This window comes from Prionailurus bengalensis, chromosome D3, assembly GCF_016509475.1.
Source record: "Prionailurus bengalensis isolate Pbe53 chromosome D3, Fcat_Pben_1.1_paternal_pri, whole genome shotgun sequence".
Classification (NCBI taxonomy): domain Eukaryota; kingdom Metazoa; phylum Chordata; class Mammalia; order Carnivora; family Felidae; genus Prionailurus; species Prionailurus bengalensis.
Genome location: NC_057356.1, coordinates 77,272,059 through 77,541,127, shown reverse-complemented (window position 1 = coordinate 77,541,127; position 269,069 = coordinate 77,272,059). Strand labels below are relative to the sequence as shown.

At 48.1% G+C, this 269,069-nt stretch overlaps 2 protein-coding genes across 9 annotated transcripts; both read right to left on the bottom strand.

Annotated features, from left to right (window-relative positions):
- Window positions 1–21,571: 21,571 nt before the first annotated feature.
- On the bottom strand, window positions 21,572–76,204 carry LOC122470018 (O-acyltransferase like protein-like). The gene is made up of 15 exons (XM_043557182.1): window positions 76,168–76,204; window positions 74,829–74,968; window positions 73,439–73,517; window positions 65,599–65,740; window positions 64,384–64,601; window positions 60,606–60,785; window positions 59,542–59,644; window positions 54,277–54,378; window positions 47,305–47,470; window positions 45,568–45,647; window positions 40,004–40,117; window positions 38,331–38,463; window positions 35,220–35,406; window positions 23,138–23,280; window positions 21,572–22,137 (listed from the first exon to the last, which is right to left on the bottom strand). The coding sequence occupies exons 1-15, from the start codon at window positions 76,202–76,204 to the stop codon at window positions 22,012–22,014; spliced, it is 1,950 nt and encodes a 649-aa protein (XP_043413117.1). The 3' UTR covers window positions 21,572–22,011.
- Window positions 76,205–102,779: 26,575 nt separating this feature from the next.
- On the bottom strand, window positions 102,780–213,261 carry ZNF532 (zinc finger protein 532). Of its 8 annotated transcripts, none has more exons than XM_043558991.1 (11): window positions 213,037–213,261; window positions 211,320–211,370; window positions 211,126–211,235; window positions 162,913–165,275; window positions 149,498–149,679; window positions 144,812–144,988; window positions 138,839–139,001; window positions 134,644–134,925; window positions 109,324–109,436; window positions 106,829–106,976; window positions 102,780–105,416 (listed from the first exon to the last, which is right to left on the bottom strand). In XM_043558991.1, exons 4-11 carry the CDS (start codon window positions 165,256–165,258, stop codon window positions 104,922–104,924), a joined length of 3,906 nt encoding a protein of 1,301 aa, XP_043414926.1. In that variant the 5' UTR covers window positions 165,259–165,275; window positions 211,126–211,235; window positions 211,320–211,370; window positions 213,037–213,261; the 3' UTR covers window positions 102,780–104,921. The 8 variants fall into 8 exon arrangements, with proteins under 8 accessions (XP_043414926.1, XP_043414925.1, XP_043414927.1 ...); XM_043558990.1 differs by lacking the exon at window positions 213,037–213,261 and adding an exon at window positions 211,817–212,142; XM_043558992.1 differs by lacking the exon at window positions 211,320–211,370.
- Window positions 213,262–269,069: the final 55,808 nt, after the last annotated feature.

The following is a 269,069-nucleotide window of genomic DNA, read 5'->3' as shown; positions in this document are numbered from 1 at the left end:
CTCCTCCCTTCTGGAGGTTTGCTGGCAATCTTGGGGTTTCTTCTGTCCCATCACCCCAATCTCTGCCTTCGTCTTCACAATGCATTCTCCCATGGGCGTGGCTGTACCCCAATATCCCACTTTATAAGGACACCAGTCCCGTTGATTAGAATTCCACCCTATTCCAGGATGGCCTCCTCTTAACTACTTACCTTCACAATGACTCTACTTCCAAATAGGGCCACATTCTGAAGTCTTGGGCTTCAGGCCCCATCACATGAATTTTAGGGAGATGTAGTTCATCTCGCAACACAAGGTGAGTAACCCGGACAAGTTTCTCAACCTTGTGCACCCTCGGTTTCTTGTCTCTAAAATTAGGAGACTCTGCCCATCTTGTGGGGAGCCGCAAGGAGTGAACTCGATAGTTTGGCACGGTACCGGTTCCCAAAAGACAACTTAAGATCTCTTCAAATGATGGCACGTCTCCAAGCTGCTTACACCATAGCAGCTAGATCAGTTTGGCCCTTGATTATCTTATTTACCAAAAAGAATTACTGTATTCACTGGGTTCCACTTCTGTCTAGAGAAAAAGTTGTGCTACTTTTGTCAAAACAAAACCCAAGCAAACTGATGGAAGAAAAGAGACACATTGTACGGTGAAGAGTCCTACGCTAGGACCAGAAGAAGAGGGTCCAACCCTACCCTAGTCAGGTGCCAACCCGCACGCAGGGTGACTCCCGAGCTTCAGCACCCTCGTTCATGAAATGGGATGGCCACCAGGCCTCCCTACTTTATGGAAGAATGAGCAGGATCATTTATGTAAAAGCCATCCATGAAACGTATGCTGTGCAAAAGAATATGCTGTGCTGTGTAGCCATGCTCCGTGATCAGAAATATGAGAGGAATTAATTCCACATCCACATCAGTTGTCCCCTATTTGTCAACTCCGCGTTTTATTGATCCCACTCACCGGCGCCTCCCTCGCTCGATGCTGATTTACAGGGGGAAGGGGGGACTCGTAACGCCTGTTTCGTTCATTATACCTCACACCGCTACAAAATCAATATAAGCGGTTCAGGAAAGATCAAAATTCTCCAGACTCTGGCCCACGCCCATAAACTATGCAAAGTTCCGGAGACTGCCATGCGATCCAGTCGTAAGTAGCAGGAGAAGTGAGAACAGGAAGCCGAGTAGAAGAAAGGGAATAACCTCAAGAGAAGAAGGTCAGCATCCCAAACACAAGGCTTTGGGACTCTGTTGCTCAGCACTGCGTTCTGGGGCTTGGTGGACTGTTGGATTTGTGACCCCCGATGATTCCATTTTTCCTGCCCAAAGCATCCATGTAACCCCAAAGACTCTCCAGGGAGAAGAACCCCGCCCTCCCCACCCCCCGCCCCGTTCTAACACAATTTAACTAAAATATTCCTTGGAGAAGGCCAAGCCAGTTGTGTAAATCAGATGCCTTTTCAACCACGACCAAGGTGAGCAGCCTTGGGAAGAAGGAACCAGACCCGGTCCGTCTTCAGCAACCCATTGAATGGTCTTGAATTAGAGGCACGTGCTGATCAGAAGCCAGGCTTCAAATACGACCTGAGACCTTCAGAAACCACTGCACGTCAGCAGATGTCTCTCTACCTATTTCCTTCAGATTAAACACGTGTGGTTTCTTGCATACACCCACGCCAGCCCCAGCTCCCTCTTATCTTGGGTTTTTCTCAGATTTGAGATTTTCCCATTTCTTGGGCTCTGATTTCACCATTGATTGTTGACATTTCCTTCCTGACCAAGGCCCTTCCTTCCCCACCCAGGACTCTGCAATCTGTCTACTGGCGTCTGACTCGGCACAGGTGTCTGTCTCTAGCTTCAATATTTCTGGTCAGTATACAGATTCTAGAAAGACTGTTTTCTGAGCAGGGGGATGACCAAAATCCGATTAACAACCGGGGCCCCATAGGAATGCGGGGGTTTAAGGCAAACCAGACGGAAGGTTGAAAGAGAACCTAGAGAAGAACATGGATATTGGGGAGGAAGGCAGGACCATCAGGGATTGAAAAACAGTAGGAATCCGGGATGAGCAGGAGGCCAGCCAGACTTCCCTGAGGTCCAGGAGAAGCAGGTCGGGAAGTGGGGAGAAGTCTGGCCACAGCCCAAATGCGATATTGCACGCACCGTTTTGAAGACAAATGACCCCGGGAGTGACAAACAAGAAGGCCTTGACCCTAAGGGAAGCATTTAGCTCATTAGAGGAACTTCTAGAACTCTTTCTTGGGGAAGAGTCAAGACAACGGAGATAAGAGGTGGGTACGTGCACCTGCCCGGACTTGAAGACCAGTAGGGACAACAGACTCTCCCTTGGTCCCTTAGCACTCAGGCAGGCTACGTGGGTGGAGATGGAAACAGCCTCACGCACAAGACAGCCCACAGCCTTATTCTGGGTGGGGGCTGTTGGCCACTCACCAGGTCCCAGCCAATTTCAGATCATCTCTTTGGGCCCCAACGGCTCCATTGATTGGATTTTGAGGAAGGGGCGTTGCCAGCAAATGTCAGCAATGTTCCATCCCACAGGCCTGTTCTGCTGTAGCCGCATTACGTTTTGGGGGACGATTCAAACAAGAGAGGGTGCCAGAAATCCTGTGTCAGAAACACAGGAGAAGCTGTGCCCCCAGACAAGGATGACTCCCTTCTGCGGGGCCCTGCTGTGCTCTGCTCCAGCCCTCAGTAGATCTGAGTCAGAAGTGCTGGGGGGAGGGGGGGTCCCTTACCTGCGGGGACAAGAGCAAAGCACCTCTGGGGGCGCCTGGGTGACTCAGTCAGTTAAGCGTCCAACTTTGGCTCAGGTCATGATCTCGCGGCTTGTCGGTTCGAGCCCCGTGTCAGGCTCTGTGCTGACGGCTCAGAGCCTGGAGCCCGCTTGGAATTCTGTGTCTGCCCCCCCCCCCGCCCCTCCCCCACTGGCACTCTGTCCCTCTCCCTCTCAAAGATAAATAAACATTAAAAAGATAAATAAATAAAGGGATTGTCACCTCTTCCGGTACATGGTAGGTCCTCAATCCACGTTAACTCCACAATAGGCTCACTCCCACAACCTGATGAAAATACCACCCTCCTCCTCTCCCCTCTGGGAAACAGCCCCCACCCCACTTGGCTTAACTAAACCCACTCGCCCTGTTTCCAGCAGCAAGTGAAAGTTCTCCTTTTGCAGCGGTGAACCAGAGCAGGCCGCCCTAGAAATTGATTAGATATCGGCCCCACTCTAGTGGGGGAATGAAAGGAAATCGTGTTCCCATCTTCCCACGCCTGAGGGCCAGGTGCAGGTCCCCGCCGGTCTACAGGTTGGAGACTTAGGTGGCCTGTTCCTCCAGTGGATGCAGCGAGAGCATCTGTACGCTTTCACAAGACACGACAGAGAAGTGATGTGAGGAAGCTAGACAGCCAGGGAAGCCCTGGGAAATCATAGCATTCTTTCCGAGTCGGCTTGTGTCTGGGTCGGGAGGAGTCCAGTCACTGCGAGGAGACAAATCTCTGTTGCTCGAATTCCCGGTAAGCGATATTAAGGGACGTTTTTGAGATACCAACTTTTTCTTATACGCATGCCATTACTGAGGGATTTTTTTTTTCCTTTTGTATGTGAACCCCCAGGCATTTTTTTTGTTTCAAATACCAAAGGAAAAAATGTTCCTGTATGTTTTTAGAGTTACCACTTGTAACATAAAAATCAACAATTGCAATGTGGTTATATTAAGACACAAAGTGATAAAGCTACTCTGGAAGCCAATTTAAACAGACATTTAAATTTTGTAGAGGGAAAAGTGGATATGTACACAGAAACAAAATTCCTGGAAGTTTCCACCCCAAAATGTTAACGGTCATCTTTTTACAGCTTGGGGAAGTAGGAGTGTGAGTGATTTTATTGCTTCGTTTCATTTCTTTTCCTGTAGCCTCACTAGTCTAAGTTTTCTTTTCTTTTTTTTAAGTAGGCTCCATGCCCCACATGGGGCTCAAACTCGCAGCCCTGAGATGAAGAGTCGTGCGCTCCACCGACTAAGCCAGGCAGACGCCCCTCTCCAAGTTTTCTGAATTGAGAAACACGTATGGCTTCTTTTTAAGGATGTTATGAGAGCAGTTTTAGACTCACAGCAACTCGTTGAGCACAGGTTCAACCTCCCCCATTGTGAACATCCCACCAGAGTAGAACATTTGTTAGTTGATGAACCCACAGCAACAGATCATTACTACCCAAAGTCCATAGTTTGCATTAGGGTTCGCTCTTGGGGTTGTGCATTCTGTGGGTTTAACAAACATGTAATGACATTTGTCTACCATTGTGGTCTCATACAGAGTAGTTTTACTGCTCAAAAAATCCTCTGTGCTCTGCCTATTCATTCCTCCCTCTCCACTAACCCCTGGCAAACTGCTGATCTTTTTTACTGTTCCTCCATAGTTTTGCCTTTTCTAGAATGCCATACAGTTGGGCTCATCCAGTACGTAGGCTTTTCAAATTGGCTTCTTTCACTTAGTAACGTGCATTTAAGATGTCTTTTCATAGCTTGAGAGCTCATTTCTTTCTAGCACTGAATAATACTCCGTTGTCTGGATGTACCACAGTTTATTTATCCATTCATCCACTGAAGGACATCTTGCATGCTTCCAACTTTTGGCAATTATGAATAAAGCTGCTATAAACATCCATGCGCAGGTTTTGTGTGGGCATAAGTTTTCAGCTCCTTTGGGTAAATACCAAGGAACGCAATTGCTGGATCTTATGGGAAGAGTGCGTTTAGTTTTGCAAGAAACTGCCAACGCATTGTAGTTGTACCGTTACACCATTTTGCATTCCCACCAACAATGAACGAGAGTTCCTGTTGCTCCAAATTCTCTCCAGTATTTGGTGTCGCCGGTGTTCCAGATTTTGGCCGTTCTGGTAGGTATATAGTGGTATCTCGCTGTCGTTTCAATTTGCATTTCCCTGACGACGGATGCAGTGAAGCATCTTTTCAGATCCTTATTTGCTCTCTGGATATCTTCCTGGGTGAAGCGTCTCTGTGAAGGCCTCGCGCCCATTTTTTAACCATGTGGTTTGTTTTCTTCTTGCTGAGTTTTAAGGCTTCTTTGTATATTTTAAATAAGAGTCCTTTCTCAGATGTGTCTTTTGCAACTTTTTTCTCCCAGTCCGTGGCTTGTCTCCTCGTTCTCTTGACAGCGTCTTTCGAAGCGCAGATACTTTTCATTTTAATGAAGCCGAGTTTATCAACTATTTCTTCCACCGATGGTGGGTGCCTTGGTGTTTTATCTAAAAAGTCATCACCAGGCTTAAGGTCATTTAGATTTTCTACTCTGTTATCTTCTAGGAGTTTTATAGTTTTGTGTTTTACATGTGGGTCTGTGGCCCATTTTGAGTTAATTTTGGTGAGGGATGTAAGGTTTGTATCTGGAGTCATTTTTTGCCTGTGAAAGTCCAGATGTTTCGGCACCATTTGCAGAAGAGACCATCTTTGCTCAATTGTATTGCCTCTGCTCCTTTGTCAAACAACAGTCAACTATATTTATGTGGATCTATCTCTGGGCTTTCCATTCTGTTCCAATGGTCAATTCGTCTATTCCTTCGCCAATACCACGGTCTTGATTACTGCAGATTTATCGTGAGTCTTGAACTCAGACAGTGTCAGTCCTCCAGCTTTGTTTTTCTTCTTCAGAAATGTGCTAGCTCTTCTGGATCTTTTACTTCTCCATGTGAACTTTAGAACCAGTGTGTCAGTCACCTGTGTGAGAGGCTGGAAATGGTAGTGATTCTTCAGCCCCCCCAGGCCTCTGTGAGGTGATGGCCCCCAAACCACTGGCCTGGTGTCTCCCCAGTCCAGGCAGAGGGGAAAGTCCAGGAAGGAGAGAGGTGACTTTGGCACAGGGTATGGACAGACCCAAAGTAAGTGGTCAGTAAATACGACCTATCATTAATAGACAATAAGTAAATAGTGCAAAAGTGCACACACACACACACACACGTCAGTGTGTTGCTATCCACAAAATAACTTACCGGGATTTAAGTTATTAAGTTATTGTTAAGTGTTGAAGCTATAGATCAAGTTGGGGAGAACTGACACCTTGAAAATACTGAGTCTTCCTCAATAGGACATGGGCTACCTCTCCATAAGTTATTGTTAAGTGTTGAAGCTATAGATCAAGTTGGGGAGAACTGACACCTTGGAAATATTGAGTCTTCCTCAATAGGACATGAACTACCTCTCCATTTATCTACTTCTTCGATTTCTTTCATCAGAGTCTTGTAGTTTTCCCCACATAGATATTGCACACACTTTGTTAGATTTATAACCTAAGTATTTCATTTTTCTGGATGCTAGTGCACGTAGTATCGTGTTTTTAACTTCAAATTTCACTTGTCATTACCACTATATTGGAAACTGACTTAATTTTGTGTAATAACCTTCCATCCTGCAACCCCATTAGAATTGCTTATTAATTCCAGTGTGCCTTTTATAATTAGAAAAAAAATATTTTTTAAGTTTATTTATTTATTTAGAGAGGGGTGGGCCAGAGAGAGGCGAGAGAGAGAGAATCCCAACCAGGCTCCGCACCGTCAGCATGGAGCCCAACGCAGGGCCTGATCTCAGGAACGGGGAGATCATGACCTGAGCTGAAATCAAGAGTCAGATGCTTAACTGAGCCACCCAAGCGCCCCAGAAGAAACTTATTTTTAACAGTTATCTGAGCTTGATCTTCTGAGAGGGAGGCAATGAGGCTCATAGTCTCTCCCTCCCGTTAACTAAGGTAAGGAGAGAGCTCCAGTGTTGATGTGATTGCCAAGAAGCCCCAAGCAGAGTTGGTTATAGACCCTTGCAGGTGGACGGAAGGTGAACATGGAAAAGAAAGAGCGTGAAGCGGCAGGAAGACAAGACGAGGGGGAAACCCGTATTCACTGGGACTACGTAAGGCTGCTGTAGCGCAGAGACTCCGCCACAGAACGTGTTAAAGAACCGAAACGGGCTGCAGGAAGGCCCCCTTCTCTACCTCCCACGGTGCGGTCACCCCAAGGGCGGTCAAGGACGGGTCTCCGCCAGGCGATTTCCAGGCCGCAGGAAGAAGGAGGCGCCCAGGACGCAAGCACAGCGCATGTCGCGCATGCCTCCTGGCCGCACGCACGCTTCCGCTCGTCTTCTATTGGTGGGAGCTCGGTCACGTGGCTACACCTGCAAGGGAGGCTGGGAAACGGCGTCCAGACCCGCCCCCGCGTGCCTGGCTGCGAAGCGTCGGCCCTTGTGGGCGGAGGAGACAGTGTGTGTCTCCCTCACAACCAGGGACTACCGCGTGTGGATGGAAGGCGGGGGTGTCCCCCTAGCCTGGAGAAAATCTGCCACATCCTTCCTTCCCTTTGTGTGGGGTTTAGCTTTTCCAGAAGGTTCTCACGGACGCCCCGTCGTGTCCTCCTCGCAGCAGAACTGCAAGGCGGGAAGAGTCGGCGTTAGTGAGGAGGAGCGCTGGGGGCCCAGCCTGATTGCAATCCCAGCTCTGTCGTCTACTAGCCGTGTGACCTTGGGGCACTCGCTCAACTCCTCGGAACCTCACTTCCCTGAGCTGTAACACGGGGATGTTGACCGTCGACTTCACAGGGTCGTTTACTACCTGGTTGTGTGGATGAAAGGGGACAGTCCTGTCGGGCGTGTGTGGCGAGCCCTTCACAGATGGGGAAACTGAGGCTCAAGTCGCGTGGCTTGCCTCAAGATTCAAAGTCCGGGCCTCTAACTTCCAGTGCCACTGTACCTCAAGGCATAGCTCTTGCGGGGCGCACAAGATGGGCAAGTCGCTTGGCCGATCGAATGAAAATCAGGAGTGTGAAAAGAGGACGAACTATGCGGATTAGAGCAGGAAATCGAAGGTGGCTGTGCAGAGAAAGGAGCCAGGAGAGAAGAGAGAAGGACCAGGGATGGGCGGAAGGGGCATAGGGCTGTCGGAGGCACTAAGGCCCTGAAGTTCTCGTTGTCCACAAAGGGAAACTGAGGCCTGAGGCAGTCACATGCACCTCCGGCAGCCAGAGAGCTGCCGAAGCCCGGAAGGAATCGCTTCCCGCTGGAGAACTTTCTCATTCTGGGGAGAAGTGCGAGGCAACCGCCTGATCCGCTTCGGCGCCCCCCAGCCCCCACCGCCGGCTCATAGTGCTATTTTCTGGAATGACTTCGGACTCTTCCCACTGGCTGCCCACGCTGTGATCGGACAAGCGAGACTAGTCGAGGGAGGACAGAGCACCACGCGCATCACAACATGCCCTTCTCTCTCTTTTGCTTTATTGTAATCCCTCCAGGAACAGGCCCCAGATGACCTTTCGATAATCCGAAATCCCAATAAAGAGAAAGACTCTCTGACAAGTGCACAGTGTTTGGGAAGGCTTTCGTGTTTTGTAGCCTTGAAAGATTTTCATCAGCCCTCCGAGTTCTCTGTGTGCTTTGGAGGCAGTACTGTGTGCTTTGGTAATGCTTTCACCCAGTATTAGCTGGGTAAAAGGTCACTGCCACAAAGGTTGTCTTTGGCCAAACAAACCGGACACGCCAGAGTGGGAGGCTCCGGACAGATAGGAAGCTGTTGACAGTATCGCGAAGCAGGGGCAACTCGCATTTTCCACGTGCCCGTGTGGGCCGGGAGAAGCCCTTCCGTTCTGTGCTTGCTCCGAGATGCTTTTCTTCTGTTTTTCGTCTTTCTCTATATTCTCTCGTGTTTCCTCCACAATTTACGTCAGGCTTCACCTGGCCTGGCAGCCCTGAGCACTGCCACTGAGATACTGCTTTGCTGGTTCTCAGACTTGAGCGAGCATCAGAATTGCCTGGAGGCCCCGCGGAAGCACTACCTGCTGGGCCGCGTCCCCCTCTCCGGTGCAGCTGGTCTGGGACAGAGCCGGAGAATTTGCGTTTCTGACAAGTTCGCAGGTGCTGCCGCTGCTGGTCTGGGGGCGACGCTAGAGCAAAGGACTCAGATACACGTCCCTGGGCTCTGCCTCTGCCCCGGCCACCAAGTCACTCGGCACGCAGACTCCCAAGGGGGTTCGGGCTCCAGGTTTGTCCTTAAGTTCGTGATATCTCAGAGCTGGCCCCACAGTCGGGTCAGATCACAGGTCCTGGAACCCCTAGATCAGCCCCGGCCTGAGCAGTTCTCCCAGCTGTCCTCTGGACACCAGCGCCCTCCACCAAGATTTCCATCACCAAGGAGCCAGCATTGTCCTTAGCTTGGGTGGGGGATGGGGAGGGGTGGAGGTGGAAAGGACACATCTGGGCATTTGTCTGATGCACCGGGTGTTAAAGAGCCAGGAATTTGAGGTCAAGTGTGACAGGCTGTCCTCATCTTAACAATTGAAAACCAAATGAAGCATAATGTGCATTTCAACTTCCTCAGAAAAAAAGGCAGTGGAAATCACTGAGAAGATTATAAGCTGTTTTCAGTTGAAAAGGACAAATAGATTCGATTAGAAGTAAGAGATACGTTTCCAAAAGGATTCGGTGGAAACCTTATTCCGGTCCTCATGATGTTCCGAATTTCCTAGCAGGCTGGCCATTTAAGAGGACACCATGAATACTCTGACTCTTCTAATTAGCCCAGCAACAAGGCGACAGTTTTCCTAGGAAGCTTCTGGTGAGTTTCAACATGGCAAAGGGACCCTGCACTGGTCTTTCGGGTGCTGCCCTCTCGTGGCCGCCTGAGCACATGCAGCTAAAGCTTTCTTCTGGATTCTGTACCTCTCTTTCTTCAAATCAAAGGGAGCAAGAGACCAGAACTGACTTCTCCCCCCAAAGGGGGGAAGGGGGTGGAAGCCTGCCACACCACAGATGTTTCCCCGGCTCTGAAACTGTTGCTATGGCTGTTGCTTCATAGTGTCTTGTGCAAAAAGAGGTAAGAGAAATCGTCCAAGCAGGTCATACTGATTTCCCTAGACTTTGTGAATCCAGATTCTGAATCTACTTAAAACAGAAGAGAAACCCCTTCCCTTTGCTCCTTTCGGACGCCCGAGCTGCTGTCCTTTGCCTCTCCTTCGCCTTGCTTCCTTCCTGCTTCTCTTCCCGTATTTTCCAGCAAAGAACTCCTTATGCTGTCATTCTGGCTTATCTACGTGCCGCCCTCTTTCTGAGATTTTCAATAGTATGTAGGGAGGTTTTCATTTTTCCTTTTGAGTCTCAGTCAAGGGTGTTCTGGTTGTCCCGTCTCTGTCTTTTCTCTTCTCCTTTGCACCGTCCCCTGAGACTTGGTGTGCCTCCTCCCATGTCCGACATTGCTGTCAGTTAGAAGTTCCTGCTCAGAAGCTGTGGGTATCAGGCTACATCACGGAGCTCCTCTCTCATGCAGGCTAGACAGCAGTCATTCAGTGCTCTAATTTGGATATCGATTTCGAGCACTGATTCTCAACGTGTAATTTGGGTATCCCCCCCCCCCACTTATACCCCAAGGACCTGAGAGCCTTCCAGGGGACCCAGAAGGTCAAAGCTATTATCATAATACCAAGACATTGTTTCCAGTTTTTACCCTCATTCCCTCATGAGTATACACTGGAGATTTCCAGAATGTCCCTGACGTGCGATATCGCAACACGCTATCAGCAGGGGCAGATCTAAGACGCCGATGTATCTTCTGTGAAGCTGGACGTGGCAGAGATTCCCCGACTGTAACGCAATGACATTCCTCTTACTATTATTTTTGGTTTTGAAAATACAGGTATTTTCCATAAAAATATGCTATGCTAGGATGTAGTAGACTTGCTGTTCTGTTTAGATGCGTTAGTAAGTGTTTAAATTTTTTCTCCAGTTTTAGTTTCGAACACAGCGAGCCTCGATGGCTGCAACACACGTAATAAAGGCTCGTGGCTCCCAGACAATTTTGAGGGTGCAAAGGGGTCCTGAGACCAAAAACAGGGGATCGTGATAGTATCCGCTTCAAAGAGACTGGAAGCCTCTGGAAGCTTCTGGAAGCTGATGTGGAGAAACCAGGGGACGGTGGGGGTGCGGCAGAAGCTCGGTCGCTATGATACAGTGTGTAAGGAGAGGCTGAGGGTGACTGCTTGCTCCCAAGGGTGGAGGAGGAAGGTTAGGGTCAACACTGCTAGCCAGAAGCATATTCTTAGATGGCACCAAACTTTCCCTGAGCCCAGGAAAACCGAGGCTGCTTTGCATTACCTCTGTGCTGAGCCCAAAGAGGCCGAGGCCTCACTGGAGACGAAGCCACATGAGCCGCGCCCTTGTGGGGCAGCAGGGCTCCCTGGCTCAGGGTCACTGACAGGGATCCTTAGCAGCTGCCGGCGACACGGAGGGCTCGGGCCCGGGTTATCCCTCTCAACCTCTAACCTCTCTTCTGTAGAGCCCAGGAAGCCAGACATGACCTCTCTTAGGTTCCTTTGCAGCTGGCGTACTACTGTTAGGGGCTGAATTATGTTCCCGAGAATTCGGACGTTGCAGCCCTAACCCCCCTTGTGTGACTATATTGGGTGACAGGGCTTTAAAGAGGCAAGTAAGCTTAAATGGGGTCATCAGGGCGGGGCCCTCATCCAAGAGAATTACTTAGTGGCCTTAGGAGAAGAGGGAGAGAGGCCAGAGATGTGTGCACAGGGAAAGGCCACGTGGGAGCACAGCAAGGGGGCCATGGACAAGCCACACTCCCCCACCCCCCTTCTCCCCTCGGCCACGACGTCACGGGGGATCCCTGGGATTAGCTGACTAAGAAGAAGTTGAGTCCAGTCTTCCGAAGGTTCCACACAACAGTCTGAAATAAGGCAGCAGGCTGATACAGTGTCCTAACCCCCACCACGGGGCAGGCCCTGTAAGGACAGAGGAACCCTTGCACTGAGCAGGACTCTGGGTTTCCTGAAAGTGGACATGGTCAGACACGGCCCCTCACTAATTCCTGGGCAGCGACTAACCACTTGGCTGCATGGTTAGAAGCTTGGGAGGAGCGAGACCAGGGGAACTGTTGACGCGTCTGGGGCGGGGGCGGGGACAGGGAAGTTGTAGGTAAGATCCTCTCAGAGGGAGTCCCAGGCGTGACAATGATGGCACCCCGCGCGACCATCACCAAAGAGTGACGGTGGAAGCATCAAGCTTTTGATCGTGCTTTTGCTCTGGTAGCGGGCACCATTGGTGGAGGGATCTGTCTGGAACCCTCCCGCGGAGCAGCAGCCCGGCCACCGACAAGGCGGAGCCTTAAACCACAGAAGGGCCACACGAACTCGCGTCTGCTCCGCGTTCCTAGGAGAAGGGTTCACACCCCAGAACACAGTGGGCTGTGCCCCGACGGCATCCTGCTGACCAAGGAGGCGGGCAGCAGGAGACCAGAAGGCCGGAGATCACACACTCAGCAGCCACTCCCCACCCGGGAGACCCTCCGAGGGGACACGACTCCTACGCTCCCAGCTGGGACCCGGTTAGGGCCCATTGGCACGGCAGGAAGACCTGATGGAAAAGTCCTGCGGCACCCCTCCCCTTTCCATTGTGATTCGAGCACGTCTTAGGTTGTTCGGCAGATTCGGTCCAGTTTCCTACACTCCAGAAAGAGAAGCTCTCCGCAGCAAATCCATTTCCCGAGTAGCCAAGGCGCCTTCCCGTTCCCTCCAGTCCCAGCCAGTTGTACGGCTTCCTGCAGCCACACAGGCCGACTCTGCCGCCATTCCCATCTGGTCCCTCTGTCCCCACCTCCCCACCTGCTCCTCGATGAAACTCTGCCCTGCCGCTATTTGCTTTTGCCTCGGTACGCCTGGCCTCTTTATCCTTTTCAGCGCAGCCGTTACAACCTGCTCCATTGCCTCGCCCCAAATAGTAACACACACACCAAATTCTGGAAACCGGGAATAGTGACTTCACCAACCAAACCTCTGTACCTCAGGCCCACGATGGATGGGAAACAACCTTTTGGACTTTTAAAATGTAATTAGCATTCCTAATTAAGTTAAATGGTATTTCTCCAACATTCCCAAGAGCAGGCAATGAAGGATAGATACCTAAACACCTCACCGGCTCCTGTCTCTTGTAAAATAGACCCTCATAAAATCCGTCCTAGAGGTTTTCGGGAGTGAGATCATGGGTTATGCTCGCCTTTCCAATGCAGAGACGGTCGTGGGGCATCTATTCAGAATGAGACGCTCCCTCATAAGACTTGGTTCGATTACTTACGTGGGACGCTGATTTGCTGTGCGACTTGAGGCACATTTGTCTGAGGTCATGGTCTGTAACTGAAGACGTTTCCCAAGCAGGGGCTCCTCCGTTGTCTCGGAAGGCTTTATGAGGCCATGAGCTTCATCTGATGCCGGAGGAAGAATTACCAGCTCTCTGTGCACATGTCCGTCCCATTCCCAGCGCGGATCCGGAAATCATGGGCTGCCAACCTCTGGAAAGGACTCGGTGGTTTCTGGCCCAGATCTGTGCAGTCCCTGAGCATGTCGGTAGAAACTGGAGGGCGCCAGGGGGCCTTCTGGGGAGATGCAGGGAGACTGAGCAAAGCTGCACAGGACATTTGAAGGAACCCTGGGTTGCCAGGTCTGTTTGTGAGCTCTCCCTTAAACGTCCGTGGTCCTCATGTTCCTTCAAGTGCTGAGGACACGCGGAAGTCCTCCCAGGATCCTCCGTGAGTGCGAACGTGCTTTCTATCCCCCAAGCCCCCGTTACACTCCAGCTCCCAGCTGTCCCTCCCCTCCCCTCGCAGCCCACCTTCATGGGTAAATGAGGATGAGAACAGCATTTAGCTCAGAGTGCTGTGTTAGGGTTAAATGCCTTGGTTTCCACAAAGTGCCTAGAACAGCATATGGCACGTAATGGTCTTCGCTCCACACAGCTGTTATTATTGTCTTTCAAATCTCAGCTTAAGGCTCCTTTCTCAGAGATTCCTTCCACGGCCTCGCAGTGAGGGTCGGGCTTTCTTAATTCTCACCTAAGCTGTAATTAGGTATGTCTGGTGGTGTTTATTATTACCGCCACCTGGGATACTGTCAGATCAAAGGGAGCGGAAATTGCCTCTGTATTTGTCAACATTGTATTCCCAGTGCTTAGCACAGTGCCTGGCACGTGACAGGAGCAAATAAACATTTGTGGGTCATACAGCCCCCGAAGGAATGGGTGAGTGAATCTGTGAGTGCCCATTTGCATCCAAATATGAATGGAGGCTGCCTATGGAAGCCATCTTTGGCTGTGGAAGCCATCTTTGGCCAAGGGATACCTGGTGGCTTGATCAACTATGACTCCCAGAGGGAGCCTTGTAGGGAGTCCCTTGGGGCATGAGAAATGTCCCTCTGTGCATGTCTTGGAGAAGCTGCTGTTTGCACAGGAGAGTCATTAATTCAGACTCTGTGACATGGAACAAATCCTGTCACTCTTTGGGTCCAGGGCTTCAAAAGCATGGTTAGCTACTTACTAGAATCCTTCGGGAATTTTCGAGAAAAGCTCACACTGCTGAGTCCCACCCCACCTGCAAATCCCCAGGAGTTTATCCTGGGAACCTGTACGTGTCAAAAGCTTCTCAGGGGATTCTGCTATAAGCAGCCTGCACAGACCGGCACTTGAGAATCCTTCATCGTGTCAAACTCTGTCATTTTATAAAGGAAGAAACAGGCACACTGACACCGTATCAAGATTGAGAGCATGACTGTTTTAATCAACAATGAAGTAAACATAATTTGCCCGGGACCAGAAAATACGCTGTGCCTTTTGAACCAGCACATAATACAAATAATGCATGTTAGGGTCCATTAGTATGGCAGTAAGACCTGATGGAAAAGTCCTGCAGCACCGCTCCCCCTTCTATTATGATTCGAGCACGTATTAGGTTGTTTGGCAGATTCAGTCAAGTTTCCTGCAGGAGACTCACCACACTTGGCTGGGGTGTATTTGCCAAATTCAACACAGAATGACCCAGTGCTGACGGCCCCAGACACAATGCCAAGTCCCTCCATGTGGGGCTCTGCACCTGAGGGTTCCTGGTTTCTGAGAACACAGCAAAGCGATCCTTGTAAACTCAGTTTCTCAACCTGGGCACTATTAAACTTATCAGAGAATTCTTAGATGGGGGCCGGGGTAGCTAGCCCATGCACTGTAGTGCTGAATAGCATCCCTGGCTTCTACCCACGAAAGAACAACAAAAATGTCGGCAGACATTGCCAAATCTCCCCTGGGAAGACAAAATCGTCCCCTCTCTCCCGCTGAGCATTATTTACTTATTTAACCTTACAAATTTATTACATTATTTTTTATTTTATTTTATTTTCATTTTTTAAATGCTTATTTATTTTTGAGGGACAGAGACAGAGTGCAAGCTGGAGAGGGGCAGAGAGAGAGGGAAACACAGAATCTGAAGCAGGCTCCAGGCTCTGGGCTGTCAGCACAGAGCCCGATGTGGGGCTCAAACTCACAAACTGTGAGATCATGACCCGAGCCAAAGTCAGACGCTTAACCGACTAAGCCACTCAGGCGCCCCTAAATTTATTACGTTATTTATCCAACCTTACAAATCTACCTTACAAAGAAGCAAAGGACATTGTAGCATGAGATCAGGAGTTTTTACTGGAGCCTTTTGCCCTATGGAGATTGGGCAAAAATAATTAAAAATAATAATAAAAATAAAATAAAAAATTAAAAAATTAAAAAAAAATAATAATATATATATATATATTTCATGAATAAAGCCCCAAAAAGCACAAGTCAGAAGGAAAAGATTGCTAATCTTGCCTATATTAAAATGTAAAGCATGTATCCTATACAAAGTTGCCACAGATTGGGAGAAAGTATTTGCAACACAAATAATCAACAAGATTGGTCTTTGGGATAAATAAAGGACAGCTTAGAATCAATAATAAAAAGGCAAACACCCAAGAGAAGAATGGGCAAAGGATATGGTAGGCAGTCTCTGAAAGAGAAGCTCCATGGGGCCATTACACACATGGAAAACAAACATTCAACCCCATTGGTAGGCCGGGAAATGCAAATTGAAGTAATCAGATTCCACCTTACATTCATCAGGGATTTAACAGTAAATTAACAGGTTGATAGAACCACATGTTGGGGAGGGTCTTGACTGATGGTATCTACTCCCCTTCCTCCACTAGTGATGGTGAAAATTGGCAAAATCACTTTAGAAAACTGTACAGGATTATCAGCCAAGGTTGAATATACATATACCCTATAACCCTGTACTCTCCTGACTATACACCTTGGGAAACTAACATATCTCCATGAGGAAACATACACAAAGAGTTTTGTTACAACCATGTTTGCAACCATGAAAAACTGGAAACATACCAAATGTCTACCTACCAACTGGTGAATGGATAAATACTTAAGGAACACATGCACTCAGTAAAACACTACGAACATTTAACAATGAATTGACTGGCTAGCCGAACTATGTTTAATGGGGCTATCATATTTCGAAAGGATATTACAGCATGGGTCTAATTGTATAATGCTTAAACACAACATACTATATAACATTTATAGACATCTGCATGTTATTAGTAAACATAAAAACATGGCGGAAACTTGGATAAGAAGCGGGGAAGGCAATGAGATGCGGGAGGTCTACAACTGTGTTCGCAATGTTTTATTTTTAAACAAAAAGAAACACATCTGAAAGAAAAATGCAAACTGTTAACCTGTGTTTCTTAGGGATGATGGACATGTGGGCTATCAGTTGCTTCATTTCTTTAGACTTGGACTGTGAAATATTTTACATTTGTAAATATTAAACATTCAAAAATAAATACATCTGGAAAAGGCAGAACTACAGGGATGAGAGACAGTTGCTAAGAGCTGGCGGTGAGTGAATGCATTCGTCAAAACTCACGAAAAGTGTACACTTTTAAAAAAGATGAATTTTTAGGGGCAGCCTGGGTGGCTCAGTTGGTAGACCATCGGACTTCGGCTCAGGGCATGATGTTGCGGCTCATGAGTTCAAGCCCCACGTTGGGCTCACTGCTGTCAGTGCTCAGCGCAGAGCCCCTTTTGACTCCTCTGTCCCCCCCGTCCCTGCCCCTCTCTCGCTCACGCTCTCTCTCAAAAAGAAAGAAAACATTAAGGGGCGCCTGGGTGGCTCAGTCGGTTGAGCGTCTGACTTTGGCTCAGGTCATGACCTCATGGTTTGTGGGTTCATGCCCCGCGATGGGCTCTGTGCTGACAGCTCGGAGCCTGGAGCCTGCTTCGGATTCTGTGTCTCCCTCTCTCTCTGCCCCATCCCCACTCATGCTCTGTCTCTCTCTGTCTTAAAAATAAATAAAAAAACATTAAAATAAAAAAATTAATAAGCGATAAAACATTAAAAAAAGAAAAAGGTAAATTTTATTGTATAGAAATTATACCCAATTAAAAAAAAAGAAAGATAGGGGCGCCTGGGTGGCGCAGTCGGTTAAGCGTCCGACTTCAGCCAGGTCACGATCTCGCGGTCTGTGAGTTCGAGCCCCGCGTCGGGCTCTGGGCTGATGGCTCAGAGCCTGGAGCCTGTTTCCGATTCTGTGTCTCCCTCTCTCTCTGCCCCTCCCCCGTTCATGCTCTGTCTCTCTCTGTCCCCAAAATAAATAAACGTTGAAAAAAAAAATAAAATAAATAAAAAAATAAAAATAAAAAAAAGAAAGATAAAGAATTCATCTAATACATGTAGGACAAAAGGTGCAGCATTGGACCTTGTTTTATGAGCCTCTTATCTAATAAAAATGAAACACTACATAAAATTACAGTTACTTGGAAGAGTATGTTAATGCATTCCTAGTCATCATCAACAAATTTTTAAAAGTCAACCGCCATTTTAAGTGATAATCATCTATCTGTACTGCACAATCTGCTGAGATACCCAGCACTTGGCCCCTTCCTTAGTCCAAAGCAACTCTGGGCCATTCCTGGCTGCTCTGGCCGCCCTAAGAGATTTCCGGAAGCTCCTTCACAACAGGATGCCTGACATTCGCATCAGTAGTCCTGGAGTCCTTGCCAACAGGTGGTCGTTAGAAACATTCGCTTCTTGACTGAACGACGTCCCGGCATCTTCAGTGGAGGCAGCCCCTTCTCTCACCTCTGCAAGGACAGTGGCGCGTCCCTGTCTGCCCACGACCGAGGGGCGTCGGGACGGGGGAGGGTTCGGTGCCCGAACCGACAAAGTCCCGGGCACATGGGGATGCGTTGGTCACCCTGCTTTGACCCTGTGATTCGAACCTGTCACCTCCGAGCTTCACCGGAGGGCACCGGGTGAGGACGTTTTGGGGAGAGCCTTTTATGTCAATGGTTTTCGGGCTTTGGTCTTAGGCCCGTCAGAATCCCCAGACAAGCGGCTTCCAATCTTCTGCCCGGAGAGTCGAGCCCTGCGAGCCCTCAGGATACAATGTCCAGACAGTCCCTTAATCGTTCTGGTTTCAGTACAGTGTCACCACCCTCACTCTGCCCGGCCTCCCTCAGTCCCTCTGTCAGCCTCCGTGTGCCAGCCTGGCCCGCCTCCATTTTCACAGGATGCGGCCACAACCCCAAACAGCACCACATCCTCACAAGCCTGAGGGACGCGACCACGAGAAGGACTTTCTCCTTGACGCTCCCCAACCCCCACCCGTTCCCGCGAGGACAGTCTTTCCCAGAAGTCCCCGGCACACGCCTCCTTAGGTCTCATTGGGCAGAGCTGGGTCACATGACCACACGTGGGCCAATCACCGGCAAGAGCACCGAGGGAGACAAAATTGGCTTTTACGAAGTATGGGGCCTCCCCAGTGTTGATGCTGGAACTTCAGAGTTGGTTTCGCGAGGGAGGACGGGACAGGCACGTGCGGTGGCCACCCAAAATGGCTGCCTCCGCGATATGAGCACAGCATTGTTTTCCATCCCAGGTGGGGTCTAGGGACTCTAGTTCTAAAGGCTTCTCACCTTTTTAAAAGTACTTGGGAGCCTCTCAGCTTTGACTTTCCCAGGAAGGGGGCCTGCTTGGGCCTTTGGGGATAAAAGTCTTACAAAACTGAACATATCTAACACCTGGTTGAGAGGTGCCTGCCTGTAGGCACGAGAAGCCTCCCGGAAAAGCAATCACCTAAAAAAAGAAGGGGTTAATTCCATCACTGCCTCAGCCGCCATTTATTGATCACCTACTGTGTGCCAGCCATGGTGATCAGGGCTAGTGGTGAAGAGCACAAATGTAAAGGGCAAACAACTGTCACTCTCCGTCCCAGCGCCCATCGGCTCATGGGGCACCCAAGGGAGAACGACCTCTATTAGAATAAGGAAAATCTGCAAGAGCAGTTTCTGGAACAACGTGCTGAGCACTTAGCAGCACTGCATCAAAGCCTCAGTGAGGGAGCACAGGTGGCACAAGGCGGGGCAGAGGGGACTTACCTGCTTGTGACATTTATGGAGATCATTTGTGCTCTGGATGGACACAGTAGGCTGAGCACCCAGCCAGGCGGGGTGGGGGAGGGGCAGCGGGGAGGGTCCAGGCGTTTACAAGACCAGCGAGATATCCCTGGACTCTCCCAACACCAGTCGGGAGGAACTTAAGGGCGGCTGGAGTTCCTTTAGATCTGTGGGGGTGACTATACTGTCAACGTGACCTGTCCCCGGGTTGGTATGTGGGAACGAAACATGAATTTCAGAATTTAGGGAGAATTAGAGGAGTCACGCATCAATTCTCTATGCTGATGTCGCCGCCTCTAGAAATTTGCTTCAGTTTATTATATACAAAAATAGAGAAAAAAAAACAGTATAATGAGCCCCCACATACCCATCACCCAGCTTCAAAAAGTATCACGACATGGCCAATCTTGTTTCTGGTCTTCCTCGTCCTCCTGGTATTATTTTGAGGCAAATACCAGATTTTATCATTCTGTCCATAAATATTTCAGGATGCAGCTGAAAGATAAAGGCTCTTAAAAAAACAAAACACAAAAACATGACCGCAATACCACTATCACATTAAAACATCAGTGAGTCCTTAGTATCACCGAATATCCAGGCCGTGTTCAAATTTCCAGCTGTCTTGTAAATGTCATATGCTTTTTTTACAGTTTGTTTCGGGATCGAAAGAAGTTCCACATACTCCATAAATCTTAAACCCCTCGGGAATTCCAGATCGAAACAAAAGCCAGAACAAAATTGGATTTCTCTATCCCTACTTTATATTTTGTGAAATTGCAGTCGTGGAGAGTGTATTTTTTTTTTTTACTTATTAAAAAAAAAAAACTTTCAAAGGCAATGTCACTAGTCGTTATGAAAGCTATTTCCACGGCCCCAAGTTTCTAGCCTCATAACCAGAAGCACTTGGCAATTTGACTGCCCATCAGTGTTGGCGGGGGAGTCATTTCCCACCAGCATCCATCCGGACTGTAGGGTTCCTCCTGTAAAGGTCACACGCCCTCAAGATCTCCTCTGAGGCCTAATTAAGTCAGAGGTGCCAAATCAGCCACCAGAGGGCTCCCAAAGAACTCCATGAACTTGGGGGTTACCCAAAAACCCAACTTGGTGCATTCTGATACAGACACTGAACATGCCAGGCAGGCAGGGACATGTCTCCTGGCTCAGGTCAGATTCTGCCAGGAGAATAGACCAAGCCTCCGGGAGATGAGGCTCCCCAGGGTGGGGTGGAAAAGGATTGCCCTGGCAAAAGATTTGAGGCTCACAGCCCTCCCCACCCTCCAGTGGTGGTCTTAGCAGATCCGCTTGGAGAGACACAGTACAGAGATGGGGAGTCTTCTGTGCTAATTAGCTCCTCATAGCCCCGGGATCGCTAATAAACCCTTTATTTATTGAGTACACAAAGAGAGCGTTATTTTAAGTGATGTTACACAAATGCAAGTAGGGATGGTTAACGTGAAATCACACACCCGGGAAGGACCACGAGCCTGAGAGCCTGGACACCCTGGCCTTATAAATCTCTCCATTTCCAGGCCTTGTGGCTGGACACCGAAGAGTTGGGATGGGAGCCATTGATTGGATCTCGTCCTTCTCTGTTGGGAGTTTTGTTGAGGGACTGTATTCTTTGCTAGGGCTAGCACAACTGGCTGATTTACAACAGTAAATCATCTCACTGTTCTGGAAGGCTGGAAGTCCTAACTCGAGGTGTCAGCAGGGCTCTGCTCTCTCTGACACTCTAGGGGAGAGTCCTTCCTTGCCTCGTCTAGCTTCTGTGTCTGCCCGAAATTTTTGGTGTTCCTTGGCTTGTAGATGGCCGCCTTATTGCTGTCTGTTTTCACATCTTCCCCCCTCTGTGCATATCTGTCTCTATGTCCAGATTTCCCTGTTTGACAAGGACACCAGTCATACTGGATTAGAGCCACCTCCCCCCATGACCTCATTTTAACTTGATGACTTCTGTAAAAACACTACCCCCCCCCCCAAAAAGGTCACGTTCTAAGGTATGACGGGATTAGGACTTTGTATCTTTTTCGGCGGACACACTCAACCCATAACAGCGAGGACACACTCAACCCATAACAGCGAGGACACACTCAACCCATAACAGCAACCGTGTTGTAAAATAGATAATGTTTGGAAGGCCTGTAACGACACACCCATGAACTGGGCACGCTAGTGGGTCACACAATCCTGAGGCTCCGAAATAAAGTTACAAGTCCTCAAAGGTATCATGATAACACAAAGATAACGATGATGTGGAAAAACTACATACTGTGACTTTACCAAGAAATGTGATTATAACCCAAGTTGCATTAAACTCACTAGATTTGATGTTTTCCTCTGATCATTGGTACAGAAAGTACATGCCGAACAAGATATCACAAATCTAGAGTGTTTTTCTTTGGTTTTGTTTGCTTGTTTGCTTGTTTTTTGTTTTTTTCTAAAAAGGTACATCAGAGAGTGATTATTGTGCTACCCAACAGGCTATCACAGAACTCTTTTGTATAGTAAATGAACACTCAGAGCTCTTTTATGCATTAAGCACAGAGAACTTGTATATCTTAAGCATTCACCAAATCAGAATTCACACCCCTTTTCGGGAACACGAGCGTTTGTTACATAAATGAGCCCCTGTCTACTTGAGCTCGTTGCCAGCAGAAAAAAAACCCAGTCATTCTCTAGGGTTTTACCAGAATGTTCATGGCCCAGCAGGCACTGGTCCCAACAGGTACCGCTTCAGCTCCTGACATGGTTTCTCAATGAACAGTGTCAGGGCCAGCCCAGTGATGAAGGTCAGCAAACAGTGTCCAGAGAAAAGGTAGAACTGGAGAGAAAGAGGGGCAGAGTACATGCAATCCTACTACCAGATTCGTACTATGTTTGTTTGTTTGTTTTAATTTTTTTTTCAACATTTATTTTTGCGACAGAGAGAGACAGAGCATGAACGGGGGAGGGGCAGACAGAGAGGGAGACACAGAATCGGAAACAGGCTCCAGGCTCTGAGCCGTCAGCCCAGAGCCCGACGCGGGGCTCGAACTCCCGGACCGCGAGATCGTGACCGGGCTGAAGTCGGACGCTCAACCGACTGCGCCACCCAGGCGCCCCAACTATGTTTGGTTTTAAAGGGCATCATCCCGGCCGTATGACCTAGATCTGTAAGACCCCCAGCCCTGAACGTTAAAACTAAGGTAGGAGCGCCCGGGCGGCTCAGCCAGTTGAACATCCCACTCTTGACTTCAGCTCGGGTCACGATCTCACAGTTCGTGAGTTCGAGCCCCGCATCGAGCTCGGTGCTGACAGTGCAGAGCCTGCGGGGGATTCTCTCTCTCCTTCTCTCTCTGCTCCTCCCCCACTGGCTCTCTAACTGTCTCTCAAAACACATAAAAATAGGGGCGCCTGGGTGGCTCAGTCGGTTGAGCGTCCGACTTCGGCTCAGGTCATGATCTCGCGGTTCGTGGGTTCGAGCCCCGCATCAGGCTCTGTGCTGACCACTTGCTCGGAGCCTGGAGCCTGCTTCGGATTCTGTGTCTCCTACTCTCTCTGCCCCTCCCCCGTTCACGCTTTGTCTCACTCTGTTTTTCAAAAATAAATGTAAAAAAAAAAAAAACCAATACATAAAAATCAACTTAAAATAAATAGGATGAATAAAATCGAAGGAAGATATTATCCCAAAGCCCTCCCTCAAAGAAAGCAAAGGACAATAGGCCCCTAGCAGCCCCCACAACAAAGTAAGCTTCTCTCCCCGAGCCAGTGGGCTGCGTGGTGGCTCCAGCAGAGAAGGGACAGTGGAGCCACAAGAGAGCGGAGAGTGGGGACTCACTCACCATGTTGGTGTCGCTGTAGTGAATGAGCGTTTCTTGAAGGCCGTTGTAGAGCATGATGAGGATCGGATGAACCAGGTAGCAAGCGTAACTGATGCTGGCCAGGAAAGCCCAGATGTGGCAGGAGAGGAGCCTGTTCACCAGCCCTGGAGGGAACGGGCAGCCTGACTTACGGAGCCATGACTCCGCCCGGTCCCTCTGGGCGCTGTGCACCTGTGTGCGTGGACTTCTAAGAAGGCCTCTATTCTCCTGATTTTTTTTTAATTTTTTTTCAACGTTTATTTATTTTTGGGACAGAGAGAGACAGAGCATGAACGGGGGAGGGGCAGAGAGAGAGGGAGACACAGAATCGGAAACAGGCTCCAGGCTCTGAGCCATCAGCCCAGAGCCCGACGCGGGGCTCGAACTCACGGACCGCGAGATCGTGACCCGGCTGAAGTCGGACGCTTAACCGACTGTGCCACCCAGGCGCCCCTCTCCTGATTTTTAAGAGAAGGTGCCCCACACCAAACCAAACTTTGCAGGAATGTGAAAAAATAAGAGACGCTAATACAGCGTTTCCAGTCAGTTGACTTCCTCAGTACGACCTCAAGCCCTGAGCACCGACCGTTCCGCGTGGGAAACAAGGAACCAAGTCCTTCCACCGGCCTGGGTTCTGGCTCAAGACGCAGCACGGGAGCTGCTGGGCCCTGGGACGAGGTGGTTCGTGTCGCCTGGCCTCAGGCTCGTCCTCTGTTACTGAGAGGCTCGCGTCTGGTCAACGTGTAGGTCCCTTTCGGGACAAATATTCCGTAACTCGGTATAACTTCTAGAACTGCGTTGTCCCACGCGGTAGCCACGAATGTCCTTATAGAAGGCGGAAGAGGAGACACAGACACCCAGGGGAGAGGCAGGGCGAGAAAGCCGTGTGAAGGCGAGGCAGAGACTGTAGTGATGCACTTTCGGGCCGGGAACTCAGGGCTCGCTGGCAGCCATGGCACAGATCCCCCCCCTCGGGGCTTCCAGAAGGACCTTGCCAACACCTTGATATTGGGTTTCTAGTTTCCAGAACTATGAGAGGATTGATTTCTGTTGTTTCAAGCCATGAAAGAAAGGCAAGAAAGGACAGGAAGGAGGGAAGGAAGGAAGGAAGCAGGGAAGGAAGGAAGGAAGGAAGGAAGGAAGGAAGGAAGGGAAAAGAAAAGAAAAGAAAAAAACTTGTTTCTCCTTTGCACGAGGCTCATCTCCAGTGCTCAGTCATGCATCACTGTTGTATCAGTTGCTCAGGACAAAATCTTTGCCATCCCAAATTCTGTTCTTTCTCCCATGTCCCACAGAGTGCTACCATCTGTCTTTAAAACTGTCTATCTCGAACTGGACCATTTCTTCCCATCTCCTCCACTACCCCCCGCATCAAACCCACCAGCTCCTACTCCCTGGACCTGTACAGTAGCTTCCTGACGGATCCATTGGTCTCTCTCTGCTCTCCTTCTTGCTGCCCCGCAGTCTCCATGCAACGTCCAGAGTGCTCTTTTAAATCACAGGTCAGATTACGTTACATGGCTTTTAAAATAAAATCCGGGGCGCCTCGGTGGCTCACTCGGTTGGGCATCCGACTTCGGCTCAGGTCATGATCTCACGGTTCATGGGTTGGAGCCCCACATCGGGCTCTGTGCTGGCGGCTCGGAGCCTGGAGCCTCTTCCGGATGCTGTGTCTCCTCCTCGCTCTGCCCCTCCCCTGCTCATGCTCTGTCTCGCTCTGTCTCTCAATAATAAATACATGTTAAAAAAATGAAAATAAAGTCCAGTCCTTCCCCTGGGCCTTGAAGACCCTGCATGACCTGGCTGCTACCTTCCTCTGTGTTCTCATTCCCATCTCTCTCCCACCTTGATCTTGATTCCTGTCTCACCGGTCTTCTTGCCGCTTCTCCCGCCCACTAAGCTCGTTCCAGTCTTGAGACCTCTGCCACACCATCCCTTTGCCTGCAAATATTTGCAAACTCACCCCTACTCCAGCTACCCTCCGATCCCGGCTTTATTTTTATTCCCTCTATATATCCACGCTGGAATTATACACGTATTTACTTAACCTGGCTCCAGATTTGTTTCCGATGGCTGCTGCAACAAATTGCACAAATATCGTGGCTCGAAACAACAACAATCTACTCTTGCGTCATTCTAGAGACAAGAAGCCCCAAACCAGTATGGCTGAAATCGCGGTGTGGACAGGGTCACACTCCCTCTGGAGGCTCTAGGGGAGAATCCATTTCTTGTCTCCTCCGACCCCTCCCGGCTTCTGGCTCTCCTTGGCTTGTGGCCCCTCCCAACAACATCAGCGGTTTCTTTTTTTTTTTTTTTTTTTTTTTTTTTCTGAAATTTATTGACAAATTGGTTTCCATACAACACCCAGTGCTCATCCCAAAAGGTGCCCTCCTCAATACCCATCACCCACCCTCTCCTCCCTCCCACCCCCCATCAACCCTCAGTTTGTTCTCAGTTTTTAACAGTCTCTTATGCTTTGGCTCTCTCCCATTCTAACCTCTTTTTTTTTTTTTTTCCTTCCCCTCCCCCATGGGTTCCTGTTAAGTTTCTCAGGATCCACATAAGAGTGAGACCATATGGTATCTGTCTTTCTCTGTATGGCTTATTTCACTTAGCATCACACTCTCCAGTTCCATCCACGTTGCTACAAAAGGCCATATTTCATTTTTTCTCATTGCCACGTAATATTCCATTGTGTATATAAACCACAATTTCTTTATCCATTCATCAGTTGATGGACATTTAGGCTCTTTCCATAATTTGGCTATTGTTGAGAGTGCTGCTATGAACATTGGGGTACAAGTGGCCCTATGCATCAGTGCTCCTGTATCCCTTGGATAAATTCCTAGCAGTGCTATTGCTGGGTCATAGGGTAGGTCTATTTTTAATTTTCTGAGGAACCTCCACACTGCTTTCCAGAGCGGCTGCACCAATTTGCATTCCCACCAACAGTGCAAGAGGGTTCCCGTTTCTCCACATCCTCGCCAGCATCTATAGTCTCCTGATTTGTTCATTTTGGCCACTCTGACTGGCGTGAGGTGATACCTGAGTGTGGTTTTGATTTGTATTTCCCTGATAAGGAGCGACGCTGAACATCTTTTCATGTGCCTGTTGGCCATCCGGATGTCTTCTTTAGAGAAGTGTCTATTCATGTTTTCTGCCCATTTCTTCACTGGGTTATTTGTTTTTCGGGTGTGGAGTTTGGTGAGCTCTTTATAGATTTTGGATACTAGCCCTTTGTCAGATATGTCATTTGCGAATATCTTTTCCCATTCCGTTGGTTGCCTTTTAGTTTTGTTGGTTGTTTCCTTTGCTGTGCAGAAGCTTTTTATCTTCATAAGGTCCCAGGAATTCACTTTTGCTTTTAATTCCCTTGCCTTTGGGGATGTGTCGAGTAAGAGATTGCTACGGCTGAGGTCAGAGAGGTCTTTTCCTGCTTTCTCCTCTAAGGTTTTGATGGTTTCCTGTCTCACATTTAGGTCCTTTATCCATTTTGAGTTTATTTTTGTGAATGGTGTGAGAAAGTGGTCTAGTTTCAACCTTCTGCATGTTGCTGTCCAGTTCTCCCAGCACCATTTGTTAAAGAGGCTGTCTTTTTTCCATTGGATGTTCTTTCCTGCTTTGTCAAAGATGAGTTGGCCATACGTTTGTGGGTCTAGTTCTGGGGTTTCTATTCTATTCCATTGGTCTATGTGTCTGTTTTGGTGCCAATACCATGCTGTCTTGATGATGACAGCTTTGTAGTAGAGGCTAAAGTCTGGGATTGTGATGCCTCCTGCTTTGGTCTTCTTCTTCAAAATTCCTTTGGCTATTCGGGGCCTTTGGTGGTTCCATATGAATTTTAGGATTGCTTGTTCTAGTTTCGAGAAGAATGCTGGTGCAATTTTGATTGGGATTGCATTGAATGTGTAGATAGCTTTGGGTAGTATTGACATTTTGACAATATTTATTTTTCCAATCCATGAGCAGGGAATGTCTTTCCATTTCTTTAAATCTTCTTCAATTTCCTTCAGAAGCTTTCTATAGTTTTCAGCATACAGATCCTTTACATCTTTGGTTAGATTTATTCCTAGGTATTTTATGCTTCTTGGTGCAATTGTGAATGGGATCAGTTTCTTTATTTGTCTTTCTGTTGCTTCATTGTTAGTGTATAAGAATGCAACTGATTTCTGTACATTGATTTTGTATCCTGCAACTTTGCTGAATTCCTGTATCAGTTCTAGCAGACTTTTGGTGGAGTCTATCGGATTTTCCATGTATAATATCATGTCATCTGCAAAAAGCGAAAGCTTGACTTCATCTTTGCCAATTTTGATGCCTTTGATTTCCTTTTGTTGTCTGATTGCTGATGCTAGAACTTCCAGCACTATGTTAAACAGCAGCGGTGAGAGTGGGCATCCTTGTCGTGTTCCTGATCTCAGGGAAAAAGCTTTCAGTTTTTCCCCGTTGAGGATGATGTTAGCTGTGGGCTTTTCATAAATGGCTTTTATGATCTTTAAGTATGTTCCTTCTATCCCGACTTTCTCAAGGGTTTTTATTAAGAAAGGGTGCTGGATTTTGTCGAAGGCCTTTTCTGCATCGATTGACAGGATCATATGGTTCTTCTCTCTTTTTTTGTTAATGTGATGTATCACGTTGATTGATTTGCGAATGTTGAACCAGCCCTGCATCCCAGGAATGAATCCCACTTGATCATGGTGAATAATTCTTTTTATATGCCGTTGAATTCGATTTGCTAGTATCTTATTGAGAATTTTTGCATCCATATTCATCAGGGATATTGGCCTGTAGTTCTCTTTTTTTACTGGGTCTCTGTCTGGTTTAGGAATCAAAGTAATACTGGCTTCATAGAATGAGTCTGGAAGTTTTCCTTCCCTTTCTATTTCTTGGAATAGCTTGAGAAGGATAGGTATTATCTCTGCTTTAAACGTCTGGTAGAACTCCCCTGGGAAGCCATCTGGTCCTGGACTCTTATTTGTTGGGAGATTTTTGATAACCGATTCAATTTCTTCGCTGGTTATGGGTCTGTTCAAGCTTTCTATTTCCTCCTGATTGAGTTTTGGAAGCGTGTGGGTGTTCAGGAATTCGTCCATTTCTTCCAGGTTGTCCAATTTGTTGGCATATAAGTTTTCATAGTATTCCCTGATAATTGTTTGTATCTCTGAGGGATTGGTTGTAATAATTCCATTTTCATTCATGATTTTATCTATTTGGGTCATCTCCCTTTTCTTTTTGAGAAGCCTGGCTAGAGGTTTGTCAATTTTGTTTATTTTTTCAAAAAACCAACTCTTGGTTTCGTTGATCTGCTCTACAGTTTTTTTAGTTTCTATATTGTTTATTTCTGCTCTGATCTTTATTATTTCTCTTCTTCTGCTGGGCTTAGGCTGCCTTTGCTGTTCTGCTTCTAGTTCCTTTAGGTGTGCTGTTAGATTTTGTATTTGGGATTTTTCTTGTTTCTTGAGATAGGCCTGGATTGCAATGTATTTTCCTCTCAGGACTGCCTTTGCTGCGTCCCAAAGCGTTTGGATTGTTGTATTTTCATTTTCATTTGTTTCCATATATTTTTTAATTTCTTCTCTAATTGCCTGGTTGACCCACTCATTCGTTAGTAGGGTGTTCTTTAACCTCCATGCTTTTGGAGGTTTTCCAGACTTTTTCCTGTGGTTGATTTCAAGCTTCATGGCATTGTGGTCTGAAAGTAAGCATGGTATAATTTCAATTCTTGTAAACTTATGAAGGGCTGTTTTGTGACCCAGTATATGATCTATCTTGGAGAATGTTCCATGTGCACTCGAGAAGAAAGTATATTCTGTTGCTTTGGGATGCAGAGTTCTAAATATATCTGTCAAGTCCATCTCATCCAATGTCTCATTCAGGGCCCTTGTTTCTTTATTGACCGTGTGTCTAGATGATCTATCCATTTCTGTAAGTGGAGTGTTAAAGTCCCCTGCAATTACCACATTCTTATCAATAAGGTTGCTTATGTTTATGAGTAATTGTTTTATATATTTGGGGGCTCTGGTATTCGGTGCATAGACATTTATAATTGTTAGCTCTTCCTGATGGATAGACCCTGTAACTATTATATAATGTCCTTCTTCATCTCTTGTTACAGCCTTTAATTTAAAGTCTAGTTTGTCTGATATAAGTATGGCTACTCCAGCTTTCTTTTGGCTTCCAGTCGCATGATAAATAGTTCTCCATCCCCTCACTCTCAATCTAAAGGTGTCCTCAGGTCTAAAATGAGTCTCTTGTAGACAGCAAATAGATGGGTCTTGTTTTTTTATCCATTCTGATACCCTATGTCTTTTGGTTGGCGCATTTAATCCATTTACATTCAGTGTTATTATAGAAAGATACGGGTTTAGAGTCATTGTGATGTCTGTATGTTTTATGCTTATAGTGATGTCTCTGGGACTTTGTCTCACAGGGTCCCCCTTAGGATCTCTTGTAGGGCTGGTTTAGTGGTGACAAATTCCTTCAGTTTTTGTTTGTTTGGGAAGACCTTTATCTCTCCTTCTATTCTAAATGACAGACTTGCTGGATAAAGGATTCTTGGCTGCATATTTTTTCTGTCTAGCACCCTGAAAATCTCTTGCCAATTCTTTCTGGCCTGCCAAGTTTCAAAAGAGAGATCAGTCACGAGTCTTATAGGTCTCCCTTTATATGTGAGGGCACGTTTACCCCTTGCTGCTTTCAGAATTTTCTCTTTATCCTTGTATTTTGCCAGTTTCACTATGATATGTCGTGCAGAAGATCGATTCAAGTTACGTCTGAAGGGAGTTCTCTGTGCCTCTTGGATTTCAATGCCTTTTTCCTTCCCCAGTTCAGGGAAGTTCTCAGCTATGATTTCTTCAAGTACCCCTTCAGCACCTTTCCCTCTCTCTTCCTCCTCTGGGATACCAATTATGCGTATATTATTTCTTTTTAGTGTATCACTTAGTTCTCTAATTTTCCCCTCATACTCCTGGATTTTTTTATCTCTCTTTTTCTCAGCTTCCTCTTTTTCCATAACTTTATCTTCTAGTTCACCTATTCTCTCCTCTGCCTCTTCAAGCCGAGCTGTGGTGGTTTCCATTTTGTTATGCATTTCGTTTAAAGCGTTTTTCAGCTCCTCGTGACTGTTCCTTAGTCCCTTGATCTCTGTAGCAAGAGATTCTCTGCTGTCCTGTATACTGTTTTCAAGCCCAGCGATTAATTTTATGACTATTATTCTAAATTCACTTTCTGTTATATTATTTAAATCCTTTTTGATCAGCTCATTAGCTGTTGTTATTTCCTGGAGATTCTTCTGAGGGGAGTTCTTCCGCTTGGTCATTTTGGATAGTCCTTGGCGTGGTAAGGACCTGCAGGGCACTTCCCCTGTGCTGTGGTGTATACCTGGAGTTGGTGGGCGGGGCCGCAGTCAGACCTGATGTCTGCCCCCAGCCCACCGCTGGGGCCACAGTCAGACTGGTGTGTGCCTTCTCTTCCCCTCTCCTAGGGGCGGGATTCACTGTGGGGTGGTGTGGCTCGTCTGGGCTACTTGCACCCTGCCAGGCTTGTGATGCTGGGGATCTGGCGTATTAGCTGGGGTGGGTAGGCAAGGTGCTCGGGGGCAGGAGGGGCAGGCTTAGATCGCTTCTCCTTAGGTGATCCACTTCAGGAGGGGCCCTGTGGCAGCGGGAGGGAGTCAGATCCGCTGCCGGAGGTTTGGCTCTGCAGAAGCGCAGAGTTGGGTGTTTGCGCGGAGCGAGCAAGTTCCCTGGCAGGAACCGGTTCCCTTTGGGATTTCGGCTGGGGGATGGGCGGGGGAAATGGCGCCGGCGAGCGCCTTTGTTCCCCACCAAACTGAGCTCTGTTGTCAGGGGGCTCAGCAGCTCTCCCTCTGGTTGTCCTCCAGCCTTCCCGCTTTCCGAGCAGAGCTGTTAATTTCTGACCTCCCAGACGCTAAGTCGCGCTTGCTGTCGGAACACAGTCCGCCCGGCCCCTCCGCTTTTGCAAGCCCGACTCGGGGGCTCTGCTTGGCCGGCGAGCCGCCCCTCCGCCCCAGCTCCCTCCCGCCAGTCCGTGGAGCGCGCACCGCCTCGCCGCCCTTCCTACCCTCTTCCGTGGGCCTCTCGTCTGCGTTTGTCTCCAGCGACTCTGTTCTGCTAATCCTCTGGCGGTTTTCTGGGTTATTTAGGCAGGTGTAGATGGAATCTAAGTGATCAGCAGGACGTGCGGTGAGCCCAGCGTCCTCCTAAGCCGCCATCTTCAACATCAGCGGTTTCAAATGTCTCCCCACTCCATCTTCGTGTCGCTGTCTCCTCTGCGAGTGTCCCTCTATCATCCTCTTTGGAGGGTACACGTGACCGCATTTAGGGCCCATATAATCTCCCCGCCTCCCAATCTCGTGATTGCTGCCATCACATCTGCAAAGTCCCAGTTGGACCTGATATACCAGGGGTCATTAATGCAGCTTACTAGAGTCTCCGGGGCTGTGTCCCCTACCCCCCTGTGATCTCCTACAACAGAGACGTTTTTTCTTGTCTACTGCTCCACATCCTGTGCAACTTGAACAGTGCTTGGCATAAAGCGAGCATTCTGGAAGTATTTTATATGATTGAGAGAACAGAGATGGACTCACCGGCCAAAGATACCTTTGCCCCAAGTGAATGTCAAGGGATAAGATCAACCAAGACATTTCTGGGGAGCAAACAATATAGTTATAGGAAAATTAAGGCAACAGAGAGCCCGTGTCACGCAGGTAAACGAAACACAAAAGAACATCCTTAAAGCAAGCAACCTCCTGGTCACGTCACGAGCCACAACTGGCTCCAGTCAACTGTTAATCACATTAAATTAATGTTGTTAATTCAGACCCTGTTGGTTTTGTAGTTGTATGGTTACTTTATTATTTTTTTCTGAAGACTTTATTTTTAAGTATTCTCTACACCCATCATGGGGCTCGAGCTTACAAACCCGAGCTCAAGGGTCGCATGCTCCACTGACTGAGCCAGGCAGATGCCCCCTTTTGTTTAAATTTTTTAATTTTTTTTTCAACGTTTATTTATTTTTGGGACAGAGAGAGACAGAGCATGAACGGGGGAGGGGCAGAGAGAGAGGGAGACACAGAATCGGAAACAGGTTCCAGGCTCTGAGCCATCAGCCCAGAGCCTGACACGGGGCTCGAACTCACAGACCTCGAGATTGTGACCTGGCTGAAGTCGGACGCTTAACCGACTGCGCCACCCAGGCGCCCCGTAAATTTTTTAAATGTTTCTTTATTTTTGAGAAAGAGTGAGACAGAGCGTGAGCAGGGGGAGGGGCAGAGAGAGGGGGAGACACAGAATCCGAAGCAGGCTCTAGGCTCTGAGCGGTCAGCAGAGCCCGACACGGGGCTCCAACCCATGAACCGCGAGATCATGACCTGAGACAAAGTTGGATGCTTAACTGACTGAGCCACCCAGGTGCCCCATTTTTGTGGTTACTTTATAACCACATTTGTTTTGACTTTATAAATCTATGTATTATAAACATAAAAATTTATATCTAGATTTACGTATGCTCATGTTTAGGTAAAATTAGAATTAAAATAATTTAAGCCAATACTAAGGATCCCCAAAGACTTCTTGTTCCTTTAACATGGGTCCATGTATTACTAAAGTTTGAGGACCCCTGAAGGAGAGACGGCACCACCAAAAGGTTTTAACTGGTGGAGTCACATGGTCAGAAGATGACTCTGGCAACTCAGCATGGAACCAAACCCTCATGGTCTACACTGGCCCTGACTCAGACGATGGAAAGATGATTTGGGGCATCAGGACCCCCCTTCTCACCCTGAGAGTCTCGGTGAAACACTTCCTCAAATGTTCCTTTACAGATGTACTTTTCTAAAGGCCACCAGGTGGACACATATTTTCTAGGATTGAACCTCACCTGTCACCTCCTACCTTGACCTTGATTGGTTAGATAGCTAACCAATCTTGCTATCTTATGGCACCAGAGATGCAAACCTAGAACATCAGTCGCGCCTGCAATTGTGATTGGCTAATGACAACACTCTTTGAAAACACGTATCACTCAAGAATGCATCAAAGGACTTGTCTGTCGTCTGGATTAACGGAGGCGTCGTCCATGCTCAGGCTAAGAATTGCTAGCATTTACTAGCTCCACGGTAATGATAATGCCGCAAATCTGATTGATCTTTTAAAAAATATTTATTTATTTATTTTGCGAGAAAGAGAGAGAATGTGAGTGGGTGAGGGGCAGAGAGAGAGAGAGAGAGAGAGAAAGAGAATCCCAAGCAGGCTCTGCACTGTCGGCGCAGAGCCCCACATGGGGCTTGAACTCACAAACGGTGAGATCACGACCTGAGCCGAAATCAAGAGTTGACACTTAACTGACGGAGCCATGCAGGTGCCCCAAATTTGATTAATCTTCTTTTTTTTTTTGTAATGTTTATTTGTTTTTGAGAGAGAGAGAGAGCTGGAGGGGAGAGCAAAAAGAGAAAGAGAATCGATCCCAAGTAGGCTCTGCACCATCTGGGCAGAGCCCGATGCAGGGCTAGATCTCACAAACCATGAGATCATGACCTGAGCCAAAATCGAGAATCGGACGCTCAACCGCCCGAGCCACCCAAGTGCCCCCAATGTGACTAATCTTCTAACTTGACCTAAGACTCTCCCCCCAGCAAGTTATTCTTCATTTAGCACGACTTTTACAAGAGACAAGAACACTGTTATGCTACCACCATATCGTGGGCGGCCTGTGCCAGGCCAGGGAGAGGAGTTGCCTATGTTCTGAGGCTCTGGGGACAGCTCGTGGTCATTGTCACCAGGTGGGAGCAGTGTTAGGGTGGGGTCCTGTGATTCAAACAGCGGCCCAGAAATGCAAATACATCCGTCAGCGAGAACGCGGCCCATTTCTTCTTTACCATCATTTCTCCATAGAAGGGAAAGCGTTTAAAATTGAAATATTAAAGAACAAATTCCTCATCTTTCTATACGCATCAAATTCAGAAACAGTTCTACCAATCAAACATCTGGGAGGGGTCCTATTGCACAGAAACGACGGTCACGGGCTTTGGGCATCGGCTTTTCACTCGGTCCGGGGTTCGTTTCCTAGCTCAACCACTACCGAGCCACGTGACCTTCAAGTGTTATCTCCAGGCGCCATCTTTCTCACAGAGAAACAGCACGTTATAGCTGTACCCACAGCGGTGTGGCCGGCGTCACCCAGGATCACATGGGTGAAATTCTCCATGAGACCTGGCGGAAGCCTGTGCCCCGTCAGCAAGAGTTGTGATCAATTTATCGTTTTCCCTCCTTAACCCATGAATCCCAAACGCCTTTGCCGAGGCTAAGTGGGTTGGGTTCACAGGCCAAACTTTAAGCTCACCCTGATTATTTCCCTAGGGTATATAAAGGTGTCATGACTCCACCTGGCTCTATTTCCAACCCTTCAGGGCTTCTGGGCCGTGCGGGGCCAGAACTTTTCCTGGATGATTCTTGCCAGTCTTTCTCCTGTCATTTTATGACACCCCAAGCATCCAGTCCCTATCTCATGCCAACTAGAAAAGAAAGGGAAAAAGACATCAGGGGACTTGGATAGCCATTTCTAACGTGAAGAAAACCCCTCTCTTGCCATTTAGGCCCCTTTTCTGCTTGACTTTCCACACATTGAGAGCCAGGCTCAATAGACAGTTCCCCAGCTTGTCACAGGGCTGAAGGGGATCTTGGGAACTATTCGGTCTCTACCCTCAGATAAGGAAACCGAGGCCCAGGGTGGGTGTGACCACCACTTTGGCCCCTGCCACTGGTATTTTGTTCTTACTGTAGGACCCTCTTTGTTCTCCTCCAGCTTCTAAAGTAGCTTCATTGGAGAGGCTCAGAACCCACATTCGTACATAAACCAGTGTAGAAATTGAAAACAGAATATGGGGGGGGTCCCCCAGGATACAAACAAATTGATGTCTTTGAGTCAATATCAGTCGTTCAACAACAAATAAAAAAGCCCCTCCGCGCACACTGTGTTTTCGCATTTGTCCCCTTTAAAAGGACACAGTGTGAACCTATAAGCAACCCCCCGTGCTGCGTTGTACCTCCATAGCCTTCCTGACATGCCAACAGGACCCAGCCCACGGCGGCCGCCCACAGGGTCCGGTGGAGGGCCTGGTACAGAGCAACGGCAGGTGAAGAGGTGACAGAAGTGTCATCCACTGCATACGCCAGAGCGACCACTGCGAACAGGGTGGCCAGGGAGCAAGTCCACCCCAGCAGGGCCTGCGTCTACAGGGAAAGGAGAGACACGGGTCAAGCTCGTTCTGGCCATTGTGTATTTACTTCCTTTTACACGAATTTACTTTTTGGTCACTTTCAGTATCTATTTGTAAACCTCGATCGGTGCCCAAAATGTCGCTAACACAAAAGGTTCGGATGACTGGTTACGACGGGTTAGGTTTGGGGTGCAGTGAGGGGGAGTGAGGTGTGTGACCACGGAGAGATCTTGGTGGCGACAGCAAAGTTCTGCACCTTGCTTGTGGTGGCGGTCACACAAATCCCCACGTGATAAAATTGCACAAAATGGCCGTGAGTCCCAAATAATTATTAAATGAAAGTTCAAGGGGGGAAAAGAAGGGAGAAAGAGAAGATAATGTTGGAGCCCGCTCTTGACCTCCCATTCTGTTCCTTAACCTAGTAAGGCTCCTTGATTGGTTCTGTCCCCACCAACAACTCAAGGGCCTCCGGCACCCAATCCATACATGGGCTGCACCCTAGTCACTGGGGTCATAAAATGGCAGAGGGAGTGGGAGAATGGAGAACTTTCTAGCTCAGAAAATAGCACCATGGGTTAAGTTCTATTGTGGGGCTCAGTTCAAGATCTTAGATTTTAGGTCATCTAACTTGACCTTTTTAGACCCAGATCTGTCTTCCAAGAGTCTCTCTTGCTTCTAAGCTTCAGTTCCCAGGTTGCTATGATAACGACTCCATTGAACCAAACTAGCATCTTATCAGTCTACCACCTTGTCTCTAAAGGGAAGCTCTCCCCCCCTGGGCCTCAGATTCCTGCGGTAGGCTCTGGAAGGAAAGGCATTTCCTCGGGGGCTCTCCACAAGCCCCCCTTTTTAGGCTAGGATCCCCTTCACCTTTTCACTCATAATGCACACCGCCCCATCTCATGCCCAGCATATAACCTATGCCCCCTGTTGCTTCCAGCTTGGACACTGTGTCCTTATTTTCTGGCTTCTAGAGATTTGTGTTTGGTCTGCCCATCTCTTCCACCTTGTTTCTCCAGCTCAGCTTGACTTGTGTTCTGGCTCTATGCTTCGTGGTCCTGACTCAGCCCTCAGAGTGGTTCACAAATACTCTGTCCTTGGGGCACCTGGGTGGCTCAGTCAGTTAAGTGTCTGCCTCTTGGTTTCAGATCAGGTCATGATCCCAGGGTCATGGGATCAAGTCCTACATTAGGTTCTGTGATGAGTGTGGAGCCTGCTTGAGATTCTCCCTCTCTTTCTCTCTCTCTCTCTCTCCTGCTGCCCCTCTCCCCTGCTTGCTCACTCTCACTCTCTCTCTAAAATAAAACAAAATGAGGGGTGCCTGGGTGGCTCAGTCGGTTGGGCATCCTGCTTTGGCTCAGCTCAAGATCTCACAGTTTGTGAGTTCGAGCCCCGCGTCAGGCTCTGAGCTGACAACTCAGAGCCTGGAGTCTGCTTTGGATTCTGTGTCTCCTCCTGTCTCTGCCCCTCCCATGCTCATGCTCTGTCTCTCAATAATAAATGAGCATTAAAAAATAAAATAAAATACACAAATGTTCTCCCCGCATCTTAGATTTCACCTCTGCCACCAGAGGAACTTTCGCGCAGTTCAAGGGCAACACCAGCTAGTGTTCTAAATAGATTGCCCCAAGTGTAGATTTGAGATCAAGAGATGAGAAGAGCTTCACCAAAGTCAGCTGGACAAGCTAAGAGAGGACAGCAGAAGAAACGATCAGCAGGGATTCACTGGAAGCATAGGGCTTCACCGGAAAGAATGGATATACAAGGGCTACGTGACTTTTCCTATAGGCTCGAGTTATGATAGTCCCCTGTAGATGCACGATTCACTTGTAGATTACAACAGAGTGCCATTAAAGAGGCGCTTCAGCAGGGATTGGTGGAAGATTGCATGGGAGGAGTGGTCAATGAGGAAGACGAACGCGGCTTTCCGGTTTGAGTCTCGAGGTTGGTTGGTGAATCAGAGTGATTACCCGCAAAGGAGCCAGGGAAGGAATTTTACCTGTAAGGTAAAGTAACAGCTTCTTCCCCCTTAGATACCGCATGTCCTGATTCTCAGATGGAACCAATGAATCTGACCAAGAATCCTATCTGTAGAAACCAAGGAGCTCGTGCTATTACAAAGTAACTATGGGGCAGGGGCACCTGTGTGGCTCAGTTGGTTAAGCGTCGGACTCTTGATTCCCGCTCAGGTCATGATCTCACGGTTCGTGGATTGGAGCCCCGCGTTGGGCCCTGTGCTGACAGCACAGAGCCTGCTTGGGATTCCCTCTCTTTCCCTCTGTCTCTGCCCTCCCATACTGCCCATGCTCTCTCTCGCCCTCTCCCTCTCAATAAATAAATAAGCATTGTTAAAAAGTTATAAGACAAGTAACTATGGGAGCCTGGGTGGCTCAGTCAGTTGAGCGTCCAACTCTTGATTTCAACTCAGGTCATGATCTCATGGTTCGTGGAATTGAGCCCCACATCGGGCTCTGGAGCCTACTTGGGATTCTCTTTCTCCCTCTCTCTTTGCCCCTCCTCAACTCTCTCTCAAAATAAATCAATAAAATTTAAAAAATTAATTCTGAAAACACACAAACAAGTAACTACGTTCTTTCAGAAGAGGGCCTTGCCATTGCAATCTCATTGGGTGTGTTTTTCCCGTGTCAGGGATTTCTCTGGGTCTGTAACCAAGGCTCCAACGGGTAGAACACCGCTGGGTTCCAATTCTGGAGCTTTCTTAAAGGAGCTCCGTGAAGAAAGCAGAGAACCAGGCTTTCGCGAGAAGACAAGGTCTCTCTTATTCTCTGGCACCAAGAGACATTGCTAACGCAACACAACACAATAAAGTACTGAGCAGTCTGGTTCCTGCCCATGGCTTTGGAAGAGCCTGGCCGAATGGGCCACTCCAGTCCCAAACAGGCGCGGCCCTTACAGTGAAGTATGGGACAAACTTACCTTGGTTTTAAGAATGTTTGCCTGGTGGTTTTGGTGCATGAAAATGCTCAGAAAGAGCCCCACGAGGAATGGTCCGAATCTGCAGTAGGGCTTCGTGTAGTACTCGGAGAAGTACAACACAGTCACGTTTTCACTGAAAAACAAAAGAACATGAGGCAAAAGGTCATGTTTGATCTAGACACGAAGAGAGGAATCTCTCAGATGTCCGTCGGCACAATCGGCAAATCCAAAGGAAAATTTGGGGTGCTTTTGTTCATTTCCTCAGTCGGATCTACAGGCGGTACCCTCAGGGTCCTGCCTTGTGCCACAGCTGGCCTGCTCAAGTTCCAAATGCCCCTGGGCCCCTCCACCCCGGACCCCAAGGAAATACGATGACCGAGTCCATTTTAAGGAGCTGTGCTGGCAGCCGGCATATCACGATAGCTCTAAAAATGTGGTTTTCAGAAGTGAACGTCTTCGTGGAACGTCTTCGTGGTTGCTTGGGCCACATCCCCGGAGATTGTGGTCTGAGATGGTGCTTGCTGGAAGCATCAGTGGGATTTAAGGTCTCCCCAGGTGATTCTCATGTGCTTCGAGAGTTGAGGACCTACTCTATTAGATTAGATGGGATTGGATGGGAATGAGCCTCTCCCTCAGTCACCCGGCAGGGCCCGCAGGGGCCAATGATAGGACAGGAAGGGCATGGTGTTCCCCTAGTGAAAAAACCTGGGGTGTCTTCATTCATTCATTCATTCATTCCCCTCGCAAATACATGTGGAGCACAATGTGTGCGAGTCGCGGTGCCGGGCTATTTTGCATCGGGAGGTCCGCGAAGGCTGCTCTGAGAAAATGACGTTTGCACTGACACCTGCAGGAAATGAAGAAGCGAGCCCTGCCAAGATCCGGACTTCAAAGGAAAAGCATCCTAGCGTGAGGGAACAGTGAGTGCAAAGGCCTGAGGAGAGAGCGTGCTTGGTGTGTGAAGCTTAGAAGGCTGGCGTGGCTGGTCCAGAGTCAGCACATAGGGGAGTGATGGAGGAGGTCAGACAGGGCTTCTACCGTGAGAGCAGTGGGCAGCCTTTGGAGGAATTTGAGCAGACGACCGACAGCATCTGACTCCCATTTGTATCACTCTGCCTGCTGCATTGAGAACAGATCAGCAGGAAATCGTGCCGCTGTTTCCCGCGTGATGCACAGGGTGGTGATAAGGAAAAATCGTGATATAAACCTCACCGGGGAAGCAAAATAGCACAGCGGGCAAGGTCCTCGGTTCCACTCACACCTATGCCGCTTACTAGCCGTGTGACCTTGAAGGGATAACCCCCGCTTCCGTAAATTTCAGTCTCTCCAGCCAATAATTGAGCTTCCGAGCTGCAAGTCGGCGGCGGGAGGAGAAACCCAATACAGCCGCGTGGGGGCGCTCCTTTCCTCCGAGAAACATTTCAACGGGCAGCCCACGCGTTCCCGGCACTTTCAGAGAAGACCCCCCCCAGCGCAAGTTGAAAGGGTCAGAAGTTTGGAAACAAAAACGCAATCAACTTTCCCATCCAGGCTGAACATTTCCCACCCAGTTTTTCCACGAGCCACCGCACACAGCGCAAACAGCCTGGCGCTCGCTGAGCAGCCTCCCTGGGAGGTCCTGGCCATTCCGAGGGCAGGCAAGCAAGAGGGCCCGGCTGGGAACCGTGGGTTACCTTGCTTCTGACGGAGCTGCGACCGGAAGGGAGTAAGCCAGGGTGAGCAGAGCTGTGGCAGTGAAAGATGCCAAGAACAGCATGGCCCCGAGGAGGACAAGGACATGTTTACTTCTGCAAAGAGAGGACATTGACAGAAGCACTCTTCAGTTTCCTTCGCTGCAAAATTTGTGGCCACGAAAGACTTGAAAGCTTGGCACTCAGAGGCCCTTCCTGCCAGGCCTGCCTTTGAGAGAGGCTGATGTGGGGGCAGCTGTGAGTCAAGAGAACGGGCTCAGCCTTTAAATGTGACCATTTACTGGCTGTGCGACCCTTGAACTTGATTTTCCTCATCTTCACCCTGAAATGTACTGTGCGGCTCAAGATGTGACCATGCTCGGGAATGTTCCTTGCCACCCACGAAGCATTACGCGGACATAAATGGTGGTTGATTCGGGAGAGAAAGGACGGTCAGGCGCAGGGGGACGCAGGGACGGGGTTAGGGTAAGAGGCGGTCCAGGGATTCTCCCCCCACCCAGATGCAATCTGAGACAGATGTCTGGGTGCGGGGAGTTGATGTGGGGGTAGGAATGAGGGATGGCATGTAGAACAGGGAAGCAGGGAAAACTAACACAAGGATGTGCTGTCAAGGTGGCCGGTACTCAATTCTTCCAGAATGTTCTGTGGAAGATGCGCCTGAAAACTGTCGTGGAAGATGAAAGAAAGAGGCGTTTTCCCAGTGTCTTTTATCCCCCATGAGCCAAGGGTGGCTCCCCGAAAGTTAATTCCTCCACACTTTGGGACTACACATGTATAAGGCCAAGAAAGATCCCGAAGGAGGCCCAGCTGTAGTATGTAGGAGGTTCTGGGGCAGGAAATGAGATTTAGGGACATAGGCTTTAGAGTTAGAGTAAGGCACTGGTTGCACCTCCTCAGAATCGTGAGGGTCGGGACAAAGACGATGTGCAGTAGTATAGAAGGAATGTCAAACACAGGCGTAAGACTATCCAGGCATAACCCTGCCCAGATGGTGCCTTTGACAATCCCATTCTGCTGCGTGAAGTTGCCACGGTTCTTCATGAGGAGGGGATAAGGGACCATTCGTTTATCATGAGTGAGGCAAACGGCAAATGATTTTCATCCAGAGTGCCAATTCCAGGTTAGTGTTAATGCTCGGAATGGAGGAGTGTTAGCTCAGTGGTGCTGTGATTGATTAGTAATGTCTGCTGTGAGAGTGGGCCGGGAAGGTATGACAACAATGCTGTCTATTTACTGTTCCTTTTGCCCGACCATTTAGTTCTGCCCTCCTTGGATTACTGGCATTCTATACAAGTGTGTTCTCTAAAGGAAAACAGCTCTACCTTTTATATACCTCCCACCATTTAGAAGCTAAACGTAGTTGCACGGCCACAAGCTTGTATAGTGCTGGTTTTTAGCTGAGGAATTGAAAATCTACCTTTCATGACAGCCTCTAGGAAAGATGCTGACATTGGGGACTCAGGGGTCTTAAGTCATAAGGACACTCGAGTAGGTCCCCACCTACTACCTACTCTAGTAGGTCTAGAGTGAGGAGGTACTAAGAATTCATTGTCCTAGGTCAATGGTTAACCATCCAGTAAGGCCATCCAATAAAAACCTGCAGGCACCCAAGTCAATATTTGTTTAACTCCCTGGGAGACTTGAGCCCAACCCATGGCACCTCCTCCCAGGAGTCAGACAAGTCTCCACGGGCTAACCGCCTCTATAATAAAACTAATAAAGCCTCCTAATCTAGACTGTTATGGGCTGGATTTTGCCCCCCCCCCCCAAATTCTAACTTCCATCACTTCAGAATGTGGCTCTATTTGGAGATAGGGTCTCTAAAGAGATAATGAAGGTGGAACGAGGTCATTGGGATGGGCCCGAATCCAATGTGACTGGTACCTTCACGAGAAGAGATGAGAAGACCGACAACCACAGAGCAAAGACCGCGTGAAGACACAGCGACAGGCCTCAGAAGAAACCGACCCTGTGCCAAAGGGTGCCCTCTGCCAGCTCGGGTCAGTGGTTGTATTTTCTGCCTGTTTGAGGGGCTCCTCCTACGACCGTGGGATTGAGAAAAGGCCAGAGCTTCAAGTGCCACCCACTATCCCCATTCTCTCAAGAGGGTTGGTCCCTCAGAAGGGCCCGTTCAGGGGCCATATAGCCCAAGAGGAGGAGGGAACGGTCTGAAAAGACCCTGGTATTCTTTGAAAGCCTGTCAGCCCCCAGCACCCTGGCCAGGATGCCCCACAGGATTTTTCTCGCCGTTTCTTCACAAATACCTGTACCAGCAATGAGCACATCCTGCTGCAAATGCCACCTCCGGGGAGACCTGTGGAGGCTCGCCCTTCCTCCTCTGCCAGGGCTGCCGGGCCTGCAGAGGCCTCACACCTGCCCCACCTGTTCCCCGCAGGCGCTCGCCAAGGTCTCCAGAGCTCTTGGAGCAGCCATAGTCCGTCGCAGAGCCGAGGCCTGCGACAGCCCCAGAGAATTGGGCCAGGTGCTCCCCTGCCCCTGGAGCTCTGAGGGTTTGACTGCCTTGTGGGAGGGAGAGTCCACCCCCGTGGAGGCCCTGGGGGCCTGAACGGGTCTAGCCTCCTGCTCAGGGAGCCCCTCTCCAGCAGCAGCAGGGATCAGCGACCCAGGAGTGTCCCAGGAATCCCCACCCTCTCTAAGGGGCTTGGGGAGGGAAGGGGAGAGGAAGGGAGGTCAGCATCCCAAAGCCACCTTGACCTACTCTCAACCTTCCTTGTCTGATCCACGCTGAGGTGAGAGTGGGAGGGCACACTAATCCCTAACCCCCACCGTTCTCAGCGATTTCATCCTGGGAGGTGTGAGTATAAATCAAGGTGGCAGAGGGGCGCCTGGGTGGCGCAGCCGGTTAAGCGTCTGACTTCAGCCAGGTCACGATCTCGAGGTCCGGGAGTTCGAGCCCCGCGTCGGGCTCTGGACTGACGGCTCGGAGCCTGGAGCCTGTTTCCGATTCTGTGTCTCCCTCTCTCTCTCTGCCCCTCCCCCGTTCATGCTCTGTCTCTCTCTGTCCCAAAAATAAATAAACGTTGAAAAAAAAAAAAATCAAGGAGGCAGAGAGTGGTACCTCTTTCTACCAGAGGATGTTCGGAGCTATTTTTTTTTTAAACCTTCATTTCCAAGATAGAAAGCAATGTGATTCTTAGATCTCATTTCCATCTTATCGTCGGATTTTATTTCAGTCTCATAGGCTCTTATCAGTTCTATTATGCTATCCAAAATTGCCCTCTCCACCTCCCAGCCCCCACTCTGAGAAAATAAGCCATTTGATTCAGATGCTTTTGTTTCAGGAGACGGGGTAGGGAAGAGCTTGCCACGTCTTCTGACTCAAACTCACTATACCAGCAAAACCGCCTCTGTGCTGAGTGGTATCCATGGAACATTTTTTTTACCGGTTAGTAAAAAGACAAAAACCAAAAACCAAAAACCAGCTCCTGTACATTTAAAGTTAGAAAGCATTGTGTGTTTAAGATATGTGAGAAAGCAGATTTCCCTTTGGTTTTTTTTATGGTGTTTAATTCTTAGATTAAATTAAAATCAGGATGGCTTGAACGCTTGCATTTGGCTAGAACAGGCAACCTCATGGGTCAGCCTGTGATTCAAAGGTCTGTCCTACAAAGGGTAGTAACAGGTAACCACAATATAGAGCAGGTCAAGGCGTATTTAGAACTCCGCTTCACCCCTAGGAGTTAAAAACTTGCAAGTTAGATAGGAAAAAAATGACTATTTTCTTACATATCCAAATAGCAAGGTTTATATTCTGTTTTGTATTATTAGGAACATTCCATATTGGCAACTGTGTAATTGGTGTGGCCAGAGGACTGAACATTGATAGAAGCTTTAAGGAAAGCAATTTGTCATTATGCTTCAAGAGCCTAGAAGACATTCGTGCTCTTTGACCCAGGGATTCCCCTTAAAGATATGCATTCCAAAGAAATAGCAGAGTGGAGACTCTGATCGCCACGAAAATAGTTATCAGACGATTATTCACGAAAGCAAGCATAAAATTGGAAATAATCCAAGTATCTAACACCAGGGGAAGGTGTAAGGAGATTACAGTTCATTCCATAGAATGAGACGTTACACACACATTAAAATTATGTTTACTTAAAGCAAATAAATAGGGGCGCCCGGGTGGCTCAGTCGGTTAAGCGACCGACTTTGGCTCAGGTCATGATCTCACGTTTCGTGGGTTTGAGCCCTGCGTCCGGCTCTATGCTGACAGCTCAGAATCTGGAGGCTGCTTCGGATTCTGTGTCTCCCCACCTCTCTCTGCCCCTCCCCCACTCATGCTCTCTCTCTCTCTCTCTCTTTCAAAAAATAAACATTAAAATTTTTTTTTTAATAAATAGATAAAATTGTGTCTCTTAGAAGTACGCTTAGAAAACGCTTACGTCATGTAACTATTAAAAGAAAGATACTGATGTATATACACAGAAGCCTTTCATGTTTAAAAAGTGGTGCCAGGGGCGCCTGGGTGGCGCAGTCGGTTAAGCGTCCGACTTCAGCCAGGTCACGATCTCGCGGTCCGGGGGTTCGAGCCCCGCGTCGGGCTCTGGGCTGATGGCTCAGAGCCTGGAGCCTGTTTCCGATTCTGTGTCTCCCTCTCTCTCTGCCCCTCCCCCGTTCATGCTCTCTCTCTGTCCCAAAAATAAATAAAAAACGTTGAAAAAAAAAAAGTGGTGCGGAAAAAGATCAGGAAGAGAAACACAGAAATATTGACAGGGAATTCACCTCTTCTTGAGTGAGGAATGGGTCTAGGGTGATGGTTTTCCCCTCTATTCACCCTACTATCTTCCCATACCTCTTACACTGAACATGTATGTTAACAACAAAAAAAAGGGAAAATCTTTTAAGATATGGCATGGATATTCCACAAGCTACAAGTGTCCTCGTGAATTATTGAGGCCTGAGAGCTTTTCTAGAACTCACAAAAATTACGGTAATAAATATCTGATGGGGGGAACAGGTACACTGATGTATCGCTGGGGGCGCGGTAATTACGTCCTTCTTTCTGGAGAACAACCACACAATATGTAACAAGCAGCAAGAAATCGTTCCTGCGCTTTGCCCTAGTGTCATTCCACTTGGAAGTGGGTCCCCAAGGAAATGAACAGGAGGAAAAAGCAGTACGTTCAAAGGCAGCCACTGAGGTGCCATCTGGAGTCATGCAACACTGGAAATAATGTAGATGCCCGACCATAACAATGGCATAGAAACCCTAAAACCGCGGAGTATGTGGATCGTGTCGCTACGCGGAAACGTTTACAAAGACAGGTGAACGGAAAAGACTGAGACTAGAGATTACACCCGCCCTGATTACGACCCTGCAGAACCACAGAGGGGTGTGTGCAGGACGAAGCTTGGAGGAGAAGGTGGAGAAAGATCAAGAGGAAAGGATTCGGTGTCCACACTGCTCTGAAAAGTTCGCTTCCTAAATCGCAAAGGCTGCTCTGCCCGGGAGCTGGAGCGCTCGCTGGGAGTGCCGTGGGAGAGGTCCCGTGGCCAGACCCGCCGGTCCCGGGGACACTCACTTTCTGTGGATGAGGACGATCGCGGGCGTGATGAGATGGCACTGAAAATCGTTGGCCAGGTACCACGTCCAGCCATTACACTGAAACGAGAGAAGCAGAGGTCACTCACCGGGGCCACTGGCTCACCTTCCAGGAGCTGGAGGCTGGGGAGGTGTGGGGGGGGTGGGGGGGGGCGATCCAAGGGAAGAGAAAGGAATTTGGGGCCACAGGATTTCACATACCTCATCTCACTTAATCCTGTAAGGAGCCTAGGTGCTGAGTATTGTGACTGCCAGGTTACAAAAGGGAAATGCAGGGGCGCCTGGGTGGCGCAGTCGGTTAAGCGTCCGACTTCAGCCAGGTCACGATCTCACGGTCCGTGAGTTCGAGCCCCGCGTCGGGCTCTGGGCTGATGGCTCAGAGCCTGGAGCCTGTTTCTGATTCTGTGTCTCCCTCTCTCTCTGCCCCTCCCCCGTTCATGCTCTGTCTCTCTCTGTCCCAAAAATAAATAAACGTTGAAAAAAAAAATTAAAAAAAAAAAAAAAAGGGAAATGCAGAGCTTTCTCTCTTGAAAAAAGCAGTAAAAGCTAAGCTCCCAGGGCAGTTGGAGGAACTCAACTCCACCCCGTCACACGAATGTAAGGGACAATTATCGTTTTGGTGCCCTCAGAGCCGGTAAGGGTCCCTGTTGTCCTCTCTTCCCTGCCTTGCCGGCCCTCCCCAGCCCTGGGGAAGGAATGTGCTCATCTAGATTGGAAGCCTGGCTCCAGACGAGCTTGTGCCGGAGAGCCCAGAGTTCCCACGTGTGACGGACGTGCGGTCGTCTGGCCAAAGCCACGTCTGTCCACAGGCTGTCCGGGTTGGTGTGAAATGAGCCAGTTACCTGCCTCATTCTTCTTCAACGCGACGAAGTTCCTGGGGGCAGCTCCCTCCAGGGCTCCGGAGGTAAAAGGCTCCTTGCTCCCTCCAGTCCCCAATCCGGTCCTGGAGAGCCCAGACTTATCCAGCACAAGCGACAGCTTTCCTTGTCCCGGCTAAAGGGAAGTGCCCGAGGTGGGGGATCGGTGAGACCTCCAGGCCAGACGGCCCTCACACGTCCGCTTTCAAGGACCAAGGTGGGCTTTGCCTCAAACAGGTGGCTGGCTCGTGTCCTCGCCCCTGATTCCCACGTGGGACCCAGGCCGGTCCGCACCTGGCACACACGATTCAATTACCCCTATTTCACTTTTCGTTGACTCGGATGTCATCGTGAGGATCCGAGGGCTTCGGGGGAAGCCCCAGCCAGTATAGACAGATGTGGCTCTGTCTGATCTGGCTTGAAACGGAAAAACGACTCATTATGGCGCACGTGAGGTGCAATGTTCCATCCCAGTGACAGGCCGTCTGCGTGGGGGTAAGGCAAGTGTCCTTTCTCTGTGGGGTGTGACATGGAACCTTGACGGAGCAAGGTTGGCCGCTTCCGGACACGCACCTGCACGGTTGGCCCCTCAGTGCCCACCACCCTGCTCCCTCCCTCTGCTTTTCACAGCAACTGCCCCTGCCAAGGCTGGTTTGGTAACACTCACCCATCCCGAGAGGCTAGTCTCCCTGCCCCCAGCCACCCCCTTCGTATGGCTTCACTGTTACTCCAGAGAAAGTGCCAGAAGAAAGGGCATCAGACCCAGGCCGGCCCTTGGAAAGTTCACGAACCGTGTGAAGTGACACCCCGCGTTGGCTCGTGCCCATCTGCCTGTTCCCAGCCCATGACGCAGGACTCACCGCGTTTTGGACCCACAGGAAATTATTTAGCAACAGCAGATTCGTCCACCACGCTCGCCGGCAGTTATCCACGTGGAACTTGGGCACTTCCCAGACGGGTCCCCAGGGAACAAGAGAGAACAATCCAGCCAGCAAGCACACCGAATACATGTGAAGGGGCTGCAACCTGGCAGGAAAGAGCCAGAAGAGAGAAGGGGACTCTCCACCGTGGTTCCATTCAGTCCCCGGGGTGAGCGACAGAGACGCTCTGAAACGGATTGTGCTGGGTGGGCGACCAGCTGCCCACACCTCAAACGTTCCTACGCTCGTGGGTAAAATTTCTTGAGCTCCCACCCCGGGGCTCCGGTGCTGCTGAGGCAAACATATGTCAGTCACTGAGCAGGTGGTGATGAACTCGTGATTTGTGAGTTCGAGCCCCGCGTCGGGCTCTGTGCTGACGGCTCGGAGCCTGGAGCCTGATTCCGATTCTGTGTCTCCCTTTCTCTCTGCCTCTCCCCCACTTGTGTGCTCTCTCTCTCTCTCTCTCAAAAATAAACATTAAGAAAAAAAAAAGGGGGGGCGCCTGGGTGGCGCAGTCGGTTAAGCGTCCGACTTCAGCCAGGTCACGATCTCGCGGTCCGTGAGTTCGAGCCCCGCGTCGGGCTCTGGGCTGATGGCTCAGAGCCTGGAGCCTGCTTCCGATTCTGTGTCTCCCTTTCTCTCTGCCTCTCCCCCACTTGTGTGCTCTCTCTCTCTCTCTCTCAAAAATAAACATTAAGAAAAAAAAAAAGGGGGCGCCTGGGTGGCGCAGTCGGTTAAGCGTCCGACTTCAGCCAGGTCACGATCTCGCGGTCCGTGAGTTCGAGCCCCGCGTCGGGCTCTGGGTTGACGGCTCAGAGCCTGGAGCCTGCTTCCGATTCTGTGTCTCCCTTTCTCTCTGCCTCTCCCCCACTTGTGTGCTCTCTCTCTCTCTCTCTCAAAAATAAACATTAAGAAAAAAAAAAAGGGGGCGCCTGGGTGGCGCAGTCGGTTAAGCGTCCGACTTCAGCCAGGTCACGATCTCGCGGTCCGTGAGTTTGAGCCCCGCGTCGGGCTCTGGGTTGACGGCTCAGAGCCTGGAGCCTGTTTCCGATTCTGTGTCTCCCTCTCTCTCTGCCCCTCCCCTATTCATGCTCTGTCTCTCTCTGTCCCAAAAATAAATAAACGTTGAAAAAAAAAAATTAAAAAACTTAAAAAAAAAAAAAGAAAAGAAACGAAAAAAAGAAATACTCCCATCAGGGGAAAAGTACCTCTATTTTACCGATGGGGAAATCACAGAAGTTTGGGTGACTTGGCCAAGGTGGCCCAACCACCCAGCGGCACTGAGGTCTGCCACCAGCTCACATCCTTCCCCCTACGGCCACCCTGGATGACAATGCCTTTCCTCGCTCCTTCTCTCTTTTCCTTTCTCCCTCCCTTCCTTCATACCCCACTTCCTTCCCAGCTACAAAGACGGTGGGGGAAAGGCACAGGTGTCCTTTAGAAACAGAATGCCAGCCCTATCTGCCACCTGCTTTCGACTCTCCAGCAGCCGCATTTGTCAGTCAAAAGAAACAGCCACAATGAAGTCCAATAATATACTTTACGTAGCCCAGCGTATCCCGAATGTTATCGACAGGTAATCGCTATAAAAAAAAAAACTAGCAAGCAGTTTTCCATCCTTCCTTCTTTGAGTCTTGAGAATCCCGCGTGCATTGTACGCTCACGGCACACCTCAGCGGGCCACATGTCTGGTGGCCACCTACTGGACATCGCTGGTGCAGAGGTTCGAAGCGAGGCCGTAGCAGGGGGGCGGACGCAATCCCGGCACGGATTCCGGGTGAGCTACGATCAACAGCCGTCTTTTAAAAGGACATATGTAGAAATTCCCAGTTGAGCACAGGGCCCAGCAGCACCTCCGGGCATCTCAGGCGGGGGTGGGGGGGAGGGGAGGGTGTCAGGGCCCCGGGCTGGCTGTGACAGATGGGAAGGGCCGGACTGCTGGAGGTCCACACTCCAGCAGAGTCGTAGGGCAGCACCCAGCTGCCCTGTGGGCGCCGGGACCCAGACCTGTCGGCCTCTGGTGCTCCCCACGCTGATACATCCTTCATAGGCGTGCCTAGCAGACAGGAGGGCTGGGGGCATGCGGGGAGCAGCCTGGAATCGCAGATCACGGTCAGAGAGAAAGGGCTGCTGACTGGGCCAAAATGCATCTCCCCAGATCAGCTCAGACAACAGCCACAGAGCCCTGCCTGGGCCCGGGCCCCGCCACATTAGCCATCTGACCGAGCTGTCCTACAGCTGCTCCCCCAGGCCTCGGGCTCCGCCTCCCAAGCCTTCCTTCTCACCATCTGTCGCCTCCCTGGGGACAGTAAGTCACCCCCCCCCACTCCCCTCTGAACGGAGTTCAGGTCAGATGCCCTCAGCGGGGAGCACGGTACAGGCTGTGTCCTCCCCAGTTCGGCCTCTGAGTGGGGGGGCCTGTGGGGGCAGGGCAGAGGCTGGGCCTCACCTTGAGGAGCAGAGCTACGGATATGTGACTTCTAGTTCTGTCGAAATGCTCCTACTGAGAAAATCATGTAACTTCTCTCCTCTTCTAGGGGGACAGGGTGGAGGGGGATGATGATTCCTCAGATTCTTTTAAGGAGCATCATGATTCCTGCCTCCTAAGGGTTTTTGAGAATCAAAGGAGATCAGTAAGAAAACAGCCGGCAACATGGAAAGAATCGCATAAATGTAAATTGTTCTTCATTTTTGTCCAAGCTGCTGGGAGATTGAAAGTTTAGGAGGGTTTTCAAAGATTAAAAAGTGCAATATTGGCTGTCGTGCAAGGTACAAGAAGCAGGCATTCTCTTAGCCGGTGCGTGGGAAGGGAAAGTGGAAAATGTCCATCAAAATGTGAGATGCACTAAACCACCAATTCTAGAAATTTACCCCCAAACATGTGCACAAAAGTGTATTGATATTGAATCATTGATGGGGCGCCTGGGTGGCATAGTCGGTTAAGCGTCTGACTTCGGCCAGGTCATGATCTCGCGGTCCGTGAGTTCGAGCCCCGCGTCAGGCTCTGGGCTGATGGCTCGGAGCCTGGAGCCTGTTTCCGATTCTGTGTCTCCCCCTCTCTCTGCCCCTCCCCCGTTCATGCTCTGTCTCTCTCTGTCCCAAAAATTAAAAAAAAAAAAAAAAAAAAAAGAATCATTGTCTAAGATAGCAAAAGCTTGGGATTACCACCACACCCATTAACAGGGGCACGTTAGATTCACGACTGTCCACCCACACAGAGCCATCCCAGGCCACCTTTAAAATCAGTGGGGTGCCGGGTGCCTGGGTGGCTCAGTCAGTTAAGCGTCCAACTCTTGGTTTCATCTCAGGTCATGATCTCACGGTTTGTGGGTCCAAGCCCCATGTCCGGCTCTGCAGTACAGTTTGGAGACCACTGGGGATTCTCTCCGCTCTCCCCCGCCCCTCTCCCACTCGCTCTCTCTCAAAAGAAATAAATAAACTTTAAAAAAATAAAATCAGTGAGGTGGGTCGTTGCATGCAACAGATTGATATGCCAACATGAAATCATTATGTGAAAAAAGCTACCTGTAAAATAGCATGGTTTAACATGTTACCCCTAGTTGGAATAATCACACAGTCTTAAGGGTCTGAGACATCTACTCTCCTTGTTTCCCGTGACATAATCTTTGTTCCGATTTACCCCGGGAAGCTGGCGTTTTGCACTTTCTTATAGCTGCTGTAGCTCCCGGGTCCCCCGTCTCCTGCCCCTGTCCTCTTACTGTCTATTCTCAGCGTGATTCTTGGAGAATGTGACTCGGCCCGCGCCACTCCCCTGCTGGAACCCTCCAAAGGCTTCTTGTGCCCCAGTAAAATATAAGGTCCTTAAAGCAACATACAGGCCCTCTACGATCCTGGCCACGGGGCCCCGCTCCACCTCTCTGACCTCGTCCCCTCCTGTTCTCCAAGCTGCTCTCTCCACTCCAGTGGGCTCTCCGCGGTTTCTGAAACATGCCAGCCACATTCCCTTCTCGGGACCTTAACACCTGTCCCCCACATGGGCCCTTCTTCCCCCACAGCACTCTCTTTGCTTAGAACATTCTTTTACTTCCTTTGACACAGGTCACTTTCCCTGACTACCCTTCCAGAAGACCCCATCTTGCCTCCTTCTCCAAATAAGCACTTTGTGCCACCTGTGGTCCCTGACCTGCTAGAAATGCATTTGTATATTGCAACTTAATGTCGCATATTTATTCATGGATTATCCATCTCTGGTCACTGGAACTAGCCTCCAGGCCAGAAGGCACTTGCGTGGTTATTAACTATTGAATCCCCAGGGCTTACAACAGTGCCTGGCACACAGCGGACCCTCGATAAATACAGAAAGAGGGGTGCCTAGGTGGCTCAGTTGTTTGAGCGCCTTACTGTTGATTTCTGCTCAGGTCATGATCTCACAATTCATGAGTTCAAGCCCCGTCAGGCTCTGCAATGACAGTGTGGAGCTTGTGTGGGGTTCTCTCTCTTTCTCTCTCTCTCTCTCTGTCCCCCCACTTGTGTGTGCTTGCATGCACACATACTCTCTCTCAAAATAAATAAATAAACGTATAAAAAATACAGAATGAGGGGCGCCTGGGTGGCGCAGTCGGTTAAGCGTCCGACTTCAGCCAGGTCACGATCTCGCGGTCCGTCAGTTCGAGCCCCGCGTCAGGCTCTGGGCTGATGGCTCAGAGCCTGGAGCCTGTTTCCGATTCTGTGTCTCCCTCTCTCTCTGCCCCTCCCCCATTCATGCTCTGTCTCTCTCTGTCCCCCAAAAAATAAATAAACGTTGAAAAAAAAATTAAAAAAAAAAAAAACCAGAATGAGTGAGTGAACAAATGATCTCATTTCCAGTCCTCTTGGAGATAAGTAGGCAAGTACTTGATCATAACTGAGTAAGAACAGTGGGTTTTGCTGACAAGAATGAGACCATCAAAGAGGCTGGGAGTGTGGCTGCTTTCGCACTGGGTTTCCCTTACGGAGTGAGTTCAAACTGGGCTGGTGATGTTTCCCCCGATTTTTCAACAAAGTTATGTCCCGGGTTGGACTCTCTCTTCCTGGCTCCAATCTGCCACTTTCTCAGAGCTCCCTCCTCAAGAACATCACCACCGTCCGCCATATTGTGCCGATTGGAAATTCTGAGTATCCTTGACTTGCCCTCTCTCCGTTCCCACGGCCAATTGTCAGTCCAGATCCGCTATCCTCCCCGGATATTGCAATAGTTTCCTCACGGGGATCCTCACCACCATCTTGACCCATAAGAGCTCTCACACACAGACACACACACACACACACACACACACACACACTACTGCTTTATCTGCCTGCTAAAACACTTCCTGTCCTTCAGTCCCCAGAACAGGACTTTTCTTCTGAAGTAGATTTCCCAGGCAGAACCCACCACGCTCTGGATTGGATGCCACCATTGGATTCCACGCCCCACCCCCTAACACCGCATCAGCATTTATCACTAAGAACCTGTGGCCTGAATGTCAATCGGTCCCTCTCCTCCCCTCCAGAAGACCACAGGGCACAACATGCTAAACCCAGGGCCACGCACCCAAAAAAAGGAATAAGGAGTCTGTCAAGCATCCAGGACAAGGGCTACATTCAATAGAGTTTGGAAGAAACCGCAAAGGCCATGGTGAAAAGAAATCAATAGAGGCCCATTCCGTAGCCCATACTCATTCTTAAACTATTTTCCGGAAAAGTTAAAAGGTGTGAGTGGTGACCACGGTAACAACGACAGCTTCTACTTGCAGAAGGGCTTACTGTGTGTCACACGTGCCTCTGAGTTCTCAGCACACATGCTCTCATTTAATCCTCGCAAGAGGGGCGCCTGGGTGGCGCAGTCGGTTAAGCGTCCGACTTCAGCCAGGTCACGATCTCGCGGTCCGTGAGTTCGAGCCCCGCGTCGGGCTCTGGGCTGACGGCTCGGAGCCTGGAGCCTGTTTCAGATTCTGTGTCTCCCTCTCTCTCTGCCCCTCCCCCGTTCATGCTCTGTCTCTCTCTGTCCCAAAAATAAATCAACGTTAATCCTCGCAAGAGTCCCGTGGAGTGAGGGCCGTCATTCTTCCCATTTTTTGAGATGAGAAAACTCAAGCCCGGAAAGGGTGAGGCACTGCCTCCAGGTCACATAGCTGGTAGAGGACTGAGCCAGCATGAAAGATTTGACAAACCAGAGTCAGAACTTACCCACTCCATTTTCCTAGCCCACAAGATTGTTGCAACAGCCCCCTCCCGCTCTGTGACAACGAAGCGTGACAAGAGAGGCAACGGCCATAAGTAACGAGAGCCAGCTCTAGCTCAGACAGCAACAAACCGTGATTTAGAGACTGTACAAAAGGAGGGGTGGGTTCCATGAGCTGAAGTTTCCTCTGCTTCCCAAGCTCCCTGTGTCTTTACTGCATCACGGGTTCCATCCTCCGTCCCAGGACTCTATCTCCTCCTGTGTCAACCAACCACCCATTCGTAAGGAGGGCCACGTCCACCCCCCCCCCAGCAGAACCACCATCACCCCAAGCTTCCACCAGCCCCTCTCTTTGCTGTATCCTATTTGATTTTTATCGTCACCATCGGTACTCTTATTTACAGGACACAATTACCACTAGTTCGTACAAGACATACACATTCTCCCGTTGAAGACACGGTCCATGGAAATCGGACAGCACATTTATGGAAATCTGCTGCCCGTCCGCGGAGGAATAAGGAGGTTTCTGCTGGTTTCATATAGTTCAAATTCTATTAGGGCAAATATCACGAAAATCGGCATCTTCCGCTGGCAAAAGCTGCTAGACAGCAAAACCCAACTTCATGAAGAAAACGATTTCTCTCCGTTTACTTTGCTTCGAACGTTCCTTCAGAAGAGGGTTAAAGACTAAAAAGCAATATGTTGTTACACATCAATAATGGACTGAGACATTTTATAAACAGACCTACCTTGTAAGGCGGCTGAGGAAGTATCTGAGGATGACATTAAGGGTTGTTCCTTTGTCCGAATTCTGATGCATCCTTAGAAATGACCTTGCGCTTAGCCAACCACTGAAGGAAAGAGAAGAGCCACAGGAATTACTTATCAATGATACAGTTCATCCGATGATTAATTTGGTTGTCTCCATCAGGGTACAATAAGTTATGCAGCAGTAACAAGGTATCTCCAACACGAAAACAGTAACAGTTTTTTTCTTGCTCGCGCGACATGCCCACGGCCAGTCGCCTTGACCTCAGCGTCTTCCAAACCAGGGCCCCCGGGCTGAAGGAGCAGTCACTGTCTGAAAGGTCACTGGTGACCACGGCAGAGAAAAGAGCATTTTGGAGGGCTTCAAACCGGCAATTAAATGTCCTAGCCCAGAAGCGACATGTTTAAAGCTCTTAGCATCACGGCAACCCCAGGCACCCCTCCTTGGCCAGACCTGGATTCCACCTAACGACAACGGGTCCGGGAAGTTGACTGTTACCAAGTGCCCGGAAGAGAGCCAGAAATATTTGGTGACCACCACTAAGAGCTATCGCGTTGGCCTTTTGAAACGACAGCGTCAAAGCTTTCCACTTCTGTAGGGCCACACCGTTTTCAAAGTACCTTCACTAATGGTGTCGCTTGTCCTTCTCCAGACATACCGACCTACTTTGCAATAAATGTCGATTGAGTGAGTGATCGGTAGCAGGGAAGATACTACGATCCCTGCATGCCTACTAGGAAATCGAGGCTCAGAGGGTCAGCGGGTTGCCCGAGATTCTCAACCGACACGTCCTGACGACAAATTTGTTGCCCAGGATGTTCAGCTAAAGAAACAGGCCGCATCTCTGAGTTACAACCTGATGATAAGCGAGTCTGTGAGTGAGCTTCCTGACCTTCCGACGGTTATGCCAATGGGCCTCGCGGGTGTTTCTCTAAGGAACAAATGCATTCCCTGTGGCCAAAAGAAAAAAAAAGGCTGCGTGTGTGTTGGAAGGGATCAGGCAGGGTTAGAGAATGCCTTGATTCTCTGCCAGCATGATTTTTTTTTTTTTTTTGAAACGCAGCAAGTCGGATTCACTATAATAGGAACGCAATTTATAGAGACGTGTAGAAGGGAGTGTGGAGATGTGGAAGTTGGCCAGCCAATTCCGATTCCAGGCTCCTCTTAATTTCGGGAAAGAATGCATCAGGGTCTCCGTGTGTGGCCAGGCACCACCCAGCCATTCAGCGCGGAGAGAGGACAAAGAGAAGGCCGGCAGGGAAACAGGCTGCCAGCAGGAGAACCTGCTGTAGGAAGCTGGGAAGATGCAGAGACCCGACCCCGCCGCGGGGAGCACCATCCCGCAACAGGAATGGGTGAAGTCAGCCAGAGAAGCAGAAGAGGGTTCCCGAGCCGTCACCAGGGATGGTCGGAAGTCTGGTTTCGCTACGTACATGTGTGCGTGACGTGGCGGTAAAGACCTGCGTTTGGCGTGAAACAAGCATTGTGTTCCCGTTCTCACGCGAACTTTCCCAGCTGGGGGGACTGGGGCAACTGATTTCATCTCTGCACATCAACTTTCTCATCTGTAAACACGAGCACGATGATACCGGCTCCAGCTTCCCGGGTTTAAGGGGAGAATCGTCCGGAATAACAGGTTAAAAGCTGTTGGCACGATGGCGATACTAGGGGTCCCTTAGTAAGATTTCCATTGTCCAAATGAAATGTTTCTGTAAAAAGAATCGGTGCATTTCTTTTTTTACGTGTACTTATTTGTAAGTAATCTGTACACCCACAGTGGGGCTTGACGTTGTGACCCGCGAGATCAAGGGTCGCACGCTCTTCTGGCTGAGCCAGCCGGGAGCCCCGGTGCGCACTTTTTAAAGTAAACAAAACGGGGGCGCCTGGGTGGCTCGGTCGGTTGAGCGTCCGACTTCGGCTCAGGTCACCATCTCGCGGTCCGTGAGTTCGAGCCCCGCGTCGGGCTCTGTGCTGACAGCGTGGAGCCCGGAGCCTGCTTTGGATTCTGTGTGTCCCGCTTTCTCTGCCCCTCCCCCGCTGGCACTCTGTCTCTCTCATGAACATTATGTTACATGAAATAAACAATCAATAAATAAACATTAACAAATTAAGAAAGTAAACAAAATGAACGTTGGACGGGAAGGAAACAGGAGTCCTGGCCTCTTAGCTGGGTGAGGCCCGGGGTGGGGCCTGAGAACCTGCATTTCTAACAGCCTTTCAGATGACGCAGGTACAGCTGGACTGGGACCATGCTCTGAGAACCACTGATAAAAGGCCCGGCACTCCCCGGGCCCCAGAGCGAGCCAGGGGTCGGATATGTCGTCTTTTTACCAATAAAAGGGTTCAGGGTTGCAGTTTTCTTGGACTTCTGAAATTTCATAGCCTTGGCCTGGGGTTTTGGGGTATCTCAGGGCTGACCCAACGGCGGCTCTGGTGTCTCAGGGATTCGCACTGATAGTCCGGGCATGACCAGTGGCTTTCCAGGCCCTCATTCTTCCCTCCTGGTGGCAATTCTCCAGCTTGAGTTTTTGGCTTTGATTCCAGCCATGCTGATCTGTCCTTGCCAGCCTCCCTCCCACGGCTTGGGGCTCCGCCAGCCAGCCCCATCTTTTTGGCCTTGTTCTTGCTAGGTCCTCTTGCAGGGAACAGAGTTCTGGACGTTGAGGGCCGACCCCTGGGCCGACCCCCGCACCCAGCGGGGGCCTGCCCCAGGTCTCTGCAGTCGGGTTTGCCTGCCTGGTTAGACCCAGCTATGCCCTCCTGGCAAGTCTGGTGCCCAGTGGTTCCCATTTCACCGCAGAAGCGGCCTCTGACCCTCGCCTGTCTGGGCCCCTTTTTGTCACCCTGGCCACCTGGTGACCGGGTCTCAGCTCATTCTGTACCCTCCTTTCTCTGCCTTACCCCCAAGAACCTGTCACACCAGAAGCTTGAGCTAAAACAACTAAGAAATCATTTCGACAACTCCTTATTGGGCAGTCCCGTATGCCTGGCGTTGCTTTGGGCTCCAGGGACAGCAGGACACAAAACAGAAAGAAGCCTCATCTTACAGTACAGTGGAGAGACACCGACAATAAATACATGAATAATAAATATGTGGCATCTATAAGGTTAGGTAAAGAGGGGAAATAAATCAGGGAAAATGAAGACAAGAGTGTGGTGGGTCCGTGTTAAACAAGGGAGACGAGCCAGGCGTTGTTGGGAGGTAACATTTGGGCAAACGCTGAAGGAAGGGAGGGAAAGCCACGAGGACCTCGGGGAAGTAAGTGTGGCCGAAAGTGATGGTCATTCGTCCCCCCGTGCTGCTGCTCTGCCCTGTTCGCAGGCTGGTTCTCTCCTAATCCGGCGGTTTGTACCCTTTTGAATTTCACGGACTTTAAAATTACAAACATCGGGGCGCCTGGGTGGCTCAGTCGGTTGAGCGACCGACTTAGGCTCAGGTCATGATCTCACGTCCGTGAGTTGGAGCCCCGCGTCGGGCTCTGTGCTGACGGCTCGGAGCCTGGAGCCTGTTTCAGATTCTGTGTCTCCCTCTCTCTCTGTCCCTCCCCTGTTCATGCTCTGTCTCTCTCTCTGTCAAAAATTAATGAACATTAAAAAAAAAATTTTAAATTACAAACATAACGAAACAAAACCACCAGAAAACAAAACACAAAGCACAAGAGGCACGATGGGGCACTTATCGGAAGCTTGCTCCGTTGTTGTTGGGCCAACAGCCTCCGCAGCATTCATCGGGGGGTCGCTTTCTCTTCCAACGTGTCAGCGTGCGATGGGGACACGTTCTCAGATCCCTCGCTTTCCTGATCGCTCCCTGCCGCCCACGCACGGCGCAGCCCCCCGCCACAGTCTCCACGCCCTGCCATCTGGCCCCACGGCCCAGGCTGCGCGGCCACTCCCCGGACAGGGGCACCGGGACCCCTCTGCGTCGCCAGATACGGGGGGGCACTTCCGCGTCTCTTCAGCTCCCACAGAGTTGCCCTTCCTTCCTGATCCGCGGCCTTGGCTTGGCTTCCTGGGCCCCGCAGTGTCTCGCTGGTCCCGTCTCGTTTCCCTGGTCGCTCATTCTCAGACTCCGTGGGGGCTCCCCTTCTCCCCCACTTCTGCAGGCTGGGGCGGCGGAGGTCCTAGCATATCTAACCCTGCCCTGTCCTTGCTTGTGCTCTCCTCCCCGCGAGATCCGGGCCAGCTCTGTGGCCTCCCTGCCGCCCGTAACCCAAGGCCCCCAAGTTCCCATCTCTGGCCTGGACATTTCCACTGAGCTCCCGGCCCACGGAGCCCCTGCTGAGTGAACACCACTACCTGGGTGTCTGGGTTATCTTCACCGGGTTGGCACCCTTTGATTCCAACAGAAGGCCTGGTTTTCCCGCCGAGGCTCTCTTCTGCTCCAGGCTTTCTGCTCAGCGAATGCCAGCCACTCCCCACCCCTCCTCCTCCTCCTCCCACCCCCACCCCGACACAGACCCCCCCCCACCCCCCATCTCAGCTCCTGAGCCCAGCCGGAAGTCCTTCTGAAGTCCTCTCTTCCTCGCCCTTCACATCCAATCAACAGGTCCTGACAATTCCACACCTAAAGCCTATCTTGCACATGACCTTCTCACTCTATCCCGCCCACCGGCCCTCCCCATCCCCCCCTCCCCTCCAAGCCTCATTGTTTCTCATCGGAAGTATAGCAGAGGTCACCTGATGGATCTCCGCTTCTGTCCCTGCCTGCCTTAGATCTGCCGTGAACACAGGAGCCAGAGTGATCATTTTTTAAATGTCAGATGATATCGCTTTCAAACGAAAGCAATCCAACCTCTTCCCGTCCCACCAAGACTAAAGGTCCTCTGTGGTCTGGCCCTGCCCGGCTCACTCCCTCTCTCCCCACCTTCACTATGCTTCGGCCTTCTTTCTGCTCCTTTAACAAGGATCTCTGTCTCTGTCTCTCTCTGTTTCTGTCTCTCTCTCTCTCTCCTTAGCTCTTCGGCATTGGTGGCTCCCTTGGCCTGAATCTTTCTTATCCAGGATTTTCCCAGGGCCACACTGGGACTCCTTGTAGCCACAGTAGTCTCTCATCAGACAAGCCTTTTCCAACAAGTCTAAACAGCGACCCGCTCTCTCTCACAACCGCTGTGCTCTTCTTTCCTAGTAGCTATTACACTCCGATTTTGTTCTTGTTTATTTGTTTGCTTATCGCTGGACACACACACACACACGCACGCACACACACACAGCCATATGCACAACAGCAGACACAACACCACATTACCTGATCAGGAAGAACGTGTCAACCCCAAGATAGAACGGGCCACTCCGAGAATAAAGGTACAGTGGGTTTTTAAGCACTTTGCTTTTCCACTCAAGCACATTATCTGCAACAAACAATAAAAACAGCTGCCATTCTGTTTCACCGAAGGAAGTCATGTGATTTACGTTGTCAAAAAAAGCAAGAGAGGCACCTTCGACTTTCATAGTATCGAGGGGATTTCGGGGCGCCTGGGGGGCTCGGCCAGCCAAGCGCCCCACTTCGGCTCGGGTCGTGATCTCACGATTCGTGGGTTCGAGCCCCGCGTCGGGCTCTGCGCCGACGGCTCGGAGCCTGGAGCCCGCTTCGGATTCTGTGTCTCCCTCTCTCTCTCTGCCCCTCCCCCGCTCACGCTCTGTCTCTGTCTCTCTCAAAAATAAATAAACATTAAAAAAAAAAAGAGGATTTTGTGTATCCCCACAACTTACTGAAGAGAACACAGATCGGAATAAGAAATGGTGACTGAGGCACCTGACAGTATCTGCCACGGAACCACCGTAACTCGGGCTTTGAACTGCTTCCTGTTCTCACGGTGCCCACAGCTCCTGGGGGGGGGGGGGCAGCAACATCCCCTTGACCTGGTGCACATCCCCCCCCCCCCCCGGAGCGGCTCCTGTGCTGCTTCCAGAGTGAGGCAGCAGGCCGAGAAACACGGCTTTAACACCGGTGCATAATATTTATCTGTTTATGCTTGACTATCTTTCCAGGAGAAAAAAACATGTTAGTTTCTGGCTTCGTCGAGTAGGACAAGAGGGAATCCGGCTCTTTGGACGACGCATGTGTGATCCTCGGGTGTCGCTTGTTCACCTGGTCATCAGGTGCCTGGTTTCCACCCATGAGGAGGGGGAGCAACTACTGGGCATCGGTCTGGGCCCTCCCAAAACTCACTTGTGGGGGGGGCGGGTCACGGCTACGTGTCTAAAACAGAAGGAAGGCTGCAGGCTCACGTCCCGGGCCCAACACGATCCCCTCGCCCGAAAGCGGCCCTCTTCCTCGACTGCTCGGAAAGACCCGTGAGTTCTCCTCACCCAAAGACAGCCAGGCAGTCATCTGACTGGTGTGCCCGGATATGATCCAGAGGAGGCTCAGAGCCCGGATGCCATTCAGCGCAGAGCACACGCCCCCCGGCGTCTCTGTGGTCCAGATGGCCGGCACGTTCTTCTGCCACGAAAAGCATTTCAGAGCGTGCTCCGTGGCTCCTAAAAATCCTGGACGAGAGCACAGGTGTTACCGTCCGCCCTGAAGTGCCTACGTTTCCCCAGCTACAAAACGGGAATCAAAGTCCATCTCATAACCTTAGGGTTGTCATGAGGAGCAAAGGAGACACCATCACACCTGCCACACTCACTATTTGAAGCCCAATTGCTCTCGTCCCTTCTACGTCCCTTCTTCCGTTTCATGTTTACAAAATTTTGATCGGATTCGTTGGGATGCATTCCAAACAGCCGGACCTGTGAACCAGGAACCTCCAAAGGAAGGCGCAAGCCGCTCCAAGAGACTCACGGTTTCTCTTGGTGGAAGCTTGGTGCGTAAACATTGCAGGCTCAAGAAGTCCCCGCGGAAATGAGACTTATTTACAAATGAGAGCTGGTGGGTAACCCGGCTCTGCAAATCTAAAATCAGTTTCTGAAATGGGGGAATGTAATTGTCAAACCTTTGGAAGTTTCGGCCGTAAATAGGGGTTTTTCCATCGGAGTCGCTCTCCCGTGTGCCTGCCTGAAATCACAGAGCTCACCCTCTCCTCTAGGGGCATTTTCACCGACCGGCCCTTGGCACAGCACGGCCAGTCGTGTCCTGCACCCCGAGTCCCGGCTCCCCTCGGCTCCCCAGAAGCCACGTGCCACGAGAGAGAGAGACACACACACAGAACCCGGGCTCTGGCCGGTTCTGCCCTCTCTTCAACCTCTCGGGACCTCTTCCCTCACTTTTAAACTGAGCACCCTTTTTGGCCGGGCTGCGGTGAGCATTTGAGCATATTTGCCAAACATCTGGCCTGACGCCCGCCCACCTTGGCAAGCGAGCCCTGAATGCATTTTGCTATCATTCGATTTTTTTTTTTTTTGCATCTAAATTCTACTTGTGGCTCCCCGTAACTAGTAGCAGCTTGTAACGGTGTCTGAAAATAACCGGTCTGTAGAGAAGACGGCCTCTCTGAGTCCCGTTTACTCGCTGGTAAGTGGAAAGGATAAACCAAGGGGGATGGGGAAGATCAGTTGAAAGGATGTATGTAGGTCAGAGGTTCTCAAAGTAGGGGGTCCCCAGTCCAGTAGCTTCAGTATCGCCCGGGAACCTGTTGGAAATGCACGGTCTCAGGCCCCACCCCAGACCCACCGACCCCGAACCTCTGAGGGCCGGGCCCCGCAAAGGTGCTCGTGCTGCGACAAGACCTCCAGGTGCTTCTGGAGTTTGAGGACCAAAGTTTGCGAACCACAAGGTGTCGTGGCGCTTTGAAAGACCTTGTGGCCCCTTTGGATTTTCTCAGCGATTATTACCGTGAGCCCGCTTGAAGTGCCAGACCACACAGTAAGAGCCCCTGCCTTCCAGGGGCTAAAATCCATAGCCGTTTGCTTCGTGGAAACTTCCTCCAACACGTGCTGGTACTTTTTCTCATCTAAGCAGGAAAGGGCGGGCTCTTGTAACAGGAAACCTCTCTAAGCGAACGCAATGATTACTTGGAGGATAAAGAACCAGGAATCTGAAATACCCAATTTGGCTCCAAACTTCTAGGAGACACGGTAGTCTTATGTTGATTTGACTCGCTGGTGAGTGCAAATGTGGAGACGAAAAAGACGCTGACCCTAGGGCTCTCTGCATCTCGATTTTTTGTTTCCAAACATTCAGGATGTGATCTTTTACTCTGACGGTATCAAATCCAAAAAAAGAAAAAAGTTACAGCAAGAGAACACGGTCCCCCCACTTCCGCCATTTTGAGGCCACCGTGAAACATAGCTGCTGAAAAAGTGAACGTAACCTTCGTGTCCTGATCACAGAGAGTCCTGTCTTGGGCCGAAACCCTAACGTATCGGTGGCTGGGTCCTGACACCGTTATCAGGTGCATCTGCCTTAAAACGCCAGGCTCCGTGGCTTAGTCTTCTACCTAATGACAGGCAGCGGTGAATTTCGGTGGCTGTAGGCTCGCCCTCAGTCTGACAACTAGAAGCCCGTGGCAGGTGCCCGGAACCCAGCTGACCTCAGCAAGGTCAGTGTTAGCGAGAGGTCTTGGGCAGTTAAAGCCACTATCCTTTTCTCCTTCTGGCTTAAGGGCAGCGAACGAGGAAAAAGGCAACGTAGCAGGAGGATGGAAGTTTCCATTACCTCGTTTAATGCCTTCAACAAATCCCACTGTATGTCCCAGTTTTATACACGTGGAACCCGAGGTTCTTAGGGGTCGAACAACCCCACCAAGGGCAGAGTTAGAAACCCAGGCAGGATTGAGCGGAGGTCGCTAAGCACGTTCCCCGCTCGTGGAACCTTCTCTACATGGCAGCTGGGGAGCCAAGTTCTTGAACAATGTCACATGAGGAGTGACTGAGGGGCTCTGAGACTATGACAGGAGAAGCCATCATAACTGTCCCCAGTATCTGATGAAACAAGAGAGTGAGTAGGAGGGGAAAACAAGGGCCCATCGGTGGAAATGACAGAGCAGGGACTGCTGGGTGGCCCAGTCGGTTAAGCGTCCAACGCTTGGTTTTGGCTCAGGTCATGATCTCACGGTTCGTGAGTTCCAGCTCCAAGTCAGGCTTTGCACTGACAGCGTGGATGGAGTCTGCTTAGGATTCTCTCTTTCCCTCTCTCTCTGCCCCTCCCCCCCCCCATAATAAATAAATAAACATGAAAAAAATTAAGAAAAGAATTGTTGCTTGGGAGCTGCTTGGGAGCTCGTGTTGTTGGGAGCTCGTGGTAGTGTTACCACTAGCTTGTTGCTGGGAGCTCGTGGTAATGTTACAGCGGTTTTTATTTTTGCCCGAAGATCCAAAGAGGATCTGATAAAATCATCGCCGTGCCCTCCACAGTGGACATATCCCCTGCAGCTGCTTGATCACGTATTCATGATCTTTTGGCCCATTCATTGCTATGGTGTCTTATCTTTATCCCCCGAGTTGGAGTAAGGGAAGATCAATTGTGTGCAGGTCCAGGGACTCTGCCAGAAACAATTCCCCATGTGCTAAATCTGTTTGCGTGACGATGCGGCCCTTGTTTCAGGGTGTGTGTGTGTGTGTGTGTGGTCTTTGCCTTGCCATATGGGCAGGGGGAAATGAAGATAAGGCTTTTGATTTTTAGCTGCAACACAACGCAACGTGACCAACTGCTAAGCGCCGTCCAGCTCGCCCTTCACTAAGTGGGTTGTTTAGTTCTGGCTCAGATACGCTCAGCCAGGCTTTAACGTGTTGCACACTTACTCCCCTGGCTTCGATGTGGACCTCAATCCTTTACCTTAGTGATGCCAGCAAGGTTCTGTGAGCCATCTGCGTCGCTGTGACACCGAAAATAGACACTGTGGTCATGGAATTGTTTCTTAGAAGATGACTGCAGCGAAACCCAAGCCCTGCTCTGCCCTGGTCACGGGGTAGCACAAAATACACTGGGTCATTGTACCCAAGAAAGAAAGCAGCATTTTTAGCGACTCGCCGTAACACTCCGACAGCAAACAAAGACGGAATTGTGAAGAACAGAGACCCAACCTCCACACTGGCATTTAGACGCTGTTGGACGTTCCCCAGACCCCAGCACCGTCAGAATTATTTTCCAAATACGGCTCCTCTAAGCCACCTCTAGTGCGCGCTCTTAGGTTATCAAAATGCCTACTTTGTCCTCTGCTCGGGGTTCCTGAGAGTGAGAGGTGGGCCAGGCCACCCGCTCTGTTTCCTGGGTCACTCCTCGGTGTCTCTCTCAGAGGCAGGCTCCCGTCGGTGGCCGGTCGTGCCCGATGTGAGGGTGACTCCCTGTAGTCGGGCCCCCGCCCCCTGGCCGCCACATAGACAGTCCCAGCCAGGGGAAGGAGGAGGCCCAGCGAGGTGAGGCAGCTGCAGGGGGAAGACACGTGTGACCAAGCCTTACGTCGCACCAAAGCCACCGTAAGAGGCAGAGAAAACAGCCCAGCGAAAAACCAACCACGCAAGCCCCCGACAAAAATACAGACAAGTATCGAACAGTTTAAAGGGGCAGGAGTGGCTTCGTAAGAATCGATAATGAAGGAAATGATTAATGAAGTATAAGATTAATGGATTTCACTCGACTCCTTATTATAATTGCTAAAAAAAAAAAAAAAATCATAAACGGAAACACCCAAACCCTGAGGAGGATACTTGCAGCTGATTGGACTACGAACTCGTATCTTTCATGTATATAAGATAGTTTAAAAGATCAGTAAGAACCCAGCTAACCCACATACATGGAAACAGGAGCGAAAAGTATGAATAGCAGATAAACTTGACGGGGGAAAAAAACCTCCTCGTTACCAAGGTTTTAAGGTAAATTAAACCAGTGTATTGACTCCATCAGATTGGTAGTCGTTTTTACAAAGGTAGCCGGTGATACGGGGGACAGGATGGTGATATGGACATGGACGTCTCAGAGGGGGGTAGTTAAATAAGTGAGGTTTCCAGGAAAGCCCCTCCCCAATGATGCCGGCTACGCCCTGGCAATGCTACTTCCGTTAGTTTGTGTGCAGGATGCAAACAAAAAGTAACAGACAGGACGGCTAAGGTGTTTGAGGGAGAAGCCACACCTCAAATAAAAGAAATTAATCTTCAGGGGTCACGTGATAGGAACAGGACAATTTGGGATCGGGATACGTTTCTCCGTGACTCTGAAACTCAATCACATTTGGGTGTGGCCAGCCTTCCTCTCGACCACTGCTGAATTTTCTTGTTTAAGGTACGTGGTGATCGTTCAGGGAACACTGGCCAGGCATCATTCAAGAATGAAGATGAAATGGCCACGCGTAGGTGGTGAGTGGAAATCGATCACACAGTCCCGACGTATACATCCCGACCAGGTACCTCAGATGCCCATACTCACAGACACACGGCCACAAAGGTGTCGAGGGGGAACGTTCCAGTAGCACATCTAGCCGCGCCCGTGCCAGATGAGGAGGAAGAATTGATTGCAAAGAGAGAGAGAGAAGGGGCCAAAAACGAAGTATTTCTGAATCTGAAAATATCTACCAAGGAAAAGAAAAAAAAAAAAGAGAGAGATTGTATTAATACTTTACTCTGCAACAAATATACTTTTCCAAGAGCTTTCATACCTATTGTTTCAAAATAAAACTTTGATATGAAAAAGGGCAGCTGGCTTTCCTATATCTGATTTACAGATGGGGAAAATAGGGCACGAAGATGCTGAGACTCACAGAAGGAAGAACTCAGCCCAGCGCGAAGTGGACCGTAGTCTCTGGAATGCTTAGCCCGCCCAGACTCCCGCGGTCCCTCCTAGCACAGCGCTGGGAATGACAATCCTAAAAGGCACCATTAAATCTGCTTAAATCTGTTCGTAAACAGGTTCCCGCAAGAGACATAAATGAAATTTGAGATGAAAAAAATACAATGAAAGCCTGCAGGCTGGAGAAAGGCGCTGTATCTAAAGGGGGCGCCTGGGGGGCTCAGTCGGTTAAGCTTCCCACTTTGGCTCAGGTCACGATCCCGCGGTTGGTGGGTTCGAGCCCCGCGTCGGGGTCTGTGCTGACCGCTCGGAGCCTGGAGCCTGCTTCGGAGTCTGTGTCTCCCTCTCTCTCTGCCCCTCCCCCTCTCACACTCTGTCTCTCTTTCTCAAAAATAAACATTAAAAGATAGTAAATAAATAAATAAAAGTGAAACACAGAAGCACCACCTCGGGGCGCACCTCATCAGTCACTGACTGTAGGGATCCCCGTAGTTTGTGGGGAGAGGAGGGCAGTGATCTCAAACTTCAGTGTGTCCCAGGATTACCCGGAGGGCCTGCTCAATACCACTGCCTGCCTCCCCTCCCCTCCCAGCTGGGCTGATGCAGCAGGTCTGGGGGGGGACCTGAGAATTTGCATTTCTAACAAGAAATCAGGTGCTCAGGCTACCTAGTAATCAGGGCACACACTTTGAGACCCACAGATGTTCCCAAACATCAGCAAAGGAGGGGGGACACAGTGTAGTTTAATTAAATAGCAATGCCAATTATAAGTAACAAAAAATAAAAATATAGATATTAAGCGCCTATTGGGTACGAGACGTGTTTTGATCACTGTCTTTAATCCATCATTTTTTTTTTTTTGAGAGAGAGAGAGAGAGGGTGTCCTGGACAGAGAGAGAGAGAGAGACAGACAGGGTTCCCCTGATGCGGGACTCCCAACTCACGAACCTGAGCCAAAGTCAGATGCTTTTAACGACTGAGCCACCCAGGCGCCCATTATTTATCTTATTTTACAGACAGGGAAAATTCTCCTTGGATAAGTTCACGAACCTAAGCATGGTGGCTAAGAATGCAGATTCTGGGGGCGCCTGGGTGGCTCAGTCGGTTGGGCGTCCGACTTCGGCTCAGGTCACGATCTCGCGGTCCGTGAGTTCGAGCCCCGCGTCGGGCTCTGTGCTGACCGCTCGGAGCCTGGAGCCTGTTTCCGAGTCTGTGTCTCCCTCTCTCTCTCTGCCCCTCCCCCGTTCATGCTCTGTCTCCCTCTTTCTCAAAAATAAATAAACGTTAAAAAAAAAAATTAAAAGAATGCAGCCTCTGCATTGAGAGCCCGCATCTACCCTTTATGACCGTGGACACGTTACTTCCCGGTTCCGTGCCTCGGTTTCCCCCTTGGTAAAATGAAAACAATCGCCCCTCATAGGGTTGTTGCGAGGGGTGCAGCACTAACTGGAAAGCACTCAGCAAGTTCCTGGAAGGGTAAGCGTTCAGTAAATGTTGGTTGTCTCTATGTTGCTGCTAAGGGGCAGGGACAATCTCACTCGGGTCGGCGTGAACCTGAAGAGTGTGGCCTTTCTGCGTCTTCCTGCCACCCCACTGTAGCACAACGTATTGGCTAGATTTGCATGCAGGAGGCTTGGGTTCGAGCCAGCTTGCTGTGGGACCCTGGGCAAGTTACTTCACCTCTCTGGGTCTCATTTCCTCCTCTGGGTAATGAGGAAGGGTGGGGTGGACACAGTGGAATCTCATGTCCCGTCTACCTCCAACACTTTTCTCTCCCCCCACCTCTTCCCTGTTCCTACACCACCAAGTGCCTTAGCTGTGGGGTGTGGATAACCTAAGCTCCACCTCCCTAGCCCTCCCCCATACCCCCCCCTTGGAGGGGGGCCGGGAGCCAGAGGGGCAGGGAATTCTAGACACTCAGCGTGACTGGAAGAGAAGGGGAAGGTGGGCATGTCCCATGACCCTACAGACATTCCACGAGGAGGCCCAGCCGGAGGCCTGGTCTCTAAAGCAGGGCGCCGAGGACAGGGTCCTTCTTACCTAGATCTAAGGGCTACACTGCAGCTACCACTCCCCTCCTCCAAGGTGCCCACCCTCTTTGCAGGTGATCACAGGAAAGCCTCAGGGGCAGGAGAGGAAGAGAATGAGTAGAAAAGAATTGAGCCCCGGAGGTCCCAAAATCAAGTTCAAAGGGCTCTGAAAAGAGACCCCTAGAGACAACCGTGTCCCCTCTAAATTCATATGTTGAAGCCAGGACCTCAGAATGTGACGATATTTAGAGGCAGGGCCTTTAGGGAGAGGCGATTAAATGAAAACGGAGCCATCACACTATCTCATCCAACCGGTGTCCTTAAATGAAAGGAAGTTTGGACACACGTAGGTGAGCCCACAGTGAGCGAGAAGGTGGCCGTCTGCAAGCCCAGGAAAGAGCCCTCAGAAGAAACCGGCCCTCCTGACGCCTTGATCCTGGACTTCCAGTCGCCAGAACCATGAGAAAGAAATTTCGTTGTTGAGCCCCGGAGTCTGTGGTATTTGTCAAGGCGGCCCCAGCCAGCTCTCACGGAGACCCGCCAGATTGCTGCCCTTGATGAGATAGCACTCGGTGGGGGGACCAGGCCAAGACTCTCGAATGGCGGGCTGCCTGCGGACAGTTGGGTTTCCTGGGCTCGTCCTCCCTCACCAAGTGACCGGAGTCAATGTCCTCGGTGCTAGCAGCACTGAGGAGAATCCCCACTCCCCGTGCTAAAGCCTGCCAGTTGATTAAACCAATCGGCAGCCTGTGCAGAAGGGTCTACACTGTGTCAGATTCTAGGCCTCTACAGGGGAATAGGGAACCTTTGTTTGATCTGTTTCCCACCAATGTCTCGCCACGTACCATCAGCACCCCCTTCACTGACACAGGCAGCTCAAGCCCACGCTACAAACGTCCCCCTTTACCCTATCCCAGGTGGCTCTTTCCCCCTCAACCCTGCGGGCCCCCCCAAAGTTCCTCTGCACGGCTACCTGTCCCTAGCAGTTGGCATGAGCTCCAGCGTGTATTTCCTGACAGGGGTTCACGTCGGGCACGCACACTCCCCTTACTAACTAAATTATAGGGTTCTCAAAATGAGAACTCCCAATTCTTTTGATTCTCCCCCCCTCGGCACACGCACGCGATGGCACACAGAGGCCAGATGTAAGAGTCCTCAGGACATAGTTTCTGCATTGAACCGAGAACACAAAATGGTATCCTGTGAAATGTTTTGGATTCCTTGTGATCCTCAGGACTGATCCTCAGTCCTTCCGAGGTGCCTCTGTGGGTAGTTCAGGGAGTTATTCATTAGAATAGCTCCATTTGCTCAATCAGGGCTCCGGGAATTCCCGTGGGATCGTGGGGGGAGAGGGAAGAAGTCACCCCCTGAAGTGCCAGGCCCCTGGTTCCGTGGAGGCCTCATAATCCTAATTGTAATAGGCAAGGGGAGATGAAATTAGCCTAACAGAGCGTAAGAAAGAGGACAGATATAAGGGATGGTTCCACATTGACCGTGAACAGCCCAGTTCTCACTGCTTTCGGCCACTGCCAGGAGAGACGCTGTGGCCACCATACGATGTCATGAAATTTCCATAAGGACAGGAGGCAGGCTGAGAGTGAGTTCCTAAGAATGGAAATTCTTCATGGGGCGCCTGGGTGGCTCAGTCAGTTGGGCGTCCGACTTCAGCTCAGATCATGATCTCACGGTGGGTTAAGTTCGAGCCCCGTGTTGGGCTCTGTGCTGATGGCTCGGAGCCTGAAGCCTGCTTCAAATTCTCTGTCTCTCTCTCTCTCTCTCTCTGCCCCTCCGCTGCTCACACTCTCTCTCAAGAATAAATAAATGTTGGGGCGCCTGGGTGGCTCGGTTGGTTAAGCGTCCGACTTCGGCTCAGGTCATGATCTCACGGTCCGTGAGTTCGAGCCCTGCGTCGGGCTCTGTGCTGACAGCTCAGAGCCTGGAGCCTGTTTCAGATTCTGGGTCTCCCTCTCTCTCTCTGCCCCTCCCCTGTTCATGCTCTGTCTCTCTCTGTCTCAAAAATAAATAAATGTTAAAAAAAAAATTATAAAAAAAAAAAGAATAAATAAATGTTAAAAAAAAAAAAAAAAAGAAGGGAAATTCTTCATAGTTGAGTCTGGGTTAAATTGGCTACCTTAACCCAAGCCCCTTCTTTCTCAGCTCTGTGCTGTCCCTGTGACCAGGTAATTATTTGCCTCTCCATTAATCTCCAGTCAGATTTGCCTGACGTTTACTGTTGCATTGTGGGTGGGAAGGCAAGCTGGTGCAGCCACTCTGGAAAAGGCTCCTCCAAAAATTGAAAATAGAGAACTACCCAGCAATTGCACGACTAGGCATTGATCCACGGGATACAGGTGTGCTGTTTCGAAGGGGCACGTGCACCCCCAGGTTTATAGCAGCACTATCGACAATAGCCAAATTCTGGAAAGAGCCCAAATGTCCATCGATGGATAAATGGATAAAGAAGATGAGGCATATATATATACAGTGGAGTATTACTCGGTAACACACCCTGACCTGCCCAGAATCTTTTCCCCCTCTGTCTGCAATCTTGTGCTCTTTTCTTCCTGGCTTGTCTGCTAGGGTCGTCACGTGTTAAGTCCTTGCACAAACAGCTTCCGCCCGCTACTGCCGAGCCGTCTGCCCCCACATCTGTAGAGGAAATACTGGCAACTCCATCAAAAATCTTTGGGGAACAGCCGGGGCACCTGGGTGGCTCAGCCGGTTGAGCGCCCGACGTCGGCCCAAGTCTTGATCTCTCGATTCGAGGTGGTGCGTTCGAGCCCCACCTCGGGCTTTGCGGGAAGCCTGCTCCCAGGATTCTGGCTCCCTCTGTCTCTGCCCCTCCCCTGCTCAGGCTCTCTCTCAAAAAATAAATATAAACATTTTTTTCAAAAGGGTTTAAAAAAAAAAAAAAGCTTTGGGGAATAGCTGACAAATCCTTTCCGGATGGAGACCTTTTCTCCTAGGCAAAGAAGCTCCCACTTCTCCCTGCAGAAGCTGGAGAACAAAGCTTCCCTAATATACCCACCCTATCAGTCAGCCCTGCCCTCCCTAAGCAGGACCCTTCCTTTTTCCGGTTCCTCAATGACACTCATCAGAATATCTTTGTATCCACAATAGCATGGAACCTTCCACTTTATTCTAATGTCCACTCTGGCTAACGAGCTTAGCATTGGCCAGGAAAACCAGGCTAGCTGATAAATCTCTTAAATAATAATGAACGTTAACTCAGACTTGGCGAGCCATTTATTCACTCGAACTGCTAATTGAATAACGACTCCACGCATTTATCTTTGTTGCTAGGCTATTTGTGGCCTATCCAGCAAGAATTGAAATTGAAATTTAATTTATAACAATTGCCTTTCTTTTCAACAGCACATAAAATATTTGGCCGGGTAGACAGACCCCGTACCGGAAGCTATAGGGGGGATCATAAAGTCAGAGGACAATTTAAGCTTATTGAAAACTAACTGCAACATCGACACTTGAAAGATTTTAAATATGTGTGTGAGGTTGTGATATAATAAGAAATCTAAATTTGGTCTTCGTCCCGGGTTCCTGGCACAGAGCTCATAAAGCCCTTGGAATTTCCTGAGTGACACGGGTGGGAGGAGTGTTTGTTCTCATTCATAATAAGCCCCTTTCAAGCAGACTTGAGTTGATGCCTAATAAAGTGACTCTGGGGGGCACCAGTCGGGACTAGAAGATTGGAGCCTTCAGCCCATCCCCCACCTCTGGAGGGAGAGAGGGACCGGGTTGAGTCAATCACCAATGGTCTGTGATTTCATCAACTGTGCCTACCCGTTGGGGCGCCTGGGTGGCTTAGTCGGTTGAGCGTCCGACTGTGGCTTGGGTCATGATCTCCCAGTTCGTGGGTTTGAGCCCCACATGGGGCTCTCTGCTGTCAGCGCGGAGCCCGCTTCGGATCCTCTGTCCCCCTCTCTCTCTGGCCCTCCCCCACTTGTGCACGCGCTCTCTCTCTCCCTCTCTCAAAAATAAATATTAAAAAAAAAATTGTGCCTACGTAATGGAACCTCCATAAAAGTCCTAAACAAAGCGGTTCAGAGAGCTTCTGGGCTGAGGAATACGAGGTGCCGGGATGGGGGTGCACCCTGAGAGGGCAGGGGAGCTCGACGCCCCTTCCCACATTCCGTGCCCTGCGCAACTCTTCCATTTGGCTGTTCCCGAGTTTTGTCCTTTATAACAAGCCAGTAATAAGTAACAGTAAAGTGTTTCTCTGTGTTCTGTGAGCCAGGATAGCAAATTCGCAAACCTGGGGAGGGTACAGTGGGGACCCCTGACTGGCCGCTCCATCAGACCGAAGTGTGGGCAACCTCGGGACCCACTACTTGGGACTGGTGTCTGAAGTGGGGGACGGTCTTGTGGGAATGAGCCTTTGACCTGTGGGGTCAGCACGGCCTCCAGGTAGTTCGTGTCAGAACTGTACAACGTGAGGGGGGCACCCACGCATGTGGTGTCCGAAGTGTCCTGCGGGTAGAGAAATAGTGTCTTCCTTTTAACGTGTCATGTTAGTTCTCATTTGGACAACCAGAATAAATACAAGAGATGCTAGTAGTTAAACTTCTGGGCTTCAAAACTCTTCCTTTGAAAATTCTGAAAGAGAGGAAATCAACCCAGCGTCCATGAGGACTCAAATGTATTCACTCTGCGAGGCGAAGGTCAGAAGCGACCACAAGGCCGCGGGGAGCTGGAGTCACGCGGAACTTCGTTGTCCACCCCTCTCCCTGCAGAGGAAGGGATTGAGGCACGGGGAGTGGGAGCGATTTGCCCAGGATCACACAGCTGGGAGGTGACGACTCGGAAAAAACGCGGGGGTCCCAGCCCCGAACCCTCGTAACACATTGGCGTCACACGATCCCAGTTCAGAATGGCCTTCTGGATTTGGCAGCTGCCAGACTTCCACACGCGGGCCACAGCAGAGAACAGTCACAATATGGAACCGGATACCGCCCCCCTCCTTTCTTCAGGCCGAACCAGGCCACTGTGGGTGAGGGAAGATTGTTGAAATTTAAAATTGTATTGTGCAGGGGGCGCCTGGGTGGCTCCGTGGGTGGAGCGTCCGACTTCGGCTCAGGTCATGATCTCGCGGTCTGTGAGTTCGAGCCCCGCATCGGGCTCCGTGCTGATGGCTCAGAGCCTGGAGACTGCTTCGGATTCCGTGTCTCCCCCTCTCTCTCTGCCCCTCCCCCACTCACGCTCTGTCTCTCTCTCTTTCTCTCAATCCTACCTCCATCCTCCTTCCTACCTACCCCTTGCCTATTCCAACACCTCCGTTGCCAAATCCCCCAAACCCCATTATTCTCACTCAGTTTGTTGGCCTTAATCAGGACGAAAGGTTAGTTCGTTCCTGAAAGAAGGGCCTTTCTCGGCTCCAAGGAGTTGGGGGTCTTCAAACGTTACGCGGAGACAACAGTCTCACTAGGACCTACCCAACCGAGACATCACGGTCACGTCCTCTTCGGTGCAAGAATCAGGGACACACACTCCCACGCTGTATGCAGCTCCATCCTGAAAAACACGAAGCCACAACGTTCTTTCGTGTTGGTGCTCGTGACACATGCACACGATCATTTCTAAGGCTGGTGTTGTGCTGCCCAAGAATTAAGATTAGGACGGGGGGGAGACAGGTGTCGAAAGACGTGCGCTGACATCTTTGGAGATGGCTTCCCCATTACAGGGTGGTTCGAGTAAACCTGCAGAAGGTCAGATGCACTTGTATTTACATCAAAGTACGCAGCTGATTAGTTTAAAAGCCGCCACCAGTGCGGGGTAATCCGCCCCCCGTTCACCTCTCTCCCACAGGGCAAACTGTCCTAGGGGTCGACGGTCCGTAGGATTTTCAACAGAATTCCCACGTTGCCATCTCTTTGTAACAGGACACGGCATATCAAATAAAGATTTTATTCATAAATCAAGCCCATGATGAGAATGCCTATCCCAATGAAGGAAAGATCAAATTATAAATAAAAATTTCCGGCATGCTGCTTCTAAACATGCAATTTACATGATTGCATGGGCCTGGCCTTTGGCTCTGATATCAAAACCATTAATCTGCTTCGAAAATAGGACGTGACATTTATACACGCTGATTAAACCCTCAAGCAATCATTGTCACGGCCCTCCGGGGGACAAGTGGGTGAGAATCTCTCGATGGCCAGTGGTCAACCATCGCAAGACCGTTTTATAGCATTAATATCAGAAAGCTATTTTATATGACTGTTTTTAGCCAACGTGTAATGTATTTTCTTCTAGTGTCGTGTACAACATCATCAAGCCTATTTTTGTATCAAATAAGAGGCTGTGCTGTCCCTGGTTTTATTTTCCAGCAGCGAAAGAATTAACATGCCTTGCAGGGAGTCAGCCCTGTGACCTCAGTCAACTGATGTACTGATGTGTTCACAGAAGTCCGGGCCCGTCTCACGCACGTGTCTCAGAGCTCTGTTTCTGGGACAGGATTATGGGTAATGGGAAGTCTCCCCTCCCTTTGGTATTCCCCAGATGGTGAGTCAGGAGTTGATGCCCAGAAACATCGGCTGGGGCTTGACCTTGGATTCCTCCTGAAGGTCGTCCAGAAGTCTCGCCCCCGTACAATATGGCGGGAGGAACATCTGAAGGTCTGTGTGGAATGCGGACAACTGCCCTCCTATAGTGTCGCACACTCCGAACATGCAGGTGCGATTTAGGTGTAACTTTTTGCAAAACGTCGTAATAGATTTGGGGGATGTTTTGTTAAGAAAAGCAACCGACGGGGCTGTCTGGGGGTCCCGGTCACGAAGTTCAGTTGTCCTTGGAGAGCACGAGGGCAGATCCCGCACTCACCTGCAGGACCTGAAACTTGCAGTACTGTCCTTGGAAGCGTCCCGAGGGAGCCCGGGCGGAGAGGCACTCGCTGTACGATCCCAGCCTGTCCACGTTTCCGTTAAGAATATTGCTCCCAAGCTTCCCCACCGAGTCATACACTGAATTTCAAAGCAAAAGAAGTAGGCAAGGTTAGCTTCTTCGCGTCACTTTCAAATGAATTTACAGGCACTCAGCTCCGCCTTCCAGAACCATCAATCTGAGATGACAGGGGGTGGGGAGGGGAGTGAGGGGGTGGGGAGGGAGTGGGGGGGGGGTGGGGAGGGAGTGGAGGGGGCGTGGGGGGGGTGGGAAGAGAGACAGATGAATTCAGAGGCCACTCTTTGAGCCTGCGTTTTGTGCCCACAGCCCCATCTTCACCGAGGGAGAAGAATGATACAGGTTCTCGTGTGGGTCGCCCGGTCTGCTGCTGAAAAAAAATGAAGAATTTGAATTCTTTTAAATAATAGATGCTTTGGGGCGCCCGGGTGGCCCAGTGGGTTGGGCATCCGACTCCAGCTCAGGTCACGATCTCACGGTTTGTGAGTTCGAGCCCCGCGTCGGGCTCCGTGCGGACAGCTCGGAGCCTGGAGCCTGCTTCGGATTCCGTGTCTCCCTCTCTCTCTGCCCCCTCCCCGGCTCGTGCTCTGTCTCTCTGTCTCTCTGTCTCTCTCTCTCAAAAATAAACATTAAAAATTAAAAAATAGGGGCGCCTGGGTGGCGCAGTCGGTTAAGCGTCCGACCTCAGCCAGGTCACGATCTCGCGGTCCGTGAGTTCGAGCCCCGCGTCAGGCTCTGGGCTGATGGCTCGGAGCCTGGAGCCTGTTTCCGATTCTGTGTCTCCCTCTCTCTCTGCCCCTCCCCCGTTCATGCTCTGTCTCTCTCTGTCCCAAAAATAAATAAAAAACATTGAAAAAAAATTTAAAAAAAAAAAAATTAAAAAATAAAAATAAATAAATAAATAAATAAATAATACGTGCTTTGAGGGAGTAAAAAGACATGGCTAAAAATCAGTAGCTTTTCTTTCTCCCTCCCCCCGCCATACAGCCAAGAGACAATATTCAGTCTTTAAAATTTTTTATCCAGTTTTGTGGGACCTTAGACAGTTAATCTTGTTTGTTTGTTTTTACCCTCAAGAGCAGAACGGTGCAGTCATCAGCTGCACAGTTAATGACACTCTTCACCCTGGTCCTGCAAAGTGCTCCTTTTTTTGGTTCATGTTCATGTATGTCCTTGTGGGTCCTCGTGTCCTTCATTCTAAATAATCCACTTCCTTTCATTTCTTCCCGCTCCCCCTTCCCTGTTACCCCTACCCCCGTACGCTTGATGTCTGTGCTTTTATTCGTAGGTGTCCTCATTTTGTGCAAATGTATTTATAATTTATATACGTGACTTTGTGCTTCAGATCTGTTTCTACACGGGTCGTGCTGTGCTACGTTTGAGGTGTTTCTTGTTACCCTTATGGCGTTCCTGCGCTCACCGAGTCCAGACCTTCTCACCACCCGTAATAATTCATCAACATCTCACACTTCGCTGTTCCCTGGGTGATGGACCCAGACGGCCTCCGACCCACAGAAGCACCCAGAGTGTCCCCATACCGACCTACGTGAGGCTTTAGCTCTCACATACACGCACCAGTGAGCGGGGTTGCTGGGTCATAAGGTAAACCCCTACTGGTAATTCCCACCAGCCTGTGCTCCAGAGCGACTGCCCCAGGACACCCTCCGGGTGGATGCTGATTCCTGCCTCGTTGCCTGCTCCAGCTTTCTCATTTTTGGCAATTAATGGACGTAAAATGCCATCCGATTGTTGCACCTTTCATTTCTCTGATTGCAAATCAGTTGGGATGTTTTTGTTGGTCAGCCGGCCATTTAAGTTTTCTCTTCTGTTTTCCGCTTGCAACTCTTTGCCCGTTTTTAACGGATTCGCTCTTTGCTTTGCAAGAGTTCCTGGTTATTCTCTATATCGGTCCTCGTCTACCTGAGTCATTGAAGGCATTTAGTTTCAGTTATCTGTCAGTTCCTTATCCCCGGTGCCCTTTGCCGGACAGAAATCCATTCTTTGGAGCCCCTACTTTCTGTCCTGGTCTTTGAAACATCTTTGTTCCCGTTGAGACGGGCCACATGGTTGGCAAGGCTAATGCAAAACGAAGTGCAGGGTTCTTGTTTAAAAATTATTAAGAATTTCGAGGGGCGCCTGGGTGGCTCAGTCGGTTAAGCGGCCAACTTCGGCTCAGGTCATGATCTCGTGGTCCGTGAGTTCGAGCCCCACGTCGGGCTCTGTGCTGACAGCTCAGAGCCTGGAGCCTGTTTCGGATTCTGTGTCTCCCTCTCTCTGACCCTCCCCTGTTCATGCTCTGTCTCTCTCTGTCTCAAAAATAAATGTTAAAAAAATTTTTAAAAAATTATTAAGAATTTCGAGACAGTGACAGCAAATCGCACTGAAAGCAAGCATGGGGCCCACGTAAGTGGGGGTCCTATGTGACTGCAGAGGTCACAAGCCTATGAAGCCAATAATAAATAAATGAATAATAACCATGTGGTTTTTATTATTATGGATTTGTAGTATTTTGAGTATTCCGCCTTTCATTTTCTTTTCAAAGTTGAACTAGTTAATTGGCACACCATTAAGCATTCATACAAATTTCAGACAGTTTGCATTCAGAAAAAAATCAGGAAACGTTTATTGAGCCCCTTGAAACATCCAACTAGAATAGTGACTGAAATTGCTTCAAATTCATTGATATATGGGGGAAGTTAACATCATTTTTTTTCTTTTAAATGTTTATTTTTGAGAGAGAGAATGAGTGGGGGAGGGGCAAAGAGAAAGGGGGACAGAGGATCTGAAGCGGGCTCTGCGCTGACAGCAGAGAGCCTGATGTGGGGCTCGAACCCATGAACCGTGACATCAAGACCTGAGCCGAAATCGGACGCTTAACTGACTGAGCCACCCAGGTGCCCCGACATCATTTTTGTGTTAAGCCATCATTGGATGTCAGACAATTTACCCCAGCTCTTTTGCGTCCTTACTTAAAATTTCACATTTTTTCCTTGGTCATCTGAAAACAGATTATATAAACAATTCCCAGATAGTGTAGAGTTGGCTATTTTTCTTGGTGTTTTATTTTCAAATATATCTTCCAATTGATTGTTGCGGGTGTGGAAAAATGCTACAGATTTTTATAACTGGTTCTGGTCTCTGGCCCATATGCTGAGCGTTCTGATTAGTTTCTCAGTCGTATTTCTTCCTCATCAATTCTTAGGCCACATTTTTTTTTTGTCCTTTTCTCGTTTTGGAAGCAAAGCTATGACCGAATTTATAAAGCGTGGTACACAACTTTCGCCCTTTTTATTTTCTGGAACAACCATGATACTGGTTGCCAGGGGTCGGTGACAGCGGAGGGAGGGGCTGTGCACACCTGTAAGGTGGCAACACGAAGCAGATCTTGGTGGTGATGGAAAGTTCTGGGTCTTGACCGTGATGTGGGTTATGAAATCTACACATCGCTAAAATGGCATAGAGCTATACACACGCATTGTACCAATGGTGATTTTTTTTTTTATAGTGTACTAGGATTATGTTCAATGGCAACCATCTGGGAGAAGTGAATGAAAGATAGGGGACCCCTCTTATTCTGTGTTCGTAGATTCTGGGTTTTTTCATTTGGCATCCCTTCATCATGGGCCCAATATCTGTATTAGCTATATTTTCCTTTTTTCTATATTTGTGATGCTCTGACATTTATGGCCTCCGTGGCCATTTCTAGGGCTAGCCGATTCTTAGAGACAGCAAATGCTTCCCCACGTGGCCCCCGCAGCGTGGCAGGCCCCCATCGTGGGAAACGTAATAAAAATCTTTCAAGGGCATTGACCTCTCGATGTTGGCACTCAGTCACCTCCATAAATTATAACCTGCACGTACAATTGATACACTTTGTATCATCTGAGCAACTTTCTGTAAATCCATCGTTATTTTTTTTTTAAAAAAGAGGTGTTTTAAAAAGTAAATGTTGGGGGGCGCCTGGGTGGCGCAGTCGGTTAAGCATCCGACTTCAGCCAGGTCACGATCTCGCGGTCCGTGAGTTCGAGCCCCGCGTCGGGCTCTGGGCTGATGGCTCAGAGCCTGGAGCCTGTTTCCGATTCTGTGTCTCCCTCTCTCTCTGCCCCTCCCCTGTTCATGCTCTGTCTCTCTCTGTCCCAAAAATAAATAAACGTTGAAAAAAAAATTTTTTTTTTTAAAATTAAAAAAAAGTAAATGTTGGGCAGCTTTTACATCTTTTGAATTTTTGATTCTGACGGCTGGTGTTCTCATTGTCATCCAGAGTTTTAAGTGCTTTGTGAGTGTTTGCTGTTAACCTTCCATTATGGTGTCTTTTTGTCACTAAGGATTCCCCAGTAACGTTACTGGGTTTCCATTCGCGTAGGATTTCTCTGTTAGTTCTGCTTTTGTCCGGTGTCTGACTATCTTTCTTTCTGGAAATGTTTCCAGTTTCCTCGTTGTTTTTCATGTCCTTAATTTTGGGTCTGTCCTGACCTGTATTGTAGTCCGATGTGAATTTTCTTCATCAATCTGGTTTGGTGTTCTATAAACCACACCGATCTGACTTCTTTTCTTCATTCTGGAGAGAATACCACTACCATTTGCTCGATATCCCCTTCCTTCCGCTTGTTTGGTTGTATTTCTCCTTCTGACGGCACTTCTGGCCTCAAAATCTCTTACGTTTTCTTTCCCAGCTCTTTATCCTTTCCGGCTACGCTTGGAGGGAGAGTTCTCTTAAATGGATCTATCCAGCCCCTCGTGTTCCTTGGCCCCCATCCACCTTACTATTTACCCCATCCACTGTGCTGTTCACCCAGTTCAACTCTTTTTCCTCCACCCATCTCTCTTGACTGTACGATTTCTTATTCATACTTTGTATTACCAATATTTTCCGCTAGCTCTCGGACTGTATTTATTGTGTTTAGTTTCAACCTCTGATGACCCAGCCATTCCAATAATTCAGCTTCACGTAGTACACAAATTTGTTCAATTCGCTGTCAGTAGCTTCAAGAATATCGTAAACAGGATACAGCTGGGTTTTCTTTTCAGTGTGATTAATACGGTCCGGTTGATCCCTTTCCCTTAAAACCCCCTGGCATGACCTATGCGGCCAGAACCACGCAGTGTGCTGACAAGACCAACAGGGGGAGTCTGTTACGTGCCAGGCGCTGTTGTGAGTGCTTTCTGTCCACTGTCTCACATACCCCTCGCACAATCCTACGGGATTACGAGTAACTGTTTTAATCTCCATTTTACAGATTCGACGCCTGAGGCACAGACGTGGTAAATAACGGAAACAGCAACATACATCTACCCCTTTTGAATCGCTCACGAGAAGCAGAGCCGGGCGCTTCAACCAGCTAGTAAGGAGCAGGGCTAGGTATTCAAATCCACCCTGATCGGAACCCATCGCACGCAGAAATACCCTGGGTTTTTTGGTCAGTTTGGTCTATAGGTTCTCATATACAACTGAAGGCAGCGACATTCTTTGGAACGAGCAGGGAGAAAACTCCACAAACGGGTTGGCAAATGACCCATCTCTTCTGGCATTTTGGTCTTTGTCTTCACTCATAACGGGATTCCTGCGAGTTAGCCTAAAAATCGGGGGAAGAAACTGCATTGTGCTTACATGTATGCTTTTTTTTTTTTTTTTAAATAATAGGTCATTTTGAAAACCTCCTGGCCATAACTGGGCAAAACAGTCCTTGATGAGCAATCCGGGGGAACCTGACTTCCGCCGCGAACTCCTGACTCTTCTGGGCAGGTCTGTCGCTCAGGCCACTTGGGCTCAGCCGGCAGGTGTCTGTTTCACTGGCCTCTTTTATTCTTTTTTAATCTTTTTTTTTAATGTTTATTTTTGAGAGAGAGACAGAGAGACAGAGTGCAAGTGGGGAGGGGCAGAGAGAGAGAGAGAGAGACACACACAGAATCCGAAGCAGGCTCCAGGCTCCAGGCTCTCAGCACAGAGCCCGACGTGGGGCTCGGACCCATGAACCGTAAAATCATGACCTGAGCTGAAATCGGACACTTAACCGACTGAGCCACCCAGGCGCCCCTTACTGGCCTCTTTTAAATGGTGCTAAGGATTCCAGGCTGTTGCCTCTTCTGGGGGCGACTCTATCTCTGACCACACTCAGAACCTTACAGCTGGCATCCACTCGGCCATTTGTAGCCAGTAACTATCTTTTATAAATTTTTTTTTTCAACGTTTTTTATTTATTTTTGGGACAGAGAGAGACAGAGCATGAACGGGCGAGGGGCAGAGAGAGAGGGAGACACAGAATCGGAAACAGGCTCCGGGCTCCGAGCCATCAGCCCAGAGCCCGACGCGGGGCTCGAACTCCCGGACCGCGAGATCGTGACCTGGCTGAAGTCGGACGCTCAACCGACTGCGCCACCCAGGCGCCCCAAAATCAGTAATTTCTTAAAAGTCAAAGAAACTAATTTATAATTTGCAAAGGATATACACAGGCGACTCTTAGAGGAGGAAATCCAAGTAACCGATAAATACGCGGAAGTTGTTTGGTCTCACCAGCAAGCCACGATGAGGCCTCATTCTTTACCCATCGAACGGCTACAAAATGATGAGGTTGATATAATTACTGTTAGTGAGAATGTGAAGAAATGGGTCTCTCGATTTGGCCTCTTAAAAGCTATTCTGCCTCCTAACAGCACCTGGACGTGAGGAGAATTACCACTCCCCAACCTAATGCAGTCCTGACAGAAAACCAAGGTGCTTTTTCCCGTCACTACAGAGGCTGACGGGGTCCTTGGAAGCTGCTATCACTCTGCCCTCCCACTCTCCGTGACAGGAGGTCAACCCTCTCCCAGGACTCGTGCAGAGTAAGTGAGTCAAGGCCCAGATCAAAGCTTGGGCCTCGTTCACCTACTGGTAGTGGGCTGGGGGGCTGTAGAATGGGCCGACCGCCATGGAGTCTGTCTGGACCTGACTGCTCTAGAGACCAGTTCTGGGCCCAGCAGGTCGCTGGCCCCCTTCTCCACCCTGTGAGCTGCCCCGGAGTCGGCCAGTTAAACTCCCCTTTCTGCGGAAGCTTGCCAGAGTTGGTGTTTGTGGTTTAACCAAAGACTCCTGCCTAACTGATCTCCCCAGGGACCCAGCAATTCAACGTCTCAGACTCGGCCCCGGGGAAACATGTGTGAACACGCGATTGCAAGATGGTCGTAGCAGTAAGGCCTCTCGAGGCAAAAAAGTAGACACAAACTATTAGGGGGAGCCACGTGAAAATTCCATCGCATGGGACAAAAACAGTTTAATGTCAGCAATGTCAAGTAGTTCAACCTCTATCGGGAGAAGGTTGTATGAGCTATGGTACTTTCATATTCCATAATGCTCTGCAACGACTAAAATGAGATAGATCTGTATTTGTTGCTGTGGAAAACGTACCAAGACATACTATTCCGTGGGGGGGGGGGGGGGGGGGGGGGGAGTTGAAGGTGGCTCAGTCGGTTTAGCGTCCGCCTCTTGATTTCAGCTCACGTCATGGTCTCGTGGTTCATGGGTTCGAGCCCCAAGTCAGACTCTGTGCTGATAGTGCAGAGCCTGTTTGGGATTCTCTCTCTTCCTCTCTGTCTGCCCCGCCCCTGCACAGGCTCTCTCTTTCTCTCAAAATAAATGAATAAACTCGATTTAAAAAAAAGGTTCAAAAAAGGTTCAAAATTTAAAAAAATAATAATAAAAGTTCAAGAACAATAAATATATTTTTCAATTTTATAAAACGAAACAACATCTCTGCAGGCTTACGTACACAAAACTGCAAGGAGAAAGTTCTGGAGGGTTCTAGAAGGATATACATTCATTGTTAAGAGCTATCATCCAGGAAGGGGACTAAGAATTAAAGGAGGGAACAAAAAAATAATGAAGCTCTGTATTATTTCGATTCCTTTACAGGAAGAATAGGTTCATATATCCTTTAGGAAATACAGTATATGTAAACAAAGTCTTAAAATCAATATATTTGTTTAAAAAATTCTTCAGTGGTATTTATTTCATCGTCTGGAGTAGGAGTTGGCACTCTGCGGCCCCGTTTTTGTCCGTAAAATGTTATAGGAATACGGCCACCTCGTTCGCTTACGTGTTGTTAACGCTGCTTTCTAGATACAGAGTTCAGCAGTTGCAACAGAGGCTATGTGGCCCACAAACCTGAAATATTCGCTCTCTGGTCCTTTAGAGGGAAAACGGCAGACCTCTTATCTACAGCTGTGATTCCCAACCCTGGGCCCACATGAGAATCCCCTGGGGCATCTTTAAAAAATAATAAGACCCAGGTCTACCCTCGCAAAGAGTGGCTTAACTGGTCATTAGTTGTTTTTGAAACTTTCCCAGGTGACGCTCTGTGCAGGCAGGCTCCACTGCTCTGATCTTTAGGATTAATTCCCGACTCCTGAGCGTGGCTTAAAAGGCCCTTCGTGACCGGACCTGCCTCTCCGGGCTCACCCTCCCACGCCCACACCCATTTCCGCTGTTCCTTTATACAGAATGCACCAGGCCTGCACTTGTCTGTTTTTCTGCCTGGAATGTCCTTCCTTCCTGTCTGCCTGGCAAATGCTGAATCATCCTTTGCGTCTCAGCGGGAGGATGGTCTCCCCCCCCCAGGAAGCAGTCCAGACTCCTGCTTAGTGTATCACCCTAAAAGGCGTGTAATGGTTCACCTGTCTGTCCCCGCTGTGTGGGAGGGGTCATGTTTCCATTAATGGATATCTCAGAGGAGCAGTTGGATAAACATTTGCTGGATTGAATTAAACGCTGAAAAAATGAAATTCGAATGCCCGAAATCCAGCTCCACGGATGAACGTATTTTGAAGTCCTCCGTGTGTCAAGAAAACCAACGACCATTTAAAAAGCCAGATGTATTTATTATAGATAAGCTAGCTGATTCCCCAATCCCTTTCTCTATCACTGAGCATCCCAAATGCTGCAGCCTGAAGTCTAAGGATCTGGAACTAAAAGTGTCAGAGGAGATAAAAACAAGAGAGGTGTCGATACTGAGCCTGACTTTACCCAGATAAGACTCTAAAGGACAAATGTAGAGGTATACCCAATTAATCCGCTCGAGAAGATTAAATTCCACTTTTTTGGGTTTTTTTCCAGTTGGTGTTCTGCCTTGTAAAACTGATTGGATTCATGGCTTTCTGGCCAAGGTTATTTCGTATGCTGTGCAAAGTTTCAATTGCATTTGCTTCCCTTCTGATCATGAACTCAAATGGACAATTTGCCCTCTAACTGCTTAATCGGTTTTTTGTCAGGAACCAGAGATGCTGGGCCTTTGGTCCCATCCGAATAAAAATACATCGTGATTGTCTCGGGAGGGAGGGATAGAATAAACTCATGATTAATCCCACCTGCTGCTTCAAATCGCACGGCAGCCGTGCCACGTTTTCATTTCCCAAAGATGAAAAACAACTCGTTTCAATTCTGCTGGACTGATCGGCAGGCAAATTTGCCTTCTCACATGGTGGTGATGCTACGTGGACATCGAAACGCAGAGCTGATTCATTTCTGGGTTTGAACAGAGGAAAGACAGACCCTGGTCAGTGGTCTTATATTTTAAAAGATGGCTGCACTTACACGATGAAGCTGAAGGCGGCAGAAGATTCTAGAATGCTAAGCCACAGATAAATCTTGAAAGCAATCATCATCTACCGCTTTAACAGCAAATATTTATGAAGCACCTGCCAGATGGCTGCGTTACGTTGGAGAATTTTAAAAACCAGAATTGAATAGCCCTTGCACTGTGGCTAATGATACAGGGCATACACATAAAATGCTAGCTCTCTGTTGCCAGGATCTCCTTGTTAGAAAGAGATCTGAATGTGCTACCAATCTGATAGCCAAAGTTCCTAGAGCAGCTGTTTACAAACACCTTCTGGAAGTCCCCCTTGCGTCTGGTCAGCTATTCATCTTGGAGAACAAGAATAGCAGGTGTATTAGTTTCCTGTGACTGCTATTACGCATGCCCACAAACTTGGTGGCTTAAAACCACAGATATTTGTTCTCTCACAGCTTGGGAGGCCAGAAGTCCAAAATCAGTATCCCTGGGCAGAATTCAAGATGTCAGCAGGGCCACACTCCTTCCGGAGGCTCTAGGAGAGAATCTCTTCTTTCCCCTTCCAGCTTCTAATGGCTGCTGGCAGCCCTTGGCTTGAGGCCACATCACCCCGATGTCTGCCTCTATGGTCACATCACCTCCTCCTCTGTGCTCTGTCCCCCACCTCTAAGAGCACACGTGAGTGCACTTAGGGCCCATCTGGATAATCCAGGATACTCTCCCCATCTCAAGTGGGCAAGGACCAGTTTCTCACATTCACGGGTCCCAGGAACTAGAACGTCGATGTCCTTGGGGGGCCCGCGTTTCAGCCCGCCCCAGCATGGATGGATGTGTCTGAAACCCAGCTACTCTAGAGATCTCAGTGAAACCCGCCGTGTCACCCTTTTTCTAAGGTTTTCTTGGTTTCAGCCTCTTTCCTGTCCCTGGCTCTAGCGCCGGTGGAGGGGCTGACCGTGAGTAAAATGCCCTCCGCACCGACAGGCGGGTGAGACGACAGGCCACGTCTGAGAATCCAAATCAAGTGGACGGTCAGTCCCCCCATGATGACAAGAGAACAGAGGCTCAGCTCGAGCCAGTGACCGGCTAGCCCAGTGAGTGCCTCCCTACAGACTGCCTCCTGGAACTGGGTGTGACCCCCGAGCCTTGCCTTCCAGGAGAGAAGACGAGACACACGGAGGAGACGCGAAATAACCGCTCCAAGAGGGAAAAGATGAAGCCAAAGGGAGTCAGCGGTCAGGGGAAGAAGCCCAGCGACCCCGCCAGCAGGGTGGCCTGAGAAGCGTGTGACATAGGGACCAGGGAGAAGGGACTTGAGGGGTTAAACATGGCTAACGCACAAGCAGCTGCTTGTGGACGATTTCAAGGATGTTATGAGATCAGAGAAAACAGGAAATGAAAAGCCCTGCAGACTGCTTGGGAGCCAGAGGCCCCCCGCCCCGACTCTGTCCCTGAGGGATAAAGTGCAGGAACACGCAGACATCACGTGAACCCAGGAGGGTCTCCATATGCCGAGCGCAGTTTGGATTCCGTAGAAATAGCTCCCCCCGAAGGGCCTCTGCTGCAGACGGTGTTACAAATGGTCCGGGTGGATGGAATGAAACGGCCGTGGGTGGGTCCGGTACATGTCAAAGAAAATGAGTTCCAGGACCTACCTGAGACAGCTTGTTCTGTTTTGTTTTTCATCTCAGAAATAGATGCATGCTTTGTTGTTGTTGTTGTTCTGGAAGGTGTGTTTGGGGGCCCATCGCTTTCTGTGTTCGTGTCCTGGTGCTGTCCTAATTTCCACCAACTGGGTGACTTACACCCAGAGAAATGTATTGTGCACCGTTCCGGAGACCGGAAGTCTGGAGTCAAGGGGTCAGCAGGGTTGGTTCCTTTTGGAGACTCTGAGGGAGAATCTGTTCCTGCCTCTCTCCTAACTTCCAGCGGTTGCTGGCGATCTGTAGTGTTCCTTGGCTTGTAGATGGCGTCCATCACTCCGATCTCTGCCTCTGTCATGCGGCAATTGTCCCTGTGGCTCTCTGTGTGTGAATTTCTCTCTCACAAGGACACCAGCCGTTATCTTAGGGCACTCCCTGACCCAGCATGAATCTCGTTCTAAGTTGATCCCATCTACAAAGACCCTATTTCCAAATAGGATCACATTCACAGGTACCAGGGGTTAGGATATCAACAGGTCTTTTTGGAGGACACGGTTCGACCCACAACACTCCCCAAGTGGGTATTCTAATCCAAGCCAAAGACGCTTGTGTGACCTGGCAGGGGACGCCGTGGGCCTGGGGAGCAGCCGTGCGTTCGGGGAAGGTGTGAAAAGTTTACCAAGAGATGGGATCCCATCTCCTTATGTGGAGAATCAGACAACCTGCTGGGCCATGGCAAAAGACCTGTGGAAATAGCCAACCAGGTGTCTACTAGGACCAAAGAACCAGAATATGACTTCGATATCTCCTTTTAATAGAGCTTCCATTATGCATTCTGGTCATCTTTTCATTAAATTATACACATATATAACAAACGCCTATATAAAAGGGCGTAAACCACAGGCCTTCGCTTCCAGGCGCCCTTCCTCCAGAGAAAAGACAGGACAGGACAAGATATTCAGACAAGAGACATGAAATCACTATTCTAGAACATATATAAAGCCAAAAGAAGTCCCCGAGTAGAACAACCCAAAGGGATATATGGATATGTAGACACAGCTCTAAATAAATGAATGCTAAATTAGTAGGGATCACATATTCACTAAATTCTATAAATTCACCATTCCATACTATGGTCCAATATTTAAAACACAGCAAGAAAAACAAGGAGGTATGGGGGGCATAGAACAGAAAGTGGTGACCGAGCTGTGTGGCCAAACCAGTGACAGTGAGCTTCCTGCACATTTGTATGAGTTTCCTACAGCCGCTGTAACACATTACCAGAACTTTGTGGCTTCAAACAACATAAGTGTATTATCCGACAGTTCTGGAGTTTGGAAGTCCAAAACGGGCTTTACGGAGCTTTATGGGTTGAACTGTGTTTCCCCCAGTATTCATTTGTTACTGCCCTAAGCCTCAGTATCTCAGCCTGTGACTATCCTTGGAGATAGGGCCTTTTAAAAAGGTGATTAAGGGCTGCCTGGGTGGCTCAGCTGGTTAAGCATCTGACTCTTGGTCCCAGCTCAAGTCACGAACTCAAGTTTCGTGAGTTCAAGCCCCACGTCAGGCTCTGCACGGTCGGTGTCCATATAAAAGGATATTTGGACCCACGGAGTGACACCAGAGAGAAGGCGTCATCAGCCATCTGCAAGGCAAGAACAGAAGTCTCCGAGGAAACCAACCCTACCGGTACCTTGATCCTGAACTTGCAGCCTCCAGAACTGTGAGAAAATTAATTTCTCTTGCTTAGGCCCCCCAGTTTGTGGTACTTTGTTACAGCAGCCCTCACCAACTAATCTGGGGGGTGAGGTGGGGGGTTGGTTTTTGTGTCTACTTTTGGGAACTTGTCTGACTTAAGTTTTTACCAGTAATTACCGGTAAAATTGACATCCCGATTTTCAGCCAGTCATCACAATGATCAGAATCACACAAGAAGCTTCTTTGAAATTTAGATTCTTAGGTCCAGCTCCTGGAGGCTCAGCTAGCAGTTGGGTAGGGGCTCCAGCAGCGGTGGTAGATGTCTCATAAAGGGCTGTCTACCCCAAATGAGAACGTGTCTGTATATCATATAGAGAGATTATTATAAGTTATGCCGATACAAAAGATGTGTGGCGCGCTGTATTAATTTGCTCCGGCTGCCATGACAAAGTACTACAGATGAGGCGGCTTAAACAATGGACATGGATTTCCTCACAGTCCTGGAGTCAGAAGTTCAAGATCAAGGTCTCCACAGGGTTGGTTTCTTCTAAGGTCTCTCACCTTGACTTGTAGATGGCTGTCTTCACTTGGTCCTTCTGGGGGGGTGTCTGTGTTTTCAGCTCCTCTTTACAGAAGGGAAACAGTCAGACGGGATTAGAGCCCACTCTCATCACCTCATTTCAACTCATCTACGGCCTCCTTAAAGACCTACCTCCAAATAGAGTCACATTCTAAAGTTTAGTTACTTATTGAGAGGTGGGTGGAGAGGGGCAGACAGAGAGGGAGAGAGAGAATCCCAAGCAGACTCCACGCTATCAGCACAGAGCCCCACGCAGGGCTTGATCTCCCGACCGTGAGATCGTGACCTGAGCTGAAATCGAGAGTGGGATGCTTAACCGACTGAGCCACCCAGGTTCCCCTAGAGTCACATTTAAAAACAAAGTACTGGGGTTAGGACTTCACCACATGAATTTGGGGGGTTCAGCCCATAACACACCAAATAATTCCAAATTATTGGAATTCCAATAATTCCAAATAAAGTCCAAATAACAATGAAATCAACAATATGCCTTATTATTAATTCCACATACAGCCCATTGACTCTCACTGATGTTTGCCAAACTAGTACCTGTAGCCAACCTGTGGTTTCCGTTGACCAATGAGTGTAGTCGGACATGAATATTGGGTGATATTTTTGTCCACACGAATGAGTAATACGGATGCGAAACCAGAATGATGTATGTCAGAACTTCACTCCATTGTCAATGACGTGAGCAATGTTTTTGCTGCATCGGGTGACAGTTTTCATCAAGTGCTATTTACAACGTGATGGCACAGACATGACACGTTTTTAAGTTGAACGTGCACTTGTGACATTATCTCCACCAATTTCTTAAGCCCAGATGGTCAACAAAAACGCTAGAGCAAGCCCTGACTTGACTTCTGGACAAGTCTGCCAACTTCTGGAGTGAATATACTTAAGCCACAGTTGACCAGCCCCCAGCCTGAAGCTCCTGAACGTGAGCTTGGCAGACGATGGGCCTTGGCGTAGCAGCACGTTCCCGCCATACGAGCACAGCAGGTGCAAGCATCTTCAAGAGCGCGGATAATTGTGAAGTGTAGTAAGGCAATCAGGAAGTGGTGAACTTTGAGTACGAGTTACTTTTGTTCTTAACGTAATTCATTTACTTGGCGCCTGAAGTGATTCAACCCTTACAAGTAACCGTGTCTGACAACCGGCTCGGAAATCTCACAAATGGCTCTTGGAAGCCAGTGCAGACTGGGGGCGGGAATCAAAACATTTTTAAAGCTGCTGCCGATTGCCAGAGTTTGGGACACACAGCCTCTCCATGTCACAGGTGAGGAGAGTCTAGTCTGGCACAGTGGGGGGCGCCTGGGTGGTTCAGTGGGTTGAGCGTCCGACTTCAACTCAGGTCATGAGCGCTTGGTTCATGGGTCCCAGTCCGCATCAGGCTTTCTGCTGTCAGCGCAGAGCCTGCTTTAGATCCTCTGTCCCCCTCTCTCTCTGCCCCTCTCCCTTTCCCCCTTCCCCTCCTCTCTCTCAAAAGTAAATAAACCTTGAAAAAAAATAGCAAAGTAACGTCGCTTGGGCGAGACCAAGCACACGGCTGGTTACTGGCCTCCACGGATGAGAGCTCAGATGTCAGGACCGCCAGCTTAGCACAATGTCTGCGGGCCAACGGCCTGTCTCTCAAATGTGCCTCGTGTACCCCCCGATGAGGGAAGGCACAAATGGAAAGATGCACGTGGTCAGGTAGAGAGAGAAAGGGGAAGAGAGAGGGGAGTGATCACCGTGGAGGTAGGGCATCCCAGACAGGGGACCGTCTCGGAATTAGAAACAGATGCGTTTAAGGAGGAAGGCAGATAATGGCCTAGTGCTCGAGGAGAAAGACAACTGAGAGGAAAAAAACCGATTAACCCGGAGGAGGAGGCCAGCGATCTCTTCCGGTGCGCTGTCTGTATGGGAATGAACGCAGGCAGTGGGTTACGGAGTTTAAAAAACAGGGCGAGAGCGGGGCCTGGGTGCTCCGGCGGTTAAGCACGCAACTCTTTTTTCTTTTTTAAGTTTATTTATTTATTTTGAGAGACACGGAGAGAGCGCACGCGGGGGCGGGACAGAGAGAGAGGTGAGAGAGAACCCCAAGCAGGCTCCGTGCTGTCCGTGCAAGCCCGATGCGAAGCTCGACCCCACGAACCACGAGATCGTGACCTCAGCCGAGACCAAGGGTCTGTGAAGCATCCAACTCTTGATTTAGGCTCAGGTCATGACGTGACGGTTCATCCACACCCTTCAATGCATCCTTCCCTCTGCATCCGGCTCTAACGTCAGCCTCTCCCCTGCTCGGACCAGGAACGACTCCGGCTCCCCTCTGCAAGATCAACATCCCTGCCCGAGAGTTTCGTGAACCCTCTCTCCCCCACTCGACTCCTCAGACCCCCGCCCATTTTCCGAGACCCTGCCACTGTCACCTCCATGCTTTGGGTTGGGGAGGGGCACTTAAAACATTACTATGTGACATTTAGTACGTTCAAAGGGCATAAAGAAAATAAAAAACACCAGTGTTCCCACTGCCCAGCTTGCAGAGTGAACCGTGACCCATTTGAAATCTGACGGGACCCCAGTCGCATCCCCGGCCTGACCGGCTCCCACTCCGAGGCAACGTCCAACTCGATTTGGAGATTATCGTTCTTCCCTATCCCTCTCCACTGCCCTACATACACCTGTCTCCCTGAGCAACACAGCACCTTAACCGGCACGTTCGACACCTTTTCATACCACATACATTCTACAACTTTCATCCTTTTTCACTATTTTTTTTTTCTTGTCTCTCTCATGGCTCATCTTAGGCAGTGATTGAAAGCGCAGGCTTGGGCATCGGATAACGCGGGCTCACATTCTATCTCTACCCCTTACTTTGGGCAAGATACGTTACGTCTCTGTGGCTCGGTTTTCTCATTTATGAGACAGAGGCAACGCCCTGCTCCCGGCCGGGGCCGCCCGGACTCAGTAAGACATCCCTCGCCCAGGCTGGGAACCGTCCTCCATGGAAAAGTGCTAAGTATTGACTCATCATTTTTCCATCCACATGACGGTCAGGAAAACCATGCTGAGAAGGAAGGTCCAAACCACAACCGGTGCCCAGAACTGTCGGGCAAAAGGTCAGAGCCACGACATCCCGTGTTTTCTGTGTGCGTTACAACGAAAATCAGTTAAAACAACCACAGGTAGCATCCGTCTATTAAATTAAGGCGTGGTTATCTATTATCTATCCCATTTATATAAATCATTTGATTCTTTCTTGGGCCATTCACCTTTGGGAGACTTTTTTTTTTTAAGTTTATTTATTTATTTATTTATTTGTAATCTCTACACACAACTTGGGGCTCAAACTCACGACCCTGAGATCAAGAGTCTCATGCTCTTTTAACTGAGCCATCGGGCATCCCTCAGGGAAACTTACTTTACCTAAAAAAAAAAAAAGATTTTCAATTTTCAGGCCCCTACGGACAGAACATTGTTGGTACATGACCAGAGTGACTTCCAAGGCAAATAAAGTGTTAACGAGGCTGTGATTAATGATGACGCCATATGCCATCACCTCATCACCAGTAATCTCAGCCAGTCCCTGTGCCTTCTGGATTTTCTTGGCCGCCGGACTTGGCCCGGGTTGGTCAGAACGTTCCCTGTCGATTTCAGCAAGTGTGGGAGCAAAACATAATCCATTCCAAAAGGGGATTTGAAGATGGCCATTGAATTAGCTAGACTGATATTTTTTCCAACGTCTCCTTAGATATCGGGACACACAATCCAGTGTAAAATGCCAATCGCTTCCAATCGGGTGCTATTTTGAATTGCCCAATATTAGATCAAAACATTTGTTTATCTTTATGATGTGTATTTGCTACTGTTTTCCAATACAAAATAAATTAGTCATGTGTTCAAACGGAAATGGAAATTGCCGTGGTAGTTTTTCTGGCGTTGGAAAGAGTTTTTACTTTTCTTCTTGTTAGTGGTTTCCATCAGCATCACAAATGAATCATTCTCCCGGAGAGGTTACCCCATTGAGAAAGAATTTGATTTCCTGCCCCTTTCTGGCGGGAGGGTAATGGGTCCCTTAACTGTGAGAGTAATTTTGGGAAACTAACAGACCATAAATCATGGCGGCCTGAAGTCTGTCCCTATCACAGGCAAAGAAGCTTGGCTATAGTCGAGCTTTTTCCAGCTTGGGCCAGTGCCTTCACCAACACACTCCGCAAAATTTATTGTCAAGTACATAATGGGTCCAACTTGTTCCCTAAATACTGTAATGAAGTAATTCGTTATCAAAACCAGACTCGACATCTAGAAAAAGAAGTAAAGTTATCTCCTGTGACGGCAAAACGCTACCAACTTCAGTAATGGTGACAGCATAGCATCTTACAACTTCTCAACAATTCTCATCTTACTAAGAAGCTGGTCCTCATGAGATCCCTTCTGGCTAGAATTAAATACCACTTCCTCTATGGCCTTGTGCAATAAAAATTCCTCCTCCCTCCTTGATTCCTGGAGCGATCATGTAAATTGAGGCTCGTCCTGTCTTCCCTGTTTGGTTCTGTTTTTAATTATCAAGAGGTTTTCCAGATTCCTCCCCGCGCAAACCTCAGATTGCCCTGTGTGTTCACCTACCCAACAGGACAGAAAAACCTACTTACTTCTCAGAGCGTATTCTTTGGGCTCCACCGAATTCAAGTCGGAAAGGAATTCGTCAGTGTCCTGCATGCATTTGAGAGAAACGTTTCCTGCGGGGAGCGCAAAAGGTAATTGCAATTGAAAAGACAGAAAACAAAAGAACAAAGTCAGGACCATCGTTGTCCCTTAACCTGTCAGGATAAAACTCCCCTCTTAGACAAGGAGGCTTATATTTATGAAACACTCGTCTATAATATGTTGGGGGGGAAATGTGACATTGCTCCGTCCTTAACACGCACAGACAAGTTGTGTGTCCTCAGCCACCTGCAAAGCAGCGGAGATGAGCAAACCATGGAAACCGATTTATACACAACTTGTTATTGTTCACTAAACTCGCACTGTGGATATGGGGGCCGCTGAGCACCTGGCTTCCTTTAGCTACGCAGATTAACATTGCCAGCTAACACGGATATGCTAGATTTTCCCTGGCTAGATGGTCTTGTGTGTTTCTCTGGGTTTAAAAAATTTACCGAGGATGTTAAGTGGCAGTATGTGGTTTTTTTCCAAGAACGATTGTGAACCCAACCTATAAAACTTACTCGGATAAATCAGAAGCCAGCAAGGGCTTCCTCGTGATGGTCTGGACACCCTATGTGTCCGGGGATGGGTCTGCCGGACTTGAACGCGATGTGGGAGGGGGAGTGATGAACTCCCCCGCGGAAAGAGACGGCGTTACAGGGGGACGAGTAAGTTCCTGCACCCTCATGTGGGGGCTTAGAGCACACATCCTGGGAAGGACATTATGCCGACAGGAGACCAGGGTAGCGCTACTCACCTACTTGAAGAACACGTCAAATGCGCGGCCCTGGATTTCTCGTGGTGTAAATATCCTCTTTCCAGAGAGCCTTTCTTTAGCTAGTAATCTCCCGAACTGCATTTCAAACGTGAAGCAAACCTCGTTTCACACCTGTGGGTGGCTGTGACTTGCTTGTACTTCCTGCTCCGTGGCCCCACGGAAGCCTCTAGCATCTCAGAGCTCTACCCTTCGTCTGAGTCCACTGGAGCTGCTGTCACAAAACAGCACGGACTGGGTGAACAACAGAAATCCACTTCTCACACTTCCGCAGGCTGGGAAGTCCAAGATCGAGACCCCAACGTGGTCGCATTCCAGCGAAGGCCCCTTCCGGGGCGGTCGCCCCCAGAGCCTTCTCCCTGCGCCCTCGCATCTCTTCTATAAAGATGCGAATTCCATTCATGAAGGCGTCATCCTCAATCACCTCCAGAAAGCCCAGCTCCCAAGCACCATCATCTCTGGGGCTTAGGATTTCAACATACGGATTTGGGGGTGGACGCAAACATTCGGACCGGAGCGCCCGTCCTTACGTACGTTCCTGCGCTCAATGCTGTGCCCTGTCCCCGGTGCCCGACTCCAAGCCCAGCTCCTCTTAGGCATTACCTTCCTACTGAGTAGGTTCTTCTAGTCCATCCTCCTGGACTCTCCTCACCTCCCCACGCTGAGGACTGCTGACCTCTGTGTCTCTCTCTCCTCCAGCCTGGAAGCTCCATGAGGGCAGCCACTCCGCCCTTTTCACGCTTTTCCGAGAGGCAATTTACACGCTAGCCGAGAGCAAAGTTGACCCTTACCTACTGGGTGACCCCAGCAGTCTCTCTGCCCAGTTACCTCATCTGGAAAGTTGGGATAATGGTCCTGACCTCTTGGAGGTATTTTGAGATTTAAATAATACATTTAAAGTACTAGGAGAGGGGCTCCTGGGTGGCTCAGTCGGTTAAGCGGCTGGCTCTTGATTTCAGTCCAGGTCACGATCTCACGGTTTGTGGGTTCAAGCCCCGTGAACCCGTGTCAGGCTCTGTGCTGATACCGAGAAGCCTGTTTGGGATTCTCTCTCTCCCTCTCTCTCTCTCTCTCTCTGCCCCTCCCTGACTCATGAGCGTGCTTTTTCTCTCTTAAAAATAAATACACTTTAAAATAAAATCTTTTTAAAAATTCGTTTCTTGAAAAAATGGATTAGATCACATTACCAAGGGACAGTCTTAACACAATAAAAAAGAACTTTCTAGTAGCCCAACCTCTCCAAAGATGAACGGGGCTCTTTTATACAGTATAGATGTCTCCAACCTGGGAAACGGTCAAATACTGGATGGACCCCGGATGAGGGTGTTAGAGAAGAGGTCCAGCATCCCATGGGGCTTATACCAATGACCTTGAAGGTCATCTCTGACCTTGAAGGTCTTCTCTGACCTTGAAACCTTCCGAATCTTCCTTCAAAATTATTGTCTGCCATCAAGGCGTTGGTTTGTTACTACGCACGTCTGAAGTTGCCCTTGAATTGAAGTAGAAAGTTCAATGCAAAATAAATGACCGATAACAGCCAACCCGGAGCGACACGGAGAGAACAGTAACTTCTACTTAAAAAGGGGACCTAATCTGGCACCAGAAACAAGGGGTCAGGGATTAACTGCTTCGGTTTCCCCATCTGTGAAGTTGTAAAATCATGGCTCGAGCAGTTGTTTTCTAGGATTAAATGGGAGGTCCTGAGTCACGAACAATGTGAGTTAGTAGTTATTAGAGCTCTCCGTTCCAAACGTATCTCGCGCACTTAACTATCTTCCTACATTTCAAAATAAGGGTGGTGGAGGAGGCTGGATGACACTAGAGGTTCAGGTCATTTGGAAATTTAAGAATGAATAAACAGAGGGGCGCCTGGGTGGCTCAGTCGGTTAAGCGTCCGACTTAGGTTCGGGTCATGATCTTATGGTTTGTGGGTTCGAGCCCCGCATCGGGCTCTGTGCGGACAGCTCGGAGCCTGGAGCCTGCTTCGGAGTCTGTGTCTCCCTCTCTCTCTGCCCCTTCCCCTGCTCACGCTCTGTCTCACTCTGTCTCTCAAAAATAAATAAATGTAATAATAGTGATAATAATAAAAAGAATGACTAAACAGAAAAATCTCTGACACCAGAATTGATTTCCACCTTGTTGTCCATGGTCTAGTCACTCAAACTAGGAGCGGTTCTGCTCTTGTTATTGTGTTAAATACTCCAGCTTTCATCAACCGGGGGAAATATAATGAGCAGAACCCACGTCCACATTTTTTTAAATGTTTATTTTTGGAAGAGAGAGTGAGAAAGCAGAGGAGGGGCAGAGAGAGAGGGAGACAGAGGATCTGAAGCGGGTTCTGCGCTGACAGCAGAGAGCCCAATGCAGGGCTTGAATCCACAAACTGTGAGATCATGACCTGAGTCGAAGCCAGAAGCTTAACCGATTAAGCCACCTAGACACCCCCACACATCCACATTTTAATCATTAACAATAAAAACCATCTGAAATGACTTTAAGGGGCACCTGGATGGCTCAGTCATTTGAGCCTCTGACTTCAGCTCAGGTCACGATCTCGCGGTTCATGAGTTCGAGTCCCACATCAGATTGTCTGCTGTTGGTGCAAAACCTGCTTCAGATCCTCTGTCCCCCTCTGTCTCGGCCCCCCCTCCTGCCCCGCTTGCACGCTCTCTCTCTCAAAATATAAACATTAAAAAAAAAAAGATCTTAAAATCCCACGTATGTAAAAAGGAAAAAGAGGCTCTTACTTGTGGGTAATAGCTCAGGACTCTTCTAATGCCTGTCCCAATCTCTGAGAAATAAAATTATGACTGATCGAGGCTCAAGGGAATGTGGTTGTTTTAGGATGACCTTGTAGGCACCTGTTTCACGCAAGGCGATGTGTTGGGCGTAAACACGGAACCTGAACAGAAAGAACGCCTTCCCTTCCTGAAAGCAGATCTTTATCCTTTCCTGCGGCCGTGGCAATCAGCTGATGCCACCATTAATGCCACTGTCATCTCGTTCAAGTAACTAGCTCTCCAGGAAAGGCCATTCGGCCGCCTTCATCTGGCACTGGCTTTGAGAAAACGAGGATTTGTCTTTGCCGACAAGAATAAAGATCAACCTGATGGAGAAAACAGAACCGGCACCTGCTGCTCTCAGGCTGCAAAATGGAAAACGCCTCTTCTGAGGAAAGGATACGTAGCCACAGATTACAAAGCAGGCAGGGTTCGCGCAAAAGCTCCAGAGGACGACGGACAGTTGACAAATAAGATGTGATGTCAGGGGTGCTAAGTGCCGGGAGGAGAGATACCGCTGGGTAAAGAAGCAGAGAGAGGGGCCCCGGGGTGGCTCAGTCGGGTAAGTATCCGATGTTGGCTCAGGTCACGATCTCGCGGTCTGTGGGTTCGAGCCCCACGTCGGGCTCTGGGCTGACAGCTCGGAGCCTGCAGCCCGTTTTGGATTCCGTGTCTCCCTCCCTGTCTCTGCCCGCCCCCGTTTGTGCTGTCTCTCCCTCCTTAAAAAATAAACGTTAAAAAATTAAAAAGTAAATAAATAAAAAAGAAGCGGAGAGAGGCCAGTGGGTGTGCGCTGTTGGGTCACAGCAAGGTGACTTGCAGAGAGCAAAGGCTCTCTGAGGAAGTGACTTTTGAACAAACCAGAGAGAAAGGAAAAGGCCCTCGTGGAAATAATAACTGAGGGAAGGGCATGCCAAGCAGAGGGAACAGCCAGTGGCAGGCCCTGGGAAAGGCATGCGAACAGGGCACCACAGGAACTGGGGGGCAAGGGAAATGAGGCAGGACACGAGGCTGGTGAGGTGACAGGAAGGTGGGGAGGGAAGGTGTGCTGGGGTCTCACGGCTATCGACACGCACACCCTTCTGTTCGCCTTGGCCAAGTCTCTTCTAATACAACTGATATTGTCATGTTGCTCCGACGGTGTCTTATTCAGAGGGAAGCGAGAGTCTGGGCTTTGAAAATGTCCCACCGTGGGGCGCCTGGGTGGCGCAGTCGGTTAAGCGTCCGACTTCAGCCGGGTCACGATCTCACGGTCCGTGAGTTCGAGCCCCGCGTCGGGCTCTGGGCTGATGGCTCGGAGCCTGGAGCCTATTTCCGATTCTGTGTCTCCCTCTCTCTCTGCCCCTCCCCCATTCATGCTCTGTCTCTCTCTGTCCCAAAAACAAATAAATGTTGAAAAAAAAATTAAAAAAAAAAAAAAAGAAAATGTCCCACCGTGATGACAGCACTGCCCGGATCCCAAACAGGTCAGCGGCTCCTTGAAGGCAGACCAGCTCCCCGCTAAGAAGAGATGCCGAGGAATGTCACTGTCACCATGCCACCAGAATGACTACGTGGCACGTGTCCCTGCTTCTTGGCGACTTTAACCCAATAGTCAAAGCAGAAGCATCGTTTTGGCCAAGTAGCGGCCATTCTGTGCCTGTCGTTTGGCTGCTGGGGGTCAGGGAGGGGGACCTTCAGGCTTCCAGAGTAAGGAGCGAAGACCCATCTCTGGCTGAGACTCGAGCCACGGCAGCCTCCCCCACCCTGGAAAGAGGTCAGACGGCCAACCGACAAAGCCAAGATAAATGCCCATCATCCCGACTTAGAGACACATCTTCTACCCTTTCCATGGTAGGGTCATTCCCTTTGTCATATGTGGTTCCGCTTCCTCCTGACTTGTCAGTATCAGGCCACCCTCTCCAGTCAGCAGATCTGTGTTTGCCCTGTTCTTAAGGAAAAAAAAAGAAAAAGAGAGAGAGAGAGAAAAAAATTGATGTTTATTATCCAGAAACACCCGATCGAGTTAAACTTGGCGTAACCTGACCTGAAGGTCAGAAAGTTACTCTTGGACTAACCCCACACTTTCTGGAACTGAGTTGGAGGTGTGATACAGTGGACTGGAATTACAGAGTTCCCCTAGATGAGTACGTCGTCTTGCGACGGACCGTGTTTAGAAACAGAACTGCTATGGTAGTATAATTTACGATCGTAACTATAAGAAGAGCTCCAGAATAAGCAGCTTGTGATAAAATAGCAAAGCAAAATTGAATAATCAGTTGCCTTAAATACCGTGACACATTATAAACGGCGCTGTTTCAGGAGTCAGAACTAACCTCGTAAATTGAATTTGGAAAGTAGCAAAGAATATTTTCTGGGAAACGCTATTCTGTTTCCTTAGGTAAAAATAACCACTAAGGAAAGGGTATAATTCCAGGATAAACCTGGAGAAGTAATTAGAAAGAAAAAGTAAATGTGGAATCCAAAGTGCCCTGCTGCAGCGAACAGCCAGCCTACAAGGGGACAAAATGCACGTAGGCAATGAAACAAGTACAAAGCACGCTTTTCTTTTTTTTTTTTTCAACGTTTATTTATTTTTGGGACAGAGAGAGACAGAGCATGAACGGGGGAGGGGCAGAGAGAGAGGGAGACACAGAATCGGAAACAGGCTCCAGGCTCCGAGCCATCAGCCCAGAGCCTGACGCGGGGCTCGAACTCCCGGACCGTGAGATCGTGACCTGGCTGAAGTCGGACGCTTAACCGACTGCGCCACCCAGGCGCCCCTGAAGCGCGCTTTTCTGAAAGCTTGTGCGAGGCGTCTGATTGTTACAATGTTCCGGTACCCCAGATCCATCGTGCATCCTTCTCTGTCCTGCTCTGTGCCCAGCACACTGATATTCCGGGTTACTGGGGCTTGTCTTCTAGACTGGCTTTGGCCAGTGGGAGGTGATGGCAGGAAATCTCTGAGTGGGTGGCAACGAGCTTCCCTCTAATTTCCATCCCACACCCTCCTCGCTTCACTGTGGCTCTAGGCCCGGCCCTGCTCGGCAGGCCTGGGGCTGGTAAGGGCTCCCCACCATTGCTAAGTCCCGGGGTGCCTCCAGGCCCCACCTTCTGCGATAATCCCTTCCTTAATTTCTTTGAAGTTAAACCTTTCTTAGTGTGCTATTTGTGTCCTGCTAAGAGCCTAATTCATAAAGGATCTAATGCTGGGCACTCCCAGATCTACCTTTCCAATAAAGATAGTGAATAGAAATGAGCAAACCCCCAGAAAAACATAGGCTGAGGACAGCTTTATCATCCACTGCATTGAGTCTACTAAAATGTTCATCAAAATCTACCAGGACAGTAGGAGGGAGAAACAGATGTGAAAAGAGAATGTTCTGTTCTATAGGGAAAACTAGCAGTAGCCAAGTTTCAGATTCAGCCTCTTAGCCAAATCGTGTGGACCAAGGCTGGACTATTTCAAAATAGGAGGTTTGGGGGCGATGGTGACAATGCAAATACAACCGGCTAGTCCAGAAGCTTCTGGCGAAGAAAGAGAGGCTCTTTGCAAAGATCTAAGTGCACACTGTCCTATCCCAAAAGTTGACAATGAACTCTGTAGGGATAGGAGGTTCAGAACTGCAAAAAGAAACTCGAAGTACACAAGGAGATTCAAGGGTCCATTTAAGCAAAGAATGACTCGGGCAGATTAGGAGCCAAGTGTTTAAGGCAACAAACTCTAGGTTCCTTATTTAGAAAATGTACACTTAGGATGAAGAGCTCCAATATGGGACCCTGACGGCTTCTGATTCCCAAGGGGAGCGTGTTTTGGTGTAACATTTATAAATGGTACAAGCAGCGTTCCACAGTTAGCACATCCCTCTTTATTTTCAGACAATTCTTTGGATAGTTCAATGGTTCCAATAAGTCCTATTTTATTTTATGAAGTTCTCCAACTGTATTTTCTTCCACACACGCCCCTCCCACCCCTTCTGCTTGGGCTTCTTAAAAAAAAAAAAAGGTGCCTGGGTGGCTCAGTCGGTTGAGTATTCAACTCTTGATTTGGGTTCAGGTCACGATCCCAGGGTCGTGGGATGGACCTCCACCTTGGGCTCCTCGCAGCGTGTGGAGCCTGCTTGGGATTCTCTCTCTCCCTCTGCCCCTCTAGACCCCCGCTCTCTCTCTCTCTCTCTCTCAAACAAAAGACCAGTGCTCACAGCATGATGAATATAGTAACATGAAATAATATATTTACCTTGGCCAAAGTTTCCAACAGTAAATTTCCCTGTTGGTCAAAGACCCTGGGACAGCACTCACTAGCCCTCTGACCTGGAGAAGCGCCCACCGGAGCTTCGGGGCGGAACAGTTGTTCTTTGGAATACTTCCTGGAGCAGGAGCCAAGAATTGGCAGAGAATGTGTTTGGGAGGAAGAAGTGGTCTACGCCAGGAAGTCTGAGCAGATGTCTTCATTTTATTAGTCTTCATCACCTTGTTGGCATTCTTCTTCATGCATTACTGTTACTAAATTACTGATAAAATCGTCCAACAAAAACATACCTTGTGTGTATATCTAGAGTGCAAACTTTCCCATAACCAGCTGTCATTTTGACTTCCGTATTTCTATTTAAGTAATCTAAACCTCAAAAGAAAGAAGTCTGGTTCCCTCTTTTGTGTTCCACGGCATGGAATCTTCTCTTGATACCACTTCTGAAATGCCACCTATAAGCACAGCTCCTTTCCAGGCCGACCTTCCCACCCTGGGCTAAGTCCTCATGATGATGGCTGGGTCGACACCATGCCTATACCGATTTAAACGTTGGTCCTTGATGGCCATTTATGCTGCCCAAGTATGTGCAGCCTCCTCTTCTGGGCGCTTGGTAGGATGGTACTCCCAGCCTCCTTGTGAGGAGGTGGGAACACGTGACTGGTTTTGGCCAATGAGCTGTGAAGAATAACATCTATCGCTTCTGGGCCACAGCATTTCATCGCACGTTTCCTTTGCCACGGGAACCAGCAACTTTTGTGACAGAGGGTTAAGGGGACAAGATTTGGAGCAATGTCTCCAGTCAACCCACAACAAACATCCAAGGTGACCAAGAAACCAGCCTTGCTGTTTTAAATTTTCTTTAATGTTTTTATTTATTTTTGAAGGAGAGAGCCAGAGCATGAGCGGGGGAGGAGCAGACAGAGAGAGGGAGACACAGAGTTCGAAGCAGCCTCCAGGCTCCGAGCTGTCAGCACAGAGCCCGATACGGGGCTCGAACTCAGAAACCATGAGATCGTGACCTGAGCCGAAGTCGGACGCTTAACCGACTGAGCCACCCAGGCGCCCCAAGCCTTGCTGTTTTAAGACATTGAGAGTTAGGGTTGTAACCACAGCAGAATCTAACCTATCGTGGTTGAAACACCCCTCCACCATCCATCCAAAACACGGCCACCGACCAGTCTGGTTATACCACTCCCCTGTCCAAATATCCATTATCTGAGTACAAACCCCTCAATCTATCATTCAAGGCTCTTTGCAAGTTGGCCTGAGCCTATCCTGTAAGCCTCAGCTCCACCTCCCCACCCAAGAGAGGAGACGGGCTTCCTAAGAATTCACGGAGCATGCCCCAGTTTCTGCCTTTGGTCTGAATATGCCCCGTTTCCCAAATGCTCGCATCCACCGCCCTATCCAGGTCTACCGCCAAGGAAGAATGGGTGCAACTCACGAGTCCCACCGTGGGCTTCTGTTCAGCACGTACACCATGTTACCCCCAAGTACTCACGTCTTCCGTTAATGGCTAAGAATTGTCCACAGAGGCCCTTGCCAATTCCGCTCCCTCTTCCTGGAACTCCTAGAAGTCTTGCTATTTTGTCCTTCTGGACTTCGAAGCTCTTCCGTACGTCCCACCTCCTTACCTGTGTGCTGTATTCCAGGTCATTTCTTCACGACCTGTCTTCCAGCTCACCAGGCCGCTCTCCAGGTGCATCAACCAGGCTCCCTCCCGTGGCTACAGCCCTGTGTGCTGGGCTACTCTGGATCTCTACTGCTTTTTCCTTTTGGATCTCAGGGCATTTTTCGAAACGTTCTTGGATGCTCAGCTAGGCATTTAGAGATGCTAACTTTACATTAGCAAGCATTTCCGGGGGATTTAAGAGTAGAGAGACTTCCGGTTTCTCTTATAAAAGCCAGATAGCGCCACAAACAAAAATTCTAGTGTCGTGTTTCGCACATACTTTTTATTGTTCAGTAAATGAATATTTGTCAATATGTACATAAACACAGAGAGCGAGCGCTAAGATTTCGAGCAAGAGCGTCTGGGTTCTAATACGCAAAGCCACTTACCAGCTGTGAGGGCTCAGGCAAAGAACGGAATCGGAGCTCAGCTTCCTCAACTGTAAAACTAGACCATTAAGACCCGTGCGGCCCACCGCACAGGTTTATTGCAAGGTTCAAATGCAGAAACACATGAAAGTGCTATGAATACACCTTAGAGCAATACAAGTATAAATAGAACAAGTAACAGCAATTGAATTTCAAGCGTGGGAATACTTAATGACGCCCTTGCGTTATACCCACGAAATCGATGGCAGTCAACGAGAAAGCGACAAAAGAGCGGAGCGCTAACGAGAACGCACGTGCCATTCTCCGGAGGGGGAAAGAGTTCTGCAACATCCTGTAGTCCTGTCCCTGCGACTACTCGCTTCCTAAACTTCACGAAGATGTCAGAGACCCACCATCAATGACTCTCTCACAGAAGCGCAAGGGCCAATGTCCCACGTTTATTTACATACGAAATGTGTTTAATACAGTTATGACGGATGTAGTGCGTAACAGCGGACAGCGCCGAGACCTTCCGAGGAACCGAACGTTGACTACAGCATATCATGCAAGTGCCTATATATACACAAAACGGAATTCCTTTTTCGTAAAAATAAAAAGTACAAAACGTGTTCCGGGATAAATACAAGGTATAAAATGCCAAAGAAAACACAGAAACGAAAACTGAAAAATAGGAACGCTCCCAGAGAACTATAAACGGAAGGGACAGAGGAGTGCCCACCCCTGCTGTGCTTTGATAAAGCGGAACTACTAATATTAAAGAGACTTATTGAAATGACCGAACTGAGGCCGGGCGGCTCAGCGCGTGACCGAGCGGCCGATCGCGACACGCGGGTTGCTGCATTGATAGGTCGGAGGTGGAGTTGTGCATCTCAACTCCAAGTACCAGAACGTTTGGCAGTAGCACCCCAGAACAGGAAACGCCAGCTCTTTCGACGGCAAAGGGTTCAGAAGGGTTAAGTCAACTGGGAGGTTTTTTTTCTTTGTTCCTGTCAAGAGCCAGAGAAATACTTGATATTTTTAGTTGTGTCTTCGTAGGAGTTGATAAATTCCATGACAAAAACTCGACTATCTAAATCTACTGGTCTAGCTACATATGTGTCACTGTTACAGTAGTCCAGCCCTTGGGTGACTTGATCTCCTTGTGTTCTTTCAGCCAGCCTTGCAGATCGGCCCAGAAAAACCCCCAGCCCCTGGTTTTCCCCTGGCAACGCCCTTCTTCCCCGTTCCGGAATGGAGCGGAGGATAAATCCATGCGCTTTACTGTAGAGGCCTGGCCTACGTTCTGATCCATCACTGGGAAGGAAGCTACCTGCAGGCTGCTTTAAACACGGTCGGGCGTGGCCTGGAAGAAGATGCCAGACGCCGGAGTGCGGTCACACGGGACAGGTGCACTCGCCGGCTTAGAGCAGGCACGTTGAGGGTAGTGCTAAGACACTTAAAAGTCCCTAGTGTTTCTGAGACCCACAATAACCTACAATTTATATAGTGAATTCTAAAAATTAAAAACACTAAAAAAGGCATTATCTTAGCCTGCAATTAGTTAACCCATTCAAATCTGTAACATACAAAATGGTTTATTTGAATTCAGGAACTGCCCCTGTTGCTAAGAACTCTGTGTTTAAAGAAACAGTACAAAAAGAAAAAAAAAGTCTAACCCCCCAAAAAAACCAAAAACCAAAAACCAAAACCCAAGGAACAAACAAACAAACAAAAAAACCAAAGACCGAGAAAAGAAAACCTCAAAACATTTTTTCACTAAATACTGATACAAACATGTAACAAAGAGTATAAAAAGTTATTCATTTAAATATATACAAACTCTTTGAAACTCAAATACTGTTTTCATACTTATCGAGGAGGATATACACGACCAGGTGGAGAAGGTACACTGGAAGAGAATATATTGCAACAGCCTAGACGGTACTGTTAACTCTATTATACTGCAAACTTTTTGTAACAAAAATGTCTCTTTGATTCCAATGTGGACAGGGATTCTCCTTACAGGAAGGTCTGTGGCTATTTCTCGGCCGAACTCACTCTTTTGGATTTAATGAAGGCCATGCCGTGTGTCCGCATGTGGGCGTTTAAGGCAGCTTCAGTCTCGAACGTCTTTGCGCACACCTTGCACTTGCGGTCTGACACCGCGCCGTCGGGCGCCTCGTCCTCGCGGCTGGGCTTGTTCTCCTGCTGGTTCTCCTCCCCGGCCCCGTTCTGCTTCGACACCGGCTGCGGCTCCTTCAGCTTGTGCACGATGAACAGGTGCCTGGACAGCGACACGTGCGACGTGTAGCAGAGGCCGCACTCGCGGCACTGGTAGGAGGAGCCGTCTGACTTGTGCTGAGGGATGTGTTCGTGGAACTGCAGCAGGTTTTCGGTGGTGAAGCCGCACACGGCACACTTGTGAACCTTGAACACGTTGATCTTCAGCTTCTTCAGCGGCTGGGTGATCGCCCCTCTGGGCGGTCTGAACTCCAGCACGGGTTCTTCCAACTTGCGCTTGGGACTGGGAACCTTGGAGGGAAGAGAACAACGTGGACGACACGCGTGAAAATCGCTCTGCCCCGCGGGTGACAAACCACCAGTTCTCCCAGGCCCCGAGAGCTGCTGGGACAAGTGGTGTGAGCTTCGGGCTTCGGGGGCTCCCACAGCGGCCCCAGGAAAGCAAAGCGGGCCATGGAACGGGGGGGTGGGAAGCAGAGGGGGCGGGGTTGTTAGGCTGCAAGGCACAGTCAGAGACGGCCCCGGTGTGGGTGACGTTGGCACAGCGGCCCGCTGCGGTGAGGACAGGCGTCCAGGCGGGCGGGGGAGCCGAGGCGGGAGGCAGCCTGGGGGACAGAAGGGAGGCCAGGGGGCTGCAGCCGTGACCAGGTGGTGTGGACGGGAGGCAGGGGGCGGGGCAGAGAAAAGGTCAGGACTTTGCCTTTCCCGAGGCTGGGATGGAGAGCTGCTAGAAGCCCGGCTGGTCTGGGAGCCGAGCTTTCCCGCACACTCACCTTCGTCACACGGCTGACCCGCAGGCCATGCTCTTCCCCTCCCGCTCCCATCTGCCTGAATCTGAGCCACATTAAATCCCTCGTTTCCAGCTGGCCAGGAGTCCAAGCCAGAGGGACAGCCCCTCCTGCCCGCTCTGCGGCCCACCTCTTCTCTGTCCTGTTGACAGGGCACCACTCATACATGGCCTTGACCTGGAGCTGCCCCTGCACATGCATCCTTTAATTCCACCCCCACCCCCACCCCCACCACTGGAGGGGAGAAGATTACAAACTAATGAGACACTAGTCGGACTCGTATCCTGATTAGGCTTTACTCAGTGATCGGCTCCCCCATCGCGCACACTCGGGCTGTAACCCAGTGTGACATTCCAGACACAGCCCAGTGCCAAAGCCAGCAGAGAGATCTCCTAAATGTCTGCCGAACTGCTTGCTGCCTCTCCGATCGTGCTTGCCACACACGCGCCTAACACACACGTTAACGGTCCTGCTGCTGGTTCAAGTTCGCTAGCCACTGACCTAAGAAATAAGGCAGAGATGTACGGTTTTATCTTTTACCATCGTGAAGCGAAACTAAGGAGAAGCCCTTCATTTTTACTTGGTACCTTTCACAACCGACATACTGCCAACCAGAAAAGCCATCTAGCTTTCTACCTTCTGGCTAAGAGCCAACTGATGAGCGTCCACAGAAAATTTTATCATTTCTGTACACAAGTAGATCCCTCAAGCTGCTTCTGGAAAGATGTAGAAGAAACTTAGCACCTTTTAGGGGCAGGATGAAAGATAAGAATGGGTGTACGGGGAGCTGACCTATTGTTTTATAAGCTTTGCGCACAGTCCTGGGTAACTGCGGCGGAACTTAAACGAAGAGAGTGAATGGAAAAAGCAAGTCAACACAATTTCACTGTAAAGAGAACATTTGCCATGTTTGACCTTGGCATCTTCTTTTATTTCTGTTTCCTCCTCGTTGGTGGCTTCTGTCATTTCTTTCAAGTCAGGATCCTTGATTCCGTGCATGAGTTGGATATGTTTCTCCAGCATCAACCGTTTCGTAAAGGTGCGCCTAGAGTCTGGGCAGTGCCTGTGGGGCAAAGACAAGGAGGTAACCTGCCTGCTGAAAAGTACCCCACGCCGAAGAACACCCTCTCTACCGAAGGGACCTTCGCCAGCCAACACTACGCTCAGCGGGGTCAAGATGATCTGTGTGAGGGGCGCCTGGGTACCTCGGTCGGTTAAGCGTCCCACTTCGGGTCAGGTCACGATCTCACGGTTCGTGAGTTTGAGCCCCACGTGGGGCTCGGTGTTGACGGCCAGCGCAGAGCCTGCTTGGGACCCTCTCTCCACCCCCCTCCGTCCCTCCCCCACTCTCTCTCTCAAAAGGAAAGAAATGAACTTAAACAAACAAACAAAGATCTTTGCGAATACCGATGGCCCAAAATGAAACAGCAGTTCTGCCATGAACTGCAGTTTCCAGCGTGTGAGAAACATTTTTGCGGTTTCTGTAGAAAGCTTTCTGTCGGTTTTGGCGTCTCGGTAGGATCAGCCTAATTCAGTTTGGCTGGGGTGTTTACTTATTCTCTAGATCTGGTTAAAGTGTTACTTCATTTAGAATTCTAGGTGACTTTCATTTTTAAATCGAGGGTATCGAATTTCAGAAGTTTTCTTTACAATGACTCCGTGTTCCCTCAAAATTTACGGCATAAGAGATACTTTAATATGGAAAAAGTCCCTCCCGGATTCCTTCATGTGGATGTTAATTATTCCTGTCCACTCCGCCATAACAAAGAGAAGACAGGGTGTGTGGCCCTGTTAAATTCCTCACCAGGGCACAAACTCGGTATCACAGCACTGAAATTCATGTGTTCATTCAGTTGACTGAAATGTAGAAAACTCAACAGATAGCCAATAAAGGTCAATCTTTTAAGTTTTCATTTCATCTCTGTGGGGGGGGGGGGGGGACCCAAACCTGTCGATTATGAATAGTTTTTCTTTAGAAGATAAGAATTCGCCATTTTCTTAATGCAATGGACCAAAAACAGGTTTAGGGAAAAAAAAAGAAAGAGAAGTGAATGACCGTGGTGACTACAGGTGCCATAAGGCAGACATCAAGAATCCACTGCAGTGAAGGAGGGTGAAAATACCTCGTGGTCTTACGCAGAATCAAATTTACTGCCTTCAAAAAGCCTTCTGGAGATGTTGTAATGATTGGCCCCACACCCTGATGGTTTCGTGTTAGAGACACCACCCCCCCCCCCCCCCCCCCGGCAGGGGCAGCCCCGGGAGCCCGTGCCAACCCCGCACCACAAAGGAAATCGGCCAGACGATCCGAGCATCTTACTGCCTTACGGTGTCTCCGGGGAGAAATACACAAAACCCGTCCGAGGAGGAAGGACTAAGCCACGCCAGACTCCCTTCCTACCTTCTTCTCAGCCAGGGCCTCCTTCTAAGTCCTCCCATCCTTCCGGCGCAGTCTCAAACATGCAGGCCTGATTCACAGAATGTTCTCACCTCACCGAAATCACTCCCGGCTTTAATTTCACTGCAGGAGTTGTCTACGTCCTGGTTTTCCTGCCCGAGCAACTCTCCCTAACTCATCAAGAATAGTGAAGCCTTGAGGAACAGACAGCCAACCATCACACGTGTCCTGAGACACACGGTCCTCTGTGCCCTGCTCTGATCATGTCACACGCTACGTGCTGGCTACATGGCTTCCGTGTCTGTTAGTTCTCTCCCTGTTACGAGAAGTGCCTTAAAGTAAGTAAGCCTGTTACCAGCTCACTTGAGGCATGTTCTGGTTGAGTGGCTGATAAAGCTTTTTCACTAACGATATGACAAGTTCCGATTTTCATATCCAAAGAGGTAGCTCAGGACGGTCCAGAGTGGCATCACCACCCACTCGATGTGTTGGCCTACTCCATTCCTTGACTTTGACCTCTGAGCCAAATGTGTGCGCTGGGAAAAGGCTGCCCCTGCGTTAGGGAAAACAGTCCGGCCTAGGACAGAGTCCCCGACCGGGCCCCATCAGGGTCTGCTCTGAATCAGTCAACTGGACAATCAACCTGCCAATCAAAGCTGGCAAATCCCTGCGCTTATAGAGACCAAAAAGCATCTCATTCACCTGTGCACCTGCAAAGCAACCACTTCTCCAAAACGCTCAGGTATATAAAATCTATCCCTCTGGACAACAGGTAAGGAAGGACCCAGGCACGTACACAGGGTATGCCAGAAACTCCTGTTTATTTTACTATTGTTAAGTGTTATGGCCCAGTCAAGAAACTGTTACGTCGCAACAATAGAACAGCACTAAAAAGTGAAATCTATAACCTGCAGCACAGAAATGGAGCGTTGATGGCAAAATATGAAAAGCCGTAGAAAAGTCCCAGCATTATCCTTTTACCGTGCTTCGCACGTTAGAAATGAGGACTTACGAGCAGGTGTAAACTTTCCTGATGCCTTTGTGCTTGATCCGATTGTGACGGCACAGGCTGTGTGAGGAGCTGAAAGATTTGTCACACTGGCGGCAAGGGTGTTTTTTCATTTGCTTTGTTAGGAGAAAAGAGATAGAAAGTCACTTAAGAGAACAAAAACAGAACTGCTTTAAAAATTAAGAACTCTTTCGTAACAGTTGGCCTTACATAATCCTCACTGCTTCGCAATACAAAGACAAAACTAACAGATTCTTCTTAATACATAGTAAAAAGGAAGGGCAGGGGTGGGGTAACCGTGAAGGGACTAATTTCTGGAGAATCGGAGAAACGTGATGAGAGTAAAATATTAAATATTTTTCTCAAAACACTTACGGTTTTGACTCAACACAAACCCCCAGGTATCTGAAAACATAAAATTTCTTTGCAAAAGAGATACAGCTGTTATTTTTAAATAGCAGATACAAGGGGCGCCTGGGTGTCTTAGCTGGTTGAGCGTCAGACTCTTTTTTTTTTTTAATTTTTTTTTCAACGTTTATTTATTTTTGGGACAGAGAGAGACAGAGCATGAATGGGGGAGGGGCAGAGAGAGAGGGAGACACAGAATCGGAAACAGGCTCCAGGCTCCGAGCCATCAGCCCAGAGCCGGATGCGGGGTTCGAACTCACGGACCGCGAGATCGTGACCTGGCTGAAGTCGGACGCTTAACCGACTGCGCCACCCAGGCGCCCCGAGCGTCAGACTCTTAATTCTGGCTCGGATCATGTCAGCTGTGAGCTTGGGCCCCGCGCGCTGGGCATGGAGACTGCCAGAGACTCTCTCTCCCTCTGCCCCTCCCCTGGCTGTGATATAAACAAATAAACAAATAGCTAGCAGATACTATACAAAAACATAATTCTTCAGTGAACACCAAATAAAACCATTACTTACTTTGGCACATCCAGAGAGAATGTTAACTTGTCCACTATGCGCTTTTAAATGAAATCTCGAGCTAATTTTAAGCCTTTTGACTGTCCCCCTCAATGATTAAGTTAACTGTTCCTTACATAAGGGAAGAGTTTTCCAAAAGGCCCCTTGAATACTACCATTTGGTTATTTCAAGAACGCACAGGTTGGAAAGCACCTTATGCAGTCTGCCATTAGAATACACGGCCCGTGTGTATGAGGGTCGGGGGACAGTGACAGAGCAGGAGAAAGCTATCAAGAGACGAAAACCAAAGTTAAAAGTTTCCTAACTTGGCTACGACATGATTATGTGAATTCAACACATTCTCATGTGGACCCTTGGAAGAGGAGTGGCGTAACCTAAAAGCACGTTCTTTGGGTACAAGATGCACTGAAGTCTCGAATGAAACGGTGTCGCATCACAAGGAAATCCGATCAAGAAATAACTGCCAGCCTCACGAATAGCACAAAATTTGGCAAAATTAAAAATAGGGTTGAAGTAAAAACAAGTTCTCATGTGAAATAACATTACTGTTTATGGCAAGAAGAAGGGATAAGCAAAGCAATTGTGGGCTAAGTGGTTAAAGAAAGGATACAATTTTTTTTTGGGGGGGGGAGTTTTATTTACTTATTTCTGAGAGAGAGACAGAGACAGCATGAGCGGGAGAGGGGCAGAGAGAGAGAATCCCAGGCAGGCTCCGTGCTGCCAGCACAGAGCCCGATGCAGGATGCGAACCCACGAAACTGTGAGATCATGACCTGAGCTGAAACCAAGAGTTGGACGCTTAACTAACTGAGCCACCCAGGAGCCCGGAAAGAATAAATATTTTAAATAATTGTTTTTATATTAATCACTTGACAAATATGCCCCTTGTTCAAACTGGTAAGCAAATCTATTTAAGTGATTGGGTTTGGCTCTGGAGGACCAGAAATGGGTTGGCACCTTGTCTCTACCGCTCGTGCATCGAACCGTATGACCCTGGGAAAGTGTCTCCATAAACACCCAGTCCCCAAACTTAGGGTGGGGATCACAACAGTGCCTTCCTCAGAGAGTGCTGGGGGAAGAAAGGGCCGGTGGTGAATTAGTCAGCACAGTGCTTGGGACACAGAGAAATCCTCAATAAATATTCTTTTCTGAATAACAATAAAATATCCAAATTCATTTTAAGAGAGTCGAAAATACTATCTTTTAAATAAAACACATCAGTCTGTTAAGTGTTTAAAAACCTAGGCAGAAGCAAAGGAGGACATTTCTTCTCCGTGCCAAAGCATTGCTTTTATCATTTTCCTGGGATATTATGAGAATAATGTCTGTGAGGGAGGGAGGGAGGGAGGGAAGGAGAGAGAGAGAGAGAGAACAGAGCAAATAACCAACTAATGCCTCTGAGCCACACTCTTTTCCCAAAGGTATTCCTTCATAAACATCTTGATCACATAACATAGACAATTCCCTAGAGTCTTGGATTAGCATTTATGAAACCAGAGAATAAGAGCTTTCTTTTTTGTTTGTTTTTGAGAGAGAGAGAGAGAGAGAGAGAGAGAGAGAGAGCGAGCATGATAGGAGGAGGGGCAGAGAGAGAGGGAGACACAGAATCTTGAAGCAGGCTCCAGGCTCCGAGATGTCAGCACAGAGCCCGGCCTGGGGCTCGAACTTACAAACCATGAGATCAAGACCTGAGCCAAAGTCAGACGCTTAACCGACTGAGCCACCCAGGTACCCCAAGAGGTTTCTTTAGAATAAAAAGCTTTAAGAACAGTCACGGAAGTCCTACGTACATAAGCCTAATGTCCAATTCCTACTGAGTTTTATACGTAGAAGATGGACAATGTTAAGATCACCCAGAAGAGTCGAAACACAAGGCATTTTTCTAAAAGCGAGAAGGTTGTAGCAAATCATCATAAAACATGTAGAGAACGGACATATATCTTTCTAACTATATAACAAAGGCAAGAGGCTTCAGAGGAATGCAAACTGAGTTTTCCATTACGATGAAGAATTTAAAATTCCATTTCTTGTTATGGTATCATTATGTTAATGTTAAATTAAAAAAATCTTTTTAAGATTTTATTTGTTTAAGTAATCTCTATACCCATTGTGGGGCTCAAACTCACAACCCCGAGATCAAGAGTCCCCACGCTCCACTGACTGGGCCAGCCAGATGCCCCCAAATCAAAATTTTAATAGAGAAATATCAATAGAGAAATCCTCAGTAGGTAATAAATTAAATGAGCAGCTCAGCTGAATCAATAATTACTGTTTTCAAAAAGAACTGACAACGGGTGAGATATTCTTTTCCAGCGTCTTTATGAAAAAATGCAGAAACGAGCGGTGAAATCCCCAAACAATGGAGCAGGGTTTCAAAATCACTGGTGACAGGAAAATTACTGGTTTAAACACCAGCTTCCTGATCAAACCTGCCGTGTTCCCATTACCTAAGAAAACAAGTGACTCCCTTCTTTGTTCAGTTTTAAATACTAACTTATTTAAAGGGGCTCTGCCTAATTTATTTTCGTAACTTTTGCCTTCAGTGTTATAATAGCTCACACGGCCTCTTTCTGACACAGAAAGCAATTTTTACCAACCAAACAAAAATGGAAAAAACGGTATCGAGAAAGCGTCAAGTGCCATTGTCCTTCTGTTTGTCAAGGTCATTTGCTTCCTCCTGGCCCCAGTGTAGCGCAAGCTGGTATTGAAGGAACTTGGGCCTCGCGTGGACTTTTTGTAGTTGGGTTTTCCCGCTCAATGAGGAGTTATTTTGTTTTTAAATAGAGCTCTTTAAAAAAATGGTGGACGAATAAGCTGGCAGGGTCTGAGTATTTTTGAAAACTTTAAATGTCCATTTAAACATTTACCCGGGTCCATTTCCTACACTTTTTCCCTAGTTTCCCATTTTTGCCTCCCTCACCTTCACATTCTTTAGGAAAGCAGTGGTTTCTCTTAGCAAATTCCTTTGCTCTGCGCGCCCTAGCCTTGGGCTCAAGGTCTGAGCTCTGGGATTTCCAAGGCCCCTGAAGGCCATTCTTTCATGGATGGCACTCGGTGAATGTGCTTTGGATCGCCATGGGCTCTCACAACCAGACACTGCCCATTCTGGTAACTAGTCCCTTCTTGTCTCTTGGCTTGAAGCCCTCTTTCTGTTTCAGGTGACTCTGAAGAAGTCAGAGGGAGAAAAGGCCCCACCTCAGACATTCCTGCCTCCATGAGGTTCTCTGCCTCCCACCAACATGTGAAGAGCTTCCTTAATTACCATCACACATCCAGAATCACCCACACATTTAGGATGAACAGGAGTGGTATTATTCCCAAGTCGTGCTGACACATACCCTTCAGCTCGATCGTAAACACTTTCTGTGAAAAAGGAAAAACCAACCACCTGTATAGACTTCAACCTGTCCCAACAGTGATCCCACAGGATATAACTCCTAAAACTCTGGACCTTTCCACTTGGGAATCTATTCTACAGATACACCCGCACACGGTATGGTCAGTCCTGCACAATGTGATAAACATGTATCATGGGTCACAAATCACTACAATAAGCAAAATCATGCAACAAAGAACCACAGGGCTTCCAGCAAAAACGCAGTTAAGGGCCTAACACCCGAAAACTACTGGTGACGCACTTAACAGCAGGATCCTGTGCAACTGGGTGGGGGAGGGCTGTGGCTTGTTGAGATTCTGTGAAGTGGAGGAAGGAGGGTTACCTGAAATCTGAGGGTCGGAGGGAAGGTGCAACACCAGGGGTAGGCAGCATGACTCAAGAAGTCGCTGACGACAGTCTGACGTGAGTGTGTGCGTGTGTTTTGTGGATTCCGACACAAGTCCATTCCACGATTTTCTGTGCTCACCGAGTGTCTCTCTCAGGGACGGGGTCACACGTGAGCGAGCTCAGAACCCACATCAAGCTCCGACCGTTCCCCGACAGATCAACTGCGTTAGAACAAATCTGTTTCCAACACGAGCGTTCTAGCAGAACTGACTGTATGTATAAGGTTATTCCGTGCAGCACTGCATATAATGAAAAAGATGGGAAGAATCCGGCCCCGTGAAGGGAGAATTGGCTAAATAAATTATATGTGCTCATAATGGAAGACCTTGAAACACTGATACTAAAGCAACTATTTACTACCTACTACGGGAAGGGACCAGTGCAGAAAATTATGATATCCACAAGCTGTGTTCTGCATTCGAAGGAAGTAAAAAGAGAACATATATGCATGTACGATGATCCTGGCGTAAGAGAGACTTCGAGATCCATAATAACAAACTTAGTGGTGCTGGGTGGGCCAGGGTAGGAATGAGGCTTTTTGCCGTCTTCTTTCATACTATCTAGACTGTTGAACAATGTGAATATAGCCCACACCACCACCAACAAAAAATTCTCTTCTGTTGCCTCAAAAAAATTCCACAGCAGGTTTGCGGAGGTGTAATTTACAAAATGGAAAATTCACTCGTTTGCATGTATAGTTCTAGGAGTTTTGACAAACAGACACAGAGCGGTTCCATCCCCTCTAAAATTCCCCCGTGCCCCTTTACAGCCAAGTTTTCTTCCTACGTCCAGCTCTTGGCAACCACTGATCTGCTTTCTAGCCTCTGGTTTTGTGTTTTCCATTTGTCACATAAATGGAACCACATAGTACAGCACGTAGTTTCTGGAGTCTGGCTTCTTTCACTGGCACAGCACAGGTGCCATTCATCCACGCTGTTGAGCGCATCGGCAACCCGTTCCTTTTCACTGCGGGACAGCATTCCACGGATTCTATGGATCGGCTCCGCTTCGTGAATCTGCGTCCCAGGTGAAGGACCTCTAGGCTGTTTCCAGCTTTTGGGAATTAGGAATCAAAGCCCCTACAAACACGCACGTACAGATTCTGGCTGAACATATGATCCTATTTCTCTTGGGCGAAGGCTTAGGAATGAGATTACGGAGTCCTAACCCGCTTCCCAGAATGGCTGTGCTCTGCGTTTCCACCGGCAACGGAGCAGAGCTCCAGCTCTGTCCTGCCACCTTCCAGCAGTTGGGACTGTGATTTTATTGTAGCCATTCTACAGGGTGGTTCGTAGTGTTTCACTGTGGTTTTAACTTGCAGTTCCCTAATGACTCATGGTGTTGAGGTAAAAGATTTTCAGTGGACAAAACACCTACATACACAGTGGACCTCTGCCTCTAAAGAAAAACCCGCACCTCTGTAAGTTTCTAGTTTTTAATTTCTATTTCAGGAGGAATTTCGGTGCCCTGTAAGCGCCCTGAAATTAGAAGCTCTCAATCGCTCATCTCTATATCCCTGGCATTCGGCATACAGAAAATATTCAGTAAATATTTACTGTGTGGAGGAACAAAGGAAATAACCAAATACACAATTACCTACTGGAAAAATATGAGCAGGTACTACAGAGTAATCACAGCGTAGCAAACGTAGGATAACGTGCTGGACACAGGGCAAGCACTGCTTGCTTTTGGAAGATGGGCCAGACGGGAGCATGTTTAAATACTGATAAGAGTATCTGAAAAAACGCACCTATTGAGGACAGAGGCAAGACAGGAGTCAATGAGCGGGGAGAATTCAGACAGGAGGGGGTTTGCAGACAGGAGGAAGAGCACGTCTTCCTGGGTGACTGCAGATAAGGCGCCACCTTCGGGCAGGTGCCGTGCTTATGACGGTCAGGGGGGCGGGTGACGAAGAGACAGGGGAAATTGATTTCAAAGTGAAGTATATACAGTGCATCTCGGCACCACAGCCTTCATTTTCCTTCTCTTACTGTTTCCGACTCTAAAAAGTAACAAACACTTGGTACAAAATAAAAGAGAGAAAAGACTGCCTCTAATCTCACCAACTGCAGTAACCAGTGTCAATTTCTAAGCTATACATAGCCTTCCCATTTCTCTTCTGGATGCACGTTCACGTGTACTTGTAAGAATGAGTCTGTATTATACATCTTGATTTGCAACTTGATTTATTTTCATATACAGCTACACGTTTTGATCTCTCTACAGTCTTCTTAACACAACACAGTATTCTATTGTATAAATGGGCCATAATGTATTTAACTATCTCTCATTAATGATTTAGGTTGTTTCAAATCTCCACGAATTGCAGAAAAAAATTTCTGTAGTCAGGGGTGCCTGGGTGGCTCAGTCAGTTAAGCGTCCAACTTCAGCTCGGGTCATGATCTCACGGCCCATGAGTTCAAGCCCTGCGTCGGGCTCTGTGCTCACAGCTCCGAACCTGGAATCTGCTTCGGATTCTGTGTCTCCCCTTCTCTGCCCCTTCCCCACTCGCACTCTGTCTCAAAATAAACATTTAAAAAAAATGTTTTTTAAGTGTCTGTAGTCAACCAATTATTTCGGTGGTATGAACTCCCAAAAGTCTTTCTAGTTTAGAAGTTGTGAAAAATGTCAAGGCCCTTTGACACTTCTTGCCAAACTGTCCTCAAAAAGGACCCCATCGACGTCAGTCAGGGCTCACTCACCAAAAGCCTTACAGATCACCATTCAACTTTGCCAAAGTGGTAGGTAGAATATTATAACTGCACTTTATTTTATTTTTCCTCAATGCCTAGGGATGCTGGACATCTATCCATATGTTCCTGAGCCATTTACAGTGAACTGACCCATCATATCCTTTCTACGGTTTTCTATGGAGTGAAGTCAGGAGAAGAATGGCAGGTGAGGAGGTCAGATCAAGACCACAGCCCTTGTGGACCACCACGGGGACTTTGTGTCATGCATGACACGTGACTAGAAGACACCAATGGGTCATCCATGATGCCTGATGGGAAGACACTAATGGGTTTGAGCAGAGGAATAATATGATCAAGGTCACTCTGGCTGCCAAGTGTAGAAGCAAAGAACCAGTGTGGAGGCGACAGACTTAAGTGTCATGGGTTTGGAAAGTAAAGGTGATGACAAATGACTGGATTTGGCATGTATCTCAAAGGTGGATCTGTGGATGGGCTGAATGAGGGTGACAAAGGAGAGAAAAGAAGGGGTTCGTATCACTCGAAATCCGTTGGCAGGGCACTTGGTAGAACAGTTTTACCAGTTTCTGAATGGGAAAGTAGGAGAGAAGCAGGTTTGAGGAGAGGAATCAAGAATTATATTTTGAATACATTTCATTCGAGAAGCCCATTGGAGATCTAAGTAGAGATACTAACTAAGTGGTTAGATTCAAGTGTGCAACTCGGAGGAGAGGTCCAGGCCAAAGATACAATTCTGCGAGTCGGTAGGTTCAGATGGCATTTAAAGTCCCAGGCCTTAGGGGCACCTGGGTGGCTCAGTTGGTTAAGTGTCCGACTTCGGCCCAGGTCATGATCTCATGGTTCGTGAGTCTGAGCTCCACATCGGGCTCTGTACTGATGGCTCGGAGCCCGGAGCCTGCTTCGGATTCTGTGTCTCCCTCTCTCTCTCTGAACCTCCCCCGTTCATGCTCTGTCTCTCTCTGTCTCAAAAATAAATAAATGTTTAAAAAAATTTTTTTAAATAAATAAATAAATAAATAAAGTCCCAGGCCTGGATGAGAAGTTTCTGAGAATAAAGGGCACATCAACATTTCTAGTCTGGAAGAAGAAAAGACTGAGAAGAGCTATCAATGAAGCAGGAAGGAGGAGAACCAAGAGGCCTAGTAAAGAAAGCATTTCCAGGAGAACCTAGCAGGCAACCGCTTCAGACAGGTCAAGTGACATCACTGATAAAGCCAAGACCCCGGGTGCGGGTCCCTCGCCACGCGGTTTCTGTGGAGTGGGAACATGGAGTGGCATGGAGAACACAGCGATGCAAAGTGACCTCAGGGACGTTTGCCATAAAGGGAAACAGAGGAAAAAAGGCAGTAGGCAAGTGGGTCAGGAAGGCTGTTCTGTCAGGACAAGAGGCCCCATGGCAAGCTTTAGGATTCTGAGAACGATCCGGGAAAAGCTGAAGACCCAGGTAGGAGCAGACACGTGTGCTTGTGACGTCCTCCAGTGGCCAGAAAGGGGGCTGGATGGAGCGCACAGACAGAGGGATGGGCCTTCCGGAGACACAAGTCACCTTCTGTAACAGGAGAGGGCACAGTATGCACGTTCAGAGGCAAAGGGTTTTTCACTGCCTGTCTCTCCTTACGTGTAACACAAAACCCAAACTTCTTGGCTTTTAAGACGGTCCATCCACAATCCAATCCTCAACCCACCATTCTGACCACGTCTCCTAGGACATCATAAATGTTGCAAAGCCACCCAAATTCACATCTTCTGAAGACAGTGACACGTTCCCCGCCACGCCCCTCGCCCTTCAGAAATAGCCTTCCCCCTCCCGGAGGCCCATTCAAGCCCTTTGGCCCCCTCAGCCGGCTCACCTCTCGGCCCCTTGGTGGACTTCCTGACCTCTCCAGCCACAAGCCTCTCCTTCCCTCGCCCACATCCCACACAGCTACCAGAGCAAACCACTGGAGACACGTGCTTCCACATGTCGCTTCCCTGCCTAAAACCCATCTGGGGTTCTCGACACCTTCAAGGGCTAAGGTCTTTGGACTTGCCTACCTCCCCAACCCCCTCCCTCCACTACTAGCTGGAGGTCACTTAGAAGGTCACGCTGCTTTGTGCACACCCGCACTCTGCTTTGCTTCTCGTACACTGGGTGAATTCCCCCCCCCCCCCCCCCCCCCCCCCCCCCCCCCCCCCCCCCCCCCCCCCCCCCCGTGCATCCTCCAAAAACCTACTTAGGTAGTATCTCTGCTGTGAAGCCTTCCCTGGCATTCGCAAACCCTGCCATTCCCCCCAAGCCACAGTGATGCTCACATCGCTGCTTCCTTGGGCCTTAGGTGCTCCTTCTTCTCTTCCACGTATCACATGCAACTTTAATTTTTAACGTCACTCTGTCCTCCTCCGACCTCTTTCAAGGCTGGGCCGTGCCTTCTCTCTCTTCCCCTATTCACAGAGCCTGGACCCAAGCACTGCGCCGAAATCGGATCTGGAAGCACCCTTCACTTAGTTTTAATTACATACCACCTTGTGATTCCTCTACGACCCATACTAGCTGCAGCGTTTAAAATATTTTATGCATGTGGGGCGCCTGGGTGGCTCCGTCGGCTAAGCGTCCAACTTGAGCTCAGGTCATGATCCCATGGGCTGTGGGTTCGAGCCCCGTGTTGGGCTCTGTGCGGACAGCCCAGAGCCTGGAGCCTGCTTCGGATTCTGTGTCTCCCTCTCTGCCCTTCCCCTGCTCATGCTCTCAAAAATAAACATTAAAAAATTAAAATATTTTTGCTTTCTTTTTCTACCCAACTGGAAGCATCTCCAGGGCAAGAATTATATCATTTGTTCTCGACCATAGCAAATGTTGTGCAACTTGGTAAATGTTTATAGAATTAAAAAGTGGTATACACAGAAGAACAAATATGATTAAAAGTTAAACATCCTCGGGGCGCCTGGGTGGCTCAGTCGGTTAAGCGTCCGACTTCAGCTCAGGTCACGATCTCGCGGTCCGTGAGTTCGAGCCCCGCGTCGGGCTCTGGGCTGATGGCTCGGAGCCTGGAGCCTGCTTCCGATTCTGTGTCTCCCTCTCTCTCTGCCCCTCCCCTGTTCATGCTCTGTCTCTCTCTGTCTCAAAAATAAATTAAAAAAAGTTAAAAAAAAAATAAAAAAAAAAAAGTTAAACATCCTCAAACTATGAATGAATGACCTGTTCTAAACAGTTTCAGAATTGACATTACTCCTGTAATGTGCCAAGTGCCCAGACAAACCAAAGACTCGAAAATGAGAAATAAACAGGAAAGACTGATAACCTGAACAGGTTAAAAAAAAAAATCTAGAGTCGAATAGGTCTCCTATAAAATAAGTTAGCTGTTCCAAAGAATAGAAAGGTACTAAGGTTACATATAAGTTATAACCCAATAAAGTTGCCCTTTTTTTCTCTTTTTTTGTAAAGTAGGCTCCACACTCAGCGCAGAGCCCAAAGCGGGGCTCAAATTCACGACCATGAGATCGAGACCCGAGCTGAGATCAAGAGTCAGACGCTTAACTGACTGAGCCACCTAGGTGCCCCTACAGTTGCTTTTAAAAAAAAAGAAATCATGGGGCGCCTGGGTGGCGCAGTCGGTTAAGCGTCCGACTTCAGCCAGGTCACGATCTCGCGGTCCGTGGGTTCGAGCCCCGCGTCGGGCTCTGGGCTGATGGCTCGGAGCCTGGAGCCTGTTTCCGATTCTGTGTCTCCCTCTCTCTCTGCCCCTCCCCCGTTCATGCTCTGTCTCTCTCTGTCCCAAAAATAAATAAAAACGTTGAAAAAAAAAATTAAAAAAAAAAAAAAAAAAAGAAATCCACTGAGGAAATATGTAACATCATCAGCATATGTATTAAATAAATAAAGGTATAATCTTCACTCAGAGAAGTCTTAAAACTTTTCACGAGGTTATATTAAAAAAAGTAAATAATCGTGTTTCGTATGTATTTTATCTTCTTCATCTGTTCATGTTAGCTCCGGATATCGTATGTACCCACCAAACTGGGCGCTCCCATTCTGTTTGCATGAATATCACCCACAGTTATAGAGGGTAAGTCATAAGAAGCAAACCCGCTTACCCAAGCCACCCCCACGCTCTCCTAGAAAATGGTCTTTTACACAGGCAAGTAGCCTTCCCCCGAAGTGTGGAATACTGTGGGTCATAAATTCTATAAGTCCTTACTGACAATTTCATAACTAGGACACAAGGGAGATCCTCTGGTCTCACTACATGGAAGAAAATACACATAAATGGGTAGTTAGATGAGCACAGCGTAGGAAACTCAGACTACGTATGTCTGAAAATATCAAGAAAAACAATTTCTGACATCCAAGTTTCTACAAATTGGAATGGAGTGGCTTTGGGGAAATATTTAAACACAGAGTACAAATTTAGACCAGAGGTTGGCAGACTTTCTGTAAAGGGCCAGACAGTAAATATTTTAAGCTTCGCAGGCCGTAAAGTCTGTCGCAGCTACTGAACTGTGCTTTGGAGTTCAAAAGCAGCCACGAGGGTACATTAACGAGTGGGTGTGGCTGTGTTTCAATAAATTATTTACAAAGACAGGTGGCCAGCCTGTGAACCCCAGTTTGCCAACCCTGATTTAGCCCCCCGTCTCACACGCTTAAAGAAAACAGAGGCAAGTCAATAACTGAGAACCAAACCTATTTAACACAGCAGGTAATCAATCTGGAAAAAAAACAAGCCGTAACTACAAAGTAAGGAGAAGGGTTTGTTTTTCACAGGACATGCTGGGAACATGTCCCGAGAGCCACCAGTATCACGGAACCGCGTCTCGATGATTGAGGTTACAGCTTTGAAATGAATAGTGTTTCCCAAGGACAAGTACGTGCTAGTTGCCATGTCTGCTTAAAACGACAACAAACAAAGCCGGTCTTCTAACTTTCTCGTCCTGAGACGAACCGGTTCGCTGAGGACAGTTGTACGACTGAAAAAGTTAAGACACAGAACTGTAATCGAGGCCGATGAAGGAAAGGCCAAACCCGGAGCAGACGAGGAACGTGTCCCCACCGCGGTTTCTGTGCCCGGAGCCATGTCAGATGCTCGGGCAGCGGGAAAGGGAGCGCTGAACAAAAGGCCGATCCTGCGACAGGGCCGCCACCCTCGTGGCAACTGCTGGGGTGTCGCGGGGTGACCACGGGCACGCGTCAGCCTCGGACGTCCGTATCTGCCTCCGCTGGCTGGTGGCGACAGCCCGCAGGGCTCTGCTTACAGACCCGCAATGGACCCCGTGCCTCTTCCCTTTCACTGGACTCGGGCTCCCATCCTCCTACAGCCACGTCCTTAAAGGTCCTCACGCAAGAAATCCTTACTCTCTGTCACACTGAGAAAAACAGCACTGACAGGTGCTGTCAGCTGTTCACTGCCACATTTCACCGACCCCCGAAGACGTTCGGGGATCAAAGACCCGAGTATGAAAAAAAAAAATCTTTGCGGCCAGTTTCTCTGGGGTCTGGTCCGGCTTCGCTCCCCTTCTTCTACTTAAAAGGGTCTTTTGTCCCATCTTCTAAGCCTCTTCGGGTCCTAAAATGCATGCTTATGGATGGGTGACACGTTATCCCTCTGTTATTTCTCTTCTCAGAGAATCCAGTCCTCAAGGGGGGATCACGGGAAAGAATATGTAGAATGTAATTTTTAGTACAGCCTTTTTGTCCTTTTTAATTAAAGAGCCATCTAGGGGCGCCTGGGTGGCCCAGGCGGTTAAGCATCCGACTCTTGATTTCGGGTTCAGGTCATGACCTCACAGTTTATGAGATCGAGCCCCGCGCCAGGCTCTCGCTGACAGCGTGGAGCCTGTTCGGGATTCTTTCTCTTTCTCTCTCTGCCTCTCCTTTGCACTCAAAATACATAAACATTTTTCTTACAGCAATCTAAATAGATGAAAGGTCACTGTGAAAAATCTTCCCCCCCCACAATCACTATGTTATGACACTACGGATATTACTACAGCATAAAGAATGTAAATTATACTGTCTGAAGACTGCTGTAAAATCCTTCTAGGATTATTTATTTCCACAAATCAAAAGGCAAAAGGAACCAGGCATTCCTTTTCAAGATAACCGCTGTTTTTTATCAGATGATCCGTCAGAAATCTGGAAACAAGTTGAAACAGTAAGCAAGTGAGCACAGAGATCCACAAAGCTACCATTAAAACTGCCTGATGACAGGTTATTTTCTCCCTGGATCTCCCTGGAAGATCATATATTGATCTTCCCAGATGTCTGATTAAACTGTATTGATGAGGCCCCACCGGTAGGGACAATCCGCTGAGAAGCCTCAAGGTGTGAGAACGTGAGACACCACAGAGCCCCAGGAGGCCGCCCTGAGCCACGGGGGGGAGGACAGACCATCAGGCAGCTGCTGGAAATCTCTTCTGTGTGTCCCAGTGCTGCCGGTCCCAGCTTTGCAACTGCTAGGCTCTGAGTGGCTATGAAGGTAAAAGGACCCTGGGCTCCCTCTCTCTTCCCTGACGGCCCTCCCCAGTACTTATTTGCAGTAGTGTGGGCCACGCACACTGGGCAGTAACGTGGATTTGCTGAATTCGTGAATGGAAGAATTAGACAGTCTCTTCCCCTTCGCTCCAGTCCTGCCCTGAGCTCCGGCGCTCCTGCCAAACAAAAGCCGGTTCTCACTTCTAACCTGGAAACCCCACACCCTGACCTCGAGGTGCAGGGCCGGACTCCTAGATCCCAGCCCCTTGGCACAAGGGTTAAAGTCCGAAAAATGTCCCGTGATCCTTTCGGGTCTGAAGTTTTGCCTACAAACTGAAATGAGTGGGAATTCGTGAGCTCTCAGTTACCTTCCAGGGCTACTGTACGGTTCCTCATCAAGTCAATTATGGCTGGAACGGCTTTTTGTTTCCCCTGCCACCCCCACTGATGGCACGTGAAATTATTTCCTGGTGGCTCCGGGATCCGAGGTGGTATCGGCTTATAGACAGAATCATATGCTTAATCCTTTAAAAAAAAAAATCCAAAGACCTGGTCTGCCAGTTGGATTTAGGGATGCATTTTCCTGAAGAAAATTACAAAAAGATGTTGCCTTTCTGGACAGGTACGTAAAAGTCTCCCCACATAATTTAGCAGAACCACAATACTGTACCAATATTCTAGAGCCTAACGGCCATGGTCAGCACTGATCCGATAAAGAGACCTAACCCCAGGGCAGATCTGGGCACCTCAAGTCATGAAAGAAGCGACTCTCCTTCCCCAAGAAGGGACTGAGCTTTGACAGATAACAGGAAGAGGGGCTTGGGGGGCACATCAGTTTGGGGCAGTAGAAGCAGACAGAATGAAAACTGCTCCTCTGTGGCAGACAAGGGAAGTTAAGTCCCTGGCTGCAGGCGATGTTCCTCAGAAGAAACGTTCTTAAGCCAGCGAGGCCTGGTAACATTCGCCCAGGGAAGACAGGCCCAAGCCTCATTACGTCTCCCGTCTGGTAACAGCACCAGCCCAACACCAAGGGAGCCTGTACCTCCCGCGCCTCGAGAGATAAACAGGAAAAGCCCGAGGAGGAAGTGTCTTCTTCAGACTCCAAAATAACAGCAGCCCTGGTGGGCAACGCACCACAAACGGCCGAGTGTCCGTAAACATCTGAGTCACCGTGGTGCCGGCCAGCGCCCAGCTTTGACCGGTCGCCGTTCGCACGCCTTGCTGGGACTTTTAGAAGAGCACCGCACGGGCCGCACTTGAGGTGCAAAGACGCAGTCTGGTACCTGCAGCGCCCGTGCTTTAAGTGATTTTCCAACACCTATTTAGTGAGCCCACACCCACCCATTCCCTTCGGGCCGGTCATTCCAGCCAGAGGCTTCCATCCGCCAGGCGGCACCCTAAAACGGAAGGTGCAATCTCTGGTCGTCAAAAGGAGTGAGGGTAACCGACCGTGCTGAAGGCCGAAACGACCGGCACGCCACGGGAGGCTGCGGCGCACTTTCGGTCTCTCCGTGATACCGACCGGGCTCCTACTTTCGCCGGGATTTCCCCGCCCTTGAGGACACTGCCGTGTGTTGAAGGCGGAAAAAACAGAGGAATCCCCCGAAGGTGTTATGCCCGCGGCGGTCCCAGGTGCCTGGAACACAGGGGAAGGAGGGACGGCGGGCGCAGGCCACTTCTGCTGCATCTGAACAGGAGCTAACCAGGCAATGAGGCAAGGAGAGGTTTCCCGGCAGCGAGAACCAGGGGGCAGAGGCGAGGAAGGAAACGGTGTGTGGCCGGAACCACACGAGGGGGTGGGTATGGAGCAGGCCGAGGCGAGGTGGCCAAGGGCTTCGCGGACTCCGCCTTCCACACCCAGGGAGGCCCACCCAGGACAGACAGACTCGTACTCCCCCCGAGATCACCGCAGCGGCTGCGTGGGCATCTGCCCTAAAGCTCCGGCATCTGCTGGTGGGTCTCGTCTCCTGGGCTCTGATCACAGGGCAACTGGTCCTGTCAGGGACGCCCCGCCAGGACCCCCAGCAGCTCCGGCTCTGGGGGAGCTCTAAATCCTAACAGACTTTCAGAGGCAAGCCCAGTGGTCTAGTTACTGGGACTTAAGACATTTACACATCTGCCTCCTACTGTGTGCTACTAATTTTATTGTACACCCCTCGATTTGGGGTTTTACACTTAATATCCAACGGAATGTATAACAACATGCCCCGTCACACAGTGTAATCAGAAAACATGCACACCGTGACAATACAAGAAATTAACACAGGGGCCCCTGGGGGGATCAGTCGGTGAAGCCTCGGGCTCTTGATTTTGGCTCAGGTCATGATCTCACAGGGTCGTGAGTTCAAGCCTCACATCGGCTCTGTGCTCACGGTGCAGAGCCTGCTTGGGATTCTGTCGCCCCCTCTCTCTGCCCGTCATCCACTTGCGCGCGCTCGCTCGCTCTCAAAATAAATAAAAATAAAAAAGAGAAAAAAGAAGTTAATAGAGAAGGCCAGGTTTTTCTTTAGACTATATAACTAGGCATATACCAATAAAGTATTTGCAGCCTTCGACCCTGTCTGAAGAAACACCTCCAGTGAGTTTACAGAAAATGGCTTCCAAAATAGCCGCAACAGACATCGACCAGATAGAAACATTTCACACCTAAAAGCAAATCTTCCCAAGAATCTGAAAAAAATAAAATAAAATAAAAATCTCTTCTGGCCAAAAACAAAATTTGGAATAATATATTTTTATTTGAGTCACATTTTGCAAATAACATTAATCTTTCTTAAACACGTTTTATTTTTCTTCATTTCCTGTCCCTTATGGAACAGCTAGTAAGTTTCACACGTCGAAATTAGTTGCCCACTTGTCATTCATCTTCGAAATCAGAGTGCCAAATCTCCTAGTTCCTTCTCTGCATTTTTGATTTGACTTCCATTCGGTGAACCAAGGTCAATACCCACGTTAAGTGGGTGCGATGAACACACCCCAGGACACCACCTTGTTCATCAGACACTGTACAGGTGTGATGAACATCACTGAGTCATTCCCTCCCCTCCAGGGCACACAGGAGAACACACTCCTCAGTCTGCTACAACTGGGTCTGGTCACGCGACTCATCGTGGCCAATGATGTGATGTGCGTCACACCCAGAATAAGGGTGTGTAAAGACCAGATGAGATACTCCAGCCTTCCCCCTCAACCCCTTGCAGTGACACCTATGCTGAAAGAAACTCCCTCGATCACGGAGTCATCGGTGGAAGGACAGCTGCCCCACGGAAGTGCCTGAACCCACAGCAAGCTCTGCGTGTGCCAAAAATACATCCCTATTGTATAAATCAATGGGCTTTACGGGATTTTACTGCCACACGGGGTAAACCAGGGGTTCTCAAAGGGCAGACTTGTAAGAAATACAAATTATCGGGTTCCATCCCAAACCTACTGAGTCAGAAACTTGCTGGGGGTGCAGCCCAGCAATCAGCCTTTGACCAAGCCCTCCAGGTGATTGTGAGGCACACTCAAGTGTTGAGAACGACTAACTAGAATCTGGTGCCAAATCAAAGGGCATTCGCTGCCTTGAGATGAATGCTTTATCTCTGCAGCTGCAAAGAGGGGTGGACTGTACTAAGACCGTCAAAGTCAGAATGACTGCTCATCTATGGCAGTTAAACCCTCCCTCCTGTGCCACATAGTATTTGGATTGTTTAAACCTAAATAAACATTTACTTGTTAAGATGCACCTTGTGGGGCTCCTGGGTGACTCAGTCGGTTAAGCGTCTGACTCTTGGTCTGACCTCTTCGGCTCAGGTCATATTCCTGTGGCTTTGTGGGTTCAAGCCCCACGTCGGGCTCTGTGCTAGCTGTGCAGAGCCTGCTTGGGAGTCTCTGTCTCTCTGCCCTTCCCCCACGTGCGTTGCCTCTCTTTTTACTTATTTATCTATAAATAAATAAAACTTCAAAAAAAAAAAAAAAGATTTACCTGGCAAAATCCCTCCCAGATTCTTGCCCTACAGTCAGAGTCACTGATCGGAATGCCGGGTAAAATCTGATCCAAAAATGGAGCTTTCTCCCAACACAGCAGTGAGCCTAGAGTCAGCTATAAATTCAATAGTTCATCCAGGCCCTTTTGTGCTATTTTACACAAAACAGTAGTAAGCGAGAGACTCTCAAAAGCTGCACTGAGACCCAGTTAGCCTCTCTCCGGCGTTCGTTTACCTACCACCAAGTACCCTGGGAACAAAAGGAAATAAGATTTACCTGGAATCACCTGTCCTTAGTCTTTGTCAAATTCTTTTTCCTGGTGCTCCGAACCCAGCTACTCGACAATGTGGTCTCTGAAATGCTGGGGTGCGGTAAGGTAGAATGAACTTATCTGCCTGCAATTTTTCAGATATCAGCCCAACGTTCTCCTTTTACACAAGCACACCCCATTTTCCATGATTAAAATGTATGTATCTATATTACCGCCTGCAAGTTCCTTCAGCTCCATGTAAAGGGGGAAAAGAGCATTCATTTACACTGGCGAGGGCCTTGCTCTCTCTCCTGGGCACCCACTTCTCCCTCAATGACACTAGTTCCATTTTCCCTAAAGAAGCGAAATAGGAATGAAGTATTTTTGCCTTCTCTTGGTCAACTGTAAACAGAATCTTCCAGAAAACAATGGGCTGGTCTGTACTGCCCTTTTCCTTCATGTTCTAGAAAATGTCTTAAATATTCCCTCCAACAACTGGATATATTTTACAAGCTGTGGCTGGCCGTAATTCCAAGAGCATCTGATAAGAATCCATGAACTGCCAAATACATTATTAGCTCACACTCAGTAAGTGAGAAGTCACTCTGAAGGTTCCTGCTTTTTTCCACCTATACCGTTTTCCCAATTATAGTTTCCCACGCTAAGTGATCAAATACATATAGGCAGTCTCTTGAAAATCTATGCTTCTCATTCTCAATAAAAGAAACCAGTCTCCTTGGAGAAATAAATGGTTGGCTGCAGGGCTGGAGTGGGGAAATCACAAGATGGTTCACAAATACATGGACGGAAGAAAGTAAGGAAGCCTCAGGGGCGCCTGGGTGGCTCAGTCGGTTAAGCGTCCGACTTCAGCCAGGTCACGATCTCGCAGTCCGTGAGTTCGAGCCCCGCGTCGGGCTGTGGGCTGATGGCTCAGAGCCTGGAGCCTGCTTCCGATTCTGTGTCTCCCTCTCTCTCTGCCCGTCCCCTGTTCATGCTCTGTCTCTCTCTGTCTCAAAAATAAATGTTAAAAAAATAAAAAAAATAAAAAAGTAAGGAAGCCTCAAAAATGGGGGGTGTGTAGAAACGACACAAGAGCCAACTTATGGGAGCTCCCAATGGCCAAATCTAAAATAATTTGAACAAAAATTAAAGAATGACAGTAACTTAGCTCCTCCTCCCAATTCTAGACACAGAACTGAAACTGGACCACATCTACACCTTCAAAGAATCTTAAAGAGTCTTGGAAGGTAAATTTCAATGGCATCCGAATTCCATCATTCAGTAAATGCTCCTCTGTTTATGCTCTATTTAAAAAGTTCCATAATGATTCCTCAACATACAGGGGTACCTGGCAGGAAATGAGAAAATGGCTATGATTATCACAGATCACTTGGTAGTTTTCAAGATTTGAACACGTACAGACACCTTTTACTTTTTTATTTACTGTCAGGTTACATAAGTGCAGAATGCATGGTCTGTGAGAATGTTGCTGGCTGTTACCTCACTGAGGGGATCCTAATTTGAGGTTCCTAGAAGCCCCCTAAAAGTGACCAAGAAAGAATGTAAGTAGCTGAGCCTCTAAAGTTGTACATAAAATTCTGTGTATTTGTACATTTATCTGGGAAAGGGCTCAACGCTGAGATGAGATCATCAGGTTAACAATACGTCTCATTTTCCTGTTTTTGTATTTGAGAGTACGGACATAGGAAAGATGAAGGGATTTCTGTGGTCAAAAACTATTTAAAGCTCAAGCCTAGACTTGACTAACACAAAAGCCCTTTCCAAATGGGCAGGCGATGATCTGAGAACTTCTCTAATCGGTAACTCCAAAGACAACACGCAAGGCACAGCATCACAAACCACAGAATCTACAATAATAAACCGATTTAGAACTTGTCCTCAAAGAGCTTATGATTTAAAAGGACAGCTAAAACCTGCCCATAGCAAGACACTAACATCAACTTTAGAAAGTGATTAATTTTATACCGGTCCCTCTGTATGGAATTTCTGTTAACAGTCGTTTCTAAATGTGGCTGCTTTAACTATTCATTTCTAAATAACTAAAATAAAGATCTGGCAAATTGTTTTTAAATTCTTACATCTAAGTTTTTAATGGACTCTCTGCCCCAAGTTTTTTTTTAAATTATTTGACTTCATATCAGATTATAACAACTTACTAAAAAATACATTTAAAAAAGCACAAAACGTGGATACTGGGTTAATATTAGTAAAAAATAAATAAGGGGCGCCTGGGTGGTGCAGTCGGTTAAGCGTCCGACTTCAGCCAGGTCACGATCTTGCGGTCCGTGAGTTCGAGCCCCGCGTCAGGCTCTGGGCTGATGGCTCAGAGCCTGGAGCCTGTTTCTGATTCTGTTGTCTCCCTCTCTCTCTGCCCCTCCCCCGTTCATGCTCTGTCTCTTTCTGTCCCAAAAATAAATAAACGTTGAAAAAAAAAAAATTTAAAAAAAAAAAATAAAAAATAAATAAATATATATATATATATATATATATATATATGCATTAAAGAAATAAACTAGCTACTAACTAAGCAGTACAGCTGGAAACATGTTTTTGAATCTTGAAGACAAAGCTACTGAATTTCTTTGTTTTGGCATGGAACTCCGTACAAAATATTTTTTAGTAAAAATTTTTTGGATGGGAATTGAGGAGAAAAAAAAAAGGAAACAATTATTGAAACCAAAAAAGGCCATCTTAAAAGAGGAAGCCATGAATTATCTTGACATAAATTTTTAATCTCTGCCACACGGGCTTACTCCTAACTCAAAATCTTCTCTCCAAAATAATCATCGTACTAATAGCAATAAAATTCCAGCAAATTGCTGTATTGTGGTTGGCAGAATGTGTTTATGTTATTCTCAAAAGGACTCTATCCACGCATATATTTATTTTTAATGGCATGATTACAGTATTAACGTCAAGTATTCCTTCACGGTTCACTGGTTCAGAACATGTACCTGGTGTCATAACGTGATATTTCACTGGGGAATCCAGTAAAATCAGATCTTTCCAATAACTTCTCGCCTGGTTGAAGTAAAATAGTATGCTCTCCTAGGACAGTTGGCCAGACACAATTGTCAAATCCCTTATAACTTCATGTTTATATCTCACCTTAAGTCCAGAAGGATTGGAGGCTGCTTTTCGCCTCACGTGCAGTTCTCACTAGATAGCTATAAAACAGGACCCTCTGAGGTCACTAAAGTGTGCAATACTCCCATTTTAAAGAAGGGGAAGTTAAGTCTTAAGAGGTTAGGTGTCCTTCAAGCCAGTTACTCGTACTTGATCCATTTATTCGAGAAATATTTATTGGCTGCCTATGAGCTAGGAACAGAAGCCCCAAAGGCTTTTTGGACGGGAACTGAAGAGAGGAAGAAGCATAAAGCATCTACTGTGAGCAGACGTAAGAGGCAGCCTTCGCAGAGTGGTAAGAGATACGGTAAGGGAAACTCAGGCTGCCACGGAAACCTGCAGGAAGAAGGGAGCAAGGAAGGCTTTCCAGACGGGGTGAGGTCTGAAGCTGAGACCCCAAGGACTAAGAGAAGTTTGCCGCTAGAAGGGTGCACTCCTTCAATTAAGATCACCACCAAAAAGCCCCAGAGACGAAGGGGCAGACAGTGTTTAAAGGCAGGGGGGCAGCCACGCTTGTCTAACGTGCCCCATGTGAGACGCAGCCGGAGGAAGGGGCATCAGAGGACACGAGGGAGCCGCCGGACGACTGAGGGCAGTGGGGACCGACACTGCACGATCGGAAAGCCCTCTCTGGCTACAGTGAGAATAATCATCAGGCAACAATGAGGGTGGCCTCAACAAAGATAAACGGGTAGACCGGAAGGGATGAAACGCATGGATGGATGAGGGAGGCGGCCGGGGAGAAGGAAGGAACCACCAAGTCAGGTCAGACAACAAGCTTCTGGTGGTAAAGGCTGGTGGGTGGGGGGGGGGGGGGGGGTGGTGTTGGAAGCAGCTTGGGTTCCAAGCTGGACAGGCTAAGAGTCGCTGGGAATTACCCAAGAGGCTGAAACATTCGATAAGCGGCTGGATCTGGGGACTGGAATGCAGCAAGGAACCACGGCTGGAGATGGAGATTTGGAAGCTATGTACACATACACATATATGAGAAGTGAAGCCACGAGACTAACTGAAATCTCCCAGAGACAGTGGAATGTTTCCAGGACAGAAACCCGATGGGTGTTCTAGCAACCGGGAGAAAACCCAGGAGGGAGAGCAGTGTTCAACACTTAGGGTAGAAAATGCTTTTAAAAAGCCCTGCCAGGGGCGCCTGGGTGGCGCAGTCGGTTAAGCGTCCGACTTCAGCCAGGTCACGATCTCGCGGTCCGTGAGTTCCAGCCCCGCGTCAGGCTCTGGGCTGATGGCTCAGAGCCTGGAGCCTGTTTCCGATTCTGTGTCTCCCTCTCTCTCTGCCCCTCCCCTGTTCATGCTCTGTCTCTCTCTGTCCCAAAAATAAATAAACGTTGAAAAAAAAAATTTTTTTTTAATAAATAAATAAAAAGCCCTGCCAATTGTGTGAATTACGGGGGGGAGGGGGCCTGCCAATTGAGGAAAAGACTGACAAATGTCGAACTGCCTCGACAGTTAAGGAGGTGGGTTTTGTGATAAAGTGGAGCTGAACAATCCAAGGTGGCCGAGGAGGAGGAACCAGGAGTGGAAAAGGGCAGCCAGAAAGGAGCCTGCGTGACCATCAGAAGGGAAGAGACAGAAAAGACAGAGGGCAGGGGATCGGAGGCTTGCAGTTTAAATGGAGAGAGGTGACGCAAGGGTTCGGACAGGAGGCAAGAAGAACGGGAACAGAGACGAGAAGCCTGTAGGCGGGCTGTCGGGAGGTGCAGGGATCTGGTCTGGTTCAGAACGGCAGAAGGCATGCACAGATTGCTGACACATGGTCCGCACTCTGTACATTTCACCGGTTTGTGAAGACATGTCGTTCCTTTCCCTTCCCCACCTCCTCGCAGGTCTCTCCAGGCATGTGAGCGGCACTGAAAATGGGATCTGATCTCAAGTGCCGCATTCCAAGAGGCAGGCTCTCAACTTCCTCAAAGCTAATCCTAAAACCTACTAAGCCCAACGCTTCCTCGGGACGAACGGCTGCCTCTAACGGAAGGTACCCACGCCGTGCCCGGCACATCGGCATACACAGCCAGCTCAGGGCGGTGTCTTATGCTACTGTCCTAGGGCAAACAGCTCGAGTTAGTGTTAAATTTCATCATCCCACCACATCTTTCGCGGAGCTGTCTCCTCATCTTTTATTCTAGACCCAGTGACTGTCGGATGTGCAAAATAAAGGTAGTTTAAAAAAAAGAGAAAAGAAAAAAGAAGAAGGAATTTGGAAATGTTCCAAGATGGTTACAAAAATCTCAGATGTGTAAGAAATGAAAGCTCTGGGCTCCTTAGATCGAGGTCTGCTCCTGTTCTGGCATTTGTAAAGTCCGGTTTGGATGCCAAGAAAAAAAGACGTTTCCTAGAATCACCACAACGGGCGTGGAAAGGTAACTACAGGTAGTGTGTTTATACAGTAGATTAACCAAGTACTGCCCCTTAAGAACTACTCAGTATTTGCAATGAATATTGTTATGACCCTCACGTTGAGATGATTATATAAGCAACGTGTTACTAAAGCCATATATATTCTGTAGGTACTTTTTCCACGAAGAGACACCAAATTAAGTGTAGTCAGACCAAATAAAAACATCTTTTTGCAGTGTGATCAATGCTCAGAGACAAGTTCGTACCATTTGGAGACGGCAGTGAGATAAAACATGTCAACCACATGCGCTGCTCAAATAAAACAGTATAGATGAAAAAAAAAAAACAGTATAAATGAGACGACAAAGTCATTGTCAAAACACTTAATTTAACAAACTTTTCAAGGATCTAGTATATACTAATTACCAACCGACTCCTATGTTACTTTTTACATAGGCTCCCCGAGGAGAACTATTTGGTTTCATTGCCTTAAGTTAAAGCAACGGAGATGGTTTTTTTTAAAAGTATACTGTATCTGAACCCAATGGTGGATCATAGTGTCACGAAGAGAAACCAGCCCCCGTTAGGTGCCTTGGGATTCGATACAAAAAGAATACAGCACCTATTCTTATCTAAGAATTCAACCGGGGTCTAATCAAATTTCTAAGAATTATGGGATAAAGAGAAGAAAATTAAGCAACGTCAAAGGAAGCAGTTACCCAAATCCAGAAATGGGCGTGACATATAAAGGATGTATAGTCCAATTTTTTAAACAAATCAATAGCACATTAAAAAAATAAAATTGAGGGAGAACTACTACAGAGTAAGAGATTTAAGTTACACAAAAACCAAGTGCAATGCACACTCCTTCTAGAACAATCCAACTTAGAAACCACCAGAAAAACATTACAAAATAATCTTGCTAGATTTATTAGGTCTAACAACGGGCATTTAAAAAATGCTTAGTAGTTGGAGACGTGTACTTACTATTTTAAACAGAATATAAATATTGCAACTCAGGGGCGCCTGGGTGGCTCAGTCGGTTAAGCGACCGACTTCGGCTCAGGTCATGATCTCGTGGTCCGTGAGTGAGTTCGAGCCCCGCGTCGGGCTCTGTGCTGACAGCTCGGAGCCTGGAGCCTGCTTCAGACCCTGTGTCTCCCTCTCTCTGACCCTCCCCCGTTCATGCTCTGTCTCTCTCTGTCTCAAAAATAAATAAACGTTTAAAAAAATAAATAAATATTGCAACTCAGATTTTTCATTGATTTTGAGGTATAAAGCCTCTCCTGTAGAATTTAAGGAAGGATGAGGTACCTCTTTCTCACTACCAAACTCTGGAAAGAATCACATTACGTCACACAAACACTCCTAACGGGGGCATCTGGGTCACTCCCGTTGATTAACCGACTCTTGGTTTCGGCTCCCGTTCACGATCTCATGGTTCATGAGTTCCAGCCCCACATCGGGCTCTGCGTTAAAAGCACGGAGCCTGCTTGGGATTTCTCTCCGCACCCCACCCCCCGCCCCTCCTTGGCTTGCTCTCTCTCTCTCAAAAAATAAACATTAAAAAACAAAACAAAACAAAGAACTCCTAACAGTTTTCAAAACATCGCTTTCTTTCTCTCCTCCTTTCTTCCTGGTTCGTTAATTCCTGGCAGAGCCGAGCTCCCAGGTGATGGGGGTCTGCCAAGCCCGTGCCCTTCCTCGCACTAACGGGGCGACCTCCGCTCTTACCTTCCCGTGCTCCTTTCTCACGTGGGAAATGTAAACATCTCTCTGCGTGAACAAGCGGCCACACTCCCAACACGTCCACCCGGGACTGGCCACCTTCTTGGGTTCCATGGATTTTTTCACAGGTGATGGAGACTTCTTTTCCAATTTCTCTTTCCCGTTCGTGGCTCTGGTATCCTCTTTGTTTTGATTTGCTGAATTTTGAGTTGCAGGCTTAATGCTCAAAGGCAAGTTTATACCCAAGTTTGGAGGCCCTTCAATACTTTTCAATGTTCCATGCATAGACTATGTTACAAAAAGAAAAGAAATATCTATCACAAATCGTTACCACTGAGAGAAAGCACGTGTGGACTATCTTAACACATTATAGATATTCCAATATGATGTTATATTCATTCAGAAACATTTCTTAATACAGGAAGAAGAAAACCGAAGTGAAATACACACTTGAAAAGAGACAAAGGGGAATTAACTTTTATGGCTGCTCTAAGCGATGCATTTTTAGTTTCAAATAACTTCTGAAAGCCTGTGCCATTTTTAAATTCTTAAAAAAAAAAAAAAAAAAGCCTTCTGTATTGAGTCCAAATTATTCCTGGCTGCCTATCCTCCCCCAGGGAACCCGTGAGTCCTGTGCAACACACTCTATCTGGGGAAGAACATCTTACTTTCACATCTATCCAGAAACGCGTGAAAAGGCTGACACCGGGGCAGGTATTCAAGACCCCCAGCCGATCACCTTTAACAAGACCCTGAGACCAGAACAAAGCCTTCTCCCTCCCTTTCGTACCTTCTGCATTCTTGGAACACTTGGGAGAGTTTGGGTTTTTGTTGGGGAGTTTCGGGGGTCATTTCAATCTCCCTACAGCCTACTCCGGTCTCTCTCTTCTTCCCGATACCACCCAGGCTTGTGGACTGTCTACAGCAGATGCCGATACTCAAAAAGCCTCTTACAATTGCCTAGAGTGTTTATTATCGTTCACGTAACAGCCACGACAGCTATCTGAACTTACACTCGCAGGATTCCAATTTCTAATGGGGTAAAATTAGTGCCATCTGGGTCTAAAGATCAGCTTGCTTTGGTTTTTGTTTTGTGTTCTAGAAGCAGAGTTCCCCCTCACCAAACCCTCCCTGCCCCCCCCCCCAAAAAAAGGAGGGAAATCAGTCCGTGCCTCAACGATGTAGGTAGGATTGATCTTTTGAACAGGGCCTTCTCACGTAGCCAGCATTCAGGCTTGTAGCTACTAGCCTCAGAGTCCTGAACCCATAGAACCTACAGAAGGACACAACGTGACACACGTTTCCGAATGAGCCCGGGGTCTCCGACGTCCCACAGACTCACACTGAAGAGATCTCGGCTGCACAGTCTTTCTTGAGTGTTCAAGAAGGTGTTGCCTCAGCATGCTCTCCATCATAATTTCTCAGGAAAGCCTGCCTCTAAGCAGTGCCAAGAATTCACCAACCTTCGTCAGTACTGTCTTACCCCAGAAGGAAAAAGAGGGTCTGTCATCATGTCATGAGCGGGGGCCACACCGGTCTACCCAGAGGACACTTAAACTGGTCTCTCAAAAGGGCCTGGGAGGAATGTCTGATGTCCTCTGGCAAGAGAAAATCTGGGGCGAGACGTGATCTCCTGGTGGCCAAAAGGCTGTGCACTGGCCTTTTTCAAAACAGAAGCCAGGTTTTTCATTTTTAACCATTTAAACCCCAAAGAAAGCAAACCTCAAAATTTTCTAGCAAATTTTTCATACGTTTCTAGGCAAATACATTTTTGACAAATGAAAGTTGAGGAGAGGGTGATGTATTAAAATATTCTTCTGAAAAAAAAAAAAATAAAATAAAATAAAATAAAATAAAATAAAATAAAATAAAATAAAACAAAACAAAACAAAACAAAACATTCTTCTGTAAGCTGACCTTGCAGGGCTACAGAAATTACAGAAAAGCAGCCAAAAGTTCGGCTGTGCAATGAAATGTGTGCTAAAATGGAAATTTCTAATTCACTCATTTCATTTTCACATCACAAGTAAAAATAACATCGTTTGGTAAAAACAAGTATCTTTTTTTAATAAAAGAAATACAACTTAATTCTTAGAACTGACCTTTCCTTAGGTCCTGTAACCACAAATAACTTGAATGATTGTAACTTGGAATTTGCTTTAAATGTAAATGCCAACAAGTCTACGCATGGGATCCTATGCAGTGAATAAATCTATGCTTTGGCAGAAGAAATGATACAAATTGGGGGTGCCTGGGTGGCTCAGTCGATTGGGCGTCCAACTCTGGCTCAGGTCATGATCTTGCGGTTCATGAGTTCAAGCCCCACATCGGGCTCTGTGCTGACAGCTTGGAGCCTGGAGCCTGCTTCAAGTTCTGTGTCTCCTTCCCTCCCCTGCCACCTCTGTTTCTCCCTTGCTGGCACTCTGTCTCTCTGTCTCTCTCTCTCTCTCAAAAATAAAGATTACCAAAAAAATTAAAAAAAAATGATATGAGTTGGATTAAATTAGGCAAATAAAGATCTACCTTTACATGAACATGTATGTGGGGAAACACTGTTCCTCTCCTTTCTCTGAATTCTTTCCTTGTGAAAAACTGAACAGCACAGCTAGTGATATAAATAAAGTCACAAGAACTGGTGTAGATCTTAAAAATAAAACACAAAAATAGGGGGCCCCTAAACCTTTATCTTTATTCTCACCCATCCCCAAACACATAAAGAAAGGCAGGGTATTTTAAATGTATGGAACATACTTGAAATGAGAACATAAGTGAGTATTCCCACTGTTTTCGTATCATGTAGTCTTATAAAGGTTCAGGTGAATAAAAACAATTCTTTCGTCCTTGTGGCCATGGGATTTGCCACTCCTCTTCAGTCTCTATTTCTTGGAACCTTGTATGCCTCCAAATTCACTATTAACACAAGGAAGACCCTAACCGCAAAGTCGATGACCCCACTTTCCAGATGTTGTGGGTTTTTTTTTTCCTGGCCATTCACTAAATAAACATTTGTTGTCAAGACGGTTTTGTAATTTTAGTGAAAACCTTTGAAGTAACTGAAGAGGATTTTACTGCACTTCAAGTGATGATCAGGAAACCTATCTCCCATGCATTGACTCACCCTAGTAATGCCCCAGTGCCACCCCCTTCTCCCGGCTGCCAACCAGCAGACCCTCTGAGACGTTAGGTTCTTTGCAGTAGGCAGTTACACTATGTGAGCGCACATAGGCTCAACACGGGAAATTTCAGGGATTAACGGTCCATTCATTTAACTACGATGAGACTAGACTAATTCAGAGACCTTCATCTGCTCTTGAAACTGACCTTTCTCGTATAATATATTAAAAAAGAGAAGAACTAAGAGAAAGAGAGATGGAGTTAATGATGCTGGGCTTGTTATTTCTCTTTTTAAAGAGTCAAGTCCCTTTAAGCTCTGAGGGCTGCTGGATATTATCTCCTAATCACATGGGAATAAAACTGCTTACCCCATCACAGTGCGCAGTTAAGAGACTAGGACTCAAGCTCTGTCCATCATGAGCTTAAAAGGCTGTGAAGAGATTTAGGCGCCCCTTTTGGGTGTTGGGGGTGGGTTATCCAAACTGGACATTTATTTCGTTAACTGAACACTCACCAGGGACCAGACACTGTGCTGTACCCAGCACATTTCACTATCAATTTACACGCAACCTTGATAGAGAAAAAAAAAAAAAAGACGAAAAGATCCAGGGGCATCCATTATCATGCAAATTTAACTGCTTAAATAATCTCAAGGGAAGACCCTCGTTTTCCTAAATACACCGGTATCTGTAACGAATTAACACAATTCGCCAGAGTCCTTGTCTATTTCTAAAGCCTGTACAAGACGGACTTCTCAAAGAAAAGTAAACTGCATCGTCATCGTTTTCACATGTAGGACAAAAAAAAGAACCCTAATACTTTATTTTTCTTTTAGAATCCCAGGGCATTCATCTGTTACTCTGCGTTGATCTTTCATGGTGACCCAGACCAGGACTCAGGAATAAGCGGAGTCAGTCAAGCGAACGTCTGACGGCCGCATTCTGTAAACTGCTCAGTACCAACATCAGTACCCTTCCCTTCCCTCAACAGCATGCAGCTTCCTCGGCATCTACAGCTCAGCCTTGACTCGTGATCAATGAATGTGAGTCTGTAATGCACTTAACGGACACGAGAGATGCGCACACACCTTGATATGGTCCATCATGAGTTGCTTCTGTGCATATAAAAGGGAACAGTCGGGACACTTGAAAACAGACACCTTCTGGTTTTCGATGTGTTGGTCAAAGTGGCGATACAGCAGGGTTTGCAGGGTAAACACAGTGTCGCACATGGAACACTTATAAATTATTCTAAAACAAAAGAAGTGTGTGGACAGGTCAGTCAGCCCTCAACTCCGAAGCCGAGGGAACCGTTACTTTACATCTCAAGGGGGCAGAGGCAGTGAGAACACGTAAACACGGTAAAAAGAACAAAAACAGTTTAGCTTTGAAACAAACTTCTGAAGGCAACTGGCATCGCTCAAGCGCAGACCAATCTTCACAGCTTGAGTAAAGGTGCATTCAACCGCCTTTGCAGTGAAGTCTCAATTAATGACCATTTTGTTACTTACACATCTACATCTGACACTTGTTTTGTTTTGTTTTTTTACAAGATCTTCGCTTGTTCGTTATTTTAACACAGAGCCAAAGAACCCTTGATTTTTTTTTTTTCAAGTATTCTTTAAGATAGGACCAGGAACACAGCTGGATGGCGGTCCCCTAACTTGATAAAGAATTTTGTTAATGAACTTAAGTCGGGCTGTTCAGCTCTGATGCTTGCATAAGCTGTTACTCGCCCCGAGTTTTCTTTTCGAGTTCGTAACAATTTTACACTGAAATCGCAGTATTTCTCTACGTGTTCTTCATAAGGAAAGCCCTAGGCCAGTAAACAATTATACACCAAAAAAAAAAAAAAACCAAAAAAAAAAGAAAGGAAAGAAACAGAAAAGAAAATCCATACCACAGTTGCTTCAACACTTGAATGTCTGCTGTGTTTAAAATGGTTTAGAACATGGTCTACTACGAACCATTTCTGTACCTTACTGCCAAGCAACCTCCTTAAAAACTAATTCGTTATACCCGAACCTTCTGAACATAATCCCCTCTATCCATCAACACCTTCCACTGAAGCTCAGGCAGGAGGGAAAGTACTAGACTCCCCCGCTACCAAACCTCTGCCTCCAGGGGCTCTCCTGGTGGTTCATGAACATGTATGTCCAGGATGGGTCACCTTTCTTCAGTGACGGTTCCAGGTCTCCCTGGTCCTCAGGGGAGGCCCCAGGGACCCCTGTTCTGCCTTGGAAGGAGAAGGGCGAGAAGAACAAAGAATCCTCGGAGCTTAGGAAAATGGCAGAGAAACACTGACGGAAGGGACAAGTCAGAGAGGAAAAAAGCCACGTTGTGCTTCTGTTTGCTATTTCTACAGCAAAGCAAAGAAAGGCATGCCTCTGGAAACCCCATGTCTTTCCTCTCAGGGTCTTCTCAAGAAAGCACTTCTCGCTTTGTGGTTCTACGAAAACATTACAGATTTAACTTTTTTTCCCCTTTTTCCACATAAAATGTGTAAGTTTAATTGGATTGAGCGGCACGGGTTTTCCAAGGTCTCGACATATTAGTAATTTAACGCAGATCACGAGCACATGTGACTGGGGAGGGGAGGGATGTTCTTGTTTGTTTGTTTTTAGGACTTCGTGACCTCGCCACACACTCGAAGGAGGCGCACAAGTGATGTTGTCATCATTAACCTGACCGAGCGTGACAAGGATGTTCATTTCCTCACTATTTAAAATCGCTTAGAATTGAAAGTAGCCCCAACATCCGGTAATATTAAGTACTGAAGTCAGAGCAACTATGTGATTTTTTAAGAAGTATGCTATGGACGTATACCAATGACCGGAAAGACTTTCGTGAAAATGAACACAATATGTAACAAGGCAATATGTACGATACGACCACATCTTTCTCAGGGCGTAGAAAAGAAGCAGAAGGTTATAGAACTGTCATCTCTGCGGGATGGTATTACAGGTTTTCTTACTGTTTTCCTGGTCTGTACTTCTCGGTTTTTCTGTTATCAGCATAGAGCAGTAAGAGGAAAAGAATAGCCTCAGGAAGAGAATGAAAATTTACTAGCTAGGCTAAGAGAGGTTTCCTCAGGATTCTATGCTTACATTTTCAGAAATAACTATTTCATGAAAAACGGCACGGTTCCTTCTATTCGTGCCACATTCCTTTGGGGAGGGGTTTTTGTTTGCTTTGATTTTTTATGCTCTCTACCGCAGAGCAAAGAAAAGTATAAGAGAGGAGATCAACTATTTACCTAGGCATTTTTCTGGGGAACAGTCTGCCGGTAGAATACCGGGACACCGCCCCACAAACTGCTGACTCGTATGAAGGGGGAGGTGATGGCTTTCTAGAGGAGAGATCTGGCGGACACCCACTTGGCCAGATGATGGAGTCAGAACTTCCACGGGAAGCACAGACAGGCAGCATGTGTCTCTGATATAACACAATGGGGAGCTTCCTGCCAGGAGGACGTGTCCCGAGTCCAGCTACAAGAAGGCCGTGACGGACGGCGGTCATCCCAAGAACGAAAGGCCAGTGTCCTCTTTTGGATGACCAAAGACAGGAGAGGCAGGGAAAGAGCAAGCAACTGTTCCAGAGGGAAGAACGAGACAGGACCGTTAAATGCAGAACAACCTTCTGGATAGGATTTTGAACCTGAGCCAAACAAACAAACAAAAAGATATTTTCTCATTTATTAGAGAAATTGTAATGGGGTCTAAGCACTGGGCAGGAATGAGCCCAACACCGATTTCTGATTGGGACGGCTAAATGGTGGGGACATCCCTGGCTGTCCCTTTTGGGACGAGAGGCAGAACACCGATATTTATGTCATGCTGCCCATTATTCCTGAACACGAGAAAAAGAGACTCGGGGAGAACGAGACAGTGGAGTAATATTAAACGTCGTGAATGCTGACAATTAGGGAATGTGGGGGGGAGGGACGTCAGAGTCTCTATAGAGTCCTTCCAACTCTTGCGTAGGACAGAAACTAAAAAATGTTCAAACGGTGCTCGTGTTAAAAAAAAAAACAAAGCCCAAATAAACGAGCCTCACTGACACAGAGTTAGACCATGACGATCCCGACTGACAATGGAAGAAAACCACAGGGGACAGCCAGGCCGGGGAGGGAAGGTAGTCGGGCAAATGTGTGGGTAGAGCATGGTGAGGGAACAGACAGAATCATAGCGTGGCTGGATTCCCAGGCTGTGGGGCCGGCGGCGGAGGTCCTATGGGGTCGTAATGGGCTCTGAGAGCCAAACTTCTAAGCGTGACTGAATCCTACCCTGGTGGCAGGACTCAGGGAACGGTCGGATATGATAACCAGGCCAGGGGGTGGGGTGGCGTGGAACCGAAGAGAAGCGGGGAGGGCAGCGGAAGGGGTTAAAAAGAACTAGAAGGCTAAAAGCAAATACCCACGCTCAGGCCCAACCCACAGCCTGCTCCCCTTGAAACCGGGTGCTACCCTTGAAACACATGCAACAACAAATGGAATGAAACATCCCCAGCTCTGAAATCACCACCACAAACCTTCTCCTTTACTGCCACTGACTAAGCGCCAAGCACTGTCCTGAGCAACACCTGACAGTGTCCACACCTTCCACAGGCGAACCACAGATGGGCACAGAGAGATGGGAGGATCTGCTCGATGCTGCACAAAGCCTAGGTTCAAACTCAGCACTGTCGGACCCCAAAGCCCTCCGCCCAGTGGCGACCACAACTTTGCACGTGCTTTATTTCGTAGGGACCTGTTCAGAAACTCTGTCTCTTATGTAATTAAGTGTAATTAAGTGACTGAAAAGCAAGAAACAAACACAGGAACAGTAAGCACCTGGCATCTGAGAAATACTACATAAACGTTACACAAAAAAATTTTTTTAAATAAACAAACTCTTGCATTGTCCTTTTCAATTTGAGCTGCTGGGACTGCAGGGCTTTATGGGTGCGTTTTCAGACCTCCACATATTCTCTAAAGGAAATGGGGGAGTGGAGTATTTTTATACTGATCTTTTAAGTTAATGCACATCACTTGCATAATGATGAGTCACTTGCATAACTGCCTGTTAACCAAATACTGCTAAGGGACTTCGATGCCTGAGTTTCCAACGCAGTCAGGGCTACTGATTTGGCGGGGGGGGGGGGGGGGGGGGGGGGCTGCCCTGAGATGCAGGGCAGAGATGGGTTTAATGTCAAAAGGAAGCTTCCGAGTCAAGTGTAGGCCAGACAGCATTCCAGCAGGCCGCAGGAAGGAAGGTTTTCCAAGAGCCTGAACTGGGAGAGGCGGCAGGCAAGAGGGATCTCAAGGCACGCTGTGGTCCAGTCGTGACCAACAAAGATAAAAAGAGCCCGAGAAGCGGCACCTGGTACCACAGCCAAGCCGCAGGGAAGGACGCGCTCCAGCCAAGCACCATGGTCACCTTGAATCAATGAAGTTAAGTTAAAGTTCACTGCTTTGGCAGTTTTGTCGTATTTCACTTATAATTTATTTACTTATTTATTTTTTAGCTTTATAGTTTAAAACATAGTAGTCCATGCCTATCTTTAGGCTTGGCACTTATTAAGGAACCACTATAGTGAAAATAATTTTAGGCCAATACCGGAATAATTTTTTCCTACGCATTACTCAAATTTGAAAAATGCTGTTTTGGTTTATGTTACAAATTTGCTGCCCTGTATTCCCAGGTAACAACTACTATTCCAGATTTCAGTGAAGTTTGATTTATTTGAAGAAAGAACCAAATAAAAAAAAAAAAAACCTATTAACTGGGGGCAAGATACTGCTTTAGTGTCCAGAAGCCTTACTACCACGAACACCAAAGACTGTTTTACTAGAACTCACTGAAGTGCGTCTTCAGGGTCAAGACACCAAGTGCTACATGGATCACCCGATCTGCAGTTTGAGGATCCACAGAGATCAGAGCGAAGGTCCCACTCGAACAGAATCCCATTTTATCGTAGTTCTTTTAGCAAACAGACTCATTCCTGTAGCGTCCAGTCATTAATATCTCCCCCAAACTAGAGGTTACAATGCAAGCCAGACATATATGACATGGAATATCCACATCTTCCCTCCAAGCTTTCCTGGACGGTGGGTGGGGTGAAACCCAGCAATAGCCTGGGGCAGCAAATTTAGCCTCACGTCACGATCAGATGCCACACTGCCATAAATAATCCTGGAATAAAGGAGCCTGGCCAAAAGCAGCTAACCCAGTGCTGTGTACATGACAAAGAGGAAACGTGGAAAGGACCCGTGCTACTGAGCCCCCTCTGTGCTCCAGACAGAGGGACTGTGTGCCACGCATCTTAAATGTCACCTCCTCTCTGCCTCACACAAGCTCTGGGATGGAACGCTACCCTCACTTCACAGGGGAGAAAATGGAAGTTGAAACAGAGCCCGTGATGGTCCCAGATCTCACAGCTGGTGGGGGGGTGGCAGGACTCTGCGTCCAAGGCCCACGTTCCCTCCTCTCTGTTAACGCAGGCAGGCAGCCCTCGTCTGCTGAAGCAGACGCTTCGTCCTTAAAGACTCAATAAAGCAAAAACTACAAAATAAGGAGCAAGATTAAAAGGCAAAAATGAAGTTTATTTTTATGAATCAAGGACTTATACTGGCTGTGAAGTTAAATTCAGTAACCAGTGTTTTAAACGGACTTCGTATTATGAATGTTAGGATGAAAAGCGTGCCCCTATGAGAAACCGTGTAAAAATGGAAAGACCACGTTTTACAGTTCCCCAAGAAGTTAGCTGTTAAACTCGTCGTAAGCCAAAGAGCAAAAATTGGTAAATATTCACCTGCTTCGTAAAAAAAAAAAAAACAAAACAAACAAACTGAAGACGAGAGCATAAATAATAGGTAACATTTTCCTCTGGGCAGAGGCTTCACCTGGGAAGAGCTGAACGGGTTAGGTAGCGATGAGCTACGAGCGGCGCCTCGCGGAGCAGCGGAATCTGCGCGGTGGCCTAAGTCTTCATCTCTTTGAGTTTTCTTCCACAGAACTACTCCTTCCTCTAAGTCGCTAGGTAAAGCAGTGGCATAAAAGTCAGAAGGCAACAGGACTTACTTTGGCTCTCCTATCTTGACGCCAGGATGCTGTGTGTAGGCATGGGAATGTGTGCTTGGGGCAGACTTAAACGCCATGGGACAAATAGGACACTTGTAGAAGACTTCACAGTGAGAGCCCTGGATGTGAGACTTCAGAGCGGCCACGTCAGAGTACACGACATTGCAATGGACACACCTGCCAGGAAAACAAACACGCGGTCGTCAGCACGGGACCCTCACGCATGTGCACCTTCGCTGTAAAAGTCAGGTATAATGAGCATGGTTTAATGGCCTCTTTAAGGTTTCTAATGGCTCTTTGGAAGCAAGCTTTGGGGCTTTTTTCTATTGATAACAGATCAAATTATTTTTCTAGATTTAAGAAAGAAGATAGCGAAGAAGAAAAAACAAAACTCAAACGGTCTGATTCTTGGGCATCTTTAAATTTTTCAGGAATAAATACCCAAACTCCGGACTGTGAAGACCGATGGACCATGGGGGCTGTATCGGGGCCAACGGACACGGCAAGACCTTACGACCTGTGACCCTGGAGAACACTCCCACGTGCTAGGTTCTCACACCAGGCCCTGAGGTTCCTAACCAATGGCATTTCCAATGGAAGAAATCTTCACTGCCTCAACCTACGTGCCATCAACGGAGGGGCGGAGAGAATAAATCAGTACTGGCATCGAAGCCATGGCCACTGTCTCCTGGTGCACAGTGCTGTGGTCAATGTGTCTGGAGGTTAAGGGAGCCTGTGGGGCAGAGAAAGTTAACCACCTAGGTTGTTTATCTCCTGGAAAATAAGTTCAAGCACACTTACTTACATTTGTCTAAGAAATAACATGAATTATAAACTTCCGACAAGTCAACATCACTAGATGAATTCCTCTCCAGGTGACTCCCTGACTTCTTGAGTGTGTAATAATTGGATCGGATCCAAGAACGGATCACATCTAGTCCCACGGAAACCAGCTCTGACACTTAAGATACGTTTCCCCCCAACCTCATCTTTCTCGTGCAGGGACTCTCAACAACACTTACGGACACATCCATTTGATGACCTCACCATCCTTTGTTCACGCCTGAAAACTACTTGAGGGTAGGGTCTGTGGAGACAAACCTGTAATGCACCTGAGCGGACACGCTCCTGGAAGTGAAGGAGGGAGCTGGCTTCAGGAACGAGGACTGTGGACGGGGCCTGCCTTCCAGCGGGCAGGGCTTGATCATTTCTGCGTTAGTCCCAGGTACTTCCATCCTTGGAACCTCCCTCCTGAATTCATGGGGGTGCCAAAGTCACACGGGACTGGCCTTATTTGAAGCATGTGGGTTCTATAAAGGGTGCCATGTTAAGCTTAGCAAGCATTTCATACAAATCGTAATTAACGCATCCGCATTTTAAATGACTGAAGGCGTAATGTTTGGCAACCCATATATTAAAGATACTAAATAATAATAGAATAATTAAGAAAGCTCCGTTATCTTATCTACTTGAACTACTACTTTCAGCATTAAAGCCACCCAACAACACTGCAATTATTTTGGGTTAGACTGAACTTGTGTTGTCTTGAACAGGCTACTGATCTCTGGGCGAATGTCTCATTTGCAAAATGAAAAGAGTTGAATCTCAAGCACTTTTTAGTTCTTCCCGACCCTGGAAGCCTAGGATTCCTACGAAAGAGGAGGATCACATAAAACAAAAATGGGTTCCTAATGTAACAGGAGGATCCTCTACATCAGCATCACAAACAGAAAAACTTGCCCATCAAGGGTAGGAAGGTGGTGTTCAAAGAGTCGAGACCCAGGAAGGGGACAAAGAAACAAATTCTCGACATTCTCTCAAGTCGCCTGGACCGGAAGATTTGATCTTGAAGAAAACAAGCAGGAAGCTAAAGGATCTAGACAACAGTTGAAGAAGTAGCTAAGGCATGGTAAAAAAAAAAAAAAAAAAGCATCAGGGAGTCCAAGGAAAAACCCTCATCACCATGAGGAAAGAAAGCAGAGAATTTAAAAACAAAGCAAGAAGAGAAAGAGTTGTAGAATACCTGCTGACAGGTGCAAGAAAAGTTTCAGGGGCTACAGAGGCCAATTGGGAATGGAAATGAGACAGAGAAATAGAAGACAGAATTTGTAGAGTTCATACAGTATCTTAATGCTACTAAAAATCCAGCCTATAAATATTTCATATACCCGAGGTCCTCTGTGTTCTAGGTACCAATCAAGTTTCTCTTTATGTAAAAAAAATATACATTTTTTTATTTTTAAAAATCTTTTTTAATGTTTATTTATTTTTGACAGAGAGAGAGAGAGAGAGAGAGACTCTGACAGACAGACAGAGCATGAGCGGGGGAGGGGCAGAGAGAGGAGGAGACACAGAATCCGAAGCAGGCTCCAGGCTCTGAGCTGTCAGCACAGAGCCCCATGCGGGGCTCGAACTCACCGACTGTGAGATCATGACCTGAGCTGAAGTCGGACGCTTAACCGACTAAGCCACCCAGGTGCCCCCCACAAAAAAATTTTTTTTAATGTATACAGTATACAGTCCTATAAACCCCCTTTCTAGATCCCCTTGATCCAATGGATCAAGAAGTAGGAAAATTCATAGAAACATTGGAGTTTTACCAAATCAACCAGGAGTTGGGAGTGACCCACTCAGTACCTGGGAGATACAATACACCTAATAACAAGGCACACTGAGTCACAGAGGCGAGGGAGGCCGGGAGCCATGCTGAACTTCTCTGGCCAAAGAAAAATCAAATGGAAAATGATGAAGTGCAGAGTCAAAAAGGAGGGGGGAGCCATAACAAGGCCAAGGGGCTGCTAAGTCCCTATCAAGTATGAGGCTGGACGGTTACTTGAAATAGCAGGAAAAAAACAAAAAACAAAAAACAAGGTTAATTTTTTTTCTCCCACCTAAAGAGGTAAACGTGAACTAAGCAGAGTACACACGTGGTCGTATCTTCACAGCCTCATGTCCAAGAAAAAAAACCTGTCTTAAACACAAAAGTCTTAGAAATTCCAAGTGCCAAATGTAAGTACCTCTGTGAATGGGGCGGGGACGCAAGGGATGGGCTTTTCCGACTGAGCTGATGACTTTTGGCCTGACTGCACAGCTTGTTTTAATTTAGGAAAGACACCAGGAACAGCGAAAAGTGCAAAAGTCCTACTTCCTCTATTCATTCCAGCCCAAGTTTACTTTCGTTCTACTGGAAAAATAAACATTTGAGGAAAAGTCTGGCATCTTTTTGGGAGAACAGCACGGAGACGATGTGGCAGAACTGCTTTCCGTTGCTAAACAAAGAACCCAGCGATAATCGTTTCAAACCATGGGGTGAGAACCAAAGCATCGCTGCGTGTGGGTTCTGTGGAATCAAGGGCACCTGCGACATGTGACTTTCCTCCCAGGCACTGAAAGCACGCATTCGGATTATCCTGTTGTACTCGGTCACACCCCGGCGGAGATGGACCTCGGACAGCACACTGAGGTTATAGACAGAGGCACCATGGCATAGGGAGAATACATGAATTGCCATAAAATTAGTGGCTAAACTGGCATACACACAAAAAAAAACAAAAAACAAAAAACCAAAAAAACTCTAGTTCCGTAATTTCCAAACCAAACGCTTCCTACTCGGGTAGATCCCAATGCATCAGGCAGGTGTGCTTCACAGGTTTGGAGGCAGGAGGTAAAAATGGGCACAAAGTCTCTGTTAGCATCAGAAAAAAGCACAGAGCACCAAGGAACCGCTGATCCTGTACCCTAAGTGTCACTGAAATAAAGCCATCAAATTATACCGACTAGACTTCATTTTTATAAAATATCATAACTGCATTATAGCTAAAAGATATCACTGTGTATTAACAGTCTAACGTTAAAGTGACAGGCAACCAAACGCTTAACACACAGTACAGTAATACCTCTATTAACAAAGACACTGTGTATCAGTAACCTGTTCTCTGGGCTGACCTTTGTTGGGTCGAAATATAAAAGGCACAGGAATGTGTTTCGGAAGGTCACAGAGTGGAAGATAAAGTTCAAGCTCATCGTCACTCAATACCAGCTAAATGAACATGAGATTTGCCAGACGTTGTAAAAGACGAATCTGAGAGTCTCAGGGGGGGCGGTGAAAAGGGCCATAGCTAAGATGTACACAGACGAGGGAAACGGCCCGGACTTGGGGAATGGGGAGAAAGGGATACAGGGAGGTTGTCTGGGGCCTGGGGTGGAAGGTTCTTCCACAAAGAGCAAAGTGAGGAAAGGACAAACACCCAATCCTTGGACATGATGAAATACAAGTAAGGGACCATGCACCCTTTGTGTTCTGATCAGAGGAGACGTGTTAAGAGGCAGAGAGATGCATGGTACCCTTACAGGGGTTAAAATGCACAGAGCGTGACCACAGAGGGATGCTGGAAAGGGTGCAGGAAGAAAAAGCCCGAACAGGTCATCAAAGCCGAACCTGGCCCCATGCACGGTTTGGGCTGGAAGGACAGGCTCCGTTTACCCTCAGCTCTGGGGGGACCGGAGGGCCAATACCGCAAGGATTCGAAAGGATCAACTCGACCACCAACAAACTAGGCTCCCAGGGGATCTGTTAATTGAGGTATCACTGTGTGACCCCGAAAACCGTGTGCACAGACCATTCGCGATGCTGTGCGGTTACAGGTGAACAGGCTTTACTTGCACGGAAGCAAACGATATACTGACCGAAAACCAACTCTCCGCGTGTAGTGCAGACAGTTCTTGGTGACGTGGCTCTGGAAGTGCACCGACCTGCAGATGGCCCCGCACTCGGGGCAGGTGTAGGGAGATTTGTGCTGATGGATTCTCTGGTGTGATGCGTAACTGCACTGGTTAGGAAGCAGCATCTGGCAGACAGTGCAAGTCTTCTAGATAAACCAAAGGGGGAGACAGGGTTGGTCCTACGAAGTATTTGCTAATAGGCAAAGCAGCTCGGTTACACCCCACAACAACTGCACGTGGCTCGTTTCAAATGCTGCTATCACGGATTCCAAGTCCCAGGAAACCGCAAACTGAGAAGTTACAACCTTCAACGTAACGGCCCTTACCCCGTGCAATCAAAACGATACTGTGCTGCACGGTCAGGGTCATCCCAAAGCATGCCCCAAAGCATGAGGTTAAGAGAACGGCAGCTTCGGGGAGACTTCCAATTTTGTTACGTTTGCATTTTGTTTATTTAGTGCAGAGAAGGGGTATTAGAGGAGATATTCTTGCAAATTACCGTAGCAAACCAACTTTAATGTGTAATTACACGTTGACAGGCATCTATCTATCTCCACAGTAGCCAGTTCCCACAACTCATAAGAACTTTCTCAAGAATAATAAAAAATTAATTAGAGACTAATCCCGTTTTTTTTCTTCCTTTCTTTCTTTCTCCCCCGTCACTTCTGTTATCTGAAATCTAAAATACAGAAATGCAAAAGCATGGCCACAGCAATTAGTTGTTCTTTTTTCCACTTGAATTGGTCTTTCAATGGACGAGCTGGACATTAGAGGATTTATAATTCAAAGCAGCGAACTCAAATTCAGAGACATAAATTTAGACATTAAACTGAACCTTTATAGAGCTTAAAATCTAATCACATAGGACATCAAGACAGAAATGCTCTTTGGAAAAGACCCCACATTTAACTAACCAGGAAAAACTGAAACACGCTGTTTTTTATCCTGTTGGATGTAAGTGGTAAACATGGCATATTTTTAAAACCCCAAAACGGAAAACTTAAGGTAAATATAAAGGGTCCACTCCAAAAATAAACCTACCATAGCAGGAGGTAAAATGTGTTTAAATTCCACTTAGCCATTCATGCAACAGGTACCTACGACCTTCCAAAATGCCCAATTGGTACTAAAGCCCGTTACAGAAAGCCTCATAATACAGACTCCAGCTAAGACTCAAAATGATCGTTTAAACTGATGACAGCGTTGTAAAATTTTAAGAAGACTTTTTCTTTTAAGCCTTTGACTCAAGCCCCCCAAAATTAAGGTTTACACCTCTGAGCGATTGAAACCACGGAAAACCAGAAAACTCACTTGAACATTCTGTCTGGGTCTCCTCCTGAAAGGACTAAAATACAAACTTTATCCCACAAAATGTTTATTATAATCACAAAGTAAGAACATTACAGGCAGCTTTGAGGAGGTTAGCGTCATTTAAAAATAGTGTTCCTTTTCTAATAACACATAGAGCAAAGGTGAAAACAAGCCACAACAAGGGAAACCAATTCACAGCTTCATGCATTAGAAGATCCTGGTGCCGTCTACATTATCACAGGTAATCACTGGTTTCTTTGAACTCAAGTCTTCTATTTGCTTTCGCCACGCGGTCATTAATCCCAGGCAGTGAATTACACCATCTGCTTTTCCACGGGCTCCTTAGACATAGACCCCATTCCACTAGAGGCCGAGTGGTGAACTAAGTACTTTACATACATTTAAATACAACATCCCATTTAATTCTCATCACGATCTATGAAATAGGTAAGGGAGATCATTGGGAAGCTGTGTACATTTTCGGACCTGAGAGCTTATTGTCTCATCTATTAGAACCGCCTGACAATTACGTTGGGATACGAGGGGACACCCTCTCCACAGCTTCTCTTTGATCTAAAAGCAGCGTGGTCATGCTATTTTTATAAGAGAGGGGAAAAACAGCAACACAAATAAAAGAACATCTAAAAAGGAAACAAAGTCTGCGTTCCAGAAATGCTCAAAATAACTCTCACATGATCTCGTGTCAAGATAGATCAACACATATCCTTCACGATACATATAAAATTCACAATGAATTATTCGCTCATATATTTATAATACATACATAACTGTATAAACAGTCGCGGAAATACTGGTGAGTGAAAAGGTTTTGTTGCCAGCGGGTTACCTAAGGTAAGTATCGAAATGATTCAAATTCAGGAAGAGATTTTGCGAACTACTGAGTGTTCTTTACAACAGAAATCTTGAACTGCAAAGACTACGAAAAATGCGTTAGAGCAACAGACACCAACAACTGACATTTCGATACCGACCTTGCTCGTACCCGCTTCCCGGCGCGGGGAAGCGTTTCCTTCGTGACACCCTGTGGGACGGGGCGGTGGGGCCCGTGGGGCTCTGTGAGGGCTGCTCACGGCCCGTGTACCACCCCCCCCCCATCTCCCACCCCAGCCGCTGCCTAGCTCCGGGCACCTGCCCTCCATTTCCCCCCACTGAGGGTGCTCACCCCACTTTAGACACAGAGGTTCAAGGAGAAAGGGGGAGCCAGGACGTACTACTGCCCCAAATCAAAACACTTCCGTAGTTTGCAATTCCTGGGAGAATTCAGTCCCCGCGGAAGCACGCTGGACTAAGACCTGGTCTTCAGTTTACACACACAGATACATGTATATTCGTGCACATACGCTACGTTTACTCCCGCGTTTGTCTCTGGGTTCTCGCTTCCACTCCCTGCCTTCGTTCCACTTCGAGAAAAAGCATGGTATTCTGGTTGCAGACATTCTCCTCCTTGATGTCAATAGTTTTAAACTCACATGACTAGTACCTAATGGGGCTCCCTGGAATTTCTTTTTTGTTTCACTCTCCCTGCTTTAGATAACGCTATTACACCCCCTGCTTCCCAAGACGGTGGCGCATTTTCACAGCAGCAAGGAGAACAGCCCATTAGCCTTTCTGGGATGCTCTGAATTCATGGCAATGGCACCCATTCTCTGGATTGAGGGCAATATTAGCAAGGGGGCAAGCCAGGACTTCTCTGTGGTCTAAAAGAATGACTTTTCTTCCTTTTTCTTAATCAAAGGAACTAAAACAGGTCTTAAAACTCTACTTCTCTGCTATACAAGTTGAGGGTATTTACAAGAAGATGAAGCAGTTTAATACCTACGTCTTGATTAGAAAAAAGTATACAGCTGACCCTTGAACAACGTGGTTTAAACTGCGCGGGTCCACTTACGTGGGGATTTTTTTTACAGTACGGTGTTGCAGTGTATTTCCTCTTCCTTGTGATTTTAACATTTTCTTTTCTCTAGCTTTACTATAAGGACACATGTGACGTTCAGAACACGTGTTACTCAAAATCAAGTCTTTACATTATCGGCCAGGCTTCCGGTCAACCACGGGCTATCTATCAGGAGTTAAGTTTAGGGGGCACCAAAAGTTATACGTGGATTTTTGACCACGTGGAGGGTCCATGTCCCTAACCCCCCACGTTGTTCAAGGGTCAACCGTAATGAAATGCACTTAAATGGTTTCATGTGTCTTCTGACGTTTTACTTCCATCATCTGAAAAAGGAGAAGTATTTTCAGCACTGAGTTACTAAACAGCTAACTGCCCACAGTCTCTGGGGCAGACTCATTTGCTCAGAGAACTGCTACTTTTTAAAGATACGACCTTTCAATGGTCAAGTAACACAAGCAGGCTATAGGAAGACAAAGCTGAACAGGAGTCACACTCCATACGTGACGATTACTTGTCCTGTGCCCTCTCTGCCCCATCTGGGCACTGCCACCGGCGGCTGGCACCTGGGAGGAGGGGGCCGGGGCGCGTCCCGGCCCTACTGAGGACTCAGGTGTGCCCGGGCTTAGCGTCCTCCTCGCACCCACAAGGAGTCAGCTGAGTAACGAGGAAAACAACTCTGTGCGCTTCGATTCACGTTCTAAGGAGGAAAAACACCCTGGGAAAGATGAGAAAAGCTGGAGAAACAGGAGTAGATACACCGTGTCTTGTGCTTACGTTTCAAACAGACCAAAGCCGGCAGCTGCCTGCGACAGTGGGCCTGAAGTTCAAAACACCGCCGATTTAACAGCCCCCGTGCTGCACAAACGGTTCCTGCCTCGCGGACAGTTTTGTAGCCTTCGGCCTACAGCAGAATTACCCCCCCACCCCGCCCCAAAATAATACCAGTAATAACAAAGTACTCCAGTTGGTTTTCTGGCTTTCACTTTCATCCAGTTTCACGATGAGAATACGGACAAGGCGTTTCATTCGCCATCTCCCTTAACCTGGCAAGGACATGATGAAAGATCTCTAGCAGCAATGACTATACATATACTTTTGTTTCCAAAGCCAGTGGGTTGTGGTGGTTTTGTCCTCGCATCATTCTGCAACACTACAATCTCCTGGTAAGAGCTGACAGTTAAATGAGAAAGTTTACAGAAAGCCAGAGGGTCAGCACATGCAACCTACTGAGAGAATGATCACGGGAGAAAGGGTTGATCACGCTAAAATGCAAACTGGGACAGGACTAAGCCGGCCGGAAGTGAAATTAAGCGCTTAGGAGAACAGGACCAAGCAAGAGTCAGGAGTCTACAGCGAGTAATGTGTTGGGCAGGCGAGGGCACTGAGGTGGGCTCCACGGTTTCCAGAAGTGGCTGCCTGAAGCACAGCATGTCTAGGAACGAGGGCTGGCCGGGGCTGCTCAAGAAAATTTAATATACTCGGCATGTTGTGCTAACGATGCCCAGAAACTAAACTGAATCGGCAAGCCCTTGCAAATGCAGGTCACTGCACAAAAGTCACCTCTATCTGCTGGCCTGGCTAGAAGCCAAGAGTCCATTCTCATATAATTCTTACGGTCTCTGCCACCGTAGAACGCTTCTGTACCTTCGGTTATCAGTGTGACAAAGCGGAAAGAACGATGAGCCAGCTAGAACGCAATCTCGCCTTGAGTGCCCCTCCTGCCACTCACTGGGCATTTGCTTCCCCAACTGTAAAACGGAAGGGGTGACCACGGAACCTGTAACATTCTCGGATTCTAATGCTGGTGTCAATTCCACCGATGAAGAGGTTACTACGGTAAGCACTTCCGGTCTGCACTTGGCTCAATTCGGTCGCGGCTTCACGGGGAGGTGAAGCAGTGACATTCCAACACATTTGAGTATCAGTTATTAAAACTACAGCTGTCAGTTCTTAAATACTTCACGGAGAACAGGGAAGCTGCTCCACCCCTCCGCCTAACTCCCCCAAAGTAGGGATTCTTATCATCACACAGGTGGGAATAAACACCTCCAACCAGGCCAGACTTACTGCTGTTACAAGTCAAGGGCACACGGGGCTCCATTTTCACTGCACTGCTGGGTTGCACGTGGTGGGGCGAGGAAAGGATCCACCCAAGGTTCTCTGCCACCCTACCCTCTCCTTAAGCTGCTTGCTCCTCTGGGCGACGGGCAGGCACGGGCAGGGCAAGCCGGGCCAAGCGTGCCTGGGGTCCCCCTGCCGTCACGCGTCAGAGTGTGACGGGATTCTGTGACTTGGGTTCTGCCTTGGGGAACGTGGGGCCGTGGGCCTCGGGCTCAACCATACCTTCCAACCCAGCTCTTAGCAGAGACCTGCACCAGCGGGTGTGCTGGGCATGGGGCCGGTTCATCAAAAAGTGGCACTCTCGACTCTTGGGGGCAATCAGTACTTTTGTACAGGCTGACCGCAGAACATCCGCGGGAAGGGAGTAGTTGGGAGGGCAGAATTCAGCAAAGGCCACCGAAACCTTACTTCACCTCGATGCATTCTCTTAAAGGTTTCCAAGGCTAAACACGCACGTGCGGGAAGGCGCTGGGAGGACATCCGGCGCGTGCAGCCACGGCTGGGTTAACAGAAAGACCTTTTGCTTCCGGGACGACCCGTTCAAACAGCAACAGGGGTCAACATCTAAGTGGGGAGAAACGGAGAGATGAACGGGTGATGGTGGCTGCACGCAGCCAAGAAAAAGGCTGTTCCTAGGAGCAAGGCTGGGGCCTTCAGAGGCGGGGCTCCCCAGACGACAGACGGAAAAGACGAGAGTCACCACCTCATTCCTAACGGCTCTCGCAGGTCGGCTAAGGATGAGGATATGCGCTCTGGGCAGGGGAAATGTCTGAGATGCAAAGACTTCGGAGTGAAAGCCCGGGGGGTCAAATGGGTTGCTGTGCTCCCAGGACACCTAGTTCCAAAACTCGAACGAGAATCACAGGCTGGAAGCCTCAGGCTGAGCCTAACGACGGAATCTGTCCTTGAAGACGGAGCAGCGGCACAGGGTGTTTTCAGAGTGCACACAAGTACCTTTCCCTGTTCCTTCCACCAAGCACAACTCCTGGACATCATCTACGAAACAAACACGAAAAGACTCTTAAGAGGCCTCCAGCAGGCTGGCTAGGGATCTCGGGACCCTAGCAATGACACGGTGGGGAGTTCCCTGGGTTTCTTTTTGCCTCGTGTATCCCCAGTTTGGAGCTGAAGAAAGCGGCAACTCGGAAACACCAATAGGTAGAGACAAAACAGAAAGAAAGTCCCCAACAAAAGCCCGCTATTTCTGGCCAAAGCAGCAGGAAAGGGGCAGACTAACAACACAGAAAACTTTTAGACAGTTACTGCTCTCCTCCAGCCACGTACCGCAGGAAACACTGTGGCCCCACACCCACCATGCCAAGTGCAGGTACAGCCCAGACCTCCACCCTTTCACAGCTGGGTGTTGTCCCCACACCCTTGCCCAGATGGTGGCAGAGAGAGCCAGTAGGAAGTGGGGCTTCCACCCCTACCAGCCCAGATGGTTTAAAAAAAACAAAAAAAAACAAAAAACTCCAGGCCCAGATGGTTTCACTGAAGAATTCTACCAAATATACATATACATATACATATACATATATATATTTTTTTTAAATGAATACTAACTGTACAGTCTCTTCTAGGAAATAGAAAAGAATTCCTGTCAGTGCATTATTTAAAGCTAACATTAACCTGTCCAAAACCAACCAAAGAAAGTTAAAAGAAAAAAAAAAAACTACATGAATTCACCCATAAAACTCTAACACAAAGTATCAGCTGATAAAATTCACAATATATAAAAAGAACTACATAGCCTGACCAAGGGGAATTCATTCCAGGGATGCAAGGCTGGTTCAATACCTGAAAAGTCACCCAAAACATGGACTCCAATAAATGAGTTCAACGAAGTCATGAGGTACATGACAAACACAGAAAACTTAACTGCATTTCAACATATCGGCAATGAACACGCGAATGCTGAAAAGTACAATGCCATTTACAATTATTAGGAAGGAAAAGAGAGAGCAGAACGACACTCAGAGGACATGTATGACGAAAACCACAAAATGATAACAGAAATCAAAGATCTAAAAATAAACGGAGAGACATTCTGTATTCATGAACTATAAGACTCAACCACAATAAAGATATCAATTCTCCCCAAACTGATATACAGGTTTAATGTAATTCCTATCAAAATCCCAACAAGATTCTTTATAGATATGGACACGGCTATTCTAAAATTTATATGGCAAGACAGAACTAGAATAGCTAAAAAAGTGTGAGTGTCAACTATCCTTTTATTAAAAAAAAAAAAAAAAAACTATTTTGAGGGAAAAAAAAAGAATAAAAACTGGAGGTATCTGTGTTTCAAGACCAAGACTGGATTTCAAGACACTTTACAGTCACTACAATCAAGACTGCGGTGTTGGTGGAGGGACAGACATGTTAATCAACGGAACAGAACCCAGAAATAACCACACACCAATATGCCCAACGGAGGCACGCCTGGCTGGCTCAGTCGGTAGAGTGTACAACTCTTGATCTTGGGGGTGGGAGTTCGAGCCCCACGCTGTTAAGTATAGAGCTTACTTTAGAAAAAAAAAAAACGCCCAACTGATATCTGAGGAAGGTGCCAAGGCAACTGAACAGAGGAAAGACAGCCTTCTGGACAAAGAGTATTAGGGAAAGAAGACGTGCATGGGGAAAACAGACGGCAGCAGAGAACTCAGTGTAAGTCTCATACCTTATACAAAAACGAACCCAAGTGGATCGTGGTCTTACACGTGAAACCTAAAACCAGACAACATTCCGGGAAAAAACACAGGAAAAAATTTTTCAGAATCTAGAGCAAACAACAGACTCAACGCCAAAAGCACAAGCTCTAAGAGGGAAAACTGCGCTGGACGCCCTCAAAGCTGAAACCTTCTGCTCTGCCGAAGATCTGCTTAAAGATGCAAAGGCTCAAGTGTACTTCCGTAAAACCTTCTTAAAAGATGGACAGACAAGCCACAACTGGGAGGAAGGGCTTGCAACCACATACCCGACAAAGGACTAGTATCCAAAATACAACAAGAAGTCTTAAAACTCAACAGTTAAAACACACGCGCTCAACCTAATTAGAAAACAGGCAAAAGTGACATTTCACCAAAAAGGATATACAGAGGGCACATAAACACATGAAAAGTACGTTCTAGGAGCGCCTGGGTGGCTCAGTCGGTTAAGCGTCCGACTTTGGCTCAGGTCATGATCTCACGGTCCGTGAGTTTGAGCCCCGCATCAGGCTCTGTGCTGATGGCTCGGAGCCTGGAGCCTGCTTCGGGTTGTGTGTCTCCCTCTCTCTCTCTGCCCCTCCCTGGCTCGTGCTCTGTCTCTCTCTCATTCGTAAATAAATAAACATAAAAAAAATTTTTTTTTAAAGCTGGTGAGGATGCAGAGAAACTGGACCACTCATGCACTGTCCGAGGAATAAGAAACGGTTCAGCCATTCTGGAAGAGTTTCTTAAAAACATACATGTGCAACCAGCATACGACCCACCAATTGTCTACCCGGGCTTTTATCCCAGCAAACTCAAACTTAGGTCCACACAAAAACCTGTGCACAAGTGTTTATAGCAGCTGTATTCAAAATTCACCCCACGCTGGAAACAATGCAGACATCCTGAGAAGACTGAAAGGTGTACACCCTGCAGTCCAACCTTGGATGGACTACTACTCAGTGGTTTGAAAGAACAAACTACTGGTCCACGCTAGAACCTGGATGCATCTCCAGGGAAGGAGCCGGTCCCCAAAGGTTACATATGGTGTGGCTTCATTTATAAAGCATTCCTGAAATAACACCACCTGTAAAGATGGAGAAGAGATTAGTGGTTGCTGGGGGTTAAGCAGCAGGTAGGGGTGGCTCTAAAAAGGCAGTATGGGGGCGCCTGGGTGGCTCAGTCGGTTGAGCGTCCGACTTCGGCTCAGCTCACGATCTCACGGTCCGTGAGTTCGAGCCCCGCGTCGGGCTCTGGGCGGATGGCTCAGAGCCTGGAGCCTGCTTCCGATTCTGTGTCTCCCTCTCTCTCTGACCCTCCCCCGTTCACGCTCTGTCTCTGTCTCAAAAATAAATAAACGTTAAAAAAAAAAAATTAAAAAAAAAAAAAGCAGTATGAAAGTTCCCAGTAGTTATGGAAATATTCTATAGATTCACTGCAGTGATGTCTATATCCTGTTCTACAGGTTTGCAGAGTACTACTGGGGGAGAGTAAATAAGGGATACACAAGATCTCCGTATTGTTTTACATGAATCTAAAATCATCCCAAAATAAGAAGTTTAACTTTATGGTGCCTGGGTGGCTCAGTTGGTTAAGCGTTCAACTTCCTCTCAGGTCACGATCTCATGGAGCATGAATCTGAGCCCCACATCAGGCTCTCTGCTGTCAGCACAGAGCCTGCTTTGGATCCTCTGTCCCCCTCTCTCCACCCCTCTCCTGCTGGTTCATTCTCTCTCTCTCTCTCTCTCTCTCTCTCTCTCTCTCCCTCTCCCTCTCCCTCTCTCCCTCTGTCGAAATAAACAAATCAACTTAAAAAGAAAAAGTCTGGGGCGCCCGGGTGGCTCAGTCAGTTAAGCATCCGACTTCAGCTCAGGTCATAATCTCACAGCTTGCGAGTTCAGGCCCCGCGTTGGGCTCTGTGATGACAGCCCGGAGCCTGGAGCCTGCTCCAGATTCTGTGTCTCCCCCTCTCTCTGACGTTAAAAAAAGTTAAAAAAAAAAAAAAGTTTAATTAAGAAAATTCAGTGATTTGAGAAAGAAGACCAGAACGTCAGCACAGAACACTGGAGCAGTAATCAGGTAAAACTTTGACATGATTATGGTAATTGTAAGTAGAGGTGGGGCGGGGGGGGGGGGGGGGGGGGGGGGGGGGGGGTGGGGAGGGAAGGCAGGGAGGACGGCAGGAAGGACATTCCCGCTGCTCGTGAAGTAGTACACCTGTCTCTAGGCCTGGTCAAGTCAAAAGCTGGCAGGCGATGAATGAGGAGTCGTGGACCTGTTAGTCCTGCGAGAGCCCACAGTCGCGCCCTTGAACCTTCAAAATCAACAGCGGCAGTAGGGTCAGTGCAGGAGTCGGCTGTGGACGGTTCCCTAACTAAGACTGCTGTGCAGGCGGGGGGAACCCTGCCCGGGGAAGGGCTCGGGAAAGCCAGAAGAGAAAGCCGGCAGCTTGCAGGCACGGGACTAACCTTCCGCTGGATTCCCATTCCAGAAGGAAGAGCCGGGGTGGGAGCCACAGGGGGGTCCCTACTCGGGGGAGGCAGTCCACTCTCTCAGTTCACGGGTGGATCACCAAGAACGTGGAGGTCAGAAGAGAAGAGGAAAGTACACGTTTTAAATACCTGGCCGCGGCAGGCAAGAGGGGAAAGACGGGGTTCGGGAGAGAGACTGGTACTTGAGGTGCCATTAGCTCAGCTTCCACATTTTGTTAGAAGACGAGTGTTAAGTGCCCTTCTCAGGGAGGGGCCGGTTCACACAGCCAGACTGGTTTTTCCCAACGGAAGTCCACAAACTGTGAACTGGCCAAGAGTCTCGTGAACGGCAAAGCGGAGAAGACACAACGAAGAACCTTCCCTCTTCTCTCTCCTGTTCTTCCCATCTGCGCCCCCAGCTCTCCCACCAGGGTCACCTGATCCCGCACCGGGTGACAGCAATGGGTGAGGACCCCTCCTGGCTCCCGCTGCATTTGAGGCCAGCACAGCAACAGCCATATGGATCTTACCAACGTCCCGGACTATGGAACAGACTCGGGGTGGGCTTAATTAAACCGAGCGCTGACGAAGCGGCAACGTTCCCACAGACCACCGCGCAGGCTGAGCCGCCGAGCGAGAGACAAGGCTGGCCGCCTGGGTCTGCGGGAGAACCCTCCTCTGGCCTAGTCGGAGAAGAATGGCGATGAAGAAGGGGGGCCTTCTGGGCAAGGACTCCAGTAAGAGAAGGGGAGATGGGGAACAGGAGGAGGAGACCATGGGACACGTTTATGTTGCCAACCAGTCACGCCTGGATGCGCAGGCAGCCGAGGCTTCCGAGTCTAAATATGAGCTGAGTGGACACTTAGCCAGGCAGAGGTGGGGAAAGAAAAGACAACAGGGGGCGGTAGGGGGGGGAGCGGAATAAGGGGAACGTTCAGCTCAGTGCATATTTGGCCCTAGAGTTAGCTATTCTGCCATGACTCATTCCGAAGTATTCCAGGTGAAACACGTGAGCTGCTCTATACACTTGTCCCAGCAAAACGCAGAAGTCGAGGCAAAGCGACCACAGACACACACACACACACACACACACACACACACACACACACACACGATGTAAATCTCCTTCTCCGAGGGAAATCTCCACCCCAGTTTGACGCTAGTTTGGCTGGTGAGCCTCAACAGTCAACGGAGAAGAAAAACTAGGGGAATACACGGAAGAAGGGAAAGTCCTTTCTCTGAGCCCACGGCCTTTCCCCTTCCGAGAAAACAAAGGTTCCCCAAGAGAACAGACTACGGGAGGGCAGCTCCAAATGCCAGATCCTGACCAGCACGCACGGGTGAGGCGAGACGTGAGGAGAACCCTGTGAAGCCAGGACTCACCCTGCCACCCCACGGAGAGTACCAGCGGACGTAGAAACAAGGCAAGAGAACAAACAGAATGAAAGAAATGGGCTTGTTTGTTTTTTTTAACTCTATCCTTTTAAGACTCGAAGAAATAGGACCCTTCTGATGAAGCAGTGACGAGGTCAGAGGGCACCCAGAAAGACCCCAGGTGCTGTCACAAGGACACAGTAGAAGAGCTATGTCAGCCGCCGCCTGCCCGAACTAGTCGGCCGCTCTGCGGAGCGCTCCACTGTCTGGGCCGAGGACACGTAACGTCCAATGCTGCAAGGATGCTCTCAAAACTCTCTACCATTTCCACCTCCACTAAACTGCAAATCCACAGAACAAAAAATTATTGAGGTATTCTTGATCTTTTGTTCCCCAGGCTCAAATCCTACAAAGAACTCAGCAGCGGCCCTTGAGGAAACTGATCGCGGTGGCTCTAAGAGACCTCTGGAGCACAACATCAACCTCAGGCGACAAGACAGCGGCAAATAAAGGAAAGCGGATCGCCACTGGGTCTTCACAAACAGAAGTTCGAGCCAGTAGTGGCTCAAACTAGCACCCGCTTCCAATTTCATGAGCTTCCTCGTTTGGGCAATAAACCATACAGTCTCTCTAGCCTGAATTTGGTTCATTCAACACGTTCAGTTAGTTCCAAATGGTAAGTATCACGTATCTGTAAAACGCACTGATCGATCCATCGGCCAAATGGTGGCTCGTGGACAGAAGACGATGATAGGAGATAAAAGGGCTCACTGACGTCCACTGTGACCTGCATGTCACCAACATCAACCTACACCTCAGCGCCCAAAAAGATAACAAATAAATAAAAATAAAAACGAAAAGCTATGAGGAAACGCAAAGGCATTCTGTTCAAGCGGAGATGGTTTTCCACTTGCAGGTTAAATTCATCATACTGGGGACTATTACTGAACGTACTTCTGGACCAACGTCTCTCGTAAGCAGGCACACCACGTTAAGTGGGTACCGGTAAGTCTGTTTAACTGTAAAAGGCAGTAATTGTAAGTAACAGGAATTTTTTTTAATCCCCAAACTGCCATTAATAACCAGGAACGCTGGTGATGTAACCTGATTTGAACACCCGATACCAAGGCAGGATACTACAACTGGCCCCATCTCAGACCTCCCACACATACACCGGTGACCCAACAATTAAGAACGCGTTTATCCCACATCTAAGGCGCCATAGCTCAACTAGTACAGAGAGTTTCTGTCAAAAAAGACCTCGTCTTCCAAAGACGTTGTTTGTAAAATGAGACTCGTTATTTCAACGTTGTTCAAGCCTCCGAAGACAATCTTTCCCTCGTGCGCTCGCGCACGCACACGCGCACACACACACACACACACGTGCACTCCCATTTATAATTGAGTTCCCACCCCTAAAATCATGGGCATCGTCTAGAGCACTCATGTCTACAGATCTGTCACCGAAACACCAAAACGTAAGGGATACTCTACTTGTCCACTCGTATCTGCAGCCTGCTGGAAGTGTGTGGCCAGCGACGTCTCGTCCTGGAAAACTTCGTTACACTCCAAACATTTCAGACTATGCCTGCAGAGCTTGGATGGGTCTTCGTCTAGAGGCATAGCTGGAATGATGGGTGTGCTGGAGGGAGCGGATATGACTGTCCCGGTGATGCCAGCCTGAATCTTCGTTACAGTGTGTGTGCCGGCTCCCGCGGAGCCTGGAAGAGCAGAGGACGAAGCGGAAGTATTGCTCGACGGAGAGACGATCATCTGATCGGCTGGGACTGGCTTTAAAATCAAGTGGGAGCACTGCATCACAACCCCCTTTTCCTTGTGCCCGCGGGCGTGGGAAAGGAGACTGCACTTGTTGTAAAAAACGAGGTTCTTTGTACAGTGGTTACACGTCACTTCGATGCGCACGCTGCGTCGGTCGTAGTGCTGGGTCAGACTCTTCTCCAGGGCAAAGGAGTCGCCACACTCCAAGCACTTGTACCCGCGGGTCGGTAACGTGATGCCTGCGTTGGCAGGAGGACTGAGGTTGGGGATGTAAACTGGGACCGGGTTGACGCTGCTCAGCACCTTGTTGAAAGCTTCCACCACGGAACTCTGCAAGGAGGACACCACCTGGACCCGAGACACCTTTTTGGGTGGTTGCGAGGCTGCTGCATTGATTATTGCCTGCTTTATTTGCTGCTGAGGTTTGGTTAGCACTTGGCGGAGCTCGGAGGTGGCCTGGGCGCCCTGAGGCAGAAGGTTAAGGTTGGCGAGGTGCACAGTCTTTGGCACGAGTTTGGCGTTGGCCAGGCTGGATGCCGGCACCACAACGGTTTGCTGCTGGATGGCATTGGCGGCTTTGATGATGGCGCTGCTGGCGCTCTGAACAGAGGCAGCAGATATGACCGTGGCTTTGACCGTCGTGTTGTTAGCGAGCTTCAAATTAATGACTTGGGATCCCGCCGTCTTCACGGCGGACACTGGGAGGAAGGCGGTTGCCACGGGCTTGATGGTGACCTGTTTGGGGGTCAGCTCCGCAGGGGCGACTGCGTTGGTGACCACCGCCGACTGCAGAGGCGCCCTGGGCGGGGAGGAGAGGACGGCAGCCGAAGCCGGAGAGGACAGGAGAGACGTCACAGACGCCATCACGGGCCCCGCCTGCTCGGAAGGCTTTTTTCCAGAGTCGAGATCGACCTCTGGCAACACCCTCGTCACTGTTCTCTTTATTTCCCCAGAAGACGTCTTAATGGTTTTTATGCGGACTTTGGGGATTGCTGGTGTCGACCCCGCGGGAGAGGATGGAGACCCCTTGCTGCTGTTCTCACTGGAGATGCTCCTGGGGCTATCGGGCTGCTTCAGGGACACTTTCTTTGTCCCGTCGATGAGGCTCTGGGATTCAGGAGACTTCTCCATGGCTCTGGGACTATCGTTTGCTTCTTTAGGTAACGGAGAGGCCCCCTGTGATTCGGTCACCGGTTCCTTGCAGGAGTCGGAAGCAGCCTTTTTAGCACTAAGTGCTGCTATTGCAGCTATACACGAGGACAGCTTGGACGATGGCTTTGACCTCGACAGCGCGACGCTGCCGAGGCTGGGTTCACTCTTCTCCGAGCTCAGCTTCCCGTCGTGGGCCCGGTTTTCAAGCACCTTTTCAGAGTTTTCCTTCAGCTTATCCTCTGCTTTTCTGGCTTTGAAAGGTTCGTAAACACTCAGATTTATGGAATTTGTTTCTGTCTCTCTCTTAACGACTCTGTTTTTATCTACATTGCCTGAAGGAGAGATTCCAGTTTTGCTCAAACCGTCCCCTCCGAGCGCCTTTGGCTTGTCATAGTCCTGCTGGGCGGCCGACCCCGGCAACACGTTCGCCCGAAAACCGGAACGCACGTCCTCTTTGTCCGGTGGGTCGTCCACTTCGATCTTCTCGTCGTCGTCAAACTCTTCAGCGCTTGAGATGGGGCTAAACTGGCTGAACGTGGAGTCTTTTAAAGTCACCTCCGAGGCAGGCGCATCTCCTTTCAAGGACTTCGATCCATCTTTGCCGTAACTGTCGAGAGAGGACGCGGTGAGAAACCCGTTGTGCAAGCCGTTGCCAGTGGGATTGTGGCCGTCCTTCTCGGCGCCCTCGGAGGAATCGATGTTCCGAACGTTCTTCACGATGACGCTGACGCCCACGTCCGAAGACGACGGTGTGTGGGAGTCCTCGTCGCCATGGGCGTTCTGCTTGATGTGGCTTTCCTGGTCCTCGTGTACAGACTCGATAGCTGCTTTCGGATCGACCATGTCTGGGATGTCAAATGCTGCCAGGAGGTCATCAAAGTCTGGGGTCTTCATATCCCCCATGGTCATGAATTTGATCAGATGTTCTGTTAAGCGAACAGAAACAATTCCATCAGCAAGGAAAACTTGGTAACGATGGGATAAACATCCCTATAGGATTTACACAAACACAGTGACGATGACCGGGAGAGAGCAAGTTGATAACTACCCTTCTTACAGCGAGGGGACTCTGAGCGAACAAACGTCCAGAGAACGTGGGTAAAGCCTGGGTACTCACAGCTTCAAACTGATTTCTCCAGAATGCCACACAGCATTCCCAGCATGGCACCTCTCTAACAAGAAGGAACCAGGACGGCACAAAGAGTAGGTTTCGACGTAACACCCAGAAAACTTGCCATGCATCACTGGACTCATCACACTGTCTTCACAAAAAGCTATTCCCGAACCTATTTCGATCTCAACACCATTCGATTCTCCTGGCAAAATCAGCACGATTATAGTCACCACCACGTCTGGCCTCTTACATCAAAAGGAATATATGACAATCAAAAAAAAAAAAAAAAAAAAAACCAAAAAACCAATTACAGATCTCGACCCGCCCACGGAACAACGGAGCATCCCAACCCATCACATAATGTCTACTGCTAATAAAGTTCCACCTGAGATTTAAAAAAAAAAAAAAAAAAAAAAATCCTAAGGAGCTTATTCCATCCGTTTTTATTGAACCCTACTTTCCTCTACGATGTTAGGGAAAAAAATACTCTCCTGGCAGAAAAGTATAACGTCCCTTCTTTTTCCCTCTCTGCTTCACTGCTTTTAGTGGTTAAGGTAACACACAGCCATTTCCTGATTGCCACTCATCCAGCACAGTGGTCCACGTGGCTGTGGCGGCTGAGGATGACCCTGCCATGACATTGTTCTCAGCGTGGAGCAACATGGACCCCAGGGTGTGGCAGAGCCTGGGAGAAGGGAGGCCTTCTCCTCTGCACTGGGGCTAGATGGGGGCGGAGAACGTTCTGTGAATGTCAGCAACGCCCTGGGCAGTAGGAGGACACAGTTTTAGGGAAATGGACAGTCACGGCCATTACTACGGATGAAGGATCGATTACAAACACGTGAAATGCTTGGGGTCTTTAAAGGGCACCCTTTGCCCACCTGCAGAGGACACGTAATCAGATGTAACTCCACTGTGAGAGAGCTCTCTCTCCTGCCTGAACCCCAGAGCACTCCACCTGTTTCCAGTATTTTCTGGTATGCAGCACGGCATACATTTGTCTCTTCGTTCCTACTAGCCTGTCAGCTGACTGAAGATGGCAATGTCTCACTCACTGTGACACCATAAAGGCTACGTGACTACCACGCCACAAAGTCAGGCACGAGCACACTGGATTTCTAACCGGAAGCCGGGCCTAGACCCAGCCCCCGTCACTCACTAGCTCTGGGCTCCTCAGGAAGGAAGGGAATCTCTAAGGGCCTATTCCCTCTCCCTGCAGTGGATGGAGGCAAGCAACCAGGAAGAGAGGAAAAATAGGAAACAAAAGGGAAGGGGGCCATAGCTAATTTTAGGCAACATTCCATGGAAGAATCAGCCTGATTTATAGATACATATTCCTAGACTCTTTCCTTTTCTTTTTTTTTTTTAAACTTTCTTTTTTATTTTTTAAAATTTACATCCAAGTTCGCATATAGTGCACCAATGATCTCAGGAGTAGATTCCTTAGTGCCCTTTCCCCATTTAGCCCATCCCTCCTCCCACACCCCTCCAGCAACCCTCTGTTTGTTCTCCATATTGAAGAGTCTCTTATGTTTTTGTCCCCCTCCCTGTTTTTGTATTATTTTTGCTTCCCTTCCCTTATGTTCATCTGTTTTGTGTCTTAAAGTCCTCATATGAATGAAGTCAGAGGAAATTTGTCTTTCTCTGACTAATTTCGCTTAGCATAATACCCTCCAGTTCCATCCACATAGTTGCAAATGGCAAGATTTCATTCTTTTTGATTGCCGAGTAATACTCCATTGTGTGTGTGTGTGTGTCTGTGTGTGTGTGTCTGTGTCTGTGTGTCTGTGTCTGTGTGTATACACACCACATCTTTATCCATTCATCCATTGATGGACATTTGGGCTCTTTCCATACTTTGGCTATTGTTGATAGGGCTGCTATAAACATGGGGGTGCACGTGTCCCTTCGAAACAGCACACCTGTATCCCTTGGATAAATGCCTAGTAGTGAGATTGCTGGGTCATAGGGTAGTTCTATTTTTAGTTTTCTGAGGAACCTCCATACTGTTTTCCAGAGTTAGACTCTTTCCTTTTCAATACTTAACGGCTGTTCCTCATGAAAATCTGCTTTAAATCACTGAGAGATTGTCTTGCACATTTTACTAAAGTATTTAATGACTTTTTTTGGGTGGGGTGTATAATCTGTAAAAGATCGTGCATTCCTAGCAAAAATAACTATACCGGGGTCAAGGTAGAATTTCTACTGAGGTGACAATATGCATCCCCGTGAAAATTCACATAAACCACAAATCCATCAGCAGTACTAAGACATCCCCCTCAGCTTGGTCACTCAGTGTGGGACACATCCAAACCCTTCTAATAATCTGGATGGGAAAAACTACTATTAAAGATGAAATCCGGGGCACCTGGGTGGCTCAGTCGGTTAAGCGCTCAACTTCGGCAGCCTGGAGCCTGCTTCGGATTCTGTGTGTCCCTCACTCTCTGCCCCTCCCCCACTCACGCTCAGTCTCTCTCTCTCTCAAAAATAAAAATAAAAATACTTAAAAAAAGAAAAAAAAGATGAAGTCGGGTGATGGGTATTAAGTAGGGTACTTGTCGTGATGAGCTCTGGATGTTGAATGGAAGTGATGAATCACTGAATTCTCCTCCTGAGACCGACATTACACTGTATTTTAACTCACTAGAATTTAAATAAAAATTCGAAGAAAAAAAAAAGAAAAAAAATCATACAGATGAAATCGAAACGCAGGTTCGACAGGGATGAGCTAAAGAACAACTCACCTTGCGTTCACATGTCTCAGACCAGAACTAAGAATGTCACCGCACTTTCCCTAGATGGTCGGCTTAGCCCAGAGGAAACACCCCGGGGCCAGCACTGTCTCAGACAGGTGCCTGTGGGACCAGACAGGAAACAGTGTATCCCCAGCATCAAACTAGAGCCCAGATAAAAGGTGCGGAGGGAAGAAAACATCAACAGTTCTAGGCTAATATCGTTGTGAAAATATCCATGACGAGGCACGTCTGTGATTACGGTCTTCCTTTTAGAATGAAATTGAACATTTAAACTGCAAAATACAGGAAACGCAAACTCCATCTGCCAGATAATACCCACGAAAGAGTCCACCCACTTAGGAATAATCCCTGAATGTCACTACTGTTATTTTTAAGCAGCAAACTACAGTCACAAATGAAAACTCACCATCAAATCACCATTAGCAAAGCATCCGTCCCCGTGGTCGAACTTCACCAACCATGCTGATCAACGTTTATAGATTGAGGTTCTTAAAGAACTCAAGACACAGAATCATGAACTCCCACCCAACTCCCACTGGAGGTGAAACGGTCTGAAAACTGTTTTGTTTTTTAATTTTTTTAATGTTTATTTATTTTTGAGAGAGAGAAAGAGCACAAGCAGGGGAGAAGCAGAGAGAGAGGGAGACACAGGGTCTGAAGCAGGCTCCAGGTTCCGAGCTGTCAGCACAGAGCCCGACGCAGGGCTCGAACCCACGGACCACGAGATCATGAGCTGAGCCGAAGTCGGACGCTTCACCGACTGAGCCACCCAGGAAACCCCTGAAAACTTTTTTTTTAAGTCACCATTTATCCAAAGCTTGGACCCAGGCTCTAGACGTGCCTGGTGGTGACGAGGCTCTGCCTCGGTCTCCCCATCCCTTTTTCATGGTGACGCGGGCTTTATGACACGTGCCCTCCTCCTGTAATTTGGGTAAACAAAACACATCATCCAGTTCCGCATCTTTCGTCCCAGAGGGCAGTCGGCTCAGGAACAAAAAGAACGCAAGAGGCCATTCAAATGCCCACGGGTGATGGGCCCGGGACACGCAATCCCAAGAAAGGATAAAAGGTCCTGCGTGAAACAAAGCTTGTTGAACAAACGACAGCCGCGGGCTGCAATGTAACTGGCAGGTACCCAGGAATCCTTGGAAGCTTAGTAAACGGATCTCACCCTCTTCCTCTCCAGTTTACATGACAGGGACCTGCCATTCGGGCTGGAGGATGGTGCCCACCACGCTGCCCGTATCTTTTCCTATCCGCCCAACTAAAGCAGAGTTCAGGTTTGGAAAACCCCAGAGAGGAACCCCGGGGTGGGGGAGAAGACATTCCTGACACAGGAGCCACTCGTTCTCTGCGGTAACGTGCCCCCCACACCCTGCTCTCCTGTCCACCTGTGTCGCTTCAGTTTGACACTTTCTCTTGCGGGAAGAGGGTGAACTTGAGGGTGAAACGACGGGACATTTCGAGGAGGTAAGAGGGAATTAGCAGTGGTTCTGAAAACCAGGAGTCGGCCCCCCTAGTTCACCTGAAGGATGTGAAGGTTGAGGACCCAGGACAGGCAGGACGGCGTGAGGGCAGGGCCCCACAGGAGCAGCCGTGCTGCCAGAAACCTAAGCTCACCCGGCGGTGGCCTCACCTCTGCGGGCTTGCAGAGTCGTGTTCAGGCCTCACCTCTGCGGGCTTGTAGAATCATGTAATGAATCCCGCTCTCTGTAACTTCACACTTCTTCTATGGTTTACAGAAATGTTTTCCAGCCCCACAATCACGCGGGCCTCTTAGCCGTTCCCTTCCCGCATTCAGGAAGGCCAGAGCAAATTTTCCGCTTGGAGGGGAAGAAGATGTTTCACTCCCTCTTCACTTCCCAGTTACACCAGGGACAAAGAGTGAGGTTTACATTTGAACGTGTTCACCATTTTTCACCCCAATTCCTAGGTACCACTGTTTTGAAAATGTTACAAAAGTAAATTTCAGACTTCTCTTTTAAAAGGAAATAGGGGCACCTGGGTGGCTCACTGGGTTAGCATCCGACTCTTCATTTGGGCTCAGGTTATGATCTCACAGTCGTCAGATCGAGCCCCAGGCTGGGTTCTGCGCAGGCAGCACAGGGTCTTGGGATTCTCTCTCTCCCCTCTGCCCCTCCCTAGCTCGCTCTTTCTCTCTCTCTCTAAATAGGTGATCTTTTATAAAAGAAAGGTAATAGAGAAAGGACTGACTTTAGCTTCTCCTTCCCTGCACAGCTTGATTATCAGACGGAATTAGCTTTACTGTAACAATGCCTTTCATGTCATTTGTACTCTATAAAACATACCTTCCTTCAAAGGCACTAACAGTCTTTTAATTTAAACCTAAACCCCATATAAATAACCTATAATTCACTAACAGCATTTGCGCTTAATGTAGAATGCCCTTTCACCCAAAGACAGTGAAAGTATCTGCAGGGAGAATGCGAGGCCTGTTTACAAAAAAGGAAATTGAAAGAACTCGGGTCTGTCACATGATCACTTGATTCTCTCCTATGACACAGACCAAACATTTCCTTTGTTACCAAAGCCCTAAAATTATAGAAAGCTAGTTCGTCTTTGTTGGCAAAAGTCCAAAGTTACCAAGTCAAAAGAAAGATTTAAGAAAACCTTTTTCACCCCTTCATTATACTTCTTACACTTTCCGATAAAAGACACTTCTTCGTGGAGCAGTTTCCCAGTTTTAAACTAGAGAATGGCAGCGTAAAAGGCCCAGGTGTCACCTTGCCAGTGAACACTAACTTCAGATAATCCCCAGAGATGTGCCTACATGAGCCTGACCCGGCCTAAATCCAGGCCTGACCCGGTCCGGGTTCTGCCTCCAAAACGGATATGCAAAGTCAATCTGAGCAGTGAAAACGTCGGATTTCCCGTTTAAATGCGGAAACTAACCTTTTCTTTCATGAAAACCAGTAAACTCTGAATCATCATAATCCTAGTATATACTGACCACCTTGTAGGTATTATACAAACTTTCCATAGAACAACTAAAATAATACAACGTCTGTTATTCTTTTGGGGAGACCACATTTGTCACTATTTTCTAGCACTGTGCGGACACTGAAGCCCTTTTTAAAGAAATAATTCAGGGGCGCCTGGGTGGCGCAGTCGGTTAAGCGACCGACTTCAGCCAGGTCACGATCTCGCGGTCTGTGAGTTCGAGCCCCGCGTCGGGCTCTGGGCTAATGGCTCAGAGCCTGGAGCCTGTTTCCGATTCTGTGTCTCCCTCTCTCTCTGCCCCTCCCCCGTTCATGCTCTGTCTCTCTCTGTCCCCAAAATAAATAAATGTTGAAAAAAAAAAAAATTAAAAAAAAAAAAAAAAAAAAAAAAAGAAATAATTCAACAGAGTAATGAGTCTAACATATATTTCTAACCCCCTTACCTTTCCTTCAAATACAAAATGTTCTTGGGTGCCTGGGGGGGGGCTCAGTTGGTTGAGCGACAGACTTGGGTCTCAGGTCTTGATCTCATGGTTCCTGAGTTTGAGCCCCGTCTACATCGGGTTCCGTGCTGATAGCACACAGTCTGCTTTGGATCCTCTGTCCCCCTCTCTCTCTGCCCCGCTCCCACTCATTCTCTCTTTCTCTCTCTCTCTCTCTCTCTCTCTCTACCCCCCCCCAAACTGAACATAAATATATATAACATACGTGTTAATATATATTATATATACATATACATAACATTCTTACAACACGTTAACATTAAGCAGTGTTTCGCATTCAATTTGTTCCTCCTAGAAAATGAATCTAGCACTCCTGGTTTTTACCAAGTCTTCAAAGACATAAATGGGACTTGCTTTCTCCTGGCTGCCCACATTTTCCCCATTATCCTAGCCTGCAGACCTTTGGTTCTTCCTCTATCAACAGCCCCTCTCTCACCTTTAGTGTTCTCTGGGCTCCCCACCATTATATCTCCCATCCACAAAAGGAAGGAAAAAAAAAACAGGGGAAGAAAAAGGGAAGGGGAGAAAGAAAGAAATCACATCCCTTTATCCTCAACTGACCTTCTGCCTTCCACTTCTATCCGTCCCACTTGAATCTGAATTGCTTATAAAAGAAAAATATTTTCTCACTGCAATTCCATTCCAAATACCAAGCAGGTTCAGTTACACAGGTCGGCCCCGCACTTCTGCACTTGGCCTAAACCAGCTGGGAACAGATGTCTGTTTTGTGGTGTTTCCAAGAACGGGGAAAAAATCTGATCAGCTCAGTCCCTGGAGCAGCTGTTAAGAACCTCTGCCTTGGGGCCCCTGGGGGGCTCAGTAGGTTAGCGCCCCACTCCTGATCTCGGCTCGGGTCACGATCTCAAGGTTCCTGGGCTCAAGCCCCGCATCGGGCTCACGTCGGGCTCACTGCTGTCCGTCTGTCAGCCTGTCGGCACAGAGCCCGCTTCAGATCCTCTGTCTCCGTCTCTCTCTGCCCCTCCCCAACTCACGCTCTCCCCCCCCTCAAAAAATAAGAACGTGAAAACAAATGATCGTAATAAAAACACCCACGCACACATATACACACACGTACACACCAAAGTGTGCACAGCTCTGAAGAAAACCAAGCAACAACAAATGGATCTACGGAGAATCTCTTAAGAATTACATGCCATTTGAAGGCTCCCTGCAAGTGACAAGATGCTAAAGGAAAATGTTCATTCTACCTTTTCCCTCCACACTCATCAGACCCTGATGAATCTTAACAATAAGCCAGAGCACCTGGTAAGTCTACAGGTTCTTCTGCAGCCACAGGGTGGAAGTGTGACCTGTGGCATCACCACCTCCCACCTTTCTGCACTGGTTGGGGGTCTGGTTATGCACCCACCACTCCCCCCCAAGGGCAGAAGCACATTTTCTACACAGCCTACACCAGGGTACCATGTGGTATATGAAAAGACACTTCACACACAGGGTGAAAAGAACACAATGTATGTTTTGTTGATTCTGGATGAATTAACAAGAAATTAGTAGATATGGTTGCTATTTATCCAGAATAGATGTTCACTTGTTTCACTAAATCCTCATATTAATGTCGGTATGATCCTTGCATCAATTCTCGATACGCAGATACTTTGGCCAAGTGTTTCCTTCTTAATACTGGATGTTCCCGATGTGAAATAGAACTGATGTGAAAGTTCAAAACCCTTCTGGAAATATAAACACAGCACCACTTAATCAGGGCACAACCTTGGGAGATACAAGAATAAAACACAGCAGCTTTCCTGCACATCCGCACTGTCCTCAAGGCTATGCCAGCAGGTTCCTCCCTGCCCTCCTGGCCCGTCCCCTCTCCCCAGCCCTGCAGGAACAGCCAGGGGAACGTCCTTCCACATAAGCAAAGAGCCTCTACAAACCTCAGCCCTTCCCAAAGCTCAACCTGCAATCCTTGGCCGACGTCCCACGTCACCCCCCTAAAGAAGGTCACCCTTAGATCCAAGCGCTCAAAGCTCAGCCATGAAGGTTTCCTTTGCTTGGCCCACGGAGGCCTCTCCGGCGGCCAAGACGATCTCCAGGGCAGAGAGCAGACCCCTGCACTTATCCCCCAGGGAGCCCCGCCTCCCCCGTCTCACTCAGCTTCACGATGCTCTCTTCCACACTGCTGACTCCCACGCTGCCAGAGGACAGAGGTGGTTCCTCACCTTCCCCCTTCCCTCCTTCCTGCTCTGTCCCTTTTTCTCCCTGCAATTGGCCTCAGAGATGGCAGGCACCAGGGGAGACCTCTTCGGGTTCCTGGCATGCTGCTTTTAGTCAAGGACTCGGATCGCTGGGACAAATTCTGTACCTCCGGATCCCTGCCGGCCCCTCTGCGATCCACTCTCCTGATACCACTGCTACAATCCAGGGGCTGCAGGAAGGAATTTGGGGGGGGGGGGGGGAAGACACTACTCTGCATCACAATTTTGGGGGTGGACACACACTTCTATGCATTTATTAAAACCCAGAGAACTTCACTGTATGAAAATGGAGGCGGGGAAGACAACCAGGAATGATGGGAGGCCCCAAACGAAAGAGCAACTGTAAGAAAGAACCTAACTACATCACGGTGAGTAGTATCAGCGTGCAGAAGACAGAGGGAAGAAAAGAACTAGCCGAAGTTAATGGGAAAACGCAATTCTGACTGTACACGAGAGGCTGGAGAGGAAGAAAACTGTGCACGTCTTGTCCTCCACAGTCAGTCCCAAAACTGCTGACTGGAGTACAGCCTGTAATCGTCAGTAGCGTTAGATCAATGGTAATTGTTCAGTTTGGATCAGTGTTAGAATTATGCAAGGTGGTCAGGGAAAGCTGGGGAAAGGGTACGTAGACACTCTTTGCGTTATTTTTGCAACTTTTCTGTAAGTTACAATAATTTCAAAACAGTTTCATGAAGACGCATACAATCAGTTAATAGCGTGTAGCTACGAAATGACATCAAGCAGGTGCCTCGCAGCTAGAAAACACTCCGTTCGACGGCCCATTCCCAGTCCCCGTTGCCTCGTGCCCGTTCCATCGCCTGTGTCCTTTCCCACTGCCCGTGGCCTTGCAGCAGAATTTCATTCCCCGGCCGGCCATCTTTCCCTCCCGTGGACCCCGGCAGCCAGCTAGTTACGAATATTCTAAGTCTCTAAAGGAGGAACGCAGGAGTCCCCAAATTCTGATCTGACCAAAGGTCCCGTAATGATTTCCCAAAAGGCTCTACCGATGTCTGCCGCTGCCACTATGCATCAGAGTTTCTTTAGGTGCTTCTTGTCCCTCGACTTCATATTAATAATATCAGCAAATGCCTAAGGTGGCAAAAAGGTAACTTACTATATACCAATTTCTACGTTATTGATTATTACGAAGTTTAAACTTTTTCCCACATGGTTTGCTTACCAGCTGTAAGGAGTGGGTGTTCGATGAATAATGGACGGAGGCACGGAGGGACATGATGAACGTCCCATCTACTTCTTTCTGCCGCTCTAGGAAATAACGGACCAACCTACACGCTTCGTCACTGAGCTGACAGTAACAAGCAAGAGCGTACAAAACCCACCCATGCCACAGTCCCCGGAACACGTTGGTTTCTATTAACAAACCCTGGTGGAAAGACTGAGCACTTACTGTCCCAGCTACACAACACGCAGACAACGGGTGGGAGGGCAGAATACCCCCCTTCCACACCTACCGTCCCTCTGCTCTGACCTCTTTGTGTCAGAAAATTCTCCACCTAAACACAGAGGGGAGCAAACGGTACCAGCACGCGACCCCGGGAACAGGGGAGGACTGGTAGTTAGATATTTAGAGAGAAGGTCGTCGTCATCAAACACACAGCGCGTAAAGCACAGCGAGCAGGAGTGGCCGCTGGTCAGAGAATTTCAAGGGATGTTTCCTACTCTTCTCATCCCACAACCAGACGGGAGACCCACCGCTGTGGCCAGGACACCTACCCGGCCACACATTCAGGACCCACTGTGGAGAACGGTTTGTGATCGCTAACCTTCCTCATCGCCGGGTATCTGGACTTGAGCGAGGGAAGGGAAGACAGTAAATGGGCAGCACCCTCAGGTGGGGAGGCTGGCACTGAGGGGCCCGGGGGGAGGTCCCGCACAGAACCCACGGGCCGAGGAATGAGCCTCAGTCGGGATCAGAGCTGGAGGCTGGGGCTTAAATGACCCACCAGGTCAGAACCAGAGAGGCGGATGGACGAGATGCCCAGAGCAGAGGCGCAGGGGCACTGCCCTTGCCTGAGCCCACCTGATCTCTACAGCCCCCAAACCAGTGCACAACTACAGTTTACACACACACACAGCACTTCAGAGTTTGCACCATTTCCCACAAACAGCGGCTCTGTCCTCTGAAATGGTGGGACATTGGAGAAGGTCAAGACCTGAGAGCTGTGCCTCCTCCGAATCCTCAGCACCCTCCCCACCGGAGCCCCAAGGATTATATAAAACTCTTAAGTTTTGAGTCTTAGTTAATAAAGAAAAATCAGTCAGGCCCCTGGGTGGCTCAGTCGGTAAAGCATCTGACTCTTGGTTTAAGCTCAGGCCTTGATCTCAGGGTTGTGAGTTCAAGTCCCCATTGAGCTCGACACTGGGTGTGGAGTCTATTTAAAAAAAAAAAAAAAGAACAACCAATAATTAACGTGATGTGAAGAACAAAAAAAAAAAAATAATATATACCTCCATGTGTTTTGAGGCCCACACTCAATAAGAAAGTGGGTCTGGTATAGCGTTTCCCATAAAGATCAGATATAGAAGAAATTACATCCTGAAGATGTAAATGTTATATTATTCCAGCCACCTACACTTTAATCTCTTTCATTTAACTCTGTCACTACTCTTGGCATTCTCTGTCATCGAGGCTAGACTGTAAACTGGGAAAGACAAATGCAAATCTCTAGTTCCCAAGTCCATTTGATGTCATCGATTTATGTTGCCTTCGTAAAACCAAATGCTCAAAATTTCATTTTAATGAGTTTTTAACTATCTCCCTAAGATTCACAAATCTGTAAAAATTCTTGGGACCTACACTAAAAGATACAAACTACAGACCAAAAATATCGTCAACCTAAATTCAATCCCGTTAGCCAGATTTCTATCTAGTGTCAATACCGGAGCTCAGACCACATAAAAAAGCAGCTTAACTCCCCACGCAAGAAATAATGATTTTTGTATTGACGTAGTTTTCTAAAACCTGAAGCTACACGAACCAACTCTGCGCAGTCTTACTGAAAGGTTCGACAAGAGGAAGAGGAAAGTGAGTCATTTGAGACGGTGAGCCCAGGGCTAGGGCAGATGCCTTGCGGAGACCAAAAGTGGGGATACCCAGTACACGGATCTTGGTTTCTGACACCATTTTCCACTAAAAGGAACCAGGGTTCCTTGGAGAGATGGCTGATTGTAGGATCAACTGAAAAAGCTCCCAATGGCCGAAGCTTGTACAATTGGAGCAACAAGGAAAGCAATACTGGATTGTATCTCAAAGTATAAAATAAAAACCCATGAGTCCGTAATGATAGACATGATTAAAATAGGGGAGCCTGGGTGGTTCGGTCGGTTGAGCATCTGACTCTTGATGTCAGCTCAGGCAATGATCTCTCCTTCTCCCTCTGCCCCTCTTCCCTGCTCACGCTCTCACTCTCAATCTTTAAAAAAAAAAAACAAAACGGGGGGGGGGGGGGCCTGGGTAGATCAGTTGGGTGAGCGTCCGACTTGAGCTCAGGTCATGATCTCACCGTTCTTGAGTTCGAGCCCCGCATTGGGTTCTGTGCTGACAGCTCAGAGCCTGGACCCTGCTTCGGATTCCGTGTCTCCCTCTCTCTTTGGCCCACCCTCACTTGCGCTCTGTCTCATTCTGTCTCTCAAAAATGAATAAACATTAAAAAAACAATTTTTTTTAAAGATTGAAAATATAAATGGGAGAAAGCAGACAAATCTCCTGTACAGAGGAATTCCAAATAACTTAATAACTTATATAGATGCCCCGTCCTTGTGAAGGTGAAAAGTAACTCCCCACTCCTTACGTGACTTTCTTCTAAAGAGGACGGAATGGAAAGGGGAAAGAAAAGAGTAAATTTAGGGGAAGAGCCTGACAAACACTCTCTGGGCCAGGTGACCAAGGTCAACATCAACAGTGAGGACTCACATGGATAGCACATCCCCTTGATGTGACGAGAACACATGTTATCCCAGAAACACACTCCCCCAGCCTCACCACGAGAAACACACTGGACAAATGCCAATTGCTGGACAGTCCACAAAATGCCTGACCACTACTCAAAACGCTGTAAGATCATGAAAAACCAGGGGAGCCCGAGAAAGCATCACAGCCAAGAAAAGACTAAGGAGATGTGATGACTGAATATAATGTGATGTCCTGGATGGGCTGCTGGGACAGAACAGGGCAGCGGGTAAAAACAGAGTAAATCTAAAGAAACCAGGGACTTCAGTTAGTGTTTTTAAAAGCGAGTAAGAGAGAGATAATGAAGAGCCAGCTGGGGGGGGGGGGGGGAGGGGGGGTTTACAATGTAAAGAGGGGGCTGGGACAAGCAGAAGATGGGTAACCTCCACACCCGACCTTGCAAACAATGCCGGCCAAAGCATTACAAACACGGTATTCCCAAAGCGTTTACGTAATCGCCCTCTACATGTGGAGATTAATTTTCCCTTTTATCCTCTTACCAAGAATCTGCCTCAAGGTCAGCCACTGACTAATCAAAATGACTTAGCAACTTTTAAACCAAAGTTTATCAGAAATAGAACTTCCAGGGGCGCCTGGCTAGTTCGGTTGGTGGAGCCTGTGATTCCCGATCTCCAGTTGTGAGTTCGAGCCCCACTTTGGGTATAGAGATTGCTTAAAAAATAAAATCTTTAAAACAAAAAAAAGGAAGGAAGGAAGGAAGGAAGGAAGGAAGGAAGGAAGGAAGGGAGGGAGGAAGGGAGGGAGGGAGGGAGGGAGGAGGGGAGGGAAGGGAATTTCCCGAAGCTTACATATTCCATGCTTTCTGCACACAAAATGACAGAGATGATCTTCTGCTACTACAGCTGGCCCCAGTTTGTGGCCAAAGATGTTAAATGATTTATTTGGGAGTCTCTTTCTGCCCAACGGCAAGTAATGTGACAAGTGGGTCACTGATAATTTCACGTGTAAGACAACAGCCTATACAAATAATAGGTCTCCCCTAAATAAAGGTTTGGTTGTACAAGTCACATGGAAATCAATGAACTATTTACACCTCTCACCATGCTTTTAGACACTAACAAGGCCGGTCTTTCCTTCCACGATAGCAATGTAAATGGGGTTTGCTGTTCCAAACTTTTGACGACGATAAACGGCAAGTCCTCTGCCCTTTCCTTAGAATAATCTCCCAGACATGCACCAAAATCCACATGTATCACCAGGCCAATGTAAGGAACGGCCCACACACAGGGTATACAAGGTAGACATTTAATTTTTTTTTAACTGTGGTAAAATACACATTCCACAAAATTGACCTTTTTTTTTTATAATGTTTAATTTTGGGGGGGTGGGGAGGAGCAGAGAGAGAGAGGGAGAGGGAGACACAGAATGTGAAGCAGGTTCCAGGTTCTGAACTGTCAGCAGAGAGCCCAACGCGGGGCTCCAACCCTCGAAACGTGAGACTGTGACGCTTCACCGACTGAGCCACCCAGGTGCCGCACAAAACTTACCATCTTAACTAAGTAATTTTTACATGAAGAGTATACAAAAATAACAGGAGCAAAAAATGCTACCTGCTCTTACTAACTGAAAACCTGGAGAGGAGGGCACGCCTCTCACTTCAGCGAGGTTCAAACCTAATTTTTATTTCTAGCTGAGATAGCCAGTCAAAGGAGCTGGGCGATATTTCTGACCCGACATCCCGCAATCATTTCAAGTATCTTCCACAGAGTTTCCCGTCTCTGTGACGGGACATCACTCTCCCCTCTCCAAAGGGGAGTTCAAAATGGGAACTAAGAGTAACAGCCATTGCACTGCGTTGTTGTATAAATGAAAATAAATAATACGTGGAAAGCACAAACACGTCGGCATTAAAATGCTATTTTGGGGGAGCACCTGGGTGGCTCAGTCGGTCAGGTGTCCGACTCTTGATTTCAGCTCAGGTCAAGATCTCGCGGCTCGGGGGTCCACACCCCACATGGGGCTCCACACTGACAATGTGGAGCCTGCTTGGGATTCTTTCTCTCCCCCTCTCTCTCTACGTCTCCCCCACTAAAGCTCACGCTGACTCTTTCTCAAAATAAATACATAAACTTACAAAAAAAAAATTGAAAACGCGGTCCCCAGGGCACCCGGGTGGCTCAGTCGACTGAGCATCCGACTCTTGATTTGGGCTCAGGTCATGATCTCAAGGCTCGTGAGACCAAGCCCTGTGTCAGGCTCTGCGCTGACAGTGTGGAGCCTGCTTGGGATTCTCTCTCTCTCTCTCTCTCTCTCTCTCCTTCTCTCTCTGCCCCTCCCCCAGTCGCTCGCTCTCTGGAGATAAATCTTTTTTTCAATAGTAAAATATGCTATTTCCTTCCTCTTTGTTGATTTGTTAGAATGGTAAAACAAAACAGAAGAAAAAAAAGGAAAACCAAATAAATGTTTTCGAGGCCAGAAAGTGAAGAAGGCTGGAGGCGACGATGGTTTGGCTGGGGGAAAAGGAGGTAGTTTACAGGGTGATGGCCCTGGTTCCTTATTGCATCTTATCTCACTTCAAAATGTATGGCCTTTCTCCTGACGCGGAGGTGCCTCCAGTCTTACCATCGGCCATTGCTAGGGTCACCTGGAGTTCGAAGACACAGTTTCCTCTCAAAAGGCAGCAAAATTTCAACTCACAGGCCAAAACACCCCAAGAGGTCTCTCTGGCTGTCCCGTAACCCTTTCTCCTAATTTCGAAACCCTTTTTCCCAGCCAAGCATGACCAAGGACTGGCTGCGGTGTCAACCGCTCCTTGCCCAACCTTGGCCCAACCCACGCCTCTACACCGTGTTCACACGCTGACTGACACCACACCAGGCCTTGACTCACGCACCGGGCCCCGTGGACGGCTGAGCGCCAGCACGAGCACCCACAACAGGATGCGACGGAGGAAAGCCGTGCCAGGAGCCCTCAGCACAATCCCCCTGGCCGGAAGCCCCGGCCAGAGGAGCAGTACCCAAGTCTTACACCCAGGAGCCAACACTCCAGGAGACGCTGGAGAAGAACAGGAATGGACAGACCGGGCTCAGAGAAAAGTCAAAGCAAAAGGGGGCTAAAGAAGGCCTCATCACATTGCAGAGTTCTCTACCCACAGTCCTCCCGTTCTCTGGGGAGTTCAGCGGGTGCCCTTTCTTCGGGGAAACAGGAAGGGAGGCCGCCTTGGAGGCGGGAAAGAGGACCAGGGTCTGGCAGCTGTGAAGGCAAGGCGACCAGGGGCAAGGGCTCCCTGGCAGGCACCCCAAGAAGAAGAGGTCAGCGCCCACTCAGGACGGTCCCTAAGGCCACGCGAACTTGTGACCCTAATCTTGCAGGTGTGCTGGTCACCGTTTATGCAAGGTGCTGCTGTTACTGTGTCTGTCTTCTCTCCCTAACTGGTTCGGGCCATGGTCTCCAGCCACCCGTTAGCAATGCTCTGCCAGGAGGAGGTGTTCACTGAACAGCGATGGATGTGAGTGAGAACTACTCGGTGACTGAGGGGCACCAGGCCGGCTCAGTCAGTGGAGTGTGCACCTTGATCTCAGGGCCGTGAACGTGAGCCCCACGTTGGGCGTAGAGATTACCTAAAAACGACCTTGAGGGAAAAAAAAAAAACTTGCTAAGTGACTGGAAGCAGTTACTTTCACAAGCACACAGCCTCCATTTCCTTGACCCAGAAGGCACTTGGGGGCCTGGATTCAAAGGCTCACCTTCCAGCTCCGGGTCAACTCCCCTCTAGAACCACTCCTCAGCCACTTGAAAATCACCAGAAGCCAAAAAGGACAGGAAGGCAACTGATCCAGGCTAAGCAATTCCTGGTTCCAAAAGATCCAAGCTCAGGTCAAGAAAAGACATTAAACGAGGGAATAAAAAAGAGGGAAAGAGAGAAAGAGAGAGAATATGCAGTAAAATTCCTATGTCTGTCAGAAGGTGCTTTAGCCAATCCTTGGAATACAGAAGTAGAGGAACAGGCAGAGTGTTTTTGTATATTGGTCTTCTGTACAAGGCAAAGAGCTTCCCATGAAAGAATGCTGACTGGATTCATGAGTTTCTTTCCCTTCCCTCCTGAAATCCTACAGGGATGACCCTGAAAGTATTTTTAAGAAGATAAAAACAGGCAAACACATAGAGACCAAAAGCATCTCGCAGCTGCTTAGGGCTGGGGGCGCTGGGAGACCTGGGGAGGGGCAGCTACAGGGCACAGAGCTTCTCTCCGGGGGATGGAAAGTCCTCCAAGTGACCGTGGAGATGGTCACACGACTCTGTGAGGACACTGACAACCACCGTACCGCACACAGGTGAACTCCATCTCTAAATAACATGCTGACCAAAAAACACCTACATCACATGCCCAGGAGGAAAGGACAGCAAGAATAGAGTCACGCCCAGCATAAGATACCAACAAAGATTTAGGAAAAGGGAGAGGACGGGAGAGCGGCAGCTGGCTCAGCGGGGTCACTTCCCAAGGTCATGCAGGAGGCTGCCGTGGAGACGGGACTTGAGTCCTAGGGAACTTCAAAGAAGCTCAGGCCTTAGGCTCAGAGAAGGAGATACCACATGCGGGAGGAGGAGTGGGTCCAAGGAGTGGCTAAAGAGCCCTTGTGCAATCCCCCGCCGCCCTGCGAGCTGGGGCAGCCAGGGGGAGGGCAACGGGGAACCCCCTCCCCGGGTGGCCGGGTCATCAAGTCACGGAGCAGGCTCGGGGTTCAAAGCACCCCGTCGTGAAGTAGGGGACAGAAAGCCCGGCCTGTGGCCTTTCGTTTCCTCCATCCCTAATGCCAACAGCCACATTTATTCCCCAGGCAGGAGAACAGATGAGTGAGTCTCCTAAGGAACAAAAGCTCCAGTGAGAAGATTCCAGATGCTGACTAGTGGGATCCTGCAATGAAACGTCCAGCTCCACGAGCGATCAGAGAACTACCCCCCCCCCACCCCCAAAAAGCAGGTCAGAGCTTCCAACCTACTTTTCACAGCCTCATCCTTAACTCAGACTGCCGGACCAGAGAGAAAGCCTCCAACAGGAAAGAGACCAGAATAAATAAAGAATAAAAAAACAAAAAGAGGACAGAAATGCTGGGAAAATGGAAGACTATATAGACAGAGAGTAGCCTCGAAGAAAAAAAGAACAGGAAGTTACGGAACACAAGCACCCAAAGGAGAAGAAGGAACTTTTAGAAATAATAACTGCAACAAAAGCTGAAATGGGAAAAAATAAACACACAAGTCAGGTCAAAGAAATGAGGGTGTCTCCCAGAAAGCAGAAAGAGATCCGGACAATGAAAGGCACAAGGCGCAAACATTAAAAGTTCAATCCGGGGGCGCCTGGGTGGCTCAGTTGGTTAAGCGTCCAACTTTATTTAAGCTCAGGTCATGATCTCATAGCTCCTGAGTTCCAGCCCCGAGTTGGGTTCTGTGCTGATAGCTCAGAGCCTGGAGCCTGCTTCAGATTCTATGTCTCCCTCTCTCTCTCTGCCCCTCCCTCGTTCACACTCTGTCTCTCTCTCCCAGTCTCTCAAAAATGAATAAAACATAAGGAAGGAAGGAAGGAAGGAAGGAAGGAAGGAAGGAAGGAAGAGAGAGAGAGAGAGAGAGAGAGAGAGAGAGAGACAGAAAGAAAACAAAGAGAGGATGTTATCAGAGAAAAGCTACAGGAATATCTCCCAAGACTAAGGAAGCGAAGTCTCGTCCTACAAGGGCCTGCACAGGGCTGCCAGAAAAAATATAAGATGCCCAGTTAAATGTGAATTTCAGATAAACAATGATTCCTTTTTCCGCAGAAGTACGTTCCATTGTTTATCTGGGCATCTTGGATGTTTTATTTGCGAAACCTGCAAACCCTCTACCTCTGATGGCCGAGCACATCAAATGAAAACAGTCCACGCCACAGCAAAGTTAAAGAACATCAAAAATTTAAGGGGCGCCGGGTGGCTCAGTCGAGCGTCTTGACTCTTGATTTTGGCTCCGGTCATGACCCCGGGGTCATAGGATCCAGATCCTGCCCCTGGCCCTGCCACGTGGCAGCGCAGGAGCCTGCTTGGGATTCTCTCTCCCTCTCTCTCTGCCCCTCCCCTGCTTGCTCTCTGTATCTTTCTCAAAATAAATAAACTCTAACTAAAAACAAAAACACTAAAAAGGTAAGAGGTACCAGAAACAACTGTCTGGGATCTCCCACACCCCAGGCACCCCAGGCACCCCAGACGGGGTTTACTCCTGAATCCCAACAGCCCCTGGGGCACTCAGCACCTCTGTCTCCAGACAAAAGGAGCCTCTGCCCTGGGATTGTGCTTTAGACAGCCATTTATCTAAAGTACCAAAACACAGAGATTTGTTTTTTCTCTTCGGTCTCTTAGGAGTTTTGTTATTTTTTTTTCTTTAATTTTGGAAACTGGCTGAGTGAACAGGAATTACGGGAAAGAGTTGGGGAAGGGGGGAGGAGGGGAAATGGTGTGTGTACGAAGACCACAGCCTCTGCCCTGGGGTGCCAGACCTCCCTGACTCCCAGCTGCACAGAAGGGATAGGTTTACAAATGCCTGGAAATCCTCAGTCACAAAAGTTAGGCTTGAGAGAAGTTCGAGAAAATTATGCTGGAAGGAGACTCCAGCCCCCCGGGCTCCCTGGGAAGCCTGAGCCAGAGGCTGGGTCCAGGAGGTCAGGCTCGGCTTCTACCGGCTGCTCCGAGGACCAGGTTGCCTTCAGACTTTGGGTCTTGAGGAGGCAGGCTTCGAGGCCCTGGGTGGGGACAGGGACCAGGCCAAAGATGCAGCTTGATTTAAACCTTTTAAATATTTAGGTATATGGTATATACCTTTTAAATATTTAAATATACCTTTTAAATATTTCATTACACCTTTTAAATATTTAGCCATCTGGTCTCCATTTGTAGTCTTGCCCCAGGCTCTGCTCTGCAACATTAAAGGCAGGCCTGGGGGCCATTATTATCATCATCATCATTATCATCGTCATCATTATTCCTGTCTCATATACCAGGCAGATAAAGTTTAAGTATCTTGCTCAGGAACCTATGTCCAGTAAATGTTAGAGGACGGACGAGAAGACACATTCGAGGCTCGTAACGTCCATCAGAGTAGTCAGGAGGTAATATCTACAATGGAAGAAATCCCAAGTCAGCAGTATAAGAATATTACTTAGAAACGAGAGAGGCGGGGCGCCCGGGTGGCTCGGTCGGTTAGGTGTCCGACTTCTGCTCAGGTCATGATCTCACGGTCCGTGAGTTCGAGCCCCGCGTCGGGCTCTGTGCTGACAGCTCAGAGTCTGGAGCCTGTTTCAGATTCTGTGTCTCCCTCTCTCTCTGCCCCTCCCCTGTTCATGCTCTGTCTCTCTCTGTCTCAAAAATAAATAAACGTTAAAAAAAAAAAAAATTAAAAAAAAAAAAAAAAAAAAAGAAATGAGAGAGGCAATAACAGAAGACCAGATCAAAGAGTAGAAATTCGGGGCGCCTGGGTGGCTCAGTCGGTTAAGCGTCCGACTTCAGCTCAGGTCATGATCTCACAGTCCGTGAGTTCGAGCCCCGCGTTGGGCTCTGTGCTGACAGCTTGGAGCCTGGAGCCTGCTTTGGATTCTGTGTCTCCCTCTCTCTCTCTGCCCCTCCCCTGCTCATGCTCTATCTCTGTCTCAAAAATAAGTAAAAACATTAAAAAAAAAAAAAAAAAAAAAGAAATTAACTGCTCACAGGGATGAGGACTAAAAAATAGTGTTGGATTCTTCCAAATCTATGTGCATGTATTACTTTGACAAAAAAATTAAAATTGTCAGAAATAGTTAAGTAACCACCTTAACTTCAAGTCTTTTCTCTCCATAGAAACAACTTAAAAAAAAAAAAAAATCACTCTGCTCCTCAAGCTTGTCTCCAAAAAGGTATAAAACCTACAGGTGGCTTTTCCTAATGTAAATGCAAATCTGTCACAATTAGAAAACAGTTCACTAATGGTAACCCTTAGGGCGTCACTGCATTTAGCGTGGTCTCAAAAACTGTTTACAGTGAAATACGGCATATTCCGTTATTTGCTGGAAAAAATGTTTTATAACTGAAAACCCAGAAACAGTCATTTTTTATTGCAAAATTAGGTTTCATGAATATTCAGAAAGAATTTGTAAATGCGTTTTTCTTTTTTAGGTCTCTCTTCCCCCAACCTCAATGCATTTAGAAGACCCTTACTCAGGCAGAGTTAAAAATAAAGGAAGAAAAAAAAAAAGGTATGGAGGACGGTTCAGCATCCAACTCCTTTTAGATTATCAACGACACAGCTTATAAAGTTACTGGTTTAATTCGGAAACGGCTGTTCCGACAAGCCCACCAAATCCAAGAGCACACGTAATGAAATGTCAACTGCCCCTCCGACGGGGGCCAGTATCAAAGAGAAATTCCAACCTGGAGAATCGTTTTGCGTGTTTCTGTACAAGCCCTGGCGGAGGGAGAAACAGAAAGAACACAGAAAAAGGCTTACAACCTAAGACTTGACCCCGCAACAAAACCACGGCCCTTTCAAGAACTGCAGTATCCTTTTCCCGTCTAGCTAACCAGGCTGCCCATTTTAAAACGTGAGGTCACACAGGGCTCGGGGCTGGTCTCCCAGCTTGCCCCCTTGCTCCTTTATTTCCATACGCCCCATTCCCGAGCCTCACCTGCCTTCCTCCGGTTCAAAGCCTCCTGAAGACCCCTCTAACCGAGCACCCCCAACCTGCTTCGATCTGCCCCGTTTATTGGTCTAACATTCGCATACGTCATGCGGTGCCGTTTCATTTACAAAGTACCTCTAAAGAAAGACGTGAAGTGGTTTATAGGAAGAGATACAGGAGGACCAGAAACTCTGCAGAGGCAGAGGAATACAAAGGCAGCCACTTGGACGCGTATGCCGAAGGTGTTCCAGGCATGTGCCGCCACCCTCCTTCCTCAGCTTCCTGCCCAGGCACCGGGGACGGCTCCCACTGGATCCCAGCAGACACGCCGGATAACAACTGCTGCATTTCCACTCCGGGGAGGTGCCCGCGACGGGCCAATTCACAGAGACGCAAAGCAGAGCAGACGTTACCGGCGCGGGGGACGGCGGGAAGGGAAGGCTATCGTCCAACTGGTCCAGAGTTTTTGCTGGGGGTGGGTGATGAGCAAGTTTGGCGGACGGTGATGTATTCGATGCCACTGGGCTGTATACTCACGAACGGTGAAAACAAAAACCACCACGTTACGCAAATTTTACCACAAGTAAAGAAAAAATCTACACCGAACGGAGAGGAACAGGGAGGACAAGTCAGTTAGGGCAAATTTTAAAATGAAGGTTTTAGAGCCGTATCCCTCTTGCGACCCTCGTTAAGGAAACGGGCTGATGGATATCAGCAGAGTGCTGGTAACCTTTAGCAAGCGGCAGTCCGTCCCAGCCCTGATTGTTAGCACGTATCCATTTGTGTCCAGATGATCCCACGGCCACACATTTCAGGCTACGCAGAGGACATCACTGGGCGACGGCGAAGAGGTGCAGGCAGTGGGCAAGTGAGCGGTGAGTGGTGGGGAGTGGGGGGTGGGGCGGCAACAGACCAAGACGCCTCCCGCCTCATCGTTTCCCAAAGTGTGGTCTGTTTACAGACAGGAAGATTCTAGAGTCCAATGGTTGAACAACATTTAAACTGGCGTCCCCTCGCAAGATTCCCTAAATCTTTATCCCCACCATCTTTTGAGACCTTTAATACACTGGTATACATTTTGAATCACAAAGAAGGGTTGGAGTATGAAATGTTTACATCTGTTTGCCCTCCAGACCCTCTTGTTCTTCTAAGAGCATCTCCGAGGTGCTCCCATGCCTCTTGGGAAATTTCCCTGTAAAGAAAGGAGTATTCATTTGCAGCCTACGAGCAGACCCACACAAAGCAGAGATGGCCGGGCATCCAGAAAATGCCTACCCCTCTGTAGAGTGCCACCACTACCGGATATGACTGGTGCAATCTGGTAGACAATCCCCGCAGGGCAAGCCAGTGTGGGTCAAATGTTAAGGACAACTTACACAGAAGAGCCCAAATGGAGCCTCTGCTGATTGGCCCAACGCCACAGGATTTGGGGGAACAAAGGGAAGGTTGGGCACATTTTCTTTTGGTCTTTCCAACGGAATATAAACTTCTCTCCAGGTCCCACAGTGCATCTCAGGATCCCAATAACCCCCAAAGCCTTCATGTGTGTTAATTTCTAAAATATTCCAGGAAGGGCCGAGTATTCATCTAGATAAAACCGCCAAAATATCTAGAGAAAACTGATGAACTAGCTCATTTCACAGAATGCCAAGAAGGGCCTGAACACAGAGGAAGACCTCTGTGGAAATGAAAGGGGCCTGGCAGAGATCAGAACTGCAGAAAAGGCAAATGATTAATTAATTCCTTACAGAAGGATAAGGAGGTCAATAATCTTAAAGCCTCACCAATTAACACCCAGAATGAGCCATGGTTTATTGGATTTGATTAGTGAGAATATTATTTTCACTTATTTTATTATTTCAACCCCTCCCAGAGGAAAGGCCCTCGGTGATGAAGATCGCGTATTTATGCTTCTTTGCAAAGGTGCTCAGGGGTGTCTGGGTGGCTAAGTCGGTTGAGCACCCGACTTCAGCTCAGGTCATGATTTCTGGTTCGTGCGTTCGAGCCCCGCATCAGGCCCGCTGCTGACAGCACAGTGCCTGCGTCAGATCCTCGGTCTCCCTCCCTTTCTGGTCCCCCGGCTGCTCACACTCACTCTCTCAAAAATAAATAAAACATTAAAAAAAGTGCTGGGAGGGGCGCCTGGGCAGCTCAACCGGTTAAGCGTCCGACTTCGGCTCAGGTCAGGATCTCGAGGTTCGTGGGTTCGAGCCCCGCGTCGGGCTCCGTGCTAACAGCTCAGAGCCTGGAGCCTGTTTCGGATTCTGTGTCTCCCCCTCTCTCTGCCCCTCTCCTTCTTGTGCTCTCTATCTAAAATAATAAATATTAAACAAAACTTTTTAATAAATTAATTAATTATCAAGTGCTGAGAACGATCAGGGAAACGACGGGCTGTAAGAAGCAGACGACAGCAATCTGCCACAAAGGGGCCGGCAAGATACAGGCTGGCTACGTAGCTGCTCTGCCTTCTCTCTGGCATCTGACACGAAATGGTTCTCCCACCTGACTACCAAAGACGGTCAACACAGGACGAGGAAAAAAAAAAAAAACACAATACACCTGGTGAACATCTTGGGGAGTTTCTGAACGATCGGGATATTCTGGAACCACTGAGCTGATCGACGGAGAAGTAAAAACAACTCGACCCCGACTCCACGCCATCGCTTCTCTCTCTGGCTTACGCACAAGAGAAGCATAAGCCAAACCCTTTAAAGAGAAAGCAAATATTAAGGCCAACCATTTCCCAGGTAAGCCAGGTCTTCAGACAATTCTAAAAGATCGAGCCACAGGCACTTAGGACCAAAAAAACACAGCTTCCCAATTATCTCATTTCTAAGACTTCACGGTTAACGTACTCCGTGATCGGCAAAGATTCACTGAGGTCTGCAGTAACGCACAGAAACTTCCAGTTGTTTTTTTTTTCTTTTTTCCCCATCTGAAATACAAATCAGAAAGTGCAGATCCAATAACCTAGAATAACCAACTGGTTCTCTTTACTGACACGCATTCCTTAAGACTTTCTGTCTGCCGATCACTACAGGAACAGGTAGGTCAAGGACCCCACCGATTCATCCCCAAGCCGAGGAACCTTGAGTCCTTCTGTGTGAGCTGTCACAGTAATGGCAGGCCACTCCCACCCCTCCATCTCCTCCACTTCCCACCCCAGGGACCTTCCAGCCATTAGAACTTCTTAGATTCAAAAGCTGTGTGAACACTGCCACACCACTAGAATCTCTCTTACCTGGAATGCTCAGGTAGCATCCTTGAAATAAGCTTTATTTCATAAAAGACTCTTAAAAACTGAGACCTAAGGGTTGATGAGGGGTGGGAGGGAGGGGAGGGTGGGTGATGCGTATTGAGGAGGGCACCTTTTGGGATGAGCACTGGGTGTTGTATGGAAACCAATTTGACAATAAACGTCATATATTGGAAAAAAAAAAGAAATAAGCTTTATTTAAGCCAACAGGCTACCATTTACTCAAAATACCTTTCTTTCGTTCCTGTTTTGTTTTTTCTTTTTTAGATTTTTTAAATGTCTTTTTTTTTTTCATCTATTTTCGAGAAAGGAGAGACAGAGTGTGAACAGGGGAGGGGCAGAGAGAGAAGGAGACACAGAATTAGAAGCGGGCTCCAGGCTCTGAGCTGTCAGCACGGAGGCCAACACAGAACTCGAACCCATGAGCCGTGAGATCACGACCTGAGCCAAAGTCAGATGCTCAACTAACTGAGCCACCGAGGTGTCTTTTTTTTTAATTTGAGAGGGAGAGAGAACATAAGCAGGGGAGAGGGGCAGAGAGGCAGAGTGAGAATCTGAAGCAGGCTCTGTGCTGAGCATAGATCCCACGACCTTGGGATCGTGACCTGAGCTGACATCAAGAGTCGGACCATTCAACCAACTGAGCCACCCAGGCGCCCCATTCCTGGATTTTTAAAGCATCTGTTATAAGGCAAGTACATGTATGCTCTTTGCCACTCCTCTAAAACCCAAAAATAGAAGCAAAAGTCTCCAGGAGGTCCACTCGTCAGAGGTAAGCTCTGATAACATTTGGGATATAGACTTGTAAATGCACACATAAACATAAATATAAACACACATATACATTTTCAACGTAAGAAGCTTTGTCACGTTCACCAATATCTTTCCATGTCTATGCATGTTTCCATCATGCTGGACATATGTTCATGTTAATTCAGTGCATACATTTGTTCAAGAATACCCTTTTAAATTTAGATTTTGATATTTTCCAAAGAGATTTGGCCGAGGCAAGGAACCACGAGAGAGACCTTTCCTGGAGAATTCTTGCAAAAATAAGCACACTTCAAAAAATAACCTTTAAGATATACAGTGTGGAGTTTCACCCATTTGCTTTAAAATTCTAAAGATGTATTTTTAGCTGATGTTGTAAAATGAAAGATGAGGGCAACAGACATTAAAATCATTTACTCATGCTCATAAATCATAACCCTTCTGTTCAACTTCCGTCATTCCATCCATCGAGACGACATATTCTAGATGTTGCGGTAAACTAGGCTTGTCTGTGGATAAGCATTTACCCACAAACGTGTAATGTATTTATCTCTATTTATCCACGTCTGATGTCTCAGTACTCTTCACTTCTACTTTCCTAAGGGATCTCAGCCTGACGGAAGTCTTATCTAAACAATAAGCTACTTCTCCCAGCTCAAAGAAAGTATGAACCCAGAAGTTCTGCAAGCTTTAGGAGAAAGAGCAAACTGGTTGAGGCTGGCACTTAACATCATATCATGCCAGGATTAGAAAGGAAATCATACGGGTCGACCATAAAAAAAGGGCTGGTCAGAAAGACATATTGAGGTACGTAGTCACCTTTCTAAGGTACCTTGAGTCAAGCTTACTTCCTCTAAGTCAATTCCTATTTTAAATAAAGAGGCTTTGGGACACCTGGGTGGCTCAGTCGGTTAAGCATCCAGACTTCGGCTCAGGTCATGATCTCACGGTTCTTGAGTTCGAGCCCCGCGTCTGGCTGTGCTGACAGCTCAGAGCCTGGAGCCTGCTTCGGATTCTGTGTCTGTCTCCCTCTCTCTCTCAAAAATAAACATTTTTTTTTTTATTAAAAATAAATATATAGGTTTCAAACGTGCAAAAGCACAAACCAAAACTCAAGTATAAGAGAACTATTTAACCCCATTGATAAAGCATAATTCATATATCTGGTGATTTTTAAAAAATTTTTTTAATGTTTATTCATTTTTGAGAGAAAGAGAGACAGAACATGAGCAGGGGAGGGGCAGAGAGGGAGACACAGACTCTGAAGCAGCCTCCAGGCTCTCTGAGCTGTCAGCACGGAGCCCAATACGGGGCTCGAACTCCGAACCATGAGATCATGACCTGAGCCAAAGTCGGACACTTAACTGACTGAGCCACCAAGGTGCTCCTATCTGGTGATTTTTAAATGTTTTTAAGTACAAGGGTCCCAGGTCCCTCTAAAAGGAAGGAAGGAAGGAGACATTCGCCGATGAACACGGAGAGGTCCAAGGAAAGAGGAAGAGGAAAAAACAGAAGGAAAGAAGCAAGAGAGGAAGGGAGGGAGGAAGAGAGGAAAATGTGCGGGGCGGAGGGGAGGGGAGAGGGGAGAGTGAGGGAACCCAGCGTGCATACATTCACAGTTAAAACAGCGGCTGGTGATCAAACAGGTAGTGCTTGATGTACAGTTGATACTATACTTTTTACTACATTTTACATTTCTCAAAAAAGAGAGGAGGGGAGACAAAAAAAATTCCTTTACCAAGGCAATTGAGACGGATGGGCTATTAGCAAGCAGATAGCAAGTACCATTAAAAGTCTAAAAAAAAAAAAAAAATACCTGGAAGTTGCTAAAGAGGTAATAACTACCCTTCTAGTGAAAGAGAGCAGTGAAGAAATGGGGCCCTGGGCACAGTAACTGCCCTCTGGGTGGAAGAGAAGCAAATGTTTGGATAAGCCCAGGTGATAACAGTTAAGTACTGACAAGGGTACTTCGTTTTATTTAGGAGTTTATATTTCTGAAGCACCTGCTCCACTTCTGGAAAAATGTCCTTTTCAATAGAACGTACAAGGTAATGTGAATGCTGTTCTCTTGATAACTTTATTTTATGGAAAATGGAAAAGGTATCTATGAAGAGGCAAGGAAAATATGAAGAAAAAATGAAAGACAAAACAAGGAAATACGTTATACGGCTCAAGAACGACAACCTGGTGGATTTCAGGTAAGGCCTGAACAAGAACCCCTTCTTTATTTGTGGCAACCTACCTAGAAAGAGTCAGGCTCAAGTTTGTTTACCTCTACGTAGCTAACTTCAGAGCTTTTAACTCGTGTGCTATCTAAATGCTTGGGAAAAAGGAAAAGAAAAGAAAGGAGAAAATACAGCATAATATGCTGAAGTTGGGGGGGTGGGGGGGAGGGGAGCAGGAGAGGAAAAGATTCAATCAGAAACATTCTCCTTTAAAAAAAAAACAAACTCAAAATAAAAATACCCGATTTCATATTTACAGAATTAGAAGACAAATGATATCGAGCCACGAAAGGGTACATTCGAAGCAGCTCTTCACTTTCGAGCGCAGTTAAGGGATTTAGTATTAATTTTCCTATGTAGTTTACTAACATCACATACAAGTTCCAAAATGCCCAGCTTTCCACATTTTCCTGTTAGAAAACTACCTAAGAATTCCATCCTGAGTCTTCCTGTATGAAATTAAATATCCCATAAAGATGGCGTTTTGTTATTCAAGCGATTACATTCCTTTAAAAAAAAAAAAATCGTTGTGTTTCTTACACGAGATGGGAGCGTAATCCCAGAAAACCTTCACGGAAGACACTTAGTTCTGCTCCTTCAGGGTTCTGATTTCCCAGAGTACAGGACATCCACAGAACTAACTACGCTAGTAGAGCAGTAAAATGATTTTTGAAAGCAGAGCACTAACCTAACAAAAACGTCTGCGGAGGGCTTTCATTTCAAAGCCCCTGCTCAAAGGAAAATCAGCGCGCGTGTGATTTCTACTCCTCTAGGCCCCTGGGGCTGGAGGGTGAAGCAGCTTTCAAAAGCCGGGCTGCCTCGGTCACTTCCTCAGGAAGTGGGACTTAACCACAGCTCGCCCCCGGCTCAGCGTGGTCTCTGGCATTCAGAGAGGGTCTAGGATTTGGCAGAGGTCACAACACTGGCGAGTCCCCCGTGACCCAGACGCTCCTGCGCACTCCAGCTTGGGGGCTCTGCTTTGCTTTGTGGTTCTTGTGGGGGCCCAGGGGGAAGGGGACAGGTCCCTCACTGCTGCGGTGGACCAGACCATTCGTAGACCTCCTTCTTCTCCCCCCCAGACCACCTCAATGGCCCAAAAGGCACAGGACACGGGCTGCCGGGTCACCCTGGGACTAAACCTCTACCAGACATACCCAAATTAAGCACCTCCACTCAATCCACATGACCACTGCTTTTTCTTTGCTCAAGAGTCAAAAATAGAATTGTGCTCACTTGCCGTGAGTGCTAAGGTCTGGAGCAGTGCAAGATCTACTTACTGAATATACAGAGCTTCCCAAAATACCTGTCCCATGTTGTTCTTTAGAAAGCAGACTGTCAAGGGTAAAGGGCAGGGCTGTCCTTCAGGTCAGCATTTCACAATGATGGCTCTGCTAGAAAAGCTCGAGGTAAGAGTTCACTGAAAACCAAAGCACTGCAGGCAGGACCGGAACAGCTTGCTCAGCTCGGCCCAGGGCCTCCTGAGCCCGCGCAAGGGCGCGATGGGGTAAGCTGCGTCACCAGGCTGGCCACACCTGGCTACCAGAACTCCGTTATCTGGACATCTGGACGTGCACCTTCTCCCTAGGGGTGTCCTCCTCCATTTCCCCTCCAGGAACAGCTGCCTGGGCTGCGTCTCTGCAGAAATCTGGTGTAGGACAATAAAAAGGTGCTCAGGGCAAGGGCTTGCCTAGACAGACACCCACTGAGCTCGGGCGTGATGAAAAGGAACCTTCAGCTAAGGAGATCACCATGGGAATCTCACTCTCCAGAGGCACACCCACAACCAATACATTCTTAAAAGTCCAGAAAGAACAAAAAAACGGCTCTTTTCCTTAGTTTTTTGTCCCAAAGGAAAAAGGGCAAGCATCTTATTTGCTGTATCTGGACAACATGTCATTGATCTTAGGGCACAGGGGCAACGTTGAAAACGTATTAAATCTTCTCAAGTGAGAGGCAAGCATATAAAAATGTCTGGTGCCACAGAACCCTGGAAAACATGTAGATTAGCAGGGAAATGATTGAATCAATTATGGTATGTCCTTTTTAAAAAAATTGTGGTGGGGCGCCTGGGTGGCGCAGTTGGTTAAGCGTCCAACTTCAGCCAGGTCACGATCTCGTGGTCCGTGAGTTCGAGCCCCGCGTCAGGCTCTGGGCTGACGGCTCGGAGCCTGGAGCCTGTTTCCGATTCTGTGTCTCTCTCCCTCTCTGCCCCTCCCCCATTCATGCTCTGTCTCTCTCTGTCCCCCAAAAAATAAATAAACGTTGAAAAAAAAATTAAAAAAAAAAAAATTGTGGTGGCGCACCTGAGAGTCTCGGCCAAGCATCCAACTCCTGATTGCGGCTCAGGTCGTGATCCCAGGGTCACGGGATCGAGCCCTGCTTCCGGCTCCATGCTGAGCGTGAAGCCTGCTTAAGATTCTCTCTTTCTCCCCCTCTGCCCCTCCCCTAATCACGCACATGCAATCTCTCTCTAAAAAAATAAATGAAAATAAATTTTCAAGAAATTGTGCTAAAACAGATAACATGAAATTTACCATCTTAACCATTTTCAAGTGTACAGTTCAATAGTGTTTTTTAATATTTAAGTTTATTTATTTTCATTTCTTTTTCTTTATTTTTGAGAGACAAGTGTGAGTGGGGGTGGGGCAGAGAGAGAGAGAGGGAGACCCAGAATCCCAAGCAGGCTCCAGGCTCTGAATTGTCAGCACAGAGCCTGACGCGGGGCTCAAACTCACAAACTTTGAGATCGCGACCTGAGCCGAAGTCGGAAGCTTAACCGACTGAGCCACCCAGGCGCCCCTACAATTCAATAGTATGAAGTGTATTCACATCATTCATGGTACACCCTTTTTTTTTAAATGATTATTATGGAATATTATGCAGTCATTAGAAGTAAGGTAGATATGGAACAATCAAGGTATACTATTTAGTGAGAAAAAAAAAAATCAGGCCATAAAACAGTATCTAAATTACATTAAAATTTTTAAAAAACACAGTTTGTAACAAAATTTTTAAAAAACATTGCATTTTACGTTTCTCCATATAGATACATAAAAGGAACAGAAAGGCTCAGGACACACACCGAACATTCTGACACTTTAATCTAGAGAAGAACAGGGGATTGGCAGACAGGGCAAGAATATTTTTTTGAAGTTCATCCACCCAGTGGAGGTGTGCATTTTCAAAATCTTGTACCTACAGGGCAGCAGATGAAAGTTCAAGTTTTCTATGAACTTAGGGATAGTCAAAATCATCAATCTTAGCAATTCTGTCAAAGGTACTTTTGTATGAGCCCTATTTCCCATTGGATTTACATTCTTTCAACTAAAGGACCTTTGTGCTGGCAATTTACTAATTCATCAATGAGTTCATAGAAATAATGAAAGAGTCTGGGCTAAATCTGTCACCATCAATAAACTTCAGGAAAATTCATTATGGCCTCTGCTTGAAGTGGGTTATTCAAATAGTTTCACAAGAAAGCAAGAAAAAATATCTAAATCTCTTCACTCATAGATGTAAGGTGCTTTCTGAAACATGTCTGATGAATTCCAATATTTCAAACTTGAGAACTCACTTGCCCCTTTACGTGCTAAAACAAAGGATTCCTCGTTCAGCAGTGAAACTCGTAAAAGCTTTAGAAGGCTTCTTTTGGCATTTTATAAATACCACACTTTTTAGTAGCATCTCTGCAACTCTAGCTCAAAGTACAGATTTTCTAAATTGGAAGGGATATTTCAAGTATACAAAGGAGAACTTCAAAGCAGTTTTCCTTTATCACCTGAATAAGCCTTCTAAATTTTCATACATAAATCCTAAATCCCGCAACCGAAGACTTTGTCCCTGAAATGCTACAACTAGCAGATCTAGTTTCTGCGGTTTCTTATTCATTTTACCAGCAACTTTTCTTTTAGTTTTAAGTACTAAATTTAAAATATTTGCAAACAGGGGCACCTGGGTGGCTCAGTCGCTTTAGTGTCCGACTTCAGCTCAGCATAATGTCACGGTTCATGGGTTCGAGCCCCGCGTCAGGCCCTGTGCTGACAGCTCAGAGCCTGGAGCCTGCTTCGGATTCTGTGTCTCCCTCTCTCTTTGCCCCTCCCCCGCTCGCACTCTCCCTCTCTCTCTGTCTCAAAAATAAACAAACGTTAGGAACCGTGTATTTGCAAACATTTTTGTTTATATTCTTACTACCCAAAGTCTGGAAGTATTGTTCTTGCTAAAAGGTTTTAAGCCCACGGTTCTCAAGTGGGGGCGATTCTGCCCCTTCTCCCCCATCACCACCGCCACCACTAATGTCTAGCGAGGTCCAGAGACATTCCTGGTCGTCTCAACCTGGCGGGGGCTGAGGAGTGCGCTATGGGCATCAGGAGGCTGCCAAACATCCCACAATACAGGGGAGCCCCGCAACACCGCACTGAGCACTAAAGCCGAAAACCCGAAAATAAATAAAATAAAAATGTTTTTAAAGGGGTGGGAGGCGCCTGGGTGGCTCAGTAAGTGTCTGACTTCAGCTCAGGTCACGATCTCGCGGGTTGTGAGTTCGAGCCCCGTGTGGGGCTCTCTGCTGACAGCTGAGCCCGGAGCCTGCTTCAGATTCGGATTCTGTGTCTCCCTCTCTCTCTGCCCCTCCCCTCACTTACATTCTGTGTCTTTCTCTCTCTCAAAAGTAAACATTAAAAAAAAAAAAAATTTTTTTTAAGTTGAAAAGCCTTGCTCTCAGTAAACAGATTTTCCCCTGTGACCCTGCCCCCCTCTCACCAAGACCTAATCCTCTTAAATAAATCACCATAAACCTGCCCCCTCCCCCCAACATCATCCACAGGAGACTTCTAGGTGGAGGTGCTGGTGGGCACAGCTCAGGCTCACCCCGACCCCGTTCCTCTCCGCCGACTCAGGAGAGGTGCGCGCAAACAGCTCCCTGGGTCATTATCACAACTGTCCTCGCATTGCAAAGTGATGCCGTCGCCTGAGCATCAAACAATTCTCACCAGACGCCAATTTTGTATAAAACGTGTTTGGAATTATGAGAGGTACTACTCCATTCTACCTAATACAACGCAGAGCATCCCCCTCAGTTGTCACTCACAGCAGGCCTACTGGCTGCTGACTTTACAAATAAACTCACTCTCCAGTTCTCTTCCCGGAGCAGACGGCAAACAGAAAAACACAAAGGACAACAACGAGTCACATCATTTCACCGGTCACCATGTTACATTAAAAGGAAGAGATCCTTGGAAGCTCTCTCCCCATTCCTCTCAAGGCCCTCCCATTTTTCACCAAGTTCATCAGTGACAACCCAACAGCTTGAAGGATGTTCACCCAGGAATGTTCCGCCAGAGAGAAGGGACGCCACAGCCCCGGAACGCGGGACGTGCCGGGTCAATCGCGTGCGTGCGTGTGCTCAGACACACGCTCACACAGCTTTCTTCTCTCAAGGCTTCCCTGACCCTTCAAGTGCTGCTGTGAGCTCCCAGTGCGAATCTCCACTCTGGGGACCCAGGCTTCACGCCGGGGAGCACTAACCCAAAAGTATCAGGAGCCGGAAGCTCTGGGGTGAGACATCGTTGGGACAGGCTTGACACAAGGTAAGAGTAACTGTCCTCCTTGGGGGGTAGTATTAGGAAACAGGAATGCATTCTGGAGTGGAGTGTGGGGGAGATGCTTCCGGCCCATTTTCCTGAACAACCTGTAAGTCGTGTTTCCAGGTAGCTCCTCTCCAGGGGCACCTCCCCATGGACCCAAGATGACTCAGGAAAGAGTATGTAACAAATCTCCAAATACGGAGGAGAAGAACAATTAAAAAGGCAATTCCAAAGGGGCTCTGCCTTAACTTTAACGCCACAGCAATGACGACAAAAACGCTTGGCCGGTTCTACAATCATGCCCAAAGGAGGCGATTTGTGTTTTAAAACGCACAGGCACAGGGGCACATGGGTGGCTCAGTCAGTCGAGTGTCCGACTTCAGCTCGGGTCGTGATCTCACGTTTGTGAGTTCGAGCCCCGCGTCAGGCTCTGTGCTGACAGCTCAGAGCCTGGAGCCTGCTTCAGATTCTGTATCTCTCTCTCTCTCCCCCCCCATCCCCTGCTCATGCTCTGCCTCTCTCTGCCTCTCAAAAATAAATACACGTTTAAAAAAAAAAAATGTTTAAATGCACAAGCACAAAGTAGGTACACATATGTATGCTAAAGGAAGAAAAATCAGGAAAGGGAGCGAGGGACCTCTCAACGTTTACCTACGTTCAGTACCCAGAGCCACGATACATCAGTGTCATGGAGAAAGCCAGAAATACCTCACAGATCCAGACAACAGGAGAAATACTGGTTGACCCAGAAGCAGTGGCTCTGAGCCTCAAAGATATTTGAGCCTGCCACCGACTAGCGATAGAAATGACACCTATAAACCACAGTATGTTGTAGCGGTTACGAGCATGGGCTTTGGGGTAAGGTAAGACAAATCAGAGGGAGGCCTGGCTCTTCCCTTTACAAGTTGCAAGACTCTGAGCGAGTTTCTAACCTCCTTAGGCTTCTGTTTCTCAAATGAAAAATGGAAATAACAAGATCCACTTCCTAGGGTTTTTGTGAAAGTCGCATTAAACAATCCAAGTAGGTGCTCACTCCTACGTGGGCTATCTGGAATATAGTAAGTACTCATTATTTGGAGTTATCGTAACATCAACACCAGGTCAGCGAGAGGACTGTAGCACAGAAAGAGCCCTAGAAGAAATGAAGCCACAGCTCTGATGGTCTCGGATAGGTGATGACAACAAGATCGATGCCATCAGAACTCCTAGCAACTCCCTGGGACAGAATGAACATCCTTCTGCCTTTTGCAGATGGGACGGCCCGGCAAGGTCTTCTAAGAAGCACAAGACATGCAGGACGAGTTTTTCCTATCCTCAGTGGCCTGAAATAAGAGCTCTGTGTAACCAAAGAGGTTAGAGCTAAATGCGAAACTCCAATGGAGGTCAACACTATCCTAAGGCTCAAAATTAGAGGAACAGAAAGAAATGTTTTACAATTCTGTGAGTCATCGAAATCAAAACCATTAAGGCCTAATTATTCTTACTCAAGTGCTAAACTATGTGTTTAATCTCTCCCAAAATTAACATTGGCCCAATAAGCCAGACTTGCCTTTTGCCAAACAGATATGTACCTATGAGGGGCCCCAAACATGCATATCCATACACACACACACACACACACACACACACACACAACTACCTAGGCGGGGGCCTCAAGTATACATCTATGTACCCATGAGACCCTAAACATGAGGCTTGAACAAATCCTCCAGCCATTTGGCCAAATTTCCCCCCTCCAGGATCTCAGTCCACTGCATTACTGGACAATCGGCACCCACTCACTACGCATTTAAGGGAGCAAACGCTAAAAGCTAAACGTGGTGTTTTTTGTGATTTTGAGTAAATAGAGAATGGAGGAAAGATTCCATCTCTACACTCAAAAGAGCTCATACCGACAGTAAAGCGTGTAGAATTGGGGTCAGAAAGATCCAGGCAGCAATGCCAACTCCCAACAACTTAGCCTTGACACGTGTGTTCATCTCTCGGAGCCTCAAGTTTCTCAGGCATAAAACAGGATGAGACCACCCTCTTGTCAGGCAGCAGACCCCTCGGGGGTGCTTCACGAGCCCAGTGAAAACTATCACCCTTCTAGGGTCAGCAGTAACCCCGCCCCCCTAGTCACGGCTGATTAGACCAGGACCAGCCAGACTGTGGTCTTGAGAACCAGAAGCTGGACTGAGGAATACAGCTGACGTTACTAGCAGTCTAGAGGAAGGACGCGGAAACAGGGGCTGGGGGACAGCCACGCTGGCCAAGGGCGCCAGAAAGAGTCCGCGGTTCTGCCAAGGGAGAGGCGCAAGGAGACAGCCGAAGACACGCGGCCCCGAAAAGGACACAGCGAACTGTGTGCAGGGCAATGGAGTTACTCCTGGCAGCAGCCACGGCCGTATGATCAGCTCCTCTTCTGCCGGTGTTAGCTTGAAAAGCTAGGTCTTGATCACGTGTCCCGTGAAGTCACGCAAACTCCAAACGATCTTGCGTCCTAACGCCTGCCCGTGTGACTCTTACGCCGTCAGGAGCTACTGCTTCTCCCGGTCCTACTCCCGACCTCAGCCACCTGAGCGACGAGGGTCCTCACTCGCCACAGCACATGCAGGCTGCCAGGCGAAGCTGGCTCTGACTCCGTTATCCGGCGATCGCTAGCGCTGGTGGCTCACACCGCCCTCACTCGTTCACCTGCTCGCTCACCCCACAACCTTCCCGTGGGCCTCTCCTGGGCCCACGCGCATCATTCCCACCATCGCCTGTCGCTGCGGTCCTGGACCTGAAGTACCCACTTGTTCCACGTCGTCACAGTCTGCTCGTTCGTGCCCGCCCGCCAGACTCGTGACCCTCCGCCTTTGCTATGCCTTCTGACATCCTCCGGGTGTCCATCCACCTAGCCTCGGGCTCCTAACTTCCCCCGATACCTGGTGTGCTCCAGTAAGGCTCTGAACTCACCCCCAACTCAGACGAACTTCCTCAGTGCCAACCCCTTTCTCCAGGGCTGGCCCCACGGCCTTGCCCGTCCCGAACACCCAGCCTTGTTGCTCTCCCCCTGGCCCCACCCCACTCCCCTTCCCGCAATCTGTGACTCCTCAACAGCCACTCACAGGCCAGGCAAGACACTCCCACACCAGGCACAGGATTCTGCACCAAACAGGGAATTGACAGATTTAGCCAACCATTACAAATCCTACCCAGTGTGCCAGATTTATATGCCCTAGAACTCAGAGTCCACATGTGCAGTTAAGATCTAAAATTCAAGTAGGATGTCTGTGAAATGGAGCTTTCTTACAGAGACGCGGGGACGGTAAACTCTCTCATGTAAGAGACATCGCTCTATCATTTGCTGATTTCATCAACACGCGTTCCCAAATTTAAAAAATACACTAAAGTTTCGCACAGTCTCTCAGAGTTCAAAACACGTAATACACCGAACTCCTTCCTGAAACTCAATTTCTTGTTTGGCCGAAGACCAAGCCCTTCCCCAACACCTCCCGGATCCAAGGACTCCCCAGTGGCTGTCTTCATGATGTGCTGGAGAGGCGGGTGGGGTTCATTAGCCGGTCTTCCAGCACCTCTCTGTGAGGTGGGCTCACGGGGACTCCCATTCACAAGTCACCTCGATCCCTCGTCGGGCGTGGAGGCTGACACTGTGGCCGGCCAACAGCTCTGAGTCCTCCCCTGTCTTCAGATCCTGACTCCCTGAACCAAACACGGCAGAGTCTCTCTCAAGTGTGGATTTAAGGCCGGACGGTCTCCCTCACAAGGACTTAAAACGGATACCCCTGCCACATATCTCAGTATTAAAATTATCTTCTGTGTTATCAGACCACAGGTGCCAAAGTGGTCAAGACGATAAAGGAGGAGGGACGCAGTGATGCAGGAACAGGCATAAACTGCTCTGGTCAGATCGCGTGCACGCAGAAACCAGCGTTTGGGCCAGTCTCGGCACCTACGGGCAAAACCCAGTTCTGACGCCCGTCTGCACTCACCGGCATCACATGCAAAGCCGCAGGGGGAGCCCCTGCAGAGTCAGGCAGAATCAGATCGCTCTGGAAGCTGAGGAAGCAGGGAAGCAGGGCAGACCCGTGCTACTCAAAGTGTGGTCTGGGGACCAGCAGACCACCATGACCTGTGACCGTGTCAGCCATGCAGACTCTCGTCCCCCACCAGCCCTACGAATCACTACCTGCATTATCCAAAGAATCCCCACGTGGCTTGCACGAAAATCAAAGTGTGCGAAATGCTATCTGGACAGTAAGGGCGCCCCGGACCAGGCATGGGACTCTGGGCGGGAGGCACAAGACACCAGCACCAAGCAGGAGCCGGTATTTGGAAAAGGCAGCATGATTTCAAAACCAGCTCGTCCCGGGTCCGAATCCAGGGTCAGCCGCCCGCTAGTGGTACCACCTGGGACCATCCACTTCACCTCTGTTGGAGCTCGTGGGGGGATGTTAATTACACTTCACAGGGGACGACAAGTATCTAGCATGTGGCAGATTTTCGATCAACGCTGCCTTTCCATCCTGAAGCACACACCTGCCTGGCACGGCTGTCTGGATCCTGTGATGCAGAGGGATAAATGAGGAACTCCCGGGAGAGAAAAGAGGTCCAACCCAGGGGAGCACGGGTTTCTCTAACAAGGAGACATCACATCACTCTCACGCTCTCTTTTTCAACCAAGAGGGGAACTCGACGTCAGTGAATATGAACACCTCAGGGCACCAGAGAAAGTTCACTGCTAAATTGATTTAGATGTCCATCCGACATTCCAGACCAGCCCTGTCCCCACATACGTAGTTTTAAATCTAGTAGTCACATTGGGGAAAAAAAAGGGGGGGGGCGAAGGGAGGGTAAACAAATCTTAAGTTCATCCTTTTGATAACTTTAGTAACAGTTTGTATTCCACCAAAAACAGCATCATTTCAACCTGTAATCAACATAAAAAAGCATTAATGAAATGTCTTACGTCCCTTTTGTAGACGTCTTCAAACCCTGCTGTGTATCCCACGCCTACCGCTCACCTCAGTGAGGACCAGCCACCTTGCAAACTCAGCGGCCAGATATGGCTAGTGCTCACCCTACTGACAAGAGAAGTTTTAGCCGACAGAATGTCATTCACGGATTCCTCGGATCCCTTCTCCACTCAGTCTTCCATCACTACCAAATCCCCACGTGATTTGAGTTCACGAGTATCCGGTCACTGCCGAGCAAACCCGGGAAGCAGAGGGACATGGGAAAAAGACGGAACAGGGGCTGTGGCTAACCTGCCGTACTTTCACAGTCATGGTTTTTGGTTTTTTTAACTCTGGTTAACGTGAATGACATCACCTAGACTACGGCCAGCACGGACTAGAGTGGATTCGTCTGGAAGCAGAGACACAGTACGAGATGATAACCGCAAAATTCATCCAACGTTTTCCAACTACAAGTGAACGTACGGCCAAGTGGGACCAAGGATGCCACCCTCCGGCCTACATGTCGCCCACTTTATGCCGATTTGGGCAGATGTAACTGAAGACCTTACAGACAAGGCAGGAGATGCTCACTGTGTATTGTCCCGGGCAAAAAAAAAAAAAAAAATCTGCTGAAAAACGAAGTAAAAGGTAGGACAGGAGAAACGATACCCTCTAAGATGAGAAAAGAATGTCAGGGCAAAGGCCCTGCCCCTAAACCAGGGACACTGAGGAACACAGAACGGCTAAGGTTTTAGGGAGGACTTACCACATTCCCGGCACTCTGCTAAGCGCTTTGTACACATTTACTCTTCATAACGACCTTCAAGAAAAGTATGGACTAGGATCTAAGGAACTTGCTCAAGGTCCCACGGCCAGTTGGTGGCAGAACGCAAGCTTATGTCACCGAAGGCTGGGCAAACAGGTGTATGTCACCGCGAGCCAGGCAAAGGCAACTGAAAATCTCCATGCACTGCGGCCCCACGTTTCACCACAACACTAGGCACGATCGCTTCTCAAACCAGAGACCTCAAACTACCTCTCCCGCTCTCGCCACGTTAAATCAGCAGAACAGTTGAAAACCAGCTTCCCGGGGAGTCCCCGTGTGGTTCACGTGACATACGAACTGTAAATACGAGCTGGTTCTTACACCACCAAACACATAATAAACACTGGACGGCAGAGAGACGGTGATGACGCATCCTGCCTTGGACCAGGAGGCCAGAGTGCTGGGTTCTGGTTCTAGCTACCTACTGACCACCCTCCCTCCCCACTTGGGCTCCCTGTAGAAAATGAGAAGACAAGTATAAATATCTGAAGTATTTCCAGCTAGGGAATCTTCAAAGCAAAACAAAACAAAACAAAACAAAACAAAACACAGGACTCTGAATTTTCTAACTTAGTAAGTTTTTCCACAATCCAATTACGATTCAGTCCCTAGAAAGAATTTGTTCCTCACAAACAAATGATCAAAATCAATACCCATTACGGGACCCATGAGTCAGCCTCTGGAAAGCAAGAGTTTGTGTCCCACAAAGAAAAGGCTGGGCTGAGAAAACCTTCAAGAACGACAACACCTTGATTTTATCTTTAGGCCTCTATAAACCCTGCAAGATGTCCGCAATCTCCAATTGTGTAAAGTTGTACGAATATCTAACTGGAAACGATACAAAACCTGCATTTTTAGCAACCATCAACTAACTACAGGTTACTTAGTGGGGAATACATGGGACAGCTACAAAGGCCACTCTTGAGTTTGTCTGAAAATTACTTATTTCAGTCTCCAGATTTAGATCACGTAGAATTTGCTCTCCCTGTCTCCTTCTAAAAGAGGAAAAATTCAGAACTTCCTGTCTGCACAAGATGATTCAAAGAATTCTTTTAACTAACGGTGTTTACCTCTTATTGAAACAAAAGATTTTTCTCAGCACGACTTTCAACTTAAGTCCATCCTTTTCAAAGAACAAATAAAAACAAAAACAAAACCATCTCTGTTCCCCTTCCCTTCCAATTTGTATCCTCACCCTACAGTGCCCAGTAAAAACCACCTTTTCAAGCCGCTATTTCTCACACTGCCTCTACTGTACAGATTCTCCTCTCTGTGATGAACGAAGTCAGGAAAACAGGGCTAATTACAAGGGAGACTTGTATTCCCATCACCTTGTCTCGCCTCGGCCGTCATCAACTGCCGCCTCTAATGTGAACCTTATCAGTGCCTTTACTGCCCAGCGCCTACCTGTGCCCTCGTCTCAGGCCCTTCCTCCCAGCTTCCACACTCCTAAACCCTTTCCATGGTTTCCTCGTGCCTACCAATCCTGCCGCCCCAAAGCAGAACAGCCTAGTGGTGAGGAGCAGGCTTCAAATTGTGTCGCTACGATCATTTATGAACTGGCAGGCCTTGGCCAGGGTCTCTGTGTCACTGTCCCACCTGCACCATGGGGAAAAAAAGAACGCGGCTCATCTCGCTGCTTCGGTACTGCACGGGCAACCGATGGAAACGATCACCAGACAAGCTACGGTGTCCGCAGGGGTCGGCCGCTAATACCGCTTCCTGCCTCTCTGGAAAGGTCTTGCCCTCCAAGTTTCCAAAGCACGCATCTTACGTTCTTCAGCCCCACCACCTCCTTTAAGGCCTCGACTGTGTAAACCATCACCTGACGGAACCCCAAACGCAACCTTTTCTTTACGTCTTTCTTCTTCTATCGCCTCTGTTCCACGCCAATCCCTCTCGGTCTAGACCTCCAACCCAAGCAGATCCAGGCAGCCAAGGGCACCTCCCACGGCCGACTCAACCCAAACTTGAACTCCCTGTATCACATCCACCTTCCAAATCCATTCTGCCTTCTGAATGCAGTATCTCACAGACAACCACCACCAGCAGCAAGCAACCTCAAGGAGCAACCTCGGCGCTCTCCTCGGCTCCTTCCCCTCCACCACCCCGACTGCTACCCCCCCCCCCACGGCTCCATCCCCACGCGGCGCCTTAGATCAAGCCCTCTTCTCTCCTAGATGCGCTGCCGTGGTCCCCTCATTTGACCTCCCTGCCTCCGGCCTCCAGAGCTTCCAGAACCTCCGTTCCGTCCTGAGATACTGCCTCGGGACCTCTGTCATTAAAAGCGAAGGCTTTCCGCTTCTACTGCCTAAAGTCCCCGGTCAAATGGTCTGTGTGGAATGACCTTCAGAAGTTGGGCCCCTGCCTGCCTCCTCACTTCACCTCCTACTCTCCCACACCCACCCCTACTCTCCCATCGCCGCTCGCAACACCAGGCTCGCTCAGCGCCTTTCCACAGGCTGCTCCATCGGACTCCCGTGCTGTTCCCCCAGTCTCTGCCCGCTTGCCATACCTACTAGGTCCTGTCTCAGCACAGAAGCCACCTCTTCAAGGGCTCCTCCCTCTCCACGCCGGGCACGAGGTGGCTCATTCACATTCCTATCATAGTATCTGCAGGCTACTTCCCACTAGAGGTTTCTCTCTGGATTCCTTTTCCCTTGGTACTCCCAGGGCCTAGCACAACATCTGGTGCTTACTAAACATTCGGGATCTGTAAAATGGCGGAAATAATCCCCAAAGTAACATCACTTCCCACTTCTCGGGCTCTCCTCCGTCTCAGCACCACAGCCTTCGTCTGTTCATTCTGTACAATCCTGAACGCTATTTTATCCTCCAAGAAATTTTTTAAAGTATAAAAAAGCTGGGGGCGCCTGGGGGGGCTCAGTTAAGCTGAGCTTCCGACTTCCGCTCAGGTCATGATCTCGCAGGTCGTGAGTTCGAGCCCCACATCAGGCTCCTCGCTGACGGTGCGGAACCTGCTTGGGATTCTCTCTCTCTCTCCCTCCCTCTCTCTCTCAAAATAAATAAATAAAAATTACAGAAAAGGGAGTCTGCTCCCCAAATCTCCCTACTTCATTGCCCAGATCTTGCTTAAGTCTTTTCACTTCCTTAAAAGGCATAAAAGCTGGATAATAACTACAGATGTGAAAACAACACCCGTATTTTGGCAGTCAAAAAAAAAAAAAAAAATCAGGACAAATTATCATTCGTAATACGTTGGTTACGTAACTCAGAGTTCAACAAAGATCTCTGGTACCACTTTCCAGGATTCCGAGTGTTGTTGTTCCGTGTCTTACTGAACCTGAAGACCCATGTGAAGATTAAACTGCCAAATGTTTCTGAGGAGATTAAAAATAATTGCTGTAGGAAATAAAGGATATTTTACCACTCACAGCTTTTTTGTTTCCACTTTTGGCTAACTCCGATTAGTTCTGGGTTATAAAGTATGTCATCCACGTTCGTGAGTGGTCTATTACCGTCATCATCTCTCGTGTGTCTTCAGATAATGCTCGCCGCAATCTCTTGCTTGGGAAGTCTTAACTGCCGCTAACGAGGCCAGATCTCTCTCTCCCATGAGCTAGGAAGAAGTGCTGAATGTATTTTCATTCAACCTTCTAATCCTTACGTACTGACCATTCGACCCAGCCACCCCACTACCCCAAAGTCTTTAGGGAAGAGACATAAAAACTGACGTTCAGACAAAAGCCTGCATGCAAATGTTTACAGCAGCCTTATCCACAAGCACCCACAACGGGAAATCACCCTGACGTCCCGCAGCCAGAGAACGGATCAACTGTGATAGGCCCACGTAGCCGTGTCCAAGTTGGCAACAGAAAAGAAGCCAAGTATGGAGATACACCACAGCACGGATGGCTCTCAAATGCACTTCGCTAAGTGAACGAAGCCGTCCGTGTGGCATTCGAGGGACGGAACACATCCGCGGCTGCCAGGGGCGGGGGTGGGAAGGGTCGGTCTACCAACGTCCAGCAGGAGGAAAGTTTTGGGGGTGATGGAACCAGTCCCTGAGCCTGCTGGTGGCAGACACACAGCGCTATATGCTTGTGCCAAAACCCGTACAACTGTTCGCCACGGAGTAAATTTAAAAGTTCTAAAAAGTTAATTATTTAACCACGACTTGGTTAAAGATTATATATAATCAACACAAAGGTGTGGATGTCCTTAATGTTTACCCTGGATGTGGTCACCGTATTGTAGTGATTAGGAAGAGATATCGGGGGAATGAGGAGAGGGCCACCCCAAATCGCCCCCAGATACTTTCGGTTTCCCTTGTATTGGCAACCGTCCCGAGGTCCCCACATCAGGGCAACCTCTGCCCCAGCTGGGAACCAGCTAGATGGGAGTTCTAGCAAGGCTGTGAGGAAGGTTATTCGAAACCAACAGAAGACGGACCCCAGGACGTATTTCAAGGGAAGAAATAAAGGAGGACAGGAGACTCAACTCTGAAAATTCTAACTCCTCCCAGTCAAGGGGATACACAGAAAATTCCACGTACAGGTTGGCTCCCTTCGTCCCATAACCCCTTTCTTAAAAAGGAGTCAAAGTGCGTGGGGGCAGGGAATCTCTTTGGGAGAAAAGAGGGGCGAAAGAGAGAGAAGCGAGCCTCTTCTCCTGGACCATGAGGCTGGGGGGGGGGGTCCTAAAAGCCCCCACTCTGATGTTTCTTAACATAGAAAAACTAATTCGAAGGAAGCAAATGACCAAAATGAAGCTTCGACCACCCCGTGACACTTTCTTTCCAGAGTACCCTCATCAGCCCACACATTCCTCCTCCAGAGGGGATGGCCGTCTGGTCAACCCTGGAGACTGCCGCAGGCCATCCGCACCAGGCTCCAGGTGTGGCTGGCTGCCCGCTTGGTGACCGCGGCAGCGAGGGCACAGGCCCGGCCCCCAGCGTGGGGGCCCCCAGTGTGGGTGCCACCCTGTTCCCTCCTGCCTCTTCCAGGAAAGAAGAGTGCTGTCTGCTCATTCTCCGCACTCACATTCACGTTCGCGAGCCCAGAAAACTCTGTTCCTCTTCGGAGACCTGGGCCTGCTACATTGTTATACCTCAGCCAGAGATCGCCACCTGAGACAAACCTCAGTCCATAGATGAGCCCCTGATTGCTGGCTTGGAGAACCAGCTCTCCAGGCTTAAACAGCACTTGCAGCTGGAAAGACTGGCCTAAATGCAAAACAAATGCGATTTTCCAGGAGCCTTGGGGGGGGGGGGGGGGGGGGGGGGGGAAGGGGGGCAGGGAAAGGAGGAGTCCCAAAGCTCAAAACCGCGGAGAGAGTAAACCAGAACATTCTGTGACATGCAATGCCCTACAAAAAAAAAGGGCTCTCCCACATACTATCCGGAAACGGCCACTGCGAGGAGAGGAGGAGACGGCTGTCCAAGTGAAATAAAAAAAATCACGGACTTTCTAAAGACAGGAGTGAGGGCCTAAATTATAAAACAGCTGATTGTATTAAGCTAATTAAGGTTTATCATGTTAGCCATCTGAGTTTTAGCTGGCACCAGAAAGGCAGGAACAGCATATCGTGCAACGTGGATTGCGATCTGCTTCGCAAGCAGATTTCCACCACGCTCAGACACAGGACCTCTGGCAGTCGAAAATGATGTCGGGTTGAAAACCAATTTTAGCACAGTGATTTGTGAAGAATTCTGTTCCATCGTGGGGGCTATTTACCGGGATACCAGTCCGAGATTACACGTATCTTTATTAAGCACTACACGGCGCATCTGAGCTAACCATGCCCCTGTTTTCCCTTTCGCCGGTTTTCTCACACCCTGGAGGCTCTGCGATCACATGAAAAAATCCCTAACAATAAAAAACCCTTGCGTGCTTGACACCCTTCACTGCAGATATTCTGCCCACCCACTGCCAGCGCACCACTGCCCCATCTTCGGAGATCCTCAGCATTTCAGAAAAGGCGCTCTTCTGCTGAAATGGGAGAGGCACAAGATCCCCTCTTCAAAGTAGGGGAGAAATTTATCTCCAATCCTGCCTTCCGCGGGCGCCTCTTGACTGTACTTCTCCCAAACCAGAAGACAGAACTCCTTCTATCTGTTGCTGACATCGTACTGGAGAGGATTCTGGAGCTGCTGGTTTTTCTGCGTGGGGCACTTGCAGTCTTTTCACAAGGAACCCCAAGGCAAAAACGTTCAGGGTTCCCCCGGAAGCGCTCACTGTCTTTGTTCTTCATTTGGCTACCCTCGCTCCTGCCTCCTCCCCTCTGCTACTCTCAAACCTCTGGTTTTGGGGGTGCATTAAAATGCCAGCTCGATTCTCCCTGCACGCTCTTCAGGCATCAGACATTTTCTACCAGCCACTGCTTATAAAGCTTGGAGTTAACAGGCATCTTTTCACAGATGAAGCCAGACCAGCCGGTTTCCTCCTGGTACTGCATTAGCATTCCACATTAAAATGTATGCCACAAATAATCCAATGGCAAACTCACCGTCCACAGCCCCCAAAATCAATAAAAGCCACTTGACTCGGAGGGAAAAACCTTTCAGGTTAACACAGAGCTCAAGGTAAAAGGAAGGTGATGAATGAACAAAAGGCAAATCAGACGCTTCGAATCCTAAAAAGGAGGCGAGGCTGCCTCGATTTGGCCAAGTCCTTCCTTTCTTTTTTTTTTTTTTTTTTTTTTTTTTTGGTCCTCGACGGGATCACGCTAAATGTGTGCTGCTTTAGTCTTTATGCAAAACAGTGCATTCTCCACAAGGCCCTGATGCCTACCATTCTCTAAACTTGCTTCTTTTCCAGGCCTGCCTCTTCTGAAGGACTACCCGCATGCGAGTTAATGAAGTCATTCTGATTTGGTCTGGAGAGCAATACCATCATAAAGTCACTCTAATCCCATTACACTTGGATAACATTAAGAGTATCTCTTCTCCACTCTGAACCCCAAATTCTCTCCAGGGTACCAATCCACTGTCAGTCTGTCTCGGAATGGATCCTCAGATAAACACTTAAATTCATGCTCAAAATATCGTATCTCACCTTGTGAACCTTGACCTTTTGGAAAGACTTTGGCCCAATGTTCAGTTACTGTCACACGGTTGCATTCTCTGCAAATATGAAAGGGTTAAAAGCAGCCCCAGTCAACAGGCCTACAAGGAAAAAAAAGACAGCATGTATGCCTTACAGCATCACTGGAACGCATTTATGCTCATTTCCTAGAACAATATTGTTACCTTTTGGCCTTCATAATAGTCAGAAGTACCCCCAACACCCTTCAGTAGCTTCTAAAAGGAAAAGCACAAAACAGAACATTCCCTGCAAGAGAGAAACAAAAAAAAAAAAACAAAAAAAACCAAAAAAAAAGGCATGCAAAGTAGCATTCTCCAGCAACAAACAAAACTACCATTACAAACCCATCAGTTCATTTTGGTTTTGTTTTGTTAAAAACACAGAGAAAGAGAGAGAGAGAGAGAGAGAGAGACTGCATACACCAAGAGTCCCCACCCTAGCAAGGCACATTTTTTCTTTAATAAGGGTCATAAATCTCAGCTCCTTGTCCATCCCCTAAGCAAAAGCAAAAGGCAGGAAAAGCCCAAGTTAATCTCAGACCTTGCAAACCTGCACCTTTTCTCCCATCTTCTCTGCACAGAATCTTTTAGGGCTCCATTAGTCACATACCAGTGCTGTGTGGTGTCTAAGTGTGCATTCACATACTGTGTTGGGATGGTACCTTCCTGCAAGGTCCTCTGCTTTTGGCTGCCATGAAGGGAGGAAGCTGCTATCCCACTGTAGTAGCTCAGTGACTGCATTGTGTTCAGGAGCTGATCTGCCTCAAACCAGTTTCAGCCGGTTCTGGTCACCCTACATAAAAAAGCTATGGCAACCCTCCCTGAGTTGCCAACAAGTCCCTGAAAATCATCAGCACGGAGGGGATCTCGCTGGGGGTTGCTCTTCCCTTTTAGGTCTTCGTGAGGAGGGGAAGGTCATCGTGTGTCCCCCCACCGCCGCACAAGCACACAGCCTTGGAAATGCTCGCCTCACAAGCACCCCAGAGCCCCTCGGGGCCCATCCCCCCGGCCCCTCCACCCCAAAGCCCACCGCAGACACTGTTTCCCCCTCCTTCTCCTTCCCCCACTTACCTCCCACAACCTGGCTCACATCTTTGTGTACCTGTGTGTCAGTGTGTGTTCTCTGTGTTGGTGGCTGACAAAGAGCCCCCAAGAAAGCAATCTATGTGTGCCTCCTCACACTGGATGCGTCGGCTGCAGGAGCGGCCTCGGCCTCCTAGCAGAGTGGTGCTGGCTTGTTGACCAGGCTCCTCTCTGCCTGTCACCCCCACCCCACCCAGCCCCCTCCTCCCGTCCCTCTCCTCTCTCTCCCAGCCCTGTCACCACCACCACCACCACCACCAGCCGCCCCCCCAGTCTCCTCCTCCTCCAACCTTCTCTTCTTTCAAGCACCTGGGGGGAGAAGTCCAAATCCCTTCACCTCGGGGTAGGAAACTAGGGATGCCTGGGGTGGGGGTGGGGGGGGGGGCGAGTCAAGGGGCAGTGAGAAAGAGGGGCACAGCGGCCTTTCAGGAATCCTCCGTGAGCCGCCAGCGCTGGAGGAGGGGGTGGGGGGGGAAGGAGCGGGCTCCTGCGCTCACGTGGCCCCCCTCTCTGAACCTGTGGGGCCTAGCGAAACCGGCTCGTCCTCGGCCCCCCCAAGAAGGCTGGCGGGGCGCGAAGGCCGCCCCGTCCCCAAGGCCAGGGTGGGACAGGCCACTGCAGTCAGGCCAAGGGGCCTGAGCCTCACGCGCTCGCCCCGGCCCGCAGGGGTGGGCACGAGGGGCCGGCGCGCCCGCCTCTCCCCGCAGCCCACCCGCGCGCCCCGTCCTGCGCTGCCCTCGCCCCCTCGCTCGCCCCCCGCCGCCCCTCGCCGCCCCCCGCCCCGCGGGCGCACACCCACCCCCTTCCCGGGGTTGGCCTTCGCAGCGGTCAAGCCCGGGCGTCTGGGCCGCAGCTCGGATGACCTTTGTTCAGCTCGGCGCCGCCGGCTGCTGCTGCTGTGGCTGCTGCTGCTGTCGTCGTAGCGGCGGCGGCGGCGGCGGCTTCCATGTTACGGGCGTGTCATCCGCATTCCCGCTGCCGGGGTCTGTGTGTGCGTGTGCGGTGGAGCGGCCTCGCCGCCGCCGCCGCCGCCGCTGCCGCCGCCGCCTCCCGGGCTGCCGGCTCCCGCGCCCCCCGGGCCGCCCCGCTGCCGCCGCCGCCGCCGCCGCGGCCTCGCCGTGCGCCCGGCCCGGGCCCCGCGCCTCCCCGGGCGGCGCGCTCTAGGCCGCGCGGCGGCGGCGGCGGCGGCGGCGGGGCGGCCCGCCACGCCGGGGCCTACGGCTGGGGGTGCGGGCCCGGCGGCGGCGGCGGCGGCCCGAGCGGCGAGCGAACAAAAGGGAGCGCGGCAGAGGGGGAGGGGGCGGCCGGTGGGGGAAGGGAGGATTCGGGGAGAAGGGAGGCGAGAGCGCGAAGCCCCGCAGCCCGGCGGGCGCGGACGCCCGGCCGGCGCCGACTCCGCGGCTGCGAGAGGAGCCCCGCCGACCTGCCAAGTCTCGCCCATACGGGGCCGCCGGGCTGCAGCTTCGCCCCGGAGAGCGGGGTGGTGGTGCCGAGGGGCTGGAGGGAGGGCTGCTGGGGGTTGTTGGGTTTTTTTTTTTTTTTTCCAACGACATTTCGGGCTCTCACCCAGTCCTTGCCGTGGCCCCAAGCCGCAACTTACTCGAGTGGAAGGAAGCAAGGCCTCGCCAAAGATGGTTGAAAAAGACCGTGAGCCTCTACCCAGGATCTTGACGCCAAGGTGGTGTTTTGTTCTCCTCGCAATGGTGGCAAATAAGTAAGAAGAGGGCACGCTATCTTCAGATAAAGGAAATCTGAAATTCTCCCTGGAGGTGGAAGAAGGGGCTCTCCTCTGTCTAGTTAGTGGTTTGGAGCCCTTTTCGCCTTAAACTGAGCCACAAAAGAATGGAAGACACCCCCTGGGGTGGGGAGAAAGACCTGGTGTAAAAGACACACGTTTTGCTTTCAGAGAAAAAGCCACCGGGGCCAGATTGAAACATGGCATGTTCGGTTCTTGCAGGATTTTTTTTTTTTTTTTAAACTGGGGGAATGATACTGAGTAAACAAGATGTAATAGGTAGGTCTTTAAATTCAAGAAGGGAGATGGTGTTCAAATATAGCCAGCACATACTGTACATACAGCAGGTGGCCATAGCCTAGAGAACGCAAAAGGATACATGTATAAACCCCGTGCAGCCCACAGAGGTGTGTATAATCGTGAATACAAACGAGAAGGAGACAATACATTACCAACACACGAGGTAGGCTATTTTATCCAGCCCTGGGTCCTGGGTCCTACCTCTTTCACAGACGTGCGCTCAGTTGAAAGGTTTTTTTTAAAAGGGGAAAGAAACCCCACGTCAACCTAATTGTGCTAACCCAGGAACCAGGACAAAAATGGAAGGATCTGAAAAACATGTCACCATAAGCCCTTTAAAAAGGCTCACTTGCGTGTGAACGGCCGGGCCGGACTCTAAAGATAACCAATATTATTCCAGTGGCCGTGCAGACTCCCAGCATGGGAAGACGTTTGGGTGTATTTTATTTTAAATGAGATTAATTGGTTAATATTTGCAAAGTGGGCTGAAAAGTTGTTGGGTTTTGGTTTTTTGTGTGTTTTTTTTTTTCTTTTTCTTTAAATCTCAGTATGCCTCTCCTTTGCATTAACTTCCATTGAGGAAGCCATTGTTCTCTGTTATGGAGACACTATGATGTAAATTGCAAGTAGCATTTTTGCTATTTAAGACTTTTCATGTAAATGAACCGAATGATTATCTCACGGAAGAGTCGTTGGTCTTTCAAACAGCAAATTGTTGGGAGTTGCACCTAAATTGGCACACGTATTTACACATGGCTCGAAAGACCCAGGCAATCTGCACGTTTTGTCACATTTCTCAGTGTTACAGGATGATGAAATTGAAACACCCATCTTCTTTGAGGCTGAAAACGATGCCAGTGCTCTGTGGGTTGAGTTTCAACTTTACCTGGGCTTGATTTCATCTGAAAGGAGGCCTTTTTTTCTTCGCCCAAAGGTGGGCCTCTATTAGCATGCACGTAAAAAACATTCCATGCATTGAAAAGTATACAAGGACCTACTTATCTGAGATCTTGACACAATACACCCATTACAGTATATGAAATTGCATAATACACGTATCCAAGTGAGTTGGGTTTCCTAGATTTGGAATCTTTGTTTACTTAAAACACTCTTGCCCCTCCCCCACTCCTTCTCTTAAAAGAGTAGAAAGCACATCACAGCAGTGTTCGAATGGTTTACAAGAATTGTATTACCAAAACTAAAGTCTCCACGTCTTATTTTTATCATAACGAGTCGTCAGTGGTACGGCTGCCTCGTGGCTTCATAATGCCAAATACTCTTTGAGCAGAGCTTTTTACAAAGCCCAGCGTTTGGGTCAAGCTCGCTGGAGGAAATTAGGTTGAAAGCACAATTCATCACATGCACAAACGGCAACAGATAACATTGCATCTGCTTTCAAAAACCATAAGCAACCAAAAATAAGAAATAAGAATTTCCTGCAAATGATCTCAGTTCTATTTTTCCAAAGAGGATTTCAGAGAAACCCTCTTGCCAGGTAGACCAATAGTTAAAAGCCAAGCGCCCATCCTAGCCCATTCCATAAAATTATTGAAATTCACAGCAGAAAAAAAAAAAAAAAACCCACACATTTTAGTGTGAGTTTTTTAAAAATGACACTACCCTCTTCCAAAACATCAACACAAAGGTTCATTCTGTTATCCTACGTACGTAAGGCTATCTTGGGCACCATTCTGCTTTGCGCAACAGTTTAGAAGAAGCAACTGGACCGCACGAATGAAATAAACTATTATTTGAGTACTGTAGATAAGAAAGAACAAAGAAATCATATCAGTCTTATGCCAAATAGAAACTAAAGGAATTCCAAATCCTTTGGGATTTTGTTTGTTGCTGCTTTTATTTCTAACTCTCAGTGTCTTAGCGTTTCCTCCAATCAGTGTATTGCAGAATCCCAGCTTTTTTTTCTTTTAATCCTTTTGTGGTTTGAAACCGGCTTTGCAAGTGCATATAGACACCAGTCTACACATAACACTCTACCTCCAAATTCCACCATGAATTCGGAAATTCCTTTGTTAGACAGAGCACACAAAAGGTGTGTTCCTTGAGGATAAGGAGACAAAAAAACGAGAAGCAAAACCTCTTCTTTATCTCACCGTCAAAAGGCCTCGCAAACCGCTCCTAACCCGACAACCTCCTGACCTGAGCTACGCATTTTTTTAGCTCAAAACTAAGGCAGGCCGGGGCGATTATAGAGCTTAGTGTGTTACATTTGCTTTTAGAGAAATGATCACACTATTCCACGCTAGCATTCTAGTTTCAAGATCCGTAGCTGAGTGGCCAGCAAGGAAAAGTCATCTTTTTAACATCTGAATATTGATAGAATCAGGATGTTTTCTTTGTATTTTCCAAAAACATACCCTTGAAAGAAACCATAATCAGATTTAAATTATTATTAGCCTACCAGAAAGAGACTGAGGGCAAGTCTGGGAAAGGATTCCCCTTATCCTTTGTCAGTGATTTTATAAATAGATTGTCTGTAGCAAAGCCGCGTACCCTTTCCTGACCCTTGGTTTGGAAATGCCTTCCACTCAGAGACCTGAATGTGGGGGGAAGGGAGATGTCTGTCTGTTCAAAGATAACCGAAGCATATTAAAAAATTGTTTAAGTTTACTTGAGCAAAAATCGATTCAAACTGGGCCGTGCCAGACCGGAAGTGGTTGGAAGCGCTCCGCCCACAAGAGCCCAGGGAAAGACCGAGAAGGTGCAGGGACAAAGAAAGGAAATTATTCGATTGGCTGCAGCTTAAAGCCCAATTGGCTGTTTGTGACTGGTTGCCCTTAGCTTTTCCATTATGTGACCTTGCGTATTTACAGGCTGAGATTTGGGTTTGCTTACGTTTGGGTTGGCCACCATGTCATTCCAGCCACCTCAGTCCAATGGACTCCTGGTTTAATTAATTTAACCGTCCAAAGTTGGGCATTATGTAGGAGGCCCCTAGATATTTGCACGACTTCCTGAGTCCTGGCTACTAGACAGAACCGCTGATGTTTATCTCCTACTGTCACTGTAGGCCTAAATGTTGGAAAGCCAGCCTTGCCCAAGGAAAGAGAAGGGCAAAGTGTTGTGTTATGGACTCCAGAGAATCAAAGGAGAGGCAGAAGTGTGGAGTTTGGCACACCAGCAAAGAATCGTCTTCAGGAACGATGGGCCAAAGGGCAAGGCCTGCGGAGAATTTTCTAAGATTTCCTAACCCTTTATAACTTTTACATTAGGTCTGAGGTTCTTTGAAAGGGACTGGTATTTGGGCTTCTTTTCACTCTCTAAGCCCAAGATGAGGGAGGGAAAGCTGAAAGGTGTCTGAGAAAAGGAAAAGCAATCAGGGTTCATCTGTTAAGGAGGAGAAGGGAGCAGACAGGAAATAGGGACTTCTTTCTACCGGAGAACTTCTCCCCTGCAGTACAAGGGCTCTCTGAGCGCCGTGAATCTTCATCTTCGCCTCTGCCCACACCACCCCCACCATCCCCACCAGTTAGCACAATGCCTTGTACATCCCACAGTTGAAGTTAACTAGTCCCTGGGATGCCTGACTGTCCAGGCACGCAGCTCTCAGACTCAGCCCCAGACACCCCCCAGACCAGACCCATCTCCCCATTGACTCCACCCTCTGGTGGCACCAATCCCCCTCCTCTGCTCCATCACTGTGTGCTGTGGATTCGACCTCCCACATGTCTGTTCGTTCCAGAACCTTCTCTCCACATCCACCACTGGATGCCACACCTAGCCCACCGCTTCATTTCTCTTTCCCTGACCGATCTTCAGGCCCCCAACCTGGCCAACTTCCCATACATGCTCCACATTGAAAACCCTGGGAGGTTCTGACGATACCTCTGTGTTGGCCCTCTGCTCAAACCTTTCCATTTCTCTCCATTGTCCTTAGAGTGAGGTCCAGACTCAGTAAATAATACAGCATCCCTTGCCCCTCCCTTCTCTATTCCAAGATGCAACCTCATTGAACTTTTTGTTATTTGAATGAGACCTGATTGCTCTCACGGTCAGGCCTTCACCCTGCTATTTCCTCTTTCTAGAGGACTTTTCCACCCTTCTGCAACCCCCTTTGTCTCACTCACTCCCTAGTGCTATCTTTAGGCTTAATTTATGTCACTCACTGGGGAAGTCTCCCCTGACCTCTCCCCGCCACGACAAGCTGAGGCTGGGTGCCCCTGATGTGTGTTCCTACATTGTCCTTTTTCCTACCATATTTGAGGTTTATTCAGCTCGCTCCAGGAGACAAGAAACTTGTGAGCTCAGACACAATGATAGTTTGGCTCGCTTGAGTTTTCCCACCACACACAAAAAGCCATTTAAAAATTAGGAGGCCAGGGGCACCCGGCTGGATCAGGCAGTTAAGCATCAGACTCTCGATTTCGGCTCAGGTCACGATCTCACGGTCTGTGAGTTCGAGCCCCGCGTCAGGTTCTGTGCTGACAGCTCAGAGCCTGGAGCCTGCTTCGGATTGTGTCTCCCTCTCTCTCTGCCCCTCCCCCACTCACGCTCTCTCATTCTCTCTCTCCCAAAATTAAAGCTCAAAAAAAATTTTCAAAAATGAATAAATAAGTAAAACATGAAAAAAAACTTTTTAAAGTAACTACAACTTAGGAGTTCAGGTCATCAAGATTGATTAAACACCAATGGGATTTTTTTAAATGACATTTAGAGATAAGAGATGATCAAATACTTTACAATGTTTGCTAACCTTAATGATAAATTTATTTGATGCCAAAAAACCCAAAGCCACATCTCATTGGGGAAACACGGGTTATTCCTGGAAAGGTAGAAAATATAAACAAATGTTGAAATATGAAAATAATAACCAGAAACTATGACTGCAAAATAAAATACTTTCATTTGTCAGCAAACAGTTGGAAGACGCTTAGAAAATATTGCTGTGGATTTGAAGAAACACGTATTAGAATAAATTACACAGTGTGGGAGGACTGCTCTACTATTGAAAGAAAAGTACAGCTATTTCTAACATGCCTCTGCTTAGGGTATATGTTTGATCCTGTTCCAATGATGACATTTCTGAAAAAAACATATTTTTTATGAACCACCAAATAAAAAGTTTTGCAGAGAAGGTATATTCTAAACAATAAATGATTTCTTTAACGAAAATAATACGTGTATATAATTTTTTAAATTAAGTTTTTTTTTTTTAGTACTCTGTAAACCCAACGTGGGGCTCAAACTCCCAACCCCAAGACCAAGAGCCGCGTGCTTTTCCAACTGAGCCCCATTGCATATAATCTGTTCTTTAATGTGTAACAATAACAACTAAAAAAGCAGCTTCTCTACAGAAATGTAAAATTCTGGGATTAAGTTACAAAAATTCCAACACGCAAAATTAACCACTGAATCATGCACAGATAAGCTTTTGAAGCCAAGAAATTGAAGCCAGAAGTTTATACATTGCTACTGTCGGGGAGGAAGAATTCCCTCTGCTACTCAAGGTCCTTCTAGCTAGACTAAGAATAAACACGACATGAGACAGATTAACAGGAGAAAAATCAAACTTAAAGTAAGAGGAATCCACACAGACGTGGAAATTCCAAACAGTGAGGCAAAATGATCTTATATGAGCTGAGAGGGGTAGAGTCTGAGGATACAAAGGTGAGAAAGACCATTAGGGGGGAGGTGAGAGGAGATGTTTGCAAAACAAAGGTTGCTCTGTTATGCAGATAAATTTCTTCGGTTCAGGGGAATCTCTGTTAACAGCTCTCTTCCTGGTACCTGCAGGCAGTTGAGGAATCTCCTGGGTTTGGATTGCTTTTAACTCAAAATAATGTTCTTGCCAAAGTGGGCATCTTGGGGGCGGCCTGCCCTTGGCCTCTATACTGCAGGATATTATCAGTGGAGTTAATTTCATTTTTAAAGGGGCGGGGAGAAGGAATTTATTCCTGTCCCTAAACTGAGGATGTTCCTGCACTTTGAAAGAGAAGGCATTGACTACTGAAATCTTTTATATCACACAGCGGTTTGCTGGCTATGTTATAGCAAAGAATGCAAAGGTGAGTTATTCACTGTAGTTTCAAATTTGCTGAACTTTTCTTTGGTAAATGCTGTCTGTAATATGCTATCCGGCAACTATTTCTTAGAACAAAAAGTGTTTAATCTGTCACTTTGAGGTAAAGAGAACCTTTTAACCATGAAAACGAAAGTGACCACTTTCAGGAAGAAACTCATGCTATGGAGAGAGCATTTTAGAAACAGGTGTTTAGAAATCACTCATAATTTGGTGCTAAAAATTATGGGGGCGCCTGGGTGACTCCGTCAGTTAAGCATCTGAGTATTGATTTCAGCTCAGGTCATGATCTCACGGTTCCTGTGTTTGAGCCCCCTCGTTGGGCTCTGTGCTGACAGTGCAGGTCGTACTTGGGATTCTTTCTTTCCTCCTCTCTCTGTCCTTCCCCCGTTCTCTCTCAAAAATAAATAATTTTAAAAATAAATAAATATTACATATGAATATTACCTTTGACAGCTATCAGATGTGTATACTTAAACTGTCATGAACAGAATTTTCTTTTCTTTCTTTTTTTTAACTTTATTGATTTATTTTGAGAGAGACAGAGAAAGTGCAAACTGGGGAGGGGCAGAAAGAAAGGGGGACAGAGGATCTGAAGCGAGCTCTGTGCTGACATCAGAAAGCCTGACGCCGGGCTCGAACTCCCAAGCCATGAGATCCCAAGCCATGGGGTCAAATCAGACGTTTAACCGACTGAGCCACCCAGGAAATTCTCTAACAGAATTTCCTAAACCATTAACAATTACCAGATGAAAGATTGTGCTTTCAGTGTGCTTGAAGCTGTTTAAAATATAGAAATGCAAACGTAACATCTTCCAATTTATATCGCGGGAACAATGGACTGACTTTGGTAAACAGGGATTCATCAACTAAATTTCAACTAAACCTTTTAGTTGGTAGATGAGATTGAAAAACAAGCGTTATGGGTCGCCTGGCTGGCTCAGTAGAGCAAGGGACTCTGGATCTCGGGGTTGTGAGTTTGAGCCCCACATTGGGTGAAGAGATCACTCATATATAAAATCTTTATTAAATTTCTTTTAAGTAATCTCTATACCCAATGTGGGGCACAAATTCACAACCCCGAGATCCAGAGTCCCATGCTCTACTGACAGAGCCAGCCAGGCGCCCCTAAAAACCTTAAAAAAAAAAAAAGAAAAGAAAAGGGGCACGTGGCTCTTGGCTGGCTCAGTCAGTGGAGAGAGCAATGCAGACTTTCAGGGTTGTGAGTTCAAGCCCCACTTTGGATATAGAGACTACTTAAAACTAAAATCTTTGTTTTAATTTTGTTTAATGTTTATTTATTTTTGAGAGGGAGAGAGAGAGAGAGAGAGAGACAGAGACAGAGTGCGAGCAGGGGCAGGGCAGAGAGAAAGACAATCCAAAGCAGGCTCCAGGTTCTGAGCCATCAGCGCAGAGCCTGACGTGGGGCTCGAACCCACAAACCGTGAGATCATGACTTGAGCCAAAGTTGGATGCGTAAACGACTGAGCCACCCAGGTGCCCCTAAAATCCTTAAAAAAGACAAAAAAAGTTTAAAAAAAGGGAAAACAAGCATTATCAGTAGTATGTGGTGAAAATAATCCACCCCTTCCAACGGTACATAACTTTGTGAAGCATCTTTTCTCCCTAGGATGGCCTAGGTCTTTAGATCGCTTTATCATAAAGCATGTTTTATATTCAAAACTTTAATGAGAGCAAAATACTTCATACTGTTACTAAAGAAAAGGAAATTTTAATCGCGTTGTTCAATCCATCAGAGTTTCAACCTTCTTTGACTTCTATTTTTACGTATGATCTGCAATATAATGACAGATCAGCATAGCACTCCCTGTGTTGAATTTGTAAGTGGATACATAGGTGTGATTGAGCAAGCCTTGAAAAGCCAGTGGGTCCAAAAAATTTCCTCGAGCGGACAAGGGCACTTTGGCCGGCCCTCGTGAAAAGCACGGCACTTAGAGCCTGGGTTTGCGGAAATAAACGGCACGTGGTGCTCCCTAAACCCGATCCAAGCATCAGATAAATAACACCCTCACGCTCTCTTTGAGTTTCCTCCTCAGCCGCTCACCAAATGTCAAAGCTGCCTGGACTGCGACACCCGCGGCGAGCTCCCGGATCCCCCCTTTCTGGCAGTGCCTCTTCCCTGATCTTGTCCCTCCCAGTGCATCACACGGGGTCTCGACAAGCCGACCGCAGCCATGGAAAATTGAGAGCGTAAACCACAACCAGCGAAGCTCCCTCGGGCCCCGGACACCACGCACACACCCTCGGCAGCTTTGCAGAGGGCGCTGTGAATACGCTCCAGGGGCTAACCATCTGTCCAGCTTCTTTTAACGAGGGCATCCTACTCTTTACCTTCTAACAAGAATTAACTCAAGGGGAATAATGACCCATTCTCTTGGGGCATAAAATAAACCCTCGGGGGCGCCTGGGTGGCCCCTTCGGTTAAGCATCTTACTCTTGATTTCAGCTCAGGACGAGATCTCACGGTTTGGGTTTGTGGTTTGTGTTTGTGCGTTAACCCTTGTGTCAGGCTCTGCACTGAACACAAGGAGCCTGCGTGGGATTCTTTCTTTCTCTCCTTCGCTGTCCTCCCCTCACCCCCCCCCCCCCCCCGCACACGCTCACAGGTGCTCTCTGTCTCCCTCTCTCAAAAATAAATAAGCATCAACAAACAAACAAATTAGTTAATTAAGTCCGCTTGCCCCTTTTTGGCTGTCTCCCTTAATGAAATGACGGTCTGAAAGATCTCTACTTTGGGAATTCTCCATCGGACACCTCCCACCAGCCTCCTCTTGAACTTCTCTCTTACCTTAACTTCCATGATGCCTTTCCCCTTGCCATAAAGATCATTTTGAGGCTTTCTTAGCTGATTCTTCCGCATTCGTAGGATGGATTTTTCTCAGGGTTTTATTTCTGTTTTTTTCTTTAGTTTTTGTTTGTTTGTTTGTTTGTTTGTTTCAGTAAGGTCTCCGCCCAATGTGGGGCTTGAACCCATGACCAGGAGATCTAGAGTCGCATGCTCTACCGACTGAGCCAGCCCAGTGCCCCAAACCTCCTCTTTTCCAAATCTGCACCTATTGGGTAAAAACATCGGCCCTCGAGGTTTCCAATATCTATTCTGATGTTCCCCAAACGATGTTTCTAGTGTTACTCTCTCTAACTCCAGATCACAACGAATTGCCAAGTAGATTAGAGACATCACTGACAATCACTTTAAACTCAGGAGGTCCAGAAATGTATCTCTCCCTCTTCCACCGTCCCTTCTCCATCCTACCCTACATCCCCCAGGAGAGGGCTGACAGTTCTAACTGCAGCCATCACAGCCTTTGCCCTCTTTCTGTGTGCGTTGATGCCTTGTTTTAAGCAGTTGACTGTCACCGGGTCTCTTACAGAGACTTAAGGATCCACTAATCTCTTTTCAACCAATTTCTTCTCACCAACAGCCCTTAAGCAACCAGTTTATCATAGGAAATGCACAGCCACCACGCTCTTTCTTTCATCTACAAGGAAAAGGCGCCTCTCGTCGGAAGCTGGCTCCCCAAATAGGACCCACACAACCAGCTGACAAGGCAAAACCAACTTGAAGGCTTACCATGGTAAGTCGGGGAGAAGAACACCTCAAAAGCTCAGGCAGCGTTTCAGAGACGGGTAGGTAAGGTCACAGTTTATTGAGAATTGGAAGCTTGGCTTAAGGTGGGTCTCTCAACGTGGGAACTTGACTAAGGGATGGAAGAATTGAGGATTGGTGGAAACAGCAAGGTGAGGACTTCGAGGTGAAGGATTCAAAGAATTTTAGAATCCAAACTCTTGGGTCCTTTCCATTGGGTCTTTGAAGAATTTCCTGTACCTAAGGAGCAAAGGTTCCCTTGGGCAAAAGAGTTTTGGAAGAAGAAAGAAATGCTAATGAAAACTATGAAAGAGCAAAGTAATGTTAATGTAGATACTAAGGTGTGGTTTCAGTTCTCAAGGAACAGGCTGGGGTCGGGGAATAGCCAGGGTAGTTCTCCCGGATAAGACCTGGGGACTGGAGAAGAAAGAGAAAACATCCCGCGGAAGTATTTCAAAGTCTTCTCGAACCTACTAAATAATAAAGCATTTGGATAAATAAAAATCTCAGTAAAAAGATCTGATCTTTTTATCCTTATCAAATCCAGAGTCTTGCCATTAACGAGGGCCAAATCTTGCCATCTATAAATCCAAGACAATCACGGGACTGCTACATGATCAGGTGGGTCGGATCTGGGAAAAGAACTGTTTCAACATTTAGTCTCAACCTATTTATTTACTTAAGTTTATTTTGAGAAAAAGCATAACCAGGGGAGGGGCAGAGAGAGAGAGAATCTCCCAAGCAGGCTCCGAGCCCCGCTCGGGGGTTGACCCCACGAACCGCAAGATCGTGACCTGAGCCGAAACCAAGAGTCAGATGCTTAACCGACTGAGCCCCCCAGGCGCCCCCCCACCGCCCCATTTATTCTTTCTTTCAAGATTTTTTATTTTTAAGTAATCTCTCCACCCAACATGCGCCGCGAACTTACCACCCAGGGATCGAGAGTCGCGTGCCCCACCCACTGGGCCAGCCACGCACATCTCTTAACCTCTCTATTTTGTGTTAAAATGTTTCTGTTGTTTCTGCTAGGAAACAGAAGGAAAAAAAAAAACCTTCCTCTTTTATGACTTCCTAGGAAAGATGTGAATACGCACTTGGAACCAAATAGAAAAAGCCCATGAACAGATATAAAGCCAGGGAAGGCCTCCCTTCATTCTAGAGCTGGGGCTCTCTAGGTAGCATTTGGAAAAGCATTCGTAATCTGTCATCCAGGACACTGTCTGACAATGGGCCCTCCAGTTGGGGGGTGTCCCTGCCAGTGTGGAAACAACAGGGGCTCTCACGCTCATCCCAAACTCTGATGCTTATGGGACGGGATTTAAACCAGCCCTTCCGGGGGCGCCCGGGGTGGCTCAGCCGGTTAAGCGTCCGACCTCGGCTCAGATCATGATTTCACGGTTCGTGGGTTTAGAGCCCCTCGTGGGGCCCTGTGCTGACGGCTCGGTGCCTGGAACCTGCTTCGGATTCTGTGTCTCCTTCTGTCTCCGCCCCTCCCCCCACTAGCATTCCATCTCTCTCTTTCAAAAACCAATAAACATTAAACAAAAAAATTTTTTTAATAAAAACATAATGGTAAAGCAATCCTTCCATCTGACAACCAGCCTGCCTTGAGAGACCCCCAGCAGGACCCTCCAGCACGGAGCCGTGAGCCTAAGGTTGTAGAGATGCCCTCCAGCCATGCCCAACGTGGAGCTTTGAGGCTGACTTCCATTCTCAGGCCATGGTCAACAGTCCCCCATCACTACTTCGTGCCCACTCTATGTCCTTTTCCACCACTTGGACTTTGGTAAGCACATCATAGAATTAGAGCCTGAGTAGCTAATAGAACTCTGAGGAAGAGTTACACCACCCGGCTGTGGCTATTAAGTGGCTGCTGGTGCAGAGCCCGAGTCTTTTTTTATTTTTATTTATCTATTTGTTTTTAACTTCATTTATTTTGAGAGAGAGTGTGCACGCTTGAATGAGGGAAGGGTCGGAGAGAGACAGGGAGAGGGAGAGAATCCCAGGCAGGCTCCACGCTGTCAGCACAGGGCCTGACCTTGAGCCCGATCTCACATCCGTGAGATGAAGACCTGAGCCTATACAAGAGTCAGACGCTTAACCAACTGAGCCAGCCAGGCGCCCCCGGGGCCCACGTCCTGAAGCTAGAGCTGCGAGGCTGCTCGCGTGGATGCTGCTTCCACGGATATCTACCTGCCTGGCTCCCTCCCTGACCTCTCTGCCCAGCTGTCACTTTTTCAGAGGGTGCTTCTCTGACCACCGTTAACTAGAATGGCACGCTTATATCTCCAGCTGACACTTTCCTCTGCTTTATTTGGCCCGTAGCACTTACCTCCACCTGGCTTTATTTTTAAGGTCGCCGGATAAAACACATGCCGCCTTCAGGACCTACTTTCCCTGCAAAGTCATCCGTTGTTCATCTGGGATTCAAATTTAACTGGGCGTCTTGTATTTTTATTTGCTAAATCTGATCGTTATATTGTGTCTTTCCCTCCCACTCCGGTAGAAACTCCGGGAGACATAGATGTGGTCTGTTGGATTCGCTGCTCTAAATCCCCAGCATCGAGTGTTCTGGGGCCTTGTCAGGGCAACACGGCACCAACCGAGGCCTTAGGGCTAACAGGGCAACGCATGCCACATTCCCATCTGGCTTCCGCTGTCTCCTTGGAAAATTTCCAATTGTAACGGGGATTCCAAGGATGTAAACGTTTGCTTTCTGGTCCAGATACTGGATTAAGACCACCAGTACATACCAACCTGCCAAACCCCGGGCAAAGGACAGCTTACAAATCCTACTGACACAAATCTGAATTGAGTCATAAATGTGGCGATAAAAACAGAATCCTTTTTTTTCTTTAAACAGATCCCTCCCTATCCGTTCCTTGTCCCGCCAAGCAGCCCCCATCTACAATCACCAGATTTCCTTCCCCAACTGCATTCACTCTGTTACTCCTCTATTGAGCTCTCGTTCCCATAAGCTAGAAAACAAAACTACATCCATCAAATACTGTCCTCAACAGCTAGCCTTTAAAATGCACGGACGTGTCTGGGGTGATAGTTTGGGCAGCTTCATTTGATGTTCTGACAACTGAGTATTGTTAGTTTTGACTCGGTTACTTAGAGGAGACTTTGTAATTCTCCCCCAATCACTCATGTGTATTTACTCAGCTAAGTAACTCTTGTGACCCGTGGCATTCCTCTCATGGGTCTTTTCCAGAGGCAGGAAGCCAGAAAGGCAGTGGAAGCTTAAAAAGCACACCTTTTCTACCCAGCAACAGAATATGAGAACTTCTTGCGTGGTTTAAACTTGATGAGTTTCCACCCAGAAGGAAGTAAACTAAGATTTTTTTTTTTTTTTCCTTCTGTCTCTTTCCCCATCCCACCCACTTGGAGAAAAGAAGGAAGGGGAGAGAGGGAGGGAGGGAGACGGAGGAAGGAAGGAGGAAAGAAAGAAAGAAAACGGGAAGACATCTACGTTATACAAATAAATTGCCATGTATTTCTTTTTTCTTGCTAATTCCTTTGAGCTGTGCCTTACATAACCCTACAGCATAGTTCTGGGTAATGCCTATCTCTGTCCACCTTGAAGTAAATGACCAAATCCCAACAACATAGTGGTGGGATACAGGAAGAAAGTGAGGCTAACCATCCAGACAGATGCTTTTGAAAACCTGCCCAGAAAATTTTAACGATCCAAGAACCGACCCCATAAAGAAAAAGTCAAAACAGGTGACAGACCTAGACAGCCAGGCATAATGGGGCTGCGGTTTAGAATACAAATACCAGGGGTGCCTGGGTGGTTCAGTCGGTTGAGCGTCTGACCCTTGGTTTCCGCTCAGGTCATGATCTCACCATTTCCTGGGTTCAAGCCCTGAGTTGGGCTCTGTGCTGCCAGTGCAGAACCTGCTCGGGATTTTTCTCTGCCCTGCCCCAATTCATGCTGTCTCTGTCTCTCAGAATAAATAAACTTGGGGCGCCTGGGTGGCTCATTCGGTAAGCGTCTGGCTTTGGCTTAGGTCATGATCTCACGGTTTGTGGGTTCGAGCCCCGCGTCAGGCTCTGTGCTGACAGCTCAGAGCCTGGAGCCTGCTTCCGATTCTGTCTCTCCCTCTCTCTCTCTCTTTCTGCCCCTCCCCTGCTCACATTCTGTCAATCTCTGTCTCAAAAAATAAACATTAAAAAACATTTTTTTAAATAAATAAGCTTAAAAAAAGAATTCTAGAATAGGAATACCAGAGAAAGCATATGCTGTGCCGCTTTGCATTAGCTCTCTTGGGAACCGATTGTGCTCTGTCCCACATAACATGGTTTCTGAAGTTCATAAAACATTCCCCTGCCTTAACGGGCACATGTTCCGTATTCTGAAGTGCCTTTACACTCTCAGTAGTCATACTGGAACACAGTGAAGGCATCTGGGTGCTTTGGGTGGGTCGGACGTCCCCTGTGCTCTCAACGCTCTAAACCACAGCCTGCCAGTTTGCCACGCTTCTATGGTTCTCGTACCTCTTGGATTTTCCTTGAGCTGTCAGGAGTCCCTTCTGCCTTTCCTGGGGGACTCCTTTTCTAATCAGCTATGGAAACCAAGTAACCAAGTTTGCAAGGAAGCATGACTAACCTGAGAGGTGGAGCCCACGCTCCTGGAGTTTCCACCTTCTGGCAATTTGTAAGCATCGCCTCCGCTCCGCATTCCTCAGGTGTGTTTTAAAAATTTTTTTTTTCAACGTTTATTTATTTTGGGGACAGAGAGAGACAGAGCATGAACGGGGGAGGGGCAGAGAGAGAGGGAGACACAGAATCGGAAACAGGCTCCAGGCTCCGAGCCGTCAGCCCGGAGCCCAACGCGGGGCTCGAACTCACGGACCGCGAGATTGTGACCTGGCTGAAGTCGGACGCTTAACCGACTGTGCCACCCAGGCGCCCCCTCAGGTGTGTTTTAGAAAGCCGCCTTTGCAGCTGACTTAGCTGACCTCTTGGTGTGTGAGTGGGAGCAAAGAACACCCAACACTTATGGGGCACTCACTCTATGCCAGGTCCTGTCGAAGCACTTTGCTCAGTACGTATCATCTCATTTAACACACATTCTCTCACACAAACCTCCGAGTTGAGTCCTGGGATCGTCTCAGTTTACAAATGAGGCTTTCTTGAGCACACAGCCTTCAACAATGGAGTCAGCACTCAATCTCAGGCGGGCTGGCGCCATGTTCCATTGACCACTGCTCAACATGGAGTCCAAGCTTGAAAGTCCTGAGTCATCCAAAGCCCTCCGTTAGCCTTCCCACCATGCTCTAATTTTTGTTGAGCCTGTGGAACCCTGTCTCCTAACACCCCATGTCTCTTAGGACAAAATCCAACTCCTTTATGTGCTCCAACCCTTGCTTACCTCCCCAGCTTCTCAGGCCCACATCCTCTGGCAAGGAGCACTCCCATGGTGGTTCCTCATGGTCTCCCTGTTAGAAGAAAGTCTTTCTTGCCTTGAGAGCCCTGCACCAGGGCTCTCCGCTTCTCCACCTCTGCTGGGTTCTTACTCACTCTTCATTACCTCTGGGTAAACTCAGAGACCTGGTCACTGACTTGGGTCCTCCAGCTAGGAGATCCATTAACACCTGTTTCCCCAGTCGTTGGGTTTCTTCCACAGGAGCAAGGTTGCTTATTTGCCTACCCCCTGTGGACTGTAGAGTTAAGATGGGACCCTCTGTCTGATTTGCCATTAAATCCCCAAAGAGTAGCCATAACCGTTATTCATTCAGCAAATGGACCAAGCTCTATGTGTACCCGGGATTTTCTCATTTAACCCTTCTTCCAGGATTACTTCATTTAAACTTCCTTACAACTCCCTGGACAATCCAGTTTATAGATTAGGAAAGTGAGAGGTAGTTTTCTTCTTTAAAAAGAAATTGCTCTAGGTATCCCTGGACACTCCAATACGCCTTCATTTAATGGATACCTGGAGGCCCTAGTGGGCCTTGGAGGTATCCAGACTGGGCTACCCCCCACGGAACTTAGAAATAAGGTCCAAAGTTTGCCTCCTTAGAGGTGAACTGTTAAAAAAAAAAAAAGCTCCTATGAAAGTCCTGAAATAGACAAAGTCCTATTAAGAGACAAAGCCTGCCAAGGCAAGACTAGACTGTAATCTAATTGAAGCCATTAGCATATCTAAAGAAAGAATGTGTCAATCACACGAAGGGGGGCGGTGAGCTTAGAACTTTGGGAGAATCGACTCTAGTCTGTATGCTTCTTTGACTGCGTCCACCCAGAACCTTCCCGGGCTGAAGGCGCCAGCTAATGTGGCTGGTGGAGCCGGGCTCCAAAAGGATGCACCAGCCGCTGAATCACCAGCTTACCTCCCCCGCTCGAGTTCCAGCAACCCTTTTGCAATTCCGCTTCCGCCTGCAGGCAGAAGCTAATAATAGCTCCCATGTGTTTGGTCTCCATCCTGTGCTGGGCACCTTGAGTACACTGCTTGTTGCATTTTGGCCCCACACAGCCCAGCTTCCGGCCAAGAACCCAGGCCTGGGAGAGCTAGAGGACTGGCCCAAGGTCGAACTGCAGATCCCGGGAAAGAGCTGGAGTTCGGATGCGGGCTCGCCCAGCTCCAGGATGCAAGATTACTTGGCCCCTCCTTGGCACACACCGCCCACGAGAGCATGCCTGGGCCGAGGAGAACTGGCTTTCTCTTCGTAGAAAATAGCTAAATTGGCATTCTGGTTTATGCTTCTGCCTTCTGCCCCTGCCTTCCTCCACCTGCCCTCCTGTGATCTCTGCTTTCAAAGCAACCACCATCATTTCTGGGCACCTGACGTACCGCTAGAGACTGTAGGTAGAATAAATAAATGGGTGCCTTCCTCAAACCGTTTAACAAAAGAAACCATTTAACATCCCAACTGTTACATTTTCCCCAGTGGAAGGGATAATCCGCCGTGATGGTGGGAGGACAGCAGGTGAACCTGGGACCTGGGTGTCTATTGATTGACCCTGTGCACTTGCAAGTGACTCTGGGAAGAGGCATCTGAAGTCTTCGTTCCGGCATTATATAGCTGTGCGACCTTGCAAAAGTCACTTAACCTTTATAGCCTATGCGCTGATGGGCACCCAATTCACGATTTTAGCTGTTTTCCCCTCAGCTCTCTACAGACAGGACTGCAGTGATAAGAGAGCAATACAGTGAGAAAAATCTGTGCTGAAACCTGGTGACCTGTATTGTTCATTCCCTTTTCTCTGCTCTCACTCCCCTCTCCCAGGCTCTTCAAACACGCGCCACTGCCTCATTAAAGACTGAAAACCATCCCATTAGGTCCAAATGCATGGAAACATATTCATGATTATTCAAATGATCCCCCGTAATACAGTATAATCAACACCGGCTTCATAAATATTCATTTTCACCGTGCTAATCACTATGTAATCTCACAAGAGGGTGTGTCTATAATCCTCTCCCCTTTTGCCCTCCCCCCCGCCTTTGTCTGATAGTCTTTTCTCCACTGGTTAAACCTTGTAAGGTCTTCCTAGGTCTTCTCAATCTCATTCACAGTAAAGGTATTTCTGGTTCTGCCCTTAAGCTTTATTTACCTGTCTTTTTAGACCCTTCTACAGAAGGTTATCTTTGTTCTGTAAAGTATGTCTGACCGAGGCCCCACAGCTCTAGGTTCTCAGGCATTAATACTTCCTTGATATGCCCTATAATGGATAAGAGAGGTTCTCTTCACATTTATAAGTGGGCGTCCCCTGGCAGAGCAGTGTGCCTGCACTGGAGGACCACCCGGAAGAGTGACCCCTTACAGTCCGGTGGAGGAAACAATGCTCTGTAACCACACAGAATGAGGGGCGCCTGGGTGGCTCAGTCAGTTAAGCATCTGACTCGACTTCGGCTCAGGTCACGATCTCACGGTTCGTGAGTTCAAGCCCCGCGTGGGGCTCTGCACTGACAGGATGGAGCCTGCCTGGGATTCTGTCTCTCCCTCCTCTGCCCCTCCCTGGCTGGCTCTTTATCGCTCTCTCAAAATAAATAAAAATAAACTTCAAAAAAAAAAACAAAACAAAACCATAACACGCAAAATGAAATAAACACAGTGGACTTAACAAGGCAAAAGCTAGCATGGAGGCAGCAGGATCCGGGGGGAGAAGCTGGAGATAATGAGAGAGGGGGGCAAATCGGGCCTGAGAGGCATTCAGAGTTTCTATTCCAGTTATGTACCTGGATAGTCACACTCAGGATCTTTTATCCTCATCTGGCGGCGGTCTGTCTCTCCCAACTTGACATCAGTCATCGATTGCAGCAACCGTGTACTAGGTTAGGGAATGAGCAGGAATTCGAGCCAGGTGGAGAATGAGGAAGATCCCTGTTAAGACCAAATGAGTTGGTGGAAATTAATCCTTTAAATGAAGTCCCCAAGGAGCTTGTTTCCAGTCACTAGGACTTGGCACAGTGACACGGAAGAGCCCTAATTCACGCAAGGAAAGGCATTTGCAAACATAAACCCACAGGGAGCAGCACACAGGGTCAGTGGTATTCTCGTTTTTTATTGGTAGTGCCCAGAATAGACGCCCAAATAGCGTCTCTCTGTGCATTTGATGGTAAGAAAGTGTCTAAGAAAGTGTCTACGCCAAAAGACACAGGGAACGAGGAATATTTTTATAGCGAAAGACTGGAAATTCTAGAATGGGACGAGAAAGAACAAAATCGAGGGGGAAAAGGATGATGGCGGCTAACTAGTTCAGCCGCTAGGCACAGAGAGGAAACGTACGTTTTCCATATCGTGTGCAACTCTCTACGATATAGGGAAATTTCGCTGCTGTCTTTAATTGTGTAGGACAACCATTTTACTTTTCAAGCTTGTCAGTGTGTAAGGAAAACCCCACTGTTGCTTACAGCTTGAATAACAAGCATTCTTTTCGAGCGAGAGGCAAGTTTCTCCTAAGCACCTACAGGACGAAAAGGATTGGGACATAGTTTCTAAAGCAGTATTTTCGGCAATTTGGGTTGTCTTCCTACAGGCATAAACATAAGCTAGCTTGCCAAAGAAAGCCGCTTTCTACAGGAAAGAGAAACGTGGTAGAAAAAGCACATGGGTGACAAAAACCTTTGTCAATTTTTCACGCTTGATTTGTTAGCGGTTTCAGAGAGATAAGTAATACTATTTTCTATTCCCAAGAGGTCTCATACCTGAGATTTGCAACATTATTTCTAAAATCAACATAGCTTTTTTCTTCCCGGGAATTGTCCAAAAAAACAGGAGTCCCTGGTTTGATTTAATGAGATTTACACAAAGGGAGTTGTCAGTAACCACAGAAACAGGGCAGCGTTTTCATAATGATTGTGCTTGAATTGTATTCCAGTCTGAAAAGAGTCTTTTTAATTATAGGGTTTTAGGGTGGGGGGAGCAGAAGGGGGGGGGAGCGGGGAGTGCCCTTAGTTTTTCATGGCAAGAGATTGAAATGTCTTTTATCTATTTAAAAGGATAGCAGGTGGGCTCCACTAACAAGTCTTAACCCCAGGACTTGGTTTAACCCTGGAGAAAATGTTTTTCATTTTCAACCCTATATATTTGCTGGTTCTTCACTTCTTTAAATTGCAAAGCTCTTCAAACGGAGCTTAGCGGGCCTGGCAGAGCGGAGCAAGGTTCAGCCAAGGACGGTTCACCGGGTTCAGAAATACCTGTGCATAACAGAGTTCCTGGAGGGCTCAATTTAGTTTTGCAGGTGGCCAGGCCCCGAATCCGCGGTTCCCAGGCCATGGGAGGTGAGCGGCTTTGAAGCTGACGTTGAAGCCTGAGACCCGGCCTCCTGGTTTAACAGCGCGTGAGCTGGGGTTTTGGACAATATTGGGTAATTCCAACGCGTCTGCATTGCTCTAGTTTAATTTTTCACTTCAAGCTTGACGACATCTAGGGAGAAGCAGAGTTTAGTTAGTATTACAAATATTCGGTAGAGGACTCAATCCCACCACGAAAGGTCAAGGCTTAGAGCCCTCTTCCTGTGTGCGTCATGCTTGGAGATCCAATAACCCTTTGGGTTCTGATCTTCTCAGGATCAACTCCTCGTCCACCATTCATTCTCCGTTTCTTTTTTATTAAGTGTATCGAGGTAGAATTTAATGTACGGTTTAACTCTTAAAGCAAATGGGATGGCATCTCAATGGATTCACAAAACAGAGCGTTATTTTTCATTCACATCACGGCTTCTACTGCTCAGATGGTTCTCCTCCAAGCAGTGACTGAGGGATTCTGGCTGTCCCCATCTTGTGGTTCTGCCATCTCGACGAAAAAAGATACCCAAATGGCCAATAAGCACAAGAAAAAATGCTCAGCGCCATGAATCATCAGGGAAATGCACGTTCAAATCATCACAATATCATTACATGCCTTCCAGAGAGCTGAGAGTTACTTTCTTTTTAAACTTGTAAACGGATTTTTTTCGAAGTTTATTTATTTACTTTGAGAGAGACAGAGAACACGAGTCGGGGAGGGGGGCAGAGAGAGAGAGAGGGAGGGAGAGAGAGAATCCCAAGCAGGCTCCATGCTGTCAGCTCAGAGCCTGACATGGGGTTCGATCCCACGAACTGTGAGATCATGACCTGAACCGAAATCAAGAGTTGGACACTTAATCGACTGAGCCATCCAGGTGCCTTATTTTTTTTTAATTATTAAATTAAGAAAAAAAAATTTAAATATTTACGTATTTTTGAGAGAGAGAGAGAGAGAGAGAATGTGAGCAGGAGAGGAGCAGAGAGAGAGGGAGAGAGAGAATCCCAGGCAGGCTCCGTGCTGTCAGTGCAGAGCACGACCCCCGGCTCGATCTCAAGAACCATGAGATCATGACCTGAGCCAAAATCAATAAATAGTTAGACACTTAACTGTTTGAGCCCCCCAGGTGCCCCTATTTTTATTTTTTTAAGGAGGCTCCACACCCAGTGTGGGGCTTGAACTCACCACCCTGAGACTAAGAGTCACATGCTCTACTGACTGAACCCGGTAGGCACCCCTCTCTGCGTTATTTTTTACAATTACATATGAATCTGTAATTACCTCAATAAAATGTCCCATTGAAAAAGGATTCTTTTAAAAAAAAAATTTTTTTTAATGTTTATTTTTGAGAGACAGAAACACAGTGTGAGCGGGGGAGGGGCAGAGAGAGAGGGAGACGTAGAATCCGAAGCAGACTCCGGGCTTCCAGCCGTCAGCCCAGAGCCCGACGCAGGGCTCGAACCCACAAACTGTGGGATCATGACCTGAGCCGAAGTCGGACGCCCAACCGACCGCACCACCCAGGCGCCCCCCCCACCATTAAAAAAGGATTCTAAACAAATAGTCTACTTAATAACATGCACACTGAAACGCGGAGGGGGGAAGTGGATTGAGGGGTGGCTAGAAGGACACGCATCGGACACACGTGCAGTGAAGCAAATATACTAAAATGAGGACAGGTGGAAGGTGTTCACTTGTATAATTCCTTCGACTTCTCTGTATGTTTAACCTTTTTCATGATAAAATGTCGGGGAGGACAGCAGACAATAGCTGGCTTTGGGACAGCTTGCTCATCAAAGCCAGCAGGGACCCACGTGCTTTCTATTTTTTGCCCCATCAATCCTAGCAAGGTGGCTTTCACGCTCAGAGTTGTCCATCTCATGCTTCTGTGAGAGCTGCTGGGCTGCAGACATATCACCATTTGAGGGAGGGGAAGGCGGAGGCTGGATTTGCTGCTTCTCTCGGCCCCCATTCTGCCCTCCCAGCGGGTTTCTGCTCGCCCGTCTCGGGCCTGAACCGTGCACCACGGCCAACCACGCCTGCAAGGGAGGCGGGAAGGTGACTCATTTGGCTGGGCGCATCATCGACCCCGCCCTCCCACCTTTGTTTGGTTCATTCGCAAAGAGGATGGGACGGAGACTGAGGAGACTTTGAGGGTGTCTGTCACACCTGTTATTGGTCACACTGCCTGGTGCCAAACGCTGCTGGTGTTGTCAGGTGTAGGCCCATTTCACCGATTCTGGCATTAGTGGCTTCCTCCAACGTGCACATTAACTGGGCGTTAATCCCCAAACGTACGTGATTCTACAAGTACTTGGCCGACGTGCCTGTGCAGCTGTTCCACTCCGACTATCACACGATCCGGGGATCCTGGGGGTGGCATGAGCCATAGAGCTGAAAATGGACTTGAACTAGGTGAGGAACTCAGTAATATCCCAGAAACGAGATGCCTTGAATTTCTTCTATTTTGAGATGACATTTGTATAGCATATGAAGAAAACAATCAGATCTGCGTTTGTATCCTTTGTGCATGCAACACATCAATCTGAAAACTCCGAAGTTACCTTCAGTAATGCCCAACACGTCTGTGTGTAGCGCTTAGTACCGACTGATGGGAATGACCTTGGGCCCCAGATAGAGCAGCCACTTACAGGTCTGTGAGTTCAGGACCGGCGGGTGTTGTATTAACTTCCCTGTCTTGAGGTTCAACAATCCCCTTCCTCCATCACAGCTGATTTATGATTAGATGAAGTCCTTGTGTTTTTAGATCCAAAGTAAAACACATACCTTAGAACAAGATAAACTCTACTCAACTTTTAACCATCATCAGTGGACACTAACAAATACATTTTTTTTTAAGTTTATTTATTTTGAGAGAAACAGAGACAGCGCACAAGTTGGGGAGGGGCAGAGACAGAGGGGGACAGAGGAGCTGAGTCACGTTCTGTGCCGACAGCACAGAGCCCGACACGGGTCTCGAACTCACAAATGCTAGAATCGTGACCTGAGCTGAAGTTGGAAGCTCAACTGACTGAGCCACCCGGGTGCCCTCAAACATTTTTTTAAAGTTATCTCTACACCCAACGTGGGGCTCAAACTCACCACTGTGAGATCAGGGGTCGCATGCTCTACAGACTGAGCCAACCAGGTGCCCTCCAATTTTTTTTTCTCAATGTCCTAAGAAAAGGAAATTACCGCTTAGCCAGTCCACTTGAACAGTCTCTCTTCTTGGCCTCTGTGACATCAGAGTCCTAATCTCTGTTTTAGGAGTTTCTGTTCGTCCTCCTCCCCTAATCCTGCCTTCTCCAAGTTCAAACTCAAATTCAGTTTCCATCTACACCACTTACTCAGTGACTTTGGGCAAGTATGTAACTTCTCTGGGCCTGAGGTTCCTTATCTGAGGGCCCAAAACAGTCGAGCTTAATAGATGTTCACCTCTTTCCTTTATTACAATTGTTCTTGCCTTTAAAAAAAAAAACAAAAAAAGCAGTGTTGTCCATTGTTTTGAAAGATAGTGTAACAATAGAGAATTTGAAGTTTAGTTTGGTCAACTGGTAAGGAAATGATTGCCATTGAAAAGATAGTTTGTGGGGCGCCTGGGTGGCTCAGTCCGTGGGGCGTCCAACTTCGGCTCAGGTCATGATCTGTCTGATGGTGGGTTCGAGCCCTGCACTGGGCTCTGGGCTGACAGCTCAGAGCCTGAAGCCTGCTTGGGATTCTGTGTCTCCCTTTCTCTCTGCCCCTCCCCTGCTCTCACTCTGTCTCTCTCTCTCAAAAATAAATAAACATTAAACAAAAAAAAAAAAGATAGTTTGTTACAGTTCCCAAGAGGAGGGGGAACACACACCATGGTGGGGGTGGGGGGAGCGTGCAGAGGGTAGGGTAGGTCTGGAGGCAGAGGAAGGGTGTAAAACTGTGGGCAAGAGCCTTTCTGGTGGTTTCTGTAGGAAGACATGGGCAAGGCAGGGTTATCAGGTTTTGGACTAGTGAGTCTCAATCGTGTCAGTGGGGTCAGGGGCACAGGTGGTGTCCCTGATTGGGACCTGCCTTGGGGTCAGTAGGGCAGGTAGTGACCCAGAGCACGAGAGCCCAGTAAAGGAGGTGGTTGAGGTGTGGACTTTGGATTGGCTGGTTTGTATTTGCCCAGTGTGCTCCTGGGTGTGTGGTTTGTGCTTTCTAGGAAATGGCTGGCCCTGGGAGGGACAGTCCTCACACAGTCAGCATGACCCCAGTATCAGGGGGCAAAAAATAAAACGCATCACTTTTTTCCTTTTTATTTATTTTTAATTTTTAAAAATGTTTTATTATTTATTGGGGGGGGGGGCGGAGAAGCACGAGTGGGGGAGGGGCAGAGAGTGAGAGAAAGAGACACAGAATGGGAAGCAGGCTCCAGGCTCCGAGCTGTCAGCACAGAGCCCGACGCGGGGCTCGAACCCAAGGACGGTGAGATCATGACCTGAGCCGAAGTCGGGCGCTCAACTAATGAAGCCACCAAGGCACCCTGCAAATTTCGTAGACTTGAGGCTACACCCCATCCCCTTCCCCTCAACTTGGTTCCGGGACTCACCTGACAGCGGAGTTGGCCTTACGTGTCAATCCTCCCCGCTACACAGGAAAAATCAGTTCATGTTTTCTGCCCTTCCCTTCCGAGGCATCTCATCTGTAGAAATGTAATAGTTATGGGAGCAGGGCCAGGTATGGGCAGGGTTCACCTTCCGCATTTTGTGTTCCACAATTTGCCATTTTAATGATTTTAAGTAAATCATTCAACGGCATTACTTGCCTTCGCGATGTTATGCAACCTTCACCATTATCTATTTCCAGAACTTTTTCATCAGCCCTACCCAAAAAAAAATTCTGTACCCCATTCTCCATTACCTTCCATCCCAGCTCCCCCAGACCCTTGTTTTTTTGTTTTGTTTTTTTTTTTAATTTTTTTTTATGTTTATTTATTTTTGAGACAGAGAGAGACAGAGCATGAATGGGGGAGGGTCAGAACGAGAGGGAGACACAGAATCTGAAGCAGGCTCCGGGCTCTGAGCTGTCAGCACAGAGCCCGATGCGGGGCTCGAACTCACGGACCGCGAGATCATGACCTGAGCCGAAGTCGGACGCTTCACCGACTGAGCCACCCAGGCGCCCCTCCCCCAGCCCCTTGTAACCTCTATTCTACTTTCTGTCTCTATGAATTTGCTATTCGAGGTACCTCAAATGAATGGAATTACATATTTGCCTTTCTCTGTCTGTTTTTATTTCACGAAGTGTAATGCTTTCTGGATTCATCCAGGTTGTAGCATGCATCAGAATATCATTCCTTTTGAAGCTGAATAATATTTCATCATATGTATGTACCACATTTGTGTTTATTTATCTGTCAGTGGATATTTATGTTGTTTCCCCCTCTTGGCCATCGTGACTGACGCTGCTATGAACTTGGGTGTATCGTTTGAGTCCCGTATTTCAGTTCTCTGGGGCATATGTGGAATTGCTGGGTCACGTGGTGGTGATATGTTTAACTTTTTGGGGAGCTGCCATACTCTTTTCCATCGCCTCCATTTTCGATTCCCAGCAGCAGGACACAAGTGTTCCAAATTCTCTCTCCTTAAAACAATTCCATGAGATAGACCGTATTTCCACTTAACAGATAAGGCCGTTTAGATTTGTAAGAATCACACTGCTTTTAAGTGGGGGTCCCTGATGTAATTCGAGGTGTGTTGATTTAAAAAGTTTTTTTTTTCAACGTTTTTTATTTTGGGGACAGAAAGAGACAGAGCATGAACGGGGGAGGGGCAGAGAGAGAGGGAGACACAGAATCTGAAGCAGGCTCCAGGCTCTGAGCTGTCAGCACAGAGCCTGACACGGGGCTCAAACTCACGGACCGCGAGATCGTGACCTGGCTGAAGTCGGACGCTTAACCGACTGCGCCACCCAGGCGCCCCAAGGTGTGTTGATTTAATTCGAACTCTACCATACTGATTCCCTGCGCGCTTTATAACGCAAGGGGTGCTTTTTCGCTAAGCATGAATTAAATTAAATATTGAATCTGGCAATGTGACGGGTGTTCAGAAAAGTAATGCTGTAACTTAATCTCTGAGAAACATTCTATAACCCGAATCGGGTTCACTGTGTCACTCTTGCCTTCTGCTAAATGCAGAGTATTCCAGCCAAATGCGGTGCTTGCTCTGAGAATGAGCAAATCTAGAAAAACCTCCTGACAATCTTCTTTTTAATGAAAGGAAATGGAATATCGGAATGTCCCAGAAGTCTTGAGCAAGACAAAGGATTTTGAAACATTGGTGTTTCCTCCATGTTGGTGGCTCCCCAGCTAATAGCCTCATCACTGGATCCTGTGGGAGTTTTTGACAAGTGAAGATATTTCCTGGGGGTAAACACAATAGGCCTTTTTCCTAGGCAGAGAAATAGTCTCCTCTCAAAAAGAAAATCTCCCCTGCGCATGCCTAAAATTCCACCTCACTAGCATTAAGTAATTATAGAAGTGAAATGTGCAAGTATTCTAGAAATAGCAAGGTACATTTACCCTTCCTATCACCCCCATCCCATTCCCCAGGGGTGGCCACTTTTCTCTTGAGTCACCTCTCATATAGTTTCTGTGCAAATCAAGTGCGTGCACCCGAGCATATACACAGACACACCTAATGGGGCCACACTGTGCATCCTGTTCTACAGTTTGCTTTTATATTTTATTTCTATCAAATGACATATTTCCATGTCATTAAATCGAAAATGTGGGGTATCCATAGCATGAATATAGCATAGTTTATTTAGCTATTCCCATGTTTATTGAATTTTAGGCTTTTAGATTTTTCAGTTACAAATAATACATACCCTTGGGGCGCCTGGGTGGCTCAGTCGGTGAAGCGTCCGACTTCAATTCAGGTCATGATCTCACAGTTCATGGGTTCGAGCCCCGCGTCGGGCTCTGTGCTGACCGCTCGGAGCCTGGAGCCTGCTTCGGATTCTGTGTCTCCCTCTCTCTCTGCCCCTCCCCCACTCATGCTCTGACTCTCTCTCTCAAAAATAAACATTAAAATTTTTTTTATTTTTTTTAATAACTGGTTTTCTTTTTTTTTCTTTTTAACGTTTATTTATTTTTGAGACAGAGAGAGACAGAGCATGAACGGGGGAGGGTCAGAGAGAGGGAGACACAGAATCTGAAAGGCTCCAGGCTCCAGGCTCCGAGCTGTCAGCACAGAGCCCGACGCGGGGCTCGAACTCATGGACTGCGAGATCATGACCTGAGCTGAAGCCGGCCGCTCAACCGACTGAGCCACCCAGGCGCCCCTAAAAAAATTTTTAAAAAGCAGTACATACCCTTAAAGATATGCCTGCTTATGTGCGCTAGTATATTTCTATGCTTATCATATTTTGTTAAGTTTTTCCTCCCAGTACATCCTTCTAAACATATGTCTTCAAATTCATGCCACAACTATTGCTGAGAACCTGCTGTATGCCAGGTAGGCCCTGAGCTCAGGGTCAGGGGATAATGGTGAGAACACAAAAAAGGGCACTATGTCATCATGGGTAAACAAACAATTGATTGCAAAATAACTGTGGTGTTATGATTGTGATAAGTACTAACAAGCAGAACCATCTGGTGCTATGACAACATGGGATATTGGAGCTGACCTAGCCAGACAGTTGAGGGAAAACTTCTCTGGAGACACTTCTGACTGAGCTGAGACTGTGTCAGTTTAAAAGACGAGAAAGCTAGGGGTTTAGGGAAAGCTTTGCAGGAAGAGGGAACGGTTTGTGCAAAGGCCCTGTGGACAGAGGAAACCCAGCATATGAAAGAAACGTGGTTGAGTATAGGAAGCTGTTTCTCTTGCGCTCAATAAAGCTGGAGGGCAGGTCAGGGCCAAACCTCGTAGGGTCTCCCAGATTTTGATCTTTGTCCTAGGAGCCCTGAGAGGGTGGTATTTTAAGCGGGAGGGCGGTATGATTAGGTCTGAATTTGGAAATGATCTCTTTGGTTGTGGGATGAAGAACAGATTGGCAAGAGGAAGACGTGGATGATGGGGGACTGACAAGTGGAGACGAGAGATGGTGGCTTGGTCCGGTGTGGTGGCAGGGGAAAGAAATGGACTGATCCCATCCGGAATGAATAAGTCACAGGATGAAAGGCACAGCATAGGGAGTACGGTCAATGGTCTCGTAATGTCCTCGTCTGGTAATAGACGGAGGTGCTATGTTTGCGTGGCATAACCTATAGAGTTGTGGAATCATGATGTTGTACCTGAAACTAATATAACACTGTATGTCAGCTATACTGAAAAGAAGAGAAGAGAAGAGAAGAGAAGAGAAGAGAAGAGAAGAGAAGGAAGGAAAGAAGGAAATGGACAGATTCCAGTGATGACTTTAAAGGGCTCGTGGGAAGGGAAGAAATTTGGCTGACCCACAAGCTCCATCCATCCTCCTCTAGAAGACACTGTTGAGTTCCACCCGTAACCCTTCAGCCCACCTTGGAGGTTACCAGCACCTTTGAGAGACAGCTTCCCTGCACATTGATGGTTTCTTGCTTCAAGGACTTTGTGTCTCTGCCTGGCGGTCTTCCTCGGCCAGCACGCACACATTTGGAAATGCTGCGGGGGCAAGCTTGAGTCAACAGCTGCAGGAGTTGATGGATAAATACCCCCCACCCCCCGGCTTCTTCCCCTTTCTGTGCCACAATTCTAAGAAGTGTCCTATACCATCTCTCAGCGGGGCTCCGATGGGATCAAACCCCAATTGCCTAATGGGACATCCCACTCATGAACACACACTGTGTGCTTCATCATCTTGCCTGTCTCACTTCCCCGTTGGCTCCCAGAACTTCTGGAATCACCTCCCAAATAGACTACTCGCACGGGGTCTATTTTGGGTGGAGCCCAAAACTAAGACTCTTCCCTATAAGCCCCCCAAATAAATATAAACCTAAACAAATAAAATACTTGCTGTGCAAAGACAGCTCAAACCTAGCTTTCCTTTCCCTTTCCACCCTACACAGAATTTCTGGAGTTGCCAATATTAGGATCTGGTGGTAGCTTGTCTGATAGGGGGATGGGAGGTTGAGAGAGAGAGAGAGAGAGACAGAAAGAGAAAATGATACTTAAGCTTTATTTTTTTTAATTAAAAATTTTTATTTCTTTTTTAAGTAATCTCTACACCCAACACGGGGCTGGAACTCACAACCCCAAGATCAAAAGTCCGACTGAACCAGCCAGGTACGCCGATGTTACCTAGGCTTTATTTTTTATTTATTTTTAATTTTTTAAAGTTTATTTATTCATTTTGAGAGAGAGAGAGAGAGAGAGAGAGTATGGGAGGGGCAGAGAGAGAGGGTCGAGAGAGACCTCCAAGCAGGTTCTGCATTCACAGTGCAGAGCCTGACACGGGGCTCAAACTCACAAACCGTGAGATCATGACCTAAGCTGAACTCAAGAGTCGGACGCTTAACTGACTGGGACACCCAGGTACCCCAAGTTTATTGTTTATTTTAAATGTGTATGTATTTATTTAGAGAGAGACAGAGAGACAGAGAGCACACACACGTGAACACAGGGGAGGGGCAGAGAGAGAGGGAAAGAGGAAATCCCAAGCAGGCTCTGTGCTGTCAGCGCAGAGCCCGATGCAGGGCTCGATCTCACAACGGTGAGATCATGACCTGAGCCCAAATCAAGAGTCGGTGCTTAACCCCCTGCGCCACCCAGGTGCCCTGATACCTAGACTTTAGAATTGCAAGCTGGAAGGGTAGTGGTGCCTTCCACCGAGCTGGGGATGCTGAAAGAGGGTGAGTTTAGGGTGAAGACCACGGGTGTGCCATATCCCTTGTAGAACCTAGCTCTGTGCCTCTTTTCCATCACCAGATGTTAATTGCGTGATTAAAGTTACAGCCACGACTGGCTGTATAATTTGTGGGACCCGTGCTCCTTATTCAGAGATGGTTACGAATTTCGGTGGCAAGTGGAGAACGTTAAGCCAAGAACGGGACCCTTCTGAGACTCGGGGTCTTGTGCAAATGCCTAGGTCACACGGCCGTGCAGGCAGCCCTGGGCTCCGGGAAGACAACCAGGAGGAGGGTGAAGCCTGGTTCCCATAGAGCTTATAAACTGTGGGGGTCAGAGAGATGTAAACAGATAGTTATAAAAACGATCCTTATCTCTAAGAGATACATGGTAAACATTTGCTGATGAAGTGATAGGATATCTGGGTTTTGCTCTAAAGTAATCCTGAGGGAAGGGGGAAGCGGGTGGAGGGTGTATGTAAAAGGCCGTTGCCATGAGTTAATAATTGTTGAAGTTGATGATGGGTACGTGAAGATCCTATATAATATTCTTCATATTTTTGTATATGGTTGGTATTTTCTGTAATTCCAAAAAATTTTGAAGGAGAACCAAGTAATAACGATGTCAGAGGAAACATGCTGGTGTAGATGCTGGAATTTGGAGATTATTTACATACTGTATTCAGTCCAATCCTCTTCCAGACTAAAAGCATTTCTGAAATGTATATATTCCAATTTGGAATTTGTGTGTGTGTGTATGTGTGTGTGTGTGTGTGTATATGTGTGTGTGTATATATGTATATATACATATATGTGTATATGTGTATATGTATATAAGTGTATATACATGTATGTGTGTATATATGTGTGCATGTATATATGTATATATACCTATATGTGTATATGTGTATATATGTATATGTATATATGTGTGTGTATATATGTATATGTGTATATGTGTATGTATGTATATGTATATGTGTGTGTATATGTATGTGTGTATGCACGTATATATATGTGTATACAAACACATACATATATACACACACACATACATATATACACACATATATACATATATACATATACATGTATATATGTGCGTATATGTACATATATACATATACATGTACATGTATATATGCACATATACGTACATATATACACATACACACAGGTCTCAAAAAAAGAGCAGAATGAATTTTTTTCCAGCTTTATCAGGATATAATTGTCATACAACGTGGTGTAAATTTAAGGTTGTACAACGTGGTGGGGTGCCTGGCTGGTTCAGTCAGGAGAGCACTGTAGCTCTTGATCTCAGGGTCATGAGTTCGAGCCCCACGTTGAGTATAGAGATTACTAAAAATACAAACAAAACAAATACATTTAAAAAAATGTACCACGTGGTGATTTGATACACATATCTATCTGTGGAGAAGTGATTACCACAAGTTAGTTGACACATCCGTCACTCACATAATTACCATTCTGGGGTGGTGGTGGTGAGAACAGTTAAGACGTGCTCTCTTAGCAACTCTCAAATCTACAAAGCAAATTGTGAACTGTGGTCGCCATGCGGTACACTGATTGCATCCCCAGGACTTCTTCACCTTACCCCTGGAAGCTTGTCCTCTTTGACCAACGTCTTGCCCCGCCCCTCCACCCCTACTCCCCCCGTTCCTGGCCACCACCAATCCACTGTCTGTTTCTTTCGGTTCAGCTTTTTTAGACTCCACCTGTCAGTGAGATCTAGGATGAGTTATTTATTTATTTTTAATTTTTTTTTAAGTTTATTTATTTATTTAGAGAGAGAGAGAGCAGAGGAGGGGCAGAGAGTGGGGGAGAGAGAGAATCCCAAGCAGGCTCCGCGCTGTCTGCACAGGGCCTGACGCGGGGCCTGGACTCACGAACCGTGAGATCATCGCCTGAGCCGAAATCGAGAGTCAGATGCCCGTCCAGGTGCCCCCAGAATGAGTTTTTAAAAGAGACGTTTTATTTTAGTTGTCTTTTGCTGGGAAACCTGGTGTCTTAAAACAGCAGTGATTTCTTACGTCTCCCGATTCTGTGGGCCGAGCGGGCGGTTCTGCGGTTCGTGCCCGGCCCACTTGCACAGGCAGTGGATCAGCAAGGGCTGGACTGTCTTCACGAGGACCCTGGGCTGGGCCGGCTGCAACGGCCAAGAGGAGACGGGGCCTCTCTCTCCATGTGGTCTTTCACGTTGGGCTTCTCCACAGCATGGAGGCCCCAGGGTTCTAAGAGGGCAAGACCCAGAGCTGCCAGGCTCCGAAGTCACCCAGCATCACTTCTGGTGCATCCTATTGGTTAAAGAGTCTAAGTTCTAAGCCTCCTCCTCCTCTTGACAGGAAGGGCTGCAGAGGACTTATAGCTATATTCTCTCTGCGTATTTGGATAATGACATTGAGATTCTAAGACACTCATCGTCTGCCCAAGCCTCAAATTACCGAGAGGACTCACGTACTTCATCCCTGACCAGTGAGGCTGTGGGGAAGCCACTGCGCCTCAAGATGGGGCTGCCCTGATAGCACTGACTCGCCATGTGCCGCCCAGAAGGCCATTCCAGAAAGATCCACGGAGAACACACGGTAGCAAACCTTCAAAATGGCATGCTCGGGTTTTTTCCCCCCAGCGATGGTTGCTATAGGCTGAACGTTCGTGTCTCTGCCATGTTCATGTGTTGAAGCCTAGCCCCCAGTGTGATGGTGTTTGGAGGCGGGGCCACTGGGAGGCGGTTAGGTCATGAGAGTGGGGCCCCCACAATTGGGATCAGTGCCCTTATAAGAAGAGACCCCGGAGAGATGACTGACACTGTGTGTCGGTCATGTGAGGACACAGAGAGAAGGCAGCCACCCGAGAGCCAGGTAGAGGGCTCTTGCCGGACACCGAAGCTGCTGGCACCTTGTTCTTGGACTTCCAGCCTTCAGAAAGGCTAACTATGACAATGATCATCTTTAAATGACTTTTAAGAATGGGTCTATTGTTGGGGTTGAGTCTTCTGCGTTTAGACCCTTGGTTCCCTGCGGTTAGTGTGGCCGGAGTATAGGGTGTCCGTGAGGAAGCAGGTGGGTGGGGAATGGGCCTAGCGGAAGACTGTATGGTTGTCTAAACAGCACCTCATCTGGGGGGAACTGCCTCCCTTACTCCATGTGGTTCTAACAGGGACGGCTTGTCGAAATGCCCGGCCTGCCTGGCTTTCCCCACTAAGCGCTAAGGGGAAAGAGCCCCACTTTGGCTTGGGGGTGACGGGAGTCGGGGAGGGACAGTGGTTAGCCAGGAAACGGGAGACCCAGCGCTCCAGCGCCCAAGACTGAGGCCTCTGCTTCTCCAAACACGGAGACATTCAGCTCGGAACCAGTTACGCTAATAGCCCAAAACACTCTCCTTTAATCGCTCCCAACAAGGGTCCTCAAAACTGGGGAAACTGGAGCCCAGCCCATGGGCTTCATTAGCACACTGTTTAAGTGCAGAGTTAATATCTTTGTTTAGCGTATTGTCCCTGAACTCCTTTCTCTCTCTGTCTCTTGCTGGCAGGGACTGCTGCTGGGGGATGTCTGTGTCCAGCGCTGTGGGCTGGTTCATGCCAGGAAGGGCTCTCTTTGCAGGGTCCTCCCCCACACTGGGCAGGAGAGAAGAGTGCCACGGAGGAGACAAAGCCAGCCCCTCAGCGCCGTGCCAGCTGCAGAGATTGCCCAGGAAACAAGCTTTTAGAGGCTGTTAACTCCATCAGGACCTCTCCAGCTATAGCGAGAGGTGCCCTGAAATGTCAGCTTGCTGCCAGATCTGGGGGTGGGGGGCCTCCTAGGGCTGTGAGTCATACCGAAATCACATGAACTCTCCAGGATCGATGTCCCTGACAGTAGACAGATGTAAACATCCTACGTCAGGGAAGGCACAGTCCTCTTCTGGATAGCATGGAGCGTCAGATCTGGCGTGGGCTATAAAGTCATGAGATCGGGCTTTGAAGCCCGGCCTGTTTCTTCCTTCATCCGTGAAATATGCTTGATAAAATCTATCTCACCGATTGTCTGGAGCATCGACTACGATTGTGTCTATGAAAGTACTTTGGTGGGGCGCCTGGGTGGCTCGACCGGTTAAGCGTCCCAACTCTTGACTTCAGCTCCGGTCATGATCTCATGGTTCGTGGGTTCAAGCCCTGCTTCGGGCTCTTGCTGACTGGGCAGAGCCTGCTTGGGATTCTCTCTCCCTCTCTCTCTGCCCCTCTCCCACTCTCTCTCTCTCTCTCTCTCAAAATAAAGAAGTCAACTGAAAAAAAAAAAAGAAAGTGCTCTGTAAAGAGAATGAAATTACTTGCCATTGGTCTCCCCCCAAGAAACTGGGGCCAGCTGGAGAGCAAGATCTCGGTCTTCTTCTATGTTTTTTTATGGTGGTAAAAAACACATAACGTAAAATTTAACGTTTAGTATATATCGTTTTAGTGTATAGTTCCATCATGTTAAGTATATTCGCATTGTTGTGAAATAGATCTCCAGAACTTTTTCATCTTGCAAAACTGGAGATAACTGGTCACGCTATCCCAGCTAGCTTGCTATGCCAAAGAACGTAGCTCGAGCCAAAGATCCAGGAAGGAGCGGGAATTAGAGGGTGGGCGGGGGGGGCCTTCCTGCTGAGCTGAGTTGATGCTTCCCAAGGAGGAATGTTTCTGTAGGACTTGGGTTTATTTTCAGAGCCTTATGGCCACAAGCGTCAGTGTTTTTGCTCAGAATTGATTGAACCTTGAACCCTTCAAAAAGATCTGAGTGGACAGTAGGTGAAACTGACTTGTCTCTCTCAACCATTTATAGGGCTCAGACGGGTGAGCGCCTTCTCTGGGGCAGAATCAGGTTTTGTGGGGTCTGGAACTTACACAGTTTGGGGTCTTCTTTAAGAAAATAGTAGATATAGCCAACATATTACTAGGATTCCTCTCAGGGCCCTGGAAAGGTTTAGGCAATCAGGGGCCCTGAAACTTAACGATTCTTCAGCTTCATAGTAAATCTCTCTTCTTCCCCGTGCTTTCTTTTTTTGAAAAAAAGAATTTTTTTAGAAATTGAGGTGAAATGTACACAAAATGAGATTAACTACTTTATTTATTTTTATTTATTGTTAAATACTTATGTATTTTGCAAGAGAAAGATAGCGAGCAGGGGAGGGGCCGAGAGAGAGAGAGAGAGAGAGAGAGAGAGGGAGACAGAATCCCAAGCAGGCTCCACACTCACCTCAGAGCCCGACGTAGGGCTCAAACTCACGAACTATGAGATCATGACCTGAGCCGAAACCAAGAGTCAGACACTTAACTGACTGAGCCACCCAGGCGCCCCCAAGATTAACCATTTCAAAGCATACAAATCAGTGGCATTCGGGACATTCACAGTGTTGCACAACCACAGCGTTTATCACGTTCCCAAACATTTTTATCATGCTGAAAGATAACCCGGTACCCAGTAAGCGGTTTACCCCCACTTCCCACCCCCGCTAGACCCTGGCAACCACCAATCTGCTGTCTGTCTCTGTTTAACCTATTCTGGACATTACATATACACGGAATTTGTCTCTGTGGATTAGCCTATTCTGGACATTACGTATATAGACGGAATCAAACACTACACGGCCTCGCGTGTCTGACTTCTTTCCCTTGGCGTATATTTTCGAGCTTTGTCTGCATTGCAACATGCATTCATACTTCATTCCCTTTTATGGGTAAATCATATTCCGCTGTATAGACAGAACACATTTCAAATTCTGGTTTCTCCATAGTCTCGCCGATACCTGTTATGTTCCATTTGAAAAAAATCGTAGCCGTCCTAGCGGGCGTGAAGTGACATCTCATTATAGTCTCTGTCGCGATCTTTTTTGTTCTCCGCTCAGTTTGACATTTTCTCTGACTTTCAAAAACATCTTGAAAACAACCACCACGTATGTAGAAAAAAAAAGGTTTTTTTTTAGATAATAGTCTGCAATAAAGCATTTACTGGTGTCCATGCCTATTCTGGAGGCTATCAGCCTCCAGAAATCCAAATGACAGGACAGGAGTTGGGGCTGGACAGGTCTGTGTTCCCGGGAATGAGCCAGGACCTGGGAGTCATATATCCTCCCAATCCTGCATTGACACTTGGACCTCCAACTTCTCTCTGACACTGGGAAAATTACTTGGTCCTTGTATTCGTTTCCTAAGTGGCCAAAATACCACAGACTAGGTGGCTTAAGCAACAGACGTTTATCTTTTCACAGTTCCAAGATCAAGATGTTGACAGGTATGGTTTCTCCCGAGGTCTCTCTCCTTAGTTTCTGGATGGTGCCCTTCACATGGCCCTTCCTCTGTGTTTACGCATCCCTGGTGTCTCTTCCTCTCCTTTTTTTTTTCTAATTTTTCAAATTGTTTATTTTAGAGAGAGAGAGAGAAAGCACACGCAGGGGAGACCGATGAAGCAAAAGAGAGAGAGAATCCCAAGCAGGTTCCACCCTCAGTGCAGAGCCTGATGGAGACTGGATCCCACAACCCTGGGATCATAACCTGAGCCAAATTCAAGAGTCGGCCGTTGTGGTGCCTGGGTGGCTCAGTCGGTTAAGCATCCAACTCTTGGTTTCGGCTCAGGTCATGATCTTATGGTTTGTGGGATCGAGCCCTCCATTGGCCTTTGAGCTGACAGTGAGGAGCTTGTTTGGGATTCTCTCCCTCTCTCTCTGCCCCTTCCCCACTCACACATGTTCTCTCTCTCCCCCCTCCCCCTCAAAATAAACACATAGATTTAAGAGAAAGAAAGAGTTGGATGCTCAACCGACTGAACCACCCAAGCACCCCTCTTCTTATAAGGATAGCAGCCATTTTGGATAAGGACTCGCCTGCACAACCTCCAAATACAGCATTAGGGCTTCAATATATGAATTTGTAGGGGACACAATTCATACCTTCAAAGCATGGGCTTTACCATTGTGTAAATAATTGAAATCAATTTGAGAAATTTAAAAAAAAAAAAAAAAAAACTGAAAGGAAAATCTCAGCCCTCTACCATGCCACTGGTAATTGTGTCGAGTCAGCCCAGATGGTGAGACATGGCAGAAAAAGCTAGGGCCAGGAGAGCATAGCTTTCAGTTTAGAAGCCAACCCCAAAGTCCTTTTATTTCTCTGGCCCAGGAGTTTCTGATGAAGATCAAAAGGGAAAATGCGTTTGAAATGCTTTGAAATGATAAAGCACTATAAAAAGCAAGCTGTCACCATTACTGCCTTTCTTGTCCCTAGGATGCAATGTGAGCTAAGCTGTGTAGTTACCAATTTTGTCACTAAATGTCACCTACTTGAGTGCTGATTTCCACCATTTGCCACTGAATTAATAATGAATCAGCTCGCCTGAGAGTGACAGAAAACCCCAAATAACAGTTGCTTAGCCAGATAGACAAATTGAAGAAGTAAGCAATCTGCTTCAAGAAGTCTTCAGGGACCAGTCCTTATGGTCCAACATGGCGGCATCAGAATTCCCAACACCAGGACGCAAGAGGAATGATGAAGAAGAGACAAGAGAAGCGGTGGTGAGCTACAGAGTCTTCACAGCCATCCATCCTATTGGCCAGAAGTTAGCCACGTGGCCACACGTGACTGCCAGGGAGGTCAGCAAATGTAATCGTTATGCTGAGTGACTATGTCCTCGGATAAAAGTCTTACCACTAGGAAAGATGAGAAAAAACACATATTGCCAGGAACTAAGAGTCTCTGCCTTATAATATGCTTCTCAGATTCTCTGGACTTGGGCAGTTACACAACCCAATCAACAGGAAGCTTTGGAAAAGTCGAGAAATAGACAGTGGTGTCCCCTTATCCACAGGGGATATGTTCCAAGACCCCCAGTGGATTCCTGAACTGCTGGTAGCATCCAACCCTATGCATACTATGTTTTTTTTCTTGGACATACATACCTATGATAAGGTTTAATTTATAAATTAGGCACAGTTGGGGCGCCTGGGTGGCTCAGTCGGTTGAGCGTCTGACTTCAGCTCAGGTCATGATCTCTCGGTCCGTGAGGTGAGTTCGAGCCCTGCGTTGGGCTCTGTGCTGATGGCTCGGAGCCCGGAGCCTGCTTCGGATTCCGTGTCTCCCTCTCTCTGCCCCTCCCCCGTTCATGCTCTCTCTCTGTCTCAAAAATAAATAAACGTTAATAAATAAATAAATAAATAAATAAATAAATAAGGCACAGTAAGAGATTAATAACACAAACATTGATCAAGGGGCACGTGGGTGGCTCAGTTGCTTAAGCATCTGACTCTACTGTCTCACGGGGGTTTGAGCCCCGTGTCCCACTCCGCGCTGACCGCTCGGAGCCGGCTTTGGATTCTCCATCTCTCCTTCTCTCTCTGCCCCTTCCCTATTCTCGCTCTGTCTCTCTCAGAGTAGATAGACTTTTAAAAAACGTGACCCCAAATGATTGATCGGCTACCGCTCGAGGCCTAGATGGCTGTTGGTGGTGGGTTGTCCTTAGGTTTCAATTTCGTCAACTTGAGCCATTTACAGGCTTGGATTTGGGTTTGCTTACGTGGGTCACCCTGGCATTAAGAGCCACCTGGGTCTGATGGCCTCCTTGTTTAATTCATTTCACAGCTATTATTATTCGTATTACTATCAGCAACAGTTTGTTTATACAGTGATACAGAAGTCAAGAAAAATGGGTCCTTTATTTATTCAGCACCTACCCCGTGGTAGCCACCGTCCCGGGCCTCAGAAATATCTAAGGAACTGAACAGGTTCCTGCCGGCCTGGGGTTCACGTTCCAGCGGGGGACACGGGCGAGAAACACACGGATGGACGAAATGCAAGGAGGATACGGGAAAATGGTCAGAAGAACAGTTCCTACTGTCTCATTGTGTGACAGACACTGTGCTAAGGGTTTTCCATGCATTTTCCTATTTAATCCTAAGGACAACTCTAGGAGGTAGATTATTATTAGCCCCATTTCACAGCAAAGACACTGAGACTCAGAGAAACGATGGTGCCAGTAAATGGCAGAAACAAGCCTGATTTCCTAGCGGCTAGGTTTTGCTGCCTGCCTTTCTTGCGGTGGTGGTGGTGGTTGTTTGCTATCATTTTAAAAATACGGCCTCCAGCGGAGGGGAGTAGAATCGTATAAATCAAGGAATCTTTAAAATCCGCTCTTTGTAGTAATTCATTGCGCTCGTGCTCTTAAAGAATATTCCTGAAAGCACGCTGTATCTAAATTATGTCTCTTCCTGGAAAACGACTTCATCGGCTTCTGTGTCCCCGAAGTCAAAGGCTCTGAGTCAGGCTGTGCTAATGGCCGCTTGAACCAGAGGTCTGTTTAATTTATTTTTCTCCTGACCTGAGGTTCTTGGGCGGAGAACTTGAGAAATCTCAGATCTCACACGTTGGGAACTTCTCTGCTAGGAGCTGGGAAACACAAGGAAGCACAGCTGACCACCGAGATTTTGGGCGAATGCATCCAGAGACCTTCATAAGGCTACAAACGTGCACATCTTCACTCCAGCAAAACAGTCCCCATTGAATGTCCTTAGGCACAGTATGGACCACTGGCTAAAATAGCGTCATCTTTTTTTTTTTTTTTTTTTAATTTATTTAAGCAATCCGTATACCAAACATGGGGCTCGAACTCACGACCCTGAGATCAAAAGTCACATGCTCTTCCGAGCCAGCCTGACGCCCCTGGAATATCATCATGGTGGACAAGGCCATGTCATGTCTACATGGAACACAGCGCACCTGCTCTCAGTGAGCAAAGTGCAAATTTGTAGCTCAACGAAGTCATGAAGCACGACAGGACATTTACATTTGAGCCCCTGATGAAAAGTTGAAACTGTTAATGCTACAGTGTCAAGAATACGATATATTAATTACCTGTGACTGTGTAAGAAACGACTCCAAGGCATAGTAGCTTCAAACAAACCAAAGCAAACCAAAAGTTATCTATCATTACTCTTGGTTTCCGTGGGTTAGGAATTCAGACAGGGCACGCAGCAGGGATAATCGGCCTCTGCTCCTGTGTCTCAGCTGGAAGACTGGAAAGCCTGTGGGTCGAAATCATCTGACTGTCTGTTCATTCTCATGTCTGAGGCCTCACGCCCATGAGGATGGCTGTTGGTGGGTGGCGGTGAGGAGGAAAGGATGTTGGTCAGAACATCCACACTTGGTCTCTGTATGTAGCTTGGGCTTCCTCGCAAAATGGTGGTTGGGTTCCAAGGACAAGCATCTCGGACCGCCCAGATACAAGGTGTTGGGGGAAACTTTGCTTCCTCTGGTAGAAGGAGACACAGTCCCACTGTAGGAAGAGCATATGAGATGGGATAAATATGCAGGTGTGGCTATCTCTGGAAAATATAACCTGCCATAGATGCAAATACTTACTGAGTAAATCTCTGAGTGCTAAATACGTGGTCTCAGAGTTATAATCCAACTGACGAAATAAGACACAGAATCACAGAACTCTTTGGCTTAATGACACCTAAGATCCACTAGCTCTGTGCTTCTTAGCTGTCTGTATATCACCAGTGGGATCAGAGGTGCTCCGTGTAGCTCACGGACTTTCTTGACGATTAGTAAGCATTTGTATCCCTTGGATCCCCGTGTGCCACACACCGGTGAGGCGTGTCCTCTGCTGACACCGCCTGCTATGGGTCACCCGCCCGTGGCTCTTTAGTCTGCTTTTGGAGAAGTCCTGTGCTGTGGCTGTCCAGACTTAGTTTTAAGCTCCAGCTCAGCTCCTCACCAGTTGTGCGATCTTGGGCAAGTTAGCTAATCTCTCCAAAATTCCGTCTCTTCTTATAAAACGGAGTGATTGACCTGGCCAAGAAAATGGATTCAAAATCTTTGATATAAGGTAAAAGCATGACTGCACATCCTTTCAATAGCGTAGGGGAGCAGTGCCCAGCCCAAGGCCCTCCCCAATTTTATTTAATTCTTTAGGAGATGTCCTGTTGTTCGTGGTGCTATTTGCTGATAACGAATGCCCAAGTTCTCCGAAGCTACACGTTAACTTGTAGATTTCCAAGACTTGTAGATTTCCAGGACGAGGGCGGATAACTCCAGAGGTTATGGCTTTCTTGGCCCATAGGCCACTAACCAGTTTAGTCTGTGGCTTTGAACGTTTATTTTAGGATGTCTCTCCTGACAGGCTACACAGACATCTGTTCATCGAATTCTCCTTTGAACCGGCTTTACCATCCTCCTAGCACCCTCGTGAATTCGCTACATAAATAATTGACACGTGTTCGTTCTATATTTGTCTGAGAGTCGGGTTTTTAGCTTTTTGAAAATTATACTCTGATAGCCCCAAGTCCTATGCGCCATGGAAAAGAAAGTAAGTAGCGTCCTAGCTGTTCACTGGAGGAAGAGATCGGAGGAGAGCCAAAAGGACTTTATAGCAAAGACTTTTTATAGAAGGACTTTTGAGAAGATCTTGCTGGATGTGAATTGTTTCAGGACGGGGAGGGCACTTGAGGGCTGGGAGGTCCTCTGGGCAGCAGGGCCAATAAGTGGCCAAGGAACAAACCAGAAAGAGGGGTAATAAATACCATTTTGAAGTCACCTCACGAGAGACTATCGATAACCTCACCATTTCACCCACTGTAAATTATTAAGACGAAAACCAGCAGTCGTCATGTATTTCAATTGTATTCGGTCTGCTTTCGCATTTTTCTTCTCTTGTTTTTTCACCATAGAGGAAGCAGCAGTACGGTTGCTTCAGTTCATAGTTAAGTCTTGCTCTGTCTGCACAAGCCTGCGTGGGTGGCCTTTCCTGGGGTTAGTTTAGAAAGGAAACGAAATAGTGCTCTCGGTCATAAAGTTTTAATTCCCCCCCCCCCCCCGGGCTCTGCAGAGCAATCCAGTATGAAAAGCCTGTGTGGGTGCAGGGGGGTTCGGATTATTAGCTGGACTTGTAACGCATACAAAAAAGAAGTCACTTTCTGCCTTTGACGTCTTTCTTTAAAACTCATGAATCTTTTATTCTGTAAATTAAAGAATGATCAAGTACAACGCTTGGAAGCAGCCAAGGCAACCCCTCGCAGAAAGAACGCCACGGAAAAGGGAGCCCTGTTTGGAAATACAGACTTTAATTTCACGTCCTTTATACACTCCTTATTCATGCTGCTGGCATCTCGGCTTTCAGACACTGCTTCGTTCTTCATACTGTAGTGAACGATATAGGACGTTACCTTTTGCTGTTTCACCCTTTTTTTTTTTTTTAACGTTTATTTATTTTTGGGACAGAGAGAGAGCATGAACGGGCGAGGGGCAGAGAGAGAGGGAGACACAGAATCGGAAACAGGCTCTAGGCTCTGAGCCATCAGCCCAGAGCCCGACGCGGGGCTCGAACTCCCGGACCACGAGATCGTGACCTGGCTGAAGTCGGACGCTTAACCAACTGCGCCACCCAGGCGCCCCATGTTTCACCCCTTTTTAAGCGCACGATTAGTGGCATTAAGCACACACGTGGCATTCGCATCCTTGTGCAAACTGTCACCGCCGTCTGTCTGCAGAACTTTTTTTAAGAAAAAAAAATGTTTTATTTATTTTTGAGTGTGAGAGTGTGTGCTGGGGAGAGACAGAGAGGAGAACAGAAGATCTGAAGCGGGTTCTGCGCGGACAGCAGCAAACCCGATGTGGGGCTTGAACTCACAAACTGTGCGATCATGACCCGAGCCCATGTCGGGCGCTCAACCGACTGAGACACCCAGGTGCCCCCAGAGCTCTCTCTTTATCTTGCACAGCTGACACTCTCCACCTGTTAAACCATGCCCCCCACCGTTCTCTCCTCCCACCCCCAGCCCCTGGCAACCACCCTTCTACCTGCTGTCTCTATAAATCTGACCATTTTAGGGGCGCCTGGGTGGCTCAGTCGGTTGAGCGAATGACTTTGGCTCAGGCCACGATCTCACGGTCTGTGAGTTCGAGCCCTGCGTCGGGCTCTGTGCTGACAGCTCAGAGCCTGGAGCCCGCTTTGGGTTCTGTGTCTCCCTCTCCCTCTCTGCCCCTCCCCAGCTCACGCTCTGACTCTCTCTCTGTCAAAAATACACATTAAAAAAAATTTATAAAAAATTTTTTAAAAACCCGACCGTTTTAGGGACTTCATGTAAGTGGAATTATACAGTATCTGTCCTTTAGTAAGTGGCTTATCTCACAAAGCTGCAGCGTCTGTCAGAATTTCCCTCCTGTTTAAGGCTGAATAATATTCCACTGTGTGTGTGTGCCACATTTTGTTTATCCTTCCATCTGTCCGTGGGCACTTGGGTTGTTTCCACCTTTCAGCTGCTGTGAATGATGCTGCTGTGAGCACGGGCGTGCAACTATCTGCACCCTGCTTTTTATGTGCCCACTTTTAAAAAATGATCGGCGTGGGGCGCCTGGGTGGCTCTGTCGGTTGAGCGTCTGACTTTGGCTCGGGTCATGATCTCGCGGTTTGTGAGTTCGAGCCCCGCGTCGGGCTCTGTGCTGACAGCTCGGAGCCTGGAGCCTGCTTCCGATTCTGTGTCTCCCTCTCTCTCCCCCCCTCCCCTGCTTGTGCTCTGTCTCTTTCTGTCTCTCAAAAATAAATAAAATGTTAAAAAAAAAAAAAAATGATCGGCGTGGCCCAGGAGATTGAGGCGTGTTCGGTCCGCCCTCCGTCTCGCGAGGGACTTCTGGCACTGCTTTGTCCAGTCCGAATCCTCATCAGACTCCTAAGCATTTTCAGGAAGAGCAAAGTCCTAAGCTGTGATAGCATTTCAGTATTGAATCGCTATTTCCCCCAGATCCAATATCCGTGGGCATAAGTGGCTGGGGGCTCGGGGGTTATTTCCCAACTTCCCACACCCTCCCCGGTGCGAGCCCCAGCTGCCCCTGACCGCAGGAGGTGGGCCGATGATGAAGCCAAACCAACCAGATTATGTTTCTAGAAGTCTGAAAAAAATCACGTGATGGCAAGATCTCCAATAGAAACTCCTTATGAGTCTTTGGCACGGTGTTCCCCAGATCGGTCCTGGCTCCTGCTTTCAACTCTGCGAGCGGTTAGGTGTCACTGAAACAACCCCCCCCCCCCCCCCCCCCCCGCCTTTTGGCCTTCAGTTCATGAGTCAATTTCTAGTGCTTTCTATCAAACAACCTCGACTGATAAACTATTCAAAGACTAATGATGCTTGAATTTCTTCAGGAAATAGAGGAATACCATAAAACTCAATCTGACGTGGACATGACCTGTTTTATTACGGTCCATTTCTTTCAGCATTGTCTTAACAGCTATTTTAAAAACATGTCATAGCCAAAGGAAAATCTTTCTCTGTTTCCCCCTGTATCTATCTGCACATCTCTTTCTTGGTGTTTGTCTCTGGCTCTCTCTGTGTCTATCTGTCTGTCTGTCTCTCAAAGGAGGAGGAGAAAGGAGAGACGAATGTTACAGGCGAGAATCTTCAACCATCTAAAAATGTGGAAACTTTCGGGACGCCTGGGTGGCTCAGTCGTTTAAGCGTCCAACTTCAGCTCAGGTCGTGATCGCTCGGTTCGTGAGTTCAAGCCCCGCGACGGGCTCTGTGTTGACGGCTCGGAGCCTGGAGCCTGCTTTGGATTCTGTGTCTCCCTCTCTCTCTGTTCCTCCCCTGCTCAGGCTCTGTCTCTCTCTCTCAAAAATAAATCAAGATTAAAAAAAATAATAAAAAGAAAAACGTGGAAGCTTCCCAAAGGGCTCCCGTTCTTTGCTCCTAGGAACACGAGCCTTTGCACAAGGGTGTTTCTGTTTCAGGGCTTCATTTATTGTCTTCTGTCATCTCCTCGAAGAGAAGATCCACTGGGGCTGGAGAGTGATTCCCATCAGAGAGAGAATAATTGTGTCTGCATTTTCCATGATTTGCTTTTGTGTTTTTTTTTTTAAATATGAGAATTCCTCTAGAGTCAGAACTTCTTCAAGTGCTTTAAAAACCTTCCCTTGTTTGAGCCATAGCTCTCTGTGAGCCCTTTCTTCTAAAGAGCCGTTTCACAAAGCATTTTAAAATGTGGTGTTGGCCTCTTTTTTCCCCGAGCCACATCAAAGAGCACATATTGTTTCCTTTCTGAGAACAAAACTCTTTAATGGCAAGAAAGAACAAGAAAGCGAGCCGCCAACCATCCCTACCAGGAAAGGCACTGGTAACCCTAACTACGGAAAAGATCTGCACCCCCAATCTGTACTCACTTTTTGAAATTTAAGCCTGAGTATAGTAGTTACGCCCTGGTGTATATGGCTCTAAAATGCAATCACACTTTTCCACTTTAAAAACTCTTTGTGGGGGCGCCTGGGTGGCGCAGTCGGTTAAGCGTCCGACTTCAGCTCAGGTCACGATCTCGCGGTCCGTGAGTTCGAGCCCCACGTCGGGCTCTGGGCTGATGGCTCAGAGCCTGGAGCCTGTTTCCGATTCTGTGTCTCCCTCTCTCTCTGCCCCTCCCCCGTTCATGCTCTGTCTCTCTCTGTCTCAAAAATAAATAAACGTTAAAAAAAAAAAATTAAAAAAAAAAAAAAAAACTCTTTGTGAACCTGGTTTAATAATTAATCCTCACAGGGCAGCTAGCTAGAGATACCTACCAAATATTTACGATGAAGTACTCAGTAAAATCATGCACAGCAAAATCACAAATATGTAGCAAAATTGTGACTCTCCTTGTGTTTTGACTCAGCAGTGTCACTTGTAGGGCTTTATCCTGCACATATAAAGTATATGTCATTTGCAATATATGTGATATATATGCATCTGCACAAAATGATAGGTGTAAAATGTTATTCGTTACAGCACTGTTGTAAGAGCAAAATATTGGAAACAACCTGATACTCATAAATGCCCTTGTATTCCAGCTATCCAGTGGAATGCCCTTTAAAGAAAAAGCATTCAAGGGGCCCCTGGGTGGCTCAGTCGGTTAAGCGTCCGACTCTTGGCTTCGGCTCAGGTCACGATCTCAGGGTTCATGAGTTCTCACAGTTTGTGAGTTCGAGCCCCTCATCGGGCTCTGTGTTGACAGTGTTGAGCCTGCTTTGAATTCTCTCTCTCCTTCTCTCTCTCTGCCCCTACCTCCACTCACTCTCTGTCTCTCTCCCAAAGTAAATAAACAAACTTAAAAAATAAAATAGGGGCGCCTGGGTGGTTCAGTCAGTTAAGTGTCCAACTTTGGCTCAGGTCATGATCCCACGGTTTGTGGGTTCCAGGCCCGTGTCAGGCTCTGTGCTGACAGCTCAGAGCCTGGAGCCTGCTTCGGATTCTGTATCTCCCTCTCTCTCTGCCCCTCCCCTGCTCATGCTGTCTCTCTCAAAAACAAATAAATATTTAGAACATTGTAAATATAAAAAAATTAAAAAGGGAATTCCTACAGACTAGTGTGGAAAGATCTAGAAGACATATTGTTAGACAAAAAAGTCTGCCGCAGAATAAAGTGTAGGCAGTCCTTCTTGACTCGGGATGCACACCTGGGGAGTTTTTAAAAATACTGATGGCTCGGTCCCTCCCCTAGAGATTCTGATTTAAAGCTTTCTGAAAAGCTTCCCCAAATGATTTTTCCCCCTACATGATTTTAATGTACAGCCAAGGTTGAGAAAAGCTGGGATGTGGTGTGCTTCCGTTTGCTTAAGAAAGAAGAAAGTATGGATTTCCCTTTATAAGCTAAGATGATCTGTAGCAGGAAACCCAAGAGAATAGCCAATGTTTATATTGAGGATGGGAACCGGATAGAACTTTTCATTTGTATCCCTTTCAACCATTTGAATTTTACATCTTGTGAGCACATTACCTATTTAAAAACATATAAATGAAATCAAACTTTAGAAATACTCTTCATAGGGGCACCGGGGTGGCTCGGTCAGTTAAGCGTCCAACTTCGGCTCAGGTCATGATCCCGCAGTTCGTGAGTTCGAGCCCCACGTCGGGCTCTGTGCTGACAGCTCAGAGCCTGGAGCCTGCTTTGGATTCTGCATCTCTCTCTCTGTCTCTCCCTCTCTCTGCCCCTCCCCTGCTCACGCTCTCTCTCTCTCTCAAAAATGAATACACTTAAAAAAAATACTCCTCGGGGCGCCTGGGTGGCGCAGTCGGTTAAGCATCCGACTTCAGCCAGGTCACGATCTCGCAGTCCGTGAGTTTGAGCCCCGCGTCAGGCTCTGGGCTGATGGCTCAGAGCCTGGAGCCTGTTTCCGATTCTGTGTCTCCCTCTCTCTCTGCCCCTCCCCCGTTCATGCTCTGTCTCTCTCTGTCCCCCCCAAATAAATAAATAAATAAATAAACGTTGAAAAAAAAAATACTCCTCATAAAAACTACTTTGGAAAGGACAGGTGGGAACACTGAGCAAAATGATCTCCTCTTCTCCTTTTTCTTACACCCAAGGGCCAATGTTGTTTAAGAGGAAGATGTACTAAGGAGGCGACTGTGAAAAGGATCAAAACATTAGTTTTCAGGCTGGCCCGTCCTTTCTGCTTAGCCCAGAAATGGAGCTGTCATTCTGCCTGTGGGGGAGGTAAGAAAGGCAAGAGTTCATATCAACTGTTGAAAGTAAAATATGTGTCTGTCTGTCATGCATCCATCCATCCATCTATCCATCCACCTATCCATCCATCCATCCATCCATCCATCCACCTATCCATCCATCCATCCATCCATCCATCCATCCATCCATCCACCCACCTATCCATCCATCCACCTATCCATCCATCCATCCATCCATCCATCCATCCATCCATCCACCTACCCATCCATCCATCCATCCATCCATCCATCCATCCATCCATCCACCTACCCATCCATCCATCCATCCATCCATCCATCCATCCATCCACCTATCCACCTATCCATCCATCCATCCATCCATCCATCCATCCATCCATCCATCCATCCACCTATCCATCCATCCATCCATCCATCTATCCATCCATCAATCCATCCACTTCTTCAGTAATATGTTGAGCACTTATCGTGTGGCAGGCACAGTGCCCCTGCTCTTAAGGAGTTTAGTCAGGCTGGGGAAAAAGAAATTTTAACCAAGAAGAATAGTAATAATCCAAAGTGATGCTGTCTACAGTAGAGATACATGCAGAATATTTTGCTTTTGAAACACTTGGGATCCCCTGCACCTTGTGAAGATGGAAAAGTGGAAAAACTCATGGGAAGGGAATTTCAAGTTTACTGACACCACGTCTTTTCCTACCTGGGACAGGTACAAAGGGGCTTGGTACACGTGGGAAGGGGCATGGGTGTTCCTTCTGCCTCAAAATGTCTTTCCAGCTCATTAATTAGACTTTCACACGCTGACAGGATCTCTAGGTTCATAAACATGAATTTGATTAAGTTTGGTTAATCAGTGGTTCCAATACAATTTCCTCTTATCTATTTTTTTCAGGTAATCTAAATTTAGATGCTTAATCTGTATTGTATTCTCAATAGTTCATTTCAATTTAATAAACAGTTCCTGAATGCCTCCCTATTCAAGACATTGGGATACAAAGACACTGTCTTATAGCAGGAAAGTCAGGCCGTTCACTGGGATCTGGTGTGTCGCATATGACCCTGTACATGTCTACGTGCCTGCTCTGCCCACAGCCTCCTTCTGAGCAAGCAGCCAGTTTTTTTTTTAATTTTTTTCTTTTAACGTTTTATTTATTTTTGAGACAGAGAGAGACAGAGCATGAACAGGGGAGGGGCAGAGAGAGAGGGAGACACAGAATCAGAAGCAGGCTGCAGGCTCTGAGCCATCAGCCCAGAGCCCGACGCGGGGCTCGAACTCACGGACCGCGAGATCGTGACCTGAGCTGAAGTCTGCCGCTTAACCGACTGAGCCACCCAGGCGTCCCACAAGCAGCCAGTTCTTAATGCAAAGACTGCCCAAGACAGGAATAAATACATTGGGGATCCTGGGGAGGGAGTGATCAATTCAGGGCTGGGAGAGAGCCTGGGGACAGGCTGGTATGGTGCCAACCAAGGTGGTATTTGAATTTGGACTTGGGTGAGAATGAGGAAGATCGAGAAGCTTTGGGGAGAATTTGGGGCTATGCCAGTCCCTGGAGTATCGGGTTATGAAAAGAACCATGAATATCACATAAAGGGGGTGTGGTGTGGGGGATGTACATGCAATGAGCTGGGAGAATAGGTTGGGGTCAGATGGCAAGGTGAATTTGGACTTGTTCCATTGCAGTGAGGGCTCACCAATGCTTGGGAGTCATGGGACTTGGTTTGAGGCCACGGTGCCTGCACGACAATGGTTGGTACAGGGCTGGTGCGGAGGCCCCACCTGCTTTGTAAGGAGCCTGTTAATTCTTTTATGTGTTGTTTTTGTTTTTAATATTTATTTTTGAGAGAGAGAGACAGAGCACAAGAGGGGGAGGGACAGAGAGACAGGGAGACACAGAATCCGAAGCAGACCTCAGGCTCTGAGCTGTCGGCACAGAGCCCGACGCGGGGCTCGAACCCATGAACCGTGAGATCATGACCCGAGCCAAAGTCGGACGCTTAACCGACTGAGCGACCCAGGCGCCCCTAGGACCCTGTAAATTCTTAACACCGCACCCCACTGGGGCCCGCTTGCCTCGCTGCTTTCTCCACTCGCTGTAGATTTAGAACATAAAACAACAGATGTGAAAGGAAATGCTGACCTTGTTAGATGCAGGAAACTAGGGAGGAGACAGAGGGCGACCGGCCACCGGACAAAGAAGTGGACAGGCAGGCGGGGTGAGTGCCTTTGGTAACACATCGCACCGACTTTCAGAACCGCCTGTATTTCAGCCCAGCCGACCATGCTGACCCCCGGGAGATGTTTAGGTCATGATCGCTGTGCTCTGTTTGAGAGAGCAGGAGCACGCATCACGTTTGAGAAAATCTCCCTTGTGAACAAATATTTCCAAGCTTTGACACGTAAAGGGATAAAGAAAAAAAAAATTAAAAACTTTTTTCTTGTGGTAGAATGAACGTACCATTTACCATCTTCACCATTCCAAGTGTATATAGTTCAGCGGCCTTAGGTACGTTGGCGATGGTGCGTGACCGTCGCCGCTATATTCCCAGAACCCTTTGGTCGTCCCGAACAGGAAGCCTGCACCTTTCCGTTTTCGTCTCTCGTCAGCGTCTGGCATCCAGCATTCCACGTTCTGTCTCTATGAATCTATTTTATGTAAATGGAATCTAATGTATTTGTCCTTTTGCGACTGGCTGGTTTCACTTAGCACAATGTCGTGGAGGTTCACTCAGGTGTCCGAGTTGCCTTCCTTGTGAAGGCCCAATGATACTAGACACCCCATTTGTCCATCCATGGACACTTGGGTTGCTTTTACCTGTTGGGTCTTGTGAATAATGCTGCTATAAACGAATATCTCTCTGCGTCTCTACTTTCAATTTTTTGCAGGTGCGTACCCAGAAGCGGGATTGCTGGCTATGTGATTATGCTGTTTTTAGGGGGTTTTTGGAATTTTTTTTAACGTTTATTTATTATTGAGAGACAGAGAGAGACAGAGTATGAGCAGGGGAGGGGCAGAAAGAGGGGGAGACACAGAATCCGAAGCAGGCCCCAGGCTCTGAGCTGTCAGCACAGAGCCCCATGCGGGGCTCGAACTCACTGTGAGATCGTGACCTGAGCCTAACCGACTGAGCCACCCGGGTGCGCGCCCCGATATTTTTAGTTTTTAGAAACCGCCATACCCTCTAAAAATAATTCTTTTTTTCTTTACTCAACTTCTCCCCATCCTTTAAGGTCCTAGTCAAACTTTACCTATTCCAGGAAGTCCTCAATTTCTCCTGCCCTCTTTCTCCTTGCATATTGTGGGCCACACAATTTGGCAGCTCATTAATTTGTCCCCTGTGGTCCCCTGGTCTCGCTCTCCCTGTGGTCGTCGTTTAGCCCAGATTGGATTGTAAGTTCCCCATGTGCAGATCATGTCTTGCCCAGGATCGTTCTCATTCCTCATTGCAGATAACCCAGAGAAGAGGGGTATGGCAGATACTCTGGAAAAATCAGTGACTGATTGTTTGAAGTACCTTTAGAAGGAAGCACAGTGCCATAAATCTCCATCCTCGGGTTTTGGGGGATTTGGTAAACAGCAAAGCTGGTTTGGAATAGAACCCAGAAGGAATCCCCACAGAAGGTGGGGGTATAAATGGCAGGGGGTGAGACCAAAAGCTCGGGGTTGGGTTGGCATTGATTGGCATTGAGGATTAATGAAACAAAAATGAGTTAAACTTGGCCTTCTTGCTTACTAGAGTGGCTTCGTGGCCTTGGACAAATTATTTAACTTCTCTGAGTCTTAGTTGCCCCTCACCAAAATGAGATTGATATAGTGTCACTTTACAAGCTCTTGACGAAGCTGACCTAGACAATGTCCGGAGTCAGAAAATACTGGTCACCTACCCCCCCTTCTTCACAGATTCTTCTGGATTGAAGTAGTGATTACAGGTCTTGGCCTTCCTTCTCTTTCTTTCTCACTTTGTGGGGGTGTGGCGGAGAGCATTGCTGGTGTTTTAAAAACGTAGATGGTGCTACTATTCAGGGACAAAGGGGCCAAAAGATGAGGAGACAACTGGCAATAAAGAGACAGTCACTTGCAAATTCCCCAGAAACAGGAGGGACGCTGCACCACCAGGACCGGGCAGGAGGCTTGAAGGGCAAGGTGAAAGCATGGAGGAGAGCCTTTACTGGGGTTTTTCTGGAAGGAATGAGCCAGGCGGTGTACGCAGTGTGGACAGGTTTAGGATTGGCGAGTTTGAGCGCTTCCACGGGCTCTGGAGCACAGAGGTTGTCGCCAGCGGTTTGGTGCCCGGGCCCTGGGACACTTGGGCGGAGGAGTGCCGTCTTCTGGAGTGCAAGCGCCATACAGAGGGGTGCTTTGGAATCCAGACTCTGGTTTGGTTAGTTTGCATGTGAAAGGAGTGCTCCCTGGAGGGTAGTTTGCTCTCCTTCAGGATTGGCTAGACCCGGGAGGACAGTCTCTCCCCGGTGAGCAAGTCCCCGGATGCTAGAACATCAAGAATATGGAAAATGAGGGGGCGCCTGGGTGGCGCAGTCGGTTAAGCGTCCGACTTCAGCCAGGTCACGATCTCGCGGTCTGTGAGTTCGAGCCCCGCGTCGGGTTCTGGGCTGATGGCTCAGAGCCTGGAGCCTGTTTCCGATTCTGTGTCTCCCTCTCTCTCTGCCCCTCCCCCGTTCATGCTCTGTCTCTCTCTGTCCCAAAAATAAATAAACGTTGAAAAAAAAAATTAAAAAAAAAAAAAGAATATGGAAAATGAGAACGTATACTGTAATGCAGTTGGTGAGCGGCGGCGGGGGGGGGGGGGGGGGACACACACACACACTGGCTCTCAAATACAAAAGGCGTGATTCCTATGCTCCCGGGACCTTTGGCCCAAACCTGCCTTTATGGCCAAGGAACCACTTAATCTATGGGGCTGAGAATAATAGTCATTAGGAAAATAGCCTCGCTTTGCCCCAATTCCCCAAGGATTCTGACTTTCCTAGGCCCTATCAACGGTCTCCTCTCTGCTTTCCTTGCCCAGAAAGGTTTTAACTAAAGATAAATATCTCTGAGAGGTTAAGAAAATGACCTCGACGGAAAGAAAGTGAAAGCCTCCCTGGAAAATTTCAAGGCAGGATGCTTGTCTTTCAAAGAGGAAACTTCAAAAACAACAACAAAAAAACCAAAAAAAGCAAAAAAAAAAAACCAAGAACGCTAATAAATATCATAATAAAACCTATTTCCAAATGAGAATTGCCACTCAGCTGTAAAATGTCGCTGACGCTTAATCTGGAAACAAGACTTTGGAAAAATAAACCTCACTCCAAATTAGAACGCCTGCAAATGTAGTCATTTCTACCTAAGAGGCTTTGTGTCCAAACATGTCATTCGAGAGCCTACGCAGACAAAGGAGAATGCCCTTGGAAACAAGACTGCCATTCAGCCGGGCAGCCCCCGGGCATTGGATTTCCTCCCTGGGCTCAATAACATTTTCAGCCACATTAGGCACCAGCTTCAAACCTGGTGGGAAGCAAATTTAAAGTGTCTCTTTTAGTGAAAAACAATGAGAATGCTGTATTTCACAAAAGAAAGGAATCCTATCGCTCTTGGAATGGCAGACCTGGCGTCTTAACGATTACATTTGACAGTAGCCTGTACTCCTAGATGTTGAATTTATAGACGCCTTTGGGCTGCCAGAGCTATCCCTAAGGGGAATGTTCCAGAGACTCCCCTGAGCACGAGTTCGTCAGTAGCCCAGGAGCAGATGCTTCTCTATTCATCTTTGTATTCCCAGGGACGAGCGATGGAAAAAAATGAATGATCCGATAACCGAACAGCAACCCCACGGTACCGATAGTGTAAGATTAGAAAAGCATCCGCCAATTCATTCATTCACTCACTCATTTCTTCCGTGAACACACAGCTCCCGCCAGGTGCCTGGGATAGAGCGAGCGAGGCCTGTGGTGAGAAAAAGAAATAGAGGCATGGGGGGGGGGGGAGTGGGAGATGCCCTCACCTTCAAATGGAGGGGGAGGAAAGACTTTGCACAGGTGCAGAAGACAGGAGAAGGGATGGAACCCTGGTGCAGGATAGAAAACATGACACGGGGAAAAAGGGTATCAGGTCGGGATGCATGGAGACCTCCGCTCAGAAACACACAAGCCAAAACACCTAGGAAAAGTTTTACTATTAAGCAGGGGCCCCATTCCAGGTCAGGTCCAAGCGCACACCCAAGGGTATGTGGCTGGGGAGGAGAAATGGACGTTTAAAAATTAAAAAAAAAACTTTTTTCAAGTGACCTTCATGCCCAATGTGGTGCTCGAACTCACAACCCTGAGATGAAGAGTCATGGGCTCTACTGACTGAGCCAGCCAGGCAGCCCTGAGATGGGCATCCTTGAAAGCTGAAAGACCATTGACCAGCCTGTCTCAGTTTAAGAGAGAGAAATGTCCGAGTGTGTCTGATGGGTGTGTGGGTAAGGTAAACTCTGGATTTGTAGAAGTGATCATCTGTGGTCTGGGACATATTCAGCTCCTGTCACTGTGTATGTGAGATGCCCAAACTAGGATCATGGTGCCCAGCTAGGTCCACAGCCATCAGCAGGTCAGGAGGCCAGGTCAGGGTTTGTCCGGTCAAGGTGGGGAGGGGGGATGGTGGCCAGAGTTGCACAGGTGAGATCCTTCTACCTCCTCCTTGCATGTATGTATTCTGAGACCCTTGTGGTAAGAAGAATTGTAAAAGTCCCCCCCCCCCACCACTTCCTGTCCTTACTCCAGGGTCTGGGAATAAGACAAGATTCCATGCCCTGATTATGGAGGGGGGTGGGGGGTGGGGGTGGGAGGGGATGGGAAGGGATTTTGCAGGTGTCATTAAGGTTACTAATCAGTTGATTTAGAGTTAATCAAAAGGGAGACAATCTGGATGGGCCAAGCCCCTTAAAAGCAGAGAGTGTTACCTGGCTGATAGCAAAAGGGGAAGTCAGAGAAACAGAAACCATAAGAAGGATTTGATGAACCTCTGCAAGCTGGAAGATGGAGGGGATCATGTGTAAGGACCAGAGTAGAGTCTAGGCGCTCAGAGCGACCCCTAACGGACAGCCAGCAAGGTAATGGGAACTTTAGCTTTCCGGCTGCACGGAGCTGAATGTTGCCAACAACCTCAACGAACTTGGAAATCTTTCTTTCCTCAGAGACCAGCCCAGCCCAACCCACATCTTGTTTTCAGCCTTGTAAGACCTAGAGCAGAGAACTCAGCTAAGCCTAAGCTACCGAATTGAGTTAATAAATAAGGCGTGGTTTTAATTGGCTACGTCTGTAACACTTGTTACCCAAGATTCACTACGGAGATGGTCCGAGAAGAGGGCGGTGTGTGAGGGCAGTGATGCTACATAGAGTCAGGAATGAGCTGGGCGGCTCCAGCTGTAACAAACCCCACCATCTAGATGATCCTGGGGCCCCCAGGCGCTCTCTGGAGGGACAGCTATGCACAGCCGCCTCGCTTTTTGACATCCGAATCAATAGAAAAGGAATCAAGAAGTGAAAATTTCCTTAAGGAGAAGAGATGCGGCTATCATGCCCCCTTGCTGCTGAAAATTAATGGGCTGTCCCCTCCGGTGTTTATCATAGGTGCTACTCGTAGACTCTATCTGTTTTGCTGTAAAAAATGCGGCTACTGCCCAGTTATCCGAAATTCTGTTTCTTTCCCACAGTAATTAACAAAAAGGCAGCACGTTAAAAATCAAAGGCATGTTTGGGAACCCAGGGGAGATGAAACTTCCAGCCAGCTGAGGCAGGCTCTCTCTTGGGAACAGAAGAATTCCTCTTTTTTTTTTTTTTTCTTTTTGTCTCTGCAGACTCTTCCCCAGCACCCTTGGTGGATGGGGATGTCGGCGAGGGGAAATACACCGACTGCAGACTTCTGTCTTCTCTGAAGGGCAGAGGGGAGGGCAGAGATGGGTGGGGGTTGGGCAGTGGCACGTGGGGAGAGGGAAGGGGACTTCGCGATTAAGTGTGGCCCTGAGAGGTCCCCAGAAGCATCACTTTCCAAGGGAGTCATTTGCGTCCTTCCAGTCAGCTTCTCCAAAGACCTCGATAAAAGGCGGGCAAAGACACCTACTGGCTTCTGCCGGGTAATTTGCCGCGTTAACAGTTCGCTTTTACCATGACGGTGTACATCTCCTTCAGAG

Coding starts and splice junctions, on each gene's coding strand:
- LOC122470018 (XM_043557182.1), bottom strand. CDS start 76,204: ATGAGGACACCTACGAATAAAAGCACAGACATCAAGC. Junction 38,464..40,003: donor GCAGCTCCGTCAGAAGCAAG/GTAACCCACGGT, acceptor TTTGTTTTTCAG/TGAAAACGTGACTGTGTTGT. Junction 23,281..35,219: donor ATGTCAGGAAGGCTATGGAG/GTACAACGCAGC, acceptor CGTTCCCTCCAG/GGCTGGTGAACAGGCTCCTC.
- ZNF532 (XM_043558991.1), bottom strand. CDS start 165,258: ATGACCATGGGGGATATGAAGACCCCAGACTTTGATGACCTCCTGGCA. Junction 134,926..138,838: donor TCATGATGGACCATATCAAG/GTGTGTGCGCAT, acceptor TTTGTAACATAG/TCTATGCATGGAACATTGAA. Junction 109,437..134,643: donor TGAGAAAGGAGCACGGGAAG/GTAAGAGCGGAG, acceptor CTCCTAACAAAG/CAAATGAAAAAACACCCTTG.